The following is a 269,378-nucleotide window of genomic DNA, read 5'->3' as shown; positions in this document are numbered from 1 at the left end:
TCAAGAAGGGCATCCAGTTTTGTAAGTTGTAGATCTATATGTTAAGGTGGATCTCACGCTGGCAGTAACCTATATACGCTTTCAAGTATTTAACATAAAAATACTGGAAGGGTTTACTTTCCCTGGTGGGAATTGCAAAAAATGTGGACACACAAGCAGTACAAGGGAATCCCTTGGAAACCTTTCACCTAAGCTACAGACAATAATTTGAATCCTCCACATATGTACAGATTCTGAAATCTACTAGATTATAGGAGGGTAACTATAAATAGCTGAACTCCCCCTCCCTTTGCCACATGGCTCCTTCTTTCACAAACATCCAGGTTACATTAGATGAAGAGCTGTGATTTGAGTCGTGATGTACAAGGTGTTGACAGGAGAACTGCAGTGAGTTTAGAGCGAAATGATACATGGACCATTTGATTCCACTCAAGAAAGAAAGCCTACTCTAAGGGAAATTATGTACATTCACTAAGAAAAGGCCCTCAAAAGTCACATTTGGGTTTCAGGGCTGAAAATTTTATTGTCAAGTACATTTATTTTTTTCAAAAAAATAAAATAAGTGTGTGTAATTTCTTAAAAAAATATTTAGGTGGATTTTATTGCTTTGAACAGAGCTGAGATAGACCACTCACGCGGATTTGTGTTTCATGTTTCCTTTTCTTGACCTTTTGCTATAAGTATAAGTTTCCCAAATGTTGAACTGTTGCTTTTAATTTTATTAATTTAAGCATCCCAACAGTACAGTACTCTAAATCACCACACTTTACAGTAAGAGCTTATAAACGGGACAGGTGGTAGCTAAATTGTGTCTATATTTTGCTAAAAGAGAGAAGGCATATTTAATGGTTTCAGTGCTTATGTATATGTGTGTGTGTACAACCATGGTTTCCACAGCAGACGCAGCTGTCCGGCCTGGAGGACTGAGCCTATGTCACTGTAACTCTATTTCGGGAACCTGTGTTGTCCAAAAGGTCAGATAAAGAAGCACAGGAATCCTTACAAAGCAGAGGGCGGGGGTGTCGGGTGAAGGCGGATATTCACAAACCAACACACACACACATACGTGTTAAAACTCAGGACAGTGTTGCTGAGAAGGGGAGAAAGGCAGACAGGAGTAGTGGGACACAGAGACATTAAGAGGGGCTTTCACCTTTGACTGAATTAAAACGTTAGTGTACCAAAGTCTGATCTGACCTCTAATCCAGCTGATACACACACATTTATGGACACCATGGATGGAGAATCACCCAAACAGGACACATTCGATTCCACGGAATCAACCAATCCCACTGACACCAACAACAACAGCAACCAGGTCTGTATCATTTATTTATTTATTTAACATGTTCATTAACATTTTCACATTCACCCACAATGACTGTCCATCATGTTCTGTACTGGGAAAAAGCAGTGAGAGTGTTCGTGGCTGTAGCAGGTGCTGTGTTGGGACAGCAGAGCGGGAGAAGGGGTTGTTGGCTGCATTTGCTACACCTGTTCTTACTACTGGCTGAAGAATGACACATACACACGTAAATACACACTCACACAAGTTATGCAAAGTAGTGCACATGACACACACTAAGCCACACATACAACGTTGGAGTTTCCTTTTCCCACTGATGAGTCACTGCTGTGATGCCTGACCTGGTGTGTCATTAATAAACAGGGTACATGGGCCTATTTAATCATGAGGAAATAATAATGTATGCATTACATTTTTTTTGTATGAAGATTTTTAACATATGATGTGAGATCATTGGTTTTAAAACTGTAAAAGGCCAATTTTCCCCTTGAAAGTTCCAACTCTGAGGTGTATATTTATAATACTCAACAAATCCCAGAGCTCCAGGTCTCACATTACAAGGACTGTGTTATCCCTCGAGTAACTTGTGGAAAGTCCACTTTATTTATACAGCAGCTTTCATGTAAACAGCTCAAACGTTTCACATAGCAAGACCAAGAACTGAAGAACACAGAAAAATCACAAAGAATAATTTTAAAAATACAAATCAGAGTTAATGAAAGAAATACCTAAAAAAAAAAAAAACAACACACAGCAAATGAACTAATGGCTCACATTACAAATCTGAAATAAATAAAATAAAAAACACAATAAACTTTTGTTCATTCTTCATACATTTTTTCATGAAAGAAACAGAAAAAATCCTCTTTACAAGACTGAAAAGAAGAAGATAGTTATCAGGGATGTAAATAACTGAAAGAAAAGAGGAAGACTATCCTCTGAGTCATGCTGAAAAGAAAACATGTGATGTAGTGCCCCCACAGAGAAATGACTATGAAGAAGCTTCTCCCTTCTTCACAAGGGGTCACCACAGCGGGTAAATCTGGATCTCTGATCTGGCAAAATTCTATATGGGATACCCTTCTTCACCCAAACCCAGGGAAAGGAAATAGCAAAGAAAATTACTGTGTAACCTACACTGTTACTTATACTGAATACTCCACCTTAAACTCCACTTTGTCTTGATGCCTTGGTATAAGGCTAGAATTTAGAAGTGATAGAACTATTGTCACAGACATGTATTACGAGTGTTTGTCACATATTTATTTTTGCACAGGCCGGCGAGCCAGAGGTGGAGAATAAAGACTTGGGGGAAGGAGCAGAAGGTCAGAGGGTAATGGAGACTGAGGATAAGGCTGAGGAAGATACTGTATCAGAAGAGGCAGAAAAGGAGACGTCAGGAGACACAAAGAAACCTCAGACTGTGTCACAGTCTGGTGAAGATGATACTGAAGCAGCTGCACAAGATAAGGAGAAAGCATCTACTGGTGCTGAGGTGAAGGATTCTGAACGTGAAGGAAAAGATAAAGAGGAGGATGCAGAAGAAACCGAGAAAGGAGGGCAAGTGGCAGAGATCCAGAGTAGTGAGACTGGAAAAGATGGAGAGGACATGAAGGACAAAGAGAAAGAGAAAAAGGAAATAGGTAAAGATGTGAAAGAACAAGAGGCAGAGAAGAAAAAACAAGTGACAGAGGAAGATGCAGAGCCAAAGGACAAAGGAAAGACAAAAGAAGCAGAAAAGCAGGCAAAGCCCAAAAGAAAGAGTGGTCCCCCCTCCTCTTCTCTCTCTCGACCAAGACCCTCTGCACGCTCCATAAGAGCGTCTGCTAAAAACGACATCATCGCCAAGTTCCAGAAGGGCGCACCAGAGTGAGTAACTACATGATGCTTAGTACCTCAAATTAGAGTGTGACAGTTAAAAATGTTCCTCAAGAGGTTAAATCAGAAACTGTGTTGCAACACTGCTAGGACACCAATACCTCGCAACTTCAAGATTCAGAAGTCATCTGCTGCTGTGGCTACAGGAGCTTCAATCAAACAGAAGATACTTCAGTGGTGTCGCAACAAGACTCGGAACTACGAGGTGAGCTCAGCGTTAAATCTTTATCTAATGCGACACATCCGCATTCTAGATCCAGAGATAAAAGAAGACCTAATTTAAGATGCTCTTCCCATGTGTCTGTCTCTTGCATTTTTTAGGGCATCAACATAGAAAACTTCTCGTCATCCTGGTGCAATGGGATGGCATTCTGCGCTCTGATTCATCGTTTCTTTCCAGATGCTTTTGAATACAGCTCACTGAAGCCAGAGGAGAGGGAGAAAAACTTCACTCTGGCCTTCAAAACTGCAGAGTATGGATTTCTTCATTCTTTCTTCTCTCAGTTCAGTTCAGCTAAGACTGAATAACACAATTACAATATTTAAGAGTTGGAACTGTATGGAATGACACTGTTAATGTAAATGCACCTGGTTAGAAATCTCTTATTCATATTACTATGAATGACTGCCACCTTGTCACCTCAACTTTATCCTTTCCCCTCCTTTGTGTATCCCTGACAGGTCCTTGGCTGACTGCTGCCCTCTGCTGGAAGTGAGTGACATGCTCATGATGGGTAACAACCCAGACCCAATGTGTGTGTTCACATATGTCCAGTCCCTGTGCCACAGCCTCTCCAAAATAGAGAAAGAGAGGAAGGACAAAGAGAAGGGGGAGAAAGAGAAGGCTGGTAACGAGGAGGAAGAGAAGGACAAAGGAGATGATGCAGCAGGAGAGGTGTCGCCAGAGAAAGATGAGGAAGAGTCTGCTGAGAACGAGACGATGAGCAGTCAGGAGGATAAACCAGTAGACGGTACAGAGATGGAGGGCACTAATGAGGAAGGGAGTCCATCAAAGAGCTGTGTGGTGGAGGAAGGTCAGAGTTCATCAGTCGAGGCAGAGTCTTAGACAGACACTGGCAAACAGAAAGACTGAAAAGACCAAAAAGATTGTTTATGGTACTACAAGGAGCAAGTCTTAGTCTGGCATTGTTGGACTGACTACTGTCGGAGTAATGAGGTACAACAAAAAAATCACTCAAAACTAAAATACTTGTGATGATGATGTCTCGTAGTTACAGCGTGTTTGAAAATGTACTTCTGTGTGTGTTTTTTCCATTTACAGATATGCTGTTTTTTATGTTGTTCTGAGCACGAAAAGCAAGAAATTGCTGTGTATCTATGAAAAAATAACAATGAAACAAAGATCTTGTGAATTAAAAAGCTGCTTGTGCAATAAGAAAACCTTGAGAGAGTGTGTGCCGTATTTACTTTTTTCATAATACACATGAAAAGGTTAAACTATTTCTGGTCAGATGTTAAAATTTTGAGTTGTTCCAGATTGTTACTGTGAACAAGGTAACAGTGGGGAGGGGGTTATGACACTGTGAAAGATTGTGCGGGCAAATGTTCAGGGTTTTCAGGCAGACAAAAGATGCTACAAGAGCTGTGAAAAGCTTCCAAAAGAAAAGTTGGTCTGCTAATGCAATTTATAACACTATCCTCCATTAAATTGAATGTAAACAACACCCCAAAGCAGGTTTCTCTGGGCCAGAGCTTATTTAAGAGGGCCAGAGACCAAGTGTAGGTCTATCCAATTCAAATTTAATATTGATTTTGTTAATCGTAGATCCCCCACATCCCCCAAACTAAAGCGGAAAGCGAACAGCTATCATTACTCCTGTGATGGTACTGGGGAAACATTAATCTATATAGATGAGGTAACTCCCCCTCACATGTGAAGTCATCATTATGTTTAAATATGTGGAGAGACATGTTCTTTCCTGGAAGGCCTTTTAAAAATGTAAACCCATTGAAACAATTCGCTGTATCGAAACAAACTAATACCACAAAGCCAACTGTTGAGCAACTAAAACTATATCAACCAAGAATTGCCTTCAAAACTACAGAAATTGGTTTCTTCAAACAAACATCATCACCAGCCAAGCATCACCCCCCAGTGTCCCTGCTTTCTGGGTATTACGGTAATCAGCATCATGCTACCAGGAAGGCCATTGTGTTGTCTCTTTTGTTAAGCTAACCTACTGACCGTGTTGCGCCCTTTTTTCAACACAAATCTCGGTGGCAGCAAAGTGAAACATGTCCACAAACATGCCACCGGGGAGCCTGAATCTGGAGTCACAGCTTTTGTCCATTATGGACGTGCTGGTGAAAGCGGCGGTGGCAGAAATCAGCCAGCTGTTCTCGGAGAGCTCGGCGTCTCTCCGTCTGCATTTAACCCAGAGCTTGAAGGAAAACGAAAACCTGAGGACGAGGATGAAGGTTATGAGGAGTGAGCTCTTCTCCCTCAGGCTACAAACCAGAACTAATCGACCAGCGAGCCGCTTTTCTCCCATCAGAGGAAACATAACCAAACCACGAGCTAAGCCACAAGGTAACGATACTTTCACTTTAAAAGTACTTCATACTCGAGTAACAAATAACATTCCGCCCCCGCCATTTATATAATTAACTATTAAATACCCACCGCTAGTTACTTCAAACTAATAACGTATAAAACAGCTGTTTTAGCTAGTTTCACGAGTTGATTATGAAAATGCAGATGTGCGGAGTAGTATCGCGCATCAGACACAGCTGGCCCTGGTCATGTGACACAGATAACAGAACCAGCGGGTTTTTTATTGTGGTGATAAAAGTTTATTCGGCTTATTAAATGTGAATTCACTCACTTACTTAAACTTAATAATGGTCAGCTAAACCGAAACATAAATAAATAAACAAATACACAAATAAATAAAGACACATTTCGATACGCTCATTCAAAGCCTCAGTCTAAAATAATTGTTAAGTGGAATTTCCGCTTAAAGTATGTGATGCTGAATTATAACAAGTCCAACCTCAACTCAGAACATGTGTCTGTCCCTTTAAATACATTTAGTCTTCACCACAATCAACCCATAAAGAATCAAAGACTCAGGTACACAGGTTATTTATGGACATATTCTATGTTATCATAAATCACTAATACGATGAATTAAAAATCAATGTATATTATGGTTTTATATTTTTACAAATGCTTTATATACTTATTTATATACATATATATATTTAATGGTATACCTTGTGTTGTGTGTGTGTGTGTGTGGGGGGGGGGAGTTGTGTGTGTGTGTTTCTTGTCTTGTTTTTATGGACATGTAGTCTGCCAATAAAGATTGAATTGAATTGAATTGAATTGAATTGAATGTCTTACATGATCTTTCATATTACATTTCCTTTATAGACATTTTTTTTAAAGGAAAAGTAATGTTTTGTCACTTTTATTGTGTTCACTGTCAGGTAATTGAGTGGCGTAAACCACAGAGACCGTAGAGAAATGCCATTAATTCCCTGAGTTTTAAGTTCCATATCATATTTGGTGTCGACATGTCAACTTGTTTTTTTTGCAGACACAGAACATAAACAGATTTCCCTAACATTTGTTATCTCTCATTAATTGACTCTTTTACTCTCTGCATGAATCTGAGGGTTGATTAATAGCATACCGACTTTATATCAAGCTTAAAGTCAGAGCTGTCTGTGTCTCAAAAGTGTCTGAATTGCTTAATTAATAATTTTCTGCAGCATTAATCCTTTTCTTAGTTTACAGTTTTATTTTTTATGCAATTCACTTCAATTTTGAATTCAGTCTTATGTGCATAGCTCCAAATCACAGCAACTGTGAGCTCAAGGCACTTAATTAATGTCTTTTTTATCACCATTTTATCATCATCCTCTGACAAGACCTTTGACTGGAGTAGGCGACACTCATAGGGATCATTTTGTGCAAAGAGGAATCATATGACATGTGAAACACTCGTTTTTCTGTGAGCGCACACAGAGCCTGCTTTTGTGATGCTTGTTATCTCCGCTGGGGGTATTAGGTGTTATTGAGCCAGCTAATGCAAAGAAAACCTGGCTGTGTTGAACTTCCTTCATTTTATTCCTGTCAGCTCGTTTCAGCAAACACATGTGACACCAACAGGGAAGTTGCCTCCCCCCCGTCTATTCTTGACTCTTAAAATCTTTCGTTTTCAGCTCGTATAAATACTGATACCAACAGATGAACAAATAGCTAACTGAAAGTAAATCAAATATTTAATAAAAATATGGAGGACTTGTCCATATTTGGTATTACAAACTGTGCAGTAAGGCTTTGGTGCAAATATTTGTTGAGACCAGGATGTCTAAATGACTGTGACTCACCTCTTCAAAAGTACTGTGTTTAGTTCAGGTTTTGATCAATCTTGAGGTAAAAGTAACACAGAAACTAGTTATAAAAACTAACCATTTTCTGAAATCAAACCAAACTGAACTGAGGGTATAAACTCAAAAAAGAAATAATATTAGAAATATTAAAAAATGATCAGCTGTAATATCTCTGGGCTGCACAATATGAGGAACCTGCATAGTGCTGCAAAATTGTTCTGTATTTTAAAGACTTTAAAAGCTTACAGTTTCTTCTGCTTATCTAGTTCAGGGTTGCAGGGAAAACTTTTACATTTAGACTGTAGGTGTGACAATGAATCTAATCTCTGGACTGTGGGTGAAAACTAGAGTACCTGTAAAGAACCCACGCAGAAAGAACACACAAACTCCACATAGTCTGAATTCAAAGCAGGATCGTCTTGCTGTGAGATGACAATGCTGACCACTGCACCACCAAGCCTGTCACACTCTATAAGTGTCAGCGAATAAAAATGCTTTGAAGCGTGCATATTCAGTGTGGCTCTGTAGTTCAGTGATTTATACATTCACTAGCATTGCAGTTAACATTGCTTTAAATAAAACTAACCACCACAAGTCTTTCCTGGGTGGTGCAACAGTACAGCTAATAAAACAGTTGTGGGTTTGAGGACAGTAAAGGTATGATTGTTGCTCTTCTGTGACTACATCAACACCATCTGTGGTCACAGTTATTTAAGTTACCCTCAAAGTAGTAGGGTCCTGGGTTCAAATCTGTGCTTATCTGGGGACAGGACACTCTCGCAAAAGACATTCTTAATCTAAGGAGTTTCACTTCCTGGTTAAATAAAGATTAATGAATAATAAAAATGTATTTTCCTTTTCTTCTTCAGTTCTCATCAAATCACAAGTGGCTCAAAAGGCGGGTGGGGAAGCTGCTTCTATCGTCCTGCAGTCGGAGAAAAAGACCACCTCCTCAGCAGCTCAAGTGCAGGTACATGCAGTCCATAAATGAATAGCAGTAGCTCTGTTTGAAATCTAGTTTGCTCATGCATAGCTGTCCTTAATGTGCTAGTGTGCAGATGTGGAGAGTCCAGATGTCATTCTAATCAAAGATGAGGATGATGTGGGTGGATGTGGGCCAGATGTTGGTGGTGAGTAGGATTTTTAAGTGAGCTTAAAGGGCTGATTAATTATTATTTTTATTTGTATTTTATGTCTTTACTTGTCATCACTACAGCTCACAGATTCTAAAAGCCTAGATTGTCTATCTTCTATCTTAGGGCTGAAAAACAATTATACCAGGCAAGCCGAGAATAGGAGGAAGAAAGTAGATCAGACGTCAAGCATCTGATAGAAAGTCTCTCTTTCTAAATTACACACAAGCAGTTCCTCATTGATGAGTGCTGAGTAAGACTGGCCTAAGCGCTTCTGTTTCATAGTGGCCTTTAAAGATGCTATTCTCTGTCTTTTCAGATCAGGGTGACTTTAGAAACCACAGTCTGCAGGGCGGTGTTGCAACAGGAGCTCAGAATTTGGAGCCAGCTGGTTCCTCTTGCTCGACAGGTGATAACGAGGAGCTGAGAATCGTGTGCGTTCACGGCCGAGGCGAAGGGCCTCTACAGGATGAAAGTGACACCCTCTTCTCTGCGTCTGAGCTTCAGGCTTTTAGCTCTCTGTCTGACCACAACGTCGGCCACGACAACCTCCTGAATTTCACCACTGGCGCAAGTGACAGAGCTCCAATGAGAGTCACACAGGATAACAGTGCCGGACTGGTGAGAAACAACCAACTTGAAAGAAATAATTCCACACAAATGGCTCCGACAGCATTGAACCCTGGATTGAAATCGCCACTAGTAGTAACTGAGGGTCAAGTGGGGCACCCCAGCCACATGAGCCAGTTCCCACAGCAGCAGAACGTCTTCCCTCACACCGCCAACAAATCCCTGGACTGCAACTTCTGTGGCGAGCGCTTCCACAGCCGCGAAGACCTCATCGTACATCGCGCGAGTCACACCGGGGAGTCTCCGGTCCCTTGCTCTCTGTGCGGCAAGTCGTTTGTCAACAAGACCACACTTAGCATCCACATGCGCATTCACACGGGCGAGAAGCCGTACGCATGTGCGCAATGTGGAAAACGCTTCACGCAGAACGGCAGTCTGAAGATCCACCTGCGGACACACTCCGGAGAGAAGCCGTACACCTGCAGTCAGTGCACAGCCAGTTTCAACAACCCCAGCAACCTTCGCAGACACATGATCACACACACCAACGGGGCGCTCTGACCCCAACGAACTAGAAAGACTTGATAGACTTTGCAGTTTAGAAGCACTTTTACTGTCATTTGTGCCACAGTGTAAAACTGTTTTGGATCACGCGCACTTGTAGATTCCAGATACGCTGACACAAACGCTGTTCAGATTTTTTAACTATAGGAAAACCGGCTTTCTATTCTCGAGCGTGCACAACAGATCCTCAAATGAAGACACTGAAATAAAGAACCATGTCACAGTTAGCAGTGGGTGACTGTGGATTACTTCTGTTTTGGTCTATGTTATTTCAAAATGGGATATCAATTATCATTTAAAGCTTGGACCACAAAATAATTGCCAGAAAATGTTTAATGAAATTATTGAACATTCGGACAAGTTTTTAAAAATAATATTTGAATACTAATTTGCATATATGAGTTTAACTTTGTTTCATATTTGCTCGTTTTTTGCGTTAGTACCTTAAAAATGTCATGCGCAATTTATTTAGGTTTGTCAGGGGGAAGATTACACTAGAAATCTCAGAAATTGCTGTCAAATATGATACGCTACGCATTAAGGGGTTAAAGTCTATTTTATAGCAGACTTCTGTATCGATAAAGTACCACGACAAGACTGTTTGTGGCCAGATTTGAGCATTTCTGAATTTTATTTATGCACCACATTTAATACAGTGTTATAAAGCATTCCAGCTCAATGATTTGCCCACTGCAGCAAACTGATATATATTAAATTAATGTTTTCTGACCCCAGACTCTGTTCTAGGAAGCACGTTCAGCATACTCAGGTTATTCCCTTTATCTGGATTCACTTATTCTAACACTAGTAATCAGGATAAGCAGTCACATGAAGCTGGCTATCAGCTGGCTAACTTAGGGTTTCCTCTCTGTGTTCATATCAAAGAGGTGGCGTTGGCAGAATCTGACCAATTACAAAGATGGATAAGTGACAGCAGAGTGGCTGATTTTACACAAGAAGATCAAACTGTAGTATTAGAAAACTATGAAGCAGTTACACACACAATACAAACTGAAAGTAAAACGGATTCTGCAGATAAAGCAGCAGTAGGACTGCGTGTATGCTTCAAGTGTTTTTGTTAGTAAGACTGGAAAACACCTACTGTTTTTAATAATATAGCAAGTTGAAGCTAGGAAAGAAAGCTGGCCAAAAATGCAGACGGTGTAAGTTAACAGATGCATCAATATCACAATTCTGTTTAAAGATCTGATAGCTGATAGGTGGTGATTTTATACCTGTTGATCTCTAATCTCAAATATAACCCACACTAGTCTGCAGCATGAGTTACCATGGCGATGTCCAAACTGCAAGAAGTGAATAAAGGTTAACCCTGAAGTTACTGGGCTTAGTTCAAATCCACTGATGTAAAGCTGCTTTTATATACTATAGGGATACTTTTAAGTAACTGCCGAGCTTCCTCAAATAATAAGATTTAATTCAGTCTGAACTTCAAACAAATTGAGAACGAAAAACATGAATCATTACTTATAACAGTTGCTTTTACATGTGTATTATTTCCTTTAAAAACGCACTACCTCTACTGTTGTCATTTTTTGCAGCTTTTTTCCTCTTTTTTGTACTTCCTGGATAGATAGGGCAATAATATGCTAGTCAGTGTGGATATTCTGAATAAATATAGTTGCTTTTTTACTCGATGCCTGAAGAGTTTCATTTTGCACCTCTAGAGTGCAGTGTTGTGGGCCCCCCCCCCAGCACTTATAATGTCTTAAGGCCTGGTCACACTGAATCACTGTGGGTGGGGGGACTCTCAAGGAAACTGGGGGAAATTCCTCACATTGTTCCTCTTTCCACCCTACCCACACTTAAGTATTGCTTAAGAGTTTGTAGTTTGTTTTTTCTTTGATTTTACCGAAAGCTCTGGAAAGTCAGACTGTATTAAAAAAGAGACTTGACTCAAAGTGTTAAAAAAGACACTAAAATTCAAAATAGTAAAAATAAAAAAACAAACCCTTAGAGGTATAGTCATGCACTAAGCCTTAAATCCTTTAAATAGCTGTGGTCAAGCATGATTCATGTAAAGAAGCATGTTTACCAGCAGACCAAGCGCATGCGTAACATGTGCACGATGGCCGTTGATAGCGGTTTTTAATACCAGTAGTTTTGGCGACTTGGTGAGGAATGCTGTTGTTGTACTTCCCCATGAAAGTGGTGCTTCCTCCCAGACTATTGTTCTTGGGCAATCAATGAAATGACATCAGTGTGTGTGTGTGGCCACTGAGGGGAATGAATGGGAGGAGATAAGAGGCGGTGGGAGGTAGCTTCTATATTCCACAACACAATTTAAATCCCTCACTTCCGTTTTGTTGTAATAGTCTTTCTCATACCAGCCAGTGTACGTTCCATCTGGGAGGGGATACTTAAAATTTTGTTCCTTTTGTGATAGCAGACTGCTGAGCGACTGCGCCCAGCTCGTAAAAACACCTGTATGAGAGGAGGAATTTTGTGTGCGCCTGCGTCTTTACGGTAGCCGTTGATCCCGCCCTCTCTTTTGATAGAAAACTCGGTGATGTCGCTCGGTCTTTAACGAGCTTGACCCAGAACCCGGAGAAGGAGGGGGAAAAAAGAGGGCAAAAAACAAAAAAAAACAAAAAAAAAAAACGACCGTCTGGAAGGGGCAGGCTTTTCAAGAGCAGGTGAGTAAATTCGTAAATGTTACCATATGGCTGCGTGTGCTGGGGGTCGCGTTTTTCCCCCCTCCATCAAATTATGGGTGCACTGCAGCGCTGGCAAGGAGTGGTCACAGCATCGACTCTCCACGGCTAGCTAACGATGCTAACGTAAAGTTCAAATCGAGACCCTCTATTGCTCGCCGTGCAGGACTCAAACAAGCCTTTGGTGCCAGGAGATAAAACAAAGAAAGCCGTCAGACCTGACTGTGAAGGACGCTTTAACCGAATATTCCCGTGCCTAATCTGTTTTTGCTACCCTAACGCTAGCCTGGCTATTTTTTGGCAGCGATCTGGGACGGCTATGTGGGTTATTGTGATGCTAACGCTGCAAGACAGCCAAACGAGGTCATGCGGGTGCTGAGCGAGCATTCACGCCAACTTGGGCTGATTTGATCTCCGGCGTTGTCATTTATTTGTGTAGTAGCGCTAGCGCAACTACAGAGTAAGTCAAATGCGTGGTCTTTGTTCGCCTTTTATTTATGTCTCTGTGTGCCAGCTCACCGCGTCGCTCCTGCCCCACGCTGCTATCTTAACGCTAGCAAATCAATTCCCGACATTGCGTGGGATTTCAGAAGGGGTGCTAGCAGTTAGCTGATCTTGCAGGTGATAGGTTTTGGGGTGTTCAAGCAGATATGGCAGTGTGATGCTCGAGCGTTTTTTCTTTTTTGCCTGTCTGCACTTAACTGTGGTTTGACCTACTTATCGTTGCAGCTGATGCCTCCTTTCTGCGGGTAGCATCCATATTTTTCAGCTGGAGAAGGGAGCAGATTGCACAGGCTTGACGGTAATTACGATTAGGAGCTCTCCCGTGTCCCGGAGCATAATTGGAAACCTGTTTGGTTAGACGTGTATGTATATGTTGCAGAACTCTCTGAGGTTAATGGTCTTCCATTTGCAGCCTGCCACACATCCTGGGATTATTAGCTTGTCAGCCTGTGAACCTGTTGTGTGAGTCCTGTGTGGACTTGTTTTTGTTAGGAAAGTGCCTGGGTGGGGATAACTGTCAGCCTGTTTGTGTGCCTGAACTCACAAACACTGGTTTCATTAAGGCACAAATGCACACAATGTGTTTTACACGGGCTTCCTGTACCTATCACTTTACCTGTAGCTGACTCATGTGTTCCAGGTGCCACCACACTGTCTGCAAGTCCTTGTTTGATTGTTGATGCGTGCTGCCGACACAGACTACAATTGTGTCTGCTCTCTTGAGGTGTACAGGTTAATCCCCGAAGGGCCGTGTGTGTGTGTGTGTCCCCATCTACGTTCGTGCATGTTAACTGTGTGTGTGCGTTAGGATGTAAGTGGATTAGGAGGCTAAAGCTTCAATCCCATTACAAGCCATGCTCAGCTTAAACTACCACCAGTGGCATCAAACTGACTTGAGAGCAAATTGCAGTTAGTTACTTTGAGATGTGTGAACAGATGTGCATTTCAGCAGTGAATATCTTGTTTCAGTGGGAGCTGGTGCAGGTGCCTCTGTTACTGACTAGATTTTAATTAAGTGGACAGAGGCTATATTGTTGCTTACATGTGAGTATGATCAGATATCCCCTGACAGGAGTGAGTGAGTCACGTTGACTGATGGGTGCAGAATCAGATGGAGCTGTCTGACTCGTGGTGTGTCAGTGTTCGATCAGATGTTGTAGTTGACCTCAAGGCACGGTACTTGACACGTTGAACCTCTTTTACTTCTCCTTGTCATGGTCGACTTGGAACAGTGTGGCTCTTTTAAAGAACAAAATAGGAAAACTTGTTTTTGTAGTTACATAGACTTTTTAAAAATGTGTATAAGTCCATGTTGTGACTCTGTACCTGAAGTCCACATGTAGGGTTGCTCCATTTGTTTCCTCTGGCACTTTATGTTTTGTCTTAGGTTGGTCTTTCTGGGCATATGTTTTTGACAGATATATGTGTGTGTATGTGTGTATGTACGTATGTATGTGTATATATGTCAGACCACAATGTCTGAAACCCAAGAGAAGATGGTGATCTGATTCAGTGGTTAGACCACTCTGCTTCTTGAATCAACAGCCCAAAAATAGACTGATTTTAGATGGAGCCTGCAAACAGTCACCGCAAACATTTAATTTGGTTGCATCAGACATGAACTAGTCTTTTAACCAGTCTGAAGTGCTCAGTTATAAAGTTACAACGTCTGCTTACTCAGATTTTGGTTAGTGGATTTATTAAACTTTTAAAAAGCAGAAACTTTGAGTTTTCAGGTAGTTGCAGGCGTACTTTTGGGACCAAATAAAGGAAAATGCGCTAAAAAGCAAAACAATAATTTTCTTGTTTTAGTATTATTTAAAAGCATAACTGTGATTAAAGTGAATGACTTTGTACTTGTAATCTCTAGGAGATTCGAGTGAAAGTAATGTTTGATGTACCTCATGTGAGAACAGAGCATGTAACCGTCCAAAGTTTACGATATGCCGACACGCCACGTGTTTGCTGCCCTGTGCACGATCTGGCCTTACACCTAATGACACCTAACTCATAAGATCATTTCCAGTAGCTGGAGCAGCCGTGATGCTGAGTTTCTCACTTTCTTTCTCACATTTAGCATTAGAAAAGGGAACTCATGATAATGTCAGTGTGTCAGAGTTTTTCTGATGTTATCCCAGATTTTATATTAAAAAAGAAAATGCTCTACTAACTTCTTATTTTAAAATAAATTGCGATGACTTAGCTATGCAGGTTCATAAAAATTGGTTCCCAAAGTTCACAAAAGCAGAACAGAAACCAGTAAATGGAGAACAATATTGGCAGGGTGGGAAGTGCCTTGTGGTCGTGTGATCAACATATTGACCATGGGGGATTTTCGCCGCAGCAAAACACTCTGTTGATGGAAGAAGACAACCATCAGCTGGTGGTTTATGAAAGTGTACCTTAGGTAGGTTTTCAAGGTTTGTGTACAACTGGTTCTATTGGGGTAGAGGATTTATAGTGAGCCAAAGATGCCATTGCGGACCTCTCCTCAGCTCTGATGTCGAATTCATAACATCCTGTTTCTCAGGAAGTGGCTATGAGGGGAAAGGGGAGCGGCAGTGGGACGACATTGATTGTTTTCATTGTTCAGCGAAACTCTGCGCTGACTTTCAAGGCCAAAACTAACAGCTGTGAGAGAGAGAGTCGGATGGAGGACAGAAGCCATGCGCATGTAAAGAGTGACATTATAAACACAGATGCGTGCACAGTCAAATGTGTCCTATGATCTTTTTCTTGCTCCCAAACCCTTTTCACACTTGCGCCTGTGCTCTCAGTTGCACAAACTTCTCATTGTTCCTCCAGCCTCCCAGGCTGACAGCTGCAAATTCCCTCCTGGCTGTGGTTAAACCACAATAACACACTTGCTCACACACAGTGTGTGTGTGTGTGTGTGTGTGTGTGTATATACATACACACACACACACACACACACACACACACACACACACACACACACACACACACACACACACACTCTCGCCTGCCAAGAAATATCCATCATGGTTTATAATTAATCTTGTGCAAATGGCATTAGTGCTCATTAGTTCAATAAGATGGCCTACAGACAGGTAATGATAATATTAATGATTTTAACAAGCCAAGAATTGAGACTATGCGAGTTTATCACAAAGCTATGTAAACAGAGCAGCTTTAGAGACTTGATTAGTTTATTTTGCTGTGTTTGGGTCACAATGACCAGTAAACCTGCCTTGAAGTGCCACAAAAGCACAGTAAACTCTGATCTCTGAGTGATTATTAGCTAGTGTCCTCCTTAGCCTGTTCCACACTGGATGAGTGGGTGGGCTGCTGTGCTGAATTGGCAGGAGACAATGCTAGGAATGCAAGATTAGCTTTTATCTTTGATTCAGCACTCCTTTCCTTATCGCCCCCAACCCCCCCAAGCTTCACCCTCTCATTCCCTCATCTTTCCTACAAGTCCATCTGTTTTATTTGTTTCCAGCTCTTAAAAGTCTGTTCATCTCAATCTCTAAAGGATGAAATCAACCCTGTCTGGTCTGTGACCATATAAAGGCATGTGGGTAACACGACAGCAGTTTGTGATTTGCTCAGGTAGGAGGTTATGACTCTCTGTGAGTCAATGAGGTGACATCATATCACTTCCTGGCAGCCAGCCTTATCCCACATGCAAATGCTGGTTTTGGTTCTCGTGGATTCCTTTGTCTTAGGAAACACTTAAGCCACGCCTGGTTTCCTCATCAGGTCATCCCACTTTCCCTCCCTCTTTTCCCATACTGAACACACCCCATTCTGGGATTTTATTTTATGTTTTTCTTTTTTTAAATGTCGTGTGCTTTGTTAGTCATTATTTTGAAATTCGTACAGGAACAGACAGGCACTGCAGCTGTCAGTTTACTAGGTAAAATGAAACTGAGAAAATGATCTTACTGTGTGGTAATAGTGTGTGGTAATAGTTTTGTTTTTAATTATTTTCTTTATAAGCTCATGCTGGGTCATGAAAGTCAAACGACGAGTCATTCATCATCACATCTTGAGCCCCAATGCTTGCTTTGTGCTTTGCTCTACACCTGTTATCTGAAGTGTAAATGCAGGGCCCTGTTTCTTGTTCAAACTTTCAGCTGCGTTGGTGCATGTGCGCCAGACAGTGTGACTGAAATTTAGTCACCCCCCCACCTCGTCCAACCGGTCATGCAGGTGTGTCGCAATAGCGGGTTTATTCACCTCATGAAGAGCTGGGCCGCTGCAGAACAGGGTGTATCACCAGATAAGAGGATCTGAGTCTCCACTATCCAGTTGCTTGCCTCTGGTATAACAATGTCTCTTTTTAAGGTACAATAACAAAAGATATAGAGGGAGGGGATATAAGGCAGTTAGGAGATTTGGGAATTAATGCTCGGAGCTACAGGTAGGGTGAAAACTGATTAGAGAGAAAAGCTTGGATTAAAAAAAGGGCAAAAAGAAGAGGTAGTAAGAAGAACATATGTTAGAATCTCTAAAACCTGCTTTTGCTTAAGCTCTTTATGCTGAAAATCGATGTTATCCAACCTAGAAATAGGTGCAGGTTGTTCAACTTCCCCAGCTAGCCTCCATATTCTGGCCAAATGTTGAGTAAATACAGGGTGTGTCCAAAGGCTGAAACTACTGTATATCTGTCTCCCTGCTGTGCCTTCCTCCTCACAGAGCGAGCAAACAACCCCCGTTGACACGCTTGTACGGTATTCTCACTGTGTTGCTGATTTTCAAGCCGATGCGTCTTCTCTAAAACACTTCTCGCCCTCTTTCCTCCACCTCTCCTTTCTTTCTCTGCAGTCCATTTCTACCTGCTTCTGGGGCTCGGTGGTTGGGTCACTTTCCACACATGAACAACTAAAGCGCCACTTCTGAACTTGGTGTGATCTCTCACCTCTTCTACCAAAACCTTGCCCACAGGTTAAGGTGTGTATTTTGGATTTTCTGTGAACCCAGTTTAAAGGCAGATGGTGCATTTTTAGTGGTCAACCCATAAGGAGAAGTGTGCAGTTCTCTTTTGGGTTAAAGGTTGTAAGTTGTGGTGTTAAGCTTCCTGTTTCAGTAAAAAAAAGCTTCATTCTCTAAGGGTAAAGGTTGTTTATATAAAGGATTTTCTATTTATCACCAGAAATTATTCTACTTGAATGTGGGGGGGAGTGACTTATCCAAGGACAGCATTTAGCTTTTCTCTGCTCTTATCTGAAACTTTATCCATGAAATGTCTTGTGATACAAAGATACTAATACATGTTTTAAAAACTTTTCTTGGCGTCTTATTTCTTGTGTGGTATCGGACAGTGTCAAAATTTAGAGGATATCTTTGTTTATTTAATGATGGTGTATTAAACTGCATGCAGTCATTGACGTAATGTTGTGATAAAATACTACATATCCACGTTTTATGATTTAACAAACTTTTATGGTTAAGTGCTATAAACCTCTGCTACCACTTCCTCTCTGCTGCAGTTTACCAGTGAAGTTGGGATTTCAGGGTTTTTTCTTTTTCTTGTTTTAATCCTTTGAACACGGTAAATTTTCCCACGCAGAATTTAAATTGGTTGGCCATGCAAATATATTTATTTTAGCCAAAAAAGACATTTATTTTTTAAAATCAGTTTTCCTCAATTCATCTTTTTTTTTTTTTTTTTTTTTTTTTTTTTTTCCTTCCTTGTATTTTGCAAAAGTTCTCTGTTACAAAGTTTTCTGCCTGCAGGCTGACCAGTCGCTGGTACTGGTTTTCTAAGCAGTCTCTCATTCAGTTGAGCCCCATAGGATGTGACTGACAAGGAAAATGAATCAACTGCTCTGTCTTGTATTTGTCACAAAGTGCTCGGAAATGCGACAGAGTGCAAGAGGAACACCTAATTTTATTTATTTATTTTTTTGTCTGTGTGTGTAGAATCCTTGTCTGTTGCTGTTGATGACGTGTGACTATGTGGGAAATATTGCTCATAGTTGTGACATTTGGGGGGGGGGAGATGAATGAAATGGACATGACAGGAAGTCTCTTCCTGTAAAATTCTAGTGTATTGGGAAAGTTCTCTGGTTGACGTTCAGTTGGAGGCGTGTCTTTACGCTAACCATTGTAATTTCATCACTGAAGCCAAATCATGAAGAGAACTCTTGTGAAATCCCGTAGCTCTCTAAAAAACCTCTGTCTTAGTTACCAAGCAAGATCTGAGGATAACCACCTCCCCATTCAAATCATGCATCAGCTGGATCTCGCTGTACTCTGTTTGGAGAGTGTGTTTTTGTTATACACCCTCTCCCACTGCTGTAGCCTGTTTTAGGGCTGTATGCATGTGTGTAACGCCCCCTTCTCTCCCCTTGGGGCTGTGTAGTGTGTATGGAGCAGTGCGAGAGCGCAGCGGCTCTGCTGGAGTCGGTCAGGGAGCAGGAGGTGCAGTTTGAACAGCTGACCAGGGCGCTGGAGGAGGAGAGGAGGAGAGTGGGCCTCCCCGCCACTAGCCCCTCAACCTTGGGTCGTCCCCTCCCTCACACACAGGTAACTCCCCAAAGAACCCAAATATTCCCATCTTGAGTCATTTCAACACCTCTACGTCTTTGATTGTATGGATCATTATTCCCTCCATCCAACCCTTGGCGTGAGTTCATGCATCGTTTGTCTCTTGACATTCATCCGTCCATCACTCATCCCCTATCTCCTTGGTCCCACCTCCTCCCATCCAGTGCTCAGCAAGGGCGTTTCTGTGCGTCATTCTTGTAACTTTTTTTTTTTTTTTTTTTTTTTAGATCTTTCTTTATGGACTCTGATAACATATGTCTGACTCATTAACTCTCATCTGCAAATTTATCATTACATGCCTTCAAAACCTATCAGCATGCCTACAGTGTCACTCACCAGACGCACTCTGACTCGCATTCATTTTTCATTCTCCCCTGCTGTGGAATTTCAGTAATTTTCTTATCCCTTCACAGCATTGTGCATGTGTTGCATAGTCCTCTAAACAAGTTTTCTTCTCCAAGTTTTTGTTTTGTTTTTTAAGATCAGATTCTTTTCTTTTGTGATCATGTCGCATCCTCAGTGTTCATTTGTTTTAAACTCTACTAGATGAATGGCTGTTTAAAAGTCGATATTCATTTCTGCTGTATGCATCAGTCTTAACTGTCTGTGTGTTGGTGCTGCATGTTGTATCTATTAGACTTGCAAATTTGTGTGTTGTACGTTAGAAATTGTTATGGCTGCTCCACAGAGCTTCCAGGTTTGGCAGGAAGCTGACAGGTTGGCTTAAGATGGCTTTTCAAAATGACAGTGGATACATTTTGACCATTTGGCCATTAACTGACACATTTTAGCTCTGATGCTGTCAATATGTCATTATATCTGACAACTGAGAGCACTTATTTTGTTGTCATTTAGCAGATTTGCTAAATGACAATAATGGATTTTGTGCAGATGTTATAAGACGTTACATTTTCTTTTTCAAATAAATTAAAAAAAGAGGGACTATTATAAGTAGGTATTTTCTTACATTTATTTAAAGCTTTTTAGAGGTTTAGCTGTGACTCCCACTTGTTTTGTTTTCCAGACTAATAATTTATGTGGTCCCACTGTTATCATGTGCCATTTTTCTTTACCATAGCGCTTATTTGAGCAGTTAGAAAATAATGGACCTGTTTTTGTTTGTTTGATCAAGTCACACTTTTACAGTAGAGGAGAAATGTTGGCACACTTTTGTAAGCAGTTCTTAAATGTTTTCCTTCCTTTTTCAGGGCGTGCTGACATTGATTAGATCTCATGTTTTGTCTTATGAAAATCCTTGAAAGCCTGAAGGCTACAAAAACTTTGTAATAGCTGTCAATGCTTTATGATAAAGGCACACAGTATCTGTTCTGCGATTATGGGTTCAAATGCATACCAGAGTTGTTTGTAAATCAGATGGTATTAAAGGAAGGACCAGCTCTAGAGGAAGTTTGTGCTTCCTTTACGGTGTATGCACAGTCTGCTCTTCCAATCTTCATATCGCTTTTTAAAAAAAACAAAAACACAGCCCTGCTTCCTTGTGGGCACACAATAAACCGCAGTAGCATTGCAACAAAGTGGAAGAAATTGTAAAAGGTCTTTAAATATTTTTCTGGTCGGCAGTAACAGTAATACTGAAACTGAGTGTCGAAACGCTAAACAGCTGCTGATAAACGCTTCCAAAATAGCTCAGTTGTGCTGCGCTTGCATGTGATTGCCACTAACCGAGGTAGTTGCATTGCTAGAGTGTTACTGTGGTTTAGAAAGAAAGTGTCCCAAGTCGTACACTGTGACAGCCTTTGATTATATAAGAGTTTAGTGCAGGAGGAAACGAGGTGTGAGGATGACTGGCTGCATTCCAAAATGTCCTCCTTCGTGTCTGGCAGTGATTCACAGACCATAAACATGCAGGGACGGTTTGGTCAGCACTGAATGTGCTTCAGCAGCAGTAATATCATCTGAGTGGTTAAAAGTAGACGGCACAGACTACTGGGAACTGTGCCTTTACCCTCAATCTTGTATATTGTTTCAGTGTAATAGTATATTTAATTTTTTTTTTTTTTCCTGTGTATTTCACAGTCATGTTTTCCTCTTTTATCCCAGAACGGGCGTTTAGGGGATGCAGACATAGAACGACTGAAGCTGACAGACACATATATAAACGGCACACAGGTATGTGATTGTACAAAGTTAAGCACATTTAAAAAAAATAATGTTCTTTTATCTATGCTTAAATATTTACACGTGTGGTGTCTTTGCTACAGTACAGGATGGTGGACCCTGCACATGGCGCTCTAGATGAGAGCTACACGCCAGAGGATGAATCTCAGGAAGTGCATTCAGTCTTTTCCGAAGAAGGAACCACGCGGCGGATGGACAATGGGGTATGTTAATCTAGCGCATGCTTCATTTTCACCGATGATATCAGACGTTATAAAATTTTAATTTAGCCATGAACATTTTAAAACACTGGACTGATCTCACTATGCCACAGATGAAGAAACCGATATCGCGCACAGTCCTGCCTACTGAGTCATTGTCCATCGATGGGGGCTTGTCAGTGCCTGGTATGGGCGTCTACAGCGCCACATTGGACCGTCCTTACAGGCAGCCTGGTGGAATGGACTACCCCACTGCTACAGTACCCAGAAACTACCACTATGGTCCTGTGGGTGGTTACGATGACTATCGCGGAGGTCTGCCATCAGAGGCCTACGCTAGTCTGAGCAGGGGTTCACACATGGATGATCGCTACAGGTGATTGATGCTTCTAGACAGTGTCTTGACGTTTAATGGTGACTGCTTTGCGCTACATTCAAGCGTACACGTCTTTACAAGCCACAGTGTAACGGAAGTTTCCATCATTGCATACAGGGGAATAACTTCCTGTTTTGCCTCATTAATTATTTAACTTTTTAGCCCTTGTTAATACTAATAGACATGTTTTTCCACACAATAATTCAAAGCTAAATATAATTCCCCCTTTTTTTTTAAGCATGCTTTTTTTGTAGTGCATATTCTAAATAATCATTCAGTCATGTGTGAAACTGACATGAGCAGAATTTATAGTTGACAGGCCTTGAACTTAACACCATAATAACATGATGGTAACATAGCCAGTCTATAAACATCTGTTCCGCATTTGTCCACAGACCATGAAGTGTCAGGGAGAAGCCGAGATGTGACATCAGATAACACGTGTCGATCTTTTCCACATTAGCAGCACCTATCCTGCTATCTCTGTCAATCTAACACTGTCTTTTCTTTGGAAAAGAAAGGATTAAGCTAACCCGACTCATCACTTTCATAACTGCCATCTTTACTCAGGCCAATGGATGGCTACAGGACTCTGGACTCTGGCTACCGGGCTCCGAGCCGCCAGCAGCTCGACCCGTACGCAGCACAGCCCCAGGTGGGTCGGGGAATGAGGGCCATGGGCTCTGCGATGGAGATGCGGTATGGGCACGGTCACTATGGTTTGGAGGATGATCAACGTAGCATGGGATATGATGAATATGGAATGGGGCCTCCACCTATGCACCCTGGAGGCTATGGTACCATGCCACGCCTGGGACCGGGGCCTGGGGGTATTGATAGACGAAGACTGAGGTAAAATAAAAACGTACTGTTCTGCACTAAGTCAATTCACAACATTACATAGTTTATTTGATAAATAAACGCTCTTGATAAATGCTTCCATCCACTTTTACAGGAGCTGCGAGGACACTTTGGACAGTGACATAGGCAGCGTTGAGCCATACGCCTGGGCCGTCCCGATGACAATGGAGAGAGGAAGCATGGCTTCTCTGGACAGCACATTGAGAAAACCTCCTACTTCGTGGAGACAGCCAGAGCTTCCGGAGGTTATCGCCATGTTGAATTACCGCCTGGACCCTGTCAAGACCAACGCTGCTGCCTTCCTCCAGCACCTCACATTCAAAAATGACAAGGTAAAGCAAACTCTGCAATTGTGTTTCTGGTAGTTCTCTCTTTGTATGCTGAGTTGTAGTGTTTCTTCTGCTAATTTCTTTTTTTTAAAGGAAGTATCTAATTATGTTTGTAGGTTAAATCAGAGGTGCGCCGCCTAAAGGGCATCCCAGCTTTGGTGTCGATGCTGGACCATCCTAGTAAGGATGTGCATCACTCAGCCTGCGGGGCTCTGAAGAATATTTCATATGGACGAGACCAAGACAACAAAATCGCCATCAAGAACTGCGATGGCGTACCTGCTCTGGTTAGATTACTGAGGAAAACGCACAACCAGGATCTCACAGACACTATCACAGGTATCACTGTTATGTAAAATACTTGTTTTTTGTTTTTTGATATATGTGGCTCTTAAATGTTACTACTATTTGGAAGATTTGTGTGGTGGTTATATTTTCTTATTTTAAAGGCTCAACTGTCTCTTTATTTCATTCTAAATTATCCCAGGCACCTTGTGGAACCTTTCATCCCACGATTCGGTTAAGATGGAGATTGTGGACCACGCCCTGCATGCCCTAGTTGACGAGGTGATTGTTCCACACTCAGGCTGGGAGAGAGGGAACAGCGGAGGAGGAGAAGAAAGCTGCAAACCACGCCATATGGAGTGGCAGACCGCCTTGACCAACACTGCTGGCTGCCTTAGGTATGCAAGAGATCAATGGATGCAAAGCAGAGGAAGTTGAAGAAGGAGAAAAGGAAGCTTATTTTAAGGAGAAAACATGCAATTATGTGCTTAACTTCTCTCCCTTTACTTCAGGAATGTGAGTTCAGAACGCAGCGAGGCCAGGCGAAAGCTGAGGGAATGCACGGGGCTGGTGGATTCACTTATGTACATGGTCCAGTCACAGATCAACTGCAAAGATGTGGACAATAAGGTTAAAAATTCACTTATAACTGTCCCTTTTTTCGCAAGACAGTTGTGCGATTTAAAAAAATAAATGAATAAATAAAAATTGGAGTTTGAGCCTTTTGTCCCCATTCACCCCTTCTTCCTATAGCTGGTGGAGAACTGCGTCTGCCTTCTGAGGAATCTGTCCTATCAGGTTCACCGTGAAATCCCCGGCTCTGAACAATACGCAGAGGCCATACCTGTCAACCAGGGCCCAGCTCCAGCCAGTAAGGGCGGCTGCTTTGGCTCTAGAAAAGGCAAAGGTTGGTGTTTTACAGCTACATTGTGTCAGATTTGTGGTTGAGTGAGTGGCAGTTACTGGTGGGGTTGAGCTTTTTGGTGGCAGAAGACCCTTTCCCTGTTTTTCACACTCTACTGTTTCCCCCCCTTTCCTTTTCTCCCTCCTTATTTCTTCCCACCCTATTTCACTTCTTCCTCTCTGTGCTCTGTTTAGATGAGTGGTTTTCCAAAGGTAAGAGTTTGCGTTTGGTGTTCTCACGAACCGGCGAAGCTGTCCATCCCTCTCATCACATTATTTTACTAATGCATATTGAAACACCTGGAGAAATAACGTTGAATTTACACGCATTCCACAGGCATGATCACACATAGCATTGCATGCTGATGGTGCTTGTTCCACTGGTTGCATGTTGGACCAGATAACAAGACTGAGAATATGAAACTGGTTATACCCCCCCCTCCCAACATCACTATATCTGTCTTATCTGCTGTTTCTTTTTTTTTTTCTGCAGGAAAGAAGGATGTAGATGATGGAAGTGCAGATATGGTTGATATTCCAAAGAGAACGACACCTGCCAGAGGTACTGTTTGTGTGTCTGCTTCTCTTTCAGATGATTTATAGTTGATCAGGGAGCTTGTGTTCATATAAAAGCATACAACTCTCTCTCTCTGCCAACTTTAGGTTATGAGCTTTTGTTCCAGCCTGAAGTGGTTCGTGTTTACACGTCACTGCTCAAAGAGAGCCAGAACCCATCAGTGCTCGAGGCTGCTGCCGGCGCCATCCAGAACCTGTGTGCTGGCCGGTGGACTGTTAGTATCATTTCTTATCAGTGATTCAGAGCTGGCTCTCTGCTATAAAAGGCTAATGTTTAATTTTGAACTTTAAAAGTGCATGAACCCTGAATAGTTGGGTCTGTCTTTGTTTTTATGTTATTAGATGACAACTAAAGTTGATCTGTTCTTTGTGCTTTTCATACAGTATGGTCGGTATATCAGGGCAAAGGTGCGTCATGAGCAGGGACTCCCCATGATGGCAGAACTGCTGGCTCATGGCAATGATCGTGTGGTTCGTGCAATGTCTGGAGCTTTGAGGAATCTTGCCATTGACAACCGAAACTGTGAACTGCTAGGTAAGATTGTTTCTTCTTAGCTGTTATCTATTATCTTAGCATCTGTGTCATTTTTTTTTTTTTTCTAAACATTCATTGCACTTTGGTTAAGAGTAAGAGTTTCTCTTGCAGGTTTGCATGCAGTGCCTCACCTTGTGGCCAACCTGCCTGGAGCCCAGAATCAGTCTGGGCGTAATCTATCCGAGGAGACAGTTGTGTCTGTACTGAGCACGCTCAGTGAGGTGCTAGGCAACAGATTGGAGCCAGCAAAGGTCCTTCGAGAGAAACGAGGCATCGAGAGCCTGGTGCTAATCAACAAAGATGGGTAAGTGTTCTCTGAGTGTAGAAAAGGTGCTTTGCGTATGTGTTTTTTTTTTTTTTTTTTTTTTTTTTTTTTTGTGTATAAAAGCAGCTGTTTTCTAACCGGTGTAAACCGTGTGTGTTATATAACAAAACTCATCAGAGATGATAACAGCTCAAACCCTTATCTCTGGTTATCTTTCAGCAAGCGCTCTGATCGCGAAGTGCGGGGGGCGAGCCAGGTCCTGCAGCTCGTCTGGGCTCACAAGGAACTGCGCCGACCTCTTGAGAAAGACGGCTGGAAGAAAACTGACTTCATGGTTAACATTAACCCAGGCACCACTACCACTAACGGCCCGAGCACTCGAGCTAACGGCACCTATGAAGACAGCACTACACCCCTCCTGGACAGAGGTGAGCAGAGAAAGTATTTACATTAAATTTTGCAGGAGGGTTATTTATGAAGAGTTTTACAGCTTAACTCATGAATTGTTTTTCTTTGTGTCAGGGGAAAAGAGGGACATGATTCCCCTGAATGACATTGGCCCTGGTTAGTAGATTTCTTTTAGATTTCCTTTGTTTTTGGGGGTTTTTGTTCTGCCTCAAGATTAAATCTTTAGCAAATTTTAACCTGTTTTCATCTTCCTTCAGAGGCCTACTCTACACTGGACCAGAAAGAAAGGAGACACACTCTGGATGAGACCACAGACACTTTACCGGTACTTAAAGTCACTATTAACATGTTGGATTGCTGGCTTAATGACATTAATCCCTAACCTCCTGCACAGCTCTGAATATTTCCTGATTGTAACCTTTTAAAACCTCACGATTACTGACACATCTTTTCTCACACTCATTTCCTGTCCGCCTTCTTTCTGTCTTTCTCGGCTCCTCTCTCAGCGAGGGGTGTATGGGGGCAGAAAGGGCTCCCTGCCTCTATTGGACTCCTACGATGGTTAGCCCTCCCCCATCCCCTCTACCCCCCTCTGCATGTAACAGCATGGTATGTCCAACTGACCTCTATTCCTGCATGAACTTTATGAACTCCTTTTTGTCTCTAATAACTGAAAACCTGAGTGAAACCTGGTCCAAGTCTGATTGTGAACTAAAACAGGCAGAGGTGTCGTTGTACTGATGCTTAAATATGAGATACCCTGATGTGTTGTGTATTCATGCTGGTATAGTATGCTGCTAGGTGTTCCTTGTGCATTGTCCTCTGTCATTGTAAATCCGAACCCCGGGCTGATCATTAAATAACAACATTTAGATCCTCAGAATAATAACTGTTTATGCATTAGTGTTGTCACAATACCACAGTTTTAAAAGTTACTTACAGTCCTTTTAATACAAAACCAAAGTTCTGTGTCAGTTTTCTACCCGGTTGCTGTACATGATCTCATGGGACTGTTTGGTACAAATGGCATGAAACTTCAGGCCCATTTTGTGCCTTATGCATGCATTTATTTTGTTAAATGCCATACAAAAAAGTTACTGGTCACATTTGTTGTTCTTGGCAAGAAATGGCACATGAAAATCAAAACTATTCTGATGAAATTGATGCTTCCCAAAGCAGTTTTGCTGTGACAGCTACTCTAATCTTAGTCCCCCTCAAAGTCCTTTACAATCAGCTGCTGGAGTGGATTTAAGAATGTCGGGAAGTGTTAATGCTTTTGTCATGTTGTGAAATATTTGTCTGGTTTTTCGGAGATCCACTGTTGTGGGTTGTTATTTGTGTGTGAGAGCACACTCTTGTGGTTGTGTCGGCTACTACAATAACAGACACCCAAGAATAGAAATGGGTTTCATTGATTCCTTTGAGTTTGCGAGGAAAGTAGTGGCAAAAAGTGCTATTTCTTAACAGCTTTGTTTGGATTACTTTGTAAAATGTTCCTGACTGCATGACCAGAACGGTGAGGGTTTTAAATAAACATGTTTGGCAGTTAAGACACGTAACAAATCACACACAGAGCAGCCCGGTCACTTGTTTAGAGTCGTTAATGGATGATTGACTTCAGCACAGACTTCAGTTTATTATGGAATAGTTCTATGTGCAGGGCAGCAGGCCAGGAACTAGAATCTAATTTAACTAAACTAAAGCAGTAATGTGATTATAGTAGCCTCCTGTTGAAAGGTCATTTACTGTGACAACACTAGTGTGTAGATTGCCATACTTATACCACACAAGTCTTTGTGTTGCCTCCTTGTTTGATGTCTAAATCAGCCACATATCTTTTGTACTTGTGTTTTTTTTTTTTTGTTTTTTTTTTTTTTTTAATCATTGTGTTTTTGTCTCTTCCTCCAGAAAAACTGATAGTTTGCATCACCCAGACTGGGCCGTCCCTGCCCTACCACTGCTACTGAGGAGAGAAGATCCAGACTCTCCCTCTCCTCACCCCTTCCTTTCCCCGTTTCTCTCTCTTATCACCACACAAATGGGATCAAAACATGGGGGCGGGGGGGTTGGCATCCAAAGAAAGTGGTTGTGTTGCAGGCAAAGACTTTCAAGCAACACACACGTGCAAATTCAGTTGTAGCAGCAGAAATGTATTCCGTTTATAACTTATAATTATTCTGTAAAGGCAATCACCTTTGTTGACAATCATTTGATTCTGGTGTTGTCCTCTGGCTTGCTTTTTTTTTTTTTTTTTTTTTTTTTTTTTTTTCCATGCTGTTAACTTTTTTTTTTTTTCCTTTTTTTTCCTCTTGGCAATTTTATTGTCATGTTACAGCCACCTGACATTGGCCCTGATAAGTTTGTATTTAGACATTTAAGTAGGGTATATACTGTATATAAAAAGAAAAGGGGGGTGACTGCAGTAGTTTTGGCTCATTAATTTAATTAATGGGAGGTTGGGACACACCGACAGCCCGCCCTGTAGATTGAGAATGTTTATATAGGAGTTATTTTCCTGTCTAGAGTTATTTTCTCTCAGTTGGGATGACAAGAAAGGGCAGGTGTGTGTATATTTATCATACAGTAAACCTGTGGGTGTGTGTGCACGTGGAAAATGAATATGGACCTTTTGAATGATTGTGTGTTGATCCAGATGACACCACATGTTTTTCCATCAGTTATGCTTTTTTTTTTTTTTTTTTTTTTAATTGTGTGCTCCTCTTCCTGTGATGAAGCTGTTCTTGTTTTGTTCCCTTTATGTCCCTCCCCACATGGAACATTTAGGAGAATTTCAGCTGCTTTATTTTGGATTTTCCTGTTTGGGTTTAGCCAACTAAACCAGCCAACACTTCAGACCTGGTACTGAGATGAAGCTGTGAACAAACACTACTAAGCCACTAAAATATTTCGACATACAGCTTCAGAAGGCCCTTAACCATTCCTGTACACCTGCCTGTTCATCTTTTCTTTTTCTTTTTTTTTTTCTTCTGGACCAGCTGAAGTGACTTTTTGGAAGAAATTTAAATATAAAATTCTGTAGCTGTTTTTTATACATGCTTGTCTGTATTAAAACATTTGGGAGGCTTCTGTACTCAGAGGAGACTCGAGTTTTAACAGGTTGGGAGAGATACAGGTGTAATTTAAACTGGGAGGCTGGCAGAAGGCACATTTTGTTTTTTGGGTTTGTTTTTTTTTTTTGTATTTCTTTGTGCGTCTGTTTCTTTTTATTTTCTGGAGGTTTATATGTATGGGAGTGGTGGATGAGAGCATTATGCAATTTGTTCTACTTTATAATTCCACTTTTACATCAGAGTTGTTTTAAAGGCAAAAGAGACCAATCATCTTTTTGTTTTTGTTTTTTACTCTTCACACACATAGTATATTTGTACTGTTGCCTATCCATGTAAAATTATGATGTACCATTCATTACCTGCCTTGGCTCTGAGAAGTTGCTTTCGTTTTTTCTTTTTTCAGTGACGTATGTAACTGGTTGTTTTTTATAAATAAAGATCTTTTCCTAGACAAGCTTTGGTAACGTGTGCTTGATGTGGCTGTGTGCTGATGTGAGGAAGGACTCCTGTATCGTGTGGATAAACATATCTAATTAAAGAGGGGAAATGCATCTGTGTAATTTCATCCCCTCACTCTTGTAAAGGCAAATGCTAATAGTTGGTGTGTTTGATATTCACTCCCTCACATCTTTAGATCGAATTAGTAGTGCTTTCAGTTGGGAAATGCTTTTTATTTAAGAGACAAACACGTTAATCTCCTAACTTAAGACCTCAAACTGCTCACGCCTTGTGCTCAAGCCTTATTAAAGCCAGCTAACCTTCAAGCGCCACAGTAAAGCTGGAGGCCGGGCGAGCGTTGACGTTCTCGGCTTTGCTGTTTGTCTCTGGTTACACACAGAGCAGCATGTTGACAGGAGGGTAGTGTCCTGAAGGTGTGCGTGTGTTTGCTTCCAAACATGTCAAAGATACAGTTGGTTGTCTGTGGATATGAAAGTGTTTAGGTGTTTCAAGTATGCAACGCATCTGAAATGCATCGTGGGCTGGTTGAGAAGCAGCTGCTGGATCACGAGGGCTATGAGCAGATGTCGGTGTGAAAGTTTGATATTAGTTAAGGTATGATGTGCATGCGTCTGCTTGGAATATAAAATTAACCTTAAATTGAATACACAAGGTGCAGGAAGACAGCCAGTGAGGGCATGTTAGTGGTGTTTTAGCACTGTGAGGGAGTTTTATTCTATAGTGTGGAGGTTCACATGCTTTTTGTAGTAGCTACTAAACAATTTATTCATTCTTGAATCTCTTTACTTTTAGTTGTAACAGTTTGAATCACACCAGCATACACATAATACTCCTGCTTTCATCTCTCAATCTCAAGCAGTCATTTTCACTTTTAAAAGCCACAGAGTCCTGTTTACAAGGGAAGCTACAGATTAATGATTTATGAGAGATGTGCCAAAAATGCCTACATGTATTTTAAGTTTTGAGAAGTAGGCCTGATTTGAGTTTTTAAGCGTGTAAAAGGTATAAAGCCCCACAATAGACTGGCAACCTGTTCAGAGTGCATCCTGCCTATTAGCCAAGGGCACCTGAGCTAGACTCCAATGCCCCCTTATCCTGAAATGTATAAGACAGATTGATATGCAATTTGAGAATTTTGGTTAAAAAAATAAATAAAGCAAAACCTCTTTCACTTCTACTTATCTTCTTTAACAGGTCTTGACATTAGCTAGAAACAGCCATCATTGCTGAAATTGAACAAAAATGAAGCTAAACTGCAGAAGCAGTGTGTGAAAACCTAAGCATGCTCCATGATTCAGTAGCTCGTAGAACCACCTTTAGCAGCAGTAAGGAGTTTTCTGTATGACTTCATCTGTCTCTCACGTCACTGTAACAGAATTTTGGCCCGCTCTTCTTTACAGCATTGCTTCAGTTCATTGAGGTTTGCAGGCGTTCGTTTATGCACGGCTCTTTTAAGGTCCCACCACAGCATTTCAGTCAGGCTGAGGTTTGGACTTTTACTGGGCTGTTGCAACAACTCGATTCTTTACTTTTCAGCCATTCTGTTGTAGATTTGCTGCTGTGCTTGGTCAACTTGTGCCAAGCTATACAGGGAGTGCAGAATTATTAGGCAAATGAGTATTTTGTCCACATCATCCTCTTCATGCATGTTGTCTTACTCCAAGCTGTATAGGCTCGAAAGCCTACTACCAATTAAGCATATTAGGTGATGTGCATCTCTGTAATGAGAAGGGGTGTGGTCTAATGACATCAACACCCTATATCAGGTGTGCATAATTATTAGGCAACTTCCTTTCCTTTTGCAAAATGGGTCAAAAGAAGGACTTGACAGGCTCAGAAAAGTCAAAAATAGTGAGATATCTTGCAGAGGGATGCAGCAGTCTCAAAATTGCAAAGCTTCTGAAGCGTGATCATCGAACAATCAAGCGTTTCATTCAAAATAGTCAACAGGGTCGCAAGAAGCGTGTGGAAAAACCAATAACTGCCCATGAACTGTGAAAAGTCAAGCGTGCAGCTGCCAAGATGCCACTTGCCACCAGTTTGGCCATATTTCAGAGCTGCAACATCACTGGAGTGCCCAAAAGCACAAGGTGTGCAATACTCAGAGACATGGCCAAGCTAAGAAAGGCTGAAAGACGACCACCACTGAACAAGACACACAAACTGAAACGTCAAGACTGGGCCAAGAAATATCCCAAGACTGATTTTTCTAAGGTTTTATGGACTGATGAAATGAGAGTGAGTCTTGATGGGCCAGATGGATGGGCCCGTGGCTGGATTGGTAAAGGGCAGAGAGCTCCTGTCCGACTCACCTGATCTGAACCCCATTGAGAACCTGTGGTCCATCATCAAATGTGAGATTTACAAGGAGGGAAAACAGTACACCTCTCTGAACAGTGTCTGGGAGGCTGTGGTTGCTGCTGCACGCAATGTTGATGGTGAACAGATCAAAACACTGACAGAATCCATGGATGGCAGGCTTTTGAGTGTCCTTGCAAAGAAAGGTGGCTATATTGGTCGCTGATTTGTTTTTGTCAGAAATGTATGTTTGTGAATGTGGAGATGTTATATTGGTGTCACTGGTAAAAATAAATAATTGAAATGGGTATATATTTGGTTTTTGTTAAGTTGCCTAATAATTATGCACAGTAATAGTCACCTGCACACACAGATATCCCCCTAAAATAGCTAAAACTAAAAACAAACTAAAAACTACTTCCAAAAACATTCAGCTTTGAAATTAATGAGTTTTTTGGGTTCATTGAGAACATGGTTGTTGTTCAATAATAAAATTATTCCTCAAAAATACAACTTGCCTAATAATTCTGCACTCCCTGTAGTTGCTGCACAGGCAGACTCGCATTTGACTCTAGAATACTTTGGATCGCTTTAACATTTAAAATGCTGAGACCTGTGAAGTTTAAGATATAGCTCTTGATGGGCTTTATTGCAGTTTCTCAGAGCACTGCAAGGTCTGATCTTGAGTTAAGTCTCGTGGGACATCCGCTCCTGGGAGGATTGGCAGCTTTCTTTAGTGTTTCTCACTTGTGAATAAATTATTAAATTGTTTGGAAATGACCTGATGAGCCTTCCCAGATTGATGGGCACCAACAGTAATTTCTCTTCAATTATTATATACATATTGATTTATTCTTTTTATTTACTCACTCAGCTGCAAAGGAGAAATCATGAAAGAAATCTTCTGCTACAAAGGTTTTAGACTTTGTTCACAGCTATAAAGCTACAAGGAAAGAATCACAGTGACAAATGAGTCCTGAAATGTATATGTGGACATGTGAGTGCTGCTTTAAGACATACTGAGGAGGGAAAAAGAAATAGTAAATCTATCCTTTCGACACGGAGCCCTGTGAAGTTCCCTTGCCAAAATTAGCAGGCTCCTCATTCATGATAGGAAAGGCAATATAACCGGCATGTAAATATCTCAAAGAATTTCCAGTTTATGAAGGTAATCTTATAGCAACATTTATAGCTGAACTCCTTGCTTACAGCTTTAATATTAGAGCTGGAATTAACTGCACAGCTGTTGCAAGCAGCTATCTGACTCAGATGTGCGCCTGTCTGGGTTACTCACTGCATGTGTGTAATGCTTGCAACCTGTGCAGCTGGTGCAGACACACACACACCGCTCTTTAAACCTGAGACCACCAAACGCAGCAGATTCTCCCCCTCTCCTTCATGGTGTCCTATCATTCGGTGTCATTTCTATTTAGGGCTCCTCCGCTGTTCCTCGTTTCCTCACTAACGCTCAGATAGAAGCACCAGCATTTAACTCCTGCACACCATATCGGAGGGGGGAAAAAACCCGCTGGGAGGACCAAGGGAATACTGTACGTGATCGAGAGAGGAATGTAGAGCTGGATTCATCACAGGGACACCACACCACTGGGATTTTATGTGTGGCTTTACGCTTCCTTCCTTATACTCCCTAGAGGTGATCTGTGGAGGACTATGCGTGACCATACAAACAGATAGAGCAACGGACCAGCTTTGATTTGGCTCATGGATACACTCAGCGTCCCTGGTCCATCCGCTTCGAACTCGGATAACGAGTCCCCTGAACATACTCCAGACCCAGATTCCTCCCGCCACACCACCCACACTGGTGGGCAGAGCGGGCTCGGTGGCCTGGGATATGGGATCAGGGTAGCGTGGCACCACCTGAGGCCCTTCATCCCCTTCTTTCTCATCAGTTCCATGGTGGTAGCTCTCGTCTACCTGATGCAAGCCATCATCTACGGGGGGCCCTTCAAAGACCCGCTCTTCTTTGTCAAGTTTAATGAGCGCTGGCCGCGACCGACTCCACCCCGAGTGGACACAACGTCCTCTACCGAGCTTTTTGGTCTGATCACCCCCTCGTCATTTGAGGAAGTCCATGTTGACGTGCACAGAGACAACGGCACAACGTGAACTGGAATGTAGAAAAGAAGGACTCCAGGGGGACCACACGCTGCTCTTGGATTAAAAGAGCACATACTAATATTTGAGTGGGAGACATTTCCCTGCCGGTCCTCTGTCCCTCTTAAAATAAAATATAATGGATGAAAATTTTATTTCAGCAGCTGAATCAGGTTTCTTTAAAATCCATTTAAATATTCAGTGTGCTCCAGCTTTTGTTTCTCTTATGAAACAAATAAAAGTGAAACTACAATTATTTTTTACAACTTTTGGAAGATTTTGTTATTTGCACTGAAGGTTCTTGCATGGCGCTCAAAATGTATAAATCACTACCAGTTTTATACATTTTTTTTAAAGCAGAAAATGTGTCTGTGCGATTTGTAGAGTGAAGCACTTATGATTTTAAATGCTTGGCCTGGTTTTCTCTCTGCACTGAACAGCAAATGTGCTTTTCCTGTACGTTAAATAAAGTGTCAGTCGTCCGAGGTGGAAAAGTCAAACAGTGATGTTCCAGCATCGCAGTCCTGTAGTCTCCCTTTTCCTGATTTGTGTTACTATCCCAGCTCTACGCAAACACTGTCCAGGAAGCACTTAGAGGGAATTTATTACTCTAAAGAATGTAACGTTTGAACAAAACCAGCTTGAATTGTCTAACTCAGGCTTCTGAAGCCTCATTTTGACCTCATCTTAACGGCAGAGTTTATTTTTTTAGACAAAGTAAAAGGTGTAAATTGTGTCCCCCATCACCTTCAGCCTTTCACAGCTGAAAATGCTTTATAGACTTGAAAAAATATGAATCTATCCTTTAACCTTCCAGTGGAGTTAATGTACTTTTCTACCTCTCACCACTAAAATCCAGCTCCTCTGTTCATAAGTAGAAAATATTCACGATTCTCTCCGTGAGTGTTTCCCCTATAAATGCATCTCTTGTGCTCATTACTCATTGCTATCACTGTATATAAATATATGCTTAGAGAGCAAGAGATGTAGGATTACATCCTACTTCAAAACCTACTGGTGGATAAAAATAATTTTATATTGATATGCTTACTAGCCAAGGTCCCTCATAAAAATTGTTTATCTCACATTAGACGGTGAAAAAGTTGAGTGGTAACTTTTAACTGTTATGTGTCTGTGCCATTTTAAAATGTCATGTAATGTAATAACAACTGAACAAATCCATGTGTTAAAGAGTGAAATCAGCTGTGGTTGAATTGTGTTGTTATTATTATTATTATTATTATTATTACTGCAAAAAAGTGTGCTAAAAACACAAACAGAATATTACAAAACGCATATAAATATGATAATACTAATAATACTAATAATAAAGCAGTTAACTCAACGAATTAAACTATAATACAATCTAATTTAACTGTGAAATGAAAAGAAAATACTATCTATCTATCTATCTATCTATCTATCTATCTATCTATCTATCTATCTATCTATCTATCTATCTATCTATCTATCTATCTATCTATCTATCTATCTATCTATCTATCTATCGCTTACTCTTCCACTAGTTTCTGGTGCCATTTGACGAAGACGGAGGTGCCAGCAGTGAATGCTCTCATTTTGTAATGTGTTTGTGTATCTTTGGCCGGCTGTTTTTTTTTTCCTTGGGGGGTGGCCGTGGCGTCTGTGCGGTGACGCTGCCGCCCCCTAGCGGCGAAGCGGAAGACTGCACCGTTTCCTCTGATGACAACGTTGACCTGCGGCTGACCGCACTAAAATCGGACAAAAAACAGCCCAATAAAATGCTGTCCGTTAAATATATTTTGTGAAGTACATTTATTTTTAAAAAAGAAACGGTTTTATTTTGTGCCTCGATAGTGGATCTGTAGAGAGTTTTCAGGCCCGCAGACGGTGAGTAAACCAGGTGTCTGTCACATGGCCGACTTTAACAGCAGCTTTAATTAGCAAGCCGGGAGAGCGTGGTTAAAACAGGCCAGATATGCTGGAAGGTGATGTTAGAACAGACGTTTAGCGGTCTGTAACATGTTAACTAAGCTAGTACAACTCTTTTCTCTGTGTAGTCTGTTTGGAGTTCACTGCTAGCTAGTCCTCTGATACTAACCAGCGCGCGGGCTTTGAGCTGGCCCCACATGACTCGAGTTTAAATGTGCTCAAAGACTATTTATTGCTGCAAGAAATATTTAAGATTGCCCATTAATCCACACTATACATAATAATAAACTATAAAGCTGCTGATAAAGGAGAAAGAAAGCTCGACCTCAAAAATCTCTGTTTTAATGTGCAAAAATTTCAAACTCAAAAAGTGTGTTTTTGTCCACAATATCGAAGCATTTATTGTGCTAATGTCCAGGTGAGCAGGGATATTTGCTTCACACTCCACACACATGTCACCTTCCGTTTCCGCTCCTCTCTGCTCCCCTTCTGAAGTGGATGGGGAAATGTGGTGCTACCAAAAACCAGGGTTTGATACCCTCCTCCTCACTGAGCTGCAGAGACAACAACAGTGCAGCCAGTTCTGTGACACTCTGCTTAAGGCAGAAGGTATGAGACACACATACACAAAAAACCCAAAACAAAATTTTGCATGTGTTAGTTTTGCTTTTAAAGGTTTTGTTTTTGTCATTTCTCCCTGTCTTGCAGGGGTGTCTATACCCGCACACAGCTGTATTCTGTCAGCTATCAGCCCCCACATCTCCTCCGCTCTGTCCTCCACACCGACTCCCGCTGCGGGGCAGAGTCGCCTCTTGGAGTTTCGGGCTCTGGGTGCCTGCACCTTGCTCCACTTGGTCAGGCTTCTATACTCTGGAGAGATGGCTGGGGAGGGTGAGAGGGAGAAGCAACAGGCTATTTCTGCTGCGGCCAACCTGGGCATCCACGGGTTGGTGGAGGTGACGAAAAGGGAGTGTAAGAGCAGGGATGGGGTCGGGCAGTGCGCCGAAATAGGAGTGCAGACGGAGCCTCTGATGTTTGAGAGTGAGGAGAGACCGAGCAGGTGGAGGAGAGAGGTGAGGGATGGGAGCACTTTTCTGTGGAAAGAGATGATGTCAAATGGCGGGAAGGATGTGTGCACTCAAACAGACGAGCTGCAGATAAACACAGCTCCACCTGCTCACCCAGCAGTATCGTTTGAGACCATCGATATGAGTGCTCTGCAGAGTATACAGCACTCAGACCCCCTACTTGTTCCCCCTCAGATTTGCCCTGTGTCTGTCCTCTACCCTCCAAATGAACTAACACCTCAGATATCCTCTGCTCCCTTAGGTTCTATACCTGAAGCTGAAAGCACACCTGTTGCTGTTGTGACCCAGCCGTACACATCTGCCCCCCCATCCCTCCCTCATTTTATGAGCCAGACAACCATCTGTAATGCTGACCCCCAGAGCGGATGGGCTGACCAAGATGTCACAGTGGCGGAAGAATGGGAGGAAGAGCAGTTTAAACAGTTTCAAGGCAACATCCCAGGATTCATCAGCTACTTTCTGAACCCTGACAATGAGGAGGAGCCCCGCAGGGGGAGAGCAGGCCGCAGGCGAAGGTTCGGGGTTGGAGGTGCCAGGAGAGCCGAGATGGGCGAGGAGAAGCGTGGGAGACCACGAGCAGGAGGGAGAGGGCGTGGTCGGGGAGGATTAACTCAAATGGTGCAGGAGGTGGGGGTGAGCAGGTTGCAGAAGTTGTTCTTGCTCAGGTGGGGCATGAGGACGCCCAGGACGGGTCAGGGAGGCGGAGCTGCTGGGAGGAAGCTGTGCCTGCAGACCAGAGAGGTTGTGAAAAAGGGTGCACGCTGTGAGAGGAAAAGAGGGCGTGGCATAGCGTGGGCATTAAGCCAAGTTGGAGATGTGCTGCAGTCTGGTGAGGTCGGAGGAAGCACCACTCAGCGTGGAAGGAAAAATACGGGGCAACAGTTTGAACAGGTAAGCGAATGAGTGTCCTGTTTGTGGCATCTATAGAGTGTCAAAAGCTGTAATTAAATAAAATTATAGGGTCTGGGAGCTCAAAACTAAACCTTTGAGGGTTTTTACACCCAAAAATGAGAATTCAGATTTAAAACAGGATGTTACATTTGCTGCTTCTTTCAAACATTGTGACCTGTCCTTGTTTGCAGGGCAGTCTTCCTGTGCGGAGGCCACGAAGGTCCAGAGCCAAAACAGCAACATCGGCTTCCTGTTTTCCCACACCTATGCAGTTTACCAATGCACATACTCTATCTACCTCCAGCCACTCCTTCCAGGCTTCTCCATCTCCCCACCTGCCATCGCCTGCAGCCTCCTCTCCACCATCCTGTCTTCCTGTCCCAGCCCCACCACCTCATGAGGAGCAGCCTGAGCAGATCGATCGTCTTCTGGAGGAAGTGATGATGGGACTCGATATTTTACCAAACAACAAAGGCAGCGCTTCACGTGCTCAGCATCCCCTTCCAGCAGGTAGCAACACTGGCGCCTCTGCCTCTTCTGAAATCACCTCATCCCAAAACAAACCGCAGAGCCTTTCTTCTGAGCTCCATGAATCCACTGAGGTTGCAGTTGTTGCAGGAGCAGCTGGTCGCTCCAGTTCTACAAATGGTGTGGTGCCAGTTCTAGAGCGGCCGTGCGAGGGAGAGCTGGGTGACATGCTGGACCACTTCCTGCAGTCGTTTGAGCAGCATGTTGAAAGCTGTCGTGCAAGAGAGGAGATGGAGACGAGTGGTGTGAGCTCCACAGAGTCCTGCCAACCTCTCACTCTCATGAACACTTACAAAAAAAACAAAGATCACACTACAAACCCCTACATGCCTCAACTACAAAGGAGCACCCACAGAATTGAGTGCTCTCAAACACCTGAGCTGCACATTGATGAAAACGAGTCTCAAGAGAGCCGCTCACAGTCACGCAAGGCCCACGCTGGCCGCACCGTTTCCCCCAAACACATAGAGGAAACTAGACCGACTTCAAAACGACAGAACAAAAGAAGGCAAAAGCCTTATCTGTTCTCACTAGAGAAGAAGAAGGTGAAGGTGAGGAAGCCAGACGATGCGGTGAACAGAAACCCTCATGCCAGAAAAGAGAATCAGCTAAAGCAGATTCCTGTGGTGAACCTGGAGAGGAGAGAACTGCTGCCGGTCAAAGTGGCAACGCCGCGACACATCTGTCAGAATCTGAAAGGCAAGGTGGGAAATATTTCAAATAGCTAACTGGCAGATCGTTTAATTTTGCCGTCTGTCACCTGCTAAGTAAGTGAATAATAACAGTAATTAAATATGTAAGTAAACTGTATTTTTATAGCACATTTAAAACCAAAAAGGTTGCATTAATATTTCCATTGTCTATATCAGGGAGATTATCCAAATTATAAATCAATGATTATTATTTGGGAGGTTTTTAACCTGTGTTTTAATAAAAGGAGTTAATGAGCCCAGATTATCCTTCAAACTGTCAGTTTATAGTGGATGGCCAAATAATATTTCCCCTGGTTTGGATTTGTTTAACTCTAAGAAACTGTGGGACGTGCAAAATGTACTCACTGAGCCTTCTTATGGGTCAGCGATCTTCCTGATTCCAAGGTAAATCTGCATAGCGATGAAAAGAAATGTGCGGATGAGTAATATGACCTAGACAGAGCGTAATAAAGAAAACAAATAGGCCCCTAGATAGATCCCTGTGGAACTCCAAATGTCAAAGCTGCCGATGCAGAGGATTATTTTCCGGTTAAATCAAAACTATCCTAAATTTAATAGAAGATTCAAACCAGTTAACCCCAAAGCCTCAACTCCTGCATGATGCTTTGCTTGTTTAAGAATGGCTATACTACTGCATGCTTACACAGTACCTTTAGCAGAAGCTAGGTTTGCATTTATAATGAACTAGTAAGTTTAAACTTTAATTGTATACTATTAGGACATAGACCTTAAAAACGCTGTAAAAATCCCCACAGCGTGTGAGACTCTGTGATTACCAGACGGTGCATCCCAAATACTGCTACTTTGAGCCAGTTTGTGACAACTGCTAACGTTTGAATGCTGACAGATATTTAAAGTTACCACACGTGGATTTTTCCCCCACTCAGTCATAAAAGGCTCAGTGGTGTATCTACTAAAAGTCTCGGACGAGTACAGATTTCGTAACCTCGACCTCACAGTCAAGGTCATGGGTCAAGTTTTCTGAAAATCTTGTGAATGCAGTCAGTTAAGAAGGAAAGCTTTATACCATAGGTTGCATGTAATAGGAGGCTGAAGGGTAGCACTGTTTTCAGTATTTTCCATGTTTAGACTATTGTTTTGTACTTTTATAGTTCATTAAGGTGAATCTGTTTTACAGGATGCTTTACCCTTCCTTGAGGAGCCACTTACAGCCAAACGCCTACCCTCAGCAGTTCAATCAGGGCGCAGAAGTAGGGGCAGACCCAGGAAAAATGACCCTCTCAGCTCATCTAACAGAGAGTGTTCAAAACCACCCATTCTGGCACAGCCTGCAGATTTCTGTGTTGCGGATGAACAACTTGAGAAAAACCAGGAGAGACGTGAGGAGGAGTTGGCTGTACAGTCACACGAAGAGGTGGGGGGGGCTACGAGGAGGGGACAGAAGAGGGGAGCAGAGTCAGACGAGGATACGAGTGATAACGCCACCGTGGCCAAGAGGGCTTGCTTTGAGACACCGACACAGCCACCCACCTCTGAACCTGCAGACTTTACCTCTAAACTAGGAGCCACAGATCCTGAGGAGACAATCGATGTAGAGACTGTTTCTCCGACCGGAGCCTGTTTACAAGAAGAAAAAGAAAATCTCCCGTGGAGTGAACTCAGACTAGCTGAGGGAAGTCTGACAGATGAGGAAGTACAGAGCAGCGCTGATGAGATCATCGATGTGGATGGAGACGACGAAAACTTTGAGATAAAAGAAGAGATTCAGACTCAGAGCAGAAGAGCGCCGACTGTGTTTGCTGACCTGCAGCCTTCTGTTTCACCCTCACAGTCTGCAAATGGAAGCTGGGACGTTGTCAAAGATGAGGTCATCGATGTGATTGGAGGCTCCAGTCCCATCCCTGAACCGGTGACCATCACGTGGACAGAGTCTTCAGAAGGTGAGGAAGAAGAAGGAGGAGAGCTGGACGTTGATGTAGTCGGAGAACACAAAGACAGCGCTTCATCAGTGATTTTCACCGCTGTGATTAAAGACCTTGTCAAGGGAAACGTTCAGACTGAGGTGCGCTTTCATTAACACCTCTAATGCCCCCTTCTTTTCTGTTCGTGTGATTTCTTACATTGGTTCATTTAACTGCGTCTATTTCAGGGCTGGTGACAAATGGTCGACGTAGATGTTCATGAATGTTTGTCTTCTCTCTGTATTGTGCTCACATCCACGTGCAAACATGCTGACAATCACACCAAGGATGTTTGTGTTGCTATTCCACTGGGGTTTAGGATAAATGGAGCAATATGTGTCATTTGTTTCAAGCAGTGAGGAAAGACCTGCATCCTAATGCGTAACATTGTGAGCTTAATCAGAACAAAAGACGTGTGTTTGTGTGAAGATGTTTAGTTTTAAGCTCTTCAGCTGAGTATATAGAGACAGCTGGGATTGTTCATAATTGAAGAATTTTATGTGTTACAAGTTTAATATTACTCATTTGTAACTGTTAAGCAAAGTTTTTTTTTTTAAACTGAAGTATTGGAAATACATTTAAAAAATCAGGTTTTTGTATGTAAAGAAAGCGTTTTTATTAGTTGTACATATGACAGTAACCGTGCATTACGCCTTAATCATGCTTCAGCTAAAAATCTACATCACAACTTAATCTTCCACGGCGATCAGAGTCGACCTGACCTGTAGTTGCATTTTTCCAGAGCTGCACGTCAGGTTACGTTGTAAGTTACGACGTAGATTTCACGCTGAAGCGTAACTCAGTTAGTTGTAAATATGATTGGTCATATATATATATACATGTATGTCAGCTTCTGTTCTGCCAAAAATTTCCAGAAAACTTTCAGCACTCCTTGTTTTTATGTTTGTTTTCGTTTGCTAATGTTCCCCGTGGCACTTTTGGTTCAAGGATCTGTTTCCTGTAATAAAGATTTTTCTGTGATGCTTGTGACCTTATTACTGCGCAAGTGGATCTGAAACAACAAACAACAACAAAAGCCTCAAAAGTCCAATCCTATTTTTTTTAGCTTCCGATCAGCCAGACCTTCTTGTGATTTTTTTTTACGTGCTCTTGAGCAATAGTTCTTCAGTCTTTCTGAAGGTCAGGGTTTTTCTTTGGATACTTCTTTAGTTAAATCCATTAAAAAAATGCCACAAATTGCTAATCCATAAAAAACACAGTTTGACAGACATAAAATGTTTCCGAGGTTAAAGCTCTTATAATGAAAGCTGTTCTAAGGTCGGACAACTCAAAACTATTTTTTTTAAAACATTCCTCATCCAAAAAAGGGAAAAGGAACATACAGCTTGTTATCAGCACTCAGTTTAAGAGCCTGTGTCATCAGTGCCTATGGAATTGGCAGCTTTGCACATCTGGAAAGGCACCATCAGTGGTGGAGGGTATATAAAAGTTTTAAAGTAACATATACTCCCATCTGAACATCTTCCAAAAAAAAAAAAGAGCTGCATGTTTGAGCAAATCAATGCTAAATCACATACTGCATATATTAAAACAACATGGCTTCACAGTAGAAGAGTCTGGGAGGTAAACTGTCCTGCCTGCAGTCACCATCTGAACACATTTGGCATACGATGAAGAAGACGAAGAACTGTCGAGCTGCTAGAATAACAAGAACAACATTTCTCTCCCAGAAGTCCAACAACTGCTCTCCTCAGTTCCCAGATGTTTACAGGTTGTTGTTAAAATATATGTTTTCCATATTCTATTGTGAATAAAATATAGGTTTATGTGATTTCCAAATAATAGCATTCTGGTTTTAGTTATATTTTACATAGTTTACCAACTTTAAAAAAAAAAAAGATTGGAAAACATAATCTTTTTGTTTTCATTTAGTTTGTTTATTTTCTTAAGATGTACTATGTTTAACTATCAGTCACTGAGAGCTTCCACAGATTAAAAAACCCTCGGTATTCATCATTCTCTCCACTTGCCTCTGCTGTGTGTCCCTTTAATTAGTCTGGCAGAAACACTTATAAATGCAGCGCAGCATGACTAGCATAAAAAAGAACTCCTGTTGCATGTTTTTGTGTCCTATCAAGGTATATGTCATATTTGAACATGATTACTGCTGAGAGAAACTTCAGCCCTGCAGGTGATGTGTTTCATACTAGAAGAGAAGGAAGGGAAGTGGGCAGCCCACTTTATTCACATATTTTTTTCTTTTGGCTCAAATTAAATCACATACAGAATTTGAAATAATGAAAAAAAAAAAGAATACATGAAGTGAAAATGAGTTTATTAGTTATCAACCTGTGGACCAACCTCCTACACACAACTGCAACAAAACACATCTGAGCTGCACCATATCACAGTCTGCTGCACTCAGTGAGGGACTGCAGCGTGGGAGACTTTCCTGGACATGGCACCATGTTGGAGCTTCGTCTCCCCTCGGTTTGAACTCCTACGCTCATCGCCGAGCTCAGGCGGGAGTACAGCGCAGGTGTGTGCTTGTGTGCGGGTGTGTAGCGACCTCTAAACCAAAGTAAAAAGACACAGTGTGTGTGTCAGTTATGTCGGTGTGTGTGTGCGTGTGGAGCGTGTGTTTCCCTGTGCTTTTAACAGTGCGATATTGTCTCTTATCACACTCTGGCTGTAAATCAGTAGTAGTGGTGATGTCGGGTTGGGGCAGCTGTCGCGGCTCAAGTCAAGATGAAGGAAAGGATTGAAGAGAGGAAGATAGAGAGGAGGGGGGTATGGGTAAAAGGAGGCGGGAGTTGAGGGGAGCTGCTGTCCGTGGGCCGTGGCCTCAGTCTCAGCCTGTCCTCCTCTCAGTGCTGGATGCGCCTGATGGACTGGATCTGGGGGGTCTGACAGTGGGAGCCCCAGTTCCTCCAGTGCTGGTAGTCTCCACTGTGTCTCTCACACTCCATGATGTACTGCTGGCCTCTGTAGCCAGGGTACTGGTAGCAGACAAAGCTGTGGGACAGATGGAGAGGGCAGCAGAGTCAGTTTTCAGTAGCTGCTGTCAGAATTAGGATTTAGTAATGGGAATAATATGTGCTGATGATGGATTTTAATTATTTTAAGAGTACAGTTTTATAGGCAGATGATGTTTAATGGTCACAAAATAGGGACTGCGATGAATATTTGGTTAGGGGTACCATCCCCATTTTCGTTTTTAGGGTGATACTTACGCGCCACACTGCACGTGCATGGAGCCGACTTCAGGCATCATCCATCCCATGGCCTGCAGAGAAGGGTAGTCATCACAGATCTCCACGCTGCGACCCAAGAAGTTCTCCTTCTCAAAAATGAGCATGCGACTGCTCTGGTGGGACTGAACAGGACAGAAAAATCCAAGAGTTAGGTTTGAGATTTCAGGGTTCAAAAGGAGGATGTGGTTGGACCCTGAGAGAGTCGGGGTGTACTCACGGCGCAATAGATGGGGCGCAGAGACATGAGGCGCTCCACGTGGTAGGAGATGGAGCCGCTGTAAGCGTCCCAGTGGGGGTACTCTCCTCTCTCCATGATGAACTGCTGGCCCTGGAAGTCGTGGTGCTCGAAACCCACCCAGCTTCACAGAAGAGACACAGAGAGGCTGGTTTACATGATGCTCCCTTTAAGAGTTGGTCTGTAATGTAGGTTTTTGTACCGCTGATAAAATCTCGGCTCTTCTTTTCGTCTCCAAAGTGAGATTTACAGTAAAGAAACAACCTTTTTTTCAACTGCAGGTGAGCTACAATTAAAAAAAAAAACTCACATCTTTGTATTCTTTTTACAAGAATTTTTAGTGTTTTTTTTAGTGTTTGGAATAGATGTGATCAAAAGAGGATTAAGTCTATATATATTTCTTTAACTCTGTGCTGGTCCACTGGGTTTTGTTTTCATCTATTTGTTATTAGTAACAAAGAGAGTTTTGAGACTTACGCTCCGCTCTCCACCCTGATGGAGCGGATGTTGTCCAGTCCGCACTCCTGGATGTTGCAGCACTCGGAGGTGAACTCCAGGCACTTGCCCTGGAAGTGCTCCTGCTCAAACACGGTCACCTGTGGAGACAGATCAAAGTGGGGAGGAGTTTAGATACTGCTGCTCCAAAGGCTATAATAAAACATTTCATATACACCTCCTCACGAGCATTTGTTTACCTTGAAGAAAGGAGCCATGCCCATTCCTGAGGTAACCAGGGGCTGGATCATTGGGGACCTTGTAGTTCTGTACATCTTTACTCCTGGATGTGTGGATGTAAAGTAAAGAACAGGAAGTTTTTGGTGAAACAGTGTCAGAGATAGTAATAATTAAAAATAATAATTTAGATAAAATAACCGGACAAAAACACGCTGGTGTTCGCGCTCACAGTAACTCCACCTCAAACTCCACCTTCTGCATCGTTTATGCTGCACAGCTACGACATTTGAAGGGTGGTCTGGCCATGAACAGCTAATTCACACTTTTAAAGCAAATATATATATATTTTTTACAATCTGACTGACAGCAACAGAAGTGTTTCACAGGTGTCACAAAGTGCTTTTGGATTTCAGTTTCTGTGTGAAAGCACCACCTGTCTGTCGGACCCTGAGCTGAGCTGAAAGCAGAGATGCAGCCTTACCTAGAATGGCACTTTATTGGAAGAGCTCGGGAGTGGTACGCGCCTACCGCCTGCCTCGCGTAGAGCTTTCAGAGAACCTGGCGCTTCAGTTTTATATCGACGGTCGGGGAGCGCGCCTACTTCTGCGCGTTCGCGCGTACGCTTCGGACCATGCAAGCTCTCCGTTTTGACACAGTAACCATGCGCGCGCCGCCGGAGCTGCTGTGTGGCCTCTGGACGCTGTTGTCCCCCTCCAGCGTCTAGCTCAGCAGATCCTAAAGTGCTGCCGAGGCTCGGAAACAAAAGCCTCTCCAGTATGTTCGGACCCCGGTCAGCAGTCCAGCGCGTGCCCCGCGCACAAAGGGTCGGAATCGGGGCGGAAAATGTGGGGATTAACGGCGCGGCAGAGAGCCACGCATAAAGTTTTAACTGGGTCGATGTGAACGAATGTACAGAAATGGAAGGTTTACGTTTTCTCTTGTTTAATTAGTAGCATCTAATTGAAGCTGCTTAACCCTAATGATCAGGAAGTTTGACCTAAATTACCAGTCAGACAGACAAGTAAAACACAGTGTAACTGGTACCTTCCAGTTACATCCCAGTTTAAACACCTATTCATTCAAAGTCAGGCTAGATTGTGCAGCCTGTTGTTATGTTGCCAGTTGTTGTCTGTGGGACATGAAAAGGTTGTATACATCATACAGTAATTAACCTTTAAAAAGCATAAATACACATCTGACACTTTATTTAAAGGGTTATGGTTTTATAGTTTTCAGTCAGGGTTATAAAACAGCTTACACATTTTTACTCTTCATACATTCTGTTCCTACAGTCTGGGGAACTTGGTTTTATTTTAAATCACGCATTCAAGGGGAGACAGAAGACTAAACTGTCTGAAATCTAAACCTGACTACTTTTTAATTGGCCAGTCTGTGCTCCAGCTGGTGTCTGTCCTCCTCTGTCTCTGCCCATCCCCATCACCCTTGGTCCGTCCCTCTCTGATGATGCGGGGTTTCTTTTGTCTCTTGTCTCTGACCTCAGCGAGTTTGTTTCTCTTCCCATAATCCCTCTCCTATGTGCGCCAGCGTATAAAAGCGAGGGGCGCACTCCGAGCCACACACACTCTGAGTGAGGCTCGGCACAGGCATCGCACACACAGGTAAGGTACACGCTCACACGCCAGCAGGAGGTCCAGCAGCAAGCGGAAAGGGCATAGATTAGGTTTAAGCTTTCCTTTACCTTTAATTCATTTGAGTTCCTCAACAATCTCGTGGCAATACGAAAGGCTGCACTTATCACACGAATAAACAATCTCTCCCTATTTCTTCCGTTTCTCTTTCCACTCAGTAATCATGTCCAGCGGAGATAAATCCAAGACTTCCTCCCAGACTGACGGAAAGGCTGCCCAGAGCAAGAAGTCTGAAATGGGAATGATGTCCTACAAGGTGGGTGGTTCTCTCCTGTTTCAGATACAGATAACAGTGGCTACGCTGAAAAAATTCACATCACAGACCCTTACTGATGTTGTTCTGACGTATTACTTTCCTCCAGATGTACGTGTTCGACCAGGAGAACTTCCAGGGTCGCATGATCGAAATCAGCAATGAGTGCATGAATGTGTGTGAGATGGGCATGGACCGCGTGCGCTCCCTGCGTGTTGAATGTGGACCGTAAGTGTCAAATGAAATAATAATAATGGATTGGATTTATATAGCGCTTTTCAAGGCACCCAAAGCGCTTTACAATGCCACTATTCATTCACTCTCACATTCACACACTGGTGGAGGCAAGCTACAGTTGTAGCCACAGCTGCCCTGGGGCAGACTGACAGAAGCGAGGCTGCCATATCGCGCCATCGGCCCCTCTGTCCAACACCAGTAGGCAAGTAGGGTAAAGTGTCTTGCCCAAGGACACAACGACCAGGACAGAGAGCCTGGGGATCGAACCGGCGACCTTCCGGTTACAGATACGCTTCCCAACCCCCTGAGCCACGGTCGCCCCGAAATACACTTGTGTTTGTGCATCTAAGATTTAGATTGGTTGCTTCATGACGCTTCCTCGTCCGCAGCTTCGTGGGCTTCGAGCAGATGAACTTCTGCGGTGAGATGTACATCCTGGAGAAGGGAGAGTATCCCCGCTGGGACTCCTGGAGCAACTGCCAGAAGAACGATTACCTGCTGTCCTTCAGGCCCGTCAGAATGGTAAAAATCTTCTATTGCTTTAAAACGTCACTTTTTTTCCTCTTTAGACTCCCCTCTAAATAAAACCTCTGTCTCCCTCTATTTTCCCATGTGCCAGGACCCCGAGAAGCACAAGATCTGCCTGTATGAGGTTGGAGAGTTCAAGGGCCGCAAGATGGAGATCATGGACGATGACGTCCCCAGCCTGTTCTCCTATGGCTTCACCGACAGAGTGGGCAGCATCATTGTCAGCTGTGGAACGTGAGTGTCAACCATCAGTGGAGCTTAAATACCAAATTTAAAGGCCATAAAAACAAATAAATTGACATGTTTCATCTTTTTTTCCCAGCTTTGTGGGATACCAGTTCCCTGGATACCGTGGCAGCCAGTACCTGCTGGAGAAGGGCGAATACAGGCACTTCAATGAATATGGCGCCCGCCATCCTCAGTTCCAGTCTGTGAGGCGTATCCGTGACATGCAGTGGCACCAACAGGGCTGCTACACCATGGCCAGCAAGTGAGGCTCAGGGAAGGAGAGAAAGAGAAAAAGCGGAGGTGAGGGAGAGGGGCGGAGGAAGCGGGAAAGGGGGAGAGACGTCTGAGGCCTTTACCTTAGTACCTTAAGAAGGTCTTTGATCTAATGCAGTGAGGGGAAGGGTGAGGATCTATGTCTGCCCCTGACTGGAGAAAACACCTCAGTGGAAGGGCCAGCTGGACCACAAAACCATCAGACCACCCTCCATTCCTCTCTGTTTCTACTTTTCTCTTTCTCCCCTGTGGGCTGAGCTTTGCTTTCCTCCCTTTTCTTCTTTTATTTTTATTTTTAGTCCCTCGCTTCATTCCCCTCCACAGACCTCTGAGACACAGTAGAGGGAACGGAGTGTCTCTTACTGTTTTACATACACGATTCTCAGCTCAGGGTATGATGCACCATGGGAAACTGAGTCCTTAGAGCCCCCTGCTCCCTCGTCTTCCTGCCCCTGTGCATTGCACACCCTCTCTGCTGTACAGAATCCTGGCCAAGTTTTCAATAAAAAGGAAAATCTTGATTTCAAAGACGTCGTTGTTGTTACTTATTACATAGAAATCACTTAAATTAATATAAATCAATAACACATCATTTAAAAAATGGATAAAAATGTGGACAGCCGGACACTAAAAATATTTTTTTTTCTTTATTTTAATAATGCGAGCCAGTGTTTCTTCTGTGCGATCACAGTTTTCAGTGTCAACATATGGTTGTTAAAAATTCATTGAATAAACACTGATGTTGTTTCTGGTTTGGGTTTGTTAAACCTTTGCATACTCAACTTTAAAAACCTCCCAGTGGCACAATGCTTTGTGTTGCATAGAAAAAGAGTCAGTTGGGAAGCAGAGCAGTTTCAGACATGTGATTCTGATCATGTGACTGCTGCATTGTGCACAGGCTCTGCATAACAAGAGGTCCCATCGAAATTTCTGTTTTGAATTGAACATAAAACACAAACTCATTTCCTTTAAACTTCTTTTATATATTGTAAAACCCCCCAAACCAAAACATCTTAATAGCGATGAATCTACCAGAGTTATCACAGTTTTTTATTTTCTAGTTTTGTATTTTCTACGTAGTTATTAATTTTATTTCGTTTTGAGTTTTTGTTTTTAACTCAGTTTCTAGAGTGGATTTTCTTGTTTTGGTTTATTTTTTATTGAAAATGCTTAGTTTTAATTGTTTTTTTAAATTGTTTATTTAGTATTTTCAGCATTAATTTTAGTCTTTTTAGTTGCAGGGCATATGTCAGAGGCAGGATTCAGGAAAAAGACCAAAGGTATTACAATAAAAATGCAGAACTTTTTGAAAGCAGTTTAGTAGACCTCCGGAGTCTCAATAAATGCGTCCATCAGTGACTAAGAAATACTGAAACTAAGGATCGTTTCTCTATTTTAACTAAATTTTAGCTTTTCAAGTTAACAAAAGTGTTTTAGTTAGTTTTAATTTTTCCCCAATTTTTTATATTTATTCATATTTTAATTAAAAAAAATGTTTTTTTCTACATCTAGTTTTAGTTTTTAGTTAATTCTAACCTCGCCAAGCATAAAATTCAATAAAAAATTTAAATGTTGAAATTAAAATATAATGTTCAACTGCTTTTAGTTCAAATATTGAACTAGCCAATCACATGGCAGCAACTTAATGTAAATATGCCCGTAGACATGGTCAGGACGATGTGCTGAAGTTTAAACCGAGCATCAGAATGAGGATGAAAGCTGATTTAAGTGACTTTGAATGTGGCACGGTTGTTGGTTGTTGGTGCCAGACGGGCTGATCTGAGTGTTTCAGAAACTGCTGATCTGCTGGGATTTTCCCACACAACCGTCTCTAGGGTTTACAGAAAATGCTTCAAAGAACAGGAAAGATCCAGGGAGCAGCAGTTCATTGGGAAAAAAAATCTCTTGTTGATGCCAGAGGTCAGAGGAGGCTGACCAGAGTGCTTCGGGTTAGAAGGAAAGACAACAGTAACTCGCTTAACCCTTGTGTTGTCCTCGGGATTCCCATATATTTGTTTGCCATTCGCCTACGGGTCATTTTTGACCTGAGGACAACAAAAGAGCATATCCGGGCAATCAGCCATCAGCAACAGAAGACCACACCAGGTGCCACACCAGTCAGCTGTGTGATGAGTCTACTGAAACATTTGAATGTTCAGAATTTGGCATAAACAACATGTAATAGCTGCCATCAGCCGCAATCCAAATGCTTTACAGCACGGCAGATTTTAGAGCTCAGTGTATCTTTGTTTATTACCTTAATTTCCTTAAAGATTGGTTATGTAGATTACTAATGAATACAAATATAGAAAAGTTGATCAGTTTAAAAATATATTATATCCATGTCATCCTCCTTATGTGTAGCAGTTGGTCCTTCTAGTACTTCATTGTCCATCAAACTAGTCTGGGTCTTTAATTATGTATCAGGTCATAATAATTGAACAATTTGTCCATTTTATATATGTTTTATTAATTAAAAACAGGTCTATGATTTTACAAACAAGCTTTTACACTCGAAGAACAAACACTCATATAAAAATACATCTAAAAAACTGAAAATGGTAAATGTGAAGCTGCTGATATGTTTGACATATTTATCTACTGTACATATTACACCTTTAAATTCGTACATGTGCAGTCTTTGTTAGCTACAACAGTTTTTTTGTTTCATTACTTTTTAATACAAAAATATAATTTGAGATGCATGCTCTTAAGAGCAAATGAAGGATGTCCACTACAGAGTAGTGTGATGCTTAGCCAGCAGTTGCGTAATGTCTGTCTGACACGTGGACTGGTCAGCGGGACATCATTCGCACAAACTCTGAAAGAGACGAGAAAAGAAGTGAGAGAGAAACAGAGGAGGATAAACACGATCAGTCAACTGATCCCATCAAGGCCTTCCCACACCTTCAAAGTCCACCAGGCCATCTCCGTTCAGGTCAGCGTCTTTGAGGATCTCGTTGATCTCTCTGTTAGTCACTTGTTCTCCCATCAGCTTCTTCATGGCCTCACGCAGCTCCGTTAAACTGATCTGGCCATCACCATTAGAGTCAAACTGGATACAGACAGAAAGAAACAGTCCTTTTAAGCACAATTATGAATATTCTTCAATTATTTACTTATTATATTTATTGTGTTTTGCTCATGCATTTGTGACTTTAATTACACAAAATATTAAAGTTTTATAATCTAGGAAATCTTCATTTTTAACAGAAATATTCCTCATGCATTGTTGTAGGTTTGTCGGCCACTAACATGATGAGAAAACTGCCCTGAAAGGTCAAATGACAACTAAAAACAGTGAAGGTTTCTTTCCTCTCAGACGTTTGTTTTGCACTTACTGTGTTTCTTTTTGGATTCATTTGCTGTAGCCTAACCTTCATAGCTCTCATTTCTTTATATGTGAATATATTTTAGTATTTCGGACCTGTTTGGCCTTCTATAGCAGGAAAAATGAAGGTGTCATTAAACACAGATGTGTTTGTTTTTGTTGGTTTGTGTTGTGTATCTGTATGTTTTTGCTTATTGTTTTATGTTTTATGTGACCTGCCCTGGGACATAAGGTGACGTTTAATATTTTTGCTATGAACTGACATGCTGACATCTAATGTATCTGGTAAATTGATGCACATTAACATACAGTATACTATTCAAAGGTAAAAATGAAGTGGCTCTGTTTGCTATTCCAGTGAGTGAGCATGCACAATGCCAGGATCCTGAAACGGTCTAACCTGAGTGAATCCAGCCATCATTAAACTATGCATACCTGTGATTTTTCTGCTATGAAATGTCACAATATCTGCTGTGAAAAAAGCCTACCTCCCACTTATGGTTACAAAGATCGGCCTGTCTATTTGAACCCATAATGAAGGTCTGCAAAGGAGAAATGAGCTTGACTTGTTCCATAAACAAACTGCACAGTAATAAATGATTATTTTTATCCAAGTTTCATTCCAGAAACTCCTGCGTGCTTCTATTTCTTCTTTTATATTTGAAGGGTTATGCTTAGTCTTATTTGTTTATCGTTCCCAATGGATTCTGATTTACAGGCCTCCCCCACAACTGATATTTTCATAGCAGCAAAGTCACATGCTACAATCCAATGCTGCTGTTAATAAAGTCACTACAATTAAATTTATGTTTAGGTCTTTATGTTGTAAATGACAGCATGTCTCTTGACCTCTTTGAATGCGTCTCGCAATTCTTTGACTCCGATCATGTCAGCTGTCTCTGCCAGCATCTTGGGTCCCATCAGCTCTACAAAGTCCTCAAAGTCCACTTTACCGCCACCTGAAACACACACACACACACACACACACACACACACACACACACACACACACACACACACACACACACACACACACACACACACACGGTTGCCATCTATTTCCACTCTGTTCTGCTGTCTCGTGTATTTTAGGCTGTTGCTGCACTCACAGATCTGCTGGCTCAGTTCAATGAGCTCCATCTCTGTGGGCATGTAACCCATAGTCCTCATACACTCGCCCAGGTCTTTGTGACTGATGTAGCCATCTTTATTCTTATCAAACTCCACAAATGCCTCACGGAGCTCTGGTAAGACACACACACACACACACACACACACACACACAAACACGCAAAACACGTGTTATTACTGGTAAGGCGGGTATCATATCAAATGCATGTACAGCTAAAAAAAGCGGATAAATCACCTCACCTTCGATCTCCTCTGGCCGCAGCTCTCTGTCCTGCCGTGGGGAAAGTTTTCACATATTAGCTTCATGTTTCACACAGTTATAGATTTCCCCTCACCTTGCAAACATTCATACTGAAAATATTCACAATGTTTGTTTGGCAATAAGACAATAAAAAGTAAACGCAGGCATTGAGGAGCACAATCTAAGCACACAGACATACAGCTTGTGTCACTTAACACGTGATGCTAGACAGAGCACAGATGAAAAACAGAAGCACCAAGTGAAACAAAACAGAAAAGATGAATAATGAGAGGAAATGTTAAATATTTTTTGTTATGTATAATTAGCGTCTTGACGTTTGGCCAATGTTTTTGGACAAAGATTCATTTTTTGAGAACTATGAATCACAATGATATTTATGTTCTTTTAACTCCAGGGTGTTGCACATCAATGAAATGCTGAAAATGATCCCTAAGCTGCATTAGATAGAAAGCTCCAGGGCATCTACATGGATTAAACCGTATATCTGATTATTGTATGCAGGGATTCCTGCACCATAGATTACAGTGAGTACCCAGATTACTTTTTGGAGGATGCCAGGCTGCAAACATCTAGAGACTAGGACATGTCAGAGGTTTAGTTTTAGGAATATGTCCACTGTCCGGATGTATGTGTCCGTACACTAAATATATACATTACTCAAGCTTGTGTGTGTAACCCGAATTATTATTTGATTGCATTTGTTTTGATCAAATTCTCATTTTCACACAGTAAAAGAAATCCTGACAATAAAAGTAGAGCAAAGCAACGTTGTGGCTAGCATTCCTTCCAGCAAGAATCCCCAAGCGTTCCCAGAAGTGTTGCACTTCCACTTTGATGTGAAGTTTTCTATTCCAGTTGCCCCTGTTTGGGCAGTCTATTATTTCTCCTAATCCAATTAAAAAAACATCCACTAAAAAGGTTTAGACCATTATTTTATTTTATTTTTGTCTTCACCTATATGAAGTGAAGCAAAGGCCACAGGTCATCAGTGTGATTGTTTCACAGTTCACACAAAGGCCTGCATCCTTTCTTTACCAAGGGCACGTACAAGCTCCACAAGGCCAGTCAATGATTTTCCAATGATCTCTCAGTGATTGACCCCTTTAAGCTTGCCCGTTGCCTGGGGATTTTAATTGTCTGACCCGAGCCACTAATGCAGGGGGGGATGACACAGCTGGTAAAGAGCAGGAGGGTCAGCCACGATGTGGGGATGAAAATGAATCGACACAAGTGGAAAAAGTTGCACTTTGGCTGTGGTAGGACACAGTGTGCACACTTCTGTGACTTCCTGTTACATACGAGCGTCCTAGCAAAGCCCTGTTTAAGGAAGATGCAGGCCGGGCCCACGATGTTGTGCAGCATGTTGCAGTTCTTCACCAGCGCACCGAGGGACTCCTTGAACGGTTTATCCTCTACATCCAAATCCTCATCTCCCTCCAGCTGCTGGCTCATTGCCCTCACCTTACGATGGAAGCGCCAGTGTATCACCCGCTTTGGAAGCAGATCAGGGTGTTAAACCACCAAACTTACTGTCCGTCACACCAAATGTGCGACTGATCAAGCAAGTCAATATCTTTTCAGAGGCAAAGTAAGACCCCTGCTTTTCTACAGTCAAACGTTGGAAAGGCAATAAGCCAGAACTATAGGATAGATACAGCTGCTCATTATTGCAGGAGGCCCTCATCAGCCTCAGTCCTCACTGTGAGAAACCAGTTTGATTTGAAAATAATCTATAAGTCTCAATCCTGCTGCTGCAGCTTCAAGCTGCTGAAACTAGCTGATGTGAGTTTGCTAATTCTCTAGTGTAAAGACTGACAGCTTAACTACACATCAGTAAGTAACACGGCTACAATAGTAGGAAGCAGTGAACATTACAAGTAACAGTAAAAAAAAGCTAAATAAATAAATATGGCAATCATGGATCTAAAATCACTATTAAAATAAATGCAAGCATTGATAAGCTCATCATATATATATATATATATATATATATATATATATGGATTTTGTATTTATTTATCCTTTAAAATGCATAAATAATCTTGAAAAAAGTATGACAAATTAATTTTAATTATTAAATGGAGGATAATTAAAAAATAAGGAATAAATGAACAAAAACTTATTTTCTAAAACAAGTGTGGACAATAAATAAAAAGGACAAATAAATACAGATCCAAATACAAAGAATATACATTTTTGTAAAATTAATTTATATGTTTTAAAATTTTAATCTAGTCTTACTTTAATCTATTATTTTGATCTCTTTAATTTGCACGTTTCGATTTTCTGCACACAAACAGTGTGTCCTTAAATAGCACTTTAAGTGATGCAGTCTGTATACTAAGCTTTCCTGTAACTACCATAAAAGGAAACAGTTTCACTGGTGGAAAAAAAAAGGAAAGCGTTAGAATTTCGACAATATATTTTTTCCTGTTTTCTTAATTTACATGCAATCGTTAAAATGATACAGTGAGACAACATCCAAAGAAAGCTGCGGTTGTCACGGAGGCAAAAAGCTTCAGTCAGCGAGTGCAAGCAAGAGGATTAAGCTGCAGTGAGTTCGAATCTAACAAAGAGGAGATAAAGTACACTTACCTTCTTCATTTTATCGTTCAGAGATGGTTTGTTCCCCATTACCAGACCTCCCCTGTCACTTTTCTATGTTCCTATTTCCCTGCGCTCTTCTTCTGTGGACTTCTAAAGTCAAGTTCAAGCTCACAAGCTAAAAAATCCCTCTGAGTTTCCCATTCTGGTTAATAGTCATCATATTGGATAAAACAGAGATGGAAAAAGAGGAACGGCCCTCATCCATTCATGGTCATCTCCACTGACCCAAACCAAACTGAACACATTACCAAATGATCTTCCCAAAACAAAAACAAACTGGATGACTGAGCAGAAGTGGAGCGCACTGAACACAGCTCGCTTATGTGTCACTCCACAGAAACAGCATCACTCTCGGCTCTTCACGCGGTGCTTTTAATCCCCCCCTCATTCCTCTCTGTCACTCGGTCTTCCCTCCCCCCTTTCTCTCTCTCTGTCTCATGTCAACATGTTGCACGAGCATTCAAATGACTTCATCTACAGTGTGAAGAGTTTTAAAGGGAGAATTAAGAGGACACGAACGGAGCGGGATTAATCCATGCCCTTTCAGATTAAAGAGGAAAGGGTGATAGAGAGAGAAAAAAGGGAAGAGAATAGATTAAAGACATTCAAAGGAAGAAACGGAAACAGACATACTTTTCTCATGTGGATAAACAAGAATCTAAATATTTTAACTTGGCCTGGAAATAGAGCATGCACTATTTGAAACCATAAATATTAAAAACAAGATATAAAATAAATTCTTGGCTAAAGATGAATATCAGAGGTGAAGAACACCAGAGGGTTTTATTACTTTAGATGTCTTAAGGCTTGGACTTTTTGTGGATTACATATCACTGCATGTGTGCACTATGTGGTATTAAAGAACACATGATGTAAAATGAATGTAAATATGATGATGTTTGTCACATCAGGTTGACCTCTTGTTGCCAGTAGGAGTGCTATAGCTGTTACCTAATATCAACGTCAGGCTGGGACAAACTGGACAGTGTACGCTCACTGGCCTCTTTATTAGGCACACGGTTTCAGCTTCTCATTAACACAACATTTAATCAGCCAATCACATGGCATCAACTCAATAGGTTTAGGCATGCAGAGATGGTCGAGGCGACCTGATGAAATTCAAACTGAGCATTGGAATGAGGAAGAAAGGTGATGTTAGTGACTTGGAATGTGGTATGGTTGTTGGTGCTGACGTATTGGGGTTTTTGGATTTTCCCACACAACCATTTCTAGAGTTTACAGAGAATGATCCAACAAAGAGAAAATATCCAGCGAGTTCAGTGCTCTGGGGCAAATTGCCTTGTTGATGTAATACCCACTCGTCATTTCTTGAATGTGGCAGAGTTCACTATACTTAAATGACCTCCACAGTCACCGGATAAAACAATGTATGTCAAACATGTGGCATTCAACACATGCAATAAATGCAAAAGGTGCTTCTATATGATGTTCTTCTTTTGGCTTCTCCCTTTAGGCATCACCACAGTGGATCATCTGCCTCCATCTCACTCTGTCCCTAGCATCCTCCTCTATCTCACCAACCCTCTGCATGTCCTCTGCATTTTATTTACTACAATAAAAGAATCTTTCTTTATTACATTTGTTGTTATTTATTATTATTTTATATTTATGATTTATTTATGATGTTTTAGAGTGTGATCCCCTTCTATCAGTGGTCATTTGTACATGTAGCATGAGGGCTAATGCAAAACATAACATGTACGTTTTCATTGCTTTGTCATGTATGTTTAAAACATGTCCAAGCTATTAAGGGTCCCTGTGACACTCAGTTCATGGGCCCCAAAGATCACAAAAATGGGTACAAAGTGTACAAAGTGTACCAAATGTAAAATGTGAAAGTGAAAAAATGAAACCTGCTAAAGTAACAAAAGAAAAACTGAGTGTTTGCGTTTTTGAAAAATATAAGAAGTTGACTTAGCTGTGATTTGTGAAGTATTTTCCAACAAGTATTAGATGTGTTTTTCAATTATGTGGTAATTAAATTAGAAACCAATGGAAAAATACAACAAGTGAGCTGTAATGCTTCACAAAATGACAGCTTATGCAACTCACAGTGAGACCCTGGTGGCGTTCAAGTGCGTCAGCTCACGTCGAACTGAAAAGCACAATGAACTTCAATTTGAACTTCAGCTCTTACATCCATGGACTACTTTGGCTGAGCTGTCAGTTATAATGGCATAAAGTTAAAATCTCAAGTGGAGGTTATGAGAGCAATGCTAAGTGGTCATCTGAGCTTTTACAAAGCATCTGCCGGCAAATCTCTCCAAAAGCAGATTTGGCATGCTGCTTACTACAGTGCATCCATACGGCTCGTGTGTGTGTGCTTCTGTGTGTGTCACTCATCTTTCTGTTTAGTCACATTGTGGGGACTCTTTTAATTTTAGATTTTAGGGTGACGACTAAGGATCAGGAAAAAGAGATTCATAGGGTGTGTGTGTGTGTGTGTGTGTGTGTGTGTGTGTGTGTGTGTGTGTGTGTGTGTGTGTGTGTGAGAAACACTGCAGGAGGTAGATTTAACTCATCCAGTTTTGGCTCTTGCTGTTCATTCTCCAAATTTGTCTCTCTTGTACTTTTCCGTACTAAATCATACACCCAGTTAGCAGTTTATTATTAGCTATTAGTTGCCCTAATTGATACATACAGTGTGGGGTGGAGAAAATTATAGAAACAGCAGTGGATACATCTACAAGCGTACAGTTGAATGAAATACTACTCTCAGTCAGCAACAAGAAAACATGAACATAGAACACTAGAGCACAATCAGTGTGTGCAGAGAGAGTTCTTAAACTCATTAGCTAAAACTAATGGCAACTCTGCATGCATGCGTTGTCTATTGCAATAAGCTCCAGTGACCACTAGAGGCCACCTTAGGACCGGTCTAACATCAGTATCACTTGCCAGCTGCAGCAGTGGATGTCTGGGAGAGTACCAACTTTTTATTTGCTTGTTTATTTTTTAGGAGATACTTTAGGCAGATTAAGCAGTCATATATTAGAAATGGAAATCTAGATTTCTAGTTTTCCTTTTTTTTCTGCAATAAGACTCTTATTGTGATTGATAAACACGGAATGCCAACACTGGAATTAACGAGTTTGCAGCTTAAGAACGCTTTTGTGGCATGAAGATAGATCACTTCTCTCAAAGAGCTTTCATGTGATTTGATAGAAACAGATTATTTTATTTTACAAAGGTACATGAGGGAGTCACTACAGGAGATGTTTGGGATGTAAAGCTTTTCATCAAAGTGGTGGTCACATGAAAACTGTTTAACACAGTTGCGTGTTTTATACACGTTTCTGTGCAGTGGTTCTTATAATATATAAGTGTTTGCTTAAAGGAGGTCGTCTGATTGTTGTTGTTTTTTTTAATCGATTATAGGGTCTTTTCCTTTATAATATAATGCACCTTTAGGTGGTTGTTGTGAGTTTTAATTAAATAAATATGCAGAAATATTCAAACTTTTAAAGGGTTCACTAACTTTCAAGCACTGCTGCAACTCCTCTAACTGGAGCCCAAGCATCACTTTATAGTGCAGATGTGCTGTGATTTTTCTTGCAAAGCTTTCAGTGCAAGACTTTCTGTATTTTTGATTTGTACCTACAAATCAAAATTAATTTGCAATCAATTAATAATTAACTGTCATTTCTAAGTTTTACATTTTTAGCTGTCTGAGATGGAAAACATATTTCCGAAAGTACCAACCTTGTACAGACTATTAGTATTAGTACAAATTAGTACAAACCTTGAGTAGAGTGTATACAATTCAACCTTCAAACTTACATACATTCATTTAATAGATAAATATGAGTATCAGCTTTTCAGCACATAATATTAGCAGATTAATCACTTCTTTCTGTGAGCTCCACCATGATTCACTCTATTGGCTGCACATTGAAACAAAACTTAACACCAGTAATTGCAACTGAAGACACCATTAAATCTGATTAACTACCAGGTTGGGTCTCTCTTACTGATGGTTATAATTAATCACGTAAATGAGATGGTCTTGAGAAGTGGGCGCACACACACACACACACACACACACACACACACACACACACACACACACACACACACACACACACACACACACACACACACACACACACACACACACACTGTTCCTGGGTCCTGAATACTCTTTAGTTGCTCTTCTCAGGACATCAGCGCTCAGCGACTGTCATGCTTGCAGTCTGTGGTTAATTTGAATGCACACACACTTTTAACTTAACACACCGTGCATATGTGCGTGTGTGCTGTGTGTATGATAGAGATGTGCCATACTCAGGTAACGTGACTCTGTCTTTTGTTTTGGACTCAACATACTCTTGATCTCTGATGTGAGTGTGATCTGGTGTCAGGTGTACATCAGCAGGTTTCCAGAAATGAGAGCTGTCGAGACACCAGGAAACACTAGAAGAGACAGAACAGACAGAAAGTGAAGAAAGGAGGGAAGGAAGAATGGATAGAAGGAAGGAAGGGATGAAAAAAGGAAGGAAGGAAGTATAGTTGTAGAGCTCCCTTAAGACTTAAGACTGTCTAAAATAGAGGCCAGTGCAGAAGTCTATTAAGCCTGCCTCATTTCTAATGGCCAGCAGAGGGAGACTGCTTTGGTTCCAAAATGAAGTCAACAGCATTGTAAGTTTAGACGATAAAACCTGCAGCTCGCTTGGTCTGTGCCCTCAGTGAAAACTTTCTGATGAGTTTATCATCTCACTTGGAAAGTTCAAGTGCATGATGTTTCTTATTAGAGCCAAAACATCAATGTCAATAAAGCGGTGTGTGCTCGTTGTCACAGAATGCCGTGTCCCTTCGTTTGTGATTCACCCTTCCCATGTGGCGGCTAGCTTTAAAAAAAGCTGACAGGATGATAATGATGAAGTCAAAGTTTCAAAAATGTGACTTCACTAACTATTACTATGGTGTAACCATCTTTTATATACAATTCATGCTTCAGACGCATTCATAGTGCAGGAAATGTTTGGTTTAAAGTGAGGATGCTGCACCGTGTGCACATGGTCCTCACTCGCTCACATGAAATCATTGGACTGTCACCTGCTTTGTTCTCACATGGGCTGGATTACATCACATGAACTTCATACTAGAACGCCGGCAGGTTAAACGTCAGTTAACGTTCAATTTGTGCTGCGCTGCATGCAGAGCAACTTTCTGCAACCATTTGCATATTTTAGGCATGCTTTTATAAGCAGATGCTTTCATGTATTGTTATCAAATTCATGTTGAACATATCGTCGTGTTGATGGATAGTTGTTATTCGGTTAGTGAGGGGGAAATTACTCTTACTTGGGGTTTGTTCACATAATTCATTTAGAAATTCAGTTTCTGACCAAGATCACATTCATGTGACCAAGGGCCCGATGGTGCACTCACTCACAGCTCTTAAAGCTGCTCCTTCAACACTGGTGTTAAAATTTCAGGTTATTTTATGTAAGCAAGTGTGATCTGAGGCTATATTACATATTGTTGCACTTGAGTACTCAAGCTTCTCTTCTCTCCGACTTTGCTGGCTGCTTTCTCCCACTCACTTGCTGCTCTCTCTTAATTTGGATCACTTGCATCACCACTGACATCACTTTTTTTTTTTTTTTTTTACATTGCTTTCCTGTTTCTAACCTCAGCCCCACTCATCGTCACCCTCCTCAGAGTTTGCTGACGCGATCAGGTGGACATGACTCTTTCTACATGTCAAGAAAAAAAGAAAATACTGACTGACTCACAAGCCATGCTTGAAATCAGCAGCAGGAAGCGGGTAGGGATTTAACTTCGGTGTAATCCCTTCTGATTTTATTTTCACACACAAACCGCTGTCTCACACCGCGAGCCCACACGTCTGGCCCTCGGGTTACAGCGCTGTAATGGTGTGGCCTATCGTGCCGTGTCATGTGTCACCTCTTAGCATGTGATTGATGGGATGTGATGCGATATGGAGCTGATAGAATGGCTGCAGCGATAGGGTGTCCATCAGATCTCTGGCTGACTTTACTGGTATCTATTACGGATTACACTTTGGTAATGTTTCCCAAAGTAGAGCTTAAATCCTCTCAAACTCACGCTATCATCCTTCTACTCATTGCGCTTTGCAGCTCTGGCTTTTTCCACGAGGGTTAAACTACAAGGCAAAATGGTTAATGTTCACCTTGCCGTTGTGAATTTAGCTTTGTGTCTTTCTGAACTGCCAGATCAAAGAGAGCAGGGCTGCGAGAGAGACCGCTACTTTACAAAAGCTGGACCACAGCCACCCTTTAAATTTGAAGTGAAGGCTTAGGCTTAGGGTTTCTGTGAAGCCAGACATTCAATCAGCCAGAGAACTTGATGCACATGCACACACATTTATTCACTCACACACACTCTAACACACACACACACACACACACACACACACACACACACGGTAACAAAAGTGTCAGACATACATACAAGAACGCACACATACACGTCCACTGCAGAGTATGAAACAGATGAGCTTCACACACATACACACTCCTACCTGTCCAAACACCGAGTCCACTATGGGCAGCAGGTCGACGGGCTCCTCTTCCTTCTCCTTCTCTCTCCTCCGCGGTCCCTCCATCAACTCCTCCAGCTGTTCCTCCAGCGCTTCGCTGTCCTCACCCGCCTCTGCTGCCGTCATCGGGGGTAATTTGGATTTTTGATTGCGAGCAGCAGCTTGAGCGTCTCCGCCACCCCCGCCCTGGTCGTTGGTTCGCTTCTTTTGCTTCTCCACCTTCTTCTTGATAGCAGCCTGCACCTGTGGGAAGGCAGGGGTGGAGGAGAGTAGAACAGTGCACTCAAACTTATATCAATATAAAGCATGACCGATACTACTGAGACTGTAGATGAAATACAGTGCCACAGCGCTCACTGCCTGAAACGTGAGATGTTTAGTTTATAACATTTGCTCTAGGAAGATGTGACATGAACATACTTTGTAAGGAAGATGCCAAAATAAGAACAATACACAACTTGCAGAAGTCGAAATGTTATGAAATGCATGCATTATAAAAATCTTTTTAAAAAGATCATTTTTAACCTATTACATAGAAATCCTTTAACCCATTTACAGTAATCCAGTTTGTTTTAAAACTTTAATAAGTTGTCACATATGGGTAACATGTGTTTTCCACAAGAAATCAACAGTTCATCTTTTGTATCAATGACTCTTATCATTCTTTCGGCAAAACAAAACTTCAGCTTGCACAATATAAAATGTGATATAGGCACACAGCATGTAAGGATGCACACACACACACACATACACAGACACAATTATATATATATCTATCTGCACCCACTCACCTGTTTTGCGCTCCTCTCTGATGGCGCGCTCATCGCTCCAGCGGCTCCCCCGGGTGCCGGCTCTCGAATGATCATGAACATCTTGGTGTCACGGGCTAACACACACACTCTCTCTCTTCGTCGCTCGCCCTCCCCCTCCCTCCCCCTCTCGCTTCCCTCTCCCCTGCTCTCCTCTCCTCTGCTCTAGCTCTTTATGTCTTAAGTGTAATAAAACTCCCCCTCCCACCACAAAAAAAAGTCAGCTTGGACCGATTTCTTTTCTTAAACTCTGAAAAATGTGTTAAAAATTCAGTCCCCTTCACGCAGTGATTGCAGCTGTCTCTTTGTCCCGGGAAACACAAAAGGAGTTAAAATGCTACGGCTCAAATGTTCTCCTGCTTCCTCCTTTCCTTCCAAGTATTTCCTCCAGTTCTTTTCCTCAGAGTTTCATCAAGCTTCTGTCCATCTCTCTCAGGTGAGGAGGTTTTTATCATCAGCTGCTGTCTTGGCTCCGGGATTGAGTTCCAGCACCTCTGCCCCCACTTGCTATCTCCAGATAATTTAGGTGACACTCTATACCTCCCGAACTTTAGCTCCCTCGCGTTTTCTACCTGTAGTGCGTTGACCTCTCTCTCTCCTTCTCTTCCTCCCCTTTTTCCACCTTTTCCCCTTCATCACAGGTAAACTTCCCTCCTCTCTGCCGGGTTCTCTACCTCAAACACAGGCTTTATAAAAACCTGCCTTTCCTTCCCTATAATTCCCGTAATCTCGTTATTCTCTCGTGTTTTCCCGGTCGTTTACACTCATCTTTTCCCATCTTATCTCAATCTTTTTCCCAGAATCCTTCTTCCCCCCATCTTTTTCTCTTTCTTATCACCATCATTTCCCCCTGACAATAATCCTCGTCGCTCCCTGTGCTTCTCCTTCTTCTCGTCTCTTTCTCCCAATCTATCTGCCCTCAATCCCCTTGTCACATTTGAAGCCTTTGTTGTAAAACAAATTGGATGTTTTTCTGCAGTGCCCAGGTCAGCTATTCATTTAGAAACAGTGAGAGATAGAAAGAGATGAAGAGTTGCAAAAAAACAAACAAAAAAAAAAACCAACCTCAGCAGCCATACGATGATGAAAGGCTTTCAGTGAGCAATAACACATCACCTCAGGGAAACCTGCATGCATAATCTCATCCACCAAGCATGGCTGAGCCCACACACGTGCATGCACAGGTGAACATGTAACCACTGACCCCTATTTTTAGACACGAATGTTCTCATAAGCATGTAATGTTGTGCTTTTCAGCTCGCTAGAAACAACTCCATAGCCTTTTGGTGTTCTAAAGCAACTAATTCCACTAAAAGCATCATCTTTCTATAAATAAAACCCATCAATCAACCCCGTCCATTTCACTAGCAGCTTTGAGCTGATGATGCATCTCACTCCCCCCCCCCCTCATTTTGTTCCTAACTGCCTCCCCTGAAAGCTCCCTCCATCGCCGCTCTGCCCCTCGCATCTCCAGTTAACCTCCGATAGTGTGCGTTCTCCAGACGCGCTGATAATGTATAGCTTCACTTCTCTCCAGTTCCTAATGAGGTTTCCATTAATCATCTTAACCCTGTCTTTCGGCTGTCTTTCTTTAGCCCCTCTCCTCATTGATTATTGATAAGATGGAGAGACAAATTCTTGAGTGGAGGCAGAAAAGAGATCCATTACAGAAAAGCCAAGTTACACGACTGAGGGTTAAAAATAGCGGCTCATATTTTGGGAACAGACCCGTCATCTGATCGAGGAAAGATGAAGAATGAATGGACGAGATGGAAAGAGAAATTAGAGGTTAGGGAAAAAAATGTGTGTGTGTGTGTGTGTGTGTGTGTGTGTGTGTGTGTGTGTGCGTGTGTGTGTGTGTGTGTGTGTGTGTGTGTGTGTGTGTGTGTGTGTGTGTGTGTGTGTGTGTGTGTGTGTGTGTGTTTGTTCATTTTCTTTCATCTCAGGCTTATCTGACCTTAAAGAAACTCAAAGATGTGATGAATGGCAGTGGGAGGGCCAGCTGAGCAATAATGTAGACGTGAAGGCTTGTGTTACTGCGTGTCGATCAGCCTGTAATAATATCTAATTACAGATCAGAACAGTTAGAGAAGAGAAGGGTTCGACTGAAGGCTGTACGTAGCCCTGACAGGTCAGTCCCGCAGTCTGTGAGTAATGTATGCAGATGACACACAGAGATTAAACAGGCAGAACAGGTACGTTTTATTCAGGTCAGACTAATTCTCATTACTTATTTGGTCGTAATGGTAGTCACAGATTACCGAATTGCTCAACTGGCAGGAGAGGACTCATTAACCATGCTTAACTGCAGAGTGAAAGAAGAACACAGAGCGTATCTGTGACAGGTAAACACCAAACTCAACCACGGGTAGGATACAGGTAATCAACTGATTAACACAATGTTGTGACTCAAATGTTCAGCTTTTGTTGAGCTTGTGTCAAAAATGACGTTTGTTTCCACTGGTTGAGGGTTGTTGTGTTATATTGTGATACATGTTAAATGAAATCTCTCTGACGCATCATCAGCAACAAAGAAATAATCACAATAAAGTCCACAAAGGTTTTTATATCAGAAACTATCTTGACTGTCTTTTTATTCATTCACTTTTATTTCATTTAGCTTTCTTCTCCAGTGAGTTTTCATCCTTGCTTTAATGTTTTGAAGTTTCAGTGTTCGTTTTTTTTATCATAATGTAATACTGAAGAATGTAACACTGTGTAAAAGCTTGAATCACTGTCCTTAAACACATTGAGAAAATTGGGCCAAAAAACCATCTACAGCAGATGAACTGTAGATGCAGATGACACAGGACCAGAGAGATGCTTCTGGACCTTCAAATGATTGTTAGCAATATGTATGGAGGAGATCAGGAGAGCAGGGTAACAGTAAATATCTATAGCAGACATGAACACTTCTGCAACATTTTACCAAGTGGGTCACATGAGAAACTGTACTTTTGCACTGGTGCAGCCCTCCACAACAGTCCCAGTTTCTCATGGTGCCCCTTGGTCAAATTAATTGTCGTTCTGGTTTACAGCCACCCATAAAGCACATCGTTGGCTCTGTCGTGGTTTTCAGGTTTCAGAGATCTTGTGAAAATTGATGGAACGATAAACATGGAAAAGTCAGAAGACGTCAGATTTTGTTCGACCATGCAGTCCCATCTTGACCTGCATATAACTGAAGCAGTGTGGGATCATCCCAACAGAGAACAACACAAAAATCCAGTCAACATCCGAAGAAGAGCTCTGAATGTCCTTCACGAAGCCTGGAGAACTATTCCTGAATACTACTTTGAATACTAAGAAATTACAACAAGGCTGGCCTACTACAGTTCAGGCTGTGTTAGAAAATAAAGATTTTTATGACATAAGTTGACTTTCAATCTTGTTAGAACTGTATAAACTTGGTTTTTCCTTCTTCTTCATTAAATTCCCAAATTCCTAGAAAAATATAAACAATCAAGGGGTGGCTCAAGACTTTTGCACAGCTCTGTATTTCAGTGGCAGTGTTTAAAGTTACACATTATAACACATCACTTCTTAAAAGCAACGGACTCACATTCATACCGGCACCTTCAGATGACAACCATCTTTCCTATACAGTCTGTGGATAGTTCTTGATATTTAAGTTTATGTTTTACCACTTGCAGCATATTTCTAATTTCTAATGATCTAATCTGATCATTTTTAAAATCTTCATCTAACAGCTTCCAGTGGGTCGCATTTTCATGAGGGTGGCATTCATATGTTGCACAAAAATGCTTTAAAGTTGCTTCATTCGAAGTTAGCTTTGGCTGCCCTCTGCTGGTACTACATGTGCAATCAAAGTTAATTATACCCTAAAACTCTCATGTCAGCTATCTAGACCAGGGGTCAGCAACCTTTAACACCGAAAGAGCCATTTGGACCTGGTTTTCCACGCAAAAGAAAACACTGGGTATTTGACATTTTAGATGTCAAATACTTTTTGACATCTAAAATGAAGATAACACTGTATATATTGTTTTTTACCTTTATGCCTTGTTTGAACAACTAAGGTGTGTTGCTTATGAAATCCTTGAAGTGCTACAGAGAAAATTACATTTTATTTATGTAAGTAACACATTTTGAACTCTTAAAGAAATATAACAAAAGGAAAGACACCCAGCTGAACTAAAATGATCCATGTAGCAAACAAAAACTGTTATATCGCCTTTGGGCTTTTGGAGCCTTGACCTGACTTTTAAAAAAAATAATTGGAAAAAAAGCACTATGCTGCTAAAAAATGAAAAATAGATATTTGCAAAATTCTGCCTAAATATGTATTTTACCTGGTTAATATGTGTAGCGGGGTGTGGTCTGCAGCGCCGCTGCAGGGGAGGCGGATGCACCTGAGTGGACCCGCAATCACGCCTCGCCGCCTTTACGTCTGTGCTGTTGTGTTGGTATGCGTAAGGCTGTGAGCTGAAAAGCTACAGCCTGCTGTATGTGTCAGCAACCGTGTGTGAAAAGTGGTCAATAAAGACATGCTGAAAAGCATGTTCATGCAAACATCGTCGGGTCTGCCGTGATATGTTTACAATTGGACTTCTGCTCCTGAACCTCTGCGCACAGCGTCTGCAAATCGGGGCTGTACGAAGTCACTTTCATCTTTACGCAGGACTGTAAGCTGTCATCTGTGAGGCGTGAGCGGCGTTTGTTTTTAACATAGCACACGGTGGAGAATAGCTGCTGACATCATGTGGATCCGAAGATCCATAATTGACCTACCTGGGGTTGAAAGTCTCGATAGATGCACGGCGTTTCGGCGGGTATACCGGCTTCCACGAGTGTGACGCTTATTTTGAGCGATGAAAAAAATAATAGAATATAATTTTATTTTTATATTTCAATATCACAATAATCTTCCAATTTAGAACTACAAGTTAAAAAAAGAACTAACATAAATAAAATACACTTCAGCTAAATACTTCTAATTTATTTTCCAAAACCACGCGGAGCCGCAGGACTAAAGAGTCGCATGCGGCTCCGGAGCCGCAGGTTGCCGACCCCTGATCTAGACATTGGTGACTATCACTTCACATTACATTTGCTTTACAACATTAAACTCCGAGGATACAAACAGACGATTAGTAAACTACATTTCAGATTAGTGTTAGACAAATATGAAGGTGGTGGACGAATCATACTGCAGAACTCATACTGTCATAACATACTACACCCATTATGTTTTCAATGGCACTGAGATAAAACAACTGAATACCTTAAAAAAAAAAAAATGGTATTGCATTGTTAGATGAAACACAAACAATGTGCCGAATGATAGCAGTAGATATGCTTTCTGTAAAGTACTTTAAAAAAAATACAAAAAGCATTAAAAACTTTGCTAGAAAATCCAGTTAAAAAAGCCAAAACAAACCATGTTTTGATATCATAGTTATAAAAACTCACGTTAAAATACAAAATGTCAAAAATGTTTTCTTTAAATGTCTGTTTCAACAAAAATTACTCAAAAAGAAGACACAGTCATCTGTTTGGAACTAGTTTAGGTGCAGATTAATATGCATTAGGTGCACTGCTGAATATATCCATCAGAAGGAAGATGTGCATTCGACTGACTGAGAATAAAACCAGTGTGTGTGCTCACCACAATAAAAGACTGTGTCAGGTTGTGTTTATAACAGTATTTGTCAAACAGCAACGGAGCTCGGTGGCACACAGAGGAATAATGGATCAAACAGATTAGGTTTTAGCTAAACAGTTCATTGATTATCTTTTCATGTACTTTCTTTGCAGCTAGATTGATTGAAGTGTCGCCTTTCTTGTCCTTCTGATGTTTCATCCACAGCTTGACAGCCTTACAAGACCGTCGTCATACCCCTAAAAAGTCCTTGTAATAAGACAGATGTGTGAATGCTAATGAGACAAGTCCCTTAAAGTGATTAGCAGCAGAGTCTGCAGTTTGATCCTGAATCCGTTTGATGCGCAGTGTTGGTTCTCTGATGAAAAAAAGGCCATCTATCCCCAGTGTGGCGTTACTATGGTGAGCGGCTCCCGGTTGTGTCCGTTGATGATCGGCCAGGGATTGAAGTAGGGGAAAACAGGCTCTTTGAATTTTGCATCATTGAATGTGAAGAGGTGGCTCATGTCTCCAGCATCATAAAACGACACTAGGCCACGACCGTAGTCCAGGTATATCCCCACTCTCTTCGGAGGTTTGGAGGGATATAATAAGTTCTCCTCTATGTCAGTGCAAGCTTCATACTCGCTGGTGCCATTTCCGCTGTCCCTCAGCACCAGCGTCCAGAAACCATCATCCGGGCAAAGGCTGATCTCATCTTTCCTGTTGACGGAAGCTGTGGCCACACCCAGTCCCCACGCCGTCTTAGAGCCTACCTCGACCTCCCAGTAGTGTCTGCCTGAAGAGAAGGCTTCAGAGCCCAGGACAATGTTGTAGCGGGTGAAGCGCTCGGGGTTGTTGGGCAGGTTCGCTTGTAGTTTTCCTACCTGGACGCTGGTGCGACACGGGGAAACCCACAGACAAGGGTAGGCTGTGTCTGGGTCAAGGGTCACAGGTGTCACAGCTGGGAGGACATGAAAAACAGAGACAAACCAATGAAGGTGAAACATGTTTACAAGAACTGACACCACCCAAACTCCTCTGGAGTGACCTTCAGCAAGATACTGAATGCCAGCCTGCGCAATTAGTGTAAGACGAGCATCAGCTACATGGACGCAAATTAAATATAAATAACGTGGCTCCGATGTATCCAGAGATTAAATAAATTTCTGGAGAGCAGCCTGGTTTTACAGCAGTGATGTTTGAGGTCATCACAGACCCAAAGTAAGCATGTGTACGCTCGACTAACAAAGAGGTTAAATTCAGAGAACAAATGGAGTCACGCTTGAAACTCACTGCCAGTCAGAGCAGGCTGAAACGAGACTGAACAATGAGTTGAATCACAAATATGTCTTTTCTAGACGCAGCCAAATCTTTTTAAAGGAGTATTCCAACAAATTTTGATGTCACACCACTGTTTGTCATAAAAAGCATTAGTGAGTCTGTGAAATCAGTTGTATAAGGCCTTCTGTTGCTCTGCGGGGGCTTTGAAGTTGGATTTGTTGTATTGGGGCCTGTGGTTTTGGTTTTTGAAGGATACTAGAGGCTACAAGCGCTGCGTCAGTGTTTTTTCCAGACTAGGCAGTTAATGACTAATGAGCACTATTGTTCTCTTGACCTTGGTTTGCATGATGTGTGTTATCTTTATACCTGGCTGAAGAATTGAGCTCATTTTCCTCCAAATCCTGTACTGGAGAGGTCCCAGAAAGTCTCCAGATTGCAGGTCCACAGCCATCTCTGCAGGGCGCTCAAACAAGCTCTCTGCCCTGAGAGGGAGAGGGAAAGAAAGTCGTTTTAAAGATTATGAAACATCCAAAACTATATGCTTGTGAACTTGTATTTTATAGCATATTCGAAGTATTTAAGTAAGTACAAGTAACCTTCATTTAAGAAGAAACTAACGAAACCTTTACTCTCCACATTTGAAATGAAATTTGAAACTGAAAAAAATGTGTTTCTAGCTGGAACAATCACAACCTCTCATTCTGTTCGAAAACAACTCAAAACGGACGTGATTGCCTTGTGACTTTTGGACAAAAGTCATGATGAGATAAATGAGAAGATGGCCTAGATATTTGATTAGCTCTGACAGAACTTCTTGGATAAGATTACAGTAGTACTCACCCTCCAATAAAATCTTTGATCCCCTGAAACAGATAAAAACAGGCCTGTGATTACAAACATGGGACTTCCATTCATTCTTTATTCAGTATTCTTTTATATGTGCTCCAGTTATTAGCAAAGTATACTGAAAGATTATGAGAAATATGTAGCTCGTCCATAAATCCTTCTCCTCTGCCCCGTCTCTTCTTCTCTCACCTTGAGTTGCTCAGGATTTTCTTCTTCTCTAAGTTTGAGCCGAAGTTTATCGGCTGTAATCTCCAGTTGGCTGATCTGCTCCGTGGACTGAGTGAGCGCCTCCTCCAGCTGCTGAAGCTTCTCCTCCTTCTGCTTCTGCAGTTTTTCCTTTATGCGCTCCTCCTCCTCAACGAGGAACTCCCTCATACGGCCAAACTCTGCAGAGACCAGCTCCTCCAAATCTCCCGCTCGCTCCTGAAATGCAGCGAGGAATTTGGTCACAGAGAGCAAGAACTTTGCCAGTCAGTAGGTAAAGCACAGCTGATTTGTACAACTTTTTTTCTTTTTTAACCTCCTCTAACCTGGCGTCCACATATGTGGACATCCAATTTTGGGTTGTCTAGACCACAATACTACATTTTGCTCTACAAGGGCCTGATGTCTCTTACGAGGACATTATACTGCCACTGTTTTATCGAAATTTAAAACGAATGTCCCCATATGTGGATCTCTGGCCCTTGTAGACCAAAATCAGATAAAAAGATAACTCTTTGTTTTTTAATCGCGTCCCCCAAATAGCAAAAAGAAATTAAAAATGCATGCCATGAAAGAGTTCGGGTCTTAGGAGGTTAAAGCAATAGCACGACTCAAAAATGCCCCTTAAAGCTGACAGAAACCAAATCTGTCTTCAAAATGCTTAACTGCTTTAGAGTTTGTATGATAACGATCTCTGAGTCTTTTTAAGCTCTTCCTGGGGTGGAAAAATACCGAGCTATGCTGTGACAAACGGTGGGGTTCAGTTTTATTTTGTCACAATTGAAATTTCTGTTACATACTGTTGTTTTAATAGGGTTTATTATTAGAGAGTTATTATTATTTAACAAGTATATTATTATTTTTTTAACTGTTGCGTGTCAGTGAAAATGAGGACACACTTAATTCTCATTGACAGCAATGGTGTGACACTAAAACCGGAAGTGTCCTATTTTACTGTTATTATTGAATAAAAATACAGTTTTTTTTTCTTCTCTGGAAATATGACTACAATCTTATGTTCAACAGATTAAATCAACAACTTTAAACTGTGACCATTCAGACCAGAAGTGGTTCATTAAATAGGAAAAATCAGTATTTGTTATGAGGAGACGATACATTTTATGTCATATGTGGCACAAATTATTATATCTTACTGAGATATAAAAGTTTTTGCTAGCTAGCTAGCTAGATAGCTAGATAGCTAGATAGATAGATAGATAGATAGCTAGATAGCTAGATAGATAGATAGATAGATAGATAGATAGATAGATAGCTAGATAGCTAGATAGATAGATAGATAGATAGATAGCTAGATAGCTAGATAGCTGTCTGTATTTTTAACACAGAGAAGAAAAATTGACAAACTTCCTCTGCTCAACCACATCCTGTCATACTGACAGAGAAAGGGAGAAGTGAAGAAAAAAAATCTGTGAATCTGCATGTAAACTGGGTCAAACAGACAGACAGGAAAATACACCCACTGACACATTTAAACACACAGATAGGAAAGGAAACGGTCTGTGATAACCTGGAGCAGAGCTAGACGAAGTTATCTGCCACGGCAGAAATGCTCCAGTGCATTCTCTAACACTACCCTCATATGTGTGTTTAACACACACACAGCGAGCGTTTCAGTGAACTTCTTCCTGTGCCTGTCGAAACTCTATCAGCTGAGTTCCCTCGCAAGCTGTGTGACATGAAGCAGTTAGGGCACATGCACAGCCTGTGAAAGAAGAGCGCATGACGAAGATAAACACAAAATGATGTGTATGAATGTTCATGAACCTCCCTTTTTAGTCCAGGATGAGCTCCTGATAATCATCACGTCTAAATAAAAGATGAGTAAGAACATGGTGTGTCAGCACCAGTCATTAGTACCACCAGTCATCCCTCTGTCTTGACAGGTAAAGGTGGAGGAATGCGTCAGAATGTTGCCTGGCCGCTAGAATTTCTGGTTATATTTAGAGGACAAACACACTGGAGTGTTTTTCTTTCACAGTGCTTCACAAAGAAACAGCCAGCACACACAGAGACGTGATACCTTAATGAGGAGGATCTTTTCATTGGTCTGTTTTTGGAAGAGTGTGGCCTCCTGTGTCTGCACCTGAACCCTCTCCAGAACCACAGACAGCTTACCCTGCAGGACAAACAGATAATCACATAAAAACGTTTGTTGAGAAGAGGTTATATAAACCAGATTACGATTCAATCAACAGTTAATTTGATTTGTGCGTCAGTCCGAACAACGTCCCGTCTTTAATGGGAGTCATACATCCGCCAATCCTCAACTGAGCGCCCTGACCCCAAAAATCTAACAAAGCTGGAATTTAGCACTGCTTAAACATGTTAAGACACACAGAGAGGCCTCTCAGAGCGGGTCTCCAAACAACATGATGAAGGTCAGCTGCCAGGTTTGAAAGGTAGTAAAGCTCACACAGGCCTGCTGAATTCCTGTAATGCACAAAAATACCCAAAGGCTCCTGGGGCAGACAGGGAGTGTGCTCTTTAAAGCACAACTGCTACATATATGAAAAGCCTGCTTGCTACATTAGAGCAGTTGAGTTTTGTAGTAAAAAAGTAGTTTTGACTTGACTTATAGGAATACTTGTGAAACTTACAGTAATGTAGTACAATAAGAGGAGTGTCCAATAAGCATTGTAAAGTATGGCACTCCTTGAAACTCTGATTGCTTGTTTTATCTAGAAGCTCCAGCTGTTACACTATAGAGGAAAAAAATACAGTAGAAAAATAAATCAAATTTGGTGATTATGTTGGTCAAATCTCAATACCATGTCTGTGTATGCCTGATTTAAGTTTTTGGAAGACCGGGAGCCTTAAAAACGAGCCAATAACAAAACAGTACCCTGTAGCTTTCAAAAGCCTCTGTAATGGGGATGACATTGTGGTTCTTGTGGTCTCGAGACATCCCGCACACTAGGCAGATGGGAAGCTGGTCATCCTCACAGTAGAGCTTCAGCTTCTCCTCGTGCTCCTCGCACATATCCAAACCCATTCCCAGGCGTGGCCAGTGCCCGATGGACGAGGCCACGCTGCTCATGCTGGAACCCCGCTCGCGGTCCTCGGGCATCTCCAGCGTACCTTCGTGGTCCCACACGCACATCCCCGCGGCCGCGTCCATGGCGCGGGCTCTGCGCACACTATCCACCACGTTGCACAGGAGCGAGTTGGGTCGCAGTTTCCGGGCGCACGACTTTCTACACTTCGGGCAACTCGAGAGTTCGTCCGCCTTAGCTTCCCAGCACTGGATGATGCACACCTGGCAGAAGTGGTGCCCGCACTCAAGGATCACGGGATCACGGAAGAGTTCCAAACACACCGGGCAGGTGAGCTCCGACTGTAGCTCTTCAAGCGCGCTGGCCTCCGCCATCATTTACTGCGCTCATACTTCTCAGAAGACACGTCTGTGGGAAACACTGTGACAGGGAAAGAAGACTAAACTGCTCTTCCGTTCACATTCAGAGAGGGAGTGGTCTGACGCTGACAGCAGTACGACTTTTTTCACGGAAGCGACCAAAGGCGTGTAGAAACACGCTCGGCTGGGCGTGATGAAGGGCTCCTTTAAAGGGCGCAGTGTGTTTATGATTGCCCTGAGCGAAAGAGGGTTTCTTAGAAGGAAGAGAACAGTAACAAGAAAGGTCACGTTATTGCTGCGAGGAAATATACGCGGAATTTTTAAAAGGGGGTTGTACCAATTGTCTTACTTGTTGGTTTATAAGTTTTTAAATTATTAAACACTTACAGGAAATAAATCAGAAACGTGTGAGCGGAAACTTCTGTGTAGTAGGGTAAACGACACAAACAAAAAAGTGATTTCCCGTATTTTCCAAAAAACGATTGCCCGTATATAAACAGCTCTGAATAAGTTGTTGGCCTATAAACTCATACAAACATATGGCAAACCTATCTCTTTTTGAGCATATCAAGTCATTTTGAGACAGAAACATAATTCCTGTCATAAAGTAAAATCTGCAATTAGTGTTTGCCATAGTTGCTTTTATTTATCCTTTATTTATCCACCGAAAAAGTTTTTATTGACATTAAAAATGTAGGGTTTTTTAAAGGTCTTGCCAAGAAGGCAGCATAAATTGCAACAATTATGACATCATAGCTCTATAAAGATGTTTTAAGTGGCCAAAAGGGGCTGGATTCATTACAATGTAGCTACAATAACGCAGAAATACTTTTACTAATTTCTATATTTTATGTATAATCTCTTCTTAAATCCTATTGATCACAGTCTATTTACAAATATAAGTAAAGACATTAAACATGGAAACATACAGAGACATTAGAAATCAGATGATCGCTTTTTGGAACAACACCCATCTCAGACAGAATCAAAAGCATTTAAAGGCTTTTGAAGATTGAAACTAAGTTTTGAAGCATTGAAATGCATTTGAGTTTCCTTCTTCACATATACATCACAGGTTTTACCCTACATGTTTTCACAGTGACGGTGTAATCAAGTCCCATTCATGGCATTTATGGATTTGACTGCATTACACTGTAGAGGCGCAGCTACTTAATATAGACAGCACTGAATAAATGTGCGTTAATACTCATGTAAGAGAGCATTAGCGTACACGTATAAGGGCTCTTCAATTTGGCCTTTAATTGGGATTTAAATTAAACTTGTCTCCCCAGGTTATCCCCAAGAACACACACACACACACACACACACACACACACACACACACACACACACACACACACACACACACACACACACACACACACACACACACACACAGCCTTCCAGTCAGCAAAGCATGACACAGAGCAAGGAAGAAGGGAAGGGAAAGTAGCTGACACCAAGAAAAAAAAACACTCTTGCCAGCGTTCTTCAATTAAAATTATATCCCTGCCTGTCCATGGATTACACGCTAATACAAATAAAGTCTTATTAGTCTCAGTCAATTTTATACACGTTGCATGATTAATGTCAGGGTCATGTAGGTCATCCTGCCACCTGCTGTTGTTCCTCTGAGTGCTCAGTAGATGGCCCCGATGATCAGTCTACCAGGTGCATTTTTAAGATAAGGACTGATGCAGTATTTGCTCCTTTTCTCCTGGATTTTTTCCTCCAGACGCTAAATTTGAGACCAGCTTGTTGTAAACTGTATCCATTTCACAAATTAGTTATCAGAATATTTTGGGAGGGAGGCGATATAATAAATATTATAACAAGTTTTCCATTCTGGTGGTTTTCTCATGAATATTAAAAAATTTTCTCAACAAATGGTCTCATTTCTAAGATTATTTAGGGGTTTCTCAGAGAGGTGAGATTACGTCTAAACTTTTGTGTGCCCAAAAACTCAAACAGCTTGTGAGTCTTCTTCTTCTTTCCACTTCTCCCTTTAGGGGTCGCTACAGTAGATTATCTCACCCTGTCACTAGCATCCCCATCTGCTACAACAGTCCTCTGCATGCCCTCCTTTCTAATCCAGAGAAAATCTTAACATCTTTAAATCTGCCACCTGTCTTTTTGTTAGTCCCACAGTCTTCAAAGCATACATCATAGCACGTCTTCCTACCTTCTTGTAAATCCTCCCTTTCATTCTTTCTTCTATCATGCCACAAATCACACCTGAAGCCCACTCCACCCTACCTGCACTCCTTTCTTCACCTAGAGCATACCTCCACCTAGGCTCTCTTCCACCTGCTCCCTACACCCGTTGTCAAAGGAGACTCCAGACTTCATCTGTCAGCCTGTCCATCACCATCTTAAGTAGGAAGGTCAGTTCCCTGATGTAATGCCATCCCCACATTTCACTCCTACCTCACACCTCACCGCTGTCTCGCTGTCCTCATACATGTCCTACACCAGCCTCGCATACTTCTCTGCCACTCCTGACTTCCTCTTGCAGTCCCACAGTTCCGCTCTAAGCTCCCTGTCATGTGCTTTCTTTAGATCCACAAAGACACCGGTCCTTGTACTTGTATACTTCTCCATAAACACTGTGAAAGTAAATATGGCATTTATAGTTTTTGTTCTGCATTTGTGTGCGTTCTGTGTTAATTTTTCACTACACCGTAACATCCTGCATTTCTGTAGAAACAGATCAATCGTGGCTAGATGTAGAGGCAGTGTGTTTCACACATTTAAAATCCTATAAATCATAGAAAACTGAAACCAGTAAATATGACATTTTCCCAATGCCCACAAATGCTGTAGATAGTGAGAGAGTAATTCCATGAGGTTTGATGGCTGAATAATACCAAGTAATATGCGGTCAGGCTTACTAAAACCAGAGGTAATATGTATCCAATATGTATAATCTTAAATATGTATACATTTAGTCAGTTTCAGTTATTATGTAAATATATTTTCACCTGTGCAGTACTGTGAAAAATTAAATACGTCCTTACTACTGGAATTAAGTGGGTAAGAAGTAATTTAATTATTTCAATTTATTTATATAGCACCAAATCACACAAACAGTTGGCGACAGTGGGAAGAATCTAACTATCTATCTGCTATATCAAAAAGAAACGTTTTAAGACTAATCTTAAACGTAGAGAGGGGTCTGCCTCCTGAATACAAACTGGGAGCTGGCTCCACAGAAGAGGGCCAGGAAGCTGAAGGTTCTGCCTCCCATTCTACTTTTAAAGTGAAGTAGTCAGGCACTGCTAATCAAATGCAAGTATGACCGGCTCTATAAAAGCAGAGGTTTAGAGCATTCAGATGTTGGTTAACACAATGCCATAATCTTCCCAAGATTGGAAATTCCAGCAAATTCACTCCAAAAATTCGCAACAATGCAAAACTGCTGAAACCCCAAAAGCTCTCAGACTCTACAGGCCTCAGTTAGCATGTTAAATTTTAAAGGTCATGACCATTAGAAGAAGAATAAACAAGTTTGTCTTGTTTGGAAGGACTATCAGGAGAAAGTCTCTTTGCTCTAAAAGAACATGGAAGCACCCATTATTGTGATGACTGGGCCGTGCAATAAAACAATGATCCCAAGCATAGCAGCAAATCTACAACAGAATGGCAGAAAAACAAAACCATCAAGATATTGCAATGTCCCAGAGAAATTTCAGACCTTAAATTGATGTCCATGATTAAACAGATGGACACAAGCCGTCTTCTTTGCAACCAACGCTGTAAAGAAGAGTGAACCACAATTCCTCCAGTGATGTGAGATACTGATAAAGTCATACAGAAAACCATTACTACAACACAGAACCAGTAGCTTGTAGAAAACAAACTTTCCTTTCACACATAAGTATCAGGATGTGTTTCATTTAGATGTGTGAAAAATATCTAATCTGTAGTTTTCTGCTGTGATCATGGTTTCTTTCATATTTTTTGCTTTTTCTGCATTCTGACAATCCCTAAATGTAGTGAATCATAATTTGTTTGATTAAAAACTGACTAAAATGGAGAATTTCCCCAAATTGAGCACATAACAAAATAAAGAAGCCACATACTGCTAGTAAACATTTGCTATTTTGGCAATTGAGAAATCGGGGAAGCTCTGCGAGGAGCTTTTTTTGTCTTTCAGAATCCTACTGGTTCTGACATCCAGCGGAGTTTTGATGACAGAAGGAAAAACTGCATTACACCGAAACCAATGAGACAGAAAGAGAAACAGAAATATTTGACAGCATGTGATTACGTGTAAATACATAATTTGTCAAATGACTGTCAATAAACACCTGATGCTGCATTAAACATGTGCTGGAGCTGGTTTAGGACAGTGGTAACAGAAACGAGTGTTTGATTTTCATTATGAAAAGCATCGCATGTCACACCGCTCTGCCTTAAACGAGACACACATCTCAAAGTTTTCCATGATGTTTCTCTTTTTTAGGTACAAAGTATAATAAGGGAGATTCTCCTGGCTATTAAAAATTCTGGACTAAGTGTACTCAAGATAAAAAATCAACTTGTACGAGACAACAAACAGGGAAGGCAATGTCTGTTCCTGTGACTTTACCACACGTTTTTTGCTCTTTTTAAAACTAATATCATCAGTGCATGTTGTGTGTCATCAGACTGACATAGTGTGACAAATAAAATCCCAGGATTTGTAGAACTCAAGGTGTTCCTACAAGTGTGTAGGTCCAAATTTATCCATTTACCTTGACGAAATTTCCAAATGATTAAAATTTGAAAAGAATCCAAGATTTTTTTTTAAAAATCTGTGACGCAAACTTGATTCTCAGAAGGGAGCCTGACTGCTCGTTAGCAGGGGAAGTTTGATTGTAAACGTCGATGTGGGTGGGTAAGAACTGTTACCACGCTCTTGGTATAAATGAGGAAACCTCAGCGTTAGATTGCAGATGCAGAACTAACAAACAACAACTGTGGATTATTTTACTCTGGGGATTCGTCTGCTTACTAGAATCTGTTTCTGATCTACAGCTGACCTGCTCATCTGTTACAGAAGATGTCTCAAAGGAATTTGCTCCAACCCTCCATCAGAGCTCTGTTTCTACTTCTTCTTTGTAGCCTGGTTGTTGGCGAGATCGGCAAGGACTTCTCCCACTGCCCTAATTTCTTCTATAATAAAACTCCCCCACAGGGTGTCAGCGCACCAGGATATCAGCCAATATGCCAGCGCTATAGAAACCAGTACTACTTTGCCAGCCTGTATGATCGTCAGCGTCGAGTGCCTTTGTTCTCTGCGTACAGACTGAGTCCTGCTGATGGCAAACGACCCAAATCCGTTTGGATGTATGAACCGCAGGTAAGAAGGAGCAGACACTTATTTTATAGTGTTGTGTTCATTGTTTGTTTTTTTCCGGTGAAAAATAGAGATTATACGTAAAAAACACATGTATGAAAAACACAGTCACATATATGTTTTCTTTTGTGAACCCATGAAGAAAGAGACATTTGCATCTTCAAATGAGGTCATGTTTAAAGCTATGTGACTGTTTAAGTCAAACAGAAGCAGCAAACTCTTTTAAAGTTTCTAAACATGGTCATGTCCTTTTTCCTCCGTCTGTCAGTTGGCATTTTCCGGTGCCAGCCCAGATATGAAGCATTTTGAAACCCCTGTCGACCAGAATGTGATTGAAAGCCAGGCGGTGCTTGATGACTACAGGAACTCCAGCTTTACCAAGGGTCATCTCAATCCCAGCTTGCACCAGAAGACCCTCGACAACCGGAAAGCCACCTTTACCCTGACAAACATTGTCCCCCAAAAAGAGGGCTCCAACTCTGGACCCTGGAACAAACTGGAGAATGACGTGTTGAGAGATTTCAAGATGTTCTGCAACGGGACCATGTACGTGATCACCGGGGCCATGCCATACAAATCTGGGGACCACTGGATTAATAACAGGGTGTCTGTTCCTGAATACATGTGGTCTGCCTACTGCTGCCCATCATTCAAATCTGATCTCCCTAATAATGTGAAGCGGTTTTTCCCCACGTGTGCTGCAGTTGGAAGAAACGACCCGAACAGCGGTGAGGAGATTGTGCCGGTTAATAAGAATGCGAAGCCCAACGTGCGGGGCTATGATGTGAGGAGGATGCCGTTAGAGAACCTGGAGGGTATCCTGGCAAAAAGACTGGCCATGCCCATCAGTCTGTTTGATAACCGCTGTCAGGCATAAAAGCCTTTAGCTTGACCGGACTCTGATAAACTCGCTGCAGTTTTAATTATCAAGCTTCTGCTTGATTATTGAGGACATGATGGACTGAAATAGTTTTTTCCCCCTGATTGACTTTGTAAAAATGTAATTTCCCCTCCTGCTAAGGTCATTTCACTCACATTTAATAGCATTATAATTTTCCAATTAATCAAGACTGAAGTGTGTGATTTTAATGTTTATTCTCCAATAGATTCAAAAGCCAAACACAGAGAGTAGCAAGCGCTCGGTTCTTTTAAATAAAACTGCACTGGTTTTAACATGAGTCAGTTATTGATTACATATTACAAATGTACATTTGAGCTGGAACACTATCAATAAATACTAAGTCTATACAAATGTCTGATTTCATTTTTTCCTCTTTACAAAAATGACTTAGTGAATTTCAGCATTAAATCATAGAAAACATTTTAGGGGCAGACAAGATTTCTGGGTCACTTTTTTTCAGAGGTTTGCCACTGACGTTACCCAGTTCAACATTTAATGATGATTGTGTCAAACTAAAGAAAAATAGTTGAAATGAGGAATTTCTCATGAATTATTTGACCACATAAAGAAAATAAATAAACCGCAGACTTGCTGTGAACTGACAGTTGCTAAATAAAGGTCGAAATATGGTATGGTGAGTTTTTATATGTTCAGAAAATTTGGTTCCCACAAGAGAGTGAGTTTCAGTGACACAAAGAACACGGTTCTCAGGCAAACCAGTGTTTACTGAGACAAGAAGAAAAACAAAGATCAAAGCAAATGGATATGGTTTAAATAGTGGTTACCCATAGATAGCATCACAGCATTTGTGCTTGGTGTGTTATTTCCAATCTTTCCAATCTCAAGAAGCCCTAATTTTTATAGAAAACTTGATATAAAGCTGGAGACAGACTCTCTGAAGGAAAATGCTGCAACACCACAAGTGCCCCTTCTTTCTTCTGGCCATTTCTTAATTTATCAGCAAGCAGGAACTGTACTGTCACTTGGTAAAAAGCTACAGGAAGTGAATTTATTATCTAACAACATTTATTTTCTAATAAATGAGGTCGTACTCTGGTTCAGATGGGCCGATGATGAAACTTAAATGTCTGAACCACAAATAAGATGTGATTGGGTTCTTTTTTACTTGTTGTCTTTCCTGTTCCTGCAGAAAATGGCTCGCTGGAGCTGATCTGGTAGTCGTTCCACATTCATGCACCACTCACCCTTACTCTGCAAACAAACTGACCTTCTGACAGATGGACAGCTTTTTTATGCCTTCTTTAAAAAGACAAAGACTTAATACTTATAGAGACAGTGAAAACATATCTGGATACAGACTCTTTGTAGGAAAATGCTACAACACCGCAACTCCTGCATGGCTCTTCCAGCCACTGAAAACATGGTGCTAAATGGGATGCACATTTCACGTGTTGCATTGTGAACTGTTGCATTGTGCACCACATCTAGCTATACTCGATGTGCACAATCACGTGGCAAACAGCCAAATGATGAACCACTATTTAAATCATATCCATTTGCTTGGATCTTTGTTTTTCTTCTTGTCTCAGTAAACACTGGTTTGCCTGAGATCCGTGCAACACATTTCACAGCCTCAACCCTGACTTTTGGGGGTTTCTTTCTTTATCATTTCCTGATGTTGCAAAAAATGTACCAGTGGAGCCGTCCTGGTTAGAGCTGCCGCACAACTGAGCTGTTCTGGGTCAGGAGGCCAGAAATGAATCTTTCCAGGGTTCTCTCTCATCCAACTTGACTGGCTGAGCTAACAAACACGGCTTGTTAGCTTAGTTTGTAGTTGTTCTACATTCACGCACCGCTCACCCAGAACCTGCAAACAAACCAAACTGCTGAGTGTCATACAGTTTTATGTCTTTTTTAACTTACTCTAGACTTTAGCCGCTATTTAAAAACTACGAAGACACAGTATCTTATGTCAAATACACAGCGTGCCAGGTTATGTCAAAGTGCTGTTTTCATTGCATAATGCAAGAAAGCCCTTCAGTCAATCAGAAATATCAGTAAGTGAGATTTATATCTGTATAACTAGTGCACAAAAGAAACTCTCAACAACAGCCCAACACTTGAATATGTCTAATATGGCAATATTTTTTTTATAATTAATGATAATAATAATAATAATATAATTTTTTATAATTATAATATGATATGATATGATGATATAATATGATCATGACTCAGACAACATAAAATAAGTTGACTTTTGTATGAAAGCACTTCTATTCATCAGCCTAATCTATTTTATTACAGTTTAGCTCAGTAAAGTCTCGCCAGTGCACTGTGAATTAGTTTAACCTTAACAGATCTAGTTTTGACTTTTCCTTAAGGTCTGAAAATAGATAAATTCAATAAGACTTCAAATAAAGAGCAGTTTCTTTCTACTTCCGTAAAACGTTTAACTTTCTATTTACTCATAATAACCACAAAGAAGCGACGTAGATAAAAACAGAACAACTCTGGCCATGTAACATGCAACCCTTTCCTTGCATGACTGCAGCCTGCATGCAGGCAGTAATGAACAGCTTTGTCATAAAGATGAAACATTTTTTTTCAGCCAGATTAATACGTGAAGCTCTTCCCAACACGCAATTTCTAAAATGTGACGGAAAGCCAAGCAGCGTTTGAGGATAAAAGCAGGTCTATTCAAACTGAGGGCCCTCTCACTCCCATGCTGCACTAGAAAAGCTGCGAGGCCATCGACACCCTGAGAAACATGATTACACTGTGGGTAGAACTCCAGCACTCGGCCCTTGAGTCATCTGGTACGAGGTAAGTTGAAGATCCCGTCAGAACCAGCCTGAAGTGGGCTGGATAGATGACAAGCAGGGCTGTCGTTAGTGAGCACAGATGGTCTACTTTGCTCTTTCTTCAAATATGAACTTCCTGACTTGGAGATCTTTTCCCCTCGACACACATCATGCTGCTGTGGGAAGAACAGAAATAATCCTGAGAGTGGAGAGGACTTTGCGAATTAGGTTCACCACCTTTCTAATATCAGGACTTAGCTGTAGAGTGGGCGATCATGAGGGAAAACATCAATCTACACTCACCTACCACTTCACCTTGCTAATAGATTGCCTTTTGCCTTAACTCTTCCTGTCATAGAGTCAACAAGGTGCTGGAAAGTGTTGATCATCTAGGTAAGGAAATCCCACAAAGTTGATTCCGTTTCTATTCCATGGGAGAAACGCTTCCTCACTTATTCAAGTGGCTTTTTCAGTCTCAGTTGACTAAATAGAAATCATCAGAAACAGAAGTCAGCTGAGACCGAAGACATCACTTGGATGAGTGATGAAATGTTTCTCTCACAGAAACCGCTACGTCCAGATGAACAGAATCAACTTTGTGGGGAGATGCTGGAAACACTCGTCAGAGGGTTTGGTCCATATTGACAAGATAGTTCGAGATGGTTGTGTGTGGGAAAATCCAAGTAGATAAACAGCTTCTGAAATACTCAAACAAGCCCACATGACAACAACAACAACCACGCCACGTTTAAAGTCACTTAAATCTTTCTTCCCATTTCTGATGCTTGGTTCGAATTTGTTGTCTTGACATGCATGAATGCATCCAGTCAGCTGACTAGACACATGCATTAACAAGTAGCTGAACAGGTGTACCTAATAAAGTGGCTGGCGAGCATCTCCATTTGATAGCCATCATTAACAAGAAGTTCTGAAAAAGCAGCAGCTCTTTGAACAGCAAATTTTTTAGTCCTTGAATGAATGTGTAATGACAATGTTGCCTAGCGATGGCTGAAAATTAAAATTTATGATGAAGGTAGTCACACAAAAAAGCTTTATGGCGTATTATTCACTAACTCGAAACTTTTCCTCATGAATTAAGATGTTTATTTTCTAGCAATGTGATGAAAACACAAACATACAAAATACCAAACTGTCAATTATGTCATCCAAAAAAGAAAACAAGGCCATCAGCTTTAACGTACTGATAAAGAGGTATGAATGAACGATGTATTCATCATTATAAATAAGTCCTGGCTGTGCACGTACATACAAATAATAATACTTCCAGTTAAAATGGCTAGATGGCAGAGACTGACTTTATTTCTCTTTCAACACAAAAACACCAACCAGTCCTTCCTGCCAGCTTTTTAAAATGTGCCTTCATTGTTTACTCGACCAAAGTCTGCCATGTATGTGCTTTGTTATCTTAAAGATAATCACAGGGAAAGACATGAGATTGTAACAGTCACATTCATCAGCTAAATTCTACCACAACCATAAAAAAAACTTTAAAAAAAAAACCACTGTTCTTTCCCTAAACTGAGTTTCTTGTGAAGCCTCTAAAAGCACTGATGGTTCTTCAGTTGCTCCACATCACTAAAGCCCCTTCCACAGTTGGAGCACTGGAGTGTTGCCTTTTCGCTGTTGTGTATGAGTTGGTGTCTCTTTAGGTACTCCACACGGCTGAAGCGCTTGCCGCATGCTTCACAGCCGTATGGACGTTCACCTGTGTGAATCCGCTGGTGCCGTTCCAAATTACCAAGGCGACTAAAGCTGCGTCCACAGTGCTGGCAACGGTGCGGCCTCTCACCCGTGTGCACCAGATGATGGCGCTCCAGCGACCGTGAGTGTGTAAAACGCTTCCCACAGATCTCGCAGCAGTGCGGCCGCTCGGCGGCGCAGGCGCACTCGTGGTTCTTCAGAGCCCAGGCGTGGCTGAACGTGTTGCCGCAGTGAGCGCAAGGGAAAAGACTGTCCTCTGCTCCGCTGCTCTGTAAATGGGCGCCACCTAGTGGACACGGGTGCTCCTCCAGCTCGGCTTCCGAAGTGAAGCCTCCTCCACATTGTGGGCAGAAGTGGAGCAGGTCCCCGCCGCCCTCCTCTTCCCCGGCGCTCTCCCAGACGCTCCCCGGAGCAGATAGGTGGGGCGGATGCTCCGACTCTCCGTGCTCCACCACATCCTCTACAGGCATGACCGCAGCTGAGTCGCTCTCTCTTAACTTCTTTGACCAGCCTAACCTCAGCTCCACATCCCCAGCCACTCCCAACCTCTCGCCCTCCTTCACCCTGCCTTGTCCTATCTGGTCCTCTTTGTGCAGAGTGGGTGGCTGAGGCTCCAGCTCTCCATCCTGCTCCATTCCATCGAGACCAATGTACTTAGGGGCCAAGCTGATCTCGGACCCACAAACCACTTCTGAGTCATGTTGAGAAGCCTGCTCGCGGCCTCTTTCGGCCCTTAACGCAGACTCCAGGCCCCTCAGCTCATCCATGGTCATTCCTCCCTCTGATGGTTCTGCAGAGCCCACCTTCCAGTTCTCCTCTTCACTCTCCCCTGGATGAAGAGTCGGGGGACGGTCTGACAGATCTCCTGAGCAGAAACAGAAGGAGGAGGAGAGAGTGAACGAGCTGGTGTGGGCAATCATTTCCGTTTTCCTTCAAGTACTGGTCTCTGAACATTTTCTCTAACTTGCCCTCCCTCACTCAGTGAGTCCTGGGCTCATTACCTTCACTCGGGGTTCTGGAGCCAGCGTGGAGGTTCTGGTTGGGCGGATGCATCTTCAAAGCCTCCTTGATTAGTCGGAGAGAGGCAGGCTGATAACCCTCTGTTTGGGCCAACTGCATAGAGAAGCAGAAAGAGAGCTACTGTACTGGGTAATCGACTGAGTCCAGGTACAATGAGACATTCACTATTAAATTTACTCTTGTTCTAAAAAAGCTTGTTAAATTTCCACATGATATGTTTACAATGCACCTGAAATAAAGATACAGCTAGGTGAAGGACTCCTTTCAAGCGGTGAAAGACTTCACAGAGCAGGGAGGCAAATTTATGCACATTATGCATGGTTTGAATATTCAAATCCAGAAGAGAAATGAAGAGTGGATCAGCGTCCTGCCACTTGGTGATGTGGTGGAAAGCTTTTCTAACAGTAGTGTTTCTCCCTAAAAGCTTGCTGTGCATGAGATATGAAGAGCCCCACTCCTGGCTCCTCTGGAAGCTAAATATCAAATCAATAGGCTTCACTTTATCCACTATATCTCTGCAGTGATCTGATAGAAGAAGAATTTGAGCAAAACTCTTTCTGTATTATTATTGTCTGTCTGTGTCTACATGCTCTCTCAGTGTTTATGAAGCTGCAGAGCAGAGCAGAGATGCTGTGCCACTTTCTCCTCCTACTCCTCCTCTGAGAAAGCCTGTCTCCCTCACCTCCTCTTTGATGTTGGCCTTCTCCTCCCCCTCACCGCTGAGGCTGCCCTCCCTTTCCTCTTCCTCCACCATCCCTCCCTCGTCTTCTTCATCCCGGGGGAACTGGATGAGGTACATATCTTTGGCCTCCTTCCCCCCTCTTCCTCCCGCTCCTGCTACCATGCCCACAGTTGCTCCACTTCCTCCTCCTCCTCCTCCACCACCACCAGCACCGCCACCACCTCCTCCTCCTCCTTCCTCCCACACACCTCCAGGCCACGCTTTGCCATAGGCTGCTGCTGGGCCTTTTTTTGACTTGCCTCCTGTGGAGAAGGGAGGGTGGTGAAGGAGGTGAGAGGAAGGAGAAAGTGAAGGGGAGGGGGAGAAGCAGGAAGAACAGCAAATGAAATATGAGGGGGAGAGAGATAGGTGGGAGGATGTGATTGGAAGGCCAGGGGAGGGAGAGATGAAGGAGAGAAGAGGGTGGAGAAGTGGGAGACGAGGAAGAGGAGGAGGATGAGGGGATTGGAGATGCAGACGGGAACAGGAGTGAGAGCAATGGGAGCAGGCGGCGGAGGAGGAGTGAGCATGATGAACGAGTTGAGGAGAGGGGGCGTGGAAGGACAGACAAGAGAGCGGAAAGGAGAGAAAAACATGTGACAGCGAGGAGTGAGAGAGAGGCGGAGAGGAGAGGAAGAAGTGGAGTTGGTGGGGGTCAAAAGAGGGGCAGGAGGAAGAGGAGGAAAGAAGGAGGGCACGGTGAAGGAGAAAAAGATAAAAGTAGGATGGAGAGTTGAAAAAGATGAGATAGGAAGAGAGAGAGAGGAGAAGTGGAGAGGGAGTGTGTAATTATGGAGGGTGGTGGAGGTGGTGAGAAGCAGGAGAGGAGAGGGGGAGTGTGTGTGTGTTCAACGTGATGAAGTAGAGAGAGAGCAGAGCAGAAGGAGGTGGGGGCAGGGAGAATAAGAAAAGGAGAAGAGGGTGTGAGGAGAAGAGGAGCGGGAAGGGGAGGAGGTAGAGTTGGAGGGACACGGGGAGAAGTGAAGGAGGTGGGGGGGAGAGGAACCAGGCAGGAAGAGAGGAAAGGAGGGAGTGAGCAAATGCAGAAAGAGCGAAAGGAGTAGGAGGGACAGAATGCAGTGGAGAGAGGAGAGGGGGAGGTGAAGGACAGAGGGAGAGCGATCATGAAGAGGAGGCGGAGGAGGAAGGGGGGTGAGGAAGGAGGAGGGAGGGAGAGATCAGCTCTTGCCAGATGGTTTTCCAACAAAACAAGTGCGTCTTCACATAAACTGCACCTAGACTGCATAGCATTCACATTGTTATTCACGTTAAAGCCACAATCATAGGGAAATACTGCAGGATGTGCTGATAAGCTGCCATTGAACTGTATACATCATGCAAACTAAAGGTAAACAGGAAGAAAAGCTCCAAGTCGCCACACACAGCAAATACTTACGAGTCACGTCAAGTTTTCGCTTCTGCCGGCCTCCAGCTTCCTCCACCGGTGCTGCTGCCGCCACCAGCCCGGCGTTGCGGCGGTTGGCAGCCCAGCCCATGCCGTACTTGCGCTCGGTTCTCAGTTTGCTCTCTGTGAGCCTCAGCCGCAGTTTGAGAGCCTCGTTCTCCTTCCTGTTGAGGGACAGCTCCACCAGGTAGTCGTTCACTGTCTCCTGGAAGAGTTTGGTGATCTCGCACACCGAGGCACGGATCAGGCTGTCCATGACGGCGGTCAGATGCGTCTCAAATGTGGTCACCGATTCTTCCATCATCCTGTCCGCGGGGCTGCAGATCTGATGACGGTTTCACACACAGTTCGTGATCAGTTGTAACACAGCTTTCCTGCTATGATCGCAAAAGTTTTCGATCGTGTGATCAACTCTCCCCCATAGCAGCTGTTGGTTAACTTTACTGGCTAACCTGCTGCTAAAAAATAAACCTAAATGATTACGGCAGTGAAATGAGACAGGGCTCCGTGAATAGCATCACGGTCATTCCGCCTCTATTACAACTTAATTAAAGACTATACCTGCCCGGTTAATCTGTGCAGTGCCAAGGCGGCGATGCTGGTTAATCGACGCCAAAATCACAACCCCCGTCAGCCCGGCTTGTTAGTAAACTTATAATGCTTCTGTGCGTGCATTAATGTTAAAGTACAGCTGGAGCAGCAGCCTCTCCGTAACGTTGGAAAGTGCTAGCAGACTGGCTAGTTTAGCCCTGAATACGCACCGTTTGTCGGATGACACCGAGGAGCCACCACGGCGTGAAACAGCGGCAAAGGTGTAATTTCACGGATCACGGAGACGCTCGGCAGCTGTTTGTGTGCCGAAATACGGCGACAAAGGATAGCGCCATCCAACTTCTGCCCTCTCTCTCTCCCTGCCAGTTCCCTTCTCGCCTCATCCAGCACTGCTTTTAATTCTTGAGAACACTACGCATGCCCGGTACCGTAATTACGCTACACTCAAGAGCAGCCGCACCCTGGAAATACCAAGCACTCAGGTTTCACAAGCCACTTTTTATATAATAATTTCAGCAGTGGTGATGATTTTTTAAAGACATAAGGATACAGAAGAGCTTCCGCTTGATATTATTGTTTTTAGCACGACCCATTTGTCACATGATTGCACACGTTTTCTTCTCAATTTCACAGTCAGGGGTGGCGACAGTACAGACTTTATTTACTTAAGCAGAAGTTGAGCAGTAGGTTAAAAAATACTCCAGTAAAAGTTGAAGTAGGCTACTGAAACAACTTTTTGCTTATAAAGTTGGAATTCAGCTAATGAGCCTGAACATCATCAGCTTAAATGCAAATTCATCTCTGCAACTTGATGCAACCTAAGCCTGACCATGAACACCACAGGCACTGTGCACCAATCCAACACAGAGCTTTGCTGTGAATTCACCACATTACTGCAGACTAACCTGTTCATCGTGGACAAAACTACCCAATATTTTCATGCAACATTTGAATAACACAAAGTTAGTACAGCTTAGCTTGTTTTGCAGGATAAAACAAATATACATAATTTATTACAGCATATTATATACAAATCCAATGCGTGATTGAAAATGATGACATCATATGTAAGATTTAAATCTTCAGTTTATCAGTCCTTACCCTTACATATAACCTGTCTTCTTCCCCTTCTGTCTATCTTTCTGCATCTTTCTATATCAAAGAGAGTTAACTTTCTACAAGTTATCTCTCTCTTTTGTCTCTCTGTGAAATACATCTGCTGGTATTTAACTAGCAACAGACTGTGCTGCAAAATGCACACAGCTGACAGAAAAGTTGGATTTAAAATTACTACTTAATAAAAACGTAACTCCCTTCATGCTGTCTCCTCTTCTGTAGCGCTAGACAGTTTCTGAAGTATCGCAAACAAAAACACATGCACTCCTTCCACCGACTTTTAACTCCCGAGTATAAACGCTATAGATGAACCAAATGTAAGAGTCTGTTAGAAAATGTAAGTAGTAGAAGTAGTAGTAGCAGATGTGCGGATATTTCTTTAAAAATGTAGGGAGTGTACAGTAACGAAGTATTTGTACTTAGTTACTTCCCACCTCTGTTCATAGTTTAGTAGTTTTAAGACAGAAGTGCGTATACAATTGCATTACCAGTTGCAGAAAAAAACGACAAAGTTAGCATAGTAGAATACTAAAGTTTTTCATGTTCATGTTCATGTCACTTTAAAGGGTTTTAATTGTTTCATTGTTTGAAAATACATTTGTAAATCAGTTTGCCTAAATTTAAAAATAAGACTAGCATAATAATAGTAATAATAATAATAATAATAATAATAATAATAATAATAATAATAATAATAATAATAATAATAATAATAATGCAGAAATAAGGATTTTTGGAAAATAATCTTAAATCATATCCTTTGACAGAGGGATAAGAGTCTGTCATCACTTAGCAGCACTGAAATTGGAGATCAAATTTTTGTGGAAACAAACACAGATAATGTTCTTAACAAGAAAGAAAGCACATCAATTTGATGCTCACCTGCAAGCGCATGGTGACATGGAAAGTTGCTATATACACACAGAGTGATGCAGATAAATGAGAAAATGTTATAAACATTATGTATTTTAGGAGCAGAATGGAGTGCAGATATTGCTGCCCTAATTAGATCTTGAGTATGAGAGTGTGGTTTATGGATCTGCATCAAAAGCACTTCTTGCAGGATTGGATATTGTCCAGGCTTGGGATCTCATATCTCTCAGGGCTGTAAGATCATTAGTAGTGTGTGTGTGTGTGTGTGTGTGTGTGTGTGTGTGTGTGTGTGTGTGTGTGTGTGTGTGTGTGTGTGTGTGTGTGTGCGCGCGCTCGCGTGCTTCAAGCTGAAACAGGATAGATGCCACTGTGTGGAGGAAACAGCTGCTAGAACATTACTTGTTGAAGTTCAGAGGTCATGGAGACAAAGACTCATCAAAACCAACCTTAAAGATACCCTGGAAATGAGAAGGAAGAAAGAAGTCAAGTGTTAGGAGGGGATCGAGTGGCAAGAAGCATGGGAACATGTGACAACTGGCTATTTTCATACAGCTTTGTTATGGCCTTCAGTCACAATGTGGACATGAAAATAGAAATTGACTGACTGCAGCTCAGGTAAAGAAATAATAAAGCATTCATTTAGTACTTGAGTTTTATCGATGTGGAAAGAGGAGACATGCAAGATATTTTTAAATCGACACTGACAGATCTGTGGAGAAGGATAAGGGTGCCCATTTTTTTGAGAATTTCACTGGTGTCTGATGTGCCTAAAATCAGAACATGACAGTAATGAAGTGCCACACAAAAGGACCGAATCTAAGACACATACAGAAGAAAACCCATAGACAAATTTTAGCATGGAGCAAATAAGTGGAATTCTGTGTTTGTAGACATGCAAGTGATACATTCTTCTAGATTTCATGGAGCAATATTCTTGAAAGTAAATACTTAAGGAGGTCAGTTTGATTAGATTATTTCTTCATGAAAACCTGAGATATAGACAGAAGATTTCTTAAGCTGCCTACGAGCCTGAAACTGCAGGAAAAAACCCTAAAAATAACTACGATTCCCCCCAGCTGGAAAGATGGTGCAAAATTTCAGAGGAGAAGGAGTAAGTTCGATGAAGCATTAGAAAGTGTTCCACAGGATGGAGAGAGTAGACTTCAGTGGAAGCAGAGGTGATAAGGAGGGTTGGGGTAGGTATGGTGATAAGAAGAGAAATGCAAAAGGACAGATGCTAGTGGGGGTTTTTCTGAAAAGGATGGAAATGCCTGTGCCTCCTTTAAGGAGAGCAAGGAACATTAGCTGATGTATAAGATTGGAGGAAGCTAAGCACATCCAAAAGGTGCAATCTCAATTAAATCAGGAGACTGTAAGGTGGTGGCAGGGGAGAATGTAGCTAGACACCATTCAATAGTAGTCTGTAAAATGGCTTTGGATACGAGTGAAGGCAGAGCCATGGATTAACTGGTGGGAGCGGAAGAAGGAAGACTGTTGCACAGAGTTCAGGAAAAAGTTGAGCCAGGCTCTGAGTATTAAGGAAGCGTTAAGACACTTAAGATGACTGTGAAAGTACAGCTATAGTGCTGAGGGAAATGTTGAAGAATGCGTTTGATCTATCCTCTGGACAGAGAAAAGAGGATAAAGAGGCTTGGTGGTGGAATGAGGAAATACAGGAAAGAATTCAAAGGAAAAGGTTAGCAAGGAAAAAGTGGGATAGTCACAAAGATTTAGAAGAACTGGGAGACAAGGCATGTTCTCCCCGTGTCTGCGTGGGTTCTCTCCGGGTACTCCGGCTTCCTCCCACCGTCCAAAGACATGCAGCTTGTGGGGATAGGTTAATTGGATAACCCAAATTGTCACTAGGTGTGAATGTGCAAATGAATGTGAGTGCGAATGGTTGTCTGTCCCTGTGTGTTAGCCTTGCGACAGACTGGCGACCTGTCCAGGGTGTACCCTGCCTCTCGCCCTATGACAGCTGGGATAGGCTCCAGCGCCCCCTGCGACCCTGAAAAGGATAAGCGGAAGTGAACGGATGGACGGACGGATGGGAGACAAGGCATATAGCCTATTTGGTTCATTTGAAGAGTTTCAGTCAGGTTTCAGAGTTCATCACAGTACAGGAACAGTTTTAATGAAGGTTACAAATGATCTGCTTATGGTCTCTGACAGTGGACAAATCTGTGCTTGTCCTACTAGACCTCAGTGCAGCAGTGATCATATATTTTATTATAGCGATTAGAGCTTGCTGCAGGTATTATAGGTACTGCGCGGCAGTGATTTCAATCATATATATCTAATAGACTCCAGTTTGTTCATGTAAATGGGGAGTCCTCTTCACACAGTAAGTTTAATTATGGAGTTCCACAGGGTTTTAGGGTGCTAGGACCAATTCCAATTGCATCACACATGCTTCCCTTAGGTAGACTTGTAATCAAGACCACCTAAACCAAGACCAAGACAATACCAAGACCAGAGGGTATCGAGACCAAGACAAGACCAAGACCGAGTCAAGACTAAGACAAAGTCGCGAGGAGACCAAGACAGAGACAAAAAAAAGTCTTTAACCTGCAGCCAGACGGCTGTAATTCAGGAGGTAGAGCAGGTTACCCACTGATTGGAAGGTTGGTGGTTTGATCCCTGGCTCCTCCAGTCCTCTGAACATCCAACTCTACCCTTGGGCAATATCATTAGAAGGCATAGCATAGATTTTCACCTTTTTCTTTTAAGGACATCCTGATAATAATGTATTACAGTAGTCCAGTCGAGAAATAATAAATGCATGAACTAGTTTTTCTGGCTCTCTTCCACATCGTGTCTTTGTCTTCTCTTCCTCCTCCCACCCCATTCCTCCTTCCCCCTTCCTGAGCCGGGTTTTATCGGAGAATTCTTCCTGTTAAAAGGGAGATTTTCCTTCCCACTGTCTCCAAAGTATTTGCTCAAAGCGGTTCATATGATTGTTGGGGTTGTCTTTGGTTTCTCTATACCGTACAATATAAAGTGCCTTAAGGCAACTGTTATAATATGGCGCTATGTAAATAAAATTGAATTAAATCTCAATGAGAGAGGTGGAGAAGGAAAAGGCCCATAGTGAGTTGTAAGAGGCCGAAGTTGTTTAAATATGTGTTGCTATTAATGCAGGGCCATTAGCGACTTTTGTAATTGTGAAACACTTAAGTCTGGTAGGTGGCGGTAATGCGTCTACAAGCTAGTTGCCAACCCTACAACCAGAAGAAGAAGAAGAAGAAGCAGGAAGGCGAAGAATACCAGCGGCTGCACCTTGAGGGAGAGAAGCGTTGCAATAATGCCGATGTTTGTAGTGAACACCAATGTTGCCAGAGGTGATGTACCGGCAGCTCTCCTGTCCGAGGCTACAGAGGAGCTGGCCAAAGCTATGGGAAAACCTGCACAGGTAGGCCGGCACGCGCTCATTCTTCCACCTACCCTCACGCGATTGTACGTCATAACTATCAATCAATGGCTGTCCCCTTTAATTCCGCATGTTTAGATTTAACTTCTCTGATGAAAGCATATTATATAGAGCTCCACTCGGTAAACTAGGCTGGCTTTGTCTTGTGTAATTATGCAGACAGTGTGTAGACTGCCAGCGCTGGGAGATCATTGATCGGTGGAGTTGGATCACTCACCCGCTTCAAATGCAAGCTTGGCCATAAGAATATCTGGATGGCGCTTCATTACGTCACATTAATACTCTTATAATCAAGTAACCTACTCATAAATAGTCAACATTAAAGGAGACAGACATTTTATTCTCATCAATGATGAGAATAAAATAAAATAAAATAAATATATATATAAATATAATTCAATAACATGAGTCATCATGTTATTGAATTATAATCAGACGATTCTATGGTTTCTTTATTAGACTGTAATTAAGTGCTTAATTAAGTGCTACATAGGCGACAATGTTCAAATATATTATAGAGATTCTCTACTTGTGTACAGAAATGGAAAATAAATGAAGATATTGGTAACTTTTCAAAAATCCACAGCCTTCACTGGTTAATTGTTTTAAAATTTGTTTGCACCGTTTTGTGCTTCTGTCTTGTACACACCAGTACGTATCTGTGCACATCAACCCTGACCAAATGATGATGTTTGGAGGGAAGGGAGACCCCTGCGCACTCTGCTTCCTCTACAGCATTGGCAAGATCAGTGGTGCTGCCAACAGGCAATACTCTAAACTGCTGTGTGGACTGCTCAACAAACACCTGGGCATCTCTCCTGAAAGGTACCAAAGACACACTTTAACCAGCACATTTTTAATAATTTGATGAGTGAAAGTAACATGGTTACAGAAGCAATCCCCACCCCCGTCTGGCTGTCAGTGTCTACTCTCATTGACCTATTTTTCCTTCTCTCTTGTGTATTTCAGGATGTATATTAACTTTATGGACATGGAAGCAGCCAATGTGGCCTGGAACAGCACAACCTTTGGCTGAAATGGAGGTCAAAAAAAAGATCATTCCAGAATTTTCCTACAGGAACTTATAACTGACTAAATGATGAGTTGAAGACAATTGGTGATCCACTTGTAGAAATACTGACTACCTTAAAAGCACTTATCCAGACTCTTTAGCATTGCACTATAACTTTCCCATTTAAATGCAATAAAGCAAATCCTATAAACCATAAATGATTTTCTGTTTTCCTTTGTTTTCAATGAAAAAGGATCCTGACAGGTATGTGTTAGAGCAGTCAGGGAGCTGTGATGGAATCTTACTTTGACTGGAACACTATGTGGACGGCACAGGGGAAATATTACGATTGCATGATAGTGATAGACAAGCCATCTGTTAATTGTTGTTTATCCCATTTGAAACTATCACTGTAAACTAATTGCTACTGAGTGTTAATGCTCTGAAAATGTTGTCCATTAATGAGCTAAGCAAGTTGTCCTTGTCATTGTGCCTGGTCAAGTATCAGGTATATTGTCAGGATACATATTAAGTATTATTGAAATACACGGATTCATACAAAACTCACTTTGAAGTGTTCATCATCAGGCCATAGGAGCCAAGCCATTAACTGTATATATCCATGTACCCAAGCATGACAATTAAGCTGTTTTCAGGCTGTGCATACAAGTGTAGATTGTTCAGTCTGCTGTAGCTCTACAAAAATCTATGCAACGTTTTGGCTGGGCAAGATTTGCTTTAATCTTCCGTAGCATAGATTCAACACTGTGCCGGAAACATCAGAGATTTTGGCCCATGTTGACGTATCATCACACGGTGCATATTTGTGAGATTTGCATTCATGACGAGAATCTCTAACTGTCACAATCAAGAAACTAGTTTGAGATGATTGTGACATGGCACATAATCCTGCTGGAAGCAGACAACAGAAGATGGGTATACTCTGGTCATAAATGGATAGACTTTGTCATCAACAATACTCAGTTGTACAAAGAGTTTGTGAAGTAAATATTTCGTCAGTGATGACACTGTAAACCTGCACAGTCTGCTTCCTTTTCTGTATTTCAAACTGAATATTGCAGAAAGAGAAAATAAATCATTAATTTGGGGATCAGGCATTCATGAAAGGGTTTAATTTTCTCAGGTTTTGGATTGTATTTAACTTTGTCTAGCGGTTATTTTGGGGCTTATCTGTGAATTCTTCAAGCATGGTTAAAATATCTCCACACAGCTTGATGCTTTGCATTCTCATAATAATAATAATATTAATAATAATAATTCAGTTTATATATCGCCTCTTAAAAACTGTCAAAAGCGCGGAATGCCAGGTTAAAATTAAAAGCCAAATATTAGTCAAAACACTTTTTGAAATGGATACGAAACACAAAACTATTAAAAATAAATAAATGTACAAATAATAAATGTCACGAACTCCTACCGGAAATTCGTGACGGGAGGAAACGTCATATCACTGCGCGGCGGGAAAAGTTCAGTCAGGAAATATCAGGTTAAGCTGTGGCCTTGTGTTTTTCAGTGTCTTTGCTGTCCCTTCAATTCAGTAGTTCAGGTACAGAAAAACAGCTTCTCTCGCATGCAGGTAAAAAAAGAAGCAGGTTAGTGTTGTATGTAGCAGACGAATAGACCGGCTCGTGCTGTATTAGATGGTTGCCATGGTAGCCGCTACGTTTGATACCAAAGATGGCGAGAAAATATAAATATTGCGAACGGAAAATATCTGTCTGTTATTAACTGTATATTTATGTATTTAATTTTCACTTGCTTCAAAAATATTGAGCGTTTTAATAAATCAATGATTACTTTGGGTTTTTTTTCTACTATAAACCGACGTAGCAGTGACGTACCCGTTTCCTTCTTCTTCTCTTGAGCGAAATGGCGGCTGAATATGTTAGGTTTATGTACATTAGCTAACTCAAAACCAATTTAAGACACGATTTTGGTATCTAGGCGCCATAATCGGGTTCCTTCTTTAGTTCTAGTCTAGCAAATTTCTGGGTTGAAGGCGAAGTTCAGAAAGTCAAGCCTCGAAGGAGTTTCACTGTGCCGCACTGTAGGTATTTGGATAGATAAGGAAATCACCCGCCATGTGTTAACAGTAGCCTCTCTGAAGTGGTTATATTTGAGATAAAATGACGCATGCACGTTGTAATAGTGATTATTCGTCTGTTCGACGTTAATTTTGAACCGGGGTTTTAATCTATCACCATGGCTTATAGTAAAAATGAAGTGGTTTACGAATAGCTGTTTATGAATGGTGATCAAATGTAGTTAACCGTCTGGGTTAGGTTTTTACTGCTGTTTTTGTTCAGTTTTTTTTCCTTAAGGAAATACGGGAGAGTGAACTACTTGTCTTACCAGGTAACTAAACTTGCATGCTAAAATAAATGCAGTTTAAACCTTTCTGTTGCAACATGTGATGGTTTCCATACAGATTAATGGAATAAATGTAAACATGAATAAAATAAACAACCTAAAAATACATCCACCAGTGATATTTTTAAAAAAAAGTATTTTTTAACTAAATCAGGTTATGAATGATAGTTGCTCTACCAGATGGGAATAAGGGAATAAAAACGTGTATATTTGCTGTTTGTAAGTCCTGTTCTAAGTCCAGACCTACTTATCATTTCCACCTAAATACTCTTTTATGTATTTAGCGCCATAACATTAGGTGGAAAGTTATGGGGCAGAGAGGAGACTTTATCAGCAAATATACACTTTAAATTGCTGTCATAATTAATGTAAAGCTTGTAAGAATACCTAACTTCATCTCTAATCCCTGTGTTTAGGAGTGAAGCTACCACCACACACAAATTTATGATACTAGGATATCTGCAAGTCGCTTTCAAAGATGTCTGACATTCTAACAAGAGGGTTCAAGGCCCAGCTGACCACAGCTATGGAATCTATTTCGAGGAGAGCCGTGTTTGAGATAATGAAGATTTTTGAAAACACATTGTATGACAATCAAATGGAGCTGGCACAGAAAGGACAAGAGGTCACCCAACTTAAAATAAAGCTACAGACAGCAGAGCTAAAGCTGAAAGAACTTGAGGATGCAAGAGGAAGACAGGTAAAGACGAATCAAATCCAGACGAATCCGTCGCAAACAGAGGTTGAAGTTGTCACTGAAACTCCAGGACAGTCTTCTGAGGTCCCTGAGATTGATTTTGAAGGTATAATTTTAAATGTAGTTACTTCTTTGACTACATTATGACTAAATGACATTTATGAACAAATAGGTGTTACTGTTTATAACCTCAAGGGCAGTGGTGGAGTGCGTGTGCAGAGTTGATCATAATTGATTATTTGATTTAATCTTGGTAGACTGTTGCAAGATTATTTTTACTCAGTAAAACAGTTGCCTGGCTTAACTTTAAGCATGTTTGCAATTTTCGTGCATTGGTTTGTGCAGTACCCGATGACTGGTGTTCTCCTCTGGGCTACGAGACAGTGACCAAACCAGATGAAGTTGTGTGTCCCAGTGTACGACTACGGGCGTTGTCCATACCTCTGTGTCATATTACAATCCCCAAGGATGAGGTATGTAGTTGAAGGTAGAACTGTGGATGTAGCATCCTTAACCACCAGAGAAATCTGCAACTTGACTTTTATGTTTTCAGAAGAGGAAAAAAAACATCTTCGTTTTGTGACGACTTGAGGCTCGCTTACAACGTTTCACAGAAAACTGAAATTTAGGAGTGCAATGATGTGTATACAGCTACATAGTTTGTAAGATGAGAATTTACAAATTTGTTTGGTTATCAAATGTTTTTGATTGACTAATTGTATTTAATAATCATATGAGGTGGCATGCAATGCACACTGGTGCATTATTATTACTTTCACTAAGTGGTGAAAACACATTTTTAAAAATGAAACTAATATAAACAATAGCTAAACCTTTAAATCAAACCGAAATTTACAAATGCATACTGAAATTGTGCAAGTTCACCTAAGATGTTGTGGCTCCTAATGACTTGATAAAAAATTAAAATGTTTACTGCACTCTTCTGTTCTGTTACATCTATTTACTTTACTTATTTACTTTAGCTGAAAACTAAAAGAAACAAATTCTTCAGATGATGTTTGTCTCTTTATGCAAACACATCTCCATGAGCATTTCGTTTACTTGTAAATTGCCCTGTTAGTCTTTGGAGATTATCATCTATATGTATATCTATATTTTAGGGAGTTCGCTGTGACATTGACTTGAACCAGAGAAGAAAGAGTGCCAGGAGATCCAGTAGAAGTGAGTCTTAATTCTTTCATTTACTATTTCATGCCAGAAGTGACAGCGTGCCTCTGTTTTCCATGTGATAATATTGTTGGTGGGTGTTGTGAGCAAAAGTTTCAGTGAATCATCAGATCTGTTTATAGTTTTCTACTCAGCAGATATTTAATTTTGCCTAATTACTTGTGCCAATTAATGGAGCAGCATGATTAGCTGTCTCTTCAGTGAATCTGTCATCCTGAGGTTGAACTGGAACTGCCCCATACTTGAAATACTATTATTTTTCTGATCTGCACCCTCACTGAGCTCAGTGTAGCAGCATGTGAACCGGTTCCCCATCTATTGTTGGATCTGGTTGGAGTGGCCCTATAACTTGGTGCAACTCTCAAGAGCAGAGACGTGTCACAACAGTGAACTGGGGTGTGCAATACAAAGAAAATCCAATGTGCCCAACCTGGGCAATCAAGCTAAGCAGTCACATGAAGGTGCTTGTCAACTAAAGAAGTTGGCACAATCTAGCTATCAGCGTGTTCACATGAAAGGGTGGGTGTTGACAGAGTGTGACCAGTAAGAAATGCGAACCAGTCTACTGACATCAGGGCAACTGATTTTACAGAGAAAAGGTGAAGATGTTAAGTACATAATACAAGCTGAAAGTAACACATCTCCTAAAGACAAAGCAGCAATTTGAGTTTGCGTGGGTTTAAAGATGTTTGGTCATTAAGACTTAAAAAGAGCTGCTGTGTTGTTATAAAGTTCAACCTATTTGAAGTAAGGATGGAAAATAGGCAAAAATGTTGTCTGTAAGTTAGCTGGGTATCACAGCTCTGTCATTAAGACTGATTAGAATTTGATGGATTCAAATTGCTTGTTCATTAATTTGATATGTAGATGTGCATAAGAGAGTTTTAGATTTTACTGTCTCAGATGCAGCCCTGTGGGGTTGAATGGTCTGAGAGAAAAGAATTTATATAAAAACAGAATTCAAATTTAGGTTTGCTTGCATGTGCTTTTGATTTAAGATCAAAAAGTACAAGAAGGTTCCAAGTTTTAGGATCCTGTATTAATGCTTGTAAAACAATGGGATTGTTGTTTACACTAAATAGAACCAATTGTATGCTAAAATAAAAGATACTTTAAGCTGCTTTCTTAAAAAAAAATGCTCAAATAAGTCTCCAAATATACTTGTGTGTACTAATAAATCACAAAGCCTTCCCAAGTAAGCCTTCCCTTATAAAATTTAAGCTGCAGCTCTTCATGTGGATGTGTATTACCAGTCTGCAATCTGGCTGATCTAGGAATAAGAAAGTGTAAGAAATATCACCATTTTCCCCTTCATATTTGCTTATTCAGTGCTCAGCTTGTGATATCAGTTAAATGTTTGCATTAGTTTATTTCAAAATGCAAATGCACAGTTTGGCATATAACATTCATGTTATGTTAAATATTTTTTCCATGTTTTTCTTCACAGTTTCAAATTTAATAGAGAGCAAAAAAACAGGTAAGGACAAAAGATTTCCAGCACATGATCATTGGTTTCAGAACATTAAAAATGATGTGAAACTGTTACTCCATGACATCAAAGAGGAATATCCGGACCTAATTGCTTTGGGACATCATAGACGAAGGAGGAGAAAATTAACAGGACAAAAGCAAGAAAATGAAGTGAAGAGCAGAAGAGGGGAAAGAAAAACTGCATCAACTGAGTCCACGTCCAAAGAACATGAAACAATGGAAAGTGGCAGCAAAAATGCTTACTCCTGCAAGATTTGCAAAAAAGTTTTCGATACAGAATTTGGCCGAGATGTGCACGTACGATCACACAAGACGTGTCGAGGCTGCAAGAAAATCTTCCCATTTCCGAGCACACTGAGACATCATAAACGTAATTGTGCAAAACTCAAGAAATTGTTGGCAGCCAGCTCTGAAGGCAAACCAGCTGATAAAAGAGAAAACCGTACGGCAAGCAAAAAACAGGCCGTCAGTGAAGAGCGCACCCGTTCCTCAAGCAGCAACAACAATAAGGAGGGAAATAAAAACGCGGGAAGGTACCCCTGCACGCACTGCAGCAAGTCATTTGATTTTCGGTTCAAGCTAATAGAGCACATGCGGATTCATACTGGTGAAAAGCCGTATTCATGCAGCATTTGTCAAAAGACGTTCCGCATTGCTCAGTCACTCAGATTGCACATGGTGAAAAGACACAACGACCAAAACACGGAAATAAATGGAGACCTATATTGGACCAAACCTTTAGAAGAGATCGAAGAGAACACAGGGGGTTCAGTTTCTCCCCGCAAACACACGAGTGAGGAAATTGTGCAAAACAAAGAAAGGCTTCAGTCAAAGAAAAGCTCCAGATGGCAAACAATGGGCGTGCGGCACAATCGTGGCTTCATGTGCTTATCCTGTCACAAGGTGTTGAGGAGCAAAATAATCTTGATTGAACACTATCGCATCCACACAGGAGAGAAACCCCTAAAATGCGACAGGTGTCCTGAGATGTTTCGTACTAATGCGCAGCTGTACGTGCACAAAAAGAAGTGCCACTCTCCACCGGCAGCTATCCAGTGCAAGAAGTGTGGGAAACAATTACCCTCACAAGAAGTTTATGACAAGCATGTGTCTAAATGTAAAAATTAGAGGACTAAACCAAAGGACTCCTCTAGTACCACTGTGGACATTGAAACACTGAATTTTGTCTCTGGTGGCTTTAAGTTAAACTGTACTGTTTGTTTGTTTTTGTTTAATACAATTACATGATTGTCTTTCATCTCTGGCATATTTTAAAACAATACATAAAACATAATAATCCACAATCAGGTGATGTATGCTATCAACAAATTGGTATGAAGAAATGTCACTAAACTAAGAGTTACAGTTTTTTTAATCCACCTAAAACTTTTTTTCACTAATAACATGAAAATACATTTTGGGGTTTAAGCAGTGGTTCAAGCTAGTGCAAATGTATACTAACCCTCAGGAATTTCAGTCTAAATACTTCTAAAGATGTTTTTGGTTTTGTTTGGGTTTGTTTTAAATATATTAAATACCTCATAAATTGGGATAGTTCTGTACTTCAAAAGTTCTGTAAAACCAACATTACCTTAAAGCAGACTTGCACTTTGACCATAATAGTGACTGCAGTAGTTGTGGTAATGGATACTGAAAGATACATGGATCCCTGCTTGCTAAACTCTATTTTAAAGGCTTACCCTCTTGTTCTTGTTTATAACTTGAGCTAAATGCCATTCTTGGTGTTTTGTGTTTAGCTTGTCCTGTTTTTGTCAACAGGAATTTGAGAAATCGCACGACTTGACCTTTCACATCATCCCAAATTGCCTGATGTGCTTGAGTGCTTGAGCTTTTCATGTTGACTGTATTTACTGGAAAAAATCAGTTATTCTAAAGGTTCAACTTGTTTTATATCTGAAAACATTTCATTGTTCTGAGGTTTTGATACCTTTGCAATTTTTATACAGTTCTAAATATATTTTGTACGTTTGTTCACTGTTTTTTGTTTTTTTTGTCCAAGTTTACAAAAATATGAATGTGTTTTACCTTTTTATCTGCTCCAAACCAAATATGTGTTTTTATTTTGGTCGTGTGGGTTTTTCTTTTTAACCTATATGTAATAGGTGATCTTACAAGCCCGTTATACTTTTTCTTTGTAACCGGACTGTAATTGCTAGATTGAATCGTTGTCACTTTTAAATAAAACCCCTATTTTATACCTTTTGTCATTTATGTATTTAATATGAATTTATAGAAGATTCAAATTGCAGCAATAGGGATTTTCGATGAATACAAATGAATGTGCTCTGAACCATTTAGCCTTGTTATCGCGAGACTTGTGGCGGTGATCACGTCGCAGTTACCAACCTGCTAGCTCAAGAAAAACTACATTGAGTGTTGTTTTAATGCTCAGTGAAGATATTTTCCCACCGACTACTGTCGGCCATTACGGTCCTGTGCTTTTGGTCGTTTCTTCTTCAGTTGTGCTGTGAGCTTCAGGGTTGAATAGTAAAGGCTACGCTTGATTGGCTCCCGTGTTTACACGTTAACCGGAGGTAACGTTAGCTAGCTCGGTGTAACGGCACTGAACGCCTTGCCTGGTCACAGCCAGTTTCTCAACGCTAGACTGAAGTTAACTATGTTTATACTCTTCTTCCATACAAACTGGCTTTTTACATTACAGCATATTGCTTGCCATCATCGTGTGTAACACTAGCAGTAGCTTAAGTGATAAACCATATAGGAGTTTTTGTGATTATTATAACATTACTATGAAGCAGTACACATTGTAGATATCGAGTTATAAATGCTGGCAGCTGTTATAAATGTCTGATGGCGTAATGCTGTAAATTGGCTGTTTAGTATGGCAGCATCTCATGGCAGTTCATAGATGCCACGGCAGAGTGTATAGCGGTAGCCACGTCGTCCGTCTACTCCCTCTGGAGGCAAACCACAGAAGAAAACAGCAGTGGCAACCAGCTGTTGTCATTAAAACAGCATCCACAAAACAAAGGACAATGGAGTCTGTGAGGAGCGCTTTCCATGCTCAGCTGGCCACCGTCATGGACTCACTGCTGGCAGCAGCTGTGTGCGAGATAGCCAAGATCTTTGAGAGCAGCCTGTGTGAACAGCAGGCGGAGCTGGCGCAGAAAACCGAGGAGCTCTCCATCCTCCGGTGTAAGCTGGAGAAAGTGGAGAGGAGGCAGAAGGCAAAGGGTGGAGGGAGCGAGGAAGGAGAGATGTCCTCAGGAGACAGAGAGGGCAGCTTGAGGCAACAGACCCTGACAGGATCAGGTATTACAGCTGTCTTTGTCTGATTCAAGCTGGTTCATGAACAACTCAATTTGGTCATCGTCAGGTCATCGTCATCATATCTATACCTGCTCATCCCGTTATCAGCTCCATTGAACCTGTTGTGTTCATCATTATGTAGACCTATTACCTACTGAATTAGTGCCAGAGATGGTTACAAATTACAGTTCTCTCGCACAGGACTGAATATGGGAAAAGATGTCTCTTCTCATTCTGACCCAGTAGAAGGAGTCAGCCAGAGCCTTGGTAAACTGAAGGAGGAGGTCAAAGGTCAGGATGGAGCTTCAGTAAAGCACGAGGTCAGACCCTCCCCTGCCTCTGTGTCATTCAGAAGTTGCCTGTTTTATTAAACTGCAGCAATTAAGTCTTTATGACTTCTTAACATTCACCTGCTAAACTTTCCCTGCCTTTTCTAAGTCTTATAGCTACATTTTACTTTTTCAATTCAGCGTGCTGGGTCACGGCCTGGCCTGGGGTCTTTCACAGCCCAAGCGCCAGAGAGAAGCCTCGCAACTGGGGACGAGATGCAGATTGATGCCCTGACTGCTACACAAGCTAAGACAAAATGTAACTAAGTCACAATCTATTGCTAAAACAAGAGAAGCTATGAGAATAAATAATCAAAGCGAGAATAATAGTGAGAAGGCTGAAAGTAGCTAAATTGTGGGTGTTTTTTTTCTTCCATATTTCTTTGCAGTATCTCACTGGGATCAGAGCAGTCGTGGTGCAGACCACAGACCCCTTCAGGATCAAGCCTCTGCCCCATTTCTCTCCATCTCCCAGAGTGGGCGCTGCTCCCCCAGACCTGACCCTAGCCTAGCTCAACCAGGTGAGTGGTTACCTGGGTTGGACACCACCCGAGGTGGGGTGTCCAGTCTGGAGAACCTACAGGCAGACACAACCAGCTGCACTGGTGCAGCTAGCAGCAGCTCTGGCACAGATGCGCCCTGCTTCAGGCCTGGTTTTGGCTCAGATGAGACCAGTAACGAAGATGATGACAACTCTTTCCCATTTCTGGACCAGGAGCCTGAGAACCAAAACTCCAACCAGAATGCAGAGAGGGGGGCCCAGCAGGATCAATCCCAAGCCCCACCTGGTGAGTCACTATGGAGACCAAGAGACGAAAGGGGTGGGAGAGCCTCCATGAATAACACCCGGCGAGTCACAAATTTTGGAAACAGAGACCCTCTCCGACCCCAGTCTAATACACAGCTGCTCACTTTACGACACACAAACGCTCTTAGCCACAATCCAGCTTCAAGTGGAGGGAACGGCCGACCTTACACCTGCCCATACTGCACAAAGTGTTTTACGTACCCCTCCCACCAGCGCAGACACCTTTTGCGCCACACAGGAGTCAGACTGCATCCCTGTCAGTTTTGTGAAAAGAGCTTCCTCACTCCCTCTGAGCTCACTGTGCACACTCGCACACATACAGGGGAGCGGCCTTTTGGCTGTGCTCAGTGTGGTAAACGTTTCGCCCGCAGCGGGAACCTGAGAGCGCACCAACGGGACGTTCACATGGGGAAGAGGCCCTTTGCTTGCACAGAGTGCGGAAAGAGATTTGCCCACAGGGGAAACCTTAGGGTGCACAATCACAGAGTCCACCAAGGAGATCCCTACTATATGGATAACCAGCAGGAGCCTGACATAGTCCCAAATCCCATTTAAAAAGATTTTTTAAATTAAAAAAATGGATCTGCACTTTGAATTTCATTTGCACAGTAAAATCTAAAAACTTCTTTGAAGGTTGCCTGTATTAGTGAGCACTTAAAATAGTTTAAAATACTTCATTTTTTTCTTTTATTTGTTTCTGTTTTGAGACAAGTGTTAAATTAATTATCCAAAGTTTAAGCTGCATTTATTGACCCACAGAATCAAAGTTAGTTTCTAAATGTTTTTTTCAGTTTTGACTTATAATTTTGGGTCCCGCAAAAAGAAAGCTTCTTATTTTGCTGTATTGTAAATGAGTAGATGTGATTTTCCAAGAATAAGAAACATTGGCTGCTGATGTGAAAAATGTAATAATAATGATTCTCCAGGCTGACTTTATCTTCCAGTGATGTTCTTCCCTGAATGTGGACAGTTGGTAAATGAATCCAAGCACCTTTTCATTATTTAATGTGACAAAACTCCAAAATAATAATAATAATATTTTTTGTAAAGCGAATAAAGAAAGACTAGTTGGTATTAGCTTAGGACATGTGGCATGCAGAGGTAGGATAGCACATCTGTTTCTTCACATTTGTCCTGTACTGCCTATCTCCTCAAACCATTAAGTTGAATGTATTGTGAAAAAAATGGAAATGTGTTCCTTCAACAAGTCCATAATCATGATATTAAAAAACTGTACTTTCCTTTCATCTTGTTTTTGCAAAGTGAAATTAAACACCGTAGTTATGCATTAACTTGTATTTCTCCTAAGCCTGAAAAATCACTTCACTTCAGAGTTTGGTTTTAGTTTGGCTGCACAAGTCTTTGTCAGACTCTAGGGGGCAGTGCCAACACACAAAAGAGTTATAGAAACAGCTTTGGACAGCTTTGCACATTTTGATAGTGTTGCCCTATATTTCAGATCTTTTTCCCTGATGCACGCACTTGTGTCATCGTGCCATCTCTCAAGCTGTGCTTGTTAGGCAAAATCTAAACGAGAGTACCTCAGCTACTGGGTTTAGGTGCTCAAGACCCAATTTCTCTTTAGCCGTTTGGCTTTAAAAGTGTGCAAAAACAGCAGTTTAATTATTGTCAGGGGGGCCATTCATGTGCTGAAAGATTTTGAGCCTTTCATAAAACTATATTTGCATATGCTTTTATGAACAACACCATAATAAGTCCCCGTGTGTGTTTTCTTCTCTCCATATAGTTCCTGAAAAAGTTACTTCCTAATTGTGGAAGTGAGTGGATACAGAACCCAGATGTCTCATTCTATGTAAAATGTTAAAAAGTATTTTTCACTCTTAATTATTTAAGTTAAATCAGAATCCATTAAAACTCGAAGTTGGTATGAAATATTCTCTGAGTTACTGCCTCTTTCATGTAGCTTAGGGCTGCAAAAAAGACAGAATTTAGTTCTAATAACACAAACTTAAATAACTTTAACCTCAAGCATGTCTTCTTACGCACAAGCCTAAAAATGCCTCAAGTGTGTAGGTTATGTGGAGGTTGATGGGATATTTGTTCGTGTCTCATCTCAGGAGCTGAGTGATGCCTGGCTGACCTCTGTGTATGTATGTATTCCCCAGGCAGCTGAGTCCTTGCTTTGCTCATGGAAAGATTACATTCAGTGACCTCCCATCCCCCAAAAGGTCACCTGTGTCCGTGTCTCCCTCTGGGTTTTGTGCTCACAGTTGTGAAACGAAAAGAAATCCTGACATTTGTAACAAGTGAACAACCAATTCTGAAGTGAAGCTTATAAAGGACAAAGAGAAAAGCAAGCATGAGGAGTTTTGTGTTTTACTTTATTTGTATTTTTGAATTTGTGAGTCAGATAAGGGCCAGTGCGCCTGTGTGAGTGAACTGCTGTTAATGTGAGCCAATTGAACCCCCCTACTGTGTAAAGCTGCAAGCTCTTACGGTCCTTTTCGGGGCATGCAGTGTTTAAGTACTGTATTTATGACTGCAATGTCAAATGGTAAGCCAAATCTATACATAGACTCAATAAAGGGTTGTGTATATGTGCTTGCATCAACAGGCAGTCAGTCACACAGGCTTTGCAGTGTTTTCTGTTTGTATATTTAGTTATGTGTAATCCCCTTTCTGGTATAAGCAGCTTTGCCCCAGTGGGTAAAAGCAACAAATGAACAGCTGAGTAGTCTGGAAAGACTATACAGCATTACTGCTTTAAAACTATGCGATAAAAGGTTTGCATAAAGGCAAAATATATATGCAGATATGCTCTAGACTATAGTGCTCTCTGGCATTTCAGCCCAAGTCTTAATAGCTCCATAGTCCATTTGCCCAGTGATCTGATTGGGTAGAAATTCAATTGCTCTCACAGTTGGCACAGAATAATAACTATATAGTGTCATTATGATTATAGTGTTGCCATTCTATATTTCAGCAGGGATCAGGCCATAATGTGCTCACCATCTTTCAGATTATTTGTCTTTAAACTGCTGTACCTCCAGCCACCTCCCTGCCGTAGGTCCAAAGAGTCATTCCATCATCATCCCATAATCCACCAGGAGTTTAAACGATCCCCCTGACACCCAGTGAATGCGCCCTCCTCCCCAAACATGTCATGCAGATGAAAAAATGAAAAGAATAATTTTCCCCCATTGACATATCAGTCAAATGCAACTGTGGAGGATGTTTATTTTTATAGATGCACTCCTCTCTTTTTCATTTTCAAACATTTTCTTGTTATTCTTATGGTTGTATTTATGTGTTACCAGTTTCTTTTAATGTGTTTCTGTCTGTGTGTACGCGTTTTGAAGCCATGAGGGATTTAGCACTGCCCCAAGGCTGTTCGTAATCTACCCAGTCCCACCACTCCCCAGGGGCTGTGGTTTCATGCGGGTTGCCATTACTGTAGTGAAACCCCCCCTTTAGGGGATTGCAATGCTGTCTCCAGCTCAAGGCACTGAGTTGATCCATCGTCTGCGGACTGTGTTTAAGCACTCACTTAATGTGCTAATAGTGTTAGACTGGGGAGATGCTGAAGAGCTTTTAACTTTCATCAGCTAAAGCTTTGTCTGTTAGAAATGCTGATTTCATGGCTGCTGAGTCGAAATTGTAAAATATTACGTGAGGTTCTGGTGTTTGATAGCAAGAGCTTTTTATCAAAGAGGCTGATGGGATTGTTTCCATAGATAAAGATGATGCCTACATGGAACCTGAACCAGGGTGGGGGACTCAGAGGGTCACAGGTAGTGGACGGAATCTCCTTCGGGCGCTGGGTTTCACTGAGCCTCTTCACATGCTGGGGTCACAGAGCGTGATGGAGGAGTGGAGTGGGACTACATTATCTTTCCCTTTTTGGAGTTCCTGTGTGTGTGTATGTGTGCGTGAGAGTCTGCACGATTGAGTGTGTTCTCCATAGGCTGTTCTTGGGTTGCTAAGCAACTCTGTGTCTGCACGGTGAAGTGGGGGTGGGAAGGAAGAGAAGCACCAGGTCAAGAGAGGCAGACATAAGCGTCGCTGCTTCTGATTGGATCTACCAGTGCTCCTGATGAATGATGCTGATTGTTATATTGGCTGGGTGTAGGCCTGAATCATGTTGGGATATCAAGGTCCATCACCTCCCTTCTTCAGTCATTATCTCTATCAGTATCTGATTCAGATACAGTCCGTTCACCTGTGAGTTTGTGTGTATAAAAAGTGTGTTTTTACTTGAATTAACACAGGTACAACCACACTACACAGTTTAATCTAATACATAGGTCTTAATTCCCCTAATGTCACATTTTAGATACAAGTGTTTCACGTTTGCAAAAGCAAAAACAGGAGGAGAGAAGAGAGAGTTTAGCGATTCAGTTGTTTTTGATCTATACAGGAAATGTTAGGAAAGGATGGGCACGGGGACTATTTTATAGTTTCCTTTCCATACTCACAGATAACTAACCAATTTTGAGTTAAACAAAAATCAGATATTCAGGCAATTCCCCTAAATGAAAATAGCAAACTAAATAATGAACCTATGTGGGAAAATTTGGGGTGTTTTTCTTGAACAGAGACTGACTTTTAAAAGCAATGTGGTCATTAACATTACTCTGATGTAACCTTTGTAATTAGGGGTTTTGTTGTTTATTGGATGGCTTCTGCAAGTAAGGTGTCCCACTTTATATGGGGCTACAAAGCATTTCTGTCATTTGTCCCAGATCAAACATGCCTCACGAGAAACGTGTTGCTCCTAAGGAAACATGCATCCAAACTGAGACCTCAGCAAAAAGTACCTGAGAAAACAGTTTTAACACGTATTGCAACAGAAGAAGGGACTGCATGCGTGTGTAAGAAGATTTTCACATAAGATCATAATAACAAATGTGCATTTGTGCATATTTAACCTGCTTATATGAGACATATGACATATATCCCATCCATATTTAGCTTCTTGAGGTCTAGCAGTCTATTAGCGGGTGTCCTGTGCAATGAATATTGCATCATGTGTGATTCAGCAAATCAGATCTAAACTGTTTACTTCATTTCAGCTAATTCTGTTGTCTCCCACTCACAATCTAATATCCAGGTTGTGATCACTTCAGTCTTTCCTCAGAACAATGTTATATCTTGTCCTTGTCTTACTCACTAGAAATGGCACTAATAATTTTTCATGCCTCCTTCACTCTGATGTTTTGAATAATATTAACAGAGTCTGCAGGGGTGTCCCCACCGTTTCTACTGAAAGAGATAGTGAGAGGACACAAAACAGCTCAGATTCTCTGTGTAGGGCAACGAGTCCAATTAAGGGAGGGAATGATGGGTGGTCACGCTCTTCTGTTACCAAGGTTACAGGATGGGTCCAAAGCCAAGCCTTGACAAAAGGCACCGTCTCTACAGACAGAAGAGAGACCCAAGGCCACACAGCCAGGTCCAGGGTCAGGCAGAGCATGGAAACAAGGAAAAGCTGGACTTTAAATTTACTGCAGCTAAACAAAACTGCTGTAAGTAAGGTGATAATGATAATTACTGTGTGTGTGTTTACTCGTGTTTCCACCTGTTGTAATGATTTGTTTTTCCAACCATAAAAAGTAAACAAGAGGACACTGTAAAAAGTGTTTTAAGCTCTATTATACCTGTTCTTTTATTTTTCATTAATTTACTAAAAGTTCTGACTTTAATCTTAGAATCCTGAGACAAAAGTCAGAATTCTGAGAAAAAATGTCAGAACTTTGACACCCAGTGTACGCTTTATTAGAAAAAAAGTCAGAATTCTGACTTTAATCTCAGAATTCTAAAATTAAAGTCAGAATTCTGAGATTAAAGTCAGAATTCTGGAAAAGAAGAAAAAAAGACATGCCCACTTTTTTTCCCCAGTGGCCCGAATCCTCTTTCGTAATTTTGAGCTAGATAAATTCCTAAATTTACTTAATGCTTAAATGTTCTCTTTACCATTATAGGGAAAATTGCACTGTTGAGGCACAAACAGTTACCTTACATTGGTTGAAAACAGAAGGACTTTGTCACATTTACAAGAATAAAGGTGATTAGTAGTAGTGCCAAAGTTTAGTTTTGCAGTTCGATGCTTTTCATTTGCAGCTTTATAATTTCTCACATCAATTCCTCTTTTGGTCTTGTCATAAGTGCTGTGGCAGGGTATTACTAAAGGTTAATACTTACCCTACTTTTGGATGAGGTCTGTGTAAGCACAGTAGTCCCGCCAACCTGTTGTAGGGACAGCCAATCAGAAGGAATTTGGAATAAAGGTAGGGAGGCTTTAAGGGGAGAGGATCTAACGTGTCTCCTTTTACACAGTGAATAAACCGAAGGGCTGGAAATTCCCAGTTTCAGGGACTCTAGCAGAGTCATGATCTAAAAATGCCATTAGTCCACTATAATATGTACAGGTAGCTATACCTATGCATGGGGAAAAAAGGGGTTTGTGGTATATTTTATGCTGGCAGGGGGCACAGAGAAGGTCAGATATGGCAGCAATGTGTGGCGCATTGCTCATCATTGGTAAGTGGTGGGTGGGGGAGGGCAATGCTGGCAGTCTTGGAGTAAGTCAGATAAACAGCTCTTCTTGTTCACTGGGAAGGGGGAAGGTTAAATCCTGGTGGCAGACAGCCAGCACCAGTGATGACACCAACTGTCACTGGCAGCCCCTCACTCCCTGCTGCTGTGCTAACTCCACTGTCTGTGTGTGTGTGTGTGTGTGTGTGTGTGTCCACTCGAGCATTGGTGTGTGAACTGAAGTGCTATTTCCTTTAGCGTGTGGTCATTTTTGATCCCCCGGAGTAAGGATGGGTAATATGGTTGATAAGCGCAAGTGGAACAGCTGTTTAATGAATCCCCACAACTCTGTAGAACAGCTCATCTGAAGCATTTCATTCATGCTTCATATTTATTTATTTATTTGGTACTTTTCTTACTGGGCATTACTGTGCTTTGCTGTTTGACTACTGTGTTAGTAGTGTGTCAAATCATTTGTCCAGCACATTTGCTCAGACAACTTTGTTTACACTGTCTGCAGCTTATAGTAGAATACACATCATATGAGGATATAGAAAAAGTCTTTTAAGGTAAAATGTGGATGGACAGAGCTAGGATAGTACGATGTGGAACACTTTGTAGAATGGTAACTTGATAAAGTTATTTTTAGACACAGCTCAAACTTGTTAAAACAAACTAACTAAATTATTGCCTGTCCCTGCTTTTTAGTGTGTATTAACTGACTGTATTAGTCTGTCTGCTACTTCAGTTTTGTCTCCAGGTAAAGGCTATAGTCGTCACTCTTCTGTTGTTCATACTGAGCACATAGTCAGGCGAAACACTCTCCTGCTCTCTCTGCTTTCTCTCCCATTAATCACAACCTTATTAGACGCTGTACCACTTCCGTTCTGCCACCCACTCCTCTATCCTCAGCTTCTTTATCATTATTAATCACCTGCATTCAGTGGTCAAGCAGATCTCTAGTCTGTGATGATTGGCTGTGCTAGACAGTGGGCGGGGCCCTCGCTGATGCATCATACACAGTACCAGCACAGCAGAAAAGCTCCTCTCTTGCCCTCCCCCTTCCTCTACCTCTCACTCTGCCTTTCATACATACGCCAGAGCACAGACTGCAGCAGAACGCAGGACCAGAAGGATTTTCCTTCTCATACTGGAACAGTCGAGAAACCAGTGGGACAGAGGTACAGTTAGCCAGTGAGGAGGAAAAAGACATTATTCATAGAGGATCCACTGAGGAGTACCTGGCTTTTAAGCTGCCAAAGTGAGTGGTTGTCCCTTTGCGTTTATCCCCACTGTGTATGTGTGTCCATGCGTGTGAGTTTACTGCAGAAGCAGCAGCAGCACTGCAGATGCCACGATCAGGGACTCTGCTCATCCCTCTTTCCCCTCCCCCCATTCTCCTCCTCCTCATCTCCTCTTCTTCTGTTAGAGCATCCATTAACAAGCAGGGACTTTTCCCATTTCTGAGTGCGCATTGATTGTGTATGTTGCATGTGTTTGTGAGAGAGCAGAATCGGTCCGGCCACACCTGGACGCAGCAACTGCAGGGGGGACTCGGAGTGCGCTTGATTTTCCTTGCCTCATGACTAATGTGTGCTCTTGTGAGGTACAAATCAAGCTCACCACTGGTAGTTTTTGAACTGTTTCCAAATGATCCCCTTTCTGCAGGTTTGCATCTGGCTCTCAGAAGCACTTCTGTGGACTCCCTGGTGCATCCATCCCTCTTTTGGGGCTGCCCCACTCCCTCCCCCTCAGCCTTACTTAAGTATAGGATGACAAGCTGTGCGCCCCTGTGCTGAGGAGGCGGGCAGCAGTATGGGCACTGTGCTGAACGGCATCCCCACCACCATCCCCTTCGCCACCAATCTGCCACCATCACGCTGCCCCACCAAGACGGGCACTCCCCCAGGCCCCGCTGATGGGCGAAGACACTGACTCCACCCCAGCTCTCAACCACCACGGCTTCCTCCCCGACCACAACTATGTGACTGAAGGTAAGAAGATGACACAGGAAGCTGTATGTGTCTGTTCTTTGTATTGAAGTATTTCCTTCAGGCAAGTGTGTATCTATGTATTGAACTTTTGGAGTGTGAGTAAGACAGAGTGCGTGACAAAACTAGCTCAGGGCAGCTTCCTAAGCTTCTATAAGCTCTGTGTTAATTATTGTTCAGACAGGAGCTGCCCTAGTCACCAAAACATTCTTTGTCGCAAAATTATATCATCTAAGGCAACTTTTCCCCTCCTCTCACACTATTTCCTTTTTCCCACCCGGCACTTTTCATTCATTATTTTGTTTATGCTACTTTGTGTTACACAGCTATTTTGTCACACCGCAGGGAGGAATTGATCTGGCCCATGCCAGAGTGTCTTCACTTTTGTCTCCAGTTGTGTTTGTGTGTCAGAGAATTTTCCACAAAAACGAGGCATAAAAATTCCACCACACTGTTTTTGTACTTGCATTGCATGTCGGCTCTTGTATGTGACGCGCGTGTTCTCCCTGTTTGCTCCCCCACTCTTCTATATAATTGGCTCAGGTGTCAGATTGAATACATGATCTAAGGCAGGGGGTATATTGACAAACCCAGCAGCCTACAAAACTGTACAAACCACTGAATTTCTTTGGTTTCTTTATAAAGCATAAAGGAAATGGATTATGACCGTGGATAACCACGTTCTACTTATCTTATTACCACCACTAATCTTACCTGCATGCTGGCTTTACCTGTCTGCTTTCCTGCCTCGTCTGTCTGTTTCTTACACTCAGCTCATTGTTCGCTACGCGCCTTAGACCTGAACAGCGGATTATCATTTTGGGGTCATGAACGTGTTGCGAGCTTATTTGTGATCCTCCTATCACTGTAGAAAGGGAATTATGCTTCCTCTGTGTGTGCTGTGGCATAATTTCCCCTTGCACAGAAGCACATGGTGTAGTCAGGGGAGACTGTAGTGCTGCCTGTTGATTGTGCAAATACTCTTGTGTGTATTCAACACACCACTGAAGATTACATTTGTGCATGTCTTTGTCTGTATGTGAAGGTGTGCTTTTCTGTTTCTTCTTACATATACTGTGTTTCCATTAGTAAATTGTATCCATTTCAGGAAAAAGGTTTTTAGTAAGTGACTGGTAAAAGAAAAAGAAAAATTAGCCTTAATACCCCTTAATACCTCTCTACACCCATCCATTATTGCTATAGTAACAGCCAGCAATGCTAAACATGCTGCTTTTCATGCTTGGCCAGAGTGATTGGCAGATCATCTCCACCCACCAATAATGACAGTATTAATTATTCCACACACACAGGAATTATTCAGGACTGAATTGCTGATGAGCTCACACCAAGGTGGACACTGCTCAGCACTGTTGGTGTGACGGGCCGTGCAGCGCATTGTGAGCTTTAATGGAGAGGACGTTCAGGAGTTCCCCAGATGACCAACAAATATTTCTTCTATCTCAAAAAAACAAAAAACAATAAATCTGGGAATCCACTCCAACTCCCTCCACCTTTCGTCCATGTTCACCCCATCCCCCTTCCGCCTCCCCATTTCCACCTGCCCCTTTTTCCCCTGTCTGGTCTCTAATGCAACACACAGCATTGTTGGGTGCTGAAGTGGCACAATTGCCTAACAATTATCCAACAGTGCTCTAAAGACTGCTCAAACACAGTACGCGTGTCTGAGGGAAAACCGAGCTTGGTATAGACACACAGAAGGAGATGGTACATGTGATTTTTATTCGTGGGTTTATTTTGCTGTCTCCTGGTTGTGTGCCTGTATGTGTGTGTTTCCATCTTTCTTTCTTTTCTTTTTCCTGTGTTTACATTTATATTCGTGTGTGTGTGCATCTTTTTGTTAGTTCAGGTTTGAATTTGTGTGGATGTGTGTCTGCAAGTGTTGTGTCTATGTGTGTAAATGTGTGTCTGTAGATCTTCTAGTGGGGATTCCCCTCCCCTGTAACTCCTACAGGGGAGGGATGCTTAAACTCCCTCTTCCTTGCAGTCCCTCCTCTCTTGAATTACATACATTGCTTACTCCCCATCGTCCACAAACTTCCCTTGCCTTCAAAAGTATCTCATTTGGTTCAATGAATCGAGTAACAAATTCTAATTTTTAAAAATAACCCCATTATTATCCTATGCCTCTATATATAAGAGTGCCCATTATTAATTATTATTATTTACTCGAGCAGAAATTGAAAATAAAAAAATCACTAAATGGTCATATAACAATTCCACATGTATCTCTAAAAATGAAAACTGTGTTACACTGAATATCTTTGGATGTTTGCCCTGTTTAGTAACTTGTAATGGGGAGATTTGATTATGTTCCACATTATATGTCATTAAAGACTATTCTAAGGCAAGTTCTGAGTCATTAAAGTAATTGGTCACGAGGGAAAATGTGACCGAGTAGCCTTTCCCTGGGCCATGCACACTAATGATTACCTGGAAAGCTAAATGAAAGTGAATAAACAATACATGCTTAAGACTTTGTCCCATTAGCTTCCTGTGTTCATCCTTCATGTGTTGCTAGCTTTTCCCACCAAACCCAATATGTTATTCTGTGATCATGAATACACCACCAGCTGATTTTCTTTGGTGAGTACTCATGACCAAGTGTGGTAATGTAGTAACTCAGTCCCTACCCTTAACCCCGCCTTCAACCCCCTTTGCTGCCCTGGTCCTTTTTCCTTCTTATTTTCCTTCCTTCCTCACCCTCTGCTTCCCTGTTGCCCTCCTCCCTTCCTTCCCCCCTCCGTCCATCCTTGCTCCTCTTGCAGGGCTGCTCCTGGCTATAGCCTGAAGAGCTCCGCCCCATCCTGTCCACCCCTCTCCACCCTGGAGTCCTCCCCCAGGATGTTGAGCCCCATCCAGGTCCTGTGCTCCGACATCACTACCCTTTCTCTGGAGCCTGAGCCTTTTGCTTCTTACACTGAAGGTGTGTGCTCTATCCTCTTCTATCCCGAAGGTCATATCTATGTCACACAAATGTGCCACATGACCCCAGTGTGAGATGTGAGAGTTGTATGTGTGCACATCTGTGTGCTAATGGCTCCATGTGAGAGTGTGTGAGTGTTTGAAAGAAGTGTGTGTGTGTGTGAAGGAGTAGTTTGAGTCAAGTGCATTTCCATGTGAGTCTGACTGTTATAAATATCTTAAACATCACTTTGTCTCTGTCTGTCTGCCTCATCCTTTTTTGTGTGCCACTATTTTTATATCCAGCTCTTTATTTTTATCTCAGTCTGCCTGCTCGGATTGTGTGTGTGATTGATTTCTTTAAATAGTTTGACCAGATGACACCCCGCCTCCTTCAAAGCATTGCTATCTTAAAAGCATTGCTATCTTTCTTCTATTTTATACTGAGGGAGAAAACACACGGGCACTTCACATCCATGAAAACGAGCACACACGGAATAAAATCAAATCTGTGTAGACATTCACACAAAGGCCTGGAAATGCATTTTTTTCCCATTCTCATTTCATTCCATCACCTTTATTAATGTGTCGTCTGTAAAATGTCTGAAAGTTGTGAAAAAAGCTTTGAATTTCCTGGAGAATTGCTTGGTTTACTTGACAAGCAATCCATATAATTGCTTTGCTTTGTGAAACACTACAGACAACAGTTACATTTAATTTCCAAGAAGATAAAATCAGTGAATTTTCTGCATTTTGTGCAAAAGAAATTCAGGATTGACTGATCTATTAATGCAAATAAATGTAGAAGGCCAGAGGAATGCATTAAAAGGCAATTCTGTTTGTTTTTTAAAAAAAAATATGAAGGATTAATTTTTCAACATTTATGAGCTGTCGGAACATATTCTGAGTTTTCAATATCACTGGGGTCAGACGGGGTGTAAACATACTAAGCCTCTCATCTTTTTTTTCATGCTAGTCTCACAAATCTGCCGAAAAATAGATTTTTTTACAATCAAAAATGAATCACAAGCAGCTTTGAGAACACGTGTAGTCAGAAGAAGCTCCTGCAGCTTGGTAAAACCGGATTACAAGTGTATAGTCTACAGGCGCAGCAGCTCGCTTGTTTTGTAATTCTAATTGTTTATATCTATAACCATTAGGCTCACACCAGCTCCTCTATTCTGCTGATATTTGTGCAGAGAAATGGCAGACTCCCTGCTGTGCTGGGCTTAAATCACTCCTCTCCACACACGTGCATTTCTAACAAACACATGCGCCAGTTCTTTTTCCCAGATAACTCCAAAACTGCAGGACAGGGATCAATTTGCCATCTCCCTCCGGCAGGCTCTCCCCTCCTCCTCCCTCACTCCCTCCAACCCGTCTATTTCTCTACAGGGTAATTGAGTACACACACTTGTGCACACGTATGCAGGAAATGCGTGGTGCTTGAGCTACAGCTCACACACACACACACACACACACACACACACACACACACACACACACACACACACACACACACACACACACACACACACACACACACACACACACACACACATCTCCTGCTGAGTGGTGGCTTGTCCCTGCTTTTAAGGAGCGTATGTTTTTGGCTTGGCTCTAATGGTCCGTGTTTACCCAGACCTAAGATATCTATAATTGGACCTGTAGGATGTCTGCTTCCCTTTCTGCCCCCACACCCCCCAAAACAGGAATTCTGCCTCCCTGTGTTTTTACCTCCACCCTGATCTGCATCTTCGGACTGACAATTAAATTAACTGACTGATCACTTCAGTTCTATCTGTCAGCTATTTTCACTGCTAATGTTGTGAGAAAACTGTGACATCTAAAAAATATTTGCTTTGTTCAACCAGCATCCCCAAAATTCAAGCCATACAATTAATAACAGTTAATTTTGTATTTACTATGCTGTGATTTTTAAGGCACTGCTGTCCGTAAACACTACAGTGTTTGTGTATTTGGTGTTCATACCCTGTGCCTGTTTTATATCTTTCTGTATCATTGGGTTCATTCATGTTTGTGTGTTGTTTTGTGCTGTATGTGTGAGCGCATGCACTTGCAGTCACAGTGTGTTCCTTCAGCTTCTGCAGTGTGGCAATGAGTCAGACTGCTGATGCTAATGGACAGTCTGTGGGAGAGACAGACTGAGGAAGCTTGCTGCACTGTAGCACACTTATCCACAAGACAAAAACCTACAGCTTCACAATGGCACACACATTGCCTTTACACACAAGTGAACTGGACAGCAATACTTCTTGGGAGAGAACCACAGTGATCATGATGGTAGTTATCTCTGCAGTTGTTGCTTAGATTCTTATTAGGTGTTTTTCTCCTCTATTAAAAAGAGTGAAAGACACAGATGGGTGTGTGTTTTGTGTGTGTGCACAAAAAGGAAACAGAGGAACAAAAAGACCAGAAGAGGATCCAGGTTGAGAACAGACTGAGGCTGAGCCAGGAGAGAGTGTGTGCTCCATATTTTATTCAGCTATACTGTGTGCCGCTCCTATGGTTTTGCTTAGCTTAGCTCTTTCTGACTGTGACCTGACTGGAGACACAGTTGTCTGTATGCATCCAGCCTCTCACTCACGCACGGAGCATTAAGCTCACACATTTTCTTTGCCTTATTTTATGCACATGTGCACGTAAAGCCCCTCTGGTGCACATATGCGCGTTTGTGAATTGGACTGCATACACAGGGGTCTGCATGTCTGTGTGCATCCCTTAATTATCTGCCTATCCTCAATTAGGATCACAGCGTCTGCTTCATCTCCTGGTATTAATTTAGCAACATTTGTTAGTGGACAGAACTAGAGCAGCATAATTATTTTACCACGCTCCTTCTTCCTGTGAGGGTTGGATTGCTGAATCCCACTTCCTCCTTCACCAGATTCCATATATGGCTAACCTTTACCAGCACCGTCTCCACTGGTTGGCTCTGCTTGTTACTATGGCAACCGCTACACACTGGAGGAGCCCCACCACCACCACTATCACCACCGCTGCCTCAGCTTTCTAGTCCTTTCCCTTCACCATCCTTTCCATTTTACCACCACCAGCATCACCACTTCTTGTGCACACTAGGCAGCAGAGTGCTGTGGGGGAGGGATGAGAGAGGGAGAGAGGAAGAGAGGTGAATGTGCAGAGACAACCAAGAAGAAACTGAGACAGAGAAATGGGGCAAAGAGAGAGATTGGCAAACAGGAGATTAGAGATGACAAAAGAACATGTGGGTTGAAAGGGAATGAGAGAGAGCCTAACATTGAGGGGGAAATTGTCACCGAATAATAAGAAAGGTTCTGCAGCATCTGAGAGATCAAGAAAGTGTGTGTAATAAAGAAAGATGGCTGAAGTAAAGAAAGAGGTAAGAAGTGATACACAGAATGTATGAGGGTGAATGAGGTTGTGTTGTCGTGGAGATTGAAGAGCAGTCCCCGCCTTTCCTCATCATAAAATCTCTCTTTCTCAAGGCCACAACAAAATAGGCAAGGCTACAGCTTTGAATCACTCCGACTCAATAAATACACTCTCCAAGCTCTATTTTTATTACAGCAAAGCTTAGTAAGAGCCATGTTCTTTTCTACCAACACCATGTGCTGTATAGAGAAATCCAGTAGACGCTGCAATGCCTTGTTGTTATTTTTGTGGTCAGCAGTGAATTTTCAGTTGCAGTTTCAGGGTTTTTATCATGATTATTTCCATACTCGGTCAGTGTGTATGTTTAGGTCAGCAGCCCAGTGCGATGCACAAGTTAAACAGTGTTATGTGGGACAGAAACCGAGATTATTGTTGAGATAACTGGAGAAGTGTTTGTTAATGCATTAAATGTCTGGCTGTTGTCAGCAGTATAAATCATCATCTACCTCTTCATCATCTTCTGTGGGGTCATCACAGTGTTTCATCTGCTTCCGTCTCGCCCTATCCCTAGCAGCACCATCTATCACAACAAGCCTCTGCATGTCCTTCTTGACTGCATCCATGACTCTTCTCTTGTTTCCTTCTGCCTGGCCTCTTGCTTTGTTGCCAAGCTGCTAACCTGAGCTATCCCTCTGATATATTCATTTCTATTATTGTCAGCTACTCCAAATGAAACTGAGAATGTTTTCTACTCTGCCACCACTTGGGCTCCTGTATTTTTGTCAGTGCCAAACCACACATCGTTGCAGGTCTCACTACCGTCTTGTAAATCTTCCATTTCTCTCTCACTGCTATATTTCTGTCACAAATCACCACATGTCTCCACCCACTCCACCCTACCTGCAAATTGTTCTTTACCTCTATTGTGCTCTATTCATTGCTTCCGATGGTTTTTAAACTTTACTACCTCTGCCTCTTGCAGTATCTCTCTCTCTAATTCACAACTATGTATTCTGTCTCGCTTCTACTGACTTCCATCCATCTTTTCTCCAGTACATTTCTTCACCTCTTTAGGTTCTCTTCCACCTGCTCCCTACTCTTAGCAAAGGGCTAACGCCTGCAGTAAGATTAATTTAGTAAAAAGAAATGTAAAAACAAATGAAAACAGCCTACATCAGCACATCTAGCACTCCATAGTCATTTGTTACTTATTTTTTGTTCTTTAGATTAAAAAGAAAACAATTTGTGGGTTTGTGAGAGGTAATATGTTGGAACTGTTTCTCGTTCAGCTGCAGTAAGTTTGTTGATTTGCTATTTGTTGAACTTCACACTATCCTAAGTGAGGTTTATGTTACTTCCCGAATAAAGGACTATAACAAAACAAATGATAATAGAGTAAAAAATATATATATATTTTAAATGTGTCTGTTCACAATGGCATTCGTGATCTTGGAGGAATAGTACTATAACTTAGCCAAGCTTCCTGCCGGGTCAGTTACATACCTTCTCATCACTCATCATTTTTACCAAACCTTACAGTTTAATCTATCCGAAAGAGGTTTAAGCACAGATACTTTCAAGCAGCTTTGTCTCTAAATCTATTGTATGTTTCCAACTAAATCTTCAATCTGCTGCACAAAGGCAGAGGTGAAAGGAGGACAAGTGAACCGAGGAACAGGGAGCAGATTACATGCAAAGCTGAACCACACACAGGTCCCAGTTGTCCTCACACGCGCTCACACGCTCTTCTTTTGACGACACAACTGTGCACTTTTCCGTTTCATGTTTTGTGTATTGTGTTATACAGAATGGACCACGTAAAGCACTGAGTCACTGCACTAAATGCTAAGTGGATAATAATGTGCCGATATTTTAGCGCTTTAAATGAGCCATTGGGTTATTGTTTAGGGAGCGATGGGAGCTGTGAGGTAAATATACAAATGAATGTTATATGAAATTAGCGATTAAAACTCACTGTGTCGTGACTTTAAACACGCAGTTGTTTATGCCCTTAATAGAGGCCAAGGAGTACGCATTCACCCCAGCATAAAAACATGAACCCGAGTGACTCTGTAGTCTTGTACGTCATTGTGTATGTATCATAGTGGAACACAGAAAGCACCTGTGCCTACTGTGAAACAGCTGTGTGTGCGGTTGATTTCCTTTGTTTTCATGTACTTGCATGTTCTTTATAAAGCTCATTCTTCAATTTCAAGCACAGTTATGCAACAGTTATCAAATATTGTCTCATTCCAAACATGAATTTGCATATTTTAATCCACTTACATGTTAATCCACTGACTGTTGATTTGGTTTAATAATTTAGTGTGAGATGAACATTATACAGATGAATGATGATGTGCGGCTAATGGCTACTCCTCTCTCTTTCACTGTCATTTCCACTCTCATACTGCACATCTCCTCTTCTTCTCTCTCTTTCTGCATTCATCTTTGTCTTTATACTTCCAGCTGATATCATCTCCACTGTTGAGTTTAACCACACTGGAGAGCTCCTGGCCACGGGAGACAAAGGGGGCCGTGTGGTCATCTTTCAGAGGGAACCTGAGGTACTTACACATGCGCACCACACCAACACTGACACACTTGCACTCATGCAGCACATTCAGATATAACATTTTTCATTTGAGCTGTGAGGGTAGCAATGAATGCACTTGGTTCCCCTCCAGCTACACTCTATATTGGTTGATAAATACTTGATGTCCCTGCTGTGTCAGAGAGTGTGTCATTATAGCTGTGCGGAGTCCATGCCAAGCAGTTTCTGATTAACATCGAGGTGATGGAACATGCACATCTTTCACTTTCATCTACCTTTTTTTCTCTTTCATTTCCTTTTCTTTTCATAGAGCAAGACTGAGCCCTTCTCCCAGGGAGAGTACAATGTCTACAGCACCTTTCAGAGCCATGAGCCCGAATTCGACTATCTTAAGAGTCTGGAGATTGAGGAGAAGATCAATAAGATTCGATGGCTGCCTCAGCAGAATGCTGCACACTTCCTGCTTTCCACCAATGGTGAGAGCTTCCTGCATACACACCCTGGAGAAAACTGGAAGCTGATGTGATTGATATTTTCTACATTTGCTGTGAACCACTTTAAATGATTGCTTTTTCTGAAGGCATTATCTAAGAGCATGTTCCTGAGATACTGTTGCTTCTCCCTTACCCTTTTACACCTGAGCACTGCCAGACCGTATCTTATTAAAATAGTACCTGTCTTCTTAAAAAAATTAATGAGTGTGACCCACTTTAAAGCTCCAAACAGCTTTAATGGCAAGGCCTCCTAAAACTACTATATGTTGCGTGTCACTTCTTTTTAATTTGCCATTGGAGGTCTTCCATTTCCCAGGCTCTCCTGTATTGCTGTAAAGATGCTATGCTCTCTCAAATTCAAAATTTTGCCTCCCAATTACCACTTGAAGATAAATTTGAATTTGCCCCAATGTTCCTTACCCAATGAGGTTTTTAGGATTGTGGCGCTGTTACTGATTGAACTGAAAAAAAAAAGCCTTTGGCTTAAGGAGTTAACATGTTTGTGTGGGTGAGGAACGTCTCGTAATTAAGATCTTAAGTCAGAAGCAGATTTTCCCTTGCCTAATCGCAGACGAGTTTCTGTTTGTGTTGCAACTCTTCTCTGTAGTACATTAGGATGTGAGGTTACACTCTCATTTTATGGCTGGAATACCGGTACTTATTTTAGTTTATATTTACCCTGAGAACCTGAGTATTGATTTTTTTAAAGTACTTTATTATTTATAATTGAAGGCATGAAATATGTAGGACCTGCCTCAGCAGCTGAGTAGCAAACATGCTGACATGTTTGTTGTTGCTATTTTCTCAGTATAATACAAAGAGTCCACGCTTCCTTACCAACCTGACTGTGTGATAAATTAGTACATAATATAAATGTTTGTATTTTTTTTTTTATTACAAAACAAAAACAGTTTACTGTAAGTTTTAATGATTGTAGCTTTGATTGTGATGAAATCCCATATTGGTCTCTGGGATTGTTTTTAATCACATCTAGGTAGAGTCTCTTATTATCAAAGCATTTCAACAAGCACCTTTATCTGATTAGTTAATGGCCCTGTTATCCGTTTTCCAGATAAGACCATTAAATTGTGGAAGGTGAGTGAAAGAGACAAACGGCCAGAAGGATACAACCTGAAGGATGAAGAGGGTCGAATCAAGGATATCTCCACAGTCACCTCTCTACAGGTATCTATCTATCTATCTATCTATCTATCTATCTATCTATCTATCTATCTATCTATCTATCTATCTATCTATCTATCTATCTATCTATCTATCTATCTATCTATCTATCTATCTATCTATCTATCTATCTATCTATCTATCTATCTATCTATCTATCTATCTATCTATCTATCTATCTATCTCTCTCTCTCAGGTTAGGAAATAAAACTGGGTCAGTGAGTACAGATGTGTTTGCATGTGTAAAAATGGGTCACTGGCACAAGGAACATGCGAGTATGTGTGAGCCTGTGGGGGTGGTGAAATCCTCTTTTTGTATCCTTCACTACAGCGCAGGGAGAAAACGTCTACACTGGATCTTAATTAGTTAAAAGCTTCAGTGTTTCTATCAGCAGTAAACTCTTAATAAGAGTAACTCACCGTGCCTCCATATGTCTGGTTATAATGCACCTCTGTCCTTTTGGAGGAGAACCAATGTTAGTGATTCTAACACTGTGCAGTATGCAGAAAAACAAGCCATAAATTTAAAACTAACCATGCAATATTGTGCAGTCCCCTTTTGTGTGGGTGAATTTGTTAAATGTAAGCATGTGTCGACAAACAGCTTTTTAAAATGAAGCTAAATGAGTGAAGGACCGAATGAGCACTTGGACTTGCTAAAGTTTCACTCCTGAGAGTTGCTCCTTTATTATTGATGTCAAAGGAAGTAATGCATTAAATATTAACTATGATACAATTAAATTATTTCAGTTTATTCCACTCTGTATATCTTCTACTTCTTTCATTTCATTCAGAATAAATGTTAAACTGTTCTTTCTTTGGGGTTTTCCAGGTGCCGGTGTTGAAGCCCATGGATCTGATGGTGGAGGTAACTCCTCGGCGAGTCTTTGCCAATGCCCACACCTACCACATCAACTCCATCTCTGTCAACTCTGACTATGAGACCTACATGTCAGCGGATGACCTTAGAATCAACCTTTGGCATCTGGACATCACTGACCGTAGCTTCAGTATCCTTCATGGTTCGAAGCACTCGTGCACAAAGACTGGAGGAGATGAAGACAAACACTTATGTGTGTACGCACATAAAGCAGGCATATATTTGTCAAAGCCCAGGGACTGCAATAATGAATGCATACATTAATGCATGCATACTCAACAATCAATTCCTGCCCACACAAAGCAACAAGCTCTGCAAATCCCACTTTGTTGTATGAAGATATGCACAAAGACACACACAGTGCTGGGGGAGGGGAGTATTATTCTTGAGGAGTGAAAATGTATCTTAATGAATAATTCAGTGGCTGCATAAATATTTCAGCCCTTTTCTGAGTTCTAATCCAGCTCAATAGGACACAGTACAGTCGCATCCCTGACCCAGACAGGATTTATAATATTACAATTTATGTGAATATGGAATTAGTTTTCTCCCAACAATCCCCTCTAGATATATTTATATTGGTTTGCTTTATTCCTGCTGTGAATTATTGATATAGTGTTGGCTATGTATACATTTATATAAACTTTTGTTTATATTTTGTTTGTAGATTATTGGCCTGTGTGTGTTTCCATATTATTTTAATCAGTTTAATTATTTTCTCATTGAGTCAGTTAGGGAGTTAAATTAATAAAAGGATGAATGAATGCATAAATAAATGAATTAATTATGTGCAGTCTATAAAGCGCAGGCCTGAAGAAGCTGGCTCTTTGAGAGTTTTCCTCAGCTGTGGCGCTCTCCATCAGACATTGTGGACATCAAGCCAGCCAACATGGAGGATCTGACAGAGGTGATCACAGCGGCTGAGTTTCATCCCCACCACTGTAACTTGTTTGTCTATAGCAGCAGTAAAGGCACGCTGCGCCTCTGTGACATGAGAGAAGCAGCACTGTGTGACAAGCACTCTAAATGTGAGTAAAACGTGCTGAGAGAAATGATGGACACGCGCATGTTGCATGTTTATAGTTTTTACAGCAAAGATTAGAAAAGATCTAAGCTTTTAGATAAGTATGCTAACCCTTCAAGCAGGCCAAAATTCAACAACAGCTGTATTTTTTTCTTAAATGGAATGGACTGGTACTCAGAGTTTGTCTACTCTATTTGAGCAGTCAAAGTCCATTTATGGATTCACACACATTCAAGCACAAACACTTCTTTTTCTGTGCCCTAGCATTCACATGCTCGCACTGATGGATCAGAGGTACCTTGGGGTTCAGTATATTGCCCAAGGATGCTTCGACAAGCAGACTAGAGTAAACAACCATTTCGCTGCTCTAACTCCTGAGCAGCAGGTGCTCCAAACTAGCAGCGAGGAATGGCAGTGCTTTTTTCTGTAAGCTGGGTTTATCTCTATCCTCTGATTTTTCTTCTAAATTTTTAAAATTGAGGTTTGCATTTGTGATATTGAGTGGAATTCCTTGATAACTCTTGTGTGTATTTTTTATTGCTTTGGTATTCCCAGACTTTTACTTTACCACAAATTGTTAAAGTTTTTAGGCATTTTGAGCATGTTAGTTCAAAGTGCTGCTGTGCCCAATTTTAAGCTTTACTCATCTACAGCCGGCAAAACTTAAGGTACAATAATACTAAACGAATGGCCTAAAAGATAAATTGTAAGAATTATGATTTCCCCACATTGTAGAAGTATGATTTATCACTTCTGGACCTTTTCTACTCTGTGTAATAATTTTTAGTTCTACCTCAGAACAGGGCTAGTTGCTCCATAAATCTGTCGTCCTTAAGGGGCAACAATTCAAGTCATGGCACTATATTTCTTGTATTTACGTTTTCTCTCAATCACTTTGGTTCATTTCTCAGAACATCGAGTCATTTGTGCATTATAAAAGCAATGTCATTCTTTTAAATAATTTTTTGACGCATTAAACGTGTAAAAGGTTACGTACTATTTCTTTCTGTCTCACTTCCCAAAACATCCCGGCAGTAGTTCACTGTGCAAGTCACCACATGGAAGATGGTTGCAGCATTTGTCACAATATGTGATGTGAATGAGAATTTTTCAGGCCACAAATTCTTCACATCACAGCAGATGTCATGCAAACGACTGTACACAGCCTCTGCAGGCGTCTGCTCTGATGTTTTATTGTATTTTTGGCTTTGAGCTATAAAACAATCTCATCTTTTTCTTTTCTGTTGGTAACGTCGACAAAACCATTTTAGTTCATACACCAAAAATGTAAATGTTAATCCCGACTAGTCTCATACATGCAGTATTGTGTCAGCTTGTTGTTTGGAAACTGATGTATGCCTTAGAAAAATCCCTGTCACTGAATCTTAGCCACGCTTTCCTCGACTGCTTGCGGTATGTTGTCATATATTGACAACATGGCTGCAAAATTTGACTAAAAGAGTGAAATGTTCATTGACATTTTGGTCATAAATAATACTTATGGAACTGTGAGCCAAGCTTTCCTGCCTGTCTTTTCTTTGTTTCCCACTTTTTGTTCCTGTTGTAATGCTTCATCCATTCAGTTTACAGCTTTGATCATGAGTCACTGCTGCAGTGTTCCTGCACAAGCTGTGCTCAGCAAGCAGCTAGATCTTTCATTTTATTTTTCATATTCAGTGTTTAGAGGAACTTTAATAGAGCTCTTTGACATTTGCTAATGTTTATACACTGATGTATTCAGACAGCAACACCTCTACAGAAAGATACAGAAGCCGTGTCCGTGGTCTCTGTCTCATAAATGGCACTTAACATAATGAGTCATCTGAGAGATTTATCTCTGTACACGAGATAAAAGCACACATATCCAACTGTGTTTCTGCCTTTCATCTTGCTTAACGGCACTCGCTGACCTCTCCTTCTCTCACCTTTTTGTCTCCCTCCCACTCGCCAGTGTTTGAGGAGCCCGAGGACCCCAGCGCCCGCTCTTTCTTCTCCGAGATTATCTCCTCTGTGTCGGACGTCAAGTTCAGCCACAGCGGTCGATACCTGCTCACCAGAGACTACCTGACTGCCAAAGTCTGGGATCTCAACATGGAGAGCAAGCCCCTAGAGACATACCAGGTGTGTGACTGGCGATGTGTGGAAAAACATGAGGCAGTGTCACAATAAATGACAAGAAACACCAGGATGAATATAATATATTGTATTCTGTCTTACTCAGCTACCATGATGAGAAATGGATAGATCAAGGTTAAGGAGCTCCCAGGGGTCAGGGATCCTTGCAGGTCACAAATAATACAATTGACAATTGGTGTTCTATAACTTTAAGCTCTTCTATTTTATTTGTAGGAGATTTAAAGAACACACTGAACAAAGGAGAAACATTACATATGCACAGCAGGTTCCTTGATTAGCTTTAAGGCTATGAAAACGATCTGCTATGGACTTTGCACAGTTGCAAGAGAGAGGAGGGGGAAGACATGCAGCAAATGCTCTGGGATGGATTCAGCCTGGTGAGCTTTACTGGCACCCCATTTTTTTTTGCACATCTTAACCTTACTCTGGACTGATATGTGCAAAACTCTCTACATCATCAAGGCATCAAATGGGGAAAATTCCTTTTTTTTTTTTCATTACTTAGGTAATATTAAAAAAACAAAAAAAAGAAGGGAAGGGGAAAAAAGGCCTGAACCTGTTACTGTAGTGGGTGGTGTTACTAAGAAACCCAGCACCAAACTATCAACTGTCATCATTACCACTGACCAAATCCCAGTTGTGTTGTCCAAATGGCGAGGTGACTAACGGTTTACTGAAAGAGGGCATTGTCGTTATGGAAGAAATACAAGATCGGAGAACGAAATGAGTCATGAGCGTAAGATTGTCTCTTACAATCACAGTACTTGCAGATGATTCGATTTTTTCCCAAACCTTTTAAGGATAATTGAGAGAAAATGCACTTCCCCTCACTGATGCAGAATCCTCACGACGTTTTTTAATGTAAGATCGTAATCTCTTTGTATGTCAAAGAAATGAATAAACCCAAATTAAAACCGTAAATTATCAGTATGTTGTGTATGCGGGAGTTAATTTACAGGGGCTTAAAAATGCTGTGTTGATATACACATGAAATAATAAGCTTTTTAATATTTACGCATGCTATTATTTACACATACATGCTCAATTTTTCTCCTGTGTCACTTCTAAGTGGCCACGCTAGCTTCTGGTTATGCATTTATAGGCACTAAAACTATTTATCAGCTCCTTTTTTTTTCCAGTATGTGTTTAGTATTCCTGCCTCAGGCCTGTGGGTGAACATGCGTGTTTGTGTATGTGTTCCTGCCTGACGTGTGAGGGCCTGTGAGGCGGCCAGGAGTGGGAGGCTGAGACGCACTGGAGCTATTTATAGGATCCCGAGCCTCCACTCATAAAGTAAAGCGTGAAGGAGGGATACCTTCCACAGTGGCTGACACCTAGATCTGCAATGCAGCAGAGAAAGGGGGGAAGGAGGGACAAAAGGGGTGAGGAATTGGGAGGGAGTATGAAGATGGTGTGATGTGAGGAGGAGAGATGAATAAAAGAGAGTAAATGGTAGGATTAGAGAGAAGGATTGCAGAGGATGCAGCGTACGGTGGCCTCTGAAAATATCTGCATTCAGGTATAAATATGTATAAAAACATGGTCAGGTCTTCATCTAAGTCACAGATAGTGACTCTATTTTAACTATAATAATAATCCTGCTCTTGTTTTTGTTCAATACTTTATTTAAACACTCGGTGTTGTTTGGAAAAAGTATTCCAGCTGCTATGCTAACAGCAGAGTTGATTGGAGTCAGGAGTTAACAGCAGCATCAGCTTTTGGAAATCATGCCTTTTAGAAAAGACATGTTAGAATTTATTGAGGTTAATTTAATTCCATAGTAAGCTGGGCAGACCCAGACAGCTCAAGGCTGAAAGGAATCGGTGAAGCTGGTCTGTTTTATGATGTTATGGAGAACTGAGCCCACAGAAGGAAATCAAAGGAAAACCTCCAGAGAGACACCTCTTTCTTTGTATTTGAAATTTATTAAAGGACAACTTGAAACTGTATGGCACTGCTGGGAAAGTGGTGTTTGGATTGATCACACCATTTGGGAAGAACACACAGTACAAAGGGGCATTGTATAACGATCACAAAAACATGAGCCCAAAGTGTGTAGAGTAGAAAAAGCATTGTGATTTGAACCTGCTTCGACATCTTCCAGTCGAAATCTGTCAGGGAAGACTATTGTCAGAGCGTGGTGTCTGTGCTTTGAGCCTATCACTCCACACAAATAATGATACACATGAAAAGTGAGTACATATTCCTCTGGAGCCTAAAGGTGGATGCAGGGATTGTGGAGGCGTTGAAATGGCAAGCATTGATGCAGGCCAATAGCGGGATGGACTTGTCAAGGGAGAAATTTATAACTTAAAAAGACCATCAAACCAGGAGGGTATCTTTGGTTTGTTATGTGAGGAGAGTGATGCATGTTAGGTGTGCGTGACGAGGCACACCTGGAATTGTCTGCCTGAGCTTGCAGGCTTCACTCCATGTTATCTTTCAGTTTTCCTTTTGTTTGAGGTTCTATTATTTTATTGCTCCAGCACTAGCATTAGCAATTTCATGTTTGTGTATATTTTGTTAGATAGAAAAAGATCAGATTGTATTTCATGACAAATTAATGCAAGAAACGGAGTAATTCCAAATCCATTGTATGTGGGCAGAAAGTGGGTGCTGGGGTGGGGGGGTTTAAAGGCTAAGCTACCTTATTATTTATTTATCTATGGATCTATTTTGTAAATTTACACCTGTACCCCCCCCTGGATCATGAAAAATGTGCACAAATTCATGAGGAATGAGGTGCCATGCTCTAAATCAGAAATCATGCGGACTGGGGGGGTGGGAAGAGGACTGTATATTCAGCTCAAGCTGACACGGTATCATTTTCCCCTGTGCAGAAAGACCCAAAGGGAAAAACAAAATTGTCACTGGTTTTGATGTACAACCGTGAGACGACCTCAGTTTGACTGTTTATTGATTGCAAGGTGGCTGCTGGCTGCTGACTTTATGCAAAATGTGGAAAGCGGGGTTGGGGCGGGGGCTCAATGGAGAGAACAGGACCTGGAGGAAGAGGAGGTGTAGATTTCATCTCCTTGCATCACTGGGCAGACACAGTGCTGACACAGGCAGGTCGAATAAAAGCACAAGGAAAAGCAGTTATAAGTCAGTGTATGTGTGCGTGTAAGAATATATGTGTGTCTCTATTATCGCACCCTTGGTAGGTGCGATTGTAGAGAGCTGGATGTTAATGGATTTAGTGATATGGAAAGGAGGGTAGATTAAAATGTACTCCTGGCCCTTGTATTGCTGAAGGTTGGTGTTGTGTCTTATTAGCGTTTCCTTCAGGGAGGATTGTGTTACAGCATGCCCATATTTAATGTGTTTTGGTTGTGCTGAGCTTGGTATGTGTGTTTGTGTGTCTTCTGCTCACTCTTCTATTTATAGTTTACGCTGAGAGTCGATACCTGGGAGTAATGCAGCTGTGAGATGGGCTCGATTGTAATCATATCTGTTTGTGTGTGTTCCTACAGGTTCATGATTATCTCCGCAGCAAGTTGTGCTCTCTCTACGAGAACGACTGCATCTTTGACAAGTTTGAGTGTGCCTGGAACGGCTCCGACAGGTACCTGATGTTTGATGATGGATGTGTGTTTCCAGCTTACAGCCATCCGTTAGTCATACCTGCTTACCCTAGAAATGATGTGATGAAAGCATGAAAACTGCCTTTAGACTAACTGGATCTCTCCTATCCTCGTGCTCTGTACAGTGTTATCATGACCGGAGCCTACAACAACTTCTTCCGCATGTTCGACCGCAACACCAAGCGCGATGTCACCCTGGAGGCGTCACGGGAGAGCAGCAAACCCAGGGCCGTGCTGAAGCCGCGGAGGGTTTGCGCCGCGGGAGGAAAACGCCGAAAGGATGATATCAGTGTGGACAGCCTGGACTTCACCAAGAAGATCCTCCATACGGCTTGGCACCCGAACGAGAACATCATTGCCATCGCTGCCACTAACAATCTCTACATCTTCCAGGACAAACTCAACTCCGAGATGCATTAGTGAATGGATGTCAGCGGCAAAAACAAATGAGTTTACACCCAATAACACACAACTATGCCAGAATGTACACACTATCAGACATGCACACACACTGTCACACGACCAAGAGATGCCTAAAACGCATACCTACACACACAATCAGAACTCATACACAGCGTTTCACGTCCCTCCTTCACCTCCTCCTCAGCCTTCCAGAACTGCAAGGCCCTCGGCAGGGCTAGGAAGGGAACAGGCTGGATTACACAACGGATTATGGATTGCAAAATTGTCCGAACAGTGGATTTCCTGATTGTTAGCCTCTGGATTGATGGTTCGTTCGTTGCTGCAGCTCGGCTTCCTGAGGGGAGGGATCACACCCTCGGCCCCAGAGTGGAGAGACGTTTACATGTTTGTCTTCTTCTTTTTTTTAATTCTTCATGCTCTTTTACTTTTTTTCCACCTCCTCCTCCACCTCCTCTGCTCTCTGTATTTGTGTGCTCAAGCAAATCCTATTCTTATCCCTTGCCCACTGTTTTGTGTAACAAAAACCCTTTGTGGTTGTCTACCAGCGGCACTGATAAGAAATGGGGCATTTATATAACTGGCTTTTTGTTTTAAGATCAGATCATCATTTCAGATCAGCTTTCCCTCTTCTGTTTTATGTAACTTCTTTTTAAATGATGATGATGGTAATTAAAGAGGATGAGGTAAAGTGATTTGCGTGATGTACGAGGATGGGACCCCACCCCCCTTCTCCCTAAGCCCACCAGACGCCTCTGAGCTCTCCCTGAATCAGGAGAGACGACCAAAAACTGGGCTGCGTTCAGCGACGTGAAACATTTACAGTCCTGCAGATAGAGAAGTTAACAGATGATACTATACCACCATGGCCTAACATGAGGACACGCGCTCATATATGGTCCACAGTGCGTTTCAGTAATTCTTGTTTTCCTTGCTCAAACGGACCCGAACGTCTCTGATTTCTGCTTCTGGTCTGAGGCTGCTTTGTGTGCTACTCTGACATTAAACATGTTAAACTCAGATCAAGCAAAAATATTACTAAAAAGAAAAAAAATCTATAAAAGAAATAATTTCAGCAATCAAATGATAAATGCTGCATGTCAAACAGATTTAGCCTAGGTGTTTATAAATTGACTCACTGACTGGCTTGGCTGCCTTCGTAACCATTTTAGATCCAGCTTGTACAAAGGCTTCGGGGGCCCCCCGGGGGGCCCTTTGCAGCACGAGTAACCATAGATGACCGAGCTCCCTTACATTTATTTGTGTCTTCGGACGCTGAAGCATGTTTACCGGTGTTCGGTTCATACACTTAACACGTACTTTTCGAATGAAGCCGTCCACAAAATCAGTTTCTGCTCAGTGAAACTGCAAACTGAGAAGAATGGGGAATGTTTGTGATTAACATTAAAAGAAAAAAGACAAAAAAATCTAAGGGCCTAAATGGTGTCTGTATATATCAGCTCGGTTTTTGACATGTATGAGGTTTCGTTGTTTTTAAACAACCATAAACGGACTGCAGACTTGATCATCGGTACTGATGACTGCCTCCAAAGCTACAGCAAAGAGATGGTACTTTAATCTCTTCGGCCTTCCTCACTGATAACTTTGCTGATGTGTTTATTTTTTAGAAAACAGCAAATTCTTTTATCTGTCCTTTTTTGTTCCTTTTGCTTTTTTCTGTCGGTTGTAGCCTACTCCACGTCCTTACCACACTAAGCCACATATTTTTGTGTTAATGTATGTTGATGACATCAAAATTGTCAAACGAACAGTTATAAATAATGTTAATATGTTTTTTTCTGAATAAAGATTTCAACGAAATTGCATCCAATGGGCGTATCATTGTGATTTTCATTACTGTTTAGTTAGGAAGTCCTAACATTGCTTAACTGTTAATATGTACCCTTTATATGGCTTTTCAAGTTATGTAGTGTAAGGCGCCACCTTGTGTTATTATGCACTTATTACATGTGGATTTAAAATTGCTAAGGGATTTAATAATGAATGAATTTAATTGAAATAATTACCAAGTTTCATGATTCTGCACATTTTTTCTGTCTGGTTATCTTTCTTCTTCTATCTGCCTAAACTTGAGTTTAAAACCCCCACAATCATCTATTTTATGCTTTAATGACAGTTAATCTGAGCAAAATACATTTCTTCATAATTTAAAAATAACTTGTGTTAACGCTTCATAAATATCAGAAGTTTTTCTTTCAGTCTCTGCTGAAAATCGAATCATTTTGCGTGTTGTTCACCGTCTTCATTGTTCCAGTGTAAATCAAACTCTTCTTATTGGACACATTAACTTGTAGCAGGAAAGGCGCTTGCGTTAAATAATAATTTTAAATGGTTCTGCTCCTATCACAAAGTTGTGTTTTACATAGAAAGTTGTGTCAGAATTTGGCGTAATTAAGATGAAAACATGGATCATGAACACTTTTGCCCGGTCATGGGAGTGTAATGATGTGGGGGATATTTTCTTGGAATACTTTGGGCCCTTTACTACAAAATTAATAGCATTTTATTTACAGAGTATTGTTGCTGACCACGTCCATCCCTTTATGCTCACCGTGTACCCGTCTTCTGTTGGCTTCTTCCAGCAGGATATCACACCATGTTCACTACCACGTTCAAATCATCTCAAACTGGTTTGTTGAGCATGACAGTGAGTTCACTGTGAGAAAATCAGTGAGTTCCATCTTAGCACCTTTGGGATGTGGCGGAACAGGAGATTCACATTATGGAGGTGCAGCTGGCAAATCTGCAGCATCTGTATGATGCTGTCATGTCAACATGAACCAAACTCTCTGAGGAATGTTCCCTGAATCTTGCTGAATTTGTGCCATGAAAAATTAAAGCAGTGCTGAAGGCAAAAGGGAGGTCCAGGGTACTAGCAAGATATGATTAATAAAGTGGCCAGTGAGTGTTTAATGCAAGAAAAATCCAATAAATTACATAAGGGCTAGGATCTTGTTTGAATTTTGTGTCTAAAGATCAGTAAAATATAAATGATTTTTTAATAAAACTGCAACACACACACATTTGATTTCTTAAAATATTTATAGGACACAGTACAGAAAAAAGTAGTGACAACCTAACTTAAACCACATCATCACTCTGGGATCGCAAATATATTAATCAATATATTAAATCCCTGCACAGCAGAGATGACGACAAATACAGAGAAGACAGACATGAAGGTAAAGAAAGCCAAACCTGGTTAACTGTTCTGTAATAAATAAAAGCTCTGATGCAGCAGAGCTCTTAGAGACTTAATTTAGTCTAATTGCTCCCAAATAATATGCTTCAGAAGGCACTTGAAATCTGTATGTACGTTAAATAATTATAGGCAAAACATATCTATATGACAACCTTGCCTTCAACAGCGGTAGCTACACAACGATGCATGTGCACTTCAACAAGGCAAGTGCAGAAGATCAACACTGATGGTTTTGGCCACAAAAAGTCACGACATACAGAAAGATTTGCAGATGTAGTGTTTGCATAGCATCCAGTAACAAATCAAAATCATGTCATTACTATACTTAAGATGATTAGCTTAAACCGGATGAAATGTTCATAACAAGCTGAACACAGCGAGGTTTACATGACGTTTTTCCTCATGTGGCGTTCGGCAGTAAAGTACTTAAAAACCACATTGTTGTGTGCTTCTTGTTTTTTAGCATTAACTGTTTCTTCATTATATGTAGTCACGCATTTTGGCTCAAAAGCCCCACGCGCACGCGCACGCGCACACGCACGCGCACACACACACACACACACACACACACACACACACACACACGATAGATCACATATCTGAAGGTCCATCTACTTTTCTACAGTAAGACACTCAAAAATATTGCTGTCTGATTCTTTTAAGATCAGTGGGTAAAAATCATTAGTGTTCTTCACTGATGACAGTGTTATCCCCCAACCATCTCGTCTATCCTCCCTGCTTTGTCACAACCTCTGCTTCGGTCTCCGTCTCTGAGTGTTGTCCGAGCTGTGCAGTCAGGAAGGGGTTGAAGAAGAAGTCAAAACCGAACTGGAGGGCATTCTGGGCCGTACGCCTCCAGTCATGTTCAATCTTGTACTGTCTGCGGCTGGGAAGGCGGGCGTCGCCGCATGACATGCAGTGAATGGCTTTCAGTTCAAACACAGGCCATTTGGAGCCTAAACGCCCCTCCAGTATGGTACTGAACTCCACCAGGCTGCCAGTGTTTAAGTGTAAAAGCACAGACTTGAACTCGTTACTAGCCCGCAGTACTATGTCCTTAGTAGCGTCTTCATCCTCGATGATCGTCCCGTTCCTGGATTTCCTCTCGAGCGGCATGCCCATTGTAACTTCAAACTTGTATCGGTCAAACCGTTTGATGTGACATTCGTGCTTTGCCAGTTTTTTAAGTTTACACAGAGGATCTTCAGGAGGAGGAGCTGGGGCGGGCAGAGGCTGGGGCTCGGCGGTCGCATTCTTCAAGTCATCACACAGAGGATATGGCTCACCGTACAGGCACCGCATCCAGTTCCCTACAAATACAGGCAGCAGGTTGATAACCGACTGCGGCCCGTTCTCAATGTCGGTCACACGGACATATTTGAATCGTCCCGTCCATGTGACACGATGTCCTTCCAGATGAGAGCAGAGAATCTGGGTTTGGGCCATGTTGGACTCCTTCCAGGCCAGAGGGCCGCAAAGGTTGCTGTACTCAGGCCACGTCAGGGTGGAGTTGTACACCTTCATGCCCTCAGACCTGTAGACGTACATCCAGCAGAAGAGCACCACAGCACTGAGCCAAACCAGGATGAGCTTGACAACACTGCTCCGCGACAAAGACCGAAACACCTTGATGGGGTTGAGGCTGAAGCGAGTCCAAAGCCTCAGCACCACCGGCACAAAGCAAACAGTCAGCGTGACCACCATCTTGGTGACCTCCAGGGTGAGAAACCACTGCACTAACTGGATGATGAGCATCGCAGCCATACCCAGTGAAAGTATAGGAAGGGCAAACAGGAAGAGGAAGTAGCCCACACATGTGCGGATGAGTCCTATTGCCGAGGCATTATTAAGGAACACCAAGCAAAGCTCGCACCAAGTGAAGCAAACCAAGTAGGGCACCAAGCACAGATAGGTGCCCTTAAAGCCTCTCAGCTGGGCCATACGGAAGAGGAGATAGACAAGGTGTCCATACAGCAGACATGGCATCCCCAGGTTTAATGCCATGATATCTCCAAGAGGCACAGTGATGAAAGTCTTCCCGAACATTCGGAGGAACCACAGGGACTCCGGGAAGAATTGAGTGAGGGAGCATGCTCCAGAGAGGACCTCTGTGACGAGGGCTTTACGAGCGAAGAGCTGAGCTGAGGCATGAAGGCTGAGGAAGGCGGTAATGGTGAAGAAAAGAGCAACAGCAGCCAGTTCTGAGCAGGGGATCCAGGATTTATCAGCTACAGGGAAGGAGAAAACCACAAAGACCACCGAGAGCAGGAAGTACCTGATAAAGCAAAAAAAAAGTAATTGTTCTCCTGCAGAAACAATTCAATTCTTCTTTATGGTAATATTAAAGGAAGAAAAGATCAAATTGAAGCTAATCTTTACATTATTAAACTACTGGCAACTGAGTGATGTGGACTTACAGATAAGGCTCCAAGTGTGTCCATCCAAAGTTGGTCTCAGCCTGCTCCAGGTCGAGACCAGGTTCAAACTGAACAAGCAGGTCTGTCAGAGCCTGGAAATGTTCCCACGCTTTAGAATTCTGTAGAAAAAAATGTTTTGTTTTAATAAAACAAAGGTACTATATTATCAGAAATCAATAAATACGTCTAGTACATCGTGACAAACCTGAAATACACGCAGTGTGCAGATGACCATGGAGAAGAACGAGAGGTAGAAAACCAGCAGGGGGATGATGAAGATGAAGAACTCGATTGTGAGGTTGGAGATGATAAAGAAGAATATAAGTGCGTTAACGTGGTGGGTGGGGATCAGGGCGCTGAGCCACTGCATGCCCGCTCGTGACGCCCAGTCGATAAGATGCTCTTTTATCTCGAGAAGGGCGTATAGAGGAAACTTCAGCAGCTTTGAAAAAAACAAGGAAGACAGAATCAGTACGTCGCAGAGATGGAATCAGACAAACAAAATTTTTAAAAATTGAATGACTAAAAAACTTTTTCTGGTGATGTTAAAACAGCTGCCTTGATAAGACAAACCTATGAAACCCACTTCCCACAGGGACTTGAAGGCTATTTAATGTGTTTCTTTGGGGAAATTTATTTATTTATTTATTTTTTAGAAATACGGTGGAAAAAGAGAAGGTGCAGATCTAGTTAATGAGATGATCCTGAGAAAATCAGTTTAGTTTAGACCTGAACACTTAAAACTAGCTATACAACTGATGCTCCCCCCCCCCCCCCTTTTGATGAAGCTATTAATTATTATTCATAATCTGGTCCAAAAGAAGCCAGGAATACTCCCCGAAAAAACAAACAAACAAACAAAAAAAGAAGTTCACCGGAAATCTGAAGTCCCAAAAAACATTATCATTTGTGACTGGTTAAAATTTTCAGTGCACTGCAACTTTTAATGTTCATTCAGTGAGTGTATTTGAATTATTTCTGGCTGTTAAATTAAGGATCATATCAACTGACGACTACACAGGTGAAGCTTTGGCTGCACACCTGGTCGTGCTTCAGGTGAATTTATGTCAGGTGAACATTCACATCCTGACTGATCAAGCTTCACTTGAGCTGTTATTATGTGTAATAAACCAGCTTCCAACTGAATATTAACACAAAGGAATGGAAAATGATTTAGAAATATAATTAGATGGTTGATTTTCTTCCACAAAGGCTAATAGTGAAAGAATGAAAACATAGCAGGACCGAAACTGATTAAGTTGCAGAATTTCTTTCACTTTTTCACAGATTTACTAAACTCAAGACAAGCAGAGCGTGAAAAGAAGATGACAAAGGCAGACCACTACCCCCCAAACCACCTTTTGATGCAGGGGCAGTTCATCTGGATTTTTCACTACTATTTCATCATCGTCATCATCATCATCCCCTCCTGCAGCAGCCATAACTGGTGAGGGTGCAATACCCTGGGCGTACTTCTTGGTCATCTCAACAAAGTCATCAAGACCCACATGGGAACTGGCTGCAAAGAAGTACAGAAGAAATATTAGTACTTTTATTTTACTCTGACAGGTCTGTAGGACACTTTGGGCTTGAGGAAATGACAAATTGTGCATGTTTAATCCCATTAGAAGACACATTTCAGACCACACATACCCTCACTGGTGACCATAGTCTCCAAGACTCTCCTCTGTTTCTTAGCAGACCTGTTTAGGGGACCAGGGGAAACTGGTGTGTCTGCAGAGGGTAGAAAGTATAATTTAAAAAAATGAATGCCTTCAAAATGTAAATGATTTGAAATACAGTATTATTCCTCTCGGACCCGGCTCTGTGTTAACATGTTCAACGTTCTCTAGCATCTCAGAAACGGGCACCGACTTCTTCCTCTCTGGGTTTAACTTCCAGTACATGAGCAGAGCTGCCTTCCTCACTCCTCTCTCAAAACGAGTCTCTGTACACAACTTCTTCACCTCCTCAAAGTTTTCCAGTGTGATGCCTGAAGAACAAATGAGGATGAATGCACAGACGAACATTAGCTCAATCATGCTCCAGTTTCACACTGGTTCCATTCTTCTAAAAGCTGTGCACTAAGAGTAGCAGTCATACCTTTCCTGGAGGCCAAACACTGCTGCAGCAGTCTGACCGCATCCTTGCGGCCCTGTTTAGCAGCCTGGACGAGCCAAGTGACCGCTGTGCAGTTGTTCAGTTCTTCATCGCTTTCTTCTGCCAATGCCAGGAAGTAGCGGCCCATCTGTGCAGACACACACAGACTTTTAGACTTGCAACACAAGCATTACTGTGACTTAGTGACCTGTCCGTCCTATCAGCATGTCACTCTAAAATAAAATGTATAATTACTTAGCTCATATGCTCTGTCATCACCATATGGCGACTAAAGTCCACAGTGTCTGCAGTATGATCATTGCCACTAACCTTAGTCTGTGCTTTGGCATCACCTGACTTTGCTCTCTCCTCCAAATCCTCAAAGCTGACCTCCTCCTCTGGCTCCTCTGAAACAGAAAATACATTTTCAAAATCCATCCAGTAGATTTTAGGGCTCTTTCAAATCTTTCCACCTTGGACACCTACTAAGGTAACCCTTGTTTTTCTTTTTTTTGAAATCATTGTTTTCTGTGGTATTTCTAGCCCGCTTCCAGAGCACTGGGTGTGCATCAGAGGCCAGTTAGGGTGATATCTGCTTGTACAGCTTACTGGGGCTGGCCTTGGAAAAACTAAGAACCTATTTCGTTTTAAATATCTTTATTAGTAAGCATATATAATACAAGTTATAACTGTTAGGCTGAAATTAATGCTTCAGTTTTTAACCAGTTAGTTTTGTAATTCCTAATAGAAAGCTCTGGAAACTGGCATGATAATGACAGAAACTAAGGGTTACCCCCTAGTAGGTGTCCAAGGGGCAAAGAGTTCATTGAGACCTGCTGGATTTGGAAGGGACCTTTGGTTCCATTGTTTCAGAGTCAATGGGTGATTTGAATAGGGTTTTGGTTAGATCCTTTAAATAAGATGTGTATTTAACTCGAGCTTTAGACATTTTCAAATGTGTTGTTTTACCATATAATATACATACAAATATCACATTTGTAAATTTTGAAGGTTTAATAGAGTGCCAGTCCATTTACAGGGCTAACACAGAGAGACAGAAAGACAACCAATCATGCTCACTCCTCGCCAACTGAAGCCTAACACTAGCCCTTTACTTCTGCCAGCAGCAATTATGATTGAACCACCGCTGAAGTTCTGTTAGTTGTGTTAATAAGGCTGAGCAAAACATGCCAGTGACTTTAACACGACTTCAGTGGTTTTATTTTCCTAAAGTTTTTTTTAATTAATTAATTTATTTATTTTTAACTCAAAATCATATAGAAAGATGCCATTTGTCCAGGGAACCGAAGTCACACCAACTTCCAGTTTGTCTTACAAAAAACCTCCCTGCTGTACTCTATGTGATCATTTCAGGGACACAGCTTTGAAAGTGAGCACAGCTGTCCCACACAGGGTGCTGTTTAAACCTTCTGTTAGAGAGCAACAGCCAATCAGAGGATGGTGGCCTTAAAGGTAAGAGAGATAAAATAATTTGGTTCAGGCAGTGGATGAATGACGTTGTATAAGAAAAATATAAATTACTTGAACTCTAATTCGCGCAGAGCTAACCAAGAAAAGTCCAAGAATAAACATATGGAGCTTGATATTATGCCCACTTAAAAAAAAAACAAAAAACCCACCCCCGTTCTCTGCGGCCTGCTGGAGCGGGGGGGCTAGGAGGAGTTGGCCGTCCGACTGCAGTCTGGAATGTGGGGCCTCCCTGCTGCTGCGGAGTCGGGGCGGTCTGCCTCTCCCCACCGCAGGGAAAAGGGTAACACCACCTGGGTCTGGGTGCAGTTCCCCCCTCCAGGGGCAAGGGTACCTAGACCCGGTTCGTAGAGTACGCTTGGGGAGTGTGATCGTGTGTACAGCGTCTCTTTATGTCTGTCTCCACGTTGGTTGAGTGTGGAGTAAGTGCATATGAGAGCATGAGGGTGGGAATGGATGTTTGTGTCTGTGTGTGCCTGTATGTCTGTGTCTATATGTCAGGTTGGGTATCAGACGCCACCTCTCTGGGGACATCTCAGGCCCTCCAAGGTTTGGAGGCCTATCTCCACCCACCACCACTTCCCCTGCCAGTGGCGGACTCCCTCAGGTGTCGGTGCGTTGGTGGTTCTTTGTGTCTGGGGGTGGGCGTCCGGGTACACACCGGCTCACTCCTTGGCGGCCGCTTATCAGGGCCTGGAGCCTGGGGCTCGCTCGGGCCACTTCGGAGGTGGGGTGCCCCCGGCCTCTCGGCCTGGGGCTCGGTCACTCAGGCACAGCTGGCTCACGGGCGCGTCACTGCAACTCCCCCTGGCTTCTGCTCCGCGGCTGCTGAGTGAGCCCTCATCTGGGACTCTCCTCAGCTCTTACTGGGACAGTGGCGCGGCTGCCCCTCTGTTGGTCTTCCTTGGTCTCTTGTGTTCTGGGGGCCTCTGGATGTCTGGAGTTTTGATCTCCTCCATACCTGCTTCATACCCTGGAGGACGGGGCTGTGGCTCCCCACACTCCCTAGCAGATCGTTACATGGAGAAACCTTTGGAATGCAAGCATGCTGATCCACACAGGTATGCACACAGGTGTACACACGGGTATTCACAGACGCGGACTACAGCTTTCTTGGCTGCTGCCTCAAAGCACATTGTGCGCTGTCTATCTTGCGTGCTGCACAATATCGTTTATTATTTAGTATCTACTGATATTTACTGCTAGCTAGTTTATTGTGATGGTGCCATTTTTTTTATTATGTTGCTCTTTGTTGTTTGCTTTCTCTTCTGTTTTTTTCTCCATACAGGTGACCCAGGTGTTTTTTTGTTTTTTTTTTTCTTTCTTCCCCCCCTTCTCACCGTCTCTTCTCCCCTTTGGTTTTCTTTCTCTCCCTCTCTTTCTTTCATTCTTTCTCCCTGTCCTATCCCCCAGTCATGTCTGTCCCGTTTGTAGGAACTGAAAATAAAATAAATTCATAATTATAATAAAGGTCAATCAAATGGACCAATATGGCAAGGCCATGATGATCCACTTGGTAAAATAAATCCGCTTGGCATCTTTCTTGGCCTTAAGACAACAATTCTGATGGCTAAAGATCCAAACGGGACACAAAAAAAAAAAAAAAAAAAAAAGCAGCTATTTAATATATTAGGTTTTCTTCGGGTTTTTCAAAGGAGCAACTACTCCTTATTACTCTACATTTTTAAATACTCTGCAGATGTTCCCAACAAACAAAAATAGAAACAAGAGACCAGCACAGTGTGGCAATCTGTGACATCAGTGATCCCAGAGCATGAGCATGAGTCACATCCTTCCAGAAACAGCTTTGGCCTTGACAAGACCTGATAATACCACAGAGCCCTCTTGGTTTAATTATCATCTTCCTTTGGCTAATGATTTCTGCTACTCTTAAATCCCAGTTCTCCAAAGGAACAGGATCTCACACCGAAAATGTGTCTGCTTCCCGTAAAGTAAGCGGTCATATTTGTTCTGTTTAAAACTAACAGCAGGAAAAACAGACGTGGAAACACTTTTCCGTCATGCAGGCTGTAAGTGATACTGGTGAGTGAAAGTGGTCTGCCTGTGCCTGCGGATCTCAAGAAGCAGAAGAAATTGTGAAGCATCCAGTAACTTACACTGGTAAAGCCACGTACACTTTAACCATCTGCCTGAGCTCTAAAATAACTGTTTATTTAGCACAGCAAACAGCTGCTGCTCATTCTCCTGGTGTGCAAACACTTCCACAGTGGTGCAGTCCATCTCCCTGTTTTACTTTCAGTACATTCAGAACTTTAAGACACTTAATTATATTATTTTAGACAGTTAAAGAAACTGGAAAGTGTTTACTTATGAAATGACTGAGCAGGTAAGCTAAGTATATAAATCACTGCAAAGGGTTAAAAAGATAAAAAGTGCTATTCCCCTTCAACCAAAAGACGTCTTACTTGCATACCATATTTGTTTAGTTTAAAAAACACATGTGAAACCATCTTTTCTCTTCAGGTCAGCAAAAAGGGAGAGGCTGCTTTACATGCTGAGGTAAATGTCTGTGGTCATGGAAACACTGCACTGCACATACACAGTAACCTGGGAGTGTTGGCTGCACTGATTCCTGAAGAAGTGCAAAGTGAAGGTCGAAGGTCAGTTTTGATTCTCACCTTGCTCTGGTGTGGGAGGAGTCTGTGGAATTGTTGCAGGACCTCCAGCAGCTGATGATCCAGTCATGGGATTCCCCGTAGACGCGGCGTTTAGCTGAGATCTGCCCCCCTGGGAGAGGCTCCTGATTGGTTGCCGAAGAGGCGAGGTTGTCGGTGTGGAAAGGGAGGAAGAGCGGTAAAGAGGATTTGGGGAAGTCCGAGGGGAGGCAGTAGAGGGAGAAGATGAGGGTGTTGCTGGAGGTGTTGGCATTGTGAGTTTAGGATTTGGCCAGTTTGAATTTGTCGTAGTTGAGTTGACAGATGAGCTGCGAGAAGAAGGTCCGGGTCTCAGGGTGGTAGGAGACGAAGGGTCCAGTTTGGAGGCGGATGAACTGGCAGTTAGTGAAGGATCCATGGCTGAAATTACATCAGATTTTTTAATCAATTAGGAATGTTTTGGGGAACAAACACAATCCCTGTGATTTATGAAAAATTATGAACAAAACATTACTGTGGTAATACTAGTAATGCTGCAGTGTGTGAAAAACAGCAATGCATATACAGTATGAAGCACATGTTCAAGGACAAGCAGCTAACAGAGTGCACCTGTTGCAAAGTAACAGGTGTTTTGAAAGGTTGTGTTCCCTCATCATCACATGAGTGAGATTTTACGGGGGGGGGGGGAACAATCAAACAACCAGTCACAGCCACTGTCACCAAGTGCTTACTCATAGGGGGCCATGTGATTGTTGTGGTTTCTTCCCATTTTCAATATTCTAGTGTCTTTACAATATAACGTGTCTTGGTAGGACTGTTGTTGTGAATTAGTGCTATATAAATAAAAATGAACTGAATGCAGTATGTACCAAATATTCATGAGGAATTTTTAAATTAGATTTTTAGTGTGTTTGGTTTTTTTTGTTTTTTGTTTTTTAAGTGTGGAGGGGTGTGCTTGGTCTCACAAAGTGTTTAGGAAGGTGGTATGTCAACCACATGAATACCACTACCAAAACTTCTCAGAATTTATAACAAGACTTTCAATTGTCTTCAGTAAACCTCTCATAGGTTTTAATATTGTGCATAACTGATGTAAAATGTGTCATTTGATTACTATAAAAGAAAAGCTGCTTTCATACTACAGACGAAACCAACAGATCTCAGCCACGTAGCTCAGACTCAGGCAGATTTCCAAAACAAATGTAATATTTACCTCTGTTATCCTAGAAAGCTCCTTTCCTTTTACTAATTAAGGCCAAATAATCCCACACACATTTTTGTTCAGATGTGTGTTACGAAGTCTATAGTCTATTTTAGATATTATTAACCGAGCCCTGGGTAGCTATATTGAGAAGGTGACATCCTTAAAGTGCAATGACTGCAAATCAAGTGTCCTGGTGCCCCTCTTGGATAAGCAGGACAGGGCTCCGATGACAATAACTTTGCCGATAAAGGGGACTTCCAAACTAAATTTAGCACTCTTAATAAACTGCGGTCAAGTGAGCCCTCACTTACGAAGTCGCAGTCAAGCTAGCCGCCCCGCCAGCCGCACCGAAAATGTGGTTGCACTACTCTTACGTATATTACGGTATGGGTGAAAACCGGCTTAGAAACGCAGTGTTTTGTGTCCTGACACTATTTTACTTCACAATCCACTCCCATTTTTAGTGTATCTCCACTTTCCCCCCTGTGATCCACAGCCCAAATTACTGTATGATTCAGAGAAAATTAACAATAAAATTTACCCAATTTACTCAACTATACTTTTAATGTCCTCATCTTTGACCTCAGATTACAGGAAAACTGTAAGAGGTGACGCAGATATTTCACTGGATTATGACTCTAGGCTGTCGCCACTCTTCACCCTGTGATCCACAGCCAAAATTACTGTATGGATTTTGAGAAAATTCATAGCAAAATCTTCCCATTATGCTTTACTGTACTCCACATATTGACATCTTTGAGCTCAGATTACAGGAAAACTGTAAGAGGTGACACAGATATTTCACTGGATTATGAATCTAGGCCATCTCCACTCTGCACCCTGTGATCCACAGCCAAAATTACTGTACGGATTTTGAGAAAATTGATAGTAAACTTTGCACAATTTACTCTACTGTACTCTATATATTCTCATCTTTGAGCTTAGATTAAAGGAAAACTGTAAGAGGTGACGCAGATATCTCACTGGATTATGACTCTGGGTGACCCCCACTCTGCACCCTGTGATCCACAGCAAAAATTACTGTATGGATTTTGAGAAAATTCATAGCAAAATCTTCCCATTTTGCTTTACTGTACTTTATACATTGACATCTTTGAGCTCCGATTACAGGAAAACTGTAAGAGGTGACGCAGATATTTCACTGGATTATGAATCTAGGCTGTCGCCACTCTGCACCCTGTCATCCACAGCCAAAATTACTGTACGGTTTTTGAGAAAATTGATAGTAAACTTTGCACAATTTACTGTACTATACTCTATATATTCTCATCTTTAAGCTCAGATTACAGAAAAACTGTAAGAGGTGACGCAGATATTTCACTGGATTATGAATCTAGGCCATCTCCACTCTGCACCCTGTGATCCACAGCCAAAATTACTGTACGGTTTTTGGGAAAATCCATAGTAAATATGCACAATTTACTCTACTGTACTCTATATATTCTCATCTTTGAGCTCAGATTACAGGGAAACTGTAAGAGGTGACGCAGATATCTCACTGGATTCTGACTCTAGGCTGTCGCCACTCTTCACCCTGTCATCCACAGCCAAAATTACTGTACGGTTTTTGAGAAAATTGATAGTAAACTTTGCACAATTTACTCTACTGTACTTTTAATATCCTCGTCTTTAACCTCAGATTACAGGAAAACTGTAAGAGGTGACGCAGATATTTCACTGGATTATGACTCTGGGTGACCCCCACTCTGCACCCTGTGATCCACAGCCAAAATTACTGTACGGATTTTGAGAAAATTCATAGCAAAATCTTCCCATTGTGCTTTACTGTACTCCACATATTAACATCTTTGACCTCCGATTACAGGAAAATTGTAAGAGGTGACGCAGATATTTCACTGGATTCTGACTCTAGGCTGTCGCCACTCTGCACCCTGTGATCCACAGCAAAAATTACTGTATGGATTTTGAGAAAATTCATAGCAAAATCTTCCCATTTTGCTTTACTGTACTCTACATATTGACATCTTTGGCCTCAGATTACAGGAAAACTGTAAGAGGTGACGCAGATATTTCACTGGATTCTGACTCTAGGCTGTCGCCACTCTTCACCCTGTGATCCACAGAAAAAATTACTGTACGGTTTTTGAGAAAATTGATAGTAAACTTTGCACAATTTACTCTACTGTACTTTTAATATCCTCGTCTTTAACCTCAGATTACAGGAAAACTATAAGAGGTGACGCAGATATCTCACTGGATTCTGACTCTGGGTGACCCCCACTCTGCATGCTGTGATCCACAGCCAAAATTACTGTACAGCTTTTGAGAAAATTGATAGTAAAATCTTCCCATTTTGCTTTACTGTACTCTACATATTGACATCTTTGAGCTCAGATTACAGGAAAACTGTAAGAGGTGACGCAGATACTTCACTGGATTCTGAATCTAGGCCATCTCCACTCTGCACCCTGTGATCCACAGCCAAAATTACTGTACGGATTTTGAGAAAATTGATAGTAAACTTTGCACAATTTACTCTACTGTACTCTATATATTCTCATCTTTGAGCTTAGATTACAGGAAAACTGTAAGAGGTGACACAGATATCTCACTGGATTATGACTCTGGGTGACCCCCACTCTGCATGCTGTGATCCACAGCAAAAATTACTGTATGGATTTTGAGAAAATTCATAGCAAAATCTTCCCATTTTGCTTTACTGTACTCTACATATTGACATCTTTGGCCTCAGATTACAGGAAAACTATAAGAGGTGACGCAGATATCTCACTGTATTCTGACTCTAGGCTGTCGCCACTCTTCACCCTGTGATCCACAGCCAAAATTACTGTACAGTTTTTGAGAAAATTGATAGTAAAATCTTCCCATTTTGCTTTACTGTACTCTACATATTGACATCTTTGAGCTCCGATTACAGGAAAACTATAAGAGGTGACGCAGATATTTCACTGGATTCTGAATCTAGGCTGTCGCCACTCTGCACCCTGTCATCCACAGCCAAAATTACTGTACGGATTTTGAGAAAATTGATAGTAAACTTTGCACAATTTACTCTACTGTACTCTATATATTGACATCTTTGAGCTCAGATTACAGGAAAACTGTAAGAGGTGACGCAGATATCTCACTGGATTATGACTCTAGGCTGTCGCCACTCTTCACCCTGTGATCCACAGAAAAAATTACTGTACGGTTTTTGAGAAAATTGATAGTAAACTTTGCACAATTTACTCTACTGTACTTTTAATATTCTCATCTTTGACCTCAGATTACAGGAAAACTATAAGAGGTGACGCAGATATCTCACTGGATAATGACTCTGGGTGACCCCCACTCTGCACCCTGTGATCCACAGCCAAAATTACTGTACGGATTTCTGATAAAATTAAATCCTATTCCATTACCAAACAAAATGAGTTCATTGAAGTATTTGCTTAACTACAAGAAATGTCTTTCCACACACAATTTAAATTTTTCAAAATGTCATTCACACACCACCTCAAGTATCAACTTCAGTTTTAGACATTATTTGTTCAGTGCTTAATCACAACAATAGTCAACTTAAGGCACTTACATAATAAGTTAAACCTTACAATAATACATACAGAGAAAAACCCAACAATCATATGACCCCCTATGAGCAACAGTGGGAAGGAAAAACTCCCTTTTAACAGGAAGAAACCTCCGGCAGAACCAGGCTCAGGGAGGGGCGGCCATCTGCCTCAACCGGTCAGGGTGAGAAATTACATTTCTCAGATTACTGATTTCTCATATTACTACTACACAGTTTAGATACACTCAACAAAAATATAAACGCAACACCTTTGTTACTGCTCCCATTCCCCATGGGATGGACATAGAGACCGAAAATTCATTCCAGATACACAATATAACCATCCCTCCCAAACAGTGGTCACAAATCAGTCCAAATGTGTGGTAGTGGGCACATCTGCCATATTGAGATAATCCATCCCACCTCACAGGTGTGCCACATCAGGATGCTGATCTGACATCATGAGTAGTGCACAGGTGTACCTCAGACTGCCCACAACAAAAGGCCACCCTGGAATGTGCAGTTTTGTCTCACAGCAAAATGCCACAGATGCCACAAGCAATGAGGGAGCGTGCAATTGGCATGCTGACAGCAGGAATGTCAACCAGATCTGTCGCCCGTGCATTGAATGTTCATTTCTCAACCATAAGCCGTCTCCACAGGCGTTTCAGAGAATATGGCAGCACATCCAACCGGCCTCACAACCGCAGACCTCGTGTAACCACACCAGCCCAGGACCTCCACATCCAGCAGGTTCACCTCCAAGATCGTCTGAGACCAGCCACCCAGACAGCTGCTGGAACAATTGGTTTGCACAACCAAACAATTTCTGCACAAACTGTCAGAAACCGTCTCAGGGAAGCTCAACTGCATGCCCGTCGTCCTCATCGGGGTCTTGACCTGACTCCAGCTCGTCGCCGTAACAGACTTGTGTGGGCAAATGCTCACATTCGATGGCATCTGGCACGTTGGAGAGGTGTGCGCTTCACGGATGAATCATGGTTCACATTGTTCAGGGCAGATGGCAGCTGAGAATGTCCCAGTTCTTGCATGGCCAGCATACTCACCGGACATGTCACCCATTGAGCATGTTCGGGATGTGCTTGACCGGCGTATACAACAGCGTGTACCAGTTCCCACGAATATCCAACAACCTCGCACAGCCATTGAAGTGGAGTGGACCAACATTCCAAAGGCCACAATTGACAATCTGATAGACTCCATGCGACGATGTGTTGCACTGCATGAGGCAAATGGTGGTCACACCAGATACTGACCGGTTCTGGGTCCCCAGACCCCCAATAGCGCAAAAAACTGCACATTCCAGGGTGGCCTTTTGTTGTGGGCAGTCTGAGGTACACCTGTGCACTACTCATGATGTCAGATCAGAATCAGAATCAGAATCAGAATGGGTTTATTGCCAGATGTTGAGGTTTACAACATTAGGAAATTGCTGCGGTGCTTCAGTGCAGACAATAAGAATTAAAGTGCTATGTAGAAAGAAAGATATGTGCATGCGATATACATGAGATATATACATGAGAATAAGAATTATGAGTGCTACGTAGAAAGATATATACATGAGTGCAGGTGGTGATCAGTGCCAAACATGAAATGATGCAGTGACACAGCGTAGGGTCATGTGTTAGTGGCGGGGACAGTCATGTGGTTATTGTTCATGTGTCCAACAGCAGAGGGGAAGAAACTGTTCTTGTGGCGAGAGGTTCTGGTGCGAATGGACCGGAGCCTCCTGCCTGAGGGGAGCAGGTCAAACAGACTGTGTCCAGGGTGAGAAGGGTCAGCTGAGATCCGGGCTGCACGCCGCAGTGTCCTGGAGGTGTACAGGTCCTGCAGAGATGGGAGTCTGCAGCCAATCACCTTCTCAGCAGAGCGCACAACACGCTGCAGTCTCTGTTTGTCCCTGATAGTGGCTCCAGCGTACCACACAGTGATGGAGGAGGTGAGGATGGACTCGATGATTGCAGTGTAGAATTGCATCATCGTCCGTGTTGGCAGGTTGAATTTCTTCAGCTGCCTCAGGAAGTACATCCTCTGCTGGGCTTTCTTAATGACGGAGGTGATGGTGGGCTCCCACTTCAGGTCCTGGGTGATGGTGGTACCCAGGAAGCGGAATGAGTCCACAGAGGTGATGGGGGTGTCAGTCAGGATGATGGGGGGGAGTGGGGCTGTGTGCTTCCTGAAGTCCACAATAATCTCCACTGTCTTCTGGGCATTCAGCACCAGGTTGTTGTGGCTGCACCAGGACACCAGACGTTCAACCTCCCTCCTGTAGGCAGACTCGTCCCCGTCCGAGATGAGCCCAATAACGGTGGTGTCATCTGCGAACTTGATTAGCTTGAGAGACTGGTGGGTGGAGGTGCAGCAGTTGGTGTACAGGGAGAAGAGCAGAGGAGAAAGAACACAGCCCTGAGGGGAGCCGGTGCTGATGGTCCGCGAGTCCGAGACATTCTTACCCAGCCTCACGTGCTGCTTCCTGTCCGTCAGGAAGTCAGTGATCCACCGGCAGATGGGATCAGGCACATTCATCTGGGAAAGCTTGCCTCGGAGATGGTCTGGAAGGATGGTGTTGAAGGCAGAGCTGAAGTCCACAAACAGGATCCTGGCGTAGGTTCCTGGGGAGTCCAGATGCTGTATCAGCATGGTGTGCCACATCAGCATCCTGATGTGGCACACCTGTGAGGTGGGATGGATTATCTCAATATGGCAGATGTGCCCACTACCACACATTTGGACTGATTTGTGACCACTGTTTGGGAGGGATGGTTATATTGTGTATCTGGAATGAATTTTCGGTCTCTATGTCCATCCCATGGGGAATGGGAGCAGTAACAAAGGTGTTGCGTTTATATTTTTGTTGAGTGTATCTAAACTGTGTAGTAGTAATATGAGAAATCAGTAATCTGAGAAATGTAATTTCTCACCCTGACCGGTTGAGGCAGATGGCCGCCCCTCCCTGAGCCTGGTTCTGCCGGAGGTTTCTTCCTGTTAAAAGGGAGTTTTTCCTTCCCACTGTTGCTCATAGGGGGTCATATGATTGTTGGGTTTTTCTCTGTATGTATTATTGTAAGGTTTAACTTATTATGTAAGTGCCTTAAGTTGACTATTGTTGTGATTAAGCACTGAATAAATAATGTCTAAAACTGAAGTTGATACTTGAGGTGGTGTGTGAATGACATTTTGAAAAATTTAAATTGTGTGTGGAAAGACATTTCTTGTAGTTAAGCAAATACTTCAATGAACTCATTTTGTTTGGTAATGGAATAGGATTTAATTTTATCAGAAATCCGTACAGTAATTTTGGCTGTGGATCACAGGGTGCAGAGTGGGGGTCACCCAGAGTCATAATCCAGTGAAATATCTGCGTCACCTCTTACAGTTTTCCTGTAATCTGAGGTTAAAGACGAGGATATTAAAAGTACAGTAGAGTAAATTGTGCAAAGTTTACTATCAATTTTCTCAAAAACCGTACAGTAATTTTTGCTGTGGATCACAGGGTGAAGAGTGGCGACAGCCTAGAGTCAGAATACAGTGAGATATCTGCGTCACCTCTTATAGTTTTCCTGTAATCTGAGCTCAAAGATGTCAATATGTAGAGTACAGTAAAGCAAAATGGGAAGATTTTGCTATGAATTTTCTCAAAATCCATACAGTAATTTTTGCTGTGGATCACAGGGTGCAGAGTGGGGGTCACCCAGAGTGATAATCCAGTGAGATATCTGCGTCACCTCTTACAGTTTTCCTGTAATCTAAGCTCAAAGATGAGAATATATAGAGTACAGTAGAGTAAATTGTGCAAAGTTTACTATCAATTTTCTCAAAATCCGTACAGTAATTTTGGCTGTGGATCACAGGGTGCAGAGTGGCGACAGCCTAGATTCATAATCCAGTGAGATATCTGCGTCACCTCTTACAGTTTTCCTGTAATCTGAGCTCAAAGATGTCAATATGTAGAGTACAGTAAAGCAAAATGGGAAGATTTTACTATCAATTTTCTCAAAAACTGTACAGTAATTTTTGCTGTGGATCACAGGGTGCAGAGTGGGGGTCACCCAGAGTCATAATCCAGTGAGATATCTGCGTCACCTCTTACAGTTTTCCTGTAATCTAAGCTCAAAGATGAGAATATATAGAGTACAGTAGAGTAAATTGTGCAAAGTTTACTATCAATTTTCTCAAAAACCGTACAGTAATTTTGGCTGTGGATCACAGGGTGAAGAGTGGCGACAGCCTAGATTCAGAATCCAGTGAAATATCTGCGTCACCTCTTATAGTTTTCCTGTAATCGGAGCTCAAAGATGTCAATATGTAGAGTACAGTAAAGCAAAATGGGAAGATTTTACCATGAATTTTCTCAAAAACTGTACAGTAATTTTGGCTGTGGATGACAGGGTGAAGAGTGGCGACAGCCTAGATTCATAATCCAGTGAGATATCTGCGTCACCTCTTACAATTTTCCTGTAATCTGAGCTCAAAGATGTCAATATGTAGAGTACAGTAAAGCAAAATGGGAAGATTTTACTATCAATTTTCTCAAAAACTGTACAGTAATTTTTGCTGTGGATCACAGGGTGCAGAGTGGGGGTCACCCAGAGTCATAATCCAGTGAGATATCTGCGTCACCTCTTACAGTTTTCCTGTAATCTAAGCTCAAAGATGAGAATATATAGAGTACAGTAGAGTAAATTGTGCAAAGTTTACTATCAATTTTCTCAAAATCCGTACAGTAATTTTGGCTGTGGATCACAGGGTGAAGAGTGGAGATGGCCTAGATTCATAATCCAGTGAAATATCTGCGTCACCTCTTACAGTTTTCCTGTAATCGGAGATCAAAGATGTCAATATGTAGAGTACAGTAAAGCAAAATGGGAAGATTTTGCTATGAATTTTCTCAAAATCCATACAGTAATTTTTGCTGTGGATCACAGGGTGCAGAGTGGGGGTCACCCAGAGTGATAATCCAGTGAGATATCTGCGTCACCTCTTACAGTTTTCCTGTAATCTAAGCTCAAAGATGAGAATATATAGAGTACAGTAGAGTAAATTGTGCAAAGTTTACTATCAATTTTCTCAAAATCCGTACAGTAATTTTGGCTGCGGATCACAGGGTGCAGAGTGGCGACAGCCTAGATTCAGAATCCAGTGAAATATCTGCGTCACCTCTTATAGTTTTCCTGTAATCGGAGCTCAAAGATGTCAATATGTGGAGTACAGTAAAGCAAAATGGGAAGATTTTACCATGAATTTTCTCAAAAACTGTACAGTAATTTTGGCTGTGGATGACAGGGTGCAGAGTGGCGACAGCCTAGATTCAGAATCCAGTGAAATATCTGCGTCACCTCTTATAGTTTTCCTGTAATCGGAGCTCAAAGATGTCAATATGTGGAGTACAGTAAAGCAAAATGGGAAGATTTTACTATCAATTTTCTCAAAAACTGTACAGTAATTTTTGCTGTGGATCACAGGGTGCAGAGTGGGGGTCACCCAGAGTCATAATCCAGTGAGATATCTGCGTCACCTCTTACAGTTTTCCTGTAATCTAAGCTCAAAGATGAGAATATATAGAGTACAGTAGAGTAAATTGTGCAAAGTTTACTATCAATTTTCTCAAAATCCGTACAGTAATTTTGGCTGTGGATCACAGGGTGAAGAGTGGAGATGGCCTAGATTCATAATCCAGTGAAATATCTGCGTCACCTCTTACAGTTTTCCTGTAATCGGAGATCAAAGATGTCAATATGTAGAGTACAGTAAAGCAAAATGGGAAGATTTTACTATCAATTTTCTCAAAAACTGTACAGTAATTTTGGCTGTGGATCACAGCATGCAGAGTGGAGACAGCCTAGAGTCAGAATCCAGTGAAATATCTGCGTCACCTCTTACAGTTTTCCTGTAATCTGAGCTCAAAGATGAGGACATTAAAAGTATAGTTGAGTAAATTGGGTAAATTTTATTGTTAATTTTCTCTGAATCATACAGTAATTTGGGCTGTGGATCACAGGGGGGAAAGTGGAGATTAACCAAAACTGGGAGTGGATTGTGAAGTAAAATAGTGTCAGGACAGAAAACACTGTGTTTCTAAGCCAGTCGGCACCTATACCGTAATATGCGTAAGAGTAGTGCAACAACATTTTAGGTGCGGCTGGCGGGGCGGCTAGCTTGACTGCGACTTCGTAAGTGAGGGCTCACTTGACCGCAGTCTTAATAAACGTTAGCGGCAAAAAGAACGCTAAATACACACACAATGCCATTTCTATATATAGGGCTACTGCATTTGATATTAAAAAGACAGCAGCAATTGGATGTGGCAGGAGGCGTTAGCTGAAATAACCGGTGCTTTAGGAGCTAACGCTAACGAGCGCTGACATTCAACACTTCTAATGTCGGCTTACCTTTCCCGTGACAACACCAGTTTAATTAAACCCTCCAGATTAAATTGCTTCTCGGTTTGTTCACTATTTAGAGTCCCAACTCATTCTTCCATCCCCCCCTGAAATCCGCACGTCCTCTGTTTTTTGTGGTCAAACTCCAAACACACACGACGCGCCGGAAAGTCTGTCAGCTGCTCCACTCCACGTCCACGCCTACTTTTCATTCTGCGCAAGGTGATTGGAAAGCGCCGAAAGCTTGTTTTTATTGATTAGGATTTGATTGGCTGCAGTGGCAGGAAGTTCAAATAACCCTAAAGTCAAGAGAAATCAACTGTCGAACGACTAATATATCGAGAACATTTGTTAGAATTCATTTAGCATGAGGACAGAAAAAAATGAGTTCAACGGACTACGTCTAACAACGAGTTACTATTTTAGAGCTCGAGGTTCCTTTAAATTCTCCTATTTGTTTTTATGAGTCGTTTATCGATGTATATTTTTTATGCTCGCAAAAACGCAATATTGATTTTGTACCAACAGATGGCAACACAAAACTAAACTAAACTTAGCTATACTCATAATTAAATGTATGGGTTTTGATAATTGAAGTGGATTTGTTTTGTTGAAAAATTATTAGAAAAGAAATGTGCTTTTCCTTAGTATTTATTTAAATACTTTTATTCTAAGTAGAAACATAATCCTTCCCCTGCTCTTTCTCCATATAGCAAAGATTAAATCCTTTGTTTATTATGTATCACTATTATGATATGATAAAGAATGATGCTGTAATGAGGGAAAGATGCAAAGCTAGGACTGTCAAATTGATTGTGGAAATTTGCAAAAATAGTGTAATTTACTGTAAGTCAAATTTAAGAAATACCAGTGTAAGGTGTTACGCCAAACAATTAAGCAATCAGGTTTACTTTAGAGTCTTTCTCCCACAAGCATGTGTAATAATTTTATCCAGACTCCACAGATTAAGATCCACACATAGAGTGCAGACAAGTTAAAGCTATTTACAGGGTAACATAATAGATTTTTTAAAACGTGTGACAGCATGCCACTAAATATATGAATGGAATGGAATAAACATCTTGCAGGTTTCATTCTGTGAAAAATAATGTGTTGATTGAGATCAGACTATAAGATCTGCAAGAGTCTCAGTAACAGACAAGAAAAGGAAAACATTCAGTTCAGACTATGCTCGGAGGAAGGGCACTTAGTAAAAAAAAAAGGAAGGAAGGAGTGCAGACAATTAAAGGAGTTTAAAGACATTGGGACTCGGGGGGGGGGGGGGGGAAAGAGTGAGATTAAAGTTCAAGTGTAGAAAGTTCAAGAGTAGATAGCACACTGTGGGAAAAGATGGAAATGAGGGCAGTAATTGCTTAACTGCAGTTGCACTAAAGCAGTTATGCAAATGGTTCTCGATTAGTAGATTAACACAATCCAGTTGAGAGGATAATCAGGACCCTTACAGTGCTTTTGGTCTCTCACATGTATGCACACCTGCAATCTGCATACATCAGGAAATCTGTCTTTTAAATGGGCTTAGACACACATGCACTCAGAGATGTGTCTCTCCTAAACTAAGCAAATCAGCTCTGGATAGTTATTTGTATTATTTAGCTTGTTATGAGTCCAGATCTTTTGATTATGCAAATCCCCTTTGCAGATTTGTCAGGACTGCACTGCCCGTGCCTGAGACGGTCACAGTCAACAGTTGTGGGTTTTTAAAATGTGGTAATTACTGAGGTAATTGAACCCTGAAACAGGCTGTTCTTAATAACTCCAGTCTGCTTGCTTTCTCTCTCACTTTCAGTGTATACCCTCCAGGAAGTAATGACTCAAGACTCAAGCAATGGAGACTCCCCATCATGTTTTCTGTCTGGTAAACTTTCTCATGCAGCTGCAGTGATTGGAAACGGTTACATGACACAACATGGCACTGAGAGATTTTGTCCAGGATGCACTTGAATCGCCTCCTCTGTCTCTAGGTAACAGGTCTCTGTATGTAAAATAGAAGCTTCGCCTACAGAGTCCCCCTGTAAACCCAATATCTCTCACAGGAAGAGCGATCTGAGAAGGAGGAGGAGGAGATGAGGTATGGTCTGTAACCATAGCAACCAGAAGGGTTATATGAGAACGGACACTGACTGGAGTGAAGGTGAGTATTTCTAACTCAAATGCAGCCCAGTCACTGTTTTGACCTTTGAAGTTGCTCTCTGTAGAGAAATGGGCTGCTGTACTGGGTGCACTGCATCCAGCTGATACTTTGGTCAAATACAAGACCCAAGGAACATTTTTGTAAAGCACATAGTCTTTACGTAGCATTTGTTGATAAGAAATATATAAACGACATCACAGGCAAGCAACATGTTGTCCTGCAATCCGCTTTACATTGAGGATTGAAATGAAGTAATCCAACTCTCATACAGGGCCACTGTCTAAATATCTTGAAACATGAACCACTTGGATTAATATAACTCCAAAAAGTCTCAACGTGCTTAAATCACTGGAAATTCCAACAGGCTTTTTAAATGTGGAAAACTCAACTCCTTCCCATGGGTTAATTCCCAGCTTCAGGCAGAACTCACATATTGATCTGGCAGTTTTGAGCCTTGAGAGAAACAAGGGTGGAGGAAAACACAGCACTTACACAATGACGGCAGAAATAATTGCATGGAAACAAGCTTTAGTTGTAACTGTTTAGATCTTGGTTGTTGATCTTGATATTACGTGCTTTGTCTCAATAGATGAAAACGCCACAATACTGGTACAGAATTTAATGTGATTTTAGATGCAGTAATTCACAGTGCATAGCATAAATACAAGCTCTAAAGTAAGATTTCTATCTTAATATCAGAGGTTCAATTACAAACTGAAAAGTTATGCAACACATTGTTTAAACTTTTTTCCACCCCAAAAACGATGCTAATACAACACAATAACTGCTGTGGCTGACTCACACTCCCCGTGATGTGGCTATAATGGCACACTGTATTTCTTGAGCTTTTAAATACTAGTGCTTTCTAGTGGAACATCTGAGTGCTTTTGAAAGCAGTTTTTCCATTAAACATATCGTATTTTGGCTAAATGGTCAACGTAGAGAAAAATCTCCTTTACTTTCTTTGAAAGTGCTTTAACAGGTGAAAACGCCTTAAAGACAGATGAAGTCATTCATTCATAATCTGAATGAAGGTTTTGGAAATAGACATGGAACATCAGGCTCTGATTTTTAGTGACTAACAGCAGTGAGTCATGCCTGGGAATCCTAATTACCTTCATATGAAAGTGTTACGTCAGCATGAGCACTGGAGGCTCGAGTTTACATTGTGTTGAATAGGTCAGTTTAGTGGATGGCTGCAGACATGGACTAAAAGGTGAATGTTTCACCAGTCATGTGACTGCCTGTGTGTTTCCATAAAATCCTGCATAAACAACTAAGTAGTTTGATATATTCCTCATCTGATTCTTAGGGCTCCCCTGAATACTAAGAGCCATCTCTAAAAGTTTAATCTGCACACAGTCATGAATATGTTAAGCTTATTATGGACAGCTCTCAGGGATATGCCGAGAACCTAAGATGATTATGTTAAGTTAATAAAAGCGGTGACTCCCCACTTTACCATGTTTCTTATAACCAGACAAAAGAAATGTAAATAAGCTGATTTAACATTTAGTTAATTTACAAACTAATTAGAGAAAACCTTTACATCTGTGGTAGTGCAGTTTGTCTTCTAGTCAAGGCACAAGACCAGCTTACAGTGTGTTTTTAACCTTAATCTACCATCACTTTGACACTTTAATTATCACCAATTATATCACCCAAATATAATAACACCTCAAATAGGTCCTTTATCTGAGGATGAGAAATCACAAGACCTAATCACAAGGTTAGATTGACGTCAAAAGGAAAAGTTTCCTTTATCCTGTTTCTGTGAACTCTACTCCTGTTGTTTTTTCAGAGTGGGCACTGTACAAAAACAGACTAAAAAAATATAATGCTGGCTAAAAAAAAAAAAAAAGTACCTCAGGCAAATCAATTCACAGAAACAATCGTTACAGTTCTCTCACATTTGCACCATGAGACAATGCTTCACCAAAATAAAACCAAACACACAATTATTTCAATATTTTTTGTTGCTGTTTCTTTTCATTTTAATCACTCCATCTGTGTGTCTGCTGGCCTGAGCAGGAGCATGACAGCAGTGCAGCCTAATACCTCAAACTCACCTTATCTGCTTTGCCTGCATTATCTCACTCTAAAATGTCCTGTACATGCAAATATGATCCGTGACAGCTCGGAATAGGTCACGACACAGGCAAAGACTAATGTACACAATTAAAACTCCTTACGGACTGTGTGTTTTGCCTCTTCCACTTCCTGTGCCTTGAAATAATGGGCCGCATATGTTGCTGCCACAGAAAACTGTGAGCATGCATGTATGTGGCCCTGCTGGTGAATGGCAGACAGGCAGGCACAGTGTGGAGAGGCAGAGACAGGCAGCTGTGCGTAAGTAATACAGTCTCTAGAAACTGGGTCACACTCACGCCACTGTCATAATATCAGAGTATTTCACCTACTTTTGTGATCTGACAAGTCATATTGTCCTAGAATAAAATAAATATACCCATACACACATGTAATTACATCATTTAGAGCATCACAGTAACACTATTGAACACACTGAGGTTGTATGATAAGGTTATTTAGTTCATACAATGAAGCACGGTAAGAAGCACAGTAGGTTTTAAATGAAATATACTGAAAATTATCAACACCATCAAATTTATAATTAATAATTAACACAATACAAAACAAGCACAAAGGACGATTCAGAGGCATCAATAAAACACTTAAACTGATTGCAAAAGGATTTTGGGGGTCATAAGGTGAAATGATGAAAGGATATTAATCAGAAACAGTGTGTTAAAAAGTAAGAAAATAAACTTGGAAACACATAAGAAGACAGTAATACTCAACTTTGGCCTTATAAAGATGTAAAGGATAATGAATCTGAAAATATTATTCATTTTTCTATTTTTTAATTGTATTCCTTATTATCTGGCGTAGACTAATGTCCCAATAAGCAAATATTTGAAATGAATTAATTCTGATAACTAATGAAGGGAAAATATCACACACACACCCGTTGAAAGCTCTTGATAATTCTGTCGTTCACAATACAAAACACAAACACAGGCTCCAAGTAAAAACTTTGATATTTGTCTTGGCAGAATTTCAATTTACAAATTAAAAAGTATAAATTAAATTAACCATTAATGCGATACTATAACTTTGCTAACATGATGAAACGTTAAAGAAATGCACGTTGAGTCTGTGTGTGGTATTAAGCTCAGATGTTTGGGCTGTGCAATGGAAACTTTGAATAGAGTCACGTCAGTAAGTCAAGATGTGATTGAAGAGTGGACTGTTTTCTTTTTATAAATCCACAACTCATGAGGTTGTCATCAACTTTAGTTGGATTTTTGGGTTTTTGTTGAGCTTAACAAAGCATTACTTCTTTTAAAAAAAAAATTCAAAAACATCAAATAGATCTTTTTTCCCCTCCCACTGCATTCACACATGCATCCACCTCTGTGGTCCATTTACCAGCAACCACTTTAATATTTAACACTTGGAACCATCTCTTGAGCTCTTATCTCACCAATTTGTCATGAAATACCAAAGAAACAGGCAACCCATTGTTGTAAAAATGTCTGTTGGTCAATGGTTCTCATCAATTGTGCTTTTGAGCCTGTGAAATGGAAAAAAAATGTCAGTACTGGCAGCTAAAGTATTTTTTTGTTTTGTTAAGGCTCTAATTAAAGGTTAAAAAACATCTTGATTACTTGATTTTAAACACTAGTGGTATGAAAATTATAAAAAATATGAACATTGTATCACTGTCCATGTTTGTATTTTCATTAAACACCTGGTCAAATCATAAGAAATAGTGAAAAAATCATCTTTATCTGAAAAGCTTTAATAACTCAATCAAGTACAAATTTTATATATATTTATATATATCAGTAAAATAACAGGGGATTTTAAAAAGAGGTCAGATAAAGACTAAATTCAAGTTGTAATGACAACACAGGGTAATTATGTAACAGACTAACTGCTCAAACTGACCAAAATCTTACCAAACAGAGAGCAAAGGGGAACTTTGGTGCAGGCTGATCAGACCAACTTTGAAACAGAGGAGAAACAAAAAACAATAACCTATCGAGCTTATTTTCAATATTTCACCTTAACTGAACAGTAGCACAATAAAGGAAATCAATTCGCTAACTCAACAATCAAATATAAATAATAATATTTTATAAATAATTAATTAAGGTCACCCCCCCAAGATGCATCACTTAGCACATTCCAAGTAAACCTTCCTGTATTTAGAAGTGCTGGTTGCAAATGTGGCTGGATCTCACGTGCTACGTGGACCGACCCGCAAGTAATTTAGCAGAGTGAGATGTTTTAAACGTGGCTAATGTGCTTTCAGCAAATGTGAAATGAACATGAGTACATAAAATCAAAGGTTAGGCGTTGCCATTAATGTGTTGAGTGTGGTAATTGCGGCAGTTATAAGAACACAGATCTTATAGCTGAACCACATCCTGTTCAAAAAGTGCAGGAGTCATGTTATTATTATTATTTCTTGGAGCATACAGGCACATAAATTATCGTGATCCCGGGGGGAGTAGCATTAAAAAAGATCACAGAGTAATATTTGGAAGTGATAGGGAACAGATATCTTTCTTGAGAAGGACCTTTTCAAAACCAGTTATGCAAAGATAGGGGCTTGTTTCAGCACGATACATTGCTATGGTAAATAGAGAATATGTTTGTTAAATACTTGTGTTTGTAAATCAGTTCCCAGGATTAAAGCGCACGAGTCACATCCGCCTTATAAAGACAAAGTAGAGCCAGTTTGTACAGGACACTGCACGTTCCCGACACCACCCTGCGTCAGTCAGGCTCCTGAACACCGGCTGCGCATGGACGTACAAGTCCACGCAATTACCGCGCGCAGTGTCATTCTTGAACACGCAGTCAGGTGTCGCGCTACTATCACGCTACCGGCGACGCCGCCCTCCTCCCACACACACACACACACACACACACACACACACACACACACACACACACACACACACACACACACACATATGTTCACGGCACTGGAATCGTTTCATTTATTTATTTAATAATTCAGTCATGTGGATGAAATGCACAGGAGCGGATGACGTAGCGCGCGCGTTCTAACGTGTGTGTATGTGCGTGTGGGCGTGGAGGAAAATGTCAACGTGCAGCGCAAGAAGAGGCTGGAGCTGATGAGAGTCATGTTATTACGAAGCTTCAGCCTTCGCGTTAGCTGCTCTAAAATATCTGATATCCGGGGAGGAAAGTTTCTAAAGGGGTCGGCTGTCGGCAGTTAGCGGAGCCCGGGGTGTTGAGGAGGCGGGAGAGGTGAGTTCATTGAGCCCTCCACAGCGAAGCGAAGCCCAGCCTCCCTTCCTGCATGTGAAGCAGATTGGGCAGAGACGTTCACAAGCCTCGGGCCACTTGTGACCGCCGTTGACCTCCTATTTCAGGTGAGTTTGTTCGCTTTGCAAAGCCGGGGAACTTCTAGCGTGTGGTTTGTTGACTGACAGGCGGCTAGCTCCTGTGACACATCCGCTAACGGTGCAGCAGTAACGGATAGAGAGGCACCGTCTGGACCTCATCATTTCTGGCTTTCGATGTGAGTTCAGCCTGCCGACAGTAACTATCAAGCTTCTTGTGGAGATGTGAATATTGTGTTTGTGGTTGAATGCTGAACCGATATGACACAGCTGTCCCACTCTGCCAGCTAGCCAAAGAGGAAGCGTGAACCTCGATGATAACGGGCGATTAACATTCAACTGTTTTTGCTGCCCCCCCCTTCATATCATCAGAGCTGTTACATTATCTTCCCGGAACAAGAGAGGCCTCTGGTGAAATATTTAGACCAGATTAGTTTGTGGTCACACCAGCACAAGAGCACCGTGGCCGTGTTTGCTGAAAAAACATCAACACATAACACCGTGCAGCTCTGAGTGCAAGGACAGCCGTCCTGGCCGGAGGAGGATGATGATGATGATGATGCTGCAGCAGCAGCAGCCTCTCGCCGTGGGGTGTGGTTGGCTAGCCGGACAAACAGGTTTTCAGCAGTGTAAAAACCCTCCCACCCGGCGGTAGTCTACCCTTTAATCTCCTATTTGACAGCTCATTAGAGGGCCGGCGACATCGCATTAGACCATCATCTCCGGCATATTCCTCTGCCCAGGCAGCCCACTACCATGCATGTTGTGTTTCTCAGGCTCTGTCTGTCATAACAGTTTTGCTGCTGCTGCTGTAGCAGGCGGCCCCAGAGGCTCGTAAATTTGCCCGAGTGGACACCCAGCATGTGTTGCACACTCACTTGTGTTTGATCAAAAGCAGGGATCCACATTGTGATGCCTCCCTTATGAGCTGCTTAACTGAGCCCAAAAAAGTGGAATTAAAGTATCATCATATTGCAAAATACAGATCTGTCTACTGATATTTTGGTCTGCTCTGTCAGATTTAGCAATTACATTTCCTGGGACCCCAGTGTACGTCACTGTTTCCCCCTCTCTTTCCTTCCCTTTCTATAACTTAATTTGTACACTAATACTTCATTCATAATCCTATTGCTTTCTCCATATCTCTGCCTTCCTCAGTGTAATGTGCTGAGTGACAGCCTGCTACCAGAATAATCCCAGTGCTCTGTTATTCTCATGTTCATTCTCCTGGCATAGTAGTTTTTAGGTCATATGCTCCACTAGTGTTGCTCTTGGCTGGGTTACTCGGCCTCTCGATGGGATCTTTACTGTGTATCTTAAGTGAATCTCTAGACAGCAGAGGGTGTGCGTGTGTGTGTGTGTGCAGACTGTGGAGGGGTGTCTGGATCATGGCCAGCCTTGTTCTGACAGTCTACACTCTGCTGATGACTGCAGTGAGGAGGCTTGTTTCTGTGTGTGTGTCTGTGTATAGGCCTAGGTGTTGTAACCAATATGCAGTGTAAATAAGATACAGTATATTAGCCTGTCCACACCCTCAGTGTTGGTTTTTTTTTTAAACTTGGAAAGAGGAACAAGGAGTCAGTGTTTGAGCTCCTATTTGCTTATGTACTTATTGGGCCTTTATGTTGCTGTAAAGTGTACTTAATGTTTAACCCTCGGTAGGCAAGTGTGATCTGTCTGGCTTTGAGTAGATTCATCTGTTAGTGTGTAATAAGCTTGATGAATTGGGAACAAATTGGGGTTTCGTATCTTGGCAAAGGACACTTTGACACCTGGGATTGAGATTGAACCACTGATATTATGATTGGCTCCCGAGCTGTAATTGCAACAAATTCAATGATTAATGCAAAAGAAACAGTTGTGAAGTCATTAGTATGTTAAAACAATTGTATATGTCTGCAACCTTAGTTTTTCATATGGCAGTTGAGAACAGCTTTATTGCACTAAGTACTTTCCGCTCCTCTCTTATTTCCCCTGGGGTCACCACAGCGGATGGAGCCACATGTGTGATTTGGCACAGATTTTACACCAGACATAACCTGACTGAGTTTATGTCTCGCCCAGATTTCAGACCAAAGCAGTCTTACATGTGTAAGGCAAATATGCACCAAGGAATCCAAACACTTCTTTTAAACCTGTGGTTCTCAAACTTTTTCTGGCATACCTGACCTCAGAAGTTGAAAAGAGTTAAGGCCATGGATGGTATAAAACACAGGCATAGCTTTCGGCTGAAAAAGAAAAAAGACGCTATTGCGGAAGTGCTTCAAACCTGCATTCTATCTGAAGGCCACCAGATGGCGTTAGCTGGGGTTGCAAAAAGAACTTCTTGTTGTATACAAGTCTATGGGAAAACTAAAGAATCAGTTACTCATTTGGGGTCATGTTTAATTAAAAATTATGTCTGTTTGTAAATCTTGCTCATACTGTTTGAAAAAAGAGTATTATCCATGGTTCATTGGCTGACGACTTGCTGACCAGTCAACGAGTGAGCAGTTTTCAGTCAGAACTGCTCCCTCTCATCCATTTAAAAAAAAAAGCCAATATGGCAACAATGAAAACTCTGCCACTCTCAATTCAACAGTTAATTCCATATTTTTTTTCCCGTAATCATCCTCACCTTACCTGGAGTGGCTCCACATCCCACCAGGGGGGCCCACCCCACAGTTTGAGAACCACTGCTTTAAATGGATGGGTTAAGTCAAATGTAACTCTAACAAAGTCACTGGGAGCTATAAAGCAGGTAATTAGAGAGAAGAAGATAATTAGTGACACAACAACACACATAAAAATTAATAAGGGTAATCCCTTCACCCAAAAGATGATGCTGCAAAGTTTTGGCATGTCACACAGGTTTAATTTTATTTACTTTTTATTTTATTATCTTACAATCTAAAACATATTTCCTCATTTGGAATTTTTTTCTTTTTGCAGTTATAGTATAGTGATTTAGCTCAAGATGATGATCTCAGAGCCACATTCACTGCACTTAAAAAGGCCTTGAAGGTAGTTTTATGTTGATTTATTGTTCAGTTTATATAACGTGTTGCAAAATATGACTTATGATTGAAGTCATGAGTCATAGTGACATTTTTATTCAGAATGAATGTGGGTTTATATTAGCTAAATATAGATGTTGAAGACAAATCTGTTAATTTTGTCTGGTGAATTGTCTTGTTGAAGGGTTTTGCTTCCTTTTCCATCTCAGTGTAAGCTACACAAACAGTTTACACTTAGAGTGGACGAGGTAATTTAAGGTCTACGATCTTTGCTGGTTTTTGTTTGCTCCTGCGAACATTAAAGGTGGTTCTTAGCTTCTCGGTGCCACTATAAAATTTTCCAGTTTCACATAAAACATTCCTGGCTTTCAATGATCTATAAAACTTTGAGATTTAGCGCCTGGCTGCCAGCTTGGGAACATGATGTGGCTCCAGAAGGCTTTGTGGGAACTGTGGGTGGCAGATGTCTTGTAGTTGCTGCACAAATATTTTAGACTCAGGTGAAATCTTGGCTTAGTATTTGTAAGATACATACTCAACTTATTAGGTACACTTTATGGTTTATTATTACATCAACCATGTTCATCAGACCTTTGGAAATTCTGAGCAGAGATGCCTGTTTTTTTTCCTGCATTTCCTGAGTTGTGTGAGTCACAAAAACAATATAAAATACCATATCTGTGGTCACAAACTTTTAGTTATTCCATGTGTGGGTAATTCTTTACTATTTAAAAATACTCTCAGTGCCACTATAACATATCCCCATATTTTGTTTTCAATGCTCCCCAGTCTACACTCACAGACACTTTTTTAAAGGAACACCTGTTCAATGCAAACATCAAATAGCATGATTGTTGGTGTTAGACAGGCTGGTCTGAGTATTTCAGAAACTGCTAATCTGCTGGGATTTTCCCAGACAGCGTTTACAAAGAATGGCTCAGAAAATATCCAGTGAGCAGCAGTCCTCTGGGCGAAAATGGCTTGTTATTGTCAAACGTCAGAGGAGAATAGTCAGACTGCTTTAAAGCTGATAGCTGATAGAAGTCAAATAACTCCTTGTTACAAGCAAGGTGTGATGAAGAGCATCTCTGAATGCAGAACACATTGAATTTTGAAGCATATGTACTACAGAAGAAGAAGACCAAACCATGTAGTCTTTACATAATTTCCTCTGGGATTGGCTGGTGCTCCTTAAGATCAAGAGGTTAGAGTTTTTGGCTCACTAAAGGTGGACATTAGAAGATTAGAAAAACATTGCCTGTTCTCATGAATCTTGATTTCCGCTGCAACATTCAGGTTACCATAAACAACATGAAAGCATGGCTCTATCGTCCCTTGTATGAAAGATTCAACGATGGTTGTATAATGGTGTGAGGGATATTTTCTTGGCACACTTTGGGCCCCTTACTACCAGCTGAGTACTGTTTTAATCCAACAGGCTATCTGAAAATTGTTGCTGACCATGTCAATCCCTTTATGACCACAGTGCACCCATCTTCTGATGGCTTCCAGCATAACAACATGATGGCACACTAAAAACACGCCATGTCACATAGCTCTAATCAAACATTATCGTGTTTCTTGAACAGTTAGTTCACTGTATTCATATGGCCTCCGCTGTCACCAGATTTCAATCTAATACGGCACCTTTGGGATGTCCTGGAACATGAGATTCACATCATGGATGTTTAGCTACCAAATCTACAGCAACTGTGTGATCTATCATGCCAATATGGACCAAATTCTCTGAGGAATGCTTCTGGCAGCTTGTTGAATCTATACCACAAAAAATGAATGCATTTCTGAAGCCAGAAGGGGTACAGTGCAGTACTAGCAAAATGTACCTAATAAAGCGGCAGATAAGTAGATCTGTGTTTTCTGCTGCTATGACGTTATGCAATCTCATCTCATCATTGATCGAGGCAAAGAAATCTCTGATCTCACTTTATGTCGTGTGCTTCTTCCTCTGTAGTATTTTTGACAAGCAACAAACCCTTGGCTTCCTGTTTGCACTAACTCAGTGTACACGAACAGTCAAGTGTGATATGTGCTTATGGGTCTATCTGTGCTTCCTTAGAATAAGAAGAAAAAAACAGGGAAACCATATGTCATGCCTCTCAGCCATTTCAGCTGTGGCACACCTGGTTTTTGATAACAACACTGACATGCATAAACATGCTGAAAACAGTAGAAAGTGTGCTGAAGCCATTTATTGTTGTTGCACATAAACTGCACATAAATTATATGTGCATGTTTCCACCTCACTTGCCTGTGTGTCAGTTGTCTGTTGCGCTACTGCAAATAAATACCCGTTTGTTACTATTGTGAATGGGGTAGAGGACTTTTGGTGGCTGTGTGAATATGTGTCAGCTGTATCTGTCCCTAATTGTTCAGTTTAAGACTCTGTCTGTGAATGACCTCCCTCTATTGCTTTCTCTGTCTGTGTGAATAAGTGTGAGATCAGTAACATTGCCATGCCTTTATGTAAGTCTGGATAGATGAAGAGGGGGTGGGGAGTTTAAGGGGACAGAGGGGAGTTGGGTAAGAGCTAGTTTTCTTTTGTAGAAGTATGCAATTTCCTTCCTGTTTTACTGCTTTACCTCTACTGTAGGTTATATCTTCCACCTTTTCTCTGTTATTCCGTTTCCCTTCTCTCCCTGCCCCCACTGGTTCCCAGCATTCAACTGTGCACACTGTGTAAAAATTCATGTGGAAGAAAGCTTCCTCGCCCTCCAGCATCGACGCATTTCTGTCTCTCAGTCAACCTCGTCTCAAAGATGCAACCAGATAACAATACCATGTATGCACTTACGTATTCTTTTTTTTCTTTTTCTTTTTTAAATCTGAAGCTTCTACACAAATAATGAACTGTATGCTTTTCACATCCACCGTGAGGCTCCTTCTTCCCATCATCCTTTGCTATGAGAGGCGTTTTTGAGAGCAAGTGTTGCCTTGGTAACTATTTCTGCCATCTGTGTATGTTGTATGAATGCGTGGCAATGTGTATGTAGAGAAAGATGGAGGCACCTGCGGTCTTAATGCTCCAGCTTCCTCATTGTTGCATTATTTATTTAATAGTTAGCAGAATGACTGGAAGGTTACTGGGTTACAATCCACTCTGAGAAGAGATTAGAGGAGTCCGCTTTCAGCTCAGAGGATGTGTGCCACTGTAACACATCTGTAACAAAATATGCAAATAAAATAGCTGCTATCATAACCTGGCCTTGCTTAGTGAGTAGGAGTATAAGAGATATTCAGTCGTTAATTAAAATTCGTTGGTGTTTATTTCTGTATGCCTCGCTTTTTTGCTGTTTAGCCAAAGGTGATATTTGATTTGAAAAGCTAATTTGATTATTTAATAATCACATTTTCAATCAAGATGTGACATTGTGGCTCCTGTAATCAGAAAACAATGTTAGTGACTGCCCTATTCTAATATATCCTGTATGTTTAGGGAGTAAAAGGAGACTTTGAGGCAAATGTTGCTCTTATATTGTGCTGTGAATATAGCGGAGGAATCAAATGACAGTAATGCAAGCAGCTTCTGCCTATATTTGGCAAGACAACATGAAGATATCTGCTTAAAACAATAATCTATTCAATAATGGGAAGACAAGAAGAAAGCAATAGAAAGGCAGACATGGACGAGGTGAAATTAGTGAATTGTAACTCCATTAGAGCACTGTGTGAGTGTTTGGCTAATTGTCATCTTAGTGATAAAAAAGTAGTGATATGTCATTAGTTTAGAACAGGTAGGAAAGATTTATGGGATCTGCAGCCTGAAGACTCGTGAAAGCAAAGAAGAGATTTCTTAATCTACAGAAAGGAAGAAGGCTACTGTGAGATGCTAAAACTTTGATAGCCAGACACTTTTTCATGCACTGTGGAGCTGCTAAGTACAGCCCAGGGACTGCAGCCCAGGATGGTGATAAATGGCCCATGTGTATATGTTGGAGAGAAAAGGGTGGCAGAGGAGAGTGCAAATGTTAGTCCCCAAAATAGTTTGTGTTCCCCAGGCTATATTGCGTCATTATTTGGTTGCTTGGCCCCGGAGTATTGTAGTTCTGTGTAACCCAGATTTTAACCCTGACTCAACCTTTTTTTTTCCCCTCTCTGCTTGTCTGTCTGTCTCTCTCTCAGGTAGAAACTCTCTGCAAGCTTTAGCAACAATGTAGACGTCCCGATGATGATGATGATGATGATGATGATGCAGGGCCTTGTAGGGAGGAGGAGCAGCGACTGATTTTCTCCTCAATTTTATCACACCCTGCACTCTATGTCCGTCCCGACTGGGCGGCTAGAGTGCTATGTCATCAACCACACCCCCATCGGCTCAACCGTCTAAGAAGGGACGGAAGCCGGAGAAATCGGAGGTGATGGCTGATTCGGTGCCGGCCACCAATGAGGAACTGAGGAGCAAGATCATGGACCTTCAGATAGAGCTACAGCAGGAGCGCGGGAAGGTGAGGGTGAGGAAGAAGAGGAGGTGGAAGAAGCTGAGAACATGCGTTTAAAGTTAATAAATGTGGTTGAGAAGTCGTCTCCTATTTTATCAACTCAGCAGAAACAGGATAGAAATGGTTGCCAGTTTTATTTATAAATTATTTGCAACCAATGTTTAAAAGCATGTAAGCACACTTATAAAGAAGCAATATCTCTAATAGGACAGTAGGGTTACCTAGCGTGCAGTTTGGCTATTCTGTTGCTGTGAAGCAACAGAATACATATACTTCTTTTTTTTTCTTTTTCTTAAAAAAAGGTCTCCGGGCAGTTTATTACTCCAGTCTGCTCACTGACACACAAACCTCCTCTCTGTGCTCATCTCTCCATCCCTCATGGCTAGTTTGTTTTAGTCTGCCAGGACTTAGAGTAAAAATATGGAAATATGCACAATAGAGTCAGGACAAACTTTATGTAAATACTGATGGTTACTTGTCAGGGGTACTCTAATCTATATTCTGCATTATGTCCTTCTATCAGGTATGCAAACTCCGCGAGCGGCTCCAAGAGCAGCGGCAGGCTCGCGAACTTGAGCAACACAAGCATGCCGTAGCACTCACTGACCTGCGTGCCAAACTCCATGAAGAAAAGCTACGTGAAATCGCTGCCATACGGGAGACTCTGGCACGGCAGCATGAAGCCGAGCTGGCCAGAACAATCAAGATCCGGGATACTGAGGTTCAGAGGCTGCAGGGTCTTGTGAATGCACTGAGAGATGGAGCTGCTGACAAGCTCAAAAATGCCCTTCTTGCAGAGGCTAGGGAGGAAGCCAGGAGAGCCTTTGATGGGGAGAGAATAAAGCTCCAGCAGGAGGTAGGTTTTAGTAGGTACAGGGGTGACAAGTATAACTTTTTCACATGTCAGATTGTGGAAAGTAGAACATGTATAGGGTATATGTTGATCTAACAAAGTTGTAAAATGAGTATTGCAGACTTGATTTTCGAGTGCACTTTGTGTTTAAATACCCTTTGTGTGTGTGTGTGTGTGTGTGTGTGTGTGTGTGTGTGTGTGTGTGTGTGTGTGTGTATGTGTGTGTCTGTGTCTGTGTCTGTGTTTTTGTGGGACTATGCACACTTTTGTAATTTGGTCCTGAAAAACAGGAAGCAGGGTGGAAAAGCCTGTTGCCAACCTATTGTTTCACTGTAGCCTACCTAGATCTGTCATTAAACTTATTAATAGGACAAGGGCAAGTATTTACAAATGCACAGCTGATGTTCTTTTTGTTGTTTTTGTTTTTGTGTATATAAATATTAAAATGTGTGCATCGGGCCATTTCAGATTCAGGAGCAGAAAATGGCTCGGAAGCAAGCCGAAGAGGCTCTTGCAAACGCTCTTCAGGCTGATAAAGCCAAAGCAGCTGATCTCCGCACAGCCTACCAACAGCACCAGGACGAGGTGCACCGCATTAAACGCGACTGTGAGAAAGACATCCGCCGGCTGGTGAGAACACATAAAGCTGGAAGCCACGATACTGTGTACCCTCATTTTTAGATGACTGATAATCAATACAAAAAGTATTTTCTAAAAGACATTTATCAGAATCCACTTAACTGTCAAGCCAAGATGAATTAAGTTTAACTTTAAATTGAATTTCAATTGGCAATATCATAATCACAAAGCCCAATATTAATCAAATAACTCCATTATTCCTAATTAAATAAGCAATAAATAATCACCCTTAAGTATTAAATACTAAAAAATCAGAGCAGATTGGCCTCACCAGGCCAAATCTCACAACTTTCCTCACTGTTTTTAAATCCTGTTGGTTTAAAGACACACAGGCACAAAAATCTACCTTTACTTAAGCTTAAACTTTTTTTTCAGGTAAATAGAGGTTTATGTTGTGCTCTGTTGCTAAGAAGCTGATTAAGAAAGTGTTATTGGGGCATTAAAAGTGTAATAGCCCTCCCTGTTATCACTGATTTTATAGTTGGAGATTAAACGTGCCTCTTTATGTGCATCACAAGGAGCTAACTATTAGTGAAGTGCAAAAACAGGGAGGTGTACTGTGTGCAATAAGCAGACACATCTTACACTGCATCATAAACTAAGCATGTTATGCCTGAGATAGATTAGCTTCACGAACCCAGCAGCTGTTAACGCTGTAGTCCCTGTCTGTCCAGATCATATTTGAATGACACACACACTCACACACCTACACACACTCACACACCCACACACAGATTATACAGATTGGTTTCCTTCTACTGAAGTTCACTTCCAGCTCGGGGCTTATCTCATTGATGTAGCATGAAGGTTAGGAGCTAATTGCCACAATGTCTGTCTTGACCATGTGGTGCTATCTGCAAGTATAAATGTCTGTGTACCTGCTGCAGTTACTGATTTACCCTATTACATACAGGAGGGCTACAGTAACAGGCATTGTTGTTAGTAAAGGAATGCTTGAGTGAGGAAACTCAAAGAGTAAAGCACGGCTTATTGATGGAGAGCAGGCGGTGCAGGAAATACCGGCGTTAAAGAACAAAATACGGAGGGAAGTAGAGGTGGTAACAGCTGTCAGGAGGGGTTGCATGAATGCAGAGCAAGAACAGAGGCTTATAAATTAATCAAACCTAAAGCAGAGTGTTATAAAAGCTAAAACATTGTTAGTCTTCAGCAAACGCCATCTTACACTGAAGCTGTGCACAATGTACATACATAAATTATAAAGAAAAACATTGTACATATGAACTAATATTCACATATTGGAGGTGAAACGAGTGAAATGATTAGATTTAGATTTAATCGAATCGGAGTTTTCTGCTGCTTCTCAGAAATCTCTGCACTTTTGTAGACAATAAGAACAATATTTTCAGTGCTTTATTTTGAAAAATAAGACCAGACAGAATAAGACAAGAGATGGACTCCAGCTGCTTAGATAAAGATGATAAATGAGAGTTGAGAGGTGGTTTACATATGAGTTTGTGATGTGTGGTGAGTGAGAGGGTTCCCCTTTTGATTCATTCTGGCATAACCGCAGTGGAGGGACAATAAAGTGTAAACAGAAAAAAACATTAATAAACTAGTAAAATAAAAATAAATAACATGAGTAATAGAAAAAGAAAAGACTGGAAAAGGTCTTAAAAATAAAATATTAAGGACTTCGGTTAGACGTAAAACCTATTTACTAACTCCTTATAATGGCTATAATCTAGTTCTGTTTCACTCCTTTAGATGGATGAGTTGAAGGCAAAGGACCGGGTGGTGTGCGCTCTGGAGAGGGAGCTGGGGTTACAGGCTGGCTATGCCCAGAAGCTTCAGCTCCAAAAGGAAGCCCTGGATGAGCAGCTGGGTCAGGTACGAGAGGCCGAGAGACACAACCATGGCAGCCCGAAGAGAGAAGTGGTGCCTGGACTAGGAGAAAACCCAGACTTGCTCAACAACCAGGTATACAAGTGTCAGTATTTTATGCTTAAGATATTTTTATATGTTCCGAAAGTTTCCCATATTTACAGATATTTTATATTATATTTTATATTACAAATTTTAATACAAAGTAAGCACAATGTGAGGTATTTCTGGTGAGGAGCTTTTAAAGAAAAATAAGTGATAAAAAAAAAATCACAGTGGAATAGTGATTTTGTAGTGCAATTGATAATATTGATATTAATAACAGATGCCATAGAGTTAAAAAGTGAAATTGGCACATCTGTGAATCCGTGAGCCGTACATGGAGAATTTAATATACGTTGTTGTTTATGCAGCTTTTTCCTGATTCCAGCCAACGCCACAAAATCAATTTTGAAGGAATACTTAAGTTGTCTTTACAGACAAACATTATATATAAACAACGCTGTATAAATGTGTGACTGGGTGCATGAGAGATGCAGTAGATAGTGCTTTGAGTGCTCATCTGACTAGAAAGGCATTATTTAAGTACCAGTCAATTTACCAGTTCATAAATCACATGGTTACTGTACTTCACATACACATTCACTCTGTGAACAGCCAAATCATCTTTCTTGCCATCACCTCCTTTTTACTGTCCGTCTCCATTACCTGCATGCCTGCCTGCATGTACTCCCTTTTTCAGTTGTTGTCTTCCTCCTCCTCTTCTCCTCTCCCCACGGCTTCACAGGAGGTGGAGGAGCGTGACATGAGGAGGTTCCAGTTGAAGATTGCAGAGCTCCACTCAGTCATCAGGAAACTGGAGGACAGAAATGCACTACTGGCCGATGAGAGGAATGAACTAGTGAGAAAAACACGCGTGCAGTCATTATAAACATACAATTATACATGCAGACATTTTTTAAATTATAATTCGCATAAGTTTAGACACCATTAAGAGTATGGATGTCGAATAAACCTGAATCCGAATATTTCCTAACTTCCTCACTGTTGATGTTGACTGTCCTAGTTAAGATGGAAATTCTGTGGCGACACTTAAGATTACAATGTCCCCCCTCCCTGTTTCCTTCCTCTGTTCAGTTGAAACGGGTGCGAGAGGCAGAGAGCCAAATGAAGCCCATGTTTGAGAAGAATAAGCGGCTGTCCAAGAAAAATGATGACCTCCTGCAAACACTGCAGCGCATGGAGGAGAAACTCAAGAACCTGAGCCGTGAGAATGCTGAGATGGTAAGTGCAACCAACATGTCTTCCTAAACATCTGCTGATGACTCTTAACTCCCTCTTTTTTTAACCCGAAGATAAAATCAAAAAGTAGTAATAGGATGTAGTAGATATTATAGTTTTATCTAGTCTATTCAAGACGTTTTATGGTTTTTAGGGCTCTCTGAAGGAAAGAGGACCTCTGCTGGTCATTTGATGAATAGCATGAAAAATAATTAGTCCATCTGTTTCCCTCCTGCAGAAGGAGAAAGCTTCCTCCTCTCGGCCACCATCACAGCAGCAGTCTGTTCAGGCCCAGATGAAGCGACCAAGCTCCCTGACCGACCTGACCCACGCCCATGAGGAACAGGAAGTAGAGTTCCTCAAGCTGCAAGTTGCTGAGCAACGCGGCATCATTGATGAGCTCACGCAGGTCAGGACAGGGTTACATGACTGTTAACACATAAGGTCATACAACAGTATATACTCAGATAACATTACTCTGTCAGCTCGTCTGTTAGATGTTTTTAGATAGCTCTCACTATAATATCTCTTAATGTATTGGCAATACATTATGGCAAAAGATTATTATTGTAGGCATAATATTAGGCCCCGACAAATGCAGGAGTATTAAGAGAAGTAACAATATTGATATTCAGTGATTTAAAATCGTATATTCCATTATATCAGCTGAAAATCTTTTTTTCTTTTTCTTTCAGACACACGAAACATGAACAGATTTACATAATATTTCTTATGTGTAGTTATTTATTTACTCATTTAAGCTCTGCTTGTTCTGTTTGGATCATCTGGTTGCTATGTTAAACCTGTTCCAAGCATTTTTATTTCCCACAGTCAACTTGCCCTCTGGTGTCCAAACTGCAACATCAGCACTCCACATTGCTCTTCTGTCCCGTCTTTACTTTTTAAATTAATCGGCCTGTATTGAGTGCCGAGGCCAACAAATCAGCAAACAGTTCTGGCTCTGCAAATGATAATATGATTTTTCATGTGTGTACTTCACTGGAAGCGTATAGAGGTTTCTGTCTTGATATTTTATCTGTAATATGTCAGTGGATTTTTTTAAGTGTGCCAATAACAATATACAAATACATAATAAAATCATCTGCATTGCCATGGCTAGAAGGGGGACGTTTATTGTGACAGTACTAACACTGAAGTTGTGCTTCTCTCTGCGTTTTTGACCCCTCTGGATCAGGGGAGCATACATGTCTTATACATGTCTTATACATGTCTTATACATGTCTTATACATGTCAGAAGGATCAATGGTTATATGTTTGTTTGTTTTTTAAAAAAACAAAAAACCTTGAGAAGAATGGCCTAGTCTTTAGTTTTTGCCTATGTTTCCCCTCTTATCTTCTTTACATTCACTGACACTGTCAGTCTGACAGCTTGAGTTATTAGAAGCTGCTAAATTCTTGAATTTACAGTTTAATGCTGTGACTTTATTTAATTTGAAATATAGAAAAGAAATGTAACGAAATTAGACTCTGCTGAACAAAACATTTTATGCTGATGGCAGGTAACGTTTTGATTGATGAATGTGAATCCCGTGCCACCACAGATGCCTCCGATTGCTCTCTTAAAGGTCAGAATTTAAAAATGTTCATCTGTTGTGTCCTTAGGAACGTGATCGATTGGTGATGAGCAAAAAGAACAGGAAGAAACCTTTCAAGCTGCCGAAAGTGAGTTTTCATCAGTGTTTTTACACATCTGTTAATCCAGTGGTGTGTAACTAAGCAACTTCCCTATCTGTGGTTGACTGACCCTTGAGCATTGTTTTCACTTGTGTGTTTGTGTTTAATTGGGCTCAGGGGACAATTATGACACCATCCCTCACTGCTGGGACCATCACAGTGAGCACACACGCAGCTAGTTGAGAATTATTTGTTTTGGGGTTTTTTTATTATAGATTTTTTTTTTATGTGAGTATATTTTTGTTCTTTATAAGATAGTGTTACTAGAGACTGGACATGCATCACAGAAACTGCAAGCTGTATGCAGCATTTCATGCTTTTATCTGTGCCAAAGGGATTAAAGGGATGACAATATCTAATTGGCTGAGGTGACAGAGTTTGAAAGAAATAATTGCTAAGTACTTGTGTGTGCATGTTTGGGCTAATACATCAGGGGACATTTTAGAGTCTGCGATGTTGCTAGGAGGAGGAGTTTGTAGATGCATGACATTTATTTTCTTCCTCCTCCTCCTGGAACCAGTTTGTTAGCTTGGCAGGTTCAGCACTGAATTGGGGCACAGCAGCTTGGCTTTTGGACTTGCACCTGGAAATTTGGCTTTCCTTTTTAGGACAAACCCAGACACTGACCATTTTTTTTCGTAGGAGTTTGATTGTAACCAGAGGCTTTGTTGTCGGCTTTTTAGATTTTGTTTAGGAGTGACAAAAAAAGCTGTTGTACTTTATGGGCTGCACTTCAGTTTTTAGATCTGCTGGTGTTTTTGAAGATATGATAGATGTATATTTAAGATATTATTTGTAGTTTACTTTTTGGCCTGGCAACAACATGACAGAGTACATCCTCTTTATCCTCTATTTCTCTTCTTTCATTTGCCTGTGTGCCCTGGTCTGCCTTTATTTCTCTGGTTGCCAGGAAATGACTTATAAACATGATGGTAAGCACTTTGGAGTCTGGAAAAGTTAAAAGCAAAAAAAAGTAAACAGTCAGTGCGGTCATTCAGTCTAAGTTTTTTAAAATGAGATTACTGACTGAATGACCGTGTCTAGATTTAACAAGTTTGAACTTTTAGTCATTTTTCCTCTTACTTTGCAAAAGTAATTGGATTTCTTTTGGGTTTGATGACATCAATATTTGGTTTAAAAGTTTCCTAAGCTGAAATCAGATGCAGTATAGTTCTGGATAATAATTGTTTTTGTTTCCAACTGCTGATACGCAGAATAACATATGTGTAGATCTGAGGTTGATTTAACCCTTTTCCCCCCTCCACTGCTCTCTGCAGAGGCATGTTGTGGAGACATATTTTGGATTTGATGAGGAGTCGATAGACTCTGAAACCTCCTCACTGACCTCTTATAACACTGACCTCACTGACCGCACGCCTGCAACTCCAGAGGAGGACTTGGAAGAGGTAGGAAAGTCCTTTTGTATCCACTGAAAGAAATATCTTAACATCTTAAACAGCTGCAAGATGTGGAAAATAAATCTTGGGTTAATAAATCAGAAGAAAGTAAGATGGAACGTTAACAGTAATTTGCAGATTAATATATGTGATTATGAAAAAGTAAAGGGTGAAGCTTTATGTGTTAATTTGACACATTCGCTCTTTGATATCACAGAGCATTTCCCGTGAGGAGTCAGAGCTTCGTTTTCGTCAGCTCACTAGAGAGTACCAGGCTCTTCAGCGGGCCTACGCTCTCCTGCAGGAGCAGACTGGGGGGTCTCTGGATGCAGAGAGGGAGGCCAGGGTTCGTATCTGCTGCCACCTTCCAAATGTGCTACGTACAAGTCTAACTTCCAATTCAAGAAAATATTTAGAGCATAGATCCTCATTATGGTTTTCTCAGTCTGCTCTATTCATTCCTTTTGTACTTGGATTTAAGTCTCTGATGGCTCATTTTCCCGCCCACAGACCCGTGAGCAGCTGCAGGTGGAGCTCAGCAGCTGCCAGGCAAAGATCGTGGATCTGGAGAAGGCCCTGGCTGAGCGGGGGCAGGTAATAAAGACAGTGGATGGGGACAGAAGCTCACTGGTCCTGCTCTCACTGGGCCTCCTGCATGTCTGTCTGGCTGCTGTGCTCCTTGGCTGGCGCTTTGCTGACCAGGTCTGCCGCAGATTCCTGTGATGTCACTTCCTGCATGTGTGATGTCAGTGCTGTGCCTGCATTCTCTCCTTCACCCTCTGCCCTTACCGATGATGGTGTTTTATTTTAAATACTTGTGTCTGAGTTACTCATTACAGATTAAACACTTCAACCACCTTGATTCATTTTAGCTTTGTATAGATTAACACATAAGATTTTCATGTGGTAGTATATAACTTTCTGTTAAAACATGAAAATACTCACTTAATACAACTTGATTTTGGTTATTTGATGTGTACGAAAGGCATCTTGGTCTGAGAAGTAAGCCAAACCACTGGATGTGTAGTGGGAAAGCCTCTGGCTTTTTTTTGCTTAAAGAAAGTAGTGAGAGAATCACTGAATTTATCATGCCGAGTTCATATCAGGACACTTTGTTTACTTTTTTGTGAAGCATTTCATTGAGTTACTGCATGTTGCCTGTGGCTTGATCCAGCTGGTATTCTGACTCGCTTTGCTGCTGTTTTTCATCTCAGATTGCCATTTGGTCCTCATGTTGCTGTGAACTCTTGTTGCCTGTGATTGCAGCTCTTTTGCTTTGGTTATCTGATTTGGCTTCATTTGTCTGCATCAATAAACTTGTGCTCCTGCCACCCTGTGCTATCTTTTTTGTGTCTGTTTTGCATTTGCTTGTGTCTTTTAAGCTGCAAGTTTGAGGGATGGGAGTTTTGTTCATCACACTATGTCATTGCAGATCCTTTAAATCTTCTTCTGTTCCTGCCAGTGTCATTTCTCGCTCATGTTGTGTTTGGTTGTTATGGCAGGATTCAAAGTGGGTAGAGGAGAAGCAGTACTTGCTCAGGACCAACCAGGAACTGCGTGAGAAGGTACATTAGATTAGCCTTCTATATCAAGGCATTCAGTACTAGTTGTAATACCTGATTTTCATGATCAGATGTGTTCTTTATTAACCACCTCTGAAAACGTTATATTTTGTATAAACATAAGCAGAATAAAAACTTTTACTGAGAAAATAGTGACAGAGTTAGTTAATGTAGCTGTTTAAAAGATAATTATCTATGTAACTCTCAGTTGATTAAAAAATTGATAACATTTATAAGATAACTAAAAGTAAATACACAATTTAAAATGTATGCACGAGAGTAACAGCTGTAAAGATGTGCTGTAAAGTTTGTAGTTATAGACACAGAAAGCAAAGTCAATGCAGTTCCTTAAGTCTGCATTCTGTCTAATGGCCAGGAGGGGGCAGATCCTTTGGCTCAAAAAATAAGTCAGGCTTTATAGAAGTCGATTGGAAATAACCCTCAGCTCCCTTGATCAGTGATCTAAGTTAACAATTTCCAGATGATGTTATGGACTTAATCACTAGGTAATTATTTTAATATAAAATTATGTTCTTTTGCAAAACTTTGGCCCACATTAAAATAAAAAAGAAGCCTCAAACATATTATTTGTAAGAGTGGGCCTATTTGATTGATGCCAGTACAAGTGTGCAGTGTCTCTCAGTTTCACAGTCAGATTCACTCACAATTTTTATATATGGTTTCAAAATTGCAAGAAACTGACAAAGCATTGCAGCTAGAGTGGCTTTGTCCATCTTCTTTATACAGTCTATTACATATTGTGCACGGTGAACAGACTTTTGGCATCTTGGACACTGTCCTCAATATTTACAAACAAGACTTTGAAACATTTCATAGTGTTTAGTATGTGTAACGAATCTGTTGTGTTTGCAGATGAGTGCGCTGCAGCAGGCGGAGTCCCGGCTGCAGGCTGAGGTTCAGGATGCTCGGGACCAAAATGAGCTGCTGGAATTCAGAGTCCTTGAACTGGAAGTAAGAGACTGTGCCAACATCATACTGTCACCAGGAGGTGACAACAACAATCTCAGCTCCAGACGCAAGACCTATATACAGTGACTCATCAGACAGACAGACATAGCCTTAAACACACTGCTCAGTTCTTCACTGTATGCATCTGTGTTTCCTTGTTTTGCATGGCAGCTGTGTACTTTACCCTTTACTGAAATTGAATATTTTTGTCAATGAAGAAATGTTTTGTCAAGAATATAATTTTTAAGTAAATAAAAATATATTTAAGTTCACCATCCACTCCCATTTTTCTTCATTTTGTCTCATTTTTGCATGCATATCCCAATTTTCTGTTGTTGTATTTTTCACAATTTGAAAGTTGATGTATATGAACAAAATGAGGACGGATCCCATGGAATTATGCTTTTGTTTCCTTTTTTAAAAAAAATAAGAATTTGCATACCATACTATTAAGATGATATTTTTTATTTCTAAAGTCCCATCACCCTGATGGAGTCCACTCTCCATCAGTTTAAATAGCAGTTGTATCTCAATGTTGGGAAATGACACGTCACTGGCTTAATTTAGAGTTTCAGCATGTTATTCTGTTGGCTTGGTTTCTTTGACCCCTTTTCCATCGGTTTTCACCGCCCTCCTTTGGCAGATCCTGATCATGTTGTCATTGTCATGTAAGTAAATCCCTCATTCCCTGCCATTTTGCATAGTGTCATTGACTTACACCACCATTTATTTTTCTTTTTGTTGATCAGAACTGCCCGTGGTACAATGAATAATTGCATAGCTGACATTATGTGTGAATATTAACACATTGTTTGCATACATAGGAAAGGGAACGCAGATCACCTGCCCTCAATCTCCACATGTCTGCGTTCCCTGAGAACAGTAGCAGTGCCCTGCAAGTCTACTGCCACCAGGAGGGAGTCAAGGTGAATGCACTAGTAAAAAACAAACAAACTAGAACCTTTCTTCTAAATGCTTTCTTGAGTACCTGCACAGTTAATATAACAGCCTTGATGATTTAGTTTGGGGGTTTTTGCAGGATGTAATCATTCCTGAACTGATGAAGAAGTTGGATATTCTGGGAGATAATGGGGTGAGTTCGAACCCACTGTAAAAAAATCACTTTAGTCTTAAAATTTCTAATGAGTCTTTGTCAATGTTGTATTTTCTAAAGAATCTCAGAAATGAAGAGCAGGTGGCTGTGATCCAAGCAGGGACTGTGATCTCACTCTGTGAAAAGGTGAGTGGAAAGTTTCTCTTTTCTGACACACAGTGGACAAACATTGCTATAACACCCTGTTACCACAGCAAAGCCATTTCATTCAAGCCTGCATATTTGATATAGCAAGGATTTAATGCTGGATGCCCTCACTGATGCAACCCTCCCCGTTTATCCAGGCATGGGGCTGGCACTAAGAGTACATTGGTTTGTGCCAGACCCCTTGGCTGGGTTAAACATCCCGAGCAATGGACAGTGCACAAGGTGAAGGAGAGAGTGCAGATAGGGTGTTGTGGGTGGAGTTGAGTGTCAGGGGTGATTTGTGAGAGAAGAATAGCAGCAAGAGTAAAACAGATTGTTGTGAGCTCTGCTATGATGTATGATTGGAAGACACCGTAAGAGTGGCAAACTTGAGTTGGTTTGGACATGTGCAGATTGATATATTGGACAAAAGGATGATAAAGATCGAGCTGCCAGGCACGAAATAAATGAGAATGACCACATAGAAGAGTCATGGAGGTGGTAAAGGAGGATATGCAGAAGCTCAGTGCAACAGAAGAAGATGCTAGAGAAGGGGTGAGAGAGGCAAAAGAAGAAGATAAAGACGGATTTCATTTAACTCATTTTTTGTTTAATTTAGATTAATCTTATAGAAGCAAAATGTGAATCCCACACCTTTCTGTGTCTTCATCTGCAGTGGTTGAAGCAGATAGACAGCACTGAGGCTGCCCTCACGCAGAAGATGATCGACTTGGAAAATGACAAGGTGAGAAAGTTATCTACAAATGCATAAAATTCAGCTTTCTACAACATATTCAAAGCAACGTGTTAATATTATAGTCTCCTGTTGTTATTATGTCAAAGAACTTATCAAGACTAATACGTAATTATAACTATACTACTATGTACAACATGCTACCTTCTACCAAGCCCTGCATTATAGATTATAACATCTTATTGCAGGAGCTGTTTAGTAAGCAGAAAGGATTCCTTGAGGAGGAGTTGGACTACAGGAAGCAGGCCTTGGACCAAGCCTACATGGTACGAAGCTTGGAGCAATAATACACAGCGTGCTTTTACCTGCATATGAACACAGACATATCTACTGCTTACCATTGTGTATATTTTTACTTACAATGGCTGATGATAAAGTAATTCAGGAATGCAGGGGTGCAGCATTATCATTTCAGCATGAGATAAACATCTAGGACCCTGTTAACCATCACAAATGCAACATGCTCCATCAAGGTAAAATTTGCTACATTGTGTTGGGATACTGCATCTTTTACCACTGAAGTCTAAATTATTTTAATAATCTTAGCCACTCAGTTGGCCGGGATACGTGGCCACTTGTTTATGACCTAAACCTCGATCAGATTTACTCTCTCTTGATTTGAGAAAGTATGATATGATTCATTTATGAATATCCTATTTAAAGTTGCTCAGGAGAAAGTTAAAAGAGTGAGTTTAATAATAAGGTTTTAATTATATATTTTTAAAGCATGAATCTTAAAGCATTCTCCACTTCCACTGATTTAACTAGACTGTAGCCAGATAACAGAAGTTAACACTTAGATCATTCGCCATATAATTCTAACCATTTTACTTGGTCAGTTTTGGTGTTGCTTTGTGTTTATAGTCCCACTTGATATTGTGTTGGGCTGATCTTGGTTCTTACTTGGAATTTGTTGTTTGAACAATGTGTAAAGAAAAGCACAGTTTGTGTTGTTAACCAAATCAAGTGACCATGTAAAAACCAAGGTTGAATAGCCCTCAATGTAAAGTGGAAAAGTGTTCCCCATATCTGCCATGGTCACAGTGTTGTGTGTATGTGTCTGTGTGTTTGTGTGCATATGTGTATTCCCTTGTTTGTGCTTGTGCATGCCTGTGTGTGTTCCTGCATGTGCATGTGCACGTCCGTGTGTGTGTGTGTGTGTGGGTGTATACATGTATGCGTGTATATGTGGCTGGCTGTGCAGAGGATCGAGGAGTTGGAGGCCACGCTGTATAGCGCTCTGCAGCAGGAGCAGCCGGCATGCCAGGCGGTGGCTGAGTCGCTGACAGACAGGCAGAGGGAGGAGCTGAGGCTAGCCGTGGACAAGCTGCGGCGTCAGATTCTCCGGCAGAGCCGGCAGTATGACAGTCAAATCTTACAGGAGCGCATGGAGCTCCTACAGCAGGCCCAGCAGGTAAGGCTCAAAACAAACCCAGTCAGGTTGTTGAGTCCTGCCCTCCCTGAATCTGACCCCTGGTACCTGTCTGGAACTTTTAACCCCACCAGATCTCTGGTGCTTTGAAAAAGATGCAGTATCCCTGTACGTGCTACCTGTAACTCTATCTGTAAGTGCATATGTAAAAGTGGGTGAGTGGAAAGATGAGACAGAATGACCTTGGATTTGTGTGAGTGTTTGTGTGTTTCATTGTGATCTGAATACCCTGACACCTTCAGTATCCCTCCACTCAGCAGCCCTTTCGATACTTTACACCCATGGCTTTTGGCATTGTGTTATCCATTGACTACATGACACTACATGTACTCTAACTCACTAACAAAATATCCTCTAACCGTACTTACTGCACATTTTTAATGTATCTACTAATTAATATGCTCAAACTACTGAACCGATTAGAAATCAACATGTTTGCAGGTCCGAGAAATGCATCTGATTTAATTTGTGATATATTTTACAATAATAACTCTGAGAATTATGCTCACTTAAAAAGTCCCCACAGTGTGGCTTTTATTAACACTCGTTCCAATTTCTCTGTAGTTAAGAAGTGATATTTAACTGGAGCATTCACCTCAACCTCAATTTGATTTGCTGCACAAGATATTAACTTCAAAATGTCATGTATTTGTTTTAAAATATGCCTGCCTGCCTCAGTTGTATTTATGTACTGTATAGTGAGCACTCACAGTGGAAAGCTATTTAAACTAATATGTTAGGAACAAAGAACCGAGTCACTGATGAAGCCACTCAGCTTTTAAGTCTCAAACAGTGTCACTGTTAAATCTGCTCTTCAGTTGCCATGGCAGCTCATTCCAACAGCTGCCATGGAGACAGTATGGCATGATGGGAAAGTCAGAAGACTATTTGGAGTGTCTGCAGGAATAGATTGATAGCAGCCTAACTTAACTGTTGAACCATGTGTGAAATAAATAAAGAAATGAAATGAAATGTTGTTGCACCTGAGGAAATGATTGTGTCAGAATCAATCAGATGTGTTTCGCGTGGCCACGAGCTAACCACTTCTGTCTTTTTGTTGCAGAGAATAAGAGAGCTGGAGGACAGGATTGACTTGCAAAAGAGACAAATAAAGGAAATAGAGGAGAAGGTACACACTCAAATTTGACTTGTTTTTTATTAGTGCAAGGTATCAATGACATCTTCTGTGCGGTGGTGTTTTCTAAACTTTTTGTCACTTTTTTCTTCTCTCTCTTTCCTCACCTGTTGATTAAACCTCTTGTGTTCCTTTAGTTTTTGTTCCTCTTTTTATTTTTCTCTTTAGCATTTATTCTTTGGCCTTAATGAAAATGCCCATGGACCCACATCAGGTAGAAGTAACTGTATAATACTAGAATTCGGCACAGTTTTGATGCCTGCCAATAATTCTTAGGAAAGAGTTCAAATTTTCTTTTCTTTTTCTTAGGTGTTAAGGTGCTGTGGTGGCGAGCGAAGATGAGATAAAACCTAATTGTTTTTTATGCATTTGTAGACAGTTCAACTAAACCTTATGGCCTTTTTGATAAATGTGCACTTTTGCAGAAGACTGGAATGCAAACATATTTGAAAATTTAATAAATAACCAGATATACATGAGAAGAAAGTGAGATTTATTTATAAGTAACATCTGTTATAGTGATCCCTGGACCTGGAACATAAAACCCCAACTCCTCTGTAAAGCAAACACTTTGATTTAACGAGGGAAAAATCTGAATCAGACGATTTACAAACGCAAGAAGAGCCACAGCCTCAGCTGAAGGAATGCCAAGCAGGACAGTGGAAGGGGACAAATGGAGAGAGGAGAAGAAGAATGAAAGCACAAGGCTGACTGACAGGGTGAACAAGCTGAGCGCCAACTGGATATGGAGGATTTTGGCAAAGTCCAACGTCTGTGCCGTTTCTAAGGAAACAGCAGTGCGTCTAAGTTCGCTGAGCAGGAGCTGAACTATTTGGAGGTTTCTTGACGCACTGAAAAGGAACGAACGGTGAAAACGCAAAAACAGGTTTGTTGTTTCACTTCACCTTTCATAAATACTCCTTTGCAAATTTGTCACCAAGGATGGCTTCGATTAAGGTTTTGTGACTTTGTCTATTTTTAGATTACAAGAAATCTGTAAATGATTGAATTTCTAATAACACTACCACTGATTTATGTAATTGCACTGTTACACATTTGCCACACTTGATTGCCAGAAATCTCAAAAACCTTTTCGTGAATAGTTTCAAGTAGGAACTCTTTTTTCAGCTAAACTAATACACTGCCAGGTGGAAGTGGCATGCAAATAGCTACCATAACGGTTCAGCTGAGTGGGACACCGTTAATGCTTACATCCTGTCACGGTGCTATAAGCAGACACCTCGTGTCACTGGTAGTTGCATGCATCTTTCTGCACCTCCTTTTTGGTATTAAGGAAACAGTCTTTCAATATGAATCTGGTTTGTGGATGTCTTTTTAGCATTGCAATCATGATTTCTGCAAAAGAGATATTTAGCAAATGTACTTTTTTACCACAAAACCTCTGTTTCCATCATATTTAAGAGGTGCCACGAATCTCCATAGCTGATACTTCCAAGCCAGGATAACTCAGAGCAAAACAATAGGTAAATAAAAAACACTACAAACAAAAGAGAAAAATTGGTGCTTGTTTAATTTTTGGAGTGGACCGTCCCTCGAAATGTTTAGGTTCACGTTTTTTTTGTATATATCTTCAAACAATATTCAATCAACGATATTACTCAACGCACACCAAGTCCAGGAGCAATCATCAGTGCAGACACAAACTGTTGAACTGAAGTGATTGTATGACATAAAACTTTTGTATGTTTGTCCAGTGTGGTACAGTAGGAGGTGCAGGATGGGAGTGGATGATTAGAAGGAGGCGTAACCTGATAGATTATTGTGTGTCCAACAACTTGCTTCCAGGCTGTTGACAGTGTGAATAATACATGACTGTATTTTAAGTGCATGTATCTTTATTGTGTGTGTCTGTGTTTGTCTTAGTTATAGTCTGTACAAATGTGACAGAGTTGTTAACTGGAAACATACAAGCTGCCAAAATGAATGTATGAAAACGTGTATGAGTTTTAGTTTTTTTAAGAATTGAGTTTGACACCGGCAGTTCTTGTACTGCAGGTGAAATTAACTTAGTGGGAATAAGCTGACCCAATGGAGGATCACATGACCTCGTCAGACTCAGCAGGTACCGGATGCACTTCAGTTGCCATGGTAAAGGACTCTGTAGGAGCTGATGTGGACCTGCGTGTGCTGTGTGATCGAGTGGAGGACTTGGAGCAGAGAGCGGTTTCAGCCATCCAGCCTGAGAGCTACCTGAGGAACAGGTGAGAGACTGGGTGAGAGGGGATCCAGTGACACACACATCTGCTACTGTACGCTCACTTTTGGCCAACATAATATCACGTATCACACACACCTGACTGCACTGCATGCAAGCTTGAGAGTGCACCTCTGAAAACTACTCACTGCATCTACTGCCATGTTAGGAGATAAAACTGAATCAATTTTTTTTTAATCAGAGACAGTTTAACGTTTAAAAGCTCATTTATATGATATTATACGGTGTTAAGATGATGTAATGCGATCTTGTTTTGCTATTTGATAAGGATCAGAGAGTTGGAGACGTCAGAGAGGAGCCTCCTGCTGGAGCTATATCAGCTAGCGTCTGCCTCTCAGTTCCCCAACATGCATCACTCCCAGAGGCTGGACCAGAGACTCCACATGCTCAGGGAGGAAGTCAGGACCATGGTGAGTGCTGTCTGAGAGATTCAGTGGGTCACTGATGTAGAAAATATAAAATACATTTACAGCTTTGAATATGCAAGTTTTAGAAGATGGGAGTAATATGTACTTCAGATATGAATGAGAGGCTTGTGCAGTTTACTGGGATGGACAAAATAATATCAGATTTTACCTATAAAAATAATGAATTCCCATTAAATGCAAAGTTTTAAAGGCTGGATTGTTAATAGTTTAACACTTTTACTGTTATAATATATTTTGCAAGTAGCACACTTTATATACTTTATACATACCTTGAGTAGTCACATAAATTCACTTACAGGCCATTTTTATGCATTTATTTGGCCAAAACAGATACATACTACATGACTCAGCCACTGTTATATACGGGGTTTTTTTTTACCTACACATTCAAAAGAGTCAAAAAAGTGTAGAGGTTATTGTCTTAGGTCCCAAGATTCATTCATTTTGTCTATACCAAACATTTGCACTGAATTTGGAAAAAGAGCATTCAAATTTGCAGCTCCTATTAGACGGTTACTATCACTAAGGTATTCATTTTTATTGACACTGAAGTTTATCATTTTTGGTTGCGTCTGTGTTTTATTTCTATTGCCTGTCTGGTGTATGAAGTGTATGATTGTACTGCTCTCTTTTGTGGCCAGGACATTCTTGTAAACGAGATTTCTATTCTTTTCCTGGTCAAATAAAGGTTAAATTAAAAAAGCAACAACAACAACATGCTAGTGTGATAGTGAGCATAGAGTTTTTTTATCATCTTTGTTGAGATTACATATCTTTTAGGTATCTTTAAGAAGTTTGAATGATGGAAACTTATTTAAAGTAGTTTGTTTGCCACTGTACAGTAAAACAAATACAGCTGATGATATATGTCTTATAGATATCATATACAGCTAAGACTGTTACTACTACAAATACTAGCACACAAACTAGGCTTGTAGAACATGTTATCAAGCAAGATTCTGTTCTCTGTCTCTCTCAGACTCAGGAGAAGGAGCGAGAGGAGCGAGTGTGGAGGGAGCGACTGCAGCGTTGTCAGAGGCAACTGAAGGCCAAAGAGGGAGAGATGAGTCGACAAGCCCAGTATTTTGAAAACTTTAAAACCCAACTCCAACACAAGCTCAGCCTGGCCTGGGAGAGAGAGCAGAGCCTGCAGAATCGCATCTACACTTTAGAAAAGCAGCTACTTGACATGACTGTGAGTGCCGCCACTGGTATGACAACTATCAGAGCAGTCCGAATCACTGGTGGTACTGTGCAGTGCTTGGAAGAACAAGACAGACTATCTTCCATGAGGGGAGAGGGCGAAGGAGAAGAGGAGACCAAGGAAGAGAGGCGAAAGAAATGGCAGCCAAGTGTTGGAACTGAGAGAGAAGAAAGGCGAAAGGGCAATGAGGGAAAAGCAGAGAACAGCATAGGAGGAGGAAGAAACAGTGACACAAAACAGTCCTCAAATGAGGCAAGGTTACAAGGATTCATTGTCAGCCTGCAGGAGGATCTCAGAGTACTGCTGGAGAGAGAGGAGGAGAGGATGACTGAGAGGAAGAGACTAATGGAGCAGCTCCAGGAGGCCCAGGAGAGCAACCACTTCCTCAGCTGCAGCGTGGATGAGATGAAGTCAGAGATCCATCAGCTGAAACTATCTGAGAACTCGCTATTGGAGGAGCTTGAACACCTGAGAGAGGAGAACCTAAGACTGCAGCAGGTCCTCAGGGATTCGGCTAACCACATACCAAGCCAATCATCCGCATGCCTGGGTCCTGAGACCAGCACACCCAACTCCAGTCTGGCTGTTAATTCTGGGACTGCCAACATTTTCTCATATTCCACTGCCACGGGACAGCCATCAGTGGCTTGCTCAGGAGAGGTTTGTAGGATCCAATTAATATTCCATCCATCCATCCATTTGCTTCCGCTTCTCCTTTTCAGGGTCGCGGGGGACGCTGGAGCCTATCCCAGCTGTCATAGGGCGGGAGGCGGGGTACTATTAATATTAATATTTAATATTATTAATATTATATGAATGTTTTATCTATGTATCTATCTATCTATCTATCTATCTATCTATCTATCTATCTATCTATCTATCTATCTATCTATCTATAATATACTACTATAATAATAACTTAATTAGGTAGTCTGACTGTGCTCTCTGAAAATAAAGCTTGATTACAGCAGGAGAAGTTCCATATTTCAAGTTCCTTTAAAGTTTTAAGTACAAAGTACAATAAGAGAGTCCTCCCGAGTATTTACTTCTGGGACATCAGGAGTTCAGGACACTACTGATATCTAAATATCAGAACATATACGACTTACTGATGCCGGTTTGGAGACAAACAGCTGTTTTTAATGTATTCACTTATTATCACCTATTTGTGAACTTAGGCTACCAGTGTTAATTGTTAATTAATTAAAATGTTTTGCAGTGTGAAAATTATCAGTATTTCCCATAGTTGAAGGAAGCATAGGAACTTTACAATTCTTTGTTATAAGAATTGTTGTTATTCTATCGACTTTGTCAAATATTTTAAAATTGTGATTTTTGTGCAGGTGCAGCCTTATTCATCAGAGGTTCCACTTGTTCACCACCAGGTGACAGCAGAGAGCACACAGAGCAGCACAGAGCATTATTCCTCAGCAGTTAAATCAAAAATGCCAACTAAAAGTCATCCTGTAAACCTGTTTCACTACGGGTCTGAATCCAGTGCCAACTTCAAGTCACTTTCCTTGACTACAGAATCAATAGATGAGTTTAAACTTGGAAGCTGGTGCTCTGAAGGGAACTTAAACGTAGAAGAGAGCCCCAGTGAGGAATCTGATGCCCTGAGGGAAGCTTACAGGAGCTTGGGGCTAGATAGAGATCTTAAAGCTCTTCAGGAGCAACGTGACAACCTGAAGGTTGCTCTGCAGCACACACAGAGTCAGCTAAAGGAGATAGCTGAGGAAAATGCTCAGCTGAAGTTACAACTCAGGAAGCAAGCAGAGGAACTAGAGGCAGAGACTGAGCAGAGGTCTTCAGCAGAAAAGGTATTTTACACGTGGTTTAGTAGTCTTATCATTTTTATTTTCCACCAAAGACATCCAGTATATCACTGATCAAACTCTGTATCTCTGTACAGATTAACACACCCTCTACTTATGGTGGGAATGATCAACCCAGGTCATCTCCTACCCAAGATGGCAACATTCTTGCTCTTGCCCAGGATGATCTTATCCAAAGCCTGAATCAGGAAAACGGGGCATTGGCAGAGAGGATCCAGGAGCTTTTGGCTCACATTGAGCGCAAAGAGGATGACATCACAAAGCAGCAAACCCAACTGATGGAGCGTATCTCCCAGCTAGAAGAGGATCAGGTCAGGCTGGAGCAGGAGAACCGGGAACAGGGGTGTTTGATCTCAGAACTCACCAAGAAGACTGAGGATGATCTGAACACCATCATGGATCTGCAGCAGAAGTTAGTCCAAGGAGAAGAAGCTTCACATTTGATGTTCAATCAAGAAACTGACTCTACGAAAACAGGATCAGTATCTGGTAGTCAGCATAATAATCTCTGTGATTTACTAAAAAGCAGCTCACAAAAAAATCATCTTCATCTTGATTCACAAAAAGATGAAGCAGCCCAGCTGACCAATTCAGTCCAGAACCTCAAAACAGACCAAGAAGAATTGACTAAATCCATAAATTCACTCAGAGAGCAGCAAAGAGAAGTAGCTCTGTCAGTCCAAGTACAGACAGAAGAGAAACAGCAATTAACTCGGACAGTATGGGGACTGAAGGAGGAAAAAGACCACATCTCTAAAGCTCTGGCTGACCTTAAACAAGAGAAAGAGCAGCTGAGCAGGGCAGTCTGTGGGCTGAGAGATGAAAGAGAACACTTTAAAAGGTCCATAAACTGCCAAAAAGAGGAGAAAGAGCAGCTAACCAAGTCTTTATCTGCACTTGAAAGAGATAAAGGGGCAATATTAGAATTTCTCTCAAGTGGAAAAGAAGAGCGAGAGGAAATAATGAAGTCACTGCAGAGTTTACAGACAGAAAGAGACCAGTTAAGCCAGACAGTGCTGTATCTGAAACAAGAGAGAGACAAACTAACCGATTCTCTTAAGTGTCTGAAGGAAAAGAGAGACCAGGAGCAAATATCTCACAGTTTAAAGGAAGAACACGACAGGTTGATGAAGTCAGTAAGCAGCTTGGAGGAAGAAAAAAGAAGAACTGAATATTCAGTCCGTTGTTTGAAACAAGCAGAAGAGCAGATAATGCAGGTAATTCAAGACCTTAGGGAGGAAAGAGACAGCCTACAAGGTCTCAGCATCCAAAAACAAACAGAGGAGAGGAATCAAAAGCAGCAGATGTTGAACTCAAGCAGCGCTGGTTTGACGAAGAAGAGTGAGATTCCTGCTGAGACTGCAGATTATGCTACACAAAGATGCCAGACTAATAACCATGGTGGAAACTTAATACAGGTATTGAGAATGGAGTGCATTTGTGCATGATGTCAGGGCCTGTTGTGTCAGTTTACAGAATATCCTTTCAGTATCATGGCATGATTTTTGAGGCATCAAATTTTTTGATTTATAGCAGGAAGAAAATGATCTGATGAGAGATATTGAAACTTTGGGAGCAGAGCTAAAGAAGTCACAGGAGGAAATGGACAAGAGCCGTGCAGAGGTGGGTTTAAGCGAGTTTGTTATTAGTTTAGAAAAATTGTATTATGCAGATTTTTTCATCCTTCTTGTCATCATATTATTTTCTTAGAGAGCCATAATATATGTTTCAAAACCACACTTTCCTCATTTTGTATATATCTTCAGATCAAGAGGCTTCAGGGTGAACTGCGTCATTCAGAAACGAGGAGGGAGGAGGTGGAGAGAAAGGCGAGCCAAGCAGCTGAAAACGCGATGAAGCTCACAGATGTTGAAAATCAGATGGAAGAAATCAAGAAGGAAAATTACAACCTCACAACCCAGGTATTCAACTAGATTTACAGATACAGTCAAAATGATACCAGCCCCTAAATCTGCAACATGTTCTACATGTTAAAAAAGTGCAAAACTTATATAATTAGTGTAAGAAGATTTGATTTTCGAACATAACTGGTTGAGTCTCCAAGGACATTTCAAGATTGGTTGACTGGATTGTTGGAAAACGTATTGATCACAGGGCTTTAATTTTACGCGCTTCAATAGAAAAACAAAATACCAGTAACAGTGAAGTTTACCAGTTCCTGCAGCCACGAAGCATCTCCACAACAGGAGCGGCTTACTTTATACTTCTTAAAACAGGCACACTGGACTTAATTTTTAAGAAATAGAGTTTAATCACACCATAAAGAAAACCCCCCAGAGCTTTAAAGTCCTATTTACATTTTGTCTTGCACATTCGAGTCGACTTTTATGTTCTTTTTGGTTTAGATTGGAGTGTGCTGAAGTTTCCAAAGTTTACACCTTTGCCTTTCAAGTCTACTCATTTATAGTCTTTGATGATACTTTTATTCTCGCCTCCTTCTAGCCCTTCTTCTAAGTCCTTCACAGAAATAGTCGTTTTTCTCACCTGCTGTTTTCAAACATCCCTTCAAAGAAAAGCTGTTCTTTCTTTTGCACCTTTTTCCAAGTGTGTGTCTTTGCCTCGAACTCTGTCCCTCCTCTTTGTTACTCATCTTAAACCCACACATGCAACAATTATATTTGCTTCACAGTTGAATCAAATATAGTTGTATTAGAGTTCCCAGAAGCTTAATTGGGTTTCACCACCAATTGGTGAAATGATTAAAAAGCAGAGTTCAGGTACTGCAGGTGTTGAATAATTTAGACGTGGCTGTACTACATGAAAATCCATCAAGAATTTTAATCATTCAGTGTGTTTTTTGTCTCTGAGGCCTTTCAGCTAATTTTGTACACAAAGTTTAAGCGTTAGACCTAAAGAGCAGCTGTCTCTGCAGGTGAAGGAGCTGCAGAACAAACTGACAGGCCTGCTCCGGGAGAAGACTGACATGCTGTCACTCAAGGCTCAAACAGAGGAGCGATATAACATCCTCACAGCTCAGCTCAAAGCCAAGGTAAGAATGCCAAAATGCCTTTGTTATTTGGATTCTTATACATCATAAAATACTTCTAAGTGGCCGTATGTGTTGAACAAATTAGCGTTAAACTTAAATCATTATCATGATGCTGATATGTTGTACTAGACTGTAATACACTGACACATTCTAATTCTTGGCTGGAGACAGTTTTACTCATAAGTCGTCTGTGTGTGTGTTGATGTGATGTGTGTGTGTAAAACCCCACAGACTGTTGCTCTAGAGGAGCTGAACTCGGAGTATATAGCTCTGAAAAGAGGACAAGGCAGCAGGGATGACGTTAATACTGTTCTTGTCTCACTCAGGGCACGTTACAATGACATCAGAGCTAAGGTGGGTCAGCTGTAGTTTTGCATCTAAGTTTAAGTAATAAACTGTTCTCTCTTTATACTTAATGAACAATTGTCATGTTTAAAATTGTACTTATTTGTAGTATGATGCGCTGCTGAAAAGGAAAAGCCAGACAGACTTGGATATACCACCTTTAAAGGTGAGGAAATAAAGACTAGATTTATGTTCAGGTTCTGCTCAACAGATTTTAGTGGTTCGTTCTGACTGTCAGGTATTTTGTCCAATAACAGGCCAAGCTGTCTTGCCTAGTGGTGAAGTGTCAGGAGAGGAACAGCTTATTAGATCAGATGATGAAGATCTTGCAGAGACAAGGCTGTATGAACCCCTACCTCACACAGCAGGTCGAGCATCTGCTCAGCGATGCCGCTCTGCAGGAGTACACTGCAGCATTCACATTGGAAAATAACACAAAGACCTGGGATTACGCTAGTGGGTTTACTCCTGAATTTAGTTCAAAATATAAAAGCTGCACCAGTAAATTCATAACTGATCGGACCTGCCCGGTTGTATCCACCTCTGTAAAAAAGCATCAACAAACTGGAGTCACACCTGAAGCTGGAGTAGAGGGCAGAGGGAAAGAAATTTCCATAGTTTCCACCGAATCTTCAGGAAATCATCAAGACTGCGGTAGTGAATTCACACCTGTACTCACAGGATCGCTAAAGAAAGACGCCAGCTCATCTGTGCCATCCTCACCAGTGCAAGAGCAAGCCACCGTCCAGGCGTCAGCGTCACCTGCTCTTCCACCAAATGAGCGAGAAATCACTGATACAGTGCCGGTGAGGCAATGCAAATAAATATAATTAATAAAAGCTTATTTTAAAACCTTAATTTGTAATATTTTTTATAAAAAAATAACATAGCCTCAGTTCCAGATTTCTGTGTTATGTTATTTATTGTATGTTTTCTGCCAGGCCTGCATTTATTCTCACTTCACTGCTTTACAGAAAAGTGTGTCTGTCTTATGTTTTTACAGTGAAAGATAATTTTTATAGAGCAAAAACTCTCTGAAATATTCTTTGTTAGGGAACGCTAACATGACCTCAGTGTGCCAGTGCTTAAATTATCAAACAAAGACTGTACTTTACATTAGAAATTGTAGACTCAGTGAAAGTCTAAGACAGTCTATTCTCGATCCAGGCACAGCTGTCTCCTTCTGCCGGTGGACCGCCCCAAGCAGCCAGTCAACCAGAGAAATTAGTGTTTCATCATCCGGAGATAAAGAAAGAGAAGTCCTCCCTCTGTGCCACCAGTGTGACTGGATACTTGTTGAGTCCTACCATTCCCTCCTCTGTCTCCTTTGCCAGTCCAAAGAGGAGGTTGAGTAGTCCTGAGAAGATCCTTAACCTCCACGAACAGCTACAGAAGACCCTGAGGACCAGCTTTGAGGTACACTTAGGAGTTTTCTAACATAGAGTAACAAAAATATAGGTTAGTGCTGAATTATACGGAAAGGTTGATATAGATTTTTGCTTTTTTCTGATATGAAATAAAAGCCACTCTAATCTACAATTTGTCCTTTGAAGTTTCACTGACTTAGAAGTTATTTCCACGTAAAGTAAGGTAGGTCAAATCCAATCAGATCTTATATATCTAATGAATTCTAATATCTGTCTCCATCCCAAGGCTCCAAAGAGCAGAGGAAGGGGACAGGACCCCAGGAGGAGTCCATCACTGTCAGCTCCTGCAGACCTGAACAAAGCCTCTCAGACTAAGACGCTGAGCTTGAGTTTCAATAACGCGCAGATCAACTCTCTCACAGTCACCACAGCTATGAGCCAAGCTCCACACACTCCAGTAGTAACAACTAAACCAGTTGCCCCTAACAAGTCACCAACACTTTTTGAAGCAGTTGCATCTAGATCAGTTAATGCAACCTTCAGTCCCAGCATCTTTACTAACCATCACCTTAAAGGGGACACATCTGCTCTTTCTAGCTCTTCTAACTTTACTTTTTTCACCCCGGCTGCAAATAATGTCAAATCCATTTTAAGTAATGGCACTAATGAAACATTATCCTCAAAAATTACAAAGAAAATCACTGCAATCCCTGATGTATCCTATGCCGCGCATAAAGCTTCTCTACAGAGGGTTGCTACTTTTGACTCTGCTGTTACTAATCCAAAAGCCACTTCCTCAGATCCAACTGCCTCTCAAATATCAACTGCCCCTGAAGTTACAACTTTCAACATGACTTCTAAAATGGATGGTGCTATCCCTGAAGTTTCTCAGTCCAGTCAGCTGTCTCACTGCTCTCCTGAGAGATCGAACAAGTTTGCCACAACATTCACCGCTCGTTTAGGAAAAAGACCAAAGCCAGGTACTGTTCATACCACTTGGTTTAGTAAACTAATAGTAAATTCTGGATATATTAAGTCCTGCTATCTGTGTTTGTTTTGGTGTGGTTTAGTAATAACTAGGGAATAATAAAAGCAGCAGAGAGCATAACTGTACTTGACTTTTCTGTGTCCAATCCCCTCCAGAAGCTCCAGCCGAGGTTCGTTCCATTGAAGTCATCAAAACAGTGGGTCAGAGCAACCTTATGATTGGCTGGGAGAGACCACCACTCGATGAGCTGGGATGCAGTAATGGCACGTTTGTGTATGGCTACAGGGTAGGTAAACAATACATAGGATTATCTTCGTTTGTATGTGTTTTTCTTGTACTCATTATGTCTTGTTATCTCTCAGGTGTATGTTGATGGGGACTTTCACAAATCTGTCATGAGCTCAGCATGCACCAAGGTATCCACAGCTGTACAAAATCCATCCTGTCATGATAAATAAGTAAATCAAAGTATGAATGAAAGCAGGGCACACAAAGTAAGTCTTGTTTCTGTCTGTGCAGTGTATTCTTGAAAATATCGACCTGAGTGTCCCTGTCCACATCAGTGTGCAGACACTGGGATCTAATGGACTTAGTTCAGATAGTGTACACACCGTGTTTCGGACCTCAGTTAGAACTGAGCCACAGTGAAGCCACAGTGAAGCCACAGTGAAGCCACAGAGATGCTCAGATCAGCAGGTTGGTCCAAAGATTATTATACCAGTTTTCACCAGGTTTGAATATTAATATGTATATTATTATATTTTTTTGAATCTCTGTAGAAATACTGCAGATTCCCAGTGAGTTTGTGCCATTAGTGATTGTTTTATGCACTATAGCTGCATTTGTAACATAATTATGTACACTGCTAAAAAAAAAATGAAAGCAAATCACTTTGAAAACACACTAGATCCTAATGATCTGGACCACGTCTGGTGTTCTACTGGATGCTGGTCAGGTGAGCATGGGAAAGTCAGTGGTATCAGTTCCTTCATCCTCTAGGAGCTGCTCATATACTTCCACCACATGAGACATGATTGTGCACCAGGGGAACCCAGGACTGACTGCACAAGCGTAGGATATGACAATAGGTCCAAAGATTTCATCCTGATATGGAATCGCAGTCAGGATGCTGTTGCTTAGCCTATAGATGTGTGTGCGTCCCTCCCCAGATATGGCTCCCCAGACCATCACTGACCACAGCTTAATGCAATACTCAAAAACAGTCAGAAAAGATGAGGGAAAAACGTCAGTGACCTCAACCTATAAAACCATTCCTGTTTTGGATGCTGCCTCATTGTTGTGCCTCTAGTGCACCAGCTGAAACTGATTAACAGCCCCACTGCTACTTAACTGACTAGAAGTTTAATTTGACTTGATGATACACTCTAATAAAAAAGTGTTCCTTTAATTTTTTTTTGAGCAGTATATACATATTTTCATTTTATCGTGTTACAGCGTTCACATTTGAAGAACAACAAAATTCAATTAAAAGTATTTTCTCCTGTGTCCTGCGTGTTGCCGCAATATACCACTAAAAAGACTGTACTGTGATAATCTAATTTCTTTCTGTCCTGCGTGTCCTGTGTGTGTGTGTGTGTCTGTCCTTCAGCACAGAAACATCTATATCTGCAGACCTCTGAGGGAGCGCCCTCACCTCCGCCTCGACTGAGACACAGTCACACTGCTGGATAACCGCTCCACGTCAGGCTCAGGTCAACCAATCAGAAAAAACTCCTCTCACACGGTTATTGCCAGCCTATGATCATGCGGTGACCTGTGGTCGGCCACTAAACCTCGAAATGATGAACTAAAGATGTCATACAAAATACTGTGTAAGATCCTTGCCTCGGCTCTCAGAGTTAATGTGCATGTAAAAGCAGGTCGATCCTCATTGGAGGACCTTTCTGTTTTACAGTCTCATCTGCTGGACTTCTTAAACGAGCGAGACGTTGTGCTTGCCGGTCCACACGATTGCCAGTTTTCTCATGAAAAACTGCTAAGTGCAAATGTTTATGAAGCCAAGCTGAATCATACTGTAAAACGCTGCCTGTGACACCAACATGTACTAACACTGGTCAAACAAGACATAAAAATGACAAAGGGATGTCTGCTTCTGCTGCACTTTTACACTGTGTTAAACACAGGGAGATAATGTGTCACACTGCTTGTCATATTACTGTCTCTGTGGACTGTGGACCTGAGCAGCTGCCTAAAGGGACGTGAAGTATTTGAAAAGCCTTTTTGACAGCAACACACACTGTAAAATGTGCTGACACAACCTTGTACACAAAGTTCACAGTACTTGATTTTTACACACGAAGCCAAATATTTGAAAAGATGTTTCACTCCAAAGACTTCTCTGTTTCCTTCTCCTCATAGGTCTACAGGACTTCTTTAATCACAGACGGCAGATGTTGTTTAAGTTTGAAAAATTTGCACACAATCAGTATTGAAATCTAGAAGAAGAAATTTTAAAGAAGAGATTATCACTGATATTTTTTTGTAGAGATTATAAAAAAATATGCCAATATACCACACACTGTATGTCTTTTTGTATGAGTGACACTTTCATACCTAATAGATGTCATGTTTGCACGCTTGCATTATTTTATTTTTTTTAAATTATAACACGCTATGTTCTTTTTACTATTAACTGTATGTACGGGTGCAGAGTGATCATGGTGCAGCAAAGGTATTTTTCTATCAGTAATTGATAATATTGTTTTCCCATTGATTCCTTACAGCTGTGCAGAGAATAAATGTTTATATGCAGTCTATCTTTACTCTCTGTCTGTCTGTGCATGTGCAGTTTTGGTTTTAGAATTCAAAAGGTATGACACATCTCTGAATTAAGCAATTTCCAGTTTCTCTGTGGTAAATTGAAGTCTTTAACGCTCCCTTAGTGGCTGGCAGTTAAATTAAATAAGCCATTAAAAAACCTACTGGATTAATACAAGAGATATTTTGGAGCTATGTGATTATTCCAGAACAGCAAGCTTCACTGATCGGGTGTGCAGTAATCTTTCCACGCAGTCAACACTAGATGGCAGGCACTGAAACCATCATTGTGTTGGCTAAGGTGCTCTTACTCTGTGATTGTGTGTATAAATCTGACACCTTTCACCAGAGGTTTAATGGAGTGGATGATGCTGATGTGCACACAGAGAAAGGCTGAAGTTGCCTGACACATCTCACCGCTTTCCTTGTTCATTACAATCCAGGCACAACACCAAAAAGCGAAGAAGCATTTAGGGGCAGCAAGGTGCCAAATATTCACCTGCTGTAGTCGGCAGATTTGGAAGCTCCTCTGAGAATGTCATCGCTCATGCTCAGCAGAAATAGTGCTAGGTGAAGGGAGGTGGGGGGACTGTGTCTTTGTTTGCACTGAGTGAATGGAGCAGTGACTTAAAAAACATTTCTACCTAGGGTAAGTTTAAAACTTGTGTTTTTATATTTATTTCACATTTTAGGTCATACTTCTTTTTATTAATTTCACACACTCATTTTTAATTTCCCTGTTGTAAGGGGTTTGGGAAATGGGTCTATCCTTACTTTGAGGTAAATCACATAATTTGAGGCCCAGTAGAGTTTTTTGGGGCAGACTATGATCAGCTGGCTTTCATTGTTGATTAAGCCAACTGCATTTAATATCATCCTCATCCAGTGTAATACTAGAAACCAAAGAGCATATTTAACTTACAGTCTTTAAGTTATAGTCTTTAACCTAACAATACAGCAAGCATGGACAACACAGTCTGCTCCGTGCCAGTCTAAATTAGTACAACACTGAAATACTTTTCCATAATACTGCAAGCTATTCCTGCACTAATAAAACCTTTGAATAACTCGATATCATTCACTGAAGAAGGCATTTCTAGACATTGTTGAATGTTCTTCTCCATGTACTCCAGCTTCCTCCCAAAGACGTGCTTTTTAGATTAACTGGTGCTTTTGAATTGGCTGTAGGTGTGAATGGTTGTCTGTTTCTCGCAGTTAGCCCTGTAATTGAATGTTGACCTGTCCAGAGAGTCCTTCCACCCACCCTGAATTAAATAAGCAGTTAGGAAGATGAATGGAAAGCACATTTTAGGAATTTCTTGAAATGTGATAACCTTGTTGAGGCAATTTTCAGTTTTCTATAAGAAGTAGGAATGTTAGTTACAGACCTAAATGTTTTAGATATTGATGTTTCGTATGAAACCTAATTATTTTTAACTGCTTATCAAACTTGGGAGGGTGTGGATGGTTTTGGGGGGTGGTTGCTTCCTGCCCAAGCTATCACAGAGTGCAGGGCCAGGTACACAGGTGTGGTGTATGAACAATATAACAATAATGAGTAATTATAGCACAATAAAACTTAGATAATTTGAAAGTGGTGAGTGGAAATGCAATTGGGGCTTGTGTACAGTTTAAGTTTGCAGAACGCAAGAAGGTTTTGTTTCCATGCATAAAAACAGAATTCATATCATTCAGCTGATATCATTTTTCTTCAGAGAATACTAGGGGGCGTATTTTCTGTATTGCATGTTAGTCCCATTGCAGTTGCCTCCTAGATGGCTGGTTTTGACTCAACTCCTAGACAAATGTGGTCTCCTGAAGTCCTGCAGTGCACCAACTAAAGGAGCTTAAATGGAAACTGCATTGCAGATACTTTTACACAACTTGCCTTTAAATTAAAGAAGCTGGGCTAGACCCACAGGGCTGCCCATACCCTCTCCAGGGAGACTCACCTTAATTATTAATATATTCTCCAACATACATGATGCAAAGGCTCAGAGTAGTGGCGTGGGCCTATGGTCGTATTTACATGAGATCTCTGTTGATCCATTCTTAACGAAGCCCACCTCAGCACTGACTCTTCCCATGGAGGCCAACATGGGGTTTACAGAGATGGAATGGTGGAGAGAGATGGATGAAGAAAGAGGAACTACAGATTAAAAAGTGTGAATGCACAACTTGTCTCAGGGGTGTCAATATCAGAGACAGCTGGGCTCAAGAATATTCTGTAGTGATGCTTAAAGACACATCTGGAGCTTTCTCTGTGTATTTGTGTGTGTATGTGTGTCAGAGTGTGAGAGAGAGAGAGCTCTGCAGGGGATATTTCCTTTTTGCAGGACTGTGTCTGTACATAAGTGTGTCCTAAGCTGTGCATGTGTATGTGCTGTGATCCTGACAAGCAGTTGTCATCAGCAGAATGTCTTGAGGGGGGTTTCTTGGAAATGGAGCCAAAGAAAAGAAAGAGGAGAGGAGGGATGGTGTGTTGAGGTTGTAATTTCACCCAGAGGGGACGTTGTCACTCCATAACTGCCACTGACACCCTGAGTGTCCGGGGCAAAGTGTGGGGTGGTGGTTTGGAGTCGACTTCCAGACCTCCAGGGCAGCATTTGCTGCTCACACCCAAAGACGAGCTCTAAAAGCAGGGTTTCTTCTGTTGCTGTGTCAGGGCAGATGGGTCTTGACGCTTAAGGTTGTTTAGTCGAGTTGCCGTGCGGCAGCAAACATGGATGCGATATCAACCCTGTTAAATGGGTATGCCAATGCAGGCATGTGGGTTGGCAACACTGGAACTTGCATGGATATTGTCATATTATGCAAACACACTTACGTATTCTAAAACTGTCATCACACAAAATCGCACACTGCTAAGAGGTAATTCTTTGCGGACACACGTACGTGGCGTTTTGCATCCCATTTCTCTTCAGTCATGGGTTGAAAACCCTGCTTTATTTTCTGTTGTGTCTGTTGTTGTTGCCCTATCAGTCCATCTCACAGCCCGGTATATTTAGAGGCAAAGCACTATCAGAGCTTACAGCTGGCCGCCTCTGATTCAATTCTGACAGATCTACAGCGTTCAAAGCAATCTCCTCTCTTTTTGTCTCACTCATTTGCCATCTCCACCTCCTCTTGCTGTCTCATCTCCCTCATAGTCCCATGTTTTTCCTCCTTTCTTTTCACTTCACTGCTTCCATCTCTTATATTTCTTCTCTTTCTTTTAGCTTTTTCCATTATGTCATTTGCATACCTGTGGGCACTCTCAGATCTGTTTACTGATTTTCTTTATGCATCTCTATTTCTTCCCAGCTGCTTGCAAACCATTTTCATTTTCTAGTCACATCTTTACCATTTTCTCAAATAAGCAGTATATTACTACCCTGGTGTCTTTTCTTCAGCATTTGGTCCCTTTCTGAGTTCATTTTGAGGTGCTTTATTGCCGCCGTGGATCATGAAACTCTGTCTTCAAGCCAGATTTTTCTCTTCTCGCCTCTCTCTCTACTTCCCTTTCAATTTTCTCCATTTCTTTATCATCCACAGTGCCTATCAGGTATGTTTTCTCTCCTAGGCAAAGAAATGAGAGCTCCATCACTTTGAGTGAATCCATGTTGAAACAAACATCAAACAAGGCAACTTCTAATTTGGGAAGAGACAAGCAATTAGCTGCTATTACATCCTTGAATCTGTGCGCAAAGGCAACCCTAATCTCATTAATCATGAACAATGGGGGCGGTAATAGAGAAGCATGTTTATGCAAATTCTCCAACACAGTAATCTCCTTCATGCTTAATAGCCGAAACAGTGGTGATGCCTGAAAAAACAATCCCCCCACCTCCTCCTCCTTCTCTGCTTAGCCTTTTTACCTGCTTTTATTCCTTCCACCCCTCCTCTTTCTTCCTTCTTTTTCTTTCTCTCTGCTCTCATGTCAGTTTTTCCATCCCACCCTCCACTGCTTTCAGAAAGTGTGAGCCAGAACATTTCGAAACTGAAGATAAGCATCGATCCCAGTCCTCTCAGACCCTTTCAGTTTGATAGCAAATAACCCTGAGATGGTACGGGACATTGAGTTTTACATCCCGCCTCCTGCTAACACCTCCCCTCTTCCATCTCTTGGCAAAGTCCCCAGCTCATTCCACGTCGCCTTCATCAATTCTCCCTATTTCTTCTGTTTTTATTCCTTTCATTAGCATTTTTATTGTTTCATTGCTTGCCTTCTCCCCCCATAGGTGTCTGTTTGTATCTATTTCTTCATTTCTCCTCTCTTCACCCCCCCATCCCTTTGCTCTTATTGTTGTTTGTTCAGTATTTTACATTCCAGTCATTGATCCAGTAGCCATACATGATTTGGAGCCAAATATAGCCCAGAAAGACATTACAAGATTATCTCCCTGCCTCCTCTGTCTCTCCCATGTGCTCCTCTTTTTTCCATCTTTTCCTCTCTGTTTTAGTCTTGTCATCTCTCTTGAGTTATGTGCCACATTCAGATAATGACGATGACAATGATAGCGCGATGAAAAGTGTAGTAAGGATGAATCAGGGGCCATGGTAATGGTCAAAAGCATGTGATCCGTAACAATTATTGTTAAGTACAAATGGATCGATTGATTAGCATGCTCACTGTCTGGCTGAAAACCTATTGATGAACTGTGATTGAGGTCAAAGGAATCAATAGAGTAAAAGCTTGTGTAAAGGCTGAGATATAAAACATCAAGATTAAACTTGCTTACATTTTAAATGAGGTGGATTTATATATATATATATATATATATATATATATATGTATATATGTATATATATATATGTACATACACACACACACACATATGTTTTGTTTTTAAATTCAGGAATTTTATTTGCAGAGTATTTTTAGATACTGACGTTACCACTTTTTAGGCAGGTCAGAGTAGGACATCATTTTTTTGACTTTTTGCCAGATACTTCTGTTTCCTCCTCCACTCCGGAGACATTCACAGAAGTTAATTTTGATTCTAAATGGGCTGAAGGTGTAGATGTGAATGGTTTACTGTCTCTCTGCGTCTACTGTGCATCATTTCTCTCAACCCATTTCAGCTGGGATGGGCTTCAAGAAAAAGCATAGACTGGATTGGATGAACGTTGACCTGTGACAGCTCCATGGCAGCTGACAGGCAGAGATTGACTCTATATTAAGTTGTTTATTTGGTTTTTAAATGTGAAATCCACTTAAATTTACACGTAATGAGTAAAAGCAAAAATAATAATAATAAAATATAAAAGACAAAAGATAAATAAATAAATAAATGTTAAACACAGTCAAGTTGAATACCTTTTAAAATCACAGAGTTTTTCTATTTCTAATTTTGGTGATAATATTTATAAATGCTGAATCTGGTGTTTGCAGACAAAGCTCATTTCATCAGCGGACGAAGACCAAGTGCCTTCATGTGTTCTGAGGGTTGTGGGAGGGGTTGAAGGAGGAGTGTGTGTGCATGTTAACATGTGTGTGTGTGCGCGTGTGTTTGCCTACAGAAAGAAGCAGAACAAGCTTAGTGTGTTTGGTCTGCGTGGTGGGGAGCTGTCCATTGTCACCGGTGCTGAAAGTGTATTGCTGCTTCCCCACTTAAAGGGGAACGCATTTGATAAAGAGGAGGAAAAGAAAGAGGAAGAAGAAGGACAGAAAAAGCAACGAAGAGTTCATGAGACTGCTTCATTACTGCAACCCCACAGGCTGTCCGCAGAAGGAAGTTTCATGGAAACTTGGAATGTAAGAGAATCTCTAATAAGCTGTAGTTGTCTTACTCGGACACCAAATTTTACTTCCTCAACACACCTTCTTTCTCTCTCTCTCTTCCTCTCTTCTCTCTCTTTCTCACTCTCACTAAATGCACATCTCACTAATTTGGACACGCACAGAGGTGAGCTGGAGAAGGCAAAGAAAGAGCGGGGGAGGGAAAGCAGAGAAAAACAGAGGGAGATCACCATTCCTCCTTTCCCCTCCAGCTTAGGAAGACGAAAGGCGACGGAGTAAGCCTCTATCTTCTGCTCCTTTTGCCGGTGTTGGATACATATACTAAGAAGAAGTTGTATTGATCTGAGAGTGCTGCTACTGGTGGTGCTGACTTGGACCTGGAAACCCTGTCCTGCTCTGGCCCTGCTCAGCCTGCTGCATCCCGGGTCGCTGTCAGGATGACAGGGTGTGCAAAACGCTGCAAACAAGGTCTTGTCAAGTTTGCTGTGACCCTTCACAAACTGGTCACTGGGACTCTCATCAAAGGTACGTATGTGCTTGAGCCATGGCTATATTCCTAAGTTCTTGAATTTGCACAAGTTGCTTGCTCAGAAAGTGGGTGCTGCAGACAGTGATAGTGTTGCAGGAAAGCCTATTAGCACACAATCAGAAGTGAAAGTTCAGTCCACTTCATTGTTCATCTTCAGCTCGTGCAACTCTTTTCTTCACTCTCCGCGGCATCTACTCTTGTCTGCTATTGACCTCGTTCTGTTCAGTATGTTCTCCACAGGGGGGGGGGGGGGGGGGGGACTGAAAAAGACAGAGATGAAGGGAGTAAGAGACTAATAGAGAGGAGAGATAAAGTTGATACAGAACAGAGTGTGTGCGAGTGTGCTCCTGTGATAAATGTGAGTAATAAAAAGCGTCGGTGTGGCAGCGGCGGGGAAAGGAGTTGCACACACATGTCGAGAGGAAACGAAGGGCTTTACTATTGTGATTTATTAGTGGTTAATATGTGTGTATGTGCTTGCATGTTTCTTGTGTCTTCATGTTACTGGCCTGATGTTTTTGTGTGCGCGCGTGTGCAGCATTAAAGCGATCCATTTTACTGCCGAAGCAGGAAAGCAGTGCAGGCAAAAGGCACACAGAGCCGTGCTTCAGAAACTGTTTGCAGCATAGCAGCTGCTTGAAGGCACACGCACAAGCCTCCTCAAATGCACACATACACACAAACACACACATACTTACTGTATAATACTCTTTGAGCCAGCTGAAATTGTTTCTGGTGGGATGGGAAATTTCTAAGAATTCAGTGAAACACATACAGTAGATGCACAATAGGCTTACTCAAATGCATGCACGCACACACTCACAAACATGTCTGTGGATGGCTCAAGCTTTCAGCCACAGTGGGTAGAATTGCCCTCGAGGTCTCACACACTCATAACGTCATGAAGGAGCTTCTGCTGAGGTTTGGTTGCATAACAAATCAGTCTTTAGAAGACAAACCAAAAGAGCAACCAGCAGCAAACATAAAGTGCTCCCCTGTCATGCTCACAGGAAATAAAATGCACACTGAGCAGAAAGTAATCACAAACATACACAAATGAGCACATATATGTAAAAAAAAAATAAATACACACGGTCAGTACAACACCCACACAGACAAAAAGGAAATGAGCTGCAGGGAACCAGAGATCTGGCTCTGCAAAATATCAGACACATTGAGGTTCAGGCTCATACGCACACATTGTGTTAACTGAATATGAAAAGAAGATGTGATATGAAGTGGCAGATGAACACTATGAACACTGCAATACTAATTACACCTAGGCTTCGTGCTTGAGCTTTGTTTTTCTGAAATATTTTTTCTTGAGTGCTGGGATCCATTTCAGATCACTTTCACAGTCTGCATCAGAAACTGGATAGTTGTAAACTGGGCGGTTATGAAGCCATTTGGAGAAAAAGGAAAGAGAGTCTAATGTAATGCCGTCTCATTTGGCTCACTGTTTTCCTAATGGTGCTTAATTGTATCTGAAATTCTAATATTTGTTTTCTTTTTAAAGATCAGAATTTTAAATAACTGTATGTGCTGGTGATTTTAGGGTAAACTCCAGAAAACCAATGCACTGCCATTGAGGGACTTTTACTGTGTAGTAATGTCTCCTACAGTTTCTCAACTTATAAGCATCCACAGCTTGTTAGCTCCATGTGCTTATTTTCTCTTTCCTTCTTTAAGAGCAACTAATACTACCAAGAATTACAGCTGTTACCTCTGCACAAGAATGCTCCACTGATCAAAACTCATAAATTCAAAGATCAGATCAGTATTTTACTCTCCCTTAAGAATTATTCGTGATCCGTGAAGTAAAAAATATCATCTACTGAGATATTGATCCAGTCATCCATCCATGCAACCATCTGTCCATCCATAGCAGCAAAGTCCTTTTCTGTTTTTTTTTTCTGAGATGCTGATGGTAAAAGGGGACTAGGGTTATTACTTTCTGCAGCCAAGAGGCCTGACAGCATTTTCAACACTTCACTGTAAGTTACAGGCTCTTTTCAGATGACCTTTAAGAGTCAGCATTTTAGGACACTTTAAGAAGACAGTAATAAGCTGCGGGGGACAGAATAGTCTGGTCCTCTCACTGGTAACATGATTTTTATATCAGTTTTTTTTTAAACCAGTAGCAGCATGGCTTTGGAAAGAGAAAATACTTCAAGTGTTTAAATGTATTGAAATGAATTGTAAACACAGGTTTGCTAAGGATTTAGCTCTGTAAAGGCTTTCATAGCAGCACTGACATCTGCTGGTACCTGTGGGAAAATACGAGTTTACGGTGGGGAGAAAATAACATTACATTAAATCGCTAAATTCATGAGTGGTTGTCTTAAGCCATCATCAAATCAGTGACAGCAAACCTCACTAAAGGAATTATGCTTCTGATGTTGCTAATCCCATTTCCCTTTTTGAAATTCATGGCACAAATGTGTTTTGTTACTCTGCAGGAAGACAGGAAAGGGACATTAAGGACTGGGATAAAATAAAATAAAATATATATGCAAATCTGTCCTTTACATCTCAGTAGGACTTTTATGACAGGCAGTGGAGCAGAATTACTTAAAAATTCTCTCTTTTACCATAAAGCTCTCTGACTAAATCAGACTCTGAGCTACACAGCAGCTGAAGTCAGGTTTCTTACTAACTAAATTATAATACCTAAAGCTTTAAGACCTGTAAACATGCTTCTGAAGAACTAAGTTTATCAAAGTCACTTAAGCTCTTTGACACGGCTGACCTTGAAATGGCAAAACATTATGCATGACGTTAAAGACATGAGATACTGCTTGTTACATTTTAGATAGATGTAAAGAAAAATCAGCTAAGAATGAATTTATGCAGTTCAAACAATTAGCAGCTCATTGTGTAAATACTTTGTTGAACATGTTTAAAGATTTATAATAATTCACATACAATGTGGAAAATAGACACTTTTTTTATTTCCATAAAACCGATACAAAAAATAAAAATGTGAACATAAAATTGGAACAAAATAAAAACAGAGATCATAAAATTGGAACTAAGTTTCTGTCTGTGCACCTAATGACAGTTCAATGTGCTCCGTTTTCTTAATGGCCCTACTGGGGACTCCATTGTCCTTAGGTGGACGATGACAGTGTGACCTGGAGGGGTGTGATTGGGAAGAATAGACCACCAGATCGGAACCCGAGTCATGTTTTTTTGGCAAACCTCTGTGCTAACAACAGTTTGTCCTGCTCAAACACCAACTGTTAAGCAGAAATGTGCACTCGGCACAACGCCCAGCATCCAGTAGGCCTTTTGCAGCCAGGTGTGAAGCAGCAGGGATGAAAATCAACACCTCTAAGTTTCGGAACATCTGCACACTGGGTCGGGGCTGAGCTGCTGCCCCAAGTGAAGGAATTTGAGTATCTTGGGGTCTTGCTCATGACTGAGGGGAGAGTGGACCAGGAGATTGAAAGGGGCATCTGCAGTGATGGGGACACTCTACTGGTCTGTTTTGGTAAAAAAAAAAGAGAGCCCAGAGTAAAAGCAGAGCTGTCATTTTGCTCTTGCCCCCATCCATGGCCACAATCTCTGGGTAGTGACAGAAAGAATGAAATCAAAGCTGAGGATGCCTCCTAGGTGAGGTGTTTCAGAAATGTCCTGCAGGGACAAAGCCCTGGGGCAATCACATACCATGCTGAACCCAGACAAGTGGCAGAAAATGATGGATGAATGGGTGGACAGTGTATACACTGAATATGATGATTGTAGACTGTTGGTTGTGGGTGTGGAGCTACTGCAGGTGGGGAGTGGGCAGCTAGGTGAAAAATATGAAGTGCGATAAAATTGTTGTTTTTTTTAAGGTAAAGGTATTTTTTAAAAATTCAATACTGTCACCCTTTAAACTTAATTCAACTATTTTGTTAGTAAGTCATAACAACTGTGTAGTCTCCAGAGAAAGAACAATAAGAGGGAATCATTTAACATCATTAATCATTTAACTATTTGCAGACCAAATTATTTAAAAAGTTTCTATTTCTCAAATTCTACTAAAAAACATGCTAACTGGGTTGCTCCAGCGAGTTTAGAAACTTTAATATATCTCTGATGCTGCCTGTCTCGTTTTAGCCAGAGTCCTTTATCTTCGGTGTTTCTTGTCAGTTTAAAAAAAAAGTGTCTAAATAACATAAAAAAAAATTAGAAATTAAAAAAAACATACTAGTTGAATTTTCTGCTTCCCAGAAATCTCTGCCTCTCTTAAGTTCTGCTTTTTTCTTCTAGCTGCAGGCTGTAAAGACTAAATCCCTTTCATCACTTTGGTTTCCCTCTCAGTTCATCTCTGCCTGTCAGTCACTTTCTGCATTGCCTTAGCAGTAAACTTCTCTTCTGCTTCCTGTCATCTCTGAAAACCCTGTAAACATCCTGCCAAGCAGCTCCAGGCTGTAAACAGCCTGCTTGATTTCACTTTTTCTTTTCATGCAGCCTGCCCTCTGGTGCTTCCTCCTGGCATACAAAAGCAACCTGCCTGGATGTAGAAATGTGCGCTCGGCTGTGGTCTGGGCAAATGCGATGGCACCTGATGGGAGTCATCAGCAAACAAAACCCTGTTTGGCTGAAAATCCCCAGCCACGCAGAGAAAATACTAATAAAAAATCTCTTCTTATCTGCAGGCTGAATAAGGCAAGAACCCCTGAAACTACTTGCTTCTCACAATAAATTGAGCCCAATTCGTGACCTGAATCCAGTCTTTCTTTATGTGCTTTAGAAACAGGAGGAGAAAAAGATGTTGGTGTTCACTAATGAGAACAACCCAGCATGATTTTTAGTACCCCAATTATAAATGGCTAATAATATTAGGTGACGAAGACCAGAAATGACCTTTTAAAGAGAACTATGTATTCATGTTGTTGAGAATAGATTCCTTCATATAGATCAGAGCTAAAGAGAATATAGTTTGTAATTTCTTTCAACATTATAATATTGCGGTTAATGGGTGTAAGAATACAAAATAGAAAATAGGCCTGGGATGGGGACAAAGAACTGAGGTTCAGGGCAGGAGGACAATCAACCCCCACCCCCAGGACACTAGCAAGAGTTACTGAGGGTGAGGAGCAGACAAAGGGCAAACGGGCACTACCATAAAAGGAGATGGGGGTCAGGGTGTCAGCACCCTTGGCCACTGTACTAGTGTATTTCCATTGTGGGGGTGTTTACTGTATAGGGGGGAGGAGACCAGAGGTTATAACTGTAACTGTTGTGTGGAGTTCTTTAGATCAGCCTTTAGCATAGGAATGCAGTGTGCTGATCTCCAGATGCACCTCTAAGAATAATGAGTAATAAAATGATTGTGTAAAACATGGCAGCATCTTAGCGTGATCTCTACCAGGACCAAAAGAATCGCAGAGACCAGTGTTGTCTCAACAATGTTTATGAGTAATATCCATATGTTGTATTTGTGTTTATCAGACTGGACAGCAGAGGGCATCAGGTTACTCTTTCTCTCTTTCCTTTCCAGATTACTGTAACCACACATTCCCACATTTTCAGAGCAGATTAGAGAAAAATGTAGTGTTTAAAGCTTTAAATATTCACTATCTCAAAGTGCTGGCACACGAGGCAGCTTTTCCTTTGATGGCTGATGCATGATGGACAGCAAGGCGGATTTTCAGACTCAGGGTTCACAGTTGTCAGCCACAGTGACCTAGCTGTGCATTCCTCATAAGTACTTAATGAAATATTCACTAACTCCTCTTTTTTTCCATCAGATATTTGCTCCAGGCTCCCTCTTGCTTTGAGTCGGGGGTGGTGGTGGTGGGGGGGGGGGGGGTTGGCGACTTGGCTCGTATTTGTATTCAGAAAAGAGGAGGAAAGAGTAAATAAGAACAAAGAGCAAGGAGGAAAGAAAAATGAGAAGATGGATGAGGGTGTGCACATGATTGCACATTTTTGCACATATGCTCTGAGTTGGATATTGATGTGTGTGTGCTATTATCTCATTGAGTGTGCTCGACAACTGCGTGCGTGTGTGTGTGCGCGTGCTGCTTAGCTCCAAAATGCTGTCATATCACTTTTAATGTGCCATAGGGGACACGGCGAATATTTAATACAAAATATAATGCATAATAATTTTTATGAAAAAGGCTCTCTGAGGTGGGGACGCCACTCTCCCCCCCTAAACGCTGTAATCAATCCCCAAGCTGCATACAATTAACACCTCCATCACTTTCATCTGCAGTGAGGAAGGGAACGAGACACAGAAGGGGAGAGTCAATAGAGTTGTTTGCATTCAGTTCACATAAACCACTGGGGCACTGATGAAGTAAAGAAATAAGACCTGATTCCCTTCAACAAAAATGTCAATTTTATATTTATTTACAGATGAATACACTCATCTGCTAACTATCTGCTTCCAGGAATAGCAGGCCGGCTAGTGAAGGCTGAATGTGTCTGAGAACAGTAACACCCACAGGCAAGGTGACGCTGTCTGCAAAACATTTATGGCAAATGAAGCAGAAAATATTTCAGCCAAGCTTAAGAGTAAATGGATAAACAGCTTTTGTGTTAGTGCGTCTCTCAGTGTTAATGTCCTGTGCAACTTCACGTCAAGCTGCACAGAGCTTAAAGAGCCCTCGGAAATGTGTCATCTGTGTATCGACCCGGGGGGAAGAAGGTTAGATGGTGTTTTTCACGTTCTGACAGGCGACATAAAGTTTGTGTGTGGCGTATGGCGGTGAATTGTTTTGAGAGATGCACTGTGGGACAGAAAAACAGCAGCCATGGCCTTGAGGAGAGGCTGTTGTGATGGAGAGAGTCTAAAAGCAGCAAAGATTCACCAACATGGGCTCTTGTTGTTTTCAAACAGTACAACGCGGTTACAGCTGTTTTTAGGCTAAAATATACATTGTTTTTGTTACACATACATGTTTAAGATCATCAAATACATTTTAATATTAGGCAAAGATAACCAGAGTAAATAGAAAAAACTTCAAAATCATTATTTTGTTTTTTAGAGCCATTCAAAGGTGATGTTTTGATATTGATTGTGATGAGCTGGGGTGCTAGTAAGCACGATTACTGAGATTAACAGCACGGTTTAGATAACTTATCGTTCAATCAGATAAAAAAAGTATTTGGACAGTTGCCTCTGCACACCACTACAGAGGATTTTAACTCCCATAATCAAGATGGGATTTAATTGCAGACTTTCAGCTCTAACTCAAGGGGATTAACAAAAGTATTGCATTAATTATTTAGGAAGGCAGTCATTTTTATACATAGCTTTCCATTTTCAGAGGTTTAAAAGTAACTGGACATATGACTAAAAAAACAGTTTCACATCCAGGTGAGGCCATGACTAATTACACAGATAAAGCTTCTGGAGTTGAGTTTAATTGTTGAATTGGCAGCTATTCACTGGAGCGCGCAATAGGAGCTCTTAAGACATGTCGATGCAATGAAGGAGGCCTTCGACGTGTTGAAAAACCAAAACAGTTTGGTAAATTCTTAAACAATAAATGTACTGGCTGGCTCAACAGCACTTGCGGAAAAACCATGGGGGAAAAAAAAGATAGGTTCAAGGTTCTTTATTTGTCACATGCATAGTTATACAAGTATAACACACAGTGAAATGTAGCCTGACACGCTCCTTGACATGTGCAAAAAAATTGGGGGGGGGGGGGGGGGGGGGTGTAGAGGAAGAACATTATATATATATATGGAGGGTGAAGGTAACGGTGGTAATCGGAGCACTAGGTGCGGTGACTCCCAAGCTAGGCGAGTGGCTCGAGCAGATCCCGGGAATAACATGAATAGACATCTGACTGTTTTACAGGATAGACAATATAAGCATATTTAAAATTAAAGGAATTAAAATGTACATTGTGCCTTGGTTTAGTGTCTGGAAGAGTCCTGTCTCAGTCAATTATAGATGATGTGAGAGGATGACAGGAATAAGAAAATGTAGTCAATTCAAGAACACTCTTGAGGAGGTAGGCGCATGATTGCCAAGGTCTGCTATGAAGAGATCAGTTCATGAATGGAAATATGGGGAGTTTACAAGCAGGTGAAAACCATCCATTGCAAAAACAGAAAGGCCAGATTAGAGTACCATCAAAAAGATCCTGCATAGTTTTTAAAGAATTTTTGGACTGCTGAAACTGAGATTGAACCTAAATGATGGGAAGTGATGAGTGTTTAGTAGGAACTGCTCACTGCTTTTACATACATAAGCAATGCCCATCTAAAATACCACATAGTATATATATATCTATATATAATAGTATTAGACAGTCAATAAGACTATCCTACCATGCTTTTTGAATGCTCAAGTCAACTGAGAGAAGCTGTTGATAATTCTTGTTGCGTTTACCGCTACAATCGACCCCTTTCTCACACACATGTGATCGATTTATAGACTAAGATTGATTATGGTGACTTAAAGACTTTCAGAGATCCTGCTTTGTGTGGCCAGCAGCCTAAATCAGCAGATACTTATGCTGCATTTTTATTTGAACACAGAGCACACCAGCAAATATTAGCTAGCATGATTTTTTTTAAATGAACAATAATAAAATCAAAGTCATGAATTTTCTCCAGTTAACAGGAAAAATGATAAATCCTTCTATTTTTTTTTATATTTGTGAAGTTATAAACACAATTTCTTTCACTCCTGGTGTGCTGGTTTTGTAGCAGACATTTTAAAAAGGGAAATCTTAAAGCCTGAACAAACACAACTGCATGTCTTAATAGGGGTTATTTGTGTTTTTATGATTTTGGTGAAATGATCCTTTACATGATGATTATGCGGTATGATATAGTCATAGCAACCAAATTACTCCACTGGGCCTTTTATACACTTTGCTTTGTGGTCTGTGTTGGTGCAACTAACACATGCTTGGCTTTGTTAAAGGAAAACCAACATGCGATTGTCTCTTTGCTGCAGAAATAGTCTGCTCTCCGTGGCGCTACACGTCTTTCCCGTGTCTGGCAGGATCGTTGAGCTCGTCTCCTTTGCTTCTCACTTCAGTAAATCAATCTGTTTGTCCTGATGACTCAGATGTCACTAAGCCTGTTAGGAGCCAGTCTTCAATCTTGCTTCCTAATACTGCATCTAACTGTTCTGTCTGTAGCTCTCCTTCTTTTCCTCCTCACCTACACCCCTTCGGCCCTCCCTCCTAGAATTACTCCCATCTGGTCTTCAGAATATCTGCTCCTGTTTGTCTTGCTGTCTTCTTGCCACTTCCTATACTCTTTCCTTCCCTCTGCATTTCCCTCTCTCTCTGCCCTAATCTCTTCTCCTCTGTGCGGTTATCACTATGACAGATTCCATTCAGCCTTCATCTAATAAGACCGGACAGCAGCTAACCAGCCAATTTATTATTCACTGCCTGTTCACCACTTTCTGTGCTTGTCAACACCGTCTGTATGCTGTCAAACGCTTTCTACCTTTCAACTCCACAGTCTAACCCCATGTACTTTTCCTTTGCCTCCATTCATTCACCCAGGCTGCCGTCTCAATCCCATAAAAGGTCTGTTGTGTAATGGTTAATAAATGATGAGAGAAGGGTTGGCTGGCACTCAGAACGATCCAACGAAGGCTGGACAGGACTGAGTAGCAGCACACACGATGTCAAGCTAATGTCTTGGAAGGGTTTGGCACTCGGCCTAATGTGATGAACCTGTTGCCGTTACTGTTACTGGACTGCAACTAAACAGTCTAGAGTGCTATTTTAGTTTCACTGTATTAAAATGACTAGAAAGCTAATGGCTCAGTTAATCCGTGTTTGTTATTGTTTAAAGTATTTAAACAAAGGTGATGATTTACAGTAGCTCCATTTCTTAAAGAAATCCTTTAATGATCAGGTCAGCTGATCATTAAAGGATGATTGCATGAATTATTCATGTCATCTTTTAATAAGCTTATGCATTGTCACAACACTTTTTTTTTGCCAAGCTCTCGTATGGATGGTCAGAGAATCATCAAAGTCCAGCACATCCCAAAGATGCTCAGTGGGGTTGAGATCTGGACTCTGCGGTGGTGAACCCATGTGTGAAAATGATGTCTCATGCTCTGTGAACCACTCTTTGATTATTTGATTGCTATGAAATCTGGCACTGTCATCTTGGAATATGCTTGCACCATCAGGGATGAAAAAAAATTCCACTCATGGAAAAAACTGACCATTCAGTTTATCCAGAAACTACACCTCCAGTCCAGGGGAACGTTCTTACCCATTTCCCTTAGCTGAATTTTTTCTTGGCCTTGCAGTGATTTTTACCCGAGTTAATTTACATGAATGACAGCAGCATCATTACCTTAAGACAGACAGCTTTGTGTAACCAGTTTAATCATAGTGATAATTGTTCCCTACCTGAACAGACTAATTATTCCTTTTTCACATGACTACAAATCGGTCCCCAAGAATAACACAATGTTAACCCAGTCTGTGTGCCTCCCTAAACAAGAAATGTTTTGTGCTTAACATAACCAGACTTTAATTCTACCTATGTAAAATCAGAGAGCTGTTTTTGTAGTTTCTGGAGGCAGTCATATATAATTGATGGATCTGAAACTCTTTTCTCATTCTCCAAAACAAACATTGTATTTTTTTTTTGTTTCATTTTCCACGATGCTACTGTCGTATTGAGAAATGGTAGATGTACAATTGTCATCGCATTGCCTCAGGAATAACTGTCAAGTGGTTACAATAACTGTGACAGCGACCACTCTGACTGTGAAAGTAAATGTCATTATTTTTCTGCCACCATTTAACGTGCTGACGCCTGGTTGATGACTTTAACCCCTGTCCAATCGATGTCATGACCTCTTTTGGGCAGCTGTTCACAATCGGCTGATGCTGTCTGAGCCCAGTATTTCTTCACTTTCTTCATTTAAAGTGCTGCACGATGGTGACATGACTGCAAAATGACATAGGTCCTTAGCAACCTTGCTTTTACATAGGAATATCAACAAAACACAGCCACTTAGTTACTTGAGATGAGTAGTTGAACAATCTTATTGAGTCAAGTCCCTACAAAGTCACATCACATCAAATCAGGCTTCAGTTATATGCAGACCTTTGCTAATCTGTGTGAGAGTGCTCATAGTGGTCCAAGTTGGACCACAATTGCTTGGAGACAGGTTGGCTTTCACCAGGCGACCTCTACCGTCACCTTGCAATTGCCAGTTGTTACCCACGAATTGAGACTGCTGCATGCTAAGTTTTTGACTGCCAAGTTTAGTCACCTCAACTACTTCCAATCAATCTCCAAATGCAAAAAAACTCAATGCAATCACTGGGAAACCACTAATTTTTCCTGGCTGCATGGAGATGTCTGTCCTAGTTTTACTCCAGTGTGACTGAATGAAGGCAACACTTAGTGTTGGTGTTCTGAGGTTTAAAAATCAAACCTCCACACTCAAAACAACCTGAAAATAAACACAAGATTTGCCCAGACCCTCTGACACTTATGCACTTTCATTGGAGCTTTCCAAACTGATTTCAAAGGACAATGTAGAAAAAAATATACTATTTTATAATAGCACTGAAAATATTGCTGGGTACAGATGGCTTATAGTTGCTGCTGGTTGCTACAAAAAGGAAGCCAGCGGCAGGCAAGTCCAGCAGTTCGATGATCCATCTCCCATCTGTGGACTGTTCCGAAACAGTGCAATATTGTCTTTGTTTCCAACAGACAGGAGTCATAACTCCAGTTCTAACTGAGCTGAGTTGAACATGTACATGGAGGCGTTTGCGTCATTGGAGAAGTGATTGATGCTGCAGCTTTTCCTGTGCAGATGTTCTCACTGTTTCTGGGTTTTGGAATTCAAAGATTTTTGAGAAACTTTTGTTCAGGCTTTTTTTTCCAGAGGACAAACCATTCTCACTGCTATAGAATAGAATAGAATACAATACAATAGAATAGAATAGTCCTTTATTTTGATTATACATGTCTTGTGGGTGTTCCACACTAACTGTTCTGGAATAAAATACGAAAAGTAAGACAGCAGGAATAAATAACAAACAGGAGAACTATATACAATCAAAATAAATATATACAAAAACAAGTAAAAGGCACACAACAGAGAGCACGACAAGATCCACTGAGTAACTGCTTTGGAGGTCTTTACAGACTAAAAAGTATCATCTTCTTTAGGCTTGAGGGGCTTTTGCCCAAGGTTTTTCAGCTATTTTCAAGGTTAAGAATTGACTTTCTATTCTATTCTATTCTATTCTATTCTATTCTATTCTATTCTATTCTGTAATTGCAGCTTGTTTTCTTCAGCCTGTGTTGTTTGAAAACTTGGTATTTGGAAAATGTCAGCTTTGCAGAGACTGATCAAAACAACACGTTTTTCAGCGTTCCCCCTGTGAGCTTTTTCAGTTTATCCACTGGGTTTTCAAAGTGTTTGATCAACCGAAGGCTTTTCTCTCTATTGATGGATGTGTATGTAACCCCTTCACTGAAGTTAAACATCATCACTACACCAAATCACGCTCCCTTATCTCGCCTATTCAGCCGGGCTTTCAGAATTTAATCAGCATGTCTTTGTGTCATTGCTGTAGTGTGTACTCAAAGACCTGCTTCTCTGTGTTGATTTATTGCCGCTCTTACTTGCTGTAAGCACTGAGTGTTTGTCAGCGTTTGTGCGTATGCGTGCACGCATGTGCAAAATGTTTTTTCCTCTTTAGTGTTTGATTTTGATAAGAGAATCACGTATGATCTCCTCCTTTCTGCAGAGATAGAAAAGGGATAGGGGAGGTGTGAGCTCTTGCATACCCAAAAAATGTCTCTCACCATTGAACGCACTCACTCACGCACACACATACTCCTGCCCTGCAGTGCTCATTTTTCTCACTTTCTTTGTCTATCCACCTTTCACTACCCTGTTCTTAATTTTCTTTTTCTCAGTCTCTTGCACTGCCTTCTTCCCTCTCTTATTTTACTCTGCATTGATCCTGAGCATACAGGCTACTGCAGCTAGCCTTTAATGAATGCCATGCCCTAATGACTTTATCATTGGCCTTGATGGCCTCAGCTCAACCACAGCGATGGCTCAGCTGTAAATTGTTTTCTTAACTAAAGCCATGTGAGGAATTTCAATAAGGGCTGCCATCAGTGGCATCAGCGCAGCCTGCCAATCTGAACAACCGGTGTAACACAGAGGGCACCAAGGGGTTAAGCGTGACTGATGGGAGTAAGGAGTGCATGTATGAGTTGGACTGTGTTGCAGACTGGCATCGCTCTCCTGGGTGTATTGTTGTAGATGGTGTGTGGCCTCTGTGTGTGCGTGTGTGTGTGTAGTTGATGAGTTCATCAGGAGACTTGAGCACAAAAACATGTCTGATACAGCATGTCGATGCAGTCGCTGACAAATGCGAGGCAGCGTTTCTGAGGACGTAGCTGTGCCACACGTAGAGGGTTTTGTCCATGACCCACCCGCGAGCAGAATAATTACACGCACACAATCGCATACACACACACACACACCACCTGCCACACTTGTGCATGTAGAGATAAAGCAGCGAATGCACTCTCCACACTCAGACTGTTTGCCTGCTGAATAGCAAAGGGGGGCACGGATCAGTCTATTCCTCCCTTATCTCCCCTCACCTCTTGCACTCCTCATCTCACTCCATCTCTTTCTTTCACGGTCTTCCCCTCCCACCCTCTCGCCTCCTCACTTTGCCTCCCCTGCCGTTTGTGAATCCTCCTGATTTGTCTCTGTCTCCTCTTCCTCTTCTCCTCACCCTCTCCTCTTTCTTCTCCTAATTTCCTCATCTCTTCTTCCTCCTCTCGCTTGCCCTCTCTTGAGTTTTGTCCTCCTCTCTTGCCCCATCTCTCCCGTCTCTGTCTCTGCCTTTTCCTGTGCAACAGTGTGCAATTCCCCATTCCCCACCAGACAGACAAAGACACAGAGCGACTCAGACGAATGGGAGAGAAAACGGGAGCAGGGAGAAGCAGAGACATAGAGGCAGATACATGAAGAGGCACAGAGGAATTGATGGGATGACAGTCTGGTGACTGGGGACTGGTGGACAAAGAGATAGAAGGGATGTAAAATAGACAGCTTCAGTGGCAGGGTAGACAAAGGCAGCCTGAGAGTGGATGTGTGCCGCTTATTTCATTTACACACGCATACATAGAAACACACACACATGCATACTCTCTCTCTGTCTCTCCCACTCTCTCTCCTCTCACTCACACTCTCTCTCTCACACACACCCTCGAGCAGAAGCGGCAGAGCTGTGTGGGTGTGAGGCAGCATGAGAAGTGATATCTGTACTTCTACACATACAGCTGGCTGATGGACTAACTTAATCACAAATTTACGCTCACCTACTGTACGCATACTTACTAGCACACCTTGATCATAGGCAGGCAGACCAGCGCGCGCTCATAAACACACTCACTTACGCCAGCACGCACAATCTTCCAGCAGCCAGAAGTCAACATGGGTCTTGTGATGGGAACCTTTTCCATGCAATCCAAGCAAGTGTCCTACCACAAAGGTAAGAATTTGTATTTGAAATGCACACACTGAACACATTTGAATCCTGAATGTGAGGATTTGCATGTTACTGTGAGCAGCATCCATCATGTTGCGTCATTGTGCTTTAGTGATGGAGTCATATATGTTTGCTCAGAGTGGTGAATATGGCACAAGAAGTGCATTATGGTATTAAGATGAATGTGCTGTAAGCTGCAATAAGAAGTTGTATAAAAAAGAGAAATTGTTATTCACTGTTGCTTTAGAGTGCTCCAGGCCACCTGTCCTCTGTTTGAACTGTGGATTTAACAATATACATGTGTCCGTGTGTGTGCATGTGTGCGCGCAACTGTGCCATTGGGCATGTCTATAATAGGTGATGGTATTTACCCCTGTCTGCTTTCCAAACCAGCCCACTCTCTTTCCTGCCACGCTACTGTTTGACAGGTGCTGACACTTGACACATGCATGCTGTACCCAGTATGTATGTGTATTCTTTGTCCACAGAAAATATTTATGCACCTAATTGACTGCTGAAAATGTAGGCGTGTGTGAAGAATCGTGCATTTTGTGTGTGTGGTGGCTGTGGTATTGTGCCGTAAATCAAAGCGTTGTAATCCATCAGCTTTTGGCCGTGGTCTGTCCTGCATCTGTTGACCTTAAACCTTGATGGCTATCGCTGACAGACACAGCGCTGCATCTCAAATACACACAGCAGAGGTTGGAAAATCGGGAGCCAAATCACATCTCGACGAGGAAAACAGAGGGATAAAATTCAGAAATCTCTAATTGGATCATTAACTGGAGTGAGATCATGCAAAACTGTCTGCATGTTGCATATGCTGTGACAAAAGAAAGAAAAAAACACCGGAGGTGATGTAAATGATGTAAATTATATGCTGTGAATGTCCCTCGGGAAAATGCCTTCCAGCTCTATATTCTCAGTGTTTTCCCTGTCCAACAGTGCAGTCAGACAAAGAAGAGCTGAGAAAAGTCCTTAGAGACCCCATAAATGGGCTCCTGAAATACAAACATATATAGCATGCTGCGTGGGTTGTTTATTTCAGTGCCTGACCTGCACCTCATTTTCCTGCGTGGAAACAGCTCTCAGTCGATATGTGCTAAAGAGATACTCAAGGCACATTTTTAGGTTGGTTGTTTTCTGCAGTCCACAGTATGAACATGCGTGTCAGATACTTTGTGTTCGTGGTAGCTACTTCCATTTCAAACGCAGCCCATTTACTCGTTAGGGAAGGCAACAATGCTTACAAAGCAACCAGGATGTAGGGTAACCTCTAAATAGCAGCCACTTTGAAGTTTCCACTGTTAGGGTGTGAGGCGGAAGTGATAGATGAGTAAAAGTGGGAGAGAAAAAATTGAGAAAAGTTGAGAGAGGAGGCGAGGTTGCTTCTCAGGGGGCTGCAATGTGTGTGTCACTGAACGTGTGTGTTTCGCCATCTGCTGCAGTGATAAAAAAAAAGTGCCCTAATGAAAGCAGGCCAGGATTCATTTTGCATGGAAGGTTGACCCACCCTTGATCACAACTCAACATGAGGCAATGGCCAGCTGAGAAGGACTTAAAGTTAACTAGCTGAGGATTCAAACTTTAGATGAAAATTATAGATGTGGATTTAAGGAAGCTGTTAAATTGACAGGACAAAATCAGAAACAATACTTTTCAGCAACTCACTTCTCTTAGTATTAACCGTTGCCATTGCTGACTGAGGGGAATAATGTTATGAACTAGTAATTTTATCTTTATTTTGTATTATTTTGGAGGACCAGGAAGACTGTATTAGCCCCTTGAACCATAGACTAAAAAGCTGCAAAGTCTGCCCCACTGACTGGGAACAGAACCTCGATCTTACATCTGTATCTTGAGCTCTCAAACGCCAAAAACAAGCCAAAGATAAAGATGCAGTTATGTTAAAAAGAAAGGACACCATCTTTCAGTTTTAAGGTTTTCATATCAGGAAAATCTGACCCTTATCTGGTCTTATTATATGTTTAACAACAACAAAGTCAAAACTCAGCTGTTCGGCAATGCCAACCAAATGTTCTTGATTAACTGATCATTACCAAGTTTGATCACATCTATAAAAGCAGTGCACAGGTCTGGTGCATTCAGGTGTGTGTTAACACAATACCAAGAAGGAAAGATATCAGCAATAATCTGAGAGAAGCAATTGCTGCTGCCCATCAATCTGGGAAAGGTTATAAGGCCATTTCCAAACAAAGTTAAAGTCCATCTTTCTACAATGAGGAAAGACTACTTACAAGTGGAAAACATTTAAGACAGACGCCAGTAGGGATGGGAATTAAGAACTGGTTCCCAGTAGTCTAGTTCTATTGGAATTGTTAGTCTGCCTTCCTATCAATCTCACTTATCAGTTCTTGCACTACAAGATTTCAGTTTGTGTGTGGAGGAGGAAAACAGTGACACAGTCTACAGCGTGGATATGGACATTACTATTATTTTATTTTATTTAGTATTTTTTTGCCCATAAAAACAAGTGTAATGGTAAAGTGCTAACTGCATCAAGGACAGAAACAGCTTCATTATGCTGCTAACGCAACTTTGCTCTTTGCAAGCATCTGCACAGATAGCATGCTAATGCTAAGCTAGCCAAGAACCCAGAGTGAAAGCTGAGTGAATGCCGACCCCAGCCCAGCAGCCAGACCCTGAATTTCAACAGGTAACAAACTGATGAGCAGTCAGACTCCAGCCAGTTTCTAGCTTTCTTTAATAGAATCACTATGACGATCACTTAAAAGTCTCCTCGTGCTGGTTTTCATCTTTTCTTTGTGCTGTTAACTTTTTGTTCTACTGAGAGGCTTTGTGTAATATAAGATGAAGATTATATGTGTGTCCTCATTAGGACAGGGATTTGTGTTGGTGTGTAAGACATTAGCCAGAGCTTTATATTGTGAAACTGTAATTGTGAGACAATGCATTTCAGGTCATTTTACAGAATGACATGAAAGTAATGTAACGAGTAGTAGAAGGAGCAATTAAAAACTCGAATGCATTACTTTAAACAAAAGTGTCCTGTATAATAATTACTTATTTGACTAATGACCCTAAGACCGATCACAACAAAGAGGGGAAATACCTCCAACAGGCGCAAACATCTGACCAGATGGTGATGGTCATAGTGGTGACTCTCAAAGCGAAGCTGGTGAGAATCGATAAGGAATCGAATCAATAAGTGATATTGATAATGGAATCGTAATCGCTATATTCTTATCAATTTCCATCCGTAGGTGCTAGTCTTTCCAAACTAGACATCCCAGCAAATTCACCCCAAGGTCAGACTGTGCAATACCCAGAGAAATTGAAAGTGATAAATGCTAAAATTCATGATGGTACAATTGCAAAAAGTCTGAACAAGTATGCCTTCTTTAGAAGGGTTGCCAGGAGAAAGCCTCTTTGCTCTAATAAAAAAAAAACATACGTAGTAGTATGGCCTACATTTGCAAAGCTACTTCTGAGCAAACCAAAAGATTTCAGGAACAATATCCTTTGGACAGATACAACTGAAGTAGAAGAGTTTGGCCAAAATGCACAGTGCAATGTTTGTGAAAAAACAAACACCTCGTACCAGCTGTCAAGCACGGTGTTGGAGGGCTGATGATTTGGGCTTGTTTTGCAGCACCTTGCAGTCACTGAGTTGAAGTCCTTGTCAAGTGTAAGGCCGTTAGCTAAGGCTTGGCCCAAATTGGGTCATGTAACATGACTATTAGCAAATCTACAAAAGAATGGCTGAAAAAATTGAAAATGTTTGGCAGTCTCTCAAATGATGTGAGAGACTGTTGAAGTCGTACAAGAAACAATTGTTTAAAAAAAGTTATTGCTCCTAAAGGTTGTTAAACAAGCTCTGGTTCAGTCAACAGTGTACAGTCATAGGTGTACTCAGTTTTTCACACACACTGCTTTAACTTAATTTTTATTAAATAAATAATAGTATAGTAATATGTCACTTAGTTTTCATCTGAATTAAAAGAAATCTTATCCTAGTAGGTGTTTACATATAAGTAAAAATAAATAAATAGATAAAGATGTTTTTTACAGTGCAAACTCCACAAATGTTATCACATGGATTTTTGGTTTGTTAGGTCCATTTGAAATCAGGAGCCAAAGTTAACAAACACATCTCAGCAACTGTTTCATGTATTGATGCCTGACTTTGTGCATAGATTGATCACCGAGGTTGTTTAAAAATATGGTGTAATTAAAGCACTGCAACAAGAAAAGGCACTCTTATTTTTTTGCTTGATAGATTGACCTTCTAAAATTGCTTGCTAATGTATAGTGACGTCAAAGGGAGATCAGAAGAATGGTACAGCCTGGCCAACACTATACTATATTTAATCAAAATCTAATGACTGCTAGGTTTTTCCTTTATTCTTTAGCATGTCTATGCATAGCTTTACAATAAATGGCTGTGTGTATTTGCAAATGATCTCTGTGAGCCATAACTCTGGCTTCAGACTGTTTTAATTCGTCTGTTTCAGACTATGTTTTTCTACTCTTGCTTCTGTATGATGTCAGTGAGAGCAGATATCTTTAGTATGGTCATCACAGATGCACAGCTCTAACTAAGAGAAATGCCACCGACTTGCTGTTCAAACATCCTGTTTGGAAAGGCACATCCAATCAGAAGACCTTTGGCTTAAAAGAGGAGGTGCTTATTTTAGACAGAAGTGAACTGAGCCCCAAAATAAGATATCAAGAATTATTTTAAATTGTGAATCGTAGAAAGCTACACTAGTAAATTCCATTATTAAAAATATGGAGCTGAAACATAATGGACCCATTACTTTGGAGTTCAATGACCTTGTATACAGTAAACCATATGACCATATGTGGCAAAGTGGGTAAAAAACTATTATATTTATCTATGTCCCACCACACAGAAACTGAGGGCATGTCAATATGTCATAATGGCATCACTTCCTGTTTGGCAACCTTGATTTGTCGACACCAAGTGTGGCATATAGACGTGGGACTTATTGTTATCGGCACTCCCCATTACCCTTTTATCATAATTCATTTGCGATGGCGACTGCACCCTGCTTAACTTCTCGGCTCCCTCATCGCTGCTTGTAGCTAAATTTTTCTGCCACTTTTGATGGATCCAGTTCATGCCAGCAAGTGACAACGGATGTTAACTCCAGTGATCACATTTAGATAATGCTGTGGACAAAAACCCAGAAAACTCACATCATTTCCTACACATACTCACCATTACATTTTTAAAAATTCAGTATGACATTTGTAATATTAAATTAGTTTAGGACTCAAAGCACAAGAGACTCGAAACCCTTTGACTTGGAAAACCGGTTGCAAAACTGTGTTTATTTTCAGGAGGACACGGGTTACTAATGTTGGCATTTATCTTAGAGATGCGCAGTGAAAGCCCCATTCGATAATGTAGCCTATAATTAATTCATTGCTCTGCAGCAGTCATGTATCCACAAGAAGAACTGGTTAGATATTAATTGCAGGGTTGGTGGTTTGATCCCAAGCCCCTCCTGTTTGTTTTGAAGTACCCTTGAGAAAGAAATTAAGCTTGCTTGCTCCCCATTGCCAGGACTGTGTTGTGCATGGGGAATGAAAGTCCCTCTGTAAAGCACTTTGGTTTTAAAAAGCTAGATAAATGCAGTCCATTTACAGTCCTATCCAGCACATATTGTGGTGATGAATTGACTGGAATGAATTAAAACGAGTTGCTAAACTACACAACTATAGTGGGTGCTTTTGCTTTCAGTGTGGGTTTCTAAATGAAGTCAAACTAATGCTGTGGCCTACATAAAGTCATAGCTGTTCCACAAGGGAAGCTTGAAGGCTGAGTTATTAGCCATTGCCCTCACTGGCTCATATAGCCATAGGCTGGGATTAAGGCATTTATCAGTATGTGTCTTTTTTCACCTGGGGAAAAAAAGACATTTATCCATTGCTTGTACACAAACTACTCTTTTCCTATGAAATATTTCCCAGCGGTTATAAACTACAAAAGCTGCACCTTTGCAAACAGATTCATCTCCCGTTCCTGTTTGCTCCATTTGTTTCTGCCTTTGCTTTCAGTTCTCTATGCCCGCTCACTTTGTCAAGTGAATTTTCTTTCTCTTCCTGTCTCTCTCTTTGTCTTGCACACTTTCACCTCATTTCACCTTCTCATTTTGTCTTTCATGTGTTGGTCCCTTCAAGTCTTCCCTTTGTATTCGCAACACAGTTCCCTTCTTGATCTATGGCTTTTCGTCCAGCTTTGCTGTTTATCTCTTGGTTCCTTCCTCTTTCGCTCTCTCGAACCCTCGCATCTCTTTGTGTTCTGAGTTTTGCACAGTACAGCCTTGTCCTACTCTAAGATCACTCCAGCTGTTTGAAGTTTTGCTAATCATGTTGGCTTTTAGTTTCGGGGCGGTAGAATACATGCAAATATAATGCGTTTGTGCATGTGGGTCTTCTGGAGAACAAGTGCGTTTGGCTCAACGTTTCCATCTGCTGCAGGGCTAAAGGGTTGAGAAGAGAGGATCTCTGTATCTTTAATGGGCTTTATAGTTTCCACCTCTCTCTCTCATCCCCAGACATCAAAAGAAGTAGACCAAAAGGGCCAATTAGGACAGCAAAAGAGCTTTATTAGGCACATGGCATCACGAAAACAGCTTTCTGCTTAATCTCATGCCCAAAGCACATGTGTGTCTGTGTGTTGTTTATAGGCGCAATGATGCGATTGCGATACTGCCGTAGAACCTCAGCTCCCATATTTCTTTACATTCAAGTTTGTGCCGTGCAGATATTCGCAGCAAACATGCTTTCCACTTTTTAAAAAAAAATGTGACCATAATTGAAGATTCTTTGTCGGTGTTCCAAATTAAACCCACATTCAGGCATTATATTATATAAGAAAAAATCAGCACACTGTATATATAAGGATAATTCATTTGCATAATATTTGCAGGCAAATGCTTTGCATAGTTCTTCAAAGATAAACAATATTTTCCATGCAATTTATCTCTGTAGACCGTTCAGCCTTGTGCTTGCCTCCAGGCCTTTGTAATACCGGCACCAATGAGAGAAATGGAGATGATGAATATAGATAGCTACTTAGTCCTGACTATATGGTTCAGTCTGTATGCACAGATATGACAGCAGTGATGCACATCACTTGAGCTAAATTAATATGACAGCTGAAATGGCACTCGTATAATGAGAGTAGCAAATGTTGCCAATGTCGCATTTAATGCCAAAAGAACGTGAATTTATATTCAGATCAAAGTTGCTCTGGTTTCAGTGGATAACAGACATCACTTGGTAGCAATACAGGCACTTAATCTGTCCACTGAGCCTAGTTTGTAAAAAGTACAGAGCAAAGAGGCAACGCCTTGTGTTCCGTCTTTTTTGCAAATGAATCCAAAATTAGATTTAGCACATACGCTTTCAGACCAAGCGCTACAGAAAGTGTTTTTGTATTGGTGCAGATATTATGAAGTGCACTATGAAACTGTTTCAGGGTTAAAATAACATAAATACAAATCTCTTGTACATTTTAAGTGGAACAGCAGAGAATTGAGAAAAAACAGACTACAAACAGACCGCCTGTCACCAAGTGAACCCATGTCTCAGAGTTTGTTTTGCGACCCCTGAGAAATAAAGAGCTGCACTGCAGTGAGAAGCCAAGACTAAGATAAGATGAAAAGAATCAATTACCTATTAGATGAAATAAACTCTGCAAGGAAAAGAATATATGGTGGACATCGTTACAATCACTGACATTCTTATCCGTGCCTGTATCTACCGTTTCTGTCACGCTGCTCCTGTTTTTGCCTGAACATAACCAAACTGCAAGTAAAGTAAAATGAAATCCTTTCTGACAGGATGCCCTAACTGCAAGTACCTCAGAGTGACCTTATACTAATCGGGTTAGTGAGTCACAGCTGTCATGCATTTGATACATATTCTTCATATACTCAGGATGGCAAGAAATAAACACGAGCTACCATGTTTAAAATTGAGTACTTTCCCTATTAACTATCAATCACTTAATGGACCGTCATCTATTTTAATCAATGAAATGCTGTCAGCTTTAGCTGCACATCCAGACTGACCTCAAATCTTGTTTTTTTTTTCCACTGATGGTTAAAAAATCTCCTCTAACATCTCAATGTCAAATACGAATATCTTCCTATTCCTGCTTCCTTTGCCATGTTTACAAAGACCTCACATCCCAGGTCAGTCCAGTTAGCTGTAAGACTAACAACTTAGCTCAACTAAGCTACTTCCTCTGCTCACTTTTCTCTCTCTCTCTCTTCATTGAATCTTCTTTAAACATCTGCCACATTCACATTTTATCTTCTGCTTTGTCTCACTCTTTTGTGCTTTACTTCTCTTTAATGTCTATCCTTCCTCCTTGCTTTCCATTTGTTTGCATACCATCCTCCATCCCTCTTGTTTTTCTTGCTTTTACCCCTCTCCCTTGATAAAAACAGATCAATTGCAGAGCCTCCTTTAATTATCCCCTTTTTTTCCATTCTTTGATGGGCGCCTGTAAGAGACTCAGGATGCATTTGCTAATAAAGATACAGGGAAGCGTCTGTGTGAGAAGTCATTTCAACAGCGATAGATATTAGTATTGATTTTTCTCAATAGACATGTCCCCTGTTCAAAGCCGCGATGCCCCTGATGAGTAATTGCCAAAGCTTTGTTTGCCATGATTGATTCATAATCTATAATTCTTGGGATGAATCCTTCATGTGGAGAAGCAGGTGTTTTTATGGGGGGTTTTTCCCACTGCAAGTTAGCACTGAGGTGGGTCTGAATGTGCAGATTTGACTTTATTCGCTTGATTTTCTAAAGCTTCCAAAAGCATTTGAATCTTAATCAAAATCTTCAGAGTTTTATTTTCCCTCCCCTGGTTTTTTCCCTAATTTCTTTTGTTCCACCGTCCTCATCTCTGGAAATGTGATGTTTGCATGTCCCACTTGCTCTCCTCTGCCTTTTCTTTCTTGCAATACCACTCGCCCACTCTCCTGGCTCTTGTTACCCACTTCTTACTCTTTCATTCTCTCTCTGCATCGCACTCTAATCTCCCGCTGGAAGCTCTTCTGGTATGCTTCTTCCTCCTGATTTTTTTTCCTTCTTCATCCTTTATTGCCAAATATGCTTCCATCTGTAATTCTGCTGCTTTTTCCTTCCTCCTTACATGCATTTTTGAAAGAGTCACACACACACACACACACACACACACACACACACACACACACACACACACACACACACACACACACACACACACACACACATATATATATACACACCTCTTCCTGCTCTTGCTGTTCTCTCCTCGCTTCTGTCTCATATCATCTTTCCTTTAAAGTCTGACAGGGGTCTTGTAAAACAGTCTGCAGCCATTCACTCACATGCCTGCAGGGAAACACCAGGCAGTTCTGTACCAATATTATACACACAAGCATAAAAACAATCACACACACTCCAACCTTTCACTCCTTTCTCTCTGCTCTACAGACAGACTTTGAAATGATTACTAGATGGAGAAACGTTTCTGTCAACGTGTGGAAACAGGCCTGTCAGAGACCGCGGGGAGATAGGGAGGGACGGAGATTTGAGATTGGAACAAGCTGGGAACACTGTTTGAAACGACAGAAACACTAGGCTGATACAAGCGCAGAGATTTATGGGGAGAGATGGCAAGATATAGGTGTACTGGCGAGGGCTGTGCGCCGGAAGACAAATTCATAGAAAAGGAGGTGTCGAGAGATGGATAGACATAGTTTAAGGCTAAAGAAGAAGTAGGCTGCAGTGAAGATAGAAGGGAATAACTCTGATAGCCTGTAAAATCCTATAGGCACAATTCAGGCAGTCAGTTATATAGCAGGGCAAGCAAAGCGGAAGAGCAGTTTGTGTGTGTGGCAGGAAATGATTATGCTCTACTGTGCTGACTGCATGTCATTTGGATGCCACTAGCATCCACAGAGACCTCATCCTATGATCAGACAGTCTTTCTGCCCATGCTTGATGCATGTGCAAAATGTATGTGTGTGTATATGTGTGCCTCTTTGTGTGAGTAACCATATGTGTGTTTCCATGTGTGTGTAGGCAGGGTGAAAGCATTACACCCCACTGCTGTCCATTCTGTCTTTCTAGCTGTTGTGAAGAAAAAAAAATGCATCAGCGCATTCATGAGCACATTTTTACAAAAGCAGATTGCAGTTTCCTTTGCTCACCAAACTAAATCTTTTCTGCTAAATCTGCCCATATGGCTTCCTAACAGTCTCGCTTTGTTCATTATTCACCATCGGCAGGCAAAAAAGTGCCCCGTTTTTGAAGCTGCTGCCACATTTGCGGAGGCATTACTACTACGGACTGCTGGCTTGATATAAAAGGACACTGTGACTATTTTCCAAATCGTTTACTAAAAAAACATTTGTGGAAACAACTGCATCTCTACTAAACAATATTTTTTCCCCCCCATGTAGTGAGAAAGGAAAAAAAGATTTTATCAACAAAGAAGACGAAGAAGAAAACCATAACCAGCTAATAGTGCAATTTTTACATGTCGTGCCCTAGTGGAAGCTTCATTCCTGTATTTCTTGCCATCAACAAGCACAGGGACGATTACGCGAGAGCTGTATGAGCTGTATGTAGGATTCGCAGCCTCTGCTCTCTACAGTCATTTGACAGGTATGATAACTGGATATTTTATTGATTGATGTCACCAGTTTAATATCCATTTTAATTATCATTATATAACGCGGTTGCATAACAAAACTTCTGTCTCACTTGCCAGATGGTCTGTAGGGTGAACAGGCTGGGATGGGGTGGGTGTGATGTTGCTAGTGAGGATGCTTTCTATAGCTGTTCTACAAAAAAGTTCTGCAAAAGACTTCCGAAGTTTCCTTAAGAAGCACATCTGTTTGTGAGGGATCTTTATCACAGCAAAGATGGGTGATAACAGTGACAGATTATTGATTCCTTGGGACATAAAACTGTTCACCTCCTCCTCTGCAGTTCCACATGAGCTGCTGATTGAGCTGGGACAAAAATTTACAGTTACTCTTTCTCATGATGCTTAATAACCATCCATTCAAGTATTTTCTGAACTGTTTGTCTAATTTGATTCAATCTGATTACACAGTGGAGTTAGACGCTATCCAACCTTACACTGGGCGCGAGGTGGATTACACTTTGACCAGTCTATCAACTGATATTGTGTAAAGATCCCTTATGTATGGTAAATTGTGTAGGCTGAAACAAAAGATACAGTGGGGCAAAAAAGTATTTAGTCAGCCACCGATTGTGCAAGTTCCCCCACTTAAAATGATGACAGAGGTCAGTAATTTGCACCAGAGGTACACTTCAACTGTGAGAGACAGAATGTGGAAAAAAAATCCATGAATCCACATGGTAGGATTTGTAAAGAATTTATTCGTAAATTAGGGTGGAAAATAAGTATTTGGTCACCTCAAACAAGGAAAATCTCTGGCTCTCACAGACCTGTAACGTCTTTTGTAAGAAGCTTTTCTGTCCCCCACTCGTTACCTGTATGAATGGCACCTGTTTGAACTCATCATCTGTATAAAAGACACCTGTCCACAGCCTCAAACAGTCAGACTCCAAACTCCGCCATGGCCAAGACCAAAGAGCTTTCGAAGGACACCAGGAAAAGTATTGTAGACCTGCACCAGACTGGGAAGAGTGAATCTACAATAGGCAAGCAGCTTGGTGTGAAAAAATCAACTGTGGGAGCAATCATCAGAAAATGGAAGACATACAAGACCACTGATAATCTCCCTCGATCTGGGGCTCCACGCAAGATCTCATCCCGTGGGGTCAAAATGATCATGAGAACGGTGAGCAAAGATCCCAGAACCACACGGGGGGACCTGGTGAATGACCTGCAGAGAGCTGGGACCAAAGTAACAAAGGTCACCATCAGTAACACACTACAACGGCAGGGAATCAAATCCCGCAGTGCCAGACGTGTCCCGCTGCTGAAGCCAGTGCATGTCCAGGCCCGTCTGAAGTTTGCCAGAGAGCACATGGATGATACAGCAGAGGATTGGGAGAATGTCATGTGGTCAGATGAAACCAAAGTAGAACTTTTTGGTATAAACTCAACTCGTCGTGTTTGGAGGAAGAAGAATACTGAGTTGCATCCCAAGAACACCATACCTACTGTGAAGCATGGGGGTGGAAACATCATGCTATGGGGCTGTTTTTCTGCCAAGGGGACAGGACGACTGATCCGTGTTAAGGACAGAATGAATGGGGCCATGTATCGTGAGATTTTGAGCCAGAACCTCCTTCCATCAGTGAGAACTTTGAAGATGAAACGAGGCTGGGTCTTCCAACATGACAATGATCCAAAACACACCGCCCGGGCAACAAAGGAGTGGCTCCGTAAGAAGCATTTGAAAGTCCTGGAGTGGCCTAGCCAGTCTCCAGACCTCAACCCCATAGAAAATCTGTGACGGGAGTTGAAAGTCCGTGTTGCTCGGCGACAGCCCCAAAACATCACTGCTCTCGAGAAGATCTGCATGGAGGAATGGGCCAAAATACCAGCTACTGTGTGTGCAAACCTGGTAAAGACCTATAGTAAACGTTTGACCTCTGTTATTGCCAACAAAGGTTATGTTACAAAGTATTGAGTTGTATTTTTGTTATTGACCAAATACTTATTTTCCACCCTGATTTCCGAATGAATTCTTTACAAATCCTACCATGTGAATTCATGGATTTTTTTTTTTTCACATTCTGTCTCTCACAGTTGAAGTGTACCTCTGGTGCAAATTACTGACCTCTGTCATCATTTTAGGTGGGGGAACTTGCACAATCGGTGGCTGACTAAATACTTTTTTGCCCCACTGTATGCACATTAAGGACACACTTTTAAGAGAAAAAAAAAATATTTTCACATTAATGAATGCAGTGCAGTCCAGCATAGCACCACCTGGCAGAAAGTTGTAGACTTCAGGTTTAAAGTAGCCATGGAGTGACTGTGGCATTTTGGATGGGACTTTGTCGGTAGATCCAAATGCAGGACTCGCAAGACAAGAAACTAAAAAAAACAGCTTTAATTCTGAAGCCTTTCAAACAAATTACAAAAACGAGGCAGGGCTCGCGCCAGGAAAGCAAATCCTCTGAGTCACAGGGAAGCACAGACCAAGGGAGCACACAGCATGATGGAGGATACAACAAAGAACACAAACAAACTGAGGGTTCAAATACGCAAGAGGAGATGAGGTTAGAGTGGAGACACCTGAGGAGAAACATACAGCTGAACTAAATCTGATGAGGAGACACTGGGAGGTAAAACTTAACACGAGACACAGAAAACACAGGGAATGTAAAATAAACTAAAACAAGAATAGAATCCAAAAAAACTCTAACCACTCGCCTGAGAAAGTAAAAAAAGAAACACCAACAAACTATACCACGAAACGCCAAGATACCACAAACTAAGAGTCAAACATCAAAGAACTAAAGTGAAACTTCTAAACTTAAAATGCTGGGTCACAGACCGAGGACCATAAAAAAGTGTAAATAAGATTTCACTTTAAAACTGTACATAATTATATTTACTCTTTGGAATTTTACTTTTAACTGAGTATTTTCATAAAGTGGCGTTTCTGCTTACAGTCTTCAGTCTTTCATGTGCAGCACATTTGGTTTGTCATCTGTGACTGTCTTCCTGTTCTTCTCACACTTCCCTCACTTAGAGTGGTCTACTTTGTTTGTATCGATTAGTCTGTAATTAAAATGTGATTTCATCTTTGTGTGTGCAGCTCTTAAAGGGAATAGCACACACTCCTGCAATATTATCTGACACTCGTCTTGATCCCTCTATTAGAGCCATATTAAATATCTCACTCTTCTCATCCTTTGCCTCCTCTCACTTTAATCCCTCTCTTTTCTCACATCCATGACTTTCAGCTGTTTCTCCTGACCCGTGAAGCCAATCTGCCACCACACACACGCTCCCTCACTCATTCACTCACTTTCCATTCCTTTATCCATCCTGCTCGTGGGTAAGGATGGATTAACAAGAGCGATGGATGAAGTCAGCGGAGGTGCTGATGGACTAAAGGGGCCTTTTCGTGAACAAATCGCAATGCTGAGGAAGCAAAGCTCAGGGCTCTTCGTAATTCCCGTCACATTCACGTGTTTCCCCTTCGCTCCATGATTCATATTTACCTCTCCAGTCAGTGTTTGAGCAAGTATCTATTTGCATATTTGTTCTCCTTTAGAAGGAAACAGATGCGTTTACGTGTGCGGATGTAACAGGGCATGTTTGTTGTTTTGTTCAGAGCGATTCATGCGGCGTTATCATCGACAAGTCAATGGGTATACTAATATTAATTTATAATTTTGTGAATCAACATCCTGGCGATTTCATACTGAATCACTGATGCTCCTCTCGGGCTCTTGCCTCGCTGTGAGGGTGGGAGGGTGATAGATGGAGAGAGAGGGAGGGAGAGAAATGGAAAGAGGGAGGGCAACTACAGCCCCTAATGAAAAACAAGGAGCAGGGAGGGAGGGGAGGGAGGGAGTGAAGGAGTTTGGGGAGAAAGGGGGCGAGAGTGAGAGAGAGAAAGAGAGGAGGAGCGCCACAAGATGAAGTGTGAAAGGATGAAAGAGGGGATGATGGAAGGAGGGTTTCTGCCTAGAGCAGCCATTGAGAGAGGAGGTGGAGAGAGAGGAGGAGAGGATGAGAGGAGGAAAGAGGGCGAGGGAGTGCGTGCGTGTGCGTTCTAGCTGCTGAAACACGTGACGAAGAGACACAGACTTCAACACACAGACGCACTTGTTTCCACAACGACGGCGGCAAACATGGGGGCTGTGGTGGGCACGTTGACCATGCAGACCAAGCAGAGGAGGCCATCCAGGGGTGAGGGAATACACACACAAACATGAACGCACGCATAGACATACTCACACACACAAAACACACAAACATAATGTGGGGGTTTTTTCTCTCTTTTTCTAATCGGCACATGGATGCACGCATACGGGCGGTGAAACTTTTGACAGTGTGTTGTCGTTGTGGCTTTCACACACACGCTCACTCCGGCACAATGTATACAGCGCAGGTACGAAAAGCTGCAGAGCGAAGATTAATAACTGCCGGTATTTCAGTTGAGATGCAGTGAAAGAAGGGGAGCAGATGGTTTGTCGAGAGAGAGAAAGGAAGAAATGTAGAGACCAACAGGTGTTCCCAGTGGAAACAAAAAAGTGAATCTGTTTATTCTACAACAAACTTTCAGCCAGGCAGTGTCTGTGCACCCAGGTGATTGTTGTTGAGCTTATCTTTTTTTGACACAGCAAACCGAGGGAGGAATCTAAGAGCTGGCTCTTTTTTTTTTCTTTCTCTTTTTTTTGGTCTGTGCGTGCGCACGCGTGCTGCTCTGTCTGTCTGTCTGGCTGCATGCTCAGACGCGAGCCTCGACACTGGTAAACACACACATGTCGAAGGTATTTGTCACTCTGCTCACACACTGCTTTTCTGTCTTGCTGTTACCTTGGAAGCACCGTAACCATGGCAACAAAAGATGTGGGGTTTGGGGTGGGTGGGGTGGGGTTTGGGTTTTTTTTTGATGAGATTGGGGTTTTCCTAAGTAAGTCAAGGCCACGTGAAAGAGACTCAGATAGTGAGAGATGCAAATTTGCAGATGAAGCGAGAAGCGGGATGTATGAAAACCTGTTGCCTGTAAGAAATGTTTTACTCCCTCGTTACTCATTCTAAAAAAGAAATCCTGTAAACCTCTTTTATGTAAGTCTTACAAATCTAATGTGGCTACTACAATGAATGGGCACAGTGAGCAGGAGATCAGTGCCAGACGGAAAAAAAAAATCCCCAACCCTACCCCCTATTAATAGTCATTTAAACTTATTTGTCAAGGCAGACTGTTATCAGTTTTCTGTCCAAGCAGGACCTTTTCCAAATCAGTGCATATGGCTGGCTTCATCTTTTGAATAAGCTCTTCCACTCCACCACTAGCTCAGACAAACACTTTTCCCTAAGGGTGTTCAAAACCAAAAAAAAGCTAGGCGTAAATTTGTTGCTATTTTGATTGTTGATGCACTTAAGTTGTGGAAACGCATGAAATCTGACTCTTGCTGCAAATGAAAACAAGTCTTTTTACCTCCACAAATACCCAGCGAAGAGATAAAAAAAGAATGGGATGTGGAGCTGTGAAGCTATTTGGGGTTGGAGGGGGAGAGAATTGTGTGTAATTCAGCTGTTGTTACTTCAGCATCTTTCTCCTACTCTGACATGTTAGCTTTATGCGGGATTAGTGCGGCGGGGCTTGTATGCATGCAGGCGCCCGTTTCTTTCTTTGGTGTTGCAGATAACTTATCCTCACAACACTGACAGCAACACTGAAAATGGGGGACAGTGCATGGCTATAATATTGTGAGATTAAATTTCTACATGATTGATCTTCTGGGCATGAGCTCATCACTCCTGTGTCATGACAGAAAATACCCTCGCCGCGTTCGTGTCCTGCACCTGCTTGAATATTTACATGCCTGTCTGGACTGTCTGTTTTCATCAAGGCTGCGTGTTGTTCTCTCAACTTCCTTTATTTTCTGCCAAGTTGTTTTTTCTTCCTTTTTCTGACAGGCTCTTTCTGGTGGGAGTTTTCTCCTACTGTCTTGTCTGCATGGTTTTGTCTGGCAGGCTCGCGCCTGTTTTCCTCCTCATCTGTTGTGGTGGCCTCTGACAACTCATCTCTCCAGAAGAATTTTCACCTGGCATATTTTTTTCCACTCCCTGGTGAATTTTCCATTTTTCACTGCCTCCCTTACTTACTCCTTGCAGCAATGTTGTCTCAATCTCCCTCTATCCTTTTATTTTCTGTCAATCTCTCTCTCCCTCTTATCTTTCTTTTGTTTTGCTAGTTGCTTCATCCCTACCAGCCCCTGAACCTCTTCCTCTTAATGTTTTTTTTCAGTTTCACATCCTCCCACTGCTTTTCTACTCCCAGTTGTTTCCCCCATTTCTCCCTCCCACATTTGTCCCTCTTCATCTTACTTTCTTCTAATTTTTCCCCACCACACTCTCGCATGCCGCCACCACCATCATAATCTGCTCCATACCGCTCCTTTCCTCCCCTCTCACTTTTATGCTGCTGTTCTTTCTCTCATTTGCTCCCTCTCTGCATCACCCACACTCCCATTAGCTGGTGTGAGTGCTTATTAAGTCATCTCATCATCCTCATCCTCTTGGCATCCAGCAGTGTGTCTCTGCCTGTGTGTGTGTGTGTTTGTGTGTTCTGCAGATTCGGAGTCTAGACATATGTTTACTCAAAAATCAATACTGGCGTGCTGCTATGTGTGTCTAAATGAGCCGTATTTATAACTCCCTCTTTGAAAACATAATCAACAGTAGCCAAAAAAAAAAAGTGACACACTTTCCTGTGTCTGTTTGAACATACTTTAGCAATCCAAACAGTCCTCCTTCAGCAGGCTGAAGGTCAGTATCCAAGCAGTGATATGTGTGAGTGTTTGTTGTTTTACACACACGGGTGCTTAAATGCTTTGTTCGTCAATAACTCTAGATTTCTGCCTTGTTTTTAGCCCATGTGACTGGATACATTTATTTTTCTGTGTTTATGTGTGTGTCCCCAAATATAACAAGTCACTGGACCTTCAGTGAAGCACTGAAAAGCCAGTAAAGGATTGGCCTTATGTCCCATGACTTGAATATTGACTATGGAAAACAATATGTTTCAGAATGAGGGTTTAAATTCACTGCGTGAAACATGATTATATATTCAGCTTTTCCGGGGTTTATACTGTTGCTTGCAGCTATTTAAATTGCCTCTTTCTTGGAAAGCACGCTCCACCATGCAGAGGCCGGTAAGAGAAACTCCTCTTTAGCCGGCCAGGATGACAGATTAGGCTAATTCAGATTATGCAAATGAGATACTTTCTGGCAAGGATTACAGGACACGGTACTAGAAAGAAAGAGAGAGCATGGCATAGATAGAGTGGCGGACTGAGAGGAGAGTTTGGCAGAGGGGGGGAGATAAGAAATGGAGGAGAAAGAAGGAATCAGTGGGAAACAGAAGAAAGGAAGAGATGCAGAAGAAATTAGCGCAGCATTAAATACCAGAGGCAGGAGTGGTCAGGAGAAAGTTAGGAATTAAATCCTCTCCATGGGCTTTAGGAAGAGGGTGTGTACAGACGTAAGAGGGGCTTTTTTTGTGTTAGAGTGCTTGTTGGGGAGAGTGACAGGTAGTCTTTCTTTGCTGGCAGCTCAGGCCACCGCTTAACACTCTGAACAAGCTCTGAAAGAAATGGGCTCAGGCTGTTGGTCACTGTCAGACACCACGGTTTATAATAGGTTATGCAGCAGATGGAAGTGAAGTTCTCGAGGTTGCTTTCTAGGTTGGGTTTATTTAGGCTTTCTTTATCTGCTAAGTTTGCAGATTTTGTTGTGGAACACGGATGATGTAGGTTTCTAGACCTCACCTGTTCAATGAAAACTTTACAGAAGTTATATGACCAGATATATTCCACCACTACGCACTTTCATGTGTTTAAAAGGAGGTTTCCTGAATCAGAAGACTCCTTTTACATTTGATAATAATCCCGCAAAGGCTCACAATGAGGTTTTGAACTCTATGTAGAGTAAAGACAATGAGTTGGGATTAGATATGTAGAACTGGGTGATATCTCCTAAATTCAATGTTAGTTTACATCTGTAGACATGTTATAATGAATTTACATTGCGAAATGAACTTAAAAGTAACTTTGGATCTTAACTGCTAACCAAGGAAGAAGATCACACAAGCTCGTGTACACAGTCTATTTCTAGTAACTCATTTTCTGTTTTACTGGAGCAGCATAATGCTCGAGCTCAGTGTTTTCCTTTGATCGGGAACCAAACAAGAACACTGTAGCAATTACTTCAAATATTCAATGTGCTCAACACAACGTAGCACTATCTATTTTATTGTTTTGTAATGCTTCAAAACTAATCAATAATAGCTTTGTAATTCAGTACATGTTGTGACTGTGTATTGATGTGTCCAAAATGTTGTCGATTGTGAAATTCTCACTGAGCACATTCATTTTCTCTGTACCTTATAAATCACTGCTTGGATGAAGAGGATTAGCTACAGTAGAGTAGAATTAGTATGAAATTAGCAAGTCTGTGTGTGCTACTTTGTTTTTGAAGCGTGTTCCTCTTTGCTTCAAAATCTATTAGTCTTCTGCTTCCTTAAATGTATTAAACTGTTTTTCTCTCTGAGAAACATCATATTAAAAAATCATAAAAAATCATATTTACTGATTTAGGCAGATTTTTATGAAAATGACAGGATTGTTAAAGTGCTGTATTTTTTTTTGTATTCCCAAATAGAAATGTGTGCCAAATTGAACAGTTGTAGTTAGTAGAATTAGAAAATACCTTTGTACAAGGCTGCTCTGTCTTTGTTTTTTCCACACTGTCTCCATCCTCTCGCGCATCAGTAAAAACTCCTAACAGCCTGCGCGGAGCTTGCCAACTGTGTGTGGGTGTGTGCACGTGAGCGTAAACAAAGATGGTGAGCATATGCCAAATGGAAACTGTTAGCTGTTTGTTAGTAAACTCAGTTATTGTTGAAGTTAGAGGCTTCAAAGGATTGATGGTAGGTTGTCCATGCAAAAGTATTATTTCACTGAATATCATATGAAGCCCTGTGATGGATTGATACCTGTCCTATGACAGCTTCACTCGGTGAAGTGTTAGACGATAGTGTGTTAAAGGTATCTACCAATCTTATCTAGCAATAAACTGATATATTTTCATAGACTTAGATGTAGAATTAAGCCATTAAACATACGCAGGAGAGGACACTAGTTTGTGAAAGCTCATAAATAACTCGTAAATAGCTCTTTCAAGCTATCTGTGGCCATTTAGTATTTGTAAATGCATATTTTCATCAACTCTTTCTCACTATGTCATTCTCTTCCTCTTCCACTTCTGTTTCCTCCCTCATTTCCACTTCATCATCTTCCTCCTCTCCTCACGCCACATTTCCTCAACTGAATTCAAGGCGGTAACACCCAAAAACATTCATAAACATGCTTATTCATTCCCAGTATTGATGCAATTATTTATTGTCAGCAGATTAGACATTTCACCCTCTCTGATAACAAGCAAGCTAAATATCAAAAACAGCTCCTTATAAGCTAAAATAATGCCAGCTAATGTTGGGTTCTAGTGTCCTAAAAATCACACTTTCCTTCTGATAAACAGTTTGATTACTTCCTCACATTGTATGAGAGTTTATTCACTTAATGTCCAAGTCCAACACTGTTAGAGCCACTTCAAAGAAAGTTTCACTAATGCTAGCAAACAGCAGCTAACAGGGGCTAATATAGGCTAACTGCAGCTAACACCAAATGCAACAGTGCTTACTGACAGAAAACTTCACAATATCCTCAAAAACTCACCTCAGCATCGCTGTCATTGAGAAGAACTGAGTTTTACTGACTCGTCGACCCCTTTCAAAGTTTATATAGCCTCCTGCAGATTAAATAGATGTATTGACAGATGAGGTAAACAGCGGAATAAAAGCCTACACTCACTACAAATGAGAAAACAGATTTCAGTTTGCTACAATCTACTGACATCTAGTGGTAATATTTTACACACTATACCTTTAAAGTAGACCCTTTTTGCATTTCTTTATCCTCTGTCATATTTATGCTGTTATAATCATGGCAAAAATTTAGAATAATGAGGTCAGTGTAGTATTAGTAGTCCCTGTGAGTCAAGCTATAGACTGCTCTGTTTGTCCATTTTGTTCTGAGGTTTTTCTTCTATGCTCTTGCATCTGCGCAGTGCCATAGAGAGGAGATATTCTAAATCTGGTCACTGAAACTTGGCTTAAAGGGCGGGGGAAAGAACCTGCAGCAGATTCAAATCTGTTTAGTATTCTGTCTGCTATAAAATAAACGCCTTCTCAACTTTCCACTAATAATCTGGTGTCAGCTTGTTATTCTGGTGTGTAACATGTGTTGCAGGGTGTTTGTTGTTTCGCTGTACCTGTGTATAATATCCCAACAGAAATCCCAGTGAAGACAGCTAATGAACACAACTTAAACTACACTTAATCATTTATACTAATGAGCAAATGTCTGACAAATTGGATTAAATTCTACTCTTGCCGCTAAATTAAATTTTCCCTAGCACTGCTACTGTAATTTCACAACAGTAAATAAAGCAAACCTGCAATCGACAACTCTGTGGGAAACCTCTTGATACGGCAGAGCCCCCTGCAGTCTGCAAGTCAGCGGCTGTACTTCAGCTCAGTTGGCTAGTGAAGCTTCTCTTTGCATACACATAAAGACTTTAAATGAGTGCCATCTTGTTAAGAGCACAGAATTTACAATTTAGTCTTTTTTTCACTGTGATTTTGATTGTGTGGATGCATTAAAATAAATCGCATTTGAGCAAAAATCTTTGTTCAGCTTATCAAATTGGTCACTGCACTGATATTCTATGAGAAAGCTAAACATTAAAATGTGCATCACATTTTTAGCAATCATGGTACTGTTCTCTGTGTTAGGTTTTGCTACCCCCTGGTGGTCCACAAAGGTTATAGCAGTTCTTATAGTTCCCAATACTCTTGTTATTCAGGCTTGCTGCAATTTTTATAAAGCCCACAGGGCAAATTAGAATAGATGTTCTCTCAGTGCCTGTATTCATAGGTACTGATTTATACAAAGTGCTGTTTATATTATAGAGTACGGTATATGAAAGGTATGTTTAGAAAAGTCACTTTGTGGTGAATTAGGCCGTCTGTTGTTTGAAGCTGACTGTGTGTCTTAATGGGAGCCATTAATCAAGTCCTGATCTGTTCATGAACTTGTACACAGTCACAAAGCAAACACATATGGCGGTACGGTGTAAGGTGAGTTTATCATTGTTACAGTGTGCTCACTGTAAAGCCCCAAAGAGTGAAGGACACCGACTGTAATACAGGGGGGAGTGGGGCTCTGTGGGGAGAGAGAGGGTGTGTGGGATAGAGCGAAGGTCAGGATAAGAGAGGAAGATGCCCCAGGGAGGAGAGAGAAGGGGGGATAAAAAGACAGAGACAGAGAGAGGCAGGTGAGTGCTGATTTCACTGTGGGAGGAAGCAAGATAGATGGAAAGTTTATAATCACGAGAGAGAGAGCAGGAAAGAGTTTAAAAGCCAACTTTGTTTAGAATTGTAGTGAAAAACCACCACCAGTGTTTGAAAGTTTGGAGTTCAATTTTTCCTTATTGTGCAAAGTTAAGCATCTTAAGGAATAAAAACCAGAAGGGGCTAAGGAAGTACGGGAAAAGTTGAAGACAGAAAGCTTCAGGATAAACAGCGAGTCCAAAGAAAAGAAGAAAATAATCAGAATGGATAGAGAAGAGCAGAGCGAGAACAGTTTACATACTATAGCCATCATTCTGCTGTGCTGTGGGGCCGTCAAAATGCTGCACCTGCTGGGAGTCATCACTGTGGAGGGTGAGTCATTATACTATCATCCACCTTTAAGTCAACCAACAAAGTCAGAGTGTTTCCACTGCTGTTGGGCTGTCAACCAGCAAAGCGAATGTTATAGTTTTTCTCAAGACGCAAAAAAAAAAAAAAACAGGGATAAATAAAAAAATAAGCAGTTAATAAATGCAAACTGCTGCTGGCTGTTCTGTTGTCAGATTTGCACTCTTACCCACATGAATTCTGAACTTCTGTCATTAACTACTCATAGCAGGGAACTGCTGTAGAGGACTTGTGCGTGCATATATATATATTTCTCCTGCTCATTTTAATGATGCGAATCTGCAGTTGACTCATGCACATGCATTGCTTTTCCCACTTATAATAATTCTGCTGCAGTACAGAAACATCATCTGTCATGTACTATAAAGAAAACAGAGCCTCATACAGCCACAGCTCAATAAAAACCAAAGATTTAAGAAAATCTCTATATGTTAACAGTGCCACTGGTGTTGGGATTCATTCCAGAACTTTGTAGTCTGAGTTGTTAATTTGACGTTTGCATATTTTAAAATGGATATTAATGCCATAGTGCTGGATATATTACAAAATTTCCCTACATTTGGTTTTACTTTGTTTCATAATGAAATGAAATGAAGAAACTGAGATGATTTTAATCAATGAAGACCACAAGGGAGATTTTTTCTCTGATGATCAGTGGAACTTTTAGTCACTGGGAAAATTTTACTCTTTAAAGGTGTATGAATGTTAACTAATGCTTCCCCATCTCACCTGTGAGGTATTTGTTCTTTAAATTTACTTACCTTAGATGTATTGATATTAAGGTCCATGAATCACAGATTCTGCCTAAAGGGCTTTTCCAGCTCTGCACAGAATCAGACACCCTCTCTTTTAAGACCTTAGTATAGTTGATATACGTGTTTACACATGCTATGTATGCTAAAACATACAATCTCTCTATAATGGAGCCCTTTGTGATTATATATGATACTACTATAATACGGACGTCGTGTCTGGTCGTAATTTTGCTTGGAGTGTAATGGTGACTGTGCTGGTATGATTAGGCATTAGAGGCCTATCAGATGAATTCACACGATTGTGTGTGTGTGTGTGTGTATGTGTGTGTGTGTGTGTGTGTGTGTGGTTGTGTGTCTGTGTGTGTGAGCCTGAACCTCAAAACCTACACCTCAGTACCCCGGTGTGACGCTGACAATGTCTGATCTGCTGGGATGAAAATGACCTTCAAGTGATGTGTGACCGTGTGTGCATGTGTGTGTGTTTGCAGGTAGCTGTGTTTGTGTGCGTTGAACACGTTGAGGGAGGAGGGGTAAGGAGCTATATAAAGAGACTACAACTCAACATTATAAGTTATACAAAGTCATAAAGTCATACTGCTCCCATAAAGTACAAAATGTGAGACCACAATTCAGCAAGCACTTACTGAATTGCGTAATAAATTATTTTGATTTTTTTATTGTGACTTTTATACTTTAAATTGACATGTGCAACGTTAGATAATATCATTGCACATGAGACTGTTCTCACCGTTTCAAAGCATCTCCACAGCCACATTTGACAAACGTGTGAGTCAGCAGGCCAAAGAGTCAGTATATCGTATTTGATTGTAGAATTCAAACCTGCTGATTCAAGCTACGATGGCAAACTTTAGGTTTTTTGTGTGAAGTTCTGAATACTGAATCTGAAATCTGAAAAGTTCAGGCTTAATTTAGCAGTGAGATAAAGCAGTCTTTGCCTTGCTCAGTGAAATGCCATCTCAGTACCCATCATTCACTGGGAGAATAGAACTGAAGAGGGACTGGTGTAATGAAGCTTTACAAACCACTAATGGTTTTGTCACACAGATAAAAATGTCTCATTTCAAAACTGTTAATGTTTCAAAATGTGAACTGCCAAGGACAGAGTGAACCTTGCACCCCGTGACACCAATTAAAGCTAAATGGGAACCATTCAAAAGATTTAGCTTTGTGCCTGTGCTGGACACTGTCACTGTGCCTGATACTGTTCAAAACACATTCAGCTAAATTTTCGTCTGGACAGCAGACAATAGACAATAGTGACTTTGATAGGGATAATGACTAGTGTGCTAAAAGGGGAAATGGTCCATAATTTTCTATGAAAAACAAACTGGGTAATTACAATCTCTCATAGATCTTCTTAACTGATGCAAACACAGGGAAGTGCATAACAGCTTCTACTAATAGGACCATTCACCTTTTTTTCAGCCTTAATTTCACGAGGATAAATGAAAAGAACAAACATTTCTGAGGATTTTCTCAGCTTTTAATGGGATCTTTTTCTTATGCTGCTTAGTCAGACATTAAGGCATCAGCCTTCATTAAACTCAGCAACTCATTATTTCAACAAAAGCAACATCTTTTTTTTTATTTATTTCTGCCATTTGCTAATTTTAATAGTGTCTACTGCTGGAATCTTATCACGCCACTCCATGGCCCTTTTCAGCTTTAATTAGAGCCTGGCTGGATTCTTGTGGCCAATGTCGATACAGATTGTTAGGGATACACTTCATTAGGTACACCTTGGTAGTACTTGGTTGGACTCCCTCTTGCTTTCAGCACCGCCTTAATTCTTCTAGCCGCAGATTCAGAAGGGTGCTGGAAACATTCCTCAGAGATTTTTTTTATTAATATTGAGGTGGTGGCATCACATAGTTTCTTTCTGCAGGTTTATCGGCTGCAGATGTGAATCTCCTGTTCCACCACATCCCAAAGGCGCTCTGTTAAATTGAGATCCAGTGAATATGAATGCCATTTGATTACAGTGAACTCATTTTCATATCAGCTAACCAATTTGAGATGATTTGAGCTCTGAGACAGTATGTGTTATCCTGGTCATAAAGGTCAGATAAACAGATGGACATGGTTAGCAGAAATACTCAGGTGGAGTTTAAACAATGCTCTGTTGATAATGAGGAGCCCAATTAGTGCAGAGAAAGTATCCCCTACGACATTACACCACCAACAGTTGTGTAATGCCAGAGTGTTGTGAGTTCAGAGATGCTGTTCTGTATAATTTGGTTGGAATGTAAATGCACTGAGGTCTGTTTAAATGGCGGATACTTGCGTTACCAAGCAGATGAATAAGGGTGCCTAACTGTGTCGCTGGTGAGTGTATATTGGCTGATATTCTTCATATATGCATGTTTTAAAAAACTGGTATGGAATAATGTGAACACAGCATGACTCACCATCTGGTAAGCTGTGCATTTTAATGCTAGTTGTACTGCAGAAAGTTATGGAAACAGTGAAGTATGGGCCATTTTACAAGCTTAACCCAAGCTTTTTTTCCCTGTATTATCTTTTTGCATTAAAAAAATAATAATAATAAATAAAAAAAAACTCCACACCTGTTATTTTCTGTTCAGCAAGTCGGCACGATTGCCAGTAAATGTGGTGATAACTTCCTACTGAGCCTGGAAGTTTGTGGAGGAGGCCGCCTACTGATAACAGTCATTCAGTGGGCTGATAACATAACGGGGGCACCATGACCATTTTATCATATTCAGAATTTTTATTACTACTTCTATTAAATTATGCACAGTTATAACACTATGCATAATTATTACATTGTAGATTGCTTTGGGGGGAAATTGTTCACTGGTTTAAATGTGTAAATGAGTGTCTCTAAAAGAGGGCGAGAGAAAATGTCTTAATTTTATATTGTTGTGTTCACCTATAACCACCGTGTGTGTGTGTGTGTGTGTGTGTGTGTGTGTGTGTGTGTTAAGTCAGAGTCAGTGGTGTGTCCTCTTTCAACCTCCCCTCCAGCGAGGACAGTAATGAGTTGTTAATGATAGGGCCAGTAAGAGGAGCAGCGTAGAGCTGCGAAACTGACCTTTACCTCTCTGCACCTCCATCTTTCATCCTCTCCTCTCCTTCGCCTTTTTGGTCACAGTGTGTATCATTCTGCTTTTCAGAAAGACAACAACATTGTTCAAACCCGGTGCATACATATGACTTCACTGAGCTAATGTTGTCCTTTTCTCTTCATCTGAACAGTCACTCCCTTCCTGTCTACATCTATCCTTTTACTCTTTAATACTGATTTTTTTCCCCTATATTTTTCCCCTTTAGACAAAGCTGATGATGACTTGGAGATGACAATGGTTTGCCATCGACCGGAGGGCCTCGACCAGCTAGAAGCTCAAACCAACTTCAGTAAAAGAGAGCTCCAAGTGCTCTACAGGGGCTTCAAGAATGTAAGTGACTGTAAAAGTGCACTGCAACACTTCACCTCCAGTTTTTTCATCACGACTTTCCTCCCGCTTAACTGTCTGTAACTTGAGTATGAGGGCATAAACAATAAAAACATCTCTTTAAATCAAAGAAAAACACCCAGTAGCAAAAGACATTTGAATGATTTGTATTTATGTAGTTTTTAATTTTTTTTAAACTTTGTATTGGCTTATATACACGGATGATAGCAGAGGTGGTGCTTTTAACCTGTACTGCAAGCAGCAAGTAGAGGGAGATAGGTATATCATAACATCTACCTTTAAATACACTCTATGGGTTTTACTGAGCTGACCTACCTAAATAGCTACAAATTAGTGTGGAGATCATTATGAGCATCCATCATTATATTGGACATGCAGACCTTTTTTTTCTTTCTCTGATTTACAAAAAAATCCTCTGCGGTGCTACATGCACGCCTGTGCAATAACCTGGTTTGCCTAAATCTCGGAGAATATATAATCTCTTCTTTAATACTGAGCCAATGTTTGCCAAAGCCCAGATTCAAAGTACACAACACTGTTACATTTCTTCTAGTGAAACAAAGTGGTTTTATTATCCTCCTGGTTTTCTTTGTGTAAGTCTGTACATTTAATTTCAGTAACAATGACTCTGCTTCATGACAGAGTGAATAATTTTCACAGGTAAATAAATGGGCCAGAGTACAGTCTGCATTTGTGGTCACGCAGTAACATGCAGTAAGTTGTGAGATTAAACATTCCAGGTTTCTTTTTGCGTTTTTGGGAGAGTTTATTCATTTGTCACTTAATTGTAACACTACCATTTTAATGCAGATATACTCTGTTTTGGGTTTTTTTTGTTCTTTACTACTTTCACAGATTTTTGTCGTAAAGTATATTTTATATTGAGGTTGCATTCTTTAGCTTAAAGCTCTTTATCAAAAATAGTCTCATAAGAGACACCCTGCTGTGATAGTCAGAAACTGTAATTAGATGTACCTTTGGTGATTGTCAGGAATTAGACTGTAATCATTTTAAGCAACTTTAATATGGCTTTTTGATGACCAATCATCATCAAGTCTGGATTTATCCAATCTCCGTGCCTTATCGGCTTTTGTATTTCTCCACTGTTACACCCTCCTGTGTACTCTGTTTACTTCGTTTGTGCTTGTTCAGTTTTCACATTGCCCTTAAACTTTGTCCTTTTGTCCCTCTCTCATTCCAGGAGTGTCCAAGTGGTGTCGTAAATGAAGACACCTTCAAGCAAATATACTCCCAGTTCTTCCCACATGGAGGTGAAGTGTGTGTGTGTGTGTGTGTGTGTGTGTGTGTGTGTGTGTGTGTGTGTGTGTGTGTGTGTGTGTGTGTGTGTGTGTGCTGTGATGTTTGCATTTATGTTCGTCTTTGTCTCTGCACATTTTCCTGCCAGTGTATTAGCAACTTTTTTCTTCTTCTCCTGCAGATGCCAGCACCTACGCGCACTACCTGTTCAATGCATTTGACACAGGACACACAGGATCCATAAAGTTTGAGGTTTGCTTTATACTAACTCATTTCCACTCAATACATCTCAGCTCTTTGATACTCACCTACCATACGCCTCCCTTATTCAGTTTGTCATTCTATATCTGCTTCGTTCTCCATCAGGACTTTGTAACAGCTCTGTCCATCCTGCTGAGAGGTTCTGTCACCGAGAAGCTACAGTGGACCTTTAACCTCTATGATATCAACAGAGATGGATACATAAACAAAGAGGTTTGTCTTAACTTCTTCTTTTTTCCACATGTCAGGTTGTATTCATCATAACTCATGGTGTCTGTGTTCTGTTTCACAGGAGATGACAGACATCGTCAGAGCAATCTATGACATGATGGGGAAGTACACATACCCTGTTTTGAAAAATGACGCACCCAAACAGCATGTGGATGCCTTCTTTCAGGTACCATTATCTGCTTCCTTTATTTATAAAGTAAAAGTAAAGTAAATTTTGATTTATATAGCTCCTTTCAAGATAAAAGTCACAAAGTGCTTCACAGAAGCTAAAACATAAAAATAAAAATCAACTAAAAGCAAGTTTAAAAAGATGAGTTTTCAGCTGTATATTCAATGAAACCGACAACATCAGCTTAGCACTGCCTACTTTACTTATCCAAAAGTCGCTACAGTAGAAAATAAATGACCCATTACTGTTGGCTGCAACATCCACCCAAAATATACAATGACCGAATCTCAACCTCATTGAATATGCATCCATCAAGCCAGCCATCCAGTTTCTGCAACGTATCCCTGTCTACTCTGCTTAGACTGTGGGGGAAGCACTGTAAGCAGAGATGTTCATACATCCATCTCCACAGTCACCTGTCCGAGCTCTTCTGGTAGAACATGAAGGTGTTTCCAAGTCCAATGGTAATTTTATAGTATGTAGGGGTAAAAATTCAAATTTGCTCCGTATATTATTATAGAACTAATCTGACACAAAAAATCCACTATCCACTTGACATGGTCATATCAGCAGAGCTGGACACACTGAGCGGCTCAGCTAGCTGAGTTAACTGATTTTAAATGTCAAAGTAAATAAATTAGATAATGTGACGTTTATAAAATTCATCAACTGTCTCCTCCCTGTAGACAAGGCTAAACAAGCAGCATTTATTTTATGAAAATCAGCTGCAGCTGGAGTGAGTGGATACAGGTGGGGGTCACTTAGGGAGGTCAGGTCTCTCCAACTGTAATTGCAAACTGTAGTATGTCAGTCCTTTGGGGCTCCCACTGACCTGGTGCCTGTCTTGTCTGGTAGCAACAAGCTTCTGTCTAAGCCAGCTAAATTTTCTGTAACTTGCAGCTCGCTGATTCAACTATTGATTTAAATAGGCCGATTTACTAAATGTGTTTGTAGCTTTAAATATCACGTATTCTTCCATCTGCAGAAAATGGACAAAAACCGAGACGGTGTGGTGACTCTTGATGAATTCATCCTTTCTTGTCAAGAGGTACTGGCTTGTTTGCTTTTTCCTTCAACTCACTCTAAAGGCTTCTTCCACTGAGAATAGTTTAACTAATGCAGGATTTGCATATAATGGAAAACATGATGGCTGACTACAGTGCTGTTGCTAATGTTATTAGTGCATTTGCTCTCCGAAATGTCAGCATGTCTGCACAAAAGACCACCACAGTCACAACAGTTTTGCTAACTATTTATTATTATTTACCGAAGGCCTCTTAGATTTTGCAAGTCTCACTGTACACGCTATTAATTATGGCTGTTAGTACAGTTTTCCATCAGTATTTATCTGCAGAGATCATTAAAAATTTATGGACCTTTACTGCCCCCTAGTGGCCAGTAAAACGAATTAAATGGTGATTGTTGGCCGACTTTCTTTTCTCACAGTCACCACTTCTTAATTCTCCTTCATCTTTGCACAGGATGAAAACATTATGAGGTCCCTCCAGCTCTTTGAAAATGTCATCTAGACACGAGGGAGATGGTGCAGCAGACGAAGCACAGAGTGTGAGAAGAGAAACGAACAACAGGAAAAAGAAGGAGGAGAAGGAGTGATGAATAAGAATCTGCAAGCAAAAGGAACAGCCTAACTTGTGAGAGAAGGCAGACAAGAAGCTTGTCAATTTGGGTGTGACTGTTTTCCACAAAACCTTCTGGAAGGCATCCTACTGTAAGAAATCTAAGGCGATAAACCTTCACTGGTTTTGGAAAGCCTCCTTTAGACAAAGTTGACCTTTCTGTGACCACTTCTCTCATCTCCACCTCCCTCCCTCGTTTGTTGCTGTTGTCAGTGTCATTTTGGATGGTGCGCACTTAGTGCCACTATGTAAATACTGCCCCTCTCGCATTTGGTTGAAGGCCTTTCTGAATTATGTAAAATTGTTACCATGCAAGGACTTAAATTCCTGAATGCAACTTAGCAGAGAGAGCATCCAAACCCACACTTTGCTCAATAGAATCTTAAATAAGAGCATTACAAATTTCTGTGTCAATACAAAGAACATGAGCAATATTGTGAAGCATGCACAAGAGATTCCTACAGTGTAATAAATGAATATGTGTCATAAAACTCGGTGGCAATATACACAACATCTTGCTAAATGGTTACGTTTGGGATGCCCGGTCTGTGTGCAGCATCTCACCGAGCCAGCTCGGCCAGTTTTAGACATAAAATCAAACATAGGCCTCTAAAGGTTTGCAGAGCTGAACGTGTGAATGTGTCCCAGCTTGTGACATTCTTAGGTCTTGTGACAGCTTGCAACAGTCCTCAGAGGCCTCCTTAACTCCTAATGTGTGTTCCAGTATCGTCGGTCGGTGTTTGAATGTTGTAATGACTCGACTGTAGATATTTAACTGTTGTGTCTGTGGATTCTTCTCAGTGTCTTGAATCACTGGTGTCTGTCTGTGTGTCTCTGACTACCTGTCTGTCCTTCTGTCAGATTGGATATAACCCTATAATTATTCTACCTGCCACTCGGTGTTAAATAAAGAGCCCATTTAGAGGTTTCCCGGCATGCAGATGGAGAGCAATACGAGGATGTGCACATGTTTGTGTGTGTGGTGTCCCGGTGTGACGGTCCCATTTCCCTGAATATTAAAGTCTCATTTATTCTAGCATGTAGCTTCATCTTCAAATGAGCTGACTGTGTTTTTGCACGAGAGGCGAGGTTTGTCTTTAACTCTGTCTGTTGAAAACGTCAACTCAGAGCTACCAAAACTTCACTGTGAGGGAGAGATGTTGAAGGGAAGATTGCAGAGGAGGACAAAGCTCAGAGAATAAGACAGAAGATGAAAGTAAAGACCTTTTCACTGATTATGGAGGAATGGAAGCCATGTTTCAAATAAGAGCCATCGTTTTTGAAGACTGAGTAGTGCAAAAATACATTTATAAATGGTTTACTGTCATGCCTACTCACTGTGCTACCAATATAGTGATTTAAAAAAGCAAAAACAAACAAACCCCAGACATACTTTCACATAGACGGACGGATAGACAGGCAAACAGACAGACACACTTAAAACAGTCAGAATGAAATAATGTGTGTATTGAAATACTGTAAAAAATCATTATATTTATCAATAAACTTTTCAAGAAATAAAATCAAGTAACGTCTGCTTTTTCCCCCCCACCATGTTGCTCCATACGGTTTTTCTGTTTTACACCTTATTATATGGTAAAACCTTTAAATAAGCACATGAGCAAAAGGGTCACAACAACATTTTATACTGTACCCATATACAACGTAAGTACAAAAGGACTTGTACATTTGTGCCTCCGTTTCAAAGAACACGGCCCACAAATAAAGCATGATAATGTGCGTTAGGAAAAAAAAACCCAAACTTCACCATCACTGAACATGCATCACTCCTTTTATTCCCCAACTTACAGCTTGTTTCCTATTTTCCTCACTTCGCACCACCAAATCCAAGCATCTATTTTCTGTTTATTACTCCTTAAAATAAATAGCTTTTCTTTTCTGTCCATAATGTAACACTGTTGTTATAATTTTGTTGGAGCGCCTTACAGGTGACTGTGATGGTGCGCTGTAGTCTCGTCAGAGTGAGTACATCTATAAATGAAGGTTTAAACACCAGAACAATTAAGAATTAAAGAGGAAGTCGATTTTATCTTCGTTGTTTTGAGCAGACATTCTTGTTTTGTACTTTGATAAAAACACAAAGAGATCTGGCCTTTCTCATAAACACATTCCAACCCGTGCACTTTGTTGTGTAGCTGCTGGAGTGCAGGCCTAGATGATTATCCTCCCACTAAAATTTAAAAGAAAAAAGAAAAAAAAAAGGTAATAACAGAGCCAGCTGTAATCAAGTCCACTAAGTAGGGTAGACTAAGGCGATGGTCGCACTGAGAAACCACACCTTTACAAAACACTGATTCTTGCATCTCAATGTGGAGAATTAATTACCTCCATCATGTCTCCTCTTATAAGTACGAGCGCAAGAGGACAATCACATGGTGGCGAGAATTTTTTATGGTGGTAAGTCTTTTTTCGTATCCTTTGAATTTGTGTAGTCCTGGTGTTTCCAAGTACAGAGCTGCAACATTTTGTCCAATAAAGTTTCTGCTTCAGGACTCACCACGACTTCAGGTCCACTTTCACAACCACTCAATCGGGTTCTTCCGTTTTTGTTTTTTTTCTGGTCACACTTTTCCCCCCCCCCTCCACAGTAAGGATCACAGTAAGTCCTACTGTCCTCATGTAGGTCTAATTTAATTAAAGTATCCTCGCAGGGCTGTTAGAGGATGCTCAGTGATTACCGCTTGGTGTCTGGTCTCTACTCCCTTTCCTCGGCCCAGGGTTGAAGGTTCTGCAGCGCATACAGGGAGGAGTTATGGGCGCACAGTGGATCTGATACCGCTGATTCGCTGAGGGACTTCTGGAGGGCGGACTGCTGCAGCTGCAGGATGAGGCGATTGGCCTGCTGACGCTCCGCCTCCCTCTCCTCGGCTGTCTGCCTCCTTAAAAAAAAGAAAAAAAGAAAAAAAAAGAGAGAAATGAAACATTATTTTGGTTCAATAATTTTAAAAAGGCTGTGTACGATTAAAGGAGAGCGACAGAAAGTCTTGAAGTCGGAAGATTGCTATTTGCAAGATGAAAACAGCAGCTGTGCCTTGTTAGGAAAAAGGATGGCGATGCAATAGATCTGTTCGAAGCATAAAAATGAACTCAGTAAAAATATTTTGGGAATCTGAAAGGTGAATTAAGGGCTTATTAATCAAACAATACAAAACCCTTCCTTGTTATTATTTAATTTAATTAGTTTCACTTATTTGTTTATTTTTTTTAGAAGTTTTTCAATTTAATTTGGTCGGAATTTAAAGTATTTAAACTTTAAAATTATTTCCACATACTAAACATACTACACTAAGCTAAAATTTAAATATTTTCTGTAAATGTATAGTCACATTTATGTATTCGTTTTCTTTTGCGACTGAGTCCGTTAACAGGAAGATGTCACTTGGAAAGTGGAAAGTTTGTGTTTTCAGCGTCTAATAAAGAAGTCAACGATTTTTCCTGGAATTTTTTTTTAAGTTCCTATACGGGCATCATTTTTGACACGTTATCATGACATTTCATACCAACCTCCACTTGGTCCTGCGGTTCTGAAACCAGGTTTTGACTTGCGCGTCTGTCATCTTGAGACTCTTTGCCAGAGCTGCCCGCTCGGCGCTGGCCAGGTACTTCTGTCGATGGAAACGCTTTTCTAACTCACATATTTGAACTCTTGAAAAGGAGGTGCGCGGCTTTTTCCGTTTAGGAGGCGTCCGGTTCTGGTACGGGTGCCCTATTCTCCGCGTAACGGCAAATGGCACCAGAGCCGCTGCAGGAAGGAGAGACGGGGAGACAGCGATAAATATGAGGTGAGATTTTATACAGCAGCAGACAGACGATTTCTGTGTGGAGATCCAAGGCCAAATATCACAGAAATCTGCCCTGTGCGACAACAGTGCCCTGTTTATGCGGTGCATATGTGAAATATGGTGATTTATATTATATTTATTAAGCAAGTTAAATCTGAGCAAATCTTGAAACAAAGCAATAATAAATAGCGAGTAAATATTTCTTCTTGAAGTTGTGTGAACTTTAGATATTCGTGGCACTGGTAATTAGAACAAGAGCAACAACAAGCATTTTGGTCTATCACCGTGGAATTGTGTGTCTGTATATTTACAACTATATATAATACATGTATTATATCAGGCCTGTGGTCATAAAAGCTTCCATTAATCTTCAATAAAATAGGCCACAGGACTATTTGTGTAATAAAAACGTTTCAAATCCTCTTCACACACCCTTATAAATACAGAGAACTGGTTATAGCTTTTATTATTTTACATAATTGTGCTTCAGTTTCCTTGAAATTTATGAGATAAATCACTCCATAGTCCAATAATCAGCTTATTTATAGTTATCTTTAATTCCATAAATTAATGCATTTATTTGAGTTACTTTCATGTTTATTAGAAAACTGCAACAACGCCAGGTTGTTTGGTTTAACTGTGTTAATGCACTGGGCTTGTTTTTCGCAAAAACGTGACGCAGAAATTAAACATTCAAGTTCTACAACTGAAGCCAATTGAACAAAGCGGATGATGACGTTTAATGACAGTCTGTAAATGTAGTGCATTCTAGTATTTTTTAAAACAACAACTTGCACAATGTTCTATATATTTACGCCTTTTTAGATAAATAACGGGCAAATAAATTAAATAGGCTTTAGAGTTCTACAGATATTTGGCAGAGGTGCTGGTTTTTGTAATGGCTGAGCAGCACTTACTACCGTTTTAAACATTATAAAATATTAACGAGGGGAAGTCATTAGTTCTAACAGCTGGCCTACCTGATATTCTGTCCTTGGCAAACCTGTTCCCTATCCAAGGGAAGCACAGACCTCCAAAGCCAGGAACAGCGCTTTGCACGGGGGCCGGGGGTCCCGGGGCTGTCACTGGTCTGTGGGCTGGGACGCGAATGACTCCCCGGCTGCCCAGACTCCTGCTCTCTCCGTATGAACCTGAAGCCTCCACCGGAGGCATTACACCGGAGAGGGAGATCGAGAGCGCGGTATATGAGGGCGCGTTGGCCCCAGTCGGGCTTCCCAAACTGTAATAACCGTCTCCGTTACTTAAATCTGATCCACTTTGTCTTCCCGCCGTGCGCGCGTTTTCTGGCTCAGTACCGGCTCCCAGAATCTGGTCGATGCCGAAGCTTATGGGCTCGTGATGGGCCGGTTTTGGAGGAGGGCTCGGCGCGCTTGGTGCTTGCTCCATTCCTCGCTCGGTCGCAAAAAGGGCAAGAAAACTGAAGCAGATGGGGGGTTTTAGGCGTTGTTCGCTGTGAGGTCAAACTGTACCAAAACTCATCATCAGAAGTGTCGCCATCGCTATCCAGCCGTAAACCCAGAGTCCAGCGCGTCCCGGTTGTCTCTAACAGGCCTCTTTCAGAGGACTGGGTCCTCTCTACAGGCTGTGGTGAAAGTTTGATGGGCGTTTGGCGAGATGTGACGTTCTGTCCTCCTCTCAGCGCATCAAAACGCTCCGTCTAGCAGCTCCGTCCTCCTCCATCCCTCTCCACCTTTCATTGGCTGGCACTGGAATGACTGATTGAATGTCAGTGGGGGTAGGCCAACGATTTGGCACAATAATCAAGATTTCACATAACCACGGGCGTCAGCGTGTTATATATATGGTAAGATATGGCATCTTGATGTTGTCTGAGTGAGTCAGTATTTCATTTGGCGTTTCTTGTAATTCTAATAGAGAGCAGGGAGCAAGCAATAACTCTATGAAAATGTAAATGGAATATCGAAAAAATCGGACCCGGGGGGAAGGACCAATGTTCTCTGCTGTTTGGCGATGGATTTGAGCATTTCAACCAAATAACGTTTTGTCATTTACCTGTCAATGTTCTGCTCGTATCCAGAAATACATCCTGAAAAATCACTTTTTTCAAGTTTTGTAGTAAATAAAGGAAAAACTTTTTGCATACCCTGAAGTCTGACGAACTGAAAATTCTGCCCGTTTCCACTTTTCAGGCTAGACGCAAAGTGCGAATCATTTGTCCTCATACTGCTGCTGTCATTTCTTGACACATGTGGAATGTGCAAGAATAATAAGTTCACACGAAAACTGGCTGAAAGCTGTTAGAAAAAAAACTTGGTGATATAATCCCCTACAAATATTCTTCACCTTATAAAGAACTCACCAAAAAGGAAGAAGATACATTCCCAGTTTATATTTAAATCCTTCACTTCGTCCGCACCATATAATCAAATACAAAGAGTTAGTTGTTACAATTTGCATTTTTTAATATTCCTTTGTACTCTGTCAGGTGGGTAAAATGTCGGACTTTTAAATTTAAACCAGTAAAACGAAATTCGGTGTCCGTGAAGTGTCACACTTAAAAATTTAATCTTACCACATTATTGCCGAGTACAGAGAGAGTGTGATCACATTTTCTGGATGTTTAGGTGTGACGTTACTTACAAATAATTTCTAAACATTTACTTCATGCTCTGGTTGAACGTTTCTATTAAATGTGGGAAGTAATATCAGCTTACGAGAGGCAAATAAACACCCCAAATCCATGATAATAGCACTCCAGTGCGTAATTACGCACATCCAATTCATGACATGACACCCATCATGTAGCTCTTTAAAACAAAAAAACGACAGCAGCCTTATTGAACGTTGGCAGAATCACCAGCACCTATTGAGCTTGGCAAAGCAATACACGGCCTTATTTGTTCCTGGTAGCCAGTGCCACATTAAATGACCTGACAAGGGAAAGCCACGGGCTACTTCAGATAAAGTGTCCGGACTCTGGAAGCTGCTAACCGCTCAGATTCAATGTAACAGGCGCCCAAAGTGACCGGGTAATCACATTTTCACTAACTTGTCTCACGGACAGACAAATGTGCGTGGGGTTGGGATGCGGCAGGTGGCTTTTTAGGCTATCACATTACAGGACTTTAACAAACTAGTAGCTACCCAACATACTCATTTATTGACAAGGTGGTTTATATTCGTTGGCTTTTGTTCATGTATTTAATCCGTGATTGGTTTGGAACTGCTGCGCTTTAATTGCCGAATTAATTTATTTAAACACTTTATTTAACATTATATGGATTCTGTTGTTTTCTTGTGTTTTCGTGCGCAATTTTTGCTACTATCGTCAGTCTATTGCTGTTTTTAAATCATCAATAATTATTTAAGAAACGACTCAATTCATATTTTGTAGTCCACTTTAAGACCTGGGAAAATCTTCGGATTAAATACATTTAAATAGTTAAATTCCAGCTTGTGATACAAAATCAAATGCAAAAAAGGAGCATATATATATATATATATACACACACATATATATATGTGTGTGTGTGTGTGTGTGTGTGTGTGTGTGTGTGTGTGTGTGTGTGTGTGTGTGTGTGTGTGTGTTTTGTTTTTTTAAAGAACCCATATCTCGCCCTTTACAATAAAGTCTTATGAAGCAATATGCGATGGGACAAGGCCCGGGGTGATTGTTTGGCAATATGGACAGAGTGTTGGCTGGTTCGCCCTGCCATATGTGAGCTCACCGGTGGCTTTTGATGGGGGAGAATTGGTCTGTTATAGCTGTCATCATTTCAGACATTTTTATGTTTCTTCTCTTGATGACATTTGCAAAGATTATTCCCTTATGACGGAGTTGTGAACAGAACACAACACACATTCAGCTTCTTTTAATTGCACGGACACTTTTTTTTTAATAGGATGAGTCACACCTACATGGCAATAACTGCTGAATAGCTGTTTCAAGAAAATGAATAATTATTGTATTTATCCTGACTCCTGCACAGAGTGAATGTAGTCCCACCAGTCCGCACGGAGCACTCGTTGCAGATGCTGGGTGTTAGTAATCTGGTGTAATCCAGTGATTATGATTGATTATGACACGTTATCCCTGACCTTCCGGGATTCCACGATGGCACGGGTTGTCCAAAAACAGCCCAGGAGAAACCCCAGCTTGCATTCTGCCAGGTTTGTAAATTCATTGATCGCGTGAATGCTGGATAAAAAAAAGTGCCGGACTTTTTCATTGGGTCGTGGATACAGCAAGAAAAAAAATATAAGTTTAAAAAAAGATGCTGAGGGTCCATTTCAAAAGCAGCCTTAAGGTGATCTCGTTTAGACCAAAATATTTAGGCACTGTTTCGGAAAAACCTACCGCCGGTACAATTAAGATGCACATCAATCCTCGTTTTTTTTCCACAGGCAATATAAAGCTGACACCCTGATTCCAAAAGTCCAAAAAGAAACGACAACAAAAGAGTGAAAGAGTGCGATTTGTTTGAGAAATTACCACTTGATCTGCATAATCGGGGGTCTGGGCTGCAGCTCGGTACCCGGGGGCTGCGTTTTTATTGCGCGTCTCTTCGCCGTTATCAATTTCAGCAGCGCGCCTGACTTTTTAAAAGGGGGACGAGGCCGGCTGCTTCTGAATAATGAATGACACGCTTTTATATTGTCGCTAAAGTGCCCGTGATGTTACAATATGAAAAGGCAGCGGTAAGTAATAGTGCATTTAAAGGGGATGTAGTGTATTATTATGATGTAAAAGAGAAGGAGAGAGGCGAGAGGGAGAGAGAGAGGGAGATGAGTGGAGAGCAGAATCCAGAGAAAGAGAGAGATTGTTTTATTACAATAAGAGGAGATGAGTTTGCCTCGCAGCGAAATGGGGACCAGTTAATGAAACTTTACCGCAGCTAACGATTTCCCCTCCCTCGCTCTAAAAACCGCCCTTATGAAATATTTAAACTATTTAATATAGGTGGTATTAAGCTGAAAGACACTGGCATTGGCCATCTGACAACATTTACAAGGCTGTGGATTTTTCTAAAGTTGGGTAAACAAAGCTTTACGGCCCGCTTTTTTTTCTCCTCTGCGCACATACACCAGAAGTCGTGTAGTAAATCACGCTTACATTGAGCGCAATATAGTGAAAATGTGTTTTACTGTTGGGAGACTTGATTTAGTCTAATTTACACTTTTCTCCATACCCACGCCATGAGTCCCCCCCTCACAGATGCAGCATAAGCCCGTCTTGTCTGTAACGGGGGGGGGGGGGGGGGGGGGGGGATTGCATGGCCCCAGTGTGGGGGGAGATAGTGTTTCATATTGACATGCTCAGTGGGATTGTTGGATGAGAAGAGAGCAATGGGATCCCCCATCAGGGACACAGACAGGACCATCCTCATCCCTGGGCTGTCACAGGAACACTGCTCTGTGCTCCTGTGTGGACACTCTTATCTGCATGACACTTAAAAAGCAGATAAACCATGTAAAATGTCACCGTAAATGTCAGTTATATGGCCTGGTAGATATTAAAGGGTTTTAATGACCAAATATGAAGGTTATAATCCCAAAAGGTTCATTTTATTGGAGGGAATCTATTTTATATTTCCCTAAAAGACAGATGATAGCACACCTTTTGCCTTTTAAATGTTGTAGGGGCTGATTTTAAAAACGTAGTGGTAGATCTTCCTGTGTTTAGATAAGACACAAGTTTATTATTTATTTATTTATTTATGTATAGGGATGGTATTTGTTTCAGTGAATGTTGCATTTTTTTGCTAAACTCAAAAAACAATGTGCTTTGGTTTTGTGTGTGTGTGTGTGTGTGTGTGTGTGTGTGTGTGTGTGTGTGTGTGAGTGTGTGTGTAGACCATGTTAGCCTGTCTGATGGTTGAATGCATGGCTGCCTCTTCACGCTGGTTAAAAGTCAGGGAGGGAGAGTCGGAGGGAGGGGGAGGAAAAGAGTGAGAAAGGGAAGTAAGTAACCGCACAGACATGGATTTTAGGGATGGACAAGAGCAAAAAAAACCCAGGATGGATGGGTGGATGGCTAAGACTTAGATGTGAGAGAAAGAGTTAAGGCATTAGTCCGGGGGGCTGATGATAATTGGACACATGGCTTGAGTTTGAACAAGAGGATTCTCAAAGTATACTCTTTTCTTTGTGTGCGCGTGTGTGCGTGTGTATCTAGCTGTACGTTTGGAAGTTGACCTGTTAGATGTGAGCTGAAGGCTAAGTAAAAGTTTCCCTGCTTTTAAGTCTCTCATCACACTCAATAGCTTTCAAAGGGATCTGCCATTGACAAAATGACTGATGCAATTAATAAGTGAGTGTGTGGGTTTTTTTTTTTTTTATCTATAATGACTGATTTATGTGTGCATGTCTGAGAGAGAGCGTGCCAGGGTGGGCTTGTGCTTAAGAGCAGCTGAGTGCTCTTGAACGCCCCTGGTCGTGGCACTAATGTGTTAATTCATTACTGCTTGTAGTCAGCTGCATTGTGTCAGTGCAGTGTTTCCCGTCTCCCTCTGTCTGTGTTCTCTCCACTTCATAAAAGCCGATTATGCTGCATGTCGCCGCTGTTCCACCCGTTCTCTCATGCCTCTTGACCTCCTCACCCCTCCTGTTGCCTGCCCGCGGGGCACTCATGCAGGGGAGCAGAGGAGGGAGGGACAGAGGACCAGCTGCCACCAGCCATAGAGCTCTGGTACCTGGCAGAGGCAGCTACTCCAGCACCCTGCTTTGCTGGGCCTTCTGGCCCCTCAGGGTGGGGGCTGGGGGGGGGGGGGGGGGGACACCAGCCTCATGCCACCAGCCCCACCTGTCTTGCCCTAGGCGTAGTGTGACCGATTAGACACACACACTCAGATATATACAGCGTTTCCCTGCTGAATGAGTCTAAAAATTTGAGTTTTGATCCAACGTGAAATGAGAATATTGCAGAGGCCGCAGAAGTTGTGCAGTCCAGGGAATCTTTCATTTGAATTAAAAACGCAGCACTAGTACGAAATCTTTTATATGCTCTGCGCATGTGTCTGTTTTAGGAAATAGGTCTATATTTAAATACAGATTTCCTCAACACACATGCACATATTGACACTACTACAGTCCTCTGCACGCTCTCACACGCACACACACACACACACACACACACACACACACACACACACACACACACACACACACACACACACACACACACACACACACACACACACAAGGATACACAGAGGCACTTTGCTGTGAGGCGTGAAAGAGCGAGAGCTAAGTGAGGCCACTCCGGAGCACTATTCTCTATATTGATTTCCCATTATCAGACCTCAGTCCCTGTGGAGTCATTAGTACTGGGATCAAACAGACAGACAGAGAAGGAGACTAATACCAGTCACTTACACCAGCACAGGGAGATCACCTTACCTCCCCGAGGGTAGGAAGGCCAGAGAGGAGCATAGGAGGAGAGGAAACGAATGAGAGGGGGGTAGTGGATGCATGAGTGCAATGGGCTAACAGATGGAGATGGCAATGTGTAGAGTGAGAGGAAGAGGAAAGAGGTGGGGTTTCGAAGTGGAACGTTCATGGGCAAATGGTAGACACCTTTGATCACTTTATTTGCCCACTCTGTTTCGTCTGTTGTGGTGGAAAAAGCTTTCGCTCGACTTTTTAGCTATAGACATCTGCAGCAACCCACAAACATTTGCCTTTTGTTTTTTGCTTCGTAGATCTCATTATGTTTTCACAGGTGACTTTTCTCTTTGTCCAACCTTGTAAAAGCTGGCCAATATAGCTCCTCAGCCTCCTCTCTGTCAATAATTTTATAGTAAAGATGCAATGATGAATGGTTTTCATGTAGCCAGCAGCTGTCCCCACACCGGAGAGAGAGACAAAGAGGGAAAGAGAGAGGGGGACAAACAAAGAGAAAGAGTGAAAGAGGAATATGAAATGTGAGATGCTCATTTTGGTCCCTTGCTTCATAATTTCTGTGGATGTATTTATCCTCCATGGATTCAGAGGGAGCAATGAATTCGTCGTATGAATCAACACCATCAATCTTATTCACTTCTGCCTGCCAGTGAGCCCTGGAAGTGGTGGTCAGGCTTCAGTCCACACACTCAGATCGGGCCACACTGACACACACACATGCACGCTCGCACACACACTGCTCAGACGGGGGTGACCCTGGCCTGACCCCCCTGCTGACCCCCAATCTGTTCCCCAACCTCACACCATGAGAGCCCGGAGCACACTGGGATAGGGACACGCACGCTCAAAGACACACACGCACTGGCACATTGTGCAGCGTGTGATCTGATGGATATTTCCTCAGACAGTACCATGTGTGTGGGCAGAGTGCGTGCGGACACCATGCGTACGTGTGTATCTAAGTGTGCGTGGTGCCATAGCCTCTGCCCCCTCCCACTGGTGTTAATTGATTCTTGGTGCGCTGTGCTGATTGGTGTGAGGACCCCTAGAGGCGGGCTCAGTTCACCCCCCAACACACAAACACCATGCCCCCACCCCCATTTTATGTAGCACCTGACTCACACACATGCACAGTACACACCACACAGACATACAGTATCTCTATGTAATGTATGTCCACAAACTGTTAAGAGCGCATGTGTTGACTGTACCGGTGAGAAAATACACATGCACATGCTCACACTTGTGTCTTTCAGGGGGTTTTCACACCCCGGTAAAGAGGAAGCTGGCTAGCTGACATGAGCAGATTGTGGATCATATGAGACAATCCGCATAGAAAAAATCAGTCTTAGAGGTGATTCGTGAACAATATAGGTGGGCGTAGGTGTGTGTGCATGTGTGTGTGTGTGTGTGTGTGTGTGTGTGAGAGAGAGAGAGAGCCAAAAGAGACAGTAAGAGAGATGAATCTCCGGTTATTAATTTCCAGCCGCGGCCCCTGGGTGAGATGTTAATATAGGGCTGATTGTGACTAATTTCTTATTAATTGCCATCAGCGATTACACAGTGGCCAGTAATGTGGCTAATTTGTTGAAATGAATTTGGTTTTTGGAGGCATTTTAATTGCTGCAGGTGGGCAGCGTCCTCTGCACACTGTCACTTTTGTTTTTCAGCAGGAAACTTTTGACGTCGCGCCGCTGCTGTGTGTGACTAGTAACAGCAATAATGTATGAATTATGTCGCATTATCCTAACAGCACAGAATGTGTACATGTCTGTGTATGTGTAATCTTCGCATGCGTTTCTCCCTCTTTGTCTGAGGACATGCACGGAAACAAATCTTTGCAGCATCAGTGTAAATGTCCTTGATATCTTATTCATCAGCCTTATGCATCCTCCTCCTTCCATATATCTTCGCACGTTCACGATCATTACAGCAGGGATGGAGAAACATTTAAGTTGTTGCCTTTGTTTGTTGAATGTTTATAGCTTCCGTTTGCACAGTCTCAACGACCACTGAGGAACCAGTAGATACAAAATCCAAATCCTCCTATAAAAGAGGAGATGCCCTCTGGGCAGCCATAGCTCATAGTTGGCCTGATTTAGTGGCAGCCAGGAATCTGGGCTTGAATAAAGACAGAGAGAGCGAGGGCAGAGTGGGAGAGAGAGAGGAAAAGATAGCTCCCTGTGTGATAAATAGCCCAGGCTCCCTCTATTGCATTAGCCGTCCGGGCCGATAGATTGCGAGCCCAATAGACCCAGACGTATGCGATTGGTTTCTCATATAAAAGTTGCATATTAAATTCCTTCACAGGACTGTGCCCCCCAAGCATGAAGGAGGGAAGGAAGAAATGGGAGTTAAAAAGCAGAAAGTGGAGAAAGCAATGGAAGAGCAAGAAAAAGGCTTTTTATGAGAGATGAAACGAAGGCAGAGTTGGGGAAGCCTGAGAAGAAGCGGGAAAGATAATGGCAGGAGAAAAGTAGCTTGATGGTAGAAAAGACAAATGGTGATGTCATGTATTTAATAAGTCCGTGGATATTGGGCGATGAGTGCGACCGTACGTCCATTTAATCAGTATTGCTTCCCAATGAAGATTTCTCTCCTGTTTGTGCACGCCCGCCCTTCTTCTGTTCTCAGCCGTTCTCCACACACTAACGACCTCTCTAATTGTTTCCAAGCTCATTAAGATGCTGATGTTTTAATAGTAATTAATCCGTCATTTGCCTACATGCAAACGCGGGCCACTGAGGTTTGTTCATCGCTCTTTCAATACACTGATAATGCAGTAGCCTAGTCAAAGGAGACAACATCCTGCTAATTTAGCTCATCACTGTTAATTGGTTGTTAAGTGCCTTTAATTACCAAGCAGGCTTTGGGATTTAGGTCTGCAGAATGAGAGGGATCCCCGTGATTGTCCCTGTTCGTCTAATGAATCTTGAGTGAACTTTGAAAAGTGGAATAAATGACCAGAGAGTGAAAAGAGACTCGCACTGACCCCGTTCTCTTTTCCATCTGAGCTCCCTCCTCATTTCCTTTCTTCTTTTCCTTCCTTTTCTCTGTCCTCCTGTCCCTTCCTCCATCTCTCTCTCACTCCCTATCTCTTTCTCCAGATATTATTAACTCATTAAGTTTTTTTCATTATTTTTAATAAAAGATGAGTTATGGCTTTAGCCTCACTGTGGCAGCATCCCCCATACTCTCGCCCTCCCTCCCTCCCTCTTCTCTCTCTCTCTCTCCCTCTCTTCCCCTTCAACCATTTACTCCCTCCCTTCCTTTTCCTCATCCTCCCATTTTCTCCTTCCTTCTCAGCCATATTGCGCCTGCTCTGATACATCTGACCCCTGAACTGCAGTCTCTGACCTCGGTGTTACCGGTTGCAACCTTCTGTCCGTCTTCTTTCCTTTCGCCACACTCACTCACGTCTATCAATCATCTCTCTTTCTCATAGCGCTGAGCAGTCTTAAGATGGCATTCATAAGATTTATGATTCATGATTCTCTCTCTTCTCCTCTGTCTGTGTGTGTGTGTGTGTGTGTGTGTGTTTGCAAGATAGGAGAACAGAGAGAAAGAAAAGGGGAGTGTGCGAGAAAGACAGACTGAGGGAGAGGGAGAAGGAAAGGGGCTTGTCGATGACAGACTTGAATAATGACAATATCTATGATTGATAGCTTATATAGGGCTAGTTGAGTGTGTGTACTGTATTTTTGTCTGTGTGTGCGTGTGTGTTAGAGTGACAGAAAGAGAGTTTATGTGTTCCGTTTTCACCACATTAATCTAATGTTAAAGGAGCCATGATGAATGGTTTTCATGTGGTTTGAGCTGTCAGTGGTCACAGCGATGGAGAAGAGCAGCAAGTGACCAGAATTACCAAGGGACACATGATTTTTATGTAGGAATAGAGGGACTCTAGAGGGAGAAGAAAAAAACAGAATCAATTTTCTCTCTGATATTAACCAACTTTAGTGTTTTGAACTGTGGAAGCCCGACGTTATTCTTTTTCTTTCTCACAATGTAAAGTTTCTTTCTCAATTTAAAATTCCTTCTTCTTCTTTATTTAGTTTTGTATTCATTTATTTTGCAGAGCCACGCTGATAATATACATCTGATAGTAATGTGTGTTTAAAGCTGCAAACTGTCAGGTAAAAGATGGCCACAGGTATGGTCACATCTGCTCTGCTTAACAAGCCTCTCTAACCTGCAGCTCTAAAAAAAAAAATCAAATATTATGCAACAAATACAGTTGTGGTGAAATGAAAGCACAACCTCTTTCTATTCTAAGGTATTACATATTAGAAAATCATAAACAAAATCTGTTCTTTTAGATAATAACAGATTCAGATGAACAACAACCCATGACATATTACACTGTCATTAGTTATTCTGCAAAAACTAAGCCAAAATGCAACAGCAATCTCTGAAAAACTAATTACACTGTGATTCAATAGTGTTTGCTGTCAGAGAGGTGACCTCACATTTGACTACTTTGATATACAAAGGATTTCATGGTTGACTCGGTGACTGCAAGGTGTTCAGGTCCTGTGGCTGCCAAACATGTCCAAATCACTACCCCTTCACCGCTGTGCTTGACAGTTAGTACGAGGTGTTTGTGCTGAAGGGATGTTTGGTTTTGACCAAATGTGGCATTGTAATTATGGCCAAACATCTTCACCTTGGCTTCATGTGTCAGAAGGAAATTGTTCCTGAAGTGTTGTGGTTTGCTCAGATGCAGCTATGCCAACTTCTACTTTTAGAGAAAATGAGCTTTCTCTTGGCAACTCTTCTAAAAAAATTTTAAAAAAAAAACAACTATATTTTTCTAATGATACTGTTATGAAATTTAACATTTAATATGCCAACTGTGTAGAGTCTGAAATGTAGTTCTTGTGTTTTTTGCATTTTCTCTGAGCATTGCACGGTCTGACAAGGGGGTGAATTTGCTGGGACGTCCACGCCTGGGAAGACTGAAGACAGCTGTTTTGAATGATTTTTCACTTGTAAATATCCTCTCTCATTCTACAGTTATGGACTTTACATTTTTGGGAGATTTCTATATAATCCTTTCCAGATTGATAACCAGCATTGTGTTAACACACACCTGAATGCTCGAGAAGCAGCAAACTGTTAACATGTCTGCTTTTATAGAGGGTCTCACTTAATCAAATCCTTTTGAGTATCAGCACCTGGTTGCTGGTTAACCTCCGAATTCCAGTAGAAGCAGTAAAAGTGAACTTCTGCGTCTGCATTTTGGTGTAGGTTTTCTTAAATACATAATTACACCATGTAATTTGTCATGTGTTGTTCATCTGAAGCTACATTAACTTAAAAAAAATGTTTGTCCTGATATGTAAAGGCTTATAATTACCTCCTTCTTTTTTTTTTTTAAACATAACTGTAAATACGAAGTATGTGACCGGTTAAACTTGGATCTCAAGTTTTTTGAGAAAAGTTTTTTCTGTGGGTTTGTTGTTTACTGCATATGAGAAGATGCACAATGTTAGCCTGACAGCTTGAGGTAAAGCACTTAATTGCTCTCAGGTCAGGTGTTTAGCCTGAGCTAAATATGTCATGTTCTGTACCAGTATCACTTTTTATTGAGACATTGTCCGCGCAGCTGCCAGCTGATCAATGATATCCCATCAATTTTATATAAGAACATATCAACACGTAGTAATTTGCACTTTTACTCGACTGACTCCAAATGTCATCTTGCTGTCAGAACTCCCCTCTCAAACGATTTTAAGTTGTTCTTAAAATTTCGTTGCTTGTCAAAAAGCCCCATCTAAGAGGAGAGAGCCTTTCCTGAAAAACATCCAAGTCTAGTATTTCCAAGCTTACATTTGCTATAAATTCCTTAAGTTATGTTTGGCATAAATGTCTGCAGCTGAACAAAGGCTCTTTTTGATCTTCATATTTTACATAGTCACGCGTGAAAGCAATGCCTTGCTAGAAGACATGAAGAATGAAATACGTATGAGATCTGTTCAGCATTGAGTAAGACAGACTTGAAACAATCAAAACTAATCCGTTATTTCTCTAGAGTTGAATTGAAGAAATGACTCTCCTAGCTATAAACCAAATAAGTGTTTCCATGTGGCGAACTGGATTGTAAAATCAGTTGTTTCCAGCTACAACCTAACATGCATGTATATATATTAGTATACACTTCTGAGTCATTCCTCAAAGGAAATAGCTTGAAGAATGGAGAAGGTTAAGTGTTAATGTGGCAACAGTTTGAAGCGATGTTTGCTGACAGCTGTGATGAATTGTTTCCAATGTGCTTGTGTTCCTTACCATACACACACGTTTTCTGCATCATCCCACAAGATAAGATCTGTTCATGCTTAACGGCCTGTATTGTCTCCAAAAACGGTGGTATGTATCATATTTTTTATTTGAGCTGCTCTTTATTGGTATGTTTGCTTTTTGAGGAACAGTGCATGCCATTTATTCAGTCCATAGTTACATTTACAGTATGATTCGATGCTTACACTTACCAGCTCTGTACCACAAAATGATAAACGGTAAAACAATATATGGAGGGGGCTCCATTCTTTAAAATCTACACATAACATTATTTCACATGCTACACATTGAAAGGTCACATATTTATCAACACATAAATAAGTGTAACGAGAGTCTATTTGTCACCTTCTCCCTTCCGTTATCTCATTTTATTGAACATTTTTAATTTAACACCAATTCTTCCTTTTTTTCCCATTCTGAAGACGTGGTATTTTGTATTCCCACTGGAGTGCACTCTTGTGTCAGGATATAAAATATCCAGTCCTTCATAAAATTGATGAACAACAAGTTAATTGGCTGGTCTTCACTGGGTCCTGCTGTGCTTCATTACTATCCACAGTTAGTCTGATTAAGAGCATTTTAGGGCCATATGTTGCCCTGAGTGACAGTTGGCTGCAGTCAACTAATTGTGTTAAACAAGTTCAGTTTTAGTTCCGTCCAAGTAGAAGCAGCATCATTTGTTTGGTCCTGGGTGGACTGAGCTGGCTGTGCGTGTGCAGTTGATTCTTACCGATGAGGCGTAGAGTTGCAGAGATCCTTATCTTTGTATTCATAAAGACACAAATGAAAAGGAGCAAAGGTTTGCTCGTCTATTCACTCACCGTTGGTAATGTATACATACATACGGGGCTACACATAAAAGTTTCAGGAGGTAGGACGGGTCCTGTGGAGGAAATAGCTGTATGCACAAAAAGAATACTGCAGTATTAATGTACAGATCAGACAGCTGACCCAAAATCACAACAATAAAATTATGTAATAAACTAAAAGAGAACTTGTAGAATCTGGTTAAAGTAATTACTGGATGGCAAACATGTTCGAATGATTATGTGCTTTAATGTAGATTTGATGGA

The 269,378-nt window shown here is 41.4% G+C and overlaps 19 protein-coding genes across 50 annotated transcripts in view; 12 read left to right on the top strand and 7 right to left on the bottom strand.

Annotated features, from left to right (window-relative positions):
- The first annotated feature begins 1,035 nt into the window (after window positions 1-1,035).
- smtnl1 (smoothelin-like 1) lies at window positions 1,036-4,591 on the top strand. The gene is made up of 5 exons (XM_026180354.1): window positions 1,036-1,318; window positions 2,583-3,175; window positions 3,275-3,389; window positions 3,506-3,657; window positions 3,866-4,591. Exons 1-5 carry the CDS (start codon window positions 1,226-1,228, stop codon window positions 4,248-4,250), a joined length of 1,338 nt encoding a protein of 445 aa, XP_026036139.1. The 5' UTR covers window positions 1,036-1,225; the 3' UTR covers window positions 4,251-4,591.
- Window positions 4,592-5,301: 710 nt separating this feature from the next.
- LOC113006370 (zinc finger and SCAN domain-containing protein 2-like) lies at window positions 5,302-10,061 on the top strand. Its single transcript, XM_026142313.1, has 4 exons — window positions 5,302-5,735; window positions 8,416-8,516; window positions 8,598-8,676; window positions 8,999-10,061. Exons 1-4 carry the CDS (start codon window positions 5,441-5,443, stop codon window positions 9,808-9,810), a joined length of 1,287 nt encoding a protein of 428 aa, XP_025998098.1. The 5' UTR covers window positions 5,302-5,440; the 3' UTR covers window positions 9,811-10,061.
- Window positions 10,062-12,137: 2,076 nt separating this feature from the next.
- On the top strand, window positions 12,138-28,613 carry LOC113037648 (catenin delta-1-like). 8 transcript variants are annotated; one of them, XM_026194946.1, is made up of 21 exons: window positions 12,138-12,467; window positions 17,781-17,906; window positions 19,321-19,484; window positions 21,567-21,635; window positions 21,728-21,847; window positions 21,958-22,220; window positions 22,791-23,072; window positions 23,176-23,413; window positions 23,527-23,749; window positions 23,898-24,093; window positions 24,208-24,325; window positions 24,449-24,602; window positions 24,794-24,811; window positions 25,092-25,160; window positions 25,262-25,389; window positions 25,559-25,709; window positions 25,821-26,013; window positions 26,194-26,402; window positions 26,497-26,538; window positions 26,640-26,707; window positions 26,889-26,991. In XM_026194946.1, exons 3-21 carry the CDS (start codon window positions 19,326-19,328, stop codon window positions 26,946-26,948), a joined length of 2,760 nt encoding a protein of 919 aa, XP_026050731.1. In that variant the 5' UTR covers window positions 12,138-12,467; window positions 17,781-17,906; window positions 19,321-19,325; the 3' UTR covers window positions 26,949-26,991. The 8 variants fall into 8 exon arrangements, with proteins under 8 accessions (XP_026050731.1, XP_026050738.1, XP_025998076.1 ...); XM_026142256.1 differs by lacking the exon at window positions 12,138-12,467 and adding an exon at window positions 12,492-12,945; XM_026194953.1 differs by lacking the exon at window positions 17,781-17,906.
- A 7,227-nt stretch (window positions 28,614-35,840) lies between these two features.
- On the top strand, window positions 35,841-42,344 carry LOC113037638 (uncharacterized). 2 transcript variants are annotated; one of them, XM_026194932.1, is made up of 5 exons: window positions 35,841-36,197; window positions 36,735-36,848; window positions 36,948-38,218; window positions 38,410-39,450; window positions 40,598-42,344. In XM_026194932.1, the coding sequence occupies exons 2-5, from the start codon at window positions 36,746-36,748 to the stop codon at window positions 41,495-41,497; spliced, it is 3,315 nt and encodes a 1,104-aa protein (XP_026050717.1). In that variant the 5' UTR covers window positions 35,841-36,197; window positions 36,735-36,745; the 3' UTR covers window positions 41,498-42,344. The 2 variants fall into 2 exon arrangements, with proteins under 2 accessions (XP_026050717.1, XP_026050709.1); XM_026194924.1 differs by having other exon boundaries at window positions 36,658-36,848.
- A 1,316-nt stretch (window positions 42,345-43,660) lies between these two features.
- Window positions 43,661-46,073, bottom strand: cryba1l1 (crystallin, beta A1, like 1). Its single transcript, XM_026194912.1, has 6 exons — window positions 45,988-46,073; window positions 45,527-45,609; window positions 45,309-45,427; window positions 44,814-44,955; window positions 44,576-44,718; window positions 43,661-44,357 (listed from the first exon to the last, which is right to left on the bottom strand). Exons 2-6 carry the CDS (start codon window positions 45,599-45,601, stop codon window positions 44,210-44,212), a joined length of 627 nt encoding a protein of 208 aa, XP_026050697.1. The 5' UTR covers window positions 45,602-45,609; window positions 45,988-46,073; the 3' UTR covers window positions 43,661-44,209.
- A 973-nt stretch (window positions 46,074-47,046) lies between these two features.
- On the top strand, window positions 47,047-49,202 carry crybb1l1 (crystallin, beta B1, like 1). Its single transcript, XM_026194899.1, has 6 exons — window positions 47,047-47,125; window positions 47,314-47,411; window positions 47,518-47,636; window positions 48,035-48,167; window positions 48,265-48,407; window positions 48,496-49,202. Exons 2-6 carry the CDS (start codon window positions 47,319-47,321, stop codon window positions 48,665-48,667), a joined length of 660 nt encoding a protein of 219 aa, XP_026050684.1. The 5' UTR covers window positions 47,047-47,125; window positions 47,314-47,318; the 3' UTR covers window positions 48,668-49,202.
- A 1,960-nt stretch (window positions 49,203-51,162) lies between these two features.
- cabp2b (calcium binding protein 2b) lies at window positions 51,163-56,602 on the bottom strand. Of its 2 annotated transcripts, XM_026194868.1 has the most exons (7): window positions 55,994-56,602; window positions 54,698-54,889; window positions 53,377-53,407; window positions 53,115-53,249; window positions 52,855-52,964; window positions 51,582-51,729; window positions 51,163-51,495 (listed from the first exon to the last, which is right to left on the bottom strand). In XM_026194868.1, exons 1-7 carry the CDS (start codon window positions 56,030-56,032, stop codon window positions 51,470-51,472), a joined length of 681 nt encoding a protein of 226 aa, XP_026050653.1. In that variant the 5' UTR covers window positions 56,033-56,602; the 3' UTR covers window positions 51,163-51,469. The 2 variants fall into 2 exon arrangements, with proteins under 2 accessions (XP_026050653.1, XP_026050660.1); XM_026194875.1 differs by lacking the exon at window positions 54,698-54,889 and having other exon boundaries at window positions 55,994-56,595.
- Window positions 56,603-69,000: 12,398 nt separating this feature from the next.
- LOC113037599 (zinc-binding protein A33-like) lies at window positions 69,001-74,937 on the bottom strand. The gene is made up of 6 exons (XM_026194846.1): window positions 74,161-74,937; window positions 73,339-73,434; window positions 71,283-71,516; window positions 71,088-71,110; window positions 70,614-70,729; window positions 69,001-69,927 (listed from the first exon to the last, which is right to left on the bottom strand). Exons 1-6 carry the CDS (start codon window positions 74,686-74,688, stop codon window positions 69,362-69,364), a joined length of 1,563 nt encoding a protein of 520 aa, XP_026050631.1. The 5' UTR covers window positions 74,689-74,937; the 3' UTR covers window positions 69,001-69,361.
- Window positions 74,581-82,267, top strand: LOC113037605 (endonuclease domain-containing 1 protein-like). The gene is made up of 3 exons (XM_026194856.1): window positions 74,581-74,641; window positions 79,690-80,014; window positions 80,280-82,267. Exons 2-3 carry the CDS (start codon window positions 79,715-79,717, stop codon window positions 80,886-80,888), a joined length of 909 nt encoding a protein of 302 aa, XP_026050641.1. The 5' UTR covers window positions 74,581-74,641; window positions 79,690-79,714; the 3' UTR covers window positions 80,889-82,267.
- Window positions 82,268-84,764: 2,497 nt separating this feature from the next.
- Window positions 84,765-87,270, bottom strand: LOC113037575 (zinc finger and SCAN domain-containing protein 21-like). Its single transcript, XM_026194817.1, has 3 exons — window positions 87,102-87,270; window positions 86,401-86,512; window positions 84,765-86,264 (listed from the first exon to the last, which is right to left on the bottom strand). Exons 1-3 carry the CDS (start codon window positions 87,261-87,263, stop codon window positions 85,237-85,239), a joined length of 1,302 nt encoding a protein of 433 aa, XP_026050602.1. The 5' UTR covers window positions 87,264-87,270; the 3' UTR covers window positions 84,765-85,236.
- Window positions 87,271-94,287: 7,017 nt separating this feature from the next.
- mif (macrophage migration inhibitory factor) lies at window positions 94,288-95,746 on the top strand. Its single transcript, XM_026194835.1, has 3 exons — window positions 94,288-94,498; window positions 95,169-95,341; window positions 95,486-95,746. The coding sequence occupies exons 1-3, from the start codon at window positions 94,391-94,393 to the stop codon at window positions 95,550-95,552; spliced, it is 348 nt and encodes a 115-aa protein (XP_026050620.1). The 5' UTR covers window positions 94,288-94,390; the 3' UTR covers window positions 95,553-95,746.
- Window positions 95,747-96,972: 1,226 nt separating this feature from the next.
- On the top strand, window positions 96,973-107,616 carry LOC113037517 (zinc finger protein 252-like). 13 transcript variants are annotated; one of them, XM_026194741.1, is made up of 9 exons: window positions 96,973-97,095; window positions 97,856-97,904; window positions 98,336-98,722; window positions 98,962-99,089; window positions 99,738-99,798; window positions 101,252-101,281; window positions 104,830-104,906; window positions 105,057-105,174; window positions 105,305-107,616. In XM_026194741.1, the coding sequence occupies exons 3-9, from the start codon at window positions 98,398-98,400 to the stop codon at window positions 106,276-106,278; spliced, it is 1,713 nt and encodes a 570-aa protein (XP_026050526.1). In that variant the 5' UTR covers window positions 96,973-97,095; window positions 97,856-97,904; window positions 98,336-98,397; the 3' UTR covers window positions 106,279-107,616. The 13 variants fall into 13 exon arrangements, with proteins under 13 accessions (XP_026050526.1, XP_026050499.1, XP_026050517.1 ...); XM_026194714.1 differs by having other exon boundaries at window positions 96,973-97,125; XM_026194732.1 differs by having other exon boundaries at window positions 96,973-97,141.
- Window positions 107,617-113,262: 5,646 nt separating this feature from the next.
- Window positions 113,263-134,611, top strand: LOC113037507 (serine/threonine-protein phosphatase 2A 55 kDa regulatory subunit B gamma isoform). Of its 2 annotated transcripts, none has more exons than XM_026194700.1 (10): window positions 113,263-113,479; window positions 113,887-114,212; window positions 122,976-123,073; window positions 123,371-123,536; window positions 124,627-124,739; window positions 125,569-125,746; window positions 126,480-126,644; window positions 128,592-128,761; window positions 132,250-132,341; window positions 132,486-134,611. In XM_026194700.1, the coding sequence occupies exons 2-10, from the start codon at window positions 114,137-114,139 to the stop codon at window positions 132,778-132,780; spliced, it is 1,353 nt and encodes a 450-aa protein (XP_026050485.1). In that variant the 5' UTR covers window positions 113,263-113,479; window positions 113,887-114,136; the 3' UTR covers window positions 132,781-134,611. The 2 variants fall into 2 exon arrangements, with proteins under 2 accessions (XP_026050485.1, XP_026050478.1); XM_026194693.1 differs by lacking the exon at window positions 113,263-113,479 and adding an exon at window positions 116,996-117,153 and having other exon boundaries at window positions 114,150-114,212.
- A 1,213-nt stretch (window positions 134,612-135,824) lies between these two features.
- On the bottom strand, window positions 135,825-155,994 carry wfs1b (Wolfram syndrome 1b (wolframin)). Its single transcript, XM_026194679.1, has 10 exons — window positions 155,794-155,994; window positions 144,648-145,043; window positions 140,851-140,927; window positions 140,524-140,668; window positions 140,240-140,413; window positions 140,074-140,154; window positions 139,779-139,939; window positions 138,626-138,862; window positions 138,421-138,539; window positions 135,825-138,278 (listed from the first exon to the last, which is right to left on the bottom strand). Exons 2-10 carry the CDS (start codon window positions 145,039-145,041, stop codon window positions 136,730-136,732), a joined length of 2,937 nt encoding a protein of 978 aa, XP_026050464.1. The 5' UTR covers window positions 145,042-145,043; window positions 155,794-155,994; the 3' UTR covers window positions 135,825-136,729.
- A 6,945-nt stretch (window positions 155,995-162,939) lies between these two features.
- Window positions 162,940-185,967, top strand: jakmip1 (janus kinase and microtubule interacting protein 1). 7 transcript variants are annotated; one of them, XM_026194635.1, is made up of 24 exons: window positions 162,940-163,368; window positions 169,184-169,289; window positions 170,479-170,797; window positions 171,315-171,647; window positions 172,113-172,274; window positions 174,009-174,221; window positions 174,913-175,026; window positions 175,263-175,409; window positions 175,645-175,815; window positions 177,031-177,090; window positions 178,380-178,508; window positions 178,717-178,845; window positions 179,010-179,093; window positions 180,002-180,064; window positions 180,935-181,033; window positions 181,855-181,956; window positions 182,070-182,123; window positions 182,205-182,270; window positions 182,947-183,015; window positions 183,213-183,290; window positions 184,229-184,438; window positions 185,520-185,585; window positions 185,729-185,805; window positions 185,901-185,967. In XM_026194635.1, the coding sequence occupies exons 3-23, from the start codon at window positions 170,642-170,644 to the stop codon at window positions 185,777-185,779; spliced, it is 2,556 nt and encodes an 851-aa protein (XP_026050420.1). In that variant the 5' UTR covers window positions 162,940-163,368; window positions 169,184-169,289; window positions 170,479-170,641; the 3' UTR covers window positions 185,780-185,805; window positions 185,901-185,967. The 7 variants fall into 7 exon arrangements, with proteins under 7 accessions (XP_026050420.1, XP_026050411.1, XP_026050429.1 ...); XM_026194626.1 differs by having other exon boundaries at window positions 170,475-170,797; XM_026194644.1 differs by lacking the exon at window positions 169,184-169,289.
- Window positions 185,968-186,415: 448 nt separating this feature from the next.
- LOC113037473 (early endosome antigen 1-like) lies at window positions 186,416-199,781 on the top strand. 2 transcript variants are annotated; one of them, XM_026194593.1, is made up of 18 exons: window positions 186,416-186,477; window positions 187,608-187,813; window positions 188,096-188,237; window positions 189,235-190,119; window positions 190,803-191,279; window positions 191,372-192,712; window positions 192,828-192,917; window positions 193,061-193,216; window positions 194,188-194,304; window positions 194,536-194,658; window positions 194,759-194,815; window positions 194,907-195,455; window positions 195,817-196,065; window positions 196,303-196,996; window positions 197,160-197,290; window positions 197,367-197,420; window positions 197,524-197,700; window positions 198,614-198,674. In XM_026194593.1, exons 2-17 carry the CDS (start codon window positions 187,641-187,643, stop codon window positions 197,650-197,652), a joined length of 5,367 nt encoding a protein of 1,788 aa, XP_026050378.1. In that variant the 5' UTR covers window positions 186,416-186,477; window positions 187,608-187,640; the 3' UTR covers window positions 197,653-197,700; window positions 198,614-198,674. The 2 variants fall into 2 exon arrangements, with proteins under 2 accessions (XP_026050378.1, XP_026050389.1); XM_026194604.1 differs by lacking the exons at window positions 197,367-197,420; window positions 197,524-197,700 and having other exon boundaries at window positions 198,614-199,781.
- A 5,562-nt stretch (window positions 199,782-205,343) lies between these two features.
- kcnip1a (Kv channel interacting protein 1 a) lies at window positions 205,344-252,342 on the top strand. 3 transcript variants are annotated; one of them, XM_026194562.1, is made up of 9 exons: window positions 205,344-205,519; window positions 205,756-206,029; window positions 247,122-247,246; window positions 248,466-248,535; window positions 248,703-248,773; window positions 248,888-248,995; window positions 249,075-249,179; window positions 250,168-250,230; window positions 250,664-252,342. In XM_026194562.1, the coding sequence occupies exons 2-9, from the start codon at window positions 205,942-205,944 to the stop codon at window positions 250,709-250,711; spliced, it is 678 nt and encodes a 225-aa protein (XP_026050347.1). In that variant the 5' UTR covers window positions 205,344-205,519; window positions 205,756-205,941; the 3' UTR covers window positions 250,712-252,342. The 3 variants fall into 3 exon arrangements, with proteins under 3 accessions (XP_026050347.1, XP_026050356.1, XP_026050364.1); XM_026194571.1 differs by lacking the exons at window positions 205,344-205,519; window positions 205,756-206,029 and adding an exon at window positions 219,872-220,522; XM_026194579.1 differs by lacking the exons at window positions 205,344-205,519; window positions 205,756-206,029 and adding an exon at window positions 235,208-235,409.
- A 124-nt stretch (window positions 252,343-252,466) lies between these two features.
- Window positions 252,467-256,271, bottom strand: tlx3a (T cell leukemia homeobox 3a). The gene is made up of 3 exons (XM_026194547.1): window positions 255,603-256,271; window positions 254,345-254,582; window positions 252,467-253,719 (listed from the first exon to the last, which is right to left on the bottom strand). The coding sequence occupies exons 1-3, from the start codon at window positions 256,027-256,029 to the stop codon at window positions 253,536-253,538; spliced, it is 849 nt and encodes a 282-aa protein (XP_026050332.1). The 5' UTR covers window positions 256,030-256,271; the 3' UTR covers window positions 252,467-253,535.
- A 12,133-nt stretch (window positions 256,272-268,404) lies between these two features.
- hrh2a (histamine receptor H2a) overlaps window positions 268,405-269,378 on the bottom strand; it is a 15,246-nt gene continuing 14,272 nt past the window's right edge. Inside the window, exon 5 of the transcript XR_003273422.1 lies at window positions 268,405-269,203. The gene's annotated coding sequence lies outside the window, so the exon portion shown is untranslated. The remainder of the gene's footprint in view (window positions 269,204-269,378) is intronic.

Source organism: Astatotilapia calliptera, chromosome 2 (assembly GCF_900246225.1).
Source record: "Astatotilapia calliptera chromosome 2, fAstCal1.2, whole genome shotgun sequence".
In the NCBI taxonomy this organism is placed as follows: domain Eukaryota; kingdom Metazoa; phylum Chordata; class Actinopteri; order Cichliformes; family Cichlidae; genus Astatotilapia; species Astatotilapia calliptera.
The sequence above is the reverse complement of the archived record's forward strand: the minus strand, read 5'-3'. Positions and strand labels throughout refer to the sequence as shown.

What these genes read in the sequence shown, in the direction of transcription:
- smtnl1 (XM_026180354.1), top strand. Translation starts at nt 1,226, where the DNA reads ATGGACACCATGGATGGAGAATCACCCAAACAGGACACATTCGATTCC. An exon ending in TTCCAGAAGGGCGCACCAGA is followed by an intron (nt 3,176 to 3,274) that starts GTGAGTAACTAC and finishes CAACACTGCTAG; the next exon opens with GACACCAATACCTCGCAACT. An exon ending in CTGGCCTTCAAAACTGCAGA is followed by an intron (nt 3,658 to 3,865) that starts GTATGGATTTCT and finishes TATCCCTGACAG; the next exon opens with GTCCTTGGCTGACTGCTGCC.
- LOC113006370 (XM_026142313.1), top strand. Translation starts at nt 5,441, where the DNA reads ATGTCCACAAACATGCCACCGGGGAGCCTGAATCTGGAGTCACAGCTT. An exon ending in ACCACGAGCTAAGCCACAAG is followed by an intron (nt 5,736 to 8,415) that starts GTAACGATACTT and finishes TTTCTTCTTCAG; the next exon opens with TTCTCATCAAATCACAAGTG. An exon ending in ATGTGGGCCAGATGTTGGTG is followed by an intron (nt 8,677 to 8,998) that starts GTGAGTAGGATT and finishes CTGTCTTTTCAG; the next exon opens with ATCAGGGTGACTTTAGAAAC.
- LOC113037648 (XM_026194953.1), top strand. Translation starts at nt 19,326, where the DNA reads ATGGAGCAGTGCGAGAGCGCAGCGGCTCTGCTGGAGTCGGTCAGGGAG. An exon ending in CATATATAAACGGCACACAG is followed by an intron (nt 21,636 to 21,727) that starts GTATGTGATTGT and finishes TCTTTGCTACAG; the next exon opens with TACAGGATGGTGGACCCTGC. An exon ending in TGTGTGCTGGCCGGTGGACT is followed by an intron (nt 25,390 to 25,558) that starts GTTAGTATCATT and finishes CTTTTCATACAG; the next exon opens with TATGGTCGGTATATCAGGGC.
- LOC113037638 (XM_026194924.1), top strand. Translation starts at nt 36,692, where the DNA reads ATGTCACCTTCCGTTTCCGCTCCTCTCTGCTCCCCTTCTGAAGTGGAT. An exon ending in CACTCTGCTTAAGGCAGAAG is followed by an intron (nt 36,849 to 36,947) that starts GTATGAGACACA and finishes CCTGTCTTGCAG; the next exon opens with GGGTGTCTATACCCGCACAC. An exon ending in GTCAGAATCTGAAAGGCAAG is followed by an intron (nt 39,451 to 40,597) that starts GTGGGAAATATT and finishes TCTGTTTTACAG; the next exon opens with GATGCTTTACCCTTCCTTGA.
- cryba1l1 (XM_026194912.1), bottom strand. Translation starts at nt 45,601, where the DNA reads ATGTACAGAACTACAAGGTCCCCAATGATCCAGCCCCTGGTTACCTCA. An exon ending in TGCGCCCCATCTATTGCGCC is followed by an intron (nt 44,719 to 44,813) that starts GTGAGTACACCC and finishes TGTCCTGTTCAG; the next exon opens with TCCCACCAGAGCAGTCGCAT. An exon ending in ATGCACGTGCAGTGTGGCGC is followed by an intron (nt 44,358 to 44,575) that starts GTAAGTATCACC and finishes TCTGTCCCACAG; the next exon opens with CTTTGTCTGCTACCAGTACC.
- crybb1l1 (XM_026194899.1), top strand. Translation starts at nt 47,319, where the DNA reads ATGTCCAGCGGAGATAAATCCAAGACTTCCTCCCAGACTGACGGAAAG. An exon ending in TGGGAATGATGTCCTACAAG is followed by an intron (nt 47,412 to 47,517) that starts GTGGGTGGTTCT and finishes ACTTTCCTCCAG; the next exon opens with ATGTACGTGTTCGACCAGGA. An exon ending in CTGCGTGTTGAATGTGGACC is followed by an intron (nt 47,637 to 48,034) that starts GTAAGTGTCAAA and finishes CCTCGTCCGCAG; the next exon opens with CTTCGTGGGCTTCGAGCAGA.
- cabp2b (XM_026194868.1), bottom strand. Translation starts at nt 56,032, where the DNA reads ATGGGGAACAAACCATCTCTGAACGATAAAATGAAGAAG. An exon ending in GCGGCCAGAGGAGATCGAAG is followed by an intron (nt 53,250 to 53,376) that starts GTGAGGTGATTT and finishes GTGTCTTACCAG; the next exon opens with AGCTCCGTGAGGCATTTGTG. An exon ending in TGAACTGAGCCAGCAGATCT is followed by an intron (nt 52,965 to 53,114) that starts GTGAGTGCAGCA and finishes TGTGTGTTTCAG; the next exon opens with GTGGCGGTAAAGTGGACTTT.
- LOC113037599 (XM_026194846.1), bottom strand. Translation starts at nt 74,688, where the DNA reads ATGATGGCGGAGGCCAGCGCGCTTGAAGAGCTACAGTCGGAGCTCACC. An exon ending in AAAAGATCCTCCTCATTAAG is followed by an intron (nt 71,517 to 73,338) that starts GTATCACGTCTC and finishes GCTGCATTTCAG; the next exon opens with GAGCGAGCGGGAGATTTGGA. An exon ending in ATCAAAGATTTTATTGGAGG is followed by an intron (nt 70,730 to 71,087) that starts GTGAGTACTACT and finishes TCTCCCTCTCAG; the next exon opens with GGCAGAGAGCTTGTTTGAGC.
- LOC113037605 (XM_026194856.1), top strand. Translation starts at nt 79,715, where the DNA reads ATGTCTCAAAGGAATTTGCTCCAACCCTCCATCAGAGCTCTGTTTCTA. An exon ending in TTTGGATGTATGAACCGCAG is followed by an intron (nt 80,015 to 80,279) that starts GTAAGAAGGAGC and finishes TCCGTCTGTCAG; the next exon opens with TTGGCATTTTCCGGTGCCAG.
- LOC113037575 (XM_026194817.1), bottom strand. Translation starts at nt 87,263, where the DNA reads ATGGTAGCAGGAGCGGGAGGAAGAGGGGGGAAGGAGGCCAAAGATATG. An exon ending in AGGCCAACATCAAAGAGGAG is followed by an intron (nt 86,513 to 87,101) that starts GTGAGGGAGACA and finishes TTCTCTATGCAG; the next exon opens with TTGGCCCAAACAGAGGGTTA. An exon ending in CTCCAGAACCCCGAGTGAAG is followed by an intron (nt 86,265 to 86,400) that starts GTAATGAGCCCA and finishes GTTTCTGCTCAG; the next exon opens with GAGATCTGTCAGACCGTCCC.
- mif (XM_026194835.1), top strand. Translation starts at nt 94,391, where the DNA reads ATGCCGATGTTTGTAGTGAACACCAATGTTGCCAGAGGTGATGTACCG. An exon ending in CTATGGGAAAACCTGCACAG is followed by an intron (nt 94,499 to 95,168) that starts GTAGGCCGGCAC and finishes TGTACACACCAG; the next exon opens with TACGTATCTGTGCACATCAA. An exon ending in CTGGGCATCTCTCCTGAAAG is followed by an intron (nt 95,342 to 95,485) that starts GTACCAAAGACA and finishes TGTGTATTTCAG; the next exon opens with GATGTATATTAACTTTATGG.
- LOC113037517 (XM_026194741.1), top strand. Translation starts at nt 98,398, where the DNA reads ATGTCTGACATTCTAACAAGAGGGTTCAAGGCCCAGCTGACCACAGCT. An exon ending in TGCCAGGAGATCCAGTAGAA is followed by an intron (nt 99,799 to 101,251) that starts GTGAGTCTTAAT and finishes TTTTCTTCACAG; the next exon opens with TTTCAAATTTAATAGAGAGC. An exon ending in AATAGAGAGCAAAAAAACAG is followed by an intron (nt 101,282 to 104,829) that starts GTAAGGACAAAA and finishes ATTCTGACCCAG; the next exon opens with TAGAAGGAGTCAGCCAGAGC.
- LOC113037507 (XM_026194693.1), top strand. Translation starts at nt 117,072, where the DNA reads ATGTTGAGCCCCATCCAGGTCCTGTGCTCCGACATCACTACCCTTTCT. An exon ending in TCTTTCAGAGGGAACCTGAG is followed by an intron (nt 123,074 to 123,370) that starts GTACTTACACAT and finishes TTCTTTTCATAG; the next exon opens with AGCAAGACTGAGCCCTTCTC. An exon ending in GCCTGGAACGGCTCCGACAG is followed by an intron (nt 132,342 to 132,485) that starts GTACCTGATGTT and finishes TGCTCTGTACAG; the next exon opens with TGTTATCATGACCGGAGCCT.
- wfs1b (XM_026194679.1), bottom strand. Translation starts at nt 145,041, where the DNA reads ATGGATCCTTCACTAACTGCCAGTTCATCCGCCTCCAAACTGGACCCT. An exon ending in ACATGTTAACACAGAGCCGG is followed by an intron (nt 140,155 to 140,239) that starts GTCCGAGAGGAA and finishes TACCCTCTGCAG; the next exon opens with ACACACCAGTTTCCCCTGGT. An exon ending in ACACACTTGGAGCCTTATCT is followed by an intron (nt 138,279 to 138,420) that starts GTAAGTCCACAT and finishes TTGCTTTATCAG; the next exon opens with GTACTTCCTGCTCTCGGTGG.
- jakmip1 (XM_026194644.1), top strand. Translation starts at nt 170,642, where the DNA reads ATGTCATCAACCACACCCCCATCGGCTCAACCGTCTAAGAAGGGACGG. An exon ending in GAATAAAGCTCCAGCAGGAG is followed by an intron (nt 171,648 to 172,112) that starts GTAGGTTTTAGT and finishes GGGCCATTTCAG; the next exon opens with ATTCAGGAGCAGAAAATGGC. An exon ending in TAAAGGAAATAGAGGAGAAG is followed by an intron (nt 185,586 to 185,728) that starts GTACACACTCAA and finishes GTGTTCCTTTAG; the next exon opens with TTTTTGTTCCTCTTTTTATT.
- LOC113037473 (XM_026194593.1), top strand. Translation starts at nt 187,641, where the DNA reads ATGGAGGATCACATGACCTCGTCAGACTCAGCAGGTACCGGATGCACT. An exon ending in GGGAGGAAGTCAGGACCATG is followed by an intron (nt 188,238 to 189,234) that starts GTGAGTGCTGTC and finishes TGTCTCTCTCAG; the next exon opens with ACTCAGGAGAAGGAGCGAGA. An exon ending in ACAATGACATCAGAGCTAAG is followed by an intron (nt 194,659 to 194,758) that starts GTGGGTCAGCTG and finishes ACTTATTTGTAG; the next exon opens with TATGATGCGCTGCTGAAAAG.
- kcnip1a (XM_026194562.1), top strand. Translation starts at nt 205,942, where the DNA reads ATGACAGGGTGTGCAAAACGCTGCAAACAAGGTCTTGTCAAGTTTGCT. An exon ending in TCTACAGGGGCTTCAAGAAT is followed by an intron (nt 247,247 to 248,465) that starts GTAAGTGACTGT and finishes CTCTCATTCCAG; the next exon opens with GAGTGTCCAAGTGGTGTCGT. An exon ending in CCAGTTCTTCCCACATGGAG is followed by an intron (nt 248,536 to 248,702) that starts GTGAAGTGTGTG and finishes CTTCTCCTGCAG; the next exon opens with ATGCCAGCACCTACGCGCAC.
- tlx3a (XM_026194547.1), bottom strand. Translation starts at nt 256,029, where the DNA reads ATGGAGCAAGCACCAAGCGCGCCGAGCCCTCCTCCAAAACCGGCCCAT. An exon ending in TGCCAAGGACAGAATATCAG is followed by an intron (nt 254,583 to 255,602) that starts GTAGGCCAGCTG and finishes TCCTTCCTGCAG; the next exon opens with CGGCTCTGGTGCCATTTGCC. An exon ending in AACCGCAGGACCAAGTGGAG is followed by an intron (nt 253,720 to 254,344) that starts GTTGGTATGAAA and finishes CTTTTTTTTAAG; the next exon opens with GAGGCAGACAGCCGAGGAGA.